Source organism: Vicugna pacos, chromosome 19 (assembly GCF_048564905.1).
Source record: "Vicugna pacos chromosome 19, VicPac4, whole genome shotgun sequence".
Taxonomy (NCBI): Eukaryota; Metazoa; Chordata; class Mammalia; order Artiodactyla; family Camelidae; genus Vicugna; species Vicugna pacos.
This window is the reverse complement of record NC_133005.1, coordinates 27,164,918-27,449,956: the sequence shown is the minus strand read 5'-3', so window position 1 is coordinate 27,449,956 and position 285,039 is coordinate 27,164,918. Positions and strand designations below refer to the sequence as shown.

General features: G+C 46.0%; 7 protein-coding genes and 2 long non-coding RNA genes across 31 annotated transcripts in view; 5 read left to right on the top strand and 4 right to left on the bottom strand.

Moving 5' to 3' along the window:
• DSN1 (DSN1 component of MIS12 kinetochore complex) overlaps positions 1-14,414 on the top strand; it is a 15,135-nt gene extending 721 nt beyond the window's left edge. For 2 of the 5 annotated variants that reach the window (XM_072944180.1, XM_015237835.3), the window contains exons 2-11: positions 936-983; positions 1,210-1,536; positions 3,560-3,633; positions 4,271-4,343; positions 6,065-6,152; positions 8,130-8,189; positions 8,584-8,658; positions 10,007-10,154; positions 11,037-11,124; positions 11,757-14,414. In XM_072944180.1, coding sequence (XP_072800281.1) covers positions 950-983; positions 1,210-1,536; positions 3,560-3,633; positions 4,271-4,343; positions 6,065-6,152; positions 8,130-8,189; positions 8,584-8,658; positions 10,007-10,154; positions 11,037-11,124; positions 11,757-11,860 — 1,071 coding nt within the window. In that variant the 5' untranslated portion in view covers positions 936-949 and the 3' untranslated portion in view covers positions 11,861-14,414. Of the gene's footprint in view, positions 1-935; positions 984-1,209; positions 1,537-1,564; positions 1,730-3,559; positions 3,634-4,270; positions 4,344-6,064; positions 6,153-8,129; positions 8,190-8,583; positions 8,659-10,006; positions 10,155-11,036; positions 11,125-11,756 lie in introns of those variants that run through there. The other 3 variants (XM_072944181.1, XM_031687848.2, XM_031687849.2) reach the window with 2 other exon arrangements.
• Positions 14,415-17,687: 3,273 nt separating this feature from the next.
• NDRG3 (NDRG family member 3) lies at positions 17,688-78,575 on the top strand. 2 transcript variants are annotated; one of them, XM_015237838.3, is made up of 16 exons: positions 17,689-17,778; positions 33,872-33,973; positions 42,606-42,641; positions 52,711-52,816; positions 53,886-54,006; positions 55,371-55,433; positions 56,497-56,557; positions 57,601-57,687; positions 59,590-59,646; positions 67,744-67,847; positions 68,116-68,181; positions 68,304-68,355; positions 71,946-71,993; positions 74,500-74,535; positions 74,625-74,676; positions 76,954-78,575. In XM_015237838.3, exons 2-16 carry the CDS (start codon positions 33,917-33,919, stop codon positions 77,133-77,135), a joined length of 1,128 nt encoding a protein of 375 aa, XP_015093324.1. In that variant the 5' UTR covers positions 17,689-17,778; positions 33,872-33,916; the 3' UTR covers positions 77,136-78,575. The 2 variants fall into 2 exon arrangements, with proteins under 2 accessions (XP_006202632.1, XP_015093324.1); XM_006202570.4 differs by lacking the exon at positions 42,606-42,641 and having other exon boundaries at positions 17,688-17,778.
• A 2,631-nt stretch (positions 78,576-81,206) lies between these two features.
• SLA2 (Src like adaptor 2) lies at positions 81,207-101,775 on the top strand. The gene is made up of 8 exons (XM_015237839.3): positions 81,207-81,560; positions 84,334-84,467; positions 88,410-88,509; positions 88,894-88,980; positions 90,574-90,677; positions 100,009-100,158; positions 100,916-101,048; positions 101,465-101,775. Exons 2-8 carry the CDS (start codon positions 84,377-84,379, stop codon positions 101,628-101,630), a joined length of 831 nt encoding a protein of 276 aa, XP_015093325.1. The 5' UTR covers positions 81,207-81,560; positions 84,334-84,376; the 3' UTR covers positions 101,631-101,775.
• An 841-nt stretch (positions 101,776-102,616) lies between these two features.
• Positions 102,617-108,883, bottom strand: RAB5IF (RAB5 interacting factor). The gene is made up of 4 exons (XM_006202574.3): positions 108,548-108,883; positions 106,934-107,037; positions 104,384-104,513; positions 102,617-103,145 (listed from the first exon to the last, which is right to left on the bottom strand). Exons 1-4 carry the CDS (start codon positions 108,659-108,661, stop codon positions 103,104-103,106), a joined length of 390 nt encoding a protein of 129 aa, XP_006202636.1. The 5' UTR covers positions 108,662-108,883; the 3' UTR covers positions 102,617-103,103.
• Positions 108,884-108,990: 107 nt separating this feature from the next.
• Positions 108,991-124,690, top strand: LOC140687424 (uncharacterized). Of its 2 annotated transcripts, none has more exons than XR_012061711.1 (3): positions 108,991-109,084; positions 110,194-110,285; positions 124,518-124,690. It is a non-coding gene; the product is annotated as an uncharacterized lncRNA (long non-coding RNA). The 2 variants fall into 2 exon arrangements; XR_012061710.1 differs by lacking the exon at positions 124,518-124,690 and adding an exon at positions 114,039-114,248.
• TGIF2 (TGFB induced factor homeobox 2) lies at positions 117,915-137,844 on the bottom strand. Of its 10 annotated transcripts, none has more exons than XM_072944177.1 (4): positions 137,766-137,844; positions 129,666-129,873; positions 120,591-120,690; positions 117,915-120,095 (listed from the first exon to the last, which is right to left on the bottom strand). In XM_072944177.1, the coding sequence occupies exons 1-4, from the start codon at positions 137,798-137,800 to the stop codon at positions 119,782-119,784; spliced, it is 657 nt and encodes a 218-aa protein (XP_072800278.1). In that variant the 5' UTR covers positions 137,801-137,844; the 3' UTR covers positions 117,915-119,781. The 10 variants fall into 10 exon arrangements, with proteins under 10 accessions (XP_072800278.1, XP_072800277.1, XP_072800271.1 ...); XM_072944176.1 differs by having other exon boundaries at positions 119,955-120,497; XM_072944170.1 differs by having other exon boundaries at positions 119,955-120,690.
• On the top strand, positions 133,644-174,595 carry LOC140687423 (uncharacterized). 2 transcript variants are annotated; one of them, XR_012061708.1, is made up of 4 exons: positions 133,644-133,954; positions 135,589-135,695; positions 172,756-174,257; positions 174,417-174,595. It is a non-coding gene; the product is annotated as an uncharacterized lncRNA (long non-coding RNA). The 2 variants fall into 2 exon arrangements; XR_012061709.1 differs by having other exon boundaries at positions 133,648-133,954; positions 173,266-174,257.
• Positions 153,642-160,522, bottom strand: MYL9 (myosin light chain 9). Of its 2 annotated transcripts, XM_006202576.4 has the most exons (4): positions 160,391-160,470; positions 157,040-157,249; positions 155,369-155,530; positions 153,642-154,471 (listed from the first exon to the last, which is right to left on the bottom strand). In XM_006202576.4, exons 2-4 carry the CDS (start codon positions 157,221-157,223, stop codon positions 154,299-154,301), a joined length of 519 nt encoding a protein of 172 aa, XP_006202638.1. In that variant the 5' UTR covers positions 157,224-157,249; positions 160,391-160,470; the 3' UTR covers positions 153,642-154,298. The 2 variants fall into 2 exon arrangements, with proteins under 2 accessions (XP_006202638.1, XP_072800249.1); XM_072944148.1 differs by lacking the exon at positions 155,369-155,530 and having other exon boundaries at positions 160,391-160,522.
• DLGAP4 (DLG associated protein 4) lies at positions 170,785-249,908 on the bottom strand. 6 transcript variants are annotated; one of them, XM_006202578.3, is made up of 11 exons: positions 248,842-249,908; positions 245,712-245,953; positions 242,916-243,030; positions 240,308-240,358; positions 237,252-237,492; positions 199,038-199,399; positions 196,400-196,488; positions 195,442-195,854; positions 174,590-174,681; positions 173,489-173,644; positions 170,785-172,639 (listed from the first exon to the last, which is right to left on the bottom strand). In XM_006202578.3, exons 1-11 carry the CDS (start codon positions 249,838-249,840, stop codon positions 172,421-172,423), a joined length of 2,979 nt encoding a protein of 992 aa, XP_006202640.2. In that variant the 5' UTR covers positions 249,841-249,908; the 3' UTR covers positions 170,785-172,420. The 6 variants fall into 6 exon arrangements, with proteins under 6 accessions (XP_006202640.2, XP_072800266.1, XP_072800267.1 ...); XM_072944165.1 differs by lacking the exon at positions 240,308-240,358 and having other exon boundaries at positions 248,842-249,907; XM_072944166.1 differs by lacking the exons at positions 245,712-245,953; positions 248,842-249,908 and adding an exon at positions 245,545-245,597.
• Positions 249,909-285,039: the final 35,131 nt, after the last annotated feature.

Genomic DNA, 285,039 nt, shown 5'->3' with positions numbered 1-285,039 from the left:
CCTTGTTCTCTTTTCCTCGTTGTCCCTCCACATAAATTCTTTCCCTTTACTAAGCACCCTCCACGTACAGATTTCTGCTGCTGGGGAGGGGTAAGCACGGAAGATGTAGAGGTGCCTCCCTCATGTCCCTGCCCTCTTCCATTCAGTCGATTGTCTGTGACAGGCCCTAGGAATACAGTCTGGCCGGGAAGACAGACATGTGAACAGACTTTACAGCCAGTGCTAGGGAGACTTAGGGGTGGAGCAGCCAACTCTGCCAAAGAGAAGTGATGTGAATGCTTCATGTTTGAGCTAAATTGGGAAGGATGAATAAGTGTTACAAGCAACGTGTGCAGATTCAAAAGTGGTTCATGGAATGGAAGTGGCAGGAGAAAGCAGGAATGGGTAGTTGGGACTAGCTCCTGGAGGTGTTGAATATACTGGAAGAACCTCTGCTGCAGTCTAAAGAATGGACTGGAGAGGAGCAATACTGCATGGAGGAGAACTGGTGGAGAGGTTGTTAGATTCTTGAGGGGAGTGGGAGAGAGTGGTGGAAATTATGACACCTGAGCTAAATTGATAACTGGAAACGGAGAAGAGCTTTAGAGACTGTTGGAGGTAGAGAATTTTTTTTTTTAATGGAGGTGCTGGGATTGAGCCCAGGACATTTTGCCTTCTATACACTCTACCACTGAGCTACACGCCACCTCCAAGCTAGAGAATATTTCTAGCAATGAATTCTGTAGAAATTCAGAGAGTGATGATCTCTGCTGATACTCTCTGGAGGAGGTGGGGGAGGTGGGATTGGGCTGGGCCTTGTTAGGTAGAATTTCGTGGGGCAGAGATAGGCAGATCAGAGAGACTGGAAAGCACAATGCCTATTCTGATGTAGTAAAGCCCCAGCAAGACTGGGACTGAAATGTGAAGAACAGATCACCTCATCTTCCTATTTTCAGGGTTCTCCACCCAGATGACTTCAGTGACTAGATTGGAGATTGTAGAAGGTGAGTATTATAGTGAAATTCAGTACCTCTTGCCTTGGGTTCCGGTTCCTGAGCTATACCTAAATACCTTCCTGGCTCCTGGTGGATTTGGAATCACTTACTCATGTATTTGCAGATATGCTTCCTCAGTGTTTCCATGATCTCGGGCATATGTTTTCTTTTTCCACTTTTTTGCATACTTAGTTGTGATGGGTTTGATTCTGTATTTTGACTTTTTTATAACAAGTGCTAGAAGAAGAACCAGTGACATCCAAGACTTATGATCATCAATTGGAATCAGATCCCATCCCTGCAGAAGCGTGTCATAAATCATCTGCCTCCCTGGAGATGACTGAAGGCGTTTCAAAGGAACGAATTCACCTGGGCACTAGCCCCCAAAAAAGGGAAAATTGTGATCTCAGCCGCCAGGAAGGACTTCAATCCAGGTCCCTTCATTTGTCCCCCCAAGAACAGTCTGCCCGTTGTCAAGACAGGAGGCAATCCTGGCGGCGAGCAAGTATGAAAGAAACGAACCGGCGGAAGTCACTGCCTCCCTTTCATCAGGGCATCACAGGTGGGGTGCTATGTGCATAAGACAGTGGAGTTCCAGCTCAGATAGGAGGCAGTGAGGTATGGCAGAAAGGTAGACTTGACTTGGCTGCTTACTTGCTATGTGGCTGAGCAGATCACTTCACCTCTCTGAGCTTCAGTTTCCTCAACTGTAAGAGGAATATTCTAAGATTATAAGTACTGATGTCAAACACCTAGTAAGTATTCAATATCATTGTTATTTGTATCTTAGTATTAGCTGTCTATTGTAATTTATACCATGAGAGGAAAATGTGATTTACAGTTTTGTGCAGCATGCACCTCTGCTAAGTGAATGTTCAACATTCACTTCTGCTAGAAATAAAGATTTCTAACTGTGGCTTTCTGCTTTATATCCTAAAGTAGAACAGAAGGTGTATGGGTTGCTATCTGATTTTAGGCTTTATAACCGAAAATATCTCAGGGGGAAGAGCACATAAAAATAGAGTAAAAACCTAGTTTTTAGACATGCTGTATTTGGATGTGATTTTGTGTGAATCTTTAATAACATCTCAGTAAGCAGTGAAGTACAAGATTTGATCTGAAGCACAAGAGCACATTTCAGGAAGAACATAATAGCTGTGTGACCTTGAGCAGGTTACTTAACCTTTGCCTTATGGTCCTCATCAGTAAACAGAAAGGAATAATACCAGTTTTCAGGGTTGTGTGAGGATTAAATGAATTGATATGTAACACACTAGTTGGAATGTCGTAAGTAAGTAGAACAAGTGTTAAGCTGTTGTGATTATGTTAGAGCTATTACCTCATTTCCAGTTGGTCTGATGTCTAGAAGGAGACCTGGATAAAAACAGCCATTTAGCATATCAGAGAATTGCTATCACAGTTATGCTCATACACCTGACTCCTTAGATGTGCCAAGAAACTTCAATTTCCTAAGATTACCCTTACCTTCATCTCTGTTCCAGAGCATGTGGACCTAAAATTCTGTGTAATAGAAAATCACTGATGTAATAAGATTTGCTATTTCCTGGTTATTTCTGGCCACTTGCCAGGTTTCTTTGGTTATAGGCAGAAGGTATCCTGTTTTTCATGACTAACAGCAAGGAGAAGTAATCAAGAGAGGATACAAAAGAACTTTAAAAACACAGCCAGCTAAATCTGGAGGGTAAAAAGACATGTATCTCTCATAATTCTCAAAGCAGATTTCCTTTGCTGATGTTTTGAAGAACTGATGTTTTGAAATGGATGTAGTGGAAAAAACAGTGTCTACATCTTTTAGCTGCTTGAGAATTCACTGGAATAATTATGTGAAATGCCCATCCAATTCAGGCTGACTCACTGTGTGATCTTGGGCAAATTACCTATTTCCTAACCTTTGCCAAATGGAATTGATAAGATAGTTGCCTGAGTTTTAATGAGGTGTGTATGGCATTTAGTAAAATGTCTTTTAGATAGCAAGTGTTCAACAGATTACTATTAATATTATTATTAGGTCATAGAGAGGCAGCATGGTATTAGTGGGAACAACGCAGGTTTTGGTGACAGACTTGGGACTGAATTCTGGCTATACCAGTAACTAGCATCAAACAAGTCATCTCCCCTCTGGGCTTCAGTTTCCCCATCTGTAAAATGGACCTCATAGTTTATAAGAAGATTCTTAAGACAGTGGATTTAAAGCATACTGCAGTGCCTGTCATAAAAATACTGAAATGTTCCCATCTCCTTTGAGTGGTGAACATAAAATATAAAAAGAATTTAAATTTTTTTAAAATCTACCTTGTTTAGCAAGACAAGATTTTAATATAATACATAAAAGGTTCTTCTAACTTTTTAAAGTTAAGATGCACAGATGAGTAAATTTCATTCTTTGGTGATCCTGAACAAATTAGATGTGATTGTATATGAATTCTCCCTTTAATTAGAGAAGGCTGCTTGGGTTTTCTTACCTTAAGTTGGACTGCATCAAGGGGGAGGAAATTTTTCAGGTTTTTTAAGCTTTGCTCACTATAAGTATCCAGCTACTTAAAGGTGGTGCTATTTTATGTTAGAGCTCTGCAGATCCATCAGTGTCAACATGGCAGAAAGCAAACGGCTGGGCTCTCTTCTGCTTTCCAGTTTCCAGGTAAGATTCTCGGGATTGGGAAATGCTTCTTCCCTCCTCTCCCCTCCCCTCCCCTTTTTTAAACCTCTTACTGTGATAGCCCCAAAGAGAGATCAATACTGTGTGATTTATCACTTAAAATTAAAAGATGTTTCTTTCTAGTTGGGATTAATTTAAAAGTCAGATTTTATTCCAGCAGCTGATTTGTCTCTGGACTAGGCTCTACCAATCCCATTGGTGCTGCTGCCACTAACTGAGCAGTTAACAGAGATTTCCCCAGTCTAGTCTCTCTTGCACATTGGCAGCAAATGATGGGAATTTAAAGTGGGTGGGGGTCAAATCTAAGTTAAGGCAGATATTTGAGGTCTGACTACATTCTGAGTTGGTATTATATTGCTGCTTGGTGATCACATCAGTTTAGATAAGTCATTTGTGTGATTACATGACTATTTTTTCCTGAATCAAAAATCAAATTGTATAGTCTGAGCAACGAAGAGTTTTTTCCCTTAACTTTTTCTGTTTAATTATATGAAAAATCTTAGGTTAAAAATTAAATCATGTTTACTTTCATATTCATTAAATATCATAAAATTACATGAACTCAGGACTGGCCTGGGAAATCTTGGTTGTTATACTGAAAATGCTTTTCTTTATTTAGTTCTCTGTTCAGAAACTTGAACCTTTCCTAAGGGGCACTGAGGGCTTCAATCTTGAAAGTTACAAAGCCAAAGGTAAGTTGCTAAGACTAGATGAGTGAGCTTTGACCTTGGACTGCATCTTCTGTTAAGGTTAGTTGATCCACTCTCAGGATCCCCATTTCCATGAACTGCTGCCTCATAAAACCAGCGCCCTCCTTTTTTGGGGAATTGCATTTTAAAAAGGTAAGAATATGTGCTTAAGAAGTTCAGAAGGTCTAAAAAGTGAAAAGTAAGCCTCCCTTCCACCCTGATCCCCAGTCTTAGTTCCTCTCCTCAGAGGCAACCATAGCCATCAGCTTCTTGTGTATCCTTGCAGAGACATTACTTCATTTCCAAACATTTATAAGTTAAAATCTAATGGGTAATCCTGTCTGCACTGTTTTTTTACCTTGTCTTTTTCTAACTTAGTAATTTATCTTGCAGATTGTTTCATGTCACACAAATAGAGCTATCTTGATATTTTAGTAGCTACATGATATTCCATTTTATAAATGGATTATCTCTATCTGCTGCCCACATTGATTTAATCATCTCTTTATTAATGGGCTTTTGGGGTTGCTTTCAGTCTTTTGCTATTCCAATGAATAGGGTAATGAATACCTTTTTACACAAGCCTTTGGGCATGTATTCAAGTAAAAATAAGATAAATTCCTAGAACTGGAATTAGCAAGATCAAATGAAATTATAGAAATTACCAGATTGCCTTCCTAGAAAGTTTATATCAATTTATTCTCTCACCAGCAAAATATGTAAGTACCTGTTTTCTCATATTCACCACACAGTTTTATCCAGCTTTAGATTTTTTACCAGTTCATAGTTGATAAAAGGTATTTTTGTAGTTCTATTCTGTTTTTCTTTTTTCCTTTGAAAAGTATAACCATTTTTTTTGTATTTTTTAAAGCCATTTGTACTTTATTTTCTGTGTGTTGTCTGTTTGTATCCTTTGCTCATTTAAAAAAATTGGAATATTGGCTCTTTCATACTGATTTTGTAGGAATTCTTTATATATTAAAGAAATTAGCTGTTTGTTTCTGACATAAGTTACAAATATTCTTTCACAGGAACCAATTTTAAACTTCCTAGAAAGTAGATATTCTCCTTACTTTATGATGACACAATCATCCAGGTCAGAAATACTCAAGTGCTACCCACTTAAAAGACCTAGAAAATACATGAACTCAGACTAACTTGCCCGTTAAAATTGTTTATTTCAGAATTGCACCGTCACCATAATTAGAGTTGATGTGCCAAAGTTATTTTGATAACTACTTAACATAACCTTTCCCCTCTGCATTCCTCACCTGAATGTAATTGTAGACCCTTCCAAGTCTAAGCAGAGACCGTTTTTACCTTATGCCCATAATTCTTTGCTTCCAGCTATTTCTCATTACACTTTTGCCATTACCTGACTGCTCTAATATGTTCTTCCATCCAGTGCCAACAGTTCATATCTTGAAAAGAATGAAATGTCAGTGCAGATAAATCTTTTTAACTGCTTTTTCACCAGTCCAATGTAAAAGAAGAATAAATAAGTATCATAAAGAGGAATTGTCTTTCATTTTATCTTTATTTACCCAAAGGAAAAAGATAAAATCTTCCTGTATATTTATAGCATTTTTTCAAATGGGTGAGAGGGCCAGAGTATAACGGGTCCCTGGAGCTAAGACCACCTTAAGAATGTTATATCTTTGTCAGCAGCTCACTGAAAATTTATATTCTCTTTATTTTACAACATGTAATTTTGTTCTCCCTAGCATCTTCTCTTTCGGAAGAATTGAAACATTTTGCAGACAGTCTGGAAGGTAATGGAGCTCTACAAAAATGTTTTGAAGATCCAGAGGGGTAAGAGCAATTCCCCTTCTGTCCAAAATTGTAATTGAATGAAGACTTTTTAATTAGACAGTTGTACATTCACTCAGCAAACATTTATCCAACATCTCCTATGTATCAGGCTCTTAAGATACAGTGATAAATAAGTCAAACAAGATCTCTCTTACGTATTATAGTAGGAGAGACAGTCAAACAAATACATAGAAAATAATGATTTCAGATACCGATAATCCCAGAAGTCGCAGTAAATGTGATAGTGACTTGAGAGGGTGGGCAACTTTAACTAGAATGTTCAGAGAAGTCCTCTAATGATTTGACCTTTGCACTGAGACCTGAACGGTGAGAAGGAGCCAGCAATGGAAGGAGAGGAAAAGCATTCTTCAGATCTTGGCAAGCCTTGCAAATTGGAGATGAACTTATGTTCTTTAGCTGTTGGCAAGCAAGAATATTAGGAGAAATTTAAAATCCCACCTCCAAACTGGTAGTTCCTGTGCAGGAGTGCACATAACCCTCCACCCCTGTCTACAACAAATAATGTCACTTGGACTTACATTATGAACTCCTTAGTTTTGACTTCACAAAGGTCTACCTTTCCATGACTCCTTAGAATTAACATTGCTATTCAGGAAATAATGTCTATTGACAGATGACTGGATAAAGAAACTGTGGTATATTTATATAATGGAATACTACTCAGCCATAAAAAATAATAAAATAATGCCATTTGCAGCAACATGGATGGACCTGGAGGTTGTCATTCTAAGTGAAGTAAGCCGGAAAAAGAAAGAAAAATACCATATGATATTACTTATATGTGGAATCTGAAAAAAAAAAAAGACAAATGAACTTATTTATAAAACAGAAATCACAGACATAGAAAACAAACTTATGGTTACCAGGAGGGGAAGGGGGTGGGAAGGCATAAATTGGAAGTTCGAGATTTGCAGATACTAACTAACATACATATAAAATAGATAAACAGCAAGTTTATACTGTATAGCACAGGGAACTATATTAAATATCTTGTAGTAACTTATGGTGAAAAAGAATATGAAAACGAATATATGTATGTTCATATATGACTGAAGCTTTTTGCTGTACACCAGAAATTGACACATTGTAAACTGACTATACGTCAATAAATATATATATATTTAAAAAAAATTTTAGCTCAACATGGCTTCTCTTTTAATGCAGTGTATTTAAGCCACAGAGTGCTACATGTCAGCCAGAAGTGACGGAGGCTGTCACAGGCCTTGGTAGAAAAACATGAAAGGTGGCACAACTGATTTGCCTTTGCCACACAGAGTACCAAATACATGTGCAAATTTATGTTATTTTCAGTGTTTCCTGCTTTTCCATTAGGGTTAAGTACCTTACTGAGCAGAGCCATTGGTTTAAGTAAAACATATCCCACTGATAGCTTCAGTTTAAGTGGGAAGACAAGATGGTTGTATGAATAAGTATTGTTGGGCCTTAACAGAAGTTAAGGTTTTGAGTAATGAGAGGGGAAGAGGCTAAAAAATGGTGTGAACAAAAGTTTGGAGATTGAAACCCCCAGATACTTGAGGCTGAGTGGCATTATGTTGGACAGAACAAAGGGTAACAGTAGGAATCAAACTTAATAGCTAGACAGAGCTGGAACACAGAGAACCTTAAGTGCTGGGTTAAGGTGTTTCGGCTTTTCTTCTGAATGCAGCAGAGGATCACAGAATTTTTAAGCGAGGAAAAAAAAAATAAAGGAGTATTTTACGAAAGGTTAATCTGGCCATAGGTGAATTGGAATTGATGAGAAAAATAAATGATAAAGAGACCACTGAGAAAGCTGTTACTTAGTGCAAAAGTGAAATACAGTCCAAGAGTAAATATTTGTCCAGAGGTAAAGCCTGAACGTGTTTTGTTGCCATTAAAATTGTGTAAGGTATCCATATTAAAAGCAAATGTTCTTGAAAGATTTGAGTTTATCTCATAATCTTATCTGTATTCCAGAAGAGCATCAGATTTGTCTCTGGAAACATCGGTGGCTGAGATGAAGGAATACATAACAAAGTAAGTGAAGATGAGTGACCTTTGTTGGAAAATCTAGATTCATCTAGGGAAAATAGCTAAACCTGGGAAAAATGAATAGTAAACATCCTGTTCAGTGTGTCAATACTAGTATATCAACACTGGAAGTTAGAAAGCTGCACCTTGGGATGTATGGGGTGTACTGATGGCCAATTTCATAGAATGAGGTCTAGAAACTAAGGATGTTAATTTGATTTTTAAGAACTCATGTTTGATTGAATTAATATCCTCTGAATTGGTCATGCTTTCCAATCCTTTTATGACCTTTATATTCACATCTTAGAACCAGCGTAGACACCTAATATACTTGTTGTTGCTCTTAGTGATTCAGAATGAAATGATGAAAAATTAACTGCATTTTTTTCTGATTCTGTAGATTTTCTTTAGAACGTCAGAGTTGGGACCAGCTGTTGCTGCGCTACCAGGAGGAGGCTGAAAAGATCATATCCAGGTTATATCTATGACTAGAAATAGAAAGCTTTTACCTAGATTTGAATTGATTTCAGTTCTGTTAGCACAAATTGAATGATGAATCCATTCTTACAGGCCAATCAACTCATCAAATCTCTGTAAAGTGTATATTAGCATTCTGACTATAAATGGAGAATAAAAGGGAAGGGAAGGTAGAGTTTCACTATTATTCAGCCAAAGAACAGAACTGCCTCTGTTCTGTGACCTTAGCTGCTGTTCCACATCCTGCGGAACACAGGCACATCTCTAATCTGGGGCTGGGCCAAGAACAATATCAAAAGTCTTCAATGAGCACATAGCTTTTGAGTTGCAGCTGTGGGAGAGAACCCTGGCCTTGGAGATCCAGACATGAAAGAAGGGATGGAAGAGGGTGGAGAGAGAGGATCTTTGGGTCTTGAAGGCATAAGAAAGTGGAAAAGTGCTAGATTTTGATTTGGTTTTAGTTTAGTGATTTTAAGCTTTATTTTCCAAACAGAATCTTAGCTAGAAATGTCACTAAAATATTAGCCAAAATCGTAACTGCAAAACTGGCCTCTTATTAGAGAGCTGCTTTGAGGAAGACAGTTTGAAAAACTTACTCAGTCTAGGCATTGATGGTTATCATTTTCTTCACCCTTTAAATGTTCTATTTATGAAGATAGATAATGTATAAAATGGCAGTTTCAGAATAAAAACTTGATGGAGCATAGCTTAATAGTTAAGAGGAATGCTTCTGGAAACAGACTGTCTCTATTCAGATTGTAACTACTCCTTAGTTCTGTGACCTTGAGCAAACCACTTAATCTGAAGTTCCTCATTTGAAAATGGGGATAATATTAGTACATACCTCATTGGCTCATTATACTTGTTAAATGGAAAGTGCTTAGTGTTTGGCAACCAGTAAGCACTCAATAAATTGTAGTAGTTGTTATAAAGAGTCATCATCAATTTTCATGAACTCTCCATTATATTCAGTTATTTTAGATAATTGAAGTGAGACAGCATCTTTTTGGTAAAAGATCATAGACATTGGCTTCAGGCTAGCAAGCTTTGGCTTTATCCCAAGTGTAGTCCTTTTTGTAAATGGACCTTACTGTTAGGTGGAGTTGAATAACTTGAAGCCTCTAGCATCTCCTGGAGTCCAGTGGTATAAAAACATTAATACTGGATAATTATTTAAGAATACCCTGTTAATAAGAGAGCCTGTACTTAACAGTGGGGTAGAAGAATGTTGATTCAGGTTAATAAAGCCTTGTAGGAGGTTTTTTCCGAGGTAATCTTTACTGTTCTCCCCAGAAAATTACTATAAAATTACATGAAAGCTCTTTTTTGTTTTGTTTTGTTTTTAGAGGGTCAACTGAAACCAAAAATACTGAAGTTGAAGTGGGACCTACAACATATCTTAGGTCTTCCCAGAGTGAAGTCCTTAATACAAAGCCTGACTACCAAAAAATATTACAGAACCAGAACAAAGTCTTTGATTGTATGGAGTTGGTGGTGAGTTGGGTCATGATTCTGTGGTTGAGTTATCCAGCTTTGCTACCTTGTCATCCTTGGAAATTAAAAGACCTGGAGAGTATGTGTAATAAGATAAGCGTATTCAGCTCTACCTAGGAAAACATGGAGAGACAATAAAAAATAAATAATGTTAAGTGCTAATAAATCAGGTGGAGGGAGAGAATGTACAGAGAGCAGTTGCCGTATAGAGGGGTTGTTAAAAGCCCACTAAGGTGCCACTTTAATAGAGACTAGAAAGAAATGAGGAAATGAGCCATGAGTACATTTTGGAGAACAGTATTTTATCAACCCGAGTATTAACAGGAAGTAGATGGCATTTGATATAGGGGAATTCAAGGAGAGTCTAGTGACAAAGGGTCCTAAGTGTAAAGGTTTGGATATAAGGAAACCAAAAATGAAGTGAAGTGAACTGGGGCTTAGAGGCAGCTGAGCCATTACTACCCCTAGGCCTTGGTGGGGGAAGAACGGTTCCTGTAGCACCTGGCGGGGAGTCGTATATAGTGGGCTCCCTTCAGAGAGTCATGACCTTCAGTTCAAGATGACCCTCCTGGGAGCTGGCCTGGGTCAAGATACTCTGACCTCATTCAGCTGCCTCCCACTTGGCTCCCTCTTGGCCAAGCCCACCCAGAAGCCACAGGACATGGGATCCTACTGGAGGTTATGCAGCTCAGCCTGCTGGTGTGTAGAGCAGGGTCATGAGTGCAGTCTGGGTGTGGAGGGGCAAACAATAGTGTCTGGCATAAGCATTCCAGGTTGAAATAACCGCAGAAGCAAAGCTTCTGAGCAGGAGTGTGCCTGGTGTGTTTGATGAGCATCTAAGAAGTTGTGGACCCTTAGATTTCACCACTGTCTTCTCTGCAGATGGATGAACTGCAAGGATCCGTGAAGCAGCTGCACACCTTTATGGACGAAAGTACCCAGTGCCTCCAGAAGGTGTCAGTACAGCTCGGTAAGCCTGTCTGAAACGGACCAGAGCTCGCAGGGTTCTGTATCTAATAGCACTTCAGATACAAACTGCCTTTCCCTGTATCAGATGATTTTTTTTTCCCTCACAATAACTGTTATGTTGTGGGTATTCAAAATTGATTGGAAATTTGTAGATGTGAATTCCGTAGAAGCACAGTAGACTGATACTCAAATCTCTACAAACTGTTATTTTGGTAAATCCAAGAGTTAAGAAATACTCATTGCCTTTTATCCTTTTTCATTCTTCAGGAATCCACTGAGTGACACTGACATTGCTTCTCCATCACTTTTCCTGACCTCCTGCAGCCCTAAATTCTTTTCTGGGAATGGGTATAGCTCAATGGTAGAGTGCGTGCTTAGCGTGCACTAGGGCCTGGGTTCAATCCCCAGTACCTGCATTAAAATGAATGAATAAATAAATAGCTATACATACCTTCATTTTATTATTCATTGGATTGTGCTGTGGTTGTAGTTGCAGCTGGTTTTCCTACCAGACTGCCATCACATTTGAACTTGGAATGCCCTTTGGTATCTGGCACAGTGTCCAATATGGTAAGTTTTCAATAAATATTATTTGAATTAAATTGAATTTTTTTTCACTCCTTTTCTCTGCAGGGAAGAGAAGCACGCAACAATTAGATCCTTCACCAGCTCGAAAACTGCTCAAGCTTCAGCTGCAAAAACAACCTACCACACATTGCTCTAAATCTTGTCAGTGACCTTATGCAGCTTTTCTGCCACAAAGTGCTACTGTAGGTGAAAGAAATGGGAAGAGTGCCCCAGTGCACGGCAGCTGCACGGCAGTCTGAGCTGTGATGTCTGCCCCATTGCCTTTGAAGATAACTGGCTGACTGTATAGCACTTCAGTTTTTCTCTAAAAGTGATGGAATTTATGCATCTGAAAGGATGTTGTATAGACACTTTTTCCAAGAATGTTCAAAATGCTTGGCACTTCTGTTTTGGAATGACCTTCAGAACTAGTGGCCCATTCTTTTGAATATCCTTTGTGGTCAGGAACCTTCCTCTTGTGAAGATGTTTTGCAGGTTTTGAAACAACCCAAGTCATTCAGGACCAAATCCATGAAACATTTTAGGGGTCATTCTGGTAGTAAAGGAATGAGACTGATCTTTTAGTGTGGCTTTGAAGGTGATTTTAGGTAGAGGAGAGGTGAGCATTGTTTGCATTGTGTTGACACATATATCACTTCACAAGATGTCCAAATTGAAGGAGATACTACTCATTTTCTATATCCTGCTATCCATAGTGTGCTTTAGCTTTTGATAGTTGACATCCTAAGTTTTGGATTAGTGGTAAGAAGGGGTTAAGAACCTCTTTTCATTATTCTCTGTATTTGTTAATAATCTGCATTATAAGATTGCACATACTTAAAAGCTTTCCCTTGTCCTTATGTTTATTTTGAGTGTATAAAAAAATTAAAAGGCAGGGAAAGCTTAGCAGAAAATAGGATTCTTTGCCAGGATGCAGAAGTGAATAGTAGTGGAGAAACACCTCAGCATTAACTACAAATAAAACACCAACTACCTTATTGTTAATGTCTCTTATTCTGTGATCCTCCTATTAGGAGAAAACCCACTTCATTTAAATACCTGGCCATAATCCTAAGTCTTAAGCCTTGGCCTAAGTACCAGTTAGTGAGAGGTGGTATCTCCTTGCTTTGACTTACGTTCCTCACTCTCTCATATTTACAAAGCCCCTGCTATATGCCACGCACGGTTCCAGGAACTGGGGAGAGATCAAAGAACAAAAACAGACATGGGACCTCCTTTCATGATGCTCACAGTCTAGTGGGGACACAGGGAACGAGACCACTTCTCTGCAGAAGTGATGTTTTACTTGATTTGGGGAGAATAAATGAATTAAATAGGGCAGTTATTTGAGGTAAAAGGAGCATCATTTTGAAAGGCCTGAGGGGAGAATGAAATATTCTGGGATACTAAAAAAAAGAAAAAAGGTAAAGCAGAAATGCTGAGTGCCAATGTAAGAACCATGTGAGACAGAATTGAAAGTCATTGGTTTTAAGAGGGAGAGATGGGAATAGAACTTTATTTTTTAAAGAGCACTCCAGTTGATGTTTGGAGACAAGATAGAAGCAAGAAGGTGTGGGTGTGAGAGACCAGTTGGGCTACTGCAACGATCGAGGTGGAGAATGACAGCCTGTGCTGGGAGTTGGCAGTGGGTGAGTTGGGGGATTTGTTCATAGGTCTGGAACATAGACATGTCATCTGTGTTAAAAGCCTAACTCTGCCACTTACTAACTGACTGAAAAAGGTTATTTAACCTCATTTGTAAGATTGGGGGGACGACAGTATCTGTATCACAGGGATGCTATAAGGGTTAGACTAGATAACAGAAGTATAGAACAGCTGTACCAATGTGATGGAGGTGGGTAAAAGTTCTAACAACTGGGTGGGTGGGTGACAGCAGTTAATGACATGGGAAAGTTAGTAGTTGAATTTGGGATGCCAAACAGAAGTCACCTAGACTGTTGGAAATACAGGTGGAAAACCTGGACTAGAGATTAAAATTTGGAAGTTACTGATATCTAGTTATTAAAGCCTTAAGAATAGATAATATTGTCCGGAGTAGAGCAAGAAGGGAAACTGGACAGCCCTGGGGAAAGCTTTTAAGAATCAGAGGAATGGTGTTAATTGTCTATTCTTCCAGAAGCAGAGTACTAAAATGCAAAGAGTATAGAGATTGGAGTGAATCTTCATCCTTATCCTCAATTTCCTTATCTATAAAATGGGGAGAGACACCTCTCTCCAAAGGTGATTGTATCTCCCCTCATTTATTTATTACATTGTATTGCATTTTTTGTTGATAAGAATTTATTTAAACTCAAGAATAAGAAGTAATGTTTTTGTGTCTGCAACAGCGATACAAGATAGAGCACAGATACATTGTAAATCAACTATACTTCAATAAAAATAAAATATTATACGCACTAAAAAAAGCACAGAGAAAGAAAAATAAGCTCTGAGCACTCTATAAGCAGAGAGACCACAACGTGATGAGATAACTTCTACTTTTTGTCATTATAGATGAAGAACTCAGGCATGGAGGGGCTTAATAATCTAACTAAGGACATAGAGATAGGAGTGGGGTGTCACCTACAACCAATGTAGCACTCAGTAAATGTCAACAAACATAAATCATATGATAGTCTGTGTTCAAATTAATACTAATTTTCCCTCTTCCCAAATTTGGTTCAGGAATTGTGCTTAATAAATACAGACAGTTGCTCTCCTTGAGATGTTTGGTAGTATTCTTTCACTTGCCCTAATTTAGTTAAGAGAATATAAGTATTTAGTCAGTAATACTTAACACTAAAACAATAGATTAAATTATTAACTCTTTCAAGGAGTTCAAGGATTATGTCCTGTACATTTTGGTGTTACTGAATTTTGGGGTAATTAAGCTTAATGTGTATAATCATTCTGAAAAAAAGTCCATTTCTCATGCTGCACTCAAGGAGATGTGGCTAGCAGCTGTAAAAGAGGTGATATAGTGGAGCAGTGGGAATTAGGAGCCCTGCTTTGGATTCTAGTTCTTAAATTACTAGTTCATTCACCAAAAATTTACTAAGCCCTTTCTTTATGCCAAGCACTCTGCTAGGTACCGTGTGACCTTGGATACATCTTTAGGCTCATGCGAAAATAAAAAAGGATGCCATTTCCTGTAAGGGTTCTTAGGGGATTCATAAAGATGTGACTCAGCAGAAAGGGAGAAGGCAGCCAGACACAACACGGAGCGCCCCTCTGAGCAGTTCTAGATAAGATTCTCCAAGGCAAACCACCCCTTTAATCAGGGGAATACGTTCCAAGGCCCCTAGTGGATGCCTGAAACTGTGGACAGTACTGAACCCTATGTATGGTAAGATTTTTTCCTGTACATATGTGCCTACAATAAAATTTAATTTATAAAATAGGCACAGTAAGAGATTAACAACAACAAAATAGAACAATTAAATACAATAAGTTAGATGAATGTGGTCTCACTCAAAATATCTCATTGTACTGTACTCACTCTTACGATAATAGGAGATGATACAATGCCTTTGTGAGTGATTGGTTTGTGGTGAGTTAGGTTGGTGTTCCAGAAACAGCACGTGGCCTGAAGTTACATCCTTCACCTGGGTGTAGGGGTCTTAGCGCTTGTAGAAGAACTCAAATATACACTGTTATGTATATCCCTTGAGGAGGAACTAGGGACTCTTGGTGCACTATTTGCTTTTTCTCAGTTTCTGCATTCCCTCACATCCCTGAATAGTAACTGCTTGAATCTGCTCTTTGGAACACAGGGAAGGTCTAGGAGGCTGAAGCCTTTTCCCTGCAAACAAGAAACGGGGAACATAGAAAGGTTTTGTACCCAGGAGAGCCCCACAGGTTTTAGGTTCTGTTGGGCATCTTCTTCCAGAGAAGCCCAGTTTCATCACAGGAAGACCTGCTTTGGATGGTATCCCTTCTCTACAATCAGTTTCTTCAACTCTACTGGAAATGTGGCAGCAGATTTTTTGTCAGCAGATGCAGCCTCTCCAGTAATTTTTATATTTTTCAGTCCAAACTATTCCTGAATCCTTGTAATCCACTCCTTACTTGCAGTATATGGCTTGGTGTCACTTGTTTCAGGGGTCTCTTGCTGAAGTCTTTGTAAAGGCTTGAAACTAAGCAGGACACAATGGGGCTCTCTCGGGTGCAAAAGCCCCTCCATGTCCTCTGTTGTTTGTAGAAACGGGCTTTAGTCTCTCCTAGGCCTCCCTTGAGTTCCAAAGAGCAGATTCAGTTACTTAGGGAAGTGAGGGAATGTAGAAACAAAGGGAAGAAAATCAAGAAGCTATAGGGAATCCCAGTTCCTCTTCAAGGGATATACTTCACAATCTGACATTTATCTTTGAGTGCTGTGCAGAGACTAAGACCCAGGTGGAGGATGATGACTACATGCTGACCAGAATTATGTTGACCTCTGACTGACGGAACCAGAAGTTTGATGATTAAGATTCCTTAATCACCACCCTGTTACCTCACCACCAACCAATTAGAAGAAAGTTATGCATCCTGCCACCCTCACCTCAAATGTTTCCTTGAAAGTCCCTTCCCTGAAAGCCATTGGGGAGTTCAGGTCTTTTGACCTCCTGTAGACCATTCCTTGCTTGGCTCTGCAAGAAAACTTTCTCTGCTCCAAACTCGTGTTCAGTTTTTTGGCCTCGCAATGCATCAGACACATGGACCTGGATTCAACAACAGGTTCAGTGCTTGGGATGCAACACATTGTCAATCAGAATATGTAGTTTGTCCATGTCTTCTACCCACAAACTTAGTGCCTTTTCATTCTTAACTAAGCACCTTCTTAACTATGCACCGTGACCCTAACTTTTGCAGTTTGAGGTGTAACAGCAAAACTAGCACAAATTTCTTCTTTCTTTTTCACAATTTCATGGATAGAAAATTCATTCTTGTAATAGAAAAAAACAAATCTGATTCCATATTAGATTTATTCCTTTGGCTTTAACCCTGTTCTCTCTTTCCTAGGTTTAGTCTTGCTGGTTCTGCACCTTTTATAAAAGAATGTTGCCTATAGCCTGAAATATACAGCACAGCCTATTCTCAAGGCTCTGACCTTAAAGGATATTAACACTTTTCCATTCGTATAAAGATAACAAGTTGCAGAATAGAAAATAGTATTTGTTTTGTTGGAGGTTTTACAGGGACACCATGATCTGACCTGCATGGACAGCTGCAAGAACAAAGGATTCCCAAGAACAAAGAATTCCTACGCCAAGAAGTTTGCAACAACCAAGCGTATCCCCTCCCCTTTTAGTATAAAAGGAACCTGAATTCTGACTTGGGGAAGATGGTTCTCCAGGACATTAGTCTGCCATCTTCCCAGTATGCTCACTTTCTGAATAAAGTCGCTATTCCTTGCCCTAACACCTTGTCTCCAGATTTATTGGCCTGTCCTGCAATGAGCAGAACAAGTCTGGACTTAGTAACATTCTTATTGTAGATCTTAGCAACCTCAGCATATAATTTTTTTTCTTTCCTCATTAAGTTGAGAACTTTAACCTTTTCACTTAAGGGAAGCCCTTTATGACCTCTTTTTGGCTTATCCAAGTCACCAGCAATACTACTCTTGGCACTTTGGGGCCGTTATTAAGCAAAATAAGGGGTTACTTGAACACAAACAGTGTAATACTCAGATAGCTGATCTGATAAGAGCTCACCAGTAAATGCTCAAGGGGCAGGTAGCAATACACTCTGGGTATGCTGGACAAAGGGATAACTCACTTCTCCATGTAGGAGAGAGCAGAACCAGAGATTTCATCACACTTCTCAGAACAGCACAGCAATTTAAAACTTCAGAATTATTTATTTTCCACTCAATACTTTCAGACTCAAGTTGGCCCTGGAGTTACTGGAACCACGGATAAGGGCAGAAACAGCTGTACATCAAAGATGGCGCCGGCTCAGCCACCATCTTCGTAGTTCCCTAGGTGGGCACACGGCGCGCATGCGCCGCCAGGCGGCCACAGCGCGCCTGCGCGGATTCAGAGCCGCCTCCTCCTTCCCACTTCAGCCGCCGCAGCTGCCGAGCTGAGGGCGGGTATCCAAGCCTCAGGTGAGTGAGCGCTTCAGTCGGGCTGGTGGGGGGGGACGTGCCTTGCTGCCTGCAGGGTCGGTTGTCGCTCTCCTTGCCTTCTCCTTCCTCGCCTCATCTCCCCGGCGTGGCTGGTCACTGGGTCTGCGCTGCCAGCCTCCGCCAGGTGCCTGGGCGCCCTCCGCTCTGCTCGCGTGGAGACCCAGGGCAGCCCGGCCTCTCAGCCGCTGCTCACCTGGGCGGCGGGGCCGGCGGCAAACCCGCAGGCGACAGCGCATAGGCGGCAGCGGCTGAGCCTCTGGGTACCCAACCCCTCGGTCTTAGGGACCCACGCAAGCGCGACCCTCTTTCCCGCTCCTGCTCTGCAGGCGGCGGAGCTTGGTGGGCCTCGGGTCCGGCGTTTGTCTACCCCATGTGCCCGGGAGCCAGGGCGCTTGAAAGATGGGCTATGAGCTCGCCCTGCACCCGTGGGGTCTTCGCGCCTCAAAGAGTACCAACTGGCTGGACCCCACGATGCGAGGGAGGGGCTCTTAGCCCCACTGCACAGATGAAGAAACTGAGGCACAGAGAGGTGAATGCCCTGCCCAAGGTCACACGCCAGACTGGAGGCTGGAATGGCTCTTGAAGTCAGGGTCTGGGGCTCTCAGGCCAGGCATTCGAAATTTGCTCTTGCACTTTAAAGAAAATTTGAAATACACTTGCATCTCTGGAGTTGCTTCTTCAGCGTCATAAAAGTGTGCTGCAAAAACAGTATTTTTTTGTTGTTGGAGTACAATTGAGGTGTTACTGCAATAATAGAGTAATGTTATTAATGAGAGCTCACGTTCATTCAACGCTTGCTGTGTGCCAGGGAGCTTGCTAACCATTTTAAGATTATCTCCATACTTTAGCTCTTCCCAGTGCGATGCATCCTCCCTTTTCATGCAGCCTTTTTTCCTGCAGAGCTGGCCTCCCTGTCACAGGTAAACTAGGAGCCTCATGGCTTAGGAGGCAGGGAAGCTCTCTCATGGTGGCTTACAGGCAGAAGAGGGGTAAGCCTTGTCTGCCTGCATCTAGATTTTGCCCCCAGAGGATATCATTAGCTTGCCTTTTCTGGCTGCCAGGACAGCAAGACTGGGATAGCTGGGCTGGTTGAATTTGGAGGTGACAGAGCAAATCTGGCAAGCACTCACCTTACCCTGGGGCTTTCTGGCTTTATCCCAATGCTGGGCTTGAACATCTCATTTAAGATAAAGTAAAAAGAGAAAGAGAGCATTGACAAAGTAGTGCCTCACTGATTTAAAGTCTCAAAGGGACAGCTGTAAAAATTTGTGAATGTTTCTTCCCAAAATTAACCAGCTCAGATTGTCTTTTTCTCCTCTCAGCAAATCCTTCTACACATTTCAAAGCTCCATTAACTTGCCACCTTTTCTGTGAAGCCTTCCTTGGTTGATTTTCAATTAGAATTATACACACACATACATACGTATATACACAGGATAGGGTAGAGGCTTCAGTCTTACCCTTAGGACTTTTAGCCCCTTGAGGTCAGGGACCATCTTTGCAGCCCCAAGTGCTTGGCTTATAGTAGGTCCTAGGTAAAGACTCAGTGAATTTCCATTGCTCCTTTTCGTTGCTCAAAGAGTGATGTTTTCCTGTTGCCCTTCTGTTCCTCTTTCTTGCCCTTCAGTTTCTCTTTGCTGTCCTCTTTAGATTCAACTTCTGGTCATCACCGGCCACTCTAGTCCACCCTGTTGTGTCTGAAAATTTGCAGAAAATGGTCCCAAATGAAGAAGCCTGTTTATCCCCAACAGTGGAGTTGGTATATGTCACTTAAGTATACAGGGCAGCTTTTATTTGCATGTTACACTAAGGTAGCCTGAGGCTTTTAGCTTCTTAGTCTATCCCTAAACACATGTAAGATTCATTTTTACATTTTTTTGCCTTACATGGCTAACTGCCCAAATGTTATCAGAGTAATCCACAATTTTTTTTTTTTACCATAAATCATTTCATAGTATTTATACCAATAAATGTTCGGAAGGGCCCTTTGAGAGACAGTAGATCTGTGCATAGGTCCTCTACATAAATGAAGCTTTTAAAAGAGTTTTTCCAAATAATTTTCTGCAAATAGATTGAGCTGTTATTATGCTAAGACATGTTGCTGGGTATGATGTGAGATTCTCATGGTTCTTGTTGAAAGCACTTTACTAGCTAACTGGGAAACACCATGTCTAACTGTAAGTCAAGCCTAAAACAAGCCATGGTAGCATTACAAGCAAAGCAACATGAGTATAATGGTATATTCAAGTATAGAGGAATAAGATATTCCAACATGGGACATTTCATAAAATCATACATTGCTCAGGGCTGAAAGGAAGTGTCAGGTCATTGAGTCCAACCGTCTTGCTTTTATAGACCTCATCCTGAGAAGCGAACTTGTCCACGGTCGCAGAACTGGTGCTGCAACTTGAATCTAGACTTTTTATCCATTAAAGATTTATCAGTATTTCTCTCAGTGAGTTCATCCTTAAAAGACCAGCAACTCTATTAAAATTTGTGCTTAGGACAGGGGTGAGGAAGGGATAACAAAAATATGATTCATGTCTTCAGGGAGCTTATGGTCTGTTGGGGAATAGTAAAGAACTCTTCTCTTTCACTGAAGACAGCATGTAACTAATTGTTAAATTGTGGTAGAGGGACTAGGTAATGTCATAAGCGTTGGAAGAGGAGCAAGAGGGATCAGTATGAGCTACTGATGAGTGGTACTGATACCACTTTGGCTAGGATCTAAGACTTTCTGGACTTTGACAGATTGGTACAGTCAGAAGTAATCAAAAGGACAAGGAATGCATTTTGAAGTAGGGTAGTAAAACCAAAGCGAGGTAACAATGCCTGACAATAAAATGTTTAAGGGACAGTAAAAAAAAAAAAAAAAAACTGGCTTGACCAGGGTGGCTTGACTGTTAGAGCAGTGGTTCTCAACCTTTAGTGTGCATCAGAATTACCAGAAGAGTTTATTAAAACTCAGATTGTGGAGAAACACCTTCAGAGTTTCTGGTTCAGTAAGGCCTGGAGCAGGGCCTGAGAATTTATTTCTAACAAGTTCCCAGATGATGCTGGTGCTTCTGATCCAGGGACAGCACTTCGAGAACTTGAGCTGGATTAGAAAGTTGAGAAGCTAGAGTCAGAAACTGTCAAAGAACCTGTTCCAAAAGAGTGTGTGTGTGATACACCAGCATAGGAGAGTTCTGGAAAGAAACATTCCAAACTGTAATAATAGTCACTTCAGGAAGTGGGATTTAGGGGATTGGAGAATTCTCTTTTTACTCTGTATCTTTTAAAATTATTTTTGCATTGTACACATACTGCTTTAGTGTTTTAAAAAGGAAAGAAAAGTAAGAGTTCTTTTCGCAGGATATGTACTAAAATATTTATGGATTAAAAAAGAGCTTGCTAAAGTAATCTAGTGTCATACAACAAACATTTTTAGAGTGTCTGCTGTATGCCAGATGCTCCTGGTTCTGGAAATACAAAGCCTTTGCTAAAGCTTACAGTCTGGTGATCAAGATGGGCAGATAGCAGCTCTGCTGAATATCATGTGAGCTTCCTAAGATCAAGGACAAGGGTCTAGCTCTGTGCGTGGCAGATAATAGGCACTTGGTACATGATGAATGAATGAGCAAATCCAGACAAGAAGTGAGGACAGTCAGAAAGAAAAGGAAAGGGCAAATGGGAGATTCTGGAAGAAAAATTGATGAGCCTGTATAGGGATGATGAAAGGAAGGAGTGTGTCAAGGACTTTCAAGTCCAAAGATTGATAACATTTTGGGATGACAGTAGAACTTGGTGTCAAGTCATCTATTCTAAAAGATCTTTTTAAACCATCCCCCTAAGTCCCACTTTTTTTTTTTTTTCCAGAGACTGCTTGAAAATAGCACACAAAAACTTAACCTAAGGGGAGGGTATACCTCAGTGGTAGAGTGCATGCTTAGCATGTATAAGGCCCTGGGTTCAATCCCCATTGCTTCCATTAAAAACAAAGAAACAAACTTAATTACCTCCTTCCTCCCCAAAAAAGAACAAAGCAAACAAAAAAACCACCTAGATATAGTATGAGTATTTACCAGGGCTTTCTTCAGTAAATGAAAAAAAAATTTTTTTAATCACAGTGTTAATTCTATTTGTAATATTGACCTACAAATAGCCTTTAATCGTTCTCTTATGTATTAGTGTGAAATTAACCGAGATGTATGGAGGATGTTTTAAACGGATATTTGAATACAAAATGGGTATCCTGTCTTTTGATCTTATCTCTTCAGTGAAAGGATGGTGTAGTTGACTCAGAATTCTTTCATGTTCCCATAGTGCCTCACAGAGTTTGACACATTATCAGTCCTAAATAAATATTTGTGGTTGATAGCTGAACGGGGTGTACTTTGGAAGAAATATGGCTTCATTGCATTCTGAGTTGAATTCTGTACTAACACTAATTAAAACACTAACATGCCATGCTGTTAAACTTGGTAGAGATCATGATGCAGAGCGGACTTTCTCCCCAGCTTTTTGTTTGGAGGTGCTGCTTTTTTATATTCCTCAGAGATATGGAAATATGAAAATTAATTTCCCAGGGAGAGGGGTTTAGCTGTGTCTATTTGATCGTAATCCCTTCACCACATAAAAATGCCCACAGACTACAGTTTGAGTTCTCAGTTGGCCAAGTATAAATTTCTGATACAGCCACTCTTCATACTTGATTTTATTACTAATTATTTTAAGGGTTTTTTTGTGTGTTTTTTTTTTTTTGGTTGTTGTTATCAGTTTTGCAGTATCTTTTTAAAGGTAACACTGCTTCAGATTTGGAGACAGTACTTTTGTTTGAGGAACTGTGAGTGTGATGGCCCCGAAACTCATAAATACAGTACATCAGGAAAAGGAAAATTTAGCTCATGAAAACATACTTCCCATTTCTAATGATAGGATGAGAAGTCATATCAGCTTTTCATTTAACTGGTAATCGTCATATGGTAGTCTTTCCAGAAATACCATTTGCTTTCAAAACAGACACAGTTGTTTATTAAAAATGACAGATATTTCCTTACAATGCTTCTACGCTTTTAAGCCTGAACTTTCAACTTATGGATAAAAACTGAATGCTTTTTGAAATTGTGAGGTTTTTTTTTTTTTTCCAGCTCTGAAACCATTTTATGTGAAACCCTAATAATTGGCAGAGAAAGGAGAAGAGAGGAGTCAGGCTGGCTATTATCTCTTTATCTCTGCAGTTGAGAGAGCTCTGGGGACCAGGCCCCTCCAGCCATTCTTCAACTTTTGAAGATGTTGATTCTTTTAAACCTTTGTGTTGGGACAAGATTTTAACCAGAGTGTTGACTAAAATGTAGCTTTGGGTAATTTAGACAGTTCACAGGGTAGTTGCTTTTCATATACCCCCAGAAAGGCGCAGGTCTTTCCTATTCATTAAAGTAATAATGGTGATCATAGTGATACCAAAACTTTGTATGTGCTTTTCAATTTTCAGAATTCTTTGATCATTAAGATCCTGGTAGACTCCAGTAGCCAAACCTGAAAAAAGTAAGAAAAATTAATGGCCAGTTGGCATCAAGTGGGAAAAGTCATTTATAGAGAGCTGCCTAAGCTGTAGCTGCAGGCTGCTCAAGGTCAGATCCTTACTCTACCACTTGCCAGCTGTGTGACCTACAGCATATTACAAAACCTCTTCAAGCCTTAGTTTCTTCATCTGTAAAACGGGAAGGATTATGGTACCTATATCTTATAGGTGTGTTGGGAAATAAAATGAAATAACGAATGGGTAAATAAAGTGCATATTATTGTATCTGGCATAGGATAAGTGATCAATATATCATGAGCATCAAGGTAGTGTGAGTATTAAGTACTGCCTCTTAGGGCTCTTGTTTGTCCCTTACCTCCATTCCAGCAATCTTAAAGAACAACTTGTTTTCTGTCTTATAGCTGGTGGAAACCTAGAACCCACCCCAAGAGCACGTACCAGAGCCTTGCCAGCAGTAGCTTTCCTAGTGTCCTGAGCTGCATCCTTTAAGAGTTGAAGGCAGAAGGTAGTGCTTCTGCTTCTAGAGTTACTTTAATATGACCCCTTTTGTTAGAGCTTCAGGTGGTTGATGGGTGCTGGGATTAGCAAGAACGCCCCTTGATGTGTGTTGCTTTGTTCTAATAGCTATCTGTACCAGCACCCTGGAATGAATAGAATGGTTATACAAGCAGACTTAGATTCCCAGCTTGGCAGTCGCTGCAGACCTCCCGTTTACCACCTGCTGCCAGAATCCAGAAGTGACTCAACGGGAAGAGGGGCTTGTCGTAAGGGATACCACTTTTCCTTTCAGAAAAGCACAAGGTGTGTGGATGGCCCTTATCCAGGGCTGAGGACTGCTAGAGATACTTACTGGTAAAATGAGAGTCTGTGAGCATGTTTCAGCGGCTGCCTTTGGTCACTCCCTCTCGCCCCCTGGCTTATGGGAGTAGCATCTCTGAGTATTTTTTGCTCATGAAGAGTGACCTAGACTTTCCTTTACGTAGTGCAAAAGCTCAGTTAGCTATATTTTTAGAAGTCGTTCCACGGAGCTGGATGGTTTGGCTTGTTTATCTGGCTTTCTGGGGAGTCTCCTGAGATGCTTTCCTTTCCTAAGGGCCCCCAGGAGGCAGCAATGAAACCAGCATCCATTACCCTAGACACTTGCTGTTATGCTTAAGTCAGTCTTTTTATGTTAGATTAATTCAGGCTTTAACCTTGGCAAAACCTGAGAGCCAAGTAAGTCATCAGATTGTGCTTCTTATAGACCGAAGTATGGAGTTTAGCCCAGTGCTCTGCAATACCTTTCAGAGCCTGGAATAGGAGTCTAGATGCCATTCCCAGCCCCAAACCCAGCCAGCTGTGTGATTTTAGGCAAATCAGTTATATCTGTAGGCCTCTTTTCTCATCTGAGACTGATGGTATGACTGTGGACCAGTGGTTCCCAGCCCTAGTTGTATTTGAGAATCACCTGTGGAGCTTTAAAAACAATACCTGATTGGGAAGGGTGTATAGCTCTAGAGGTAGAGTGCTTGCTTAGCATGCACAAGGCCCTGGGTTCAATCCCCAGTACCTCTCTTAAAAATAAGTAAATGAGCCTAATTACCTCCTTTGCTCACAAAAAAATTTAAAAACAAACAAACAAAATACAATACCTGGGCCCTATCTTAACTGGATTAAATTGGACCTTTAGGGTCGGGGCCTGGGTATTGACATTTTTCAAAGCTCCCCAGGTCTTTCTAACATGTAGCTAAGAGAACTACGGGACAAGGTGCTACATTTTAAACAACTGTGTCATTTTGCTCCTCTGAAACCCTCAGAGGTTGTCCACACAGTAAAGTCTGATTCATCTGCTCTGTGTTCCGACCAGCCTTGTGTTCTTTCCCAGCTACATTGTTCTTTTTGATGTCTCTTGGATATGTTGTGTACATTGATTTCTTTCCCAGCTTGGATGTCCTCACCTGGAATGTCCTCTCCTCCCTTCCGCTATCCAAAACACAGCCATTCAAGGCCCATCACTCTCAACTCCTTTGGGAAGCTCCTGACCATCCCAGTCCTTAGTTATTTCTCTCACCTCTGCACTGGTTCTGAGCTGCGTTTAACTCTGACTTAATGCAGTGAACACTAGATGTAAGACGTGATACTCAGGCAACATTTTGTCCTTTTGGGGAAGAGGGATACATGGTTTGACTTGTGTATTGTTGAACATCTGTGTAGTATCGTGTATTGTTGGCTGTTTCATTATGTGTGTATATATTGTAGCTATTAGTTGATGGATATCTATCCATGACATGTCTCCAGTGGGCATTTTTGGCTTAATCACCTGTTACTAACAGCAATTTTCTGCTCTTGCCAAACTGGAACATTTTCCAGCAGACCTATGTTCTCTCATCTTCTTGCTTTTATGTTCTCCCTTTCTGGAATTCTTTCTTTTAAAAATTCGTCTCTCATCCTCACCTACAGTAGTTTTATCTATTCTTCAAAGTCCAGTTCAAATATTATCTCCTCCATGAAACTTTTTCTCAGCTCCCACAGCATGCATAAACTGACCTTGACCCTAAACCACTGTAACCCTTGGAGCAGTGGTTCTTAACCGGGGGTGATTTTGTCCCCCACCACAGAATATTTGGAAATATCTGGAGACACTTCTGGTTGTCACAGCTGTTGGAGGAGGGTGCTACTGGCATCTAGTGGGTAGAGGCCAGGGATGCTGCTGAACATTCTACAGTGTGCAGGACAGCTCCCATAACAAAGAATTATCTGGCCCAAAATATCAGTGGTGCTGAGGTTGAGAAACTGCCTCACAGTTTGTCCAATTTATAGGCTCCTGTTTATCCTGCCTTGAACTGTAGTGATTTGTTTATAGACTTAATCTCCCCTACTCAAATGAATTAATGGGTGAAGGCAGACTCCAGTTCCAAATCTGGGCTTTCTTGTTATTAACTTCATATTAAGGTTTAATCCTAGAGCCTGTGGCCTGATCCTAACTGCTCAGTGTAATTTAGGACCAGAGATCCTTAGTGTGGGGTGGGTGCAGGGAGGCAGTAGGCTGAATTTCTCTCCTTTCTACCTCCAGGTCTTTTCATCTGTGATAACCTGGGAGGAAGTGCAACACAGGGCATAGATAAGCATTTGGGAACAGAAGAAAATTGGGTTTCTGTTCCAGCTGTTGCATTTATGAGTTGTGTCATTTTGGTCAGTCCATTTTACCTCCGTAAGCCTCAGTTTCCTCATCTCTGTAATAGAAATGATGCAGTGCCCCAGTGTTTTACCTCACAGTGCCATTGTGATAAGCCAATGAGATGTAAAGGTGCTTTGTAAATTGTAAAGTGCTGTAATAGTCATTCAGCCAGCGGTTTATAGATAAAAGAGAGGATGTGAATCAACTTGCTGCAAGAGCACCCCGTCTACCCTCCCAGCCAGTCCTCTGGCCATTTCCTCCAGCTTTCCAGTCATACCTGCTTCGGCACCAGCTCCAGCTGGCCCATTCCAGCTCAGTCTCCTTAGCAAGCCTCCTCTGTGTGCTGCCTTCATTCTGTGTTGGTTGTCTGTGTGCAATCCTTGCCAAAACTAAAAATGACTGACTCTGCCCCTAGAATACAAACTAGTGGCCCGGTGTCACTACATCCTGGCAGAGCATGACAACGGCCAGGCAAATTACCTTGGTCATGGGCAAGAGCTACAAAATAAGACCGCTTGTAGTTTAGAAAGCCAATGCTGCATACAGTCCCTTACTGTCTTTTTAAAGTAACAAAGCTATGTTTTGGGGGGCGGGGTAGAGGGTGGGAAGGGATAGACTGGGATTTCAAAATTGTAGAACAGATAAACAAGATTACACTGTATAGCACAGGGAAATATACACAAAATGTTATGATAAATCACAGAGAAAAAAATGTGACAATGAGTGTGTATATGTCCATGTATGACTGAAAAATTGTACTGAACACTGGAATTTGACACAACATTGTAAAATGATTATGAATCAATAAAAATGTAAAAAAAAAAAGCTATGTTTTTATGCGCTCAAAATCTCAGTGAGATTTTTCTAAGTGAACTTCATGTAGGGTGTGATAAAAGCCTGAGACCCTCAGGCCCCTGGAATCAGGCCAAGTGCACCCTCCCACTGATTTGCTGAGTGACCTTCATTGAACCTCATTAGGTTGATAACTGGGTGACCTCTTAGGATTATAGTAAGAGCCCTGTGCAGCAGAGGATAGGAGAGTGCTTATCCTGGGGAATAATGGAAAGTACCGCATTGACAGGGAGCTCTTGGGTCACAGATTGTCAGTCCTGTCAGGGGCCTAAACTGTCATCCTGCCCAGCCTCTTCTCTTGACAGATGGGGAAGCTGAGGTCCAGAGAGGGAAAATGTTTCACCCAGTGCCACTCAACTAGGTGGGGGCCCACCTGGATCTAGAGTCCACATCTGATATGCTTATGGGCTCTTTCCATGATTGAGCATCCATTTTTTGTGAGTGAACAAACAGGTTGCACTGTATCATTGGACTTCTCTAGGGTTCTCACCACCACATCAACCAGGGCCCTTGCACATTTTTCTGTTTTCTATTTCAGAGTTTTGGCACAAAAATTAAAAGTCAGTAATCTTGATGATCTTTAAAAGCCCTCTCAGTGTTGACCCTGAGTATCAAAGAACACTGGTGCCTTTCCTGATCATTTTTGTTTGCACTTCAATTCACAAGTGTAATTTTCTAAATGTTCAGCAAGTCATAGTCATGGGCTTTTTAGCACAGAGAACTGAATCTTTTTTTCGCTGGATTTTAATGCCATTGACTTGCTCTGTCAGGAGAGTGTGGCTGTTTCTTGGCCTCCTCCTCCTCCTTCCCTCTTCAGCATTTGACAGTCTCCCTGCCCTTCCATGTAAATTTCTCTTCTCCCTTGACTTCTTTGGCATTGTATTTCTGCTTTTCCCCTTGCATCTTTGATCTTTTTTTCCTCCTTTGTTTCTTACTGGATCTGCTTTCTTTTCCATCACTGAATTATCTTTCAGAAGAACCCAGGGCCTGCAGCTCCTCCTTGTCTCTGGTTTGGTGACAAGCCTACACATTTTCCTCATTGATTCTCACTCTTTGGTGCCAAAATTTTAGCTCTGATTCAAAAAAAAAATGTTTTTCACCAATTTCTCTGTTATTGTTTCTCGGTTCCCCCATTTCTGTTAATTGTGCCATTCTTCTTTTTTATCCCTAGAAACCTTGGCAAAATCTGACTCGTCTGACCTCAATCTTTTTTTTTTTTAAACCAGATTTGTGCCCCTTAGATCCCTCTTTTTCTTTATGTCTGTGATTCCAGTAGCCTAGTCAGATTCTTGTCACCTTTCAGCTTGATTTCTGCAGTATCTACTAAACTCTTCTCTCTGTCTCCAGTGTATTCCCCCTCTAGTTGGTCTGGCCTATTGAATCTTTTTAAAATCCCATCTAGTTTACTGAAATCTTTTTGGAAGAAGGCAGGATGAAGTTAGATTCATAGAGTTTGTTTCTGCTCCATCCTCATCATCTCTGTTAAGCATTGTTGCTAATAATCAGGCCTTTAAGTTCTTCACCTTCACCTTCACCTCACATGATTCCATCTCCTCAGCTGATGAGGTCACATGTTGGACTGTCATCGCTCAAAACTGATTATATCTGAGATCCTAAACAAGATCCCCAGGTGACTGTATATTAAGGTCTGAGGCTTACTGTTCTAACAACAAGCAAGAAATAGCCCTCGTTTCTGAAACTGGGTACCAAGTAATAGCTGGGATTTTGTTTCACTTTTCCCTACTCATCCCATGTTCTCCTCATCCTTAGCTAAATACTGAGATAATGAGGGTTCTTGTCCTGGTGTGATGACTCAAGCCTTCATTATAAGGCATCTCGGAGTCATTGATGGTGTAGGATTGCTCTGGGCTTCTATTACCTTTACTTCAAGGAGGTGCCTCTGTGTGTAGAGTGGAAGAAACTTGCCCAGGGCCCTACAACCAGTAGATGGGGTCAAGTATAGACATAATGATATAGTGGGAAATGCAAAGTTTTTAAGTCCTTGCCCCGTTACTTACTTAGATGTGGATATTGGAAAAGTCACTTAACTTCTCTAAGCCCGTTTCTTGCCTATAAAGTAAGAGATGAAGATATCTAGCTGGGAGGATTGTTATGAGGACTAAACATAAGTTCCTTCTATTATAATTCCGGGCACAGAGTAAGAATTATACTTGTCCCCTTTCCCTTTCTAGCCCTTTGATACCAGGCTCACTTCCTCAGTTTGAGGATGGCTGTTTTTTACTTGTCACTTTTCCCTCTATCTCATAAAACTGGGAAAGAGTTCTTATCTACTACAGTTTATAAAATCGCTACTAAATTTAAAAAATATTGAAAGCCCTTAGTACCAGGATGGGATCTGGCAACCATACCATTTGTGCAGATGAGGGCACTGCAGGCCTGAGATCCCCAGGAAGGGGCCAGTCTGTGTAGCTGAGGAATCTGGAGATGGAGTTTTCCACCATGTGATCCTAGTTTTCTTATGGGTGTTATAAAACTGCTCATTGGCAAAGGTTCAGGATAATGAGACCTGAGCAAAAATTGAGTCTCTGGAAGAATGCCTCAGGTCCCCTGAGATGTGAAAGGTGAACATCTACTGTCTTGTTGCCAATTCCTAAGTCACGACGTCTGCACTGACTACATTGGGCCCAGCTGATAGGAACAGCCTTCTCATTTAATTTGCTTGTCCTGGCACAAACACTGAATTTTTCTTCATATTTGAAAAAATGCACGAGAACACTATGTGAAAGCGCGTCACTTGGACCTGAGGGCACCTCAGGCTTCCTTGTGTCCCTGAGGCTCCTTGACAAGCCTCCCCAGGTGAAGTCACATTTGAATGATTAACATCTTGCAGTGCCCTGCTTCCAAGTGTGTGAATTAAAATAGGGAATAAAGCAAGTGAGTTGAAAAAACAATTTCAGGAAGTCACCATTTTACATGGGGGGAAAAATCAAGTGGAAATAGACTACAGTGTTAATAGTGATTGTCTTTAGATGGAAGGACTATGAGTATCTTCATTATTCTGTGATTTCCACATTTTCTTAAGTGAGCACATGTTGCTTTTTTAATAGGAAGAAGAACCTTAAAATTGCCATTTTAAGTTCTGATTCTTTTTTTGTTTTTTAATTTTTGTTAGGGAGGAGGTAATTGGGTTTATGTAAATATTTATTTATTTATTTATTTATTTATTTATTTATTTATTTATTTATTTATTTATTAATGGAGGTGCTGGGGATTGAACCCAGGACCTCGTACATGCTAGGCATATACTCTACCACTGAGCTATACCCTCCCCACAAAATTGCCGTTTTAAATTACTGATAAATAGTGAAGTCCAAATGAAAAGCAGCTACAGTTTATAGTATGATTAATAAACACACAGTGAGTAGCTCTCACTTAGGCCAGTGTTTGGAGAGTTAACTGGATCAAAGTGGGGACTATAAAAGAGAGAATTTTAGATGCTGGCTGAAATTTGTGATAAAAGAGTCAAGCCATCTCATCCCCTTTTGAAGTGTGACTTATAAAAAATAAATTTAAAAATTCAATTTCTGAGCAGTCAGTAGCTCAACCAAATGTACAGGGTGCTGGGTTCTGAGAGAAGAGCCCCGTCCTGTAGGGAGGGAGGTGTTGGGCTTATGCTCTCTAAATGGCATGAAGGTTTGGGATCCTCACAGTTAGCATGTGGGTCCATAGTTTGAGCAGTGTTCCCAACTGGCATCCTCTGTGCTCTTCAAAGTAATGGTAGAAGGGCTTTTGTTAGTTGGATTTAAGTTAGTCACTGTTGAGAGCAGGATTTATTTTGGTGTATTGGTCAGTGTGAATGAACAATGTTACTTGCCATAACAGCAAACAATGGGTGCTGCAGCCACCAAGCCCTCAGCCACTGCAGCGACCCCCTCCAGAGGCGCACTCTGAGGGGACTCAGGATGGGGAAGAACAAGACACTGGCCCTAAATTGCTACGGTGCATATCAAAGGAATGATTTTAATGAGCCCAGACTCTTGCATCTTCCCATACATAGAAAAGCACTGAATTCATTAGTTTGATGTCTGGTTTTCTTTAATTAACAGTAATCTTTTGATGTTCTGACTACCTGGTCTTTGTTGCAAAACCCCCTGTATATTCTGGCTCCTCCCTTACCTCTGAGCAGTCCCTCAGAGCCTGAGAGGCTCCCTCCCGGTCTTGAAGTCCTCAGAAAGTCTGCCAAATAAAACGTAATTGTCAGCTTTTAGGTTGCGCTTTTTTTTCAGTTGACATCCTGGAACACATCCCTCTCCATTGCTAACTAAGTCAGAAACATACAGTCCTATCACTGGAGGGAAAAACAGAAAAATATTGGCCTAACTAGGATCTACTCACTGTGTGTTTGTTAATTACACTGTAAACTGTGGCTGCTTTTTATTTGGGCTTGACTATCAGATATAGGAAACTAATATCTTATAAAGGATTCCCACCAATCGGAAGTATTTGCTCCTCCTTTGAACTCCTCTGGCCCGTCTTTTTAATTCTCATTTGTAGCTTGCTGTCTCCTCTACTCTTTAGTAAGCTTCCGGAAGGCAAGGACCTTCTCTGTGTCTTCCATAATGCTTTCTTTGCACAATGGGTACTCAATAAATGGTTGATGAATGTCCAAATTCCTAAGTTACTGAATTAGGATTTTTCCTGACTTTAATGAATTCAGGGCCAAGACAGAGGAGATGAAGCCTACTGCTTCGGAGTCTGGGTGGGAATCGCTTGCATGCAACATCCAGGATTTGCAGCCTCTCCGCATGGCTTCCTGTACTGTGGGATGGAGGCTCTGCCTGCCTACTCCAACTTCTCTCTCCTCCTAGAACTCTGTTTCCCTAAATTCTCCCTCTCTGTATTAGTTACCTACTTCTGTGTAACAAATCACTCCAAAACAAAATCATTTATTATGTCTCATGGTTTCTGCGGGTCAGGAATTTGGAGCAGGCTTGATAGGGCAGTTCCAGCTCCAAGATCTCTCATGTGTTTGCAGTTAGATGTCTCTGGGGCTGCAGGTCATCTGAAGTCTTTTTTTTAAATATTTTTTTTAATATCTTTTTTTTTTGTTAGCAGGGGGAGGTAATCAGGTTTATTTATTTGCTTTTAGAGGAGTTACTGGGGAATTGAACCCAGGATCTTGTGCATGCTAAGCACATGCTCTGCCACTTGAGCTATACCTTCCCCCTCATTTGTAGTCTTGACTGGGGCTGGAGGATCCATTTGCATGGTGGCTCGCTCACATGGCTGGTAGGTTAGTACTGACAAGGTGGTTCCTTTCCCCAGAGGGCTGTTTGAATGACCTCACAATATGGTAGCTGGCTCTCCTCCCTCCCCTCCCTGCTCCAGAGCCTATCAATCAAGACCACAGCATCTTAAAGCAGAAACTATAATGCCTTTTATGATGTAGCTCCAGAAGTCACATATTGTTGCTTCTGGTATATTCTGTTACCTACCCAGGTGATCCCTGATTTATTTGGGTGGGAGATTACCCTGCCGTGATTCTCCAAGTGAAGGCTAGTGAGCTTAGCCTTGGTTCGTCTCTCTCTTTATCCTAGCCTACAGCATTAACCTTCGATTTTTGTTCTCCCTTAACCCATCCTCCAAACTGTTGCTTTCTTTTCTTTTTCTTTTTCTGGAGGGAGGAGGTAATTAGGTTTATGTATTTATTTTTAATGGAGGTACTGGGGATTGAGCCCAGGACCTCATGCTTGCTAAGCACACCCTCTACCCCTGACCTGTACCACACCCCCCCAAACCGTTGCTTGCTGAAGTGTAGCTCTGAGCATGTTGTTCCATTACTTATACATCTTCAGTAACTAAAATGGATTCTCCATGAGGGCGAAGACTATTATATTATCTGTTGCTGCATAAAAATCTTACCATGAACTTAGTGGTTTAAAACAACACACATATGTTGTCTCAGTTTCAGGGGGTGGGAGTCCATCATGGGTTGACTGGGTCCTCCGCACGGCTGCAGTCAGGGTGCCAGTCAGGGCTAGCTTCTCATCCGAGGCTCGACATGGGAAGGATCCACGTCTAGGCCCTTGTGGTTGTTGGCAGCCCTCTCAATTCCTTGCAGGTGGTTGGATTGAGGGTCCCAGTTTCTTGCTCTTCTGGCTAGAGGCTGTCCCTTGCCACAGGGCCCTCTCACAGCATGCCAGCTTGCTTCTTGAAAGCTAGCAGGTGAAAGTGTGTCACTGCAAGACAGATGTCAAAATTTTATGTAATGCAATTACGTACAGATACTCATGTACATTTCATCACTTTTGCCATATTCTAATGGCTGAAAGCAAGCCACGTGTCCCACCCACACACCCACACTCAATTTGGCGTGAGTGTGAATGCCAAGAGGGACAGGGATTACAGAGGACACTGTAGTGTCTGTTTGCCATGAGTATCTACTTACTGTGTTTTCAGCACCCTGAGCAGTGCATGACACGTACTAAGGTCTAATATTTGAATGAATGAATGGAGTGTGACTATTATGTTTCCAACTCCTTGTTTAAGCCTTTTGCTTCACTCCTCTTCTGTTTCAGAGACACTGATTTATCCTTGAGAATCTTCTACTCTCATCTGTCCTCATGGATGAACTTCAGGATGTTCAACTCACAGAGATCAAACCACTCCTGAATGATAAGGTAAAGACCGCTGATTTCACTAAAATATATGTAAGTCTTTTCTTCTGTGATTAGTTCATTCTCCATATTATCTGAATGGTAACTAACTCAAAACATATTTAGCTTGACTTTCTATGGAGAGAATGTTTCCAAGAAATATATTTCTTAACCTTCTTCTTGATGTCTTTCCTCCCTTTTCTTTCTTCCTACTTTTGTTTCCACAGGCCAAATTCAATTAAGTTATCTTCGAAATTTTCCTATTTTACAGATAGAGATGTGAAGCAGAAAGTGTGAGAGTAGGGGTTGACTTAGAACCCGAGTGTCTTGATTTCCAATTTCTACAGGAAGAACTTCACAGCCATGGCTGGTGCTGTACATGGCAGTACTCTCCCTAAAGTTTGTCAAGTCTGTGGTGTGACCTTTCTGTCCACGTTGAGGGTTTCCTCAGGGATGCCTGGGGTGGGTAATACACCTCATTTTTACATTAGTGTCAGAGAGCTACACAACAGCCACCAGGATTCTGCAAGTAAAGAGTGCTGTGATGATAGGAGTTACCAGAAAGCTAAGCAAGGCTTATCCTCTCTCACTCCCTCTCCATTCAGTAAATGTGCCTGAAACCCCTTCTTTTCAACTCTACTCTTTTGGTTTATTGTCATTGTCCCTATTAAAATACTGTTCTAGTTTGGTGTGAATGAGCCCCTGGCATCCTTTCCTGAGGGGAGTGCTGATGGAGAGTAAGGGTAAAGATGTGTGAGGTCAGGACGTTGGTGGGTAGGGCTCCAGAAGAAGATGCTGTTGCCTGTTACCTTTTTTGCTCAAAGCAAGACCATTTACCTGCAGCTTCTGGGGCTGATGACTCACTGTGTGTTAATTTGCTATTGAATACCCTCAGCCCCATTTTCAGCCCCATTCTCATCTCTGTGACCTCATCTCCATCCTCACCCTCGCTCCCACCTTTATCTTTCACCAGGTTTCTTGCCCTCTCCCTTGGCAAGCTGCACAGTTTAAATTCCCATTTGGTTTCTCCTGCTGCTTCCCTTCATGTGTTCAGAAAACTCTCTCCTTTAAGTACTGTCTTTTGGTGTATGTGAAGGGCTCTCCCCAAAATGATGTGCCGTGAAGAGGAGGAAGGAAGTAAAATCTGCTCCTGAAAAGCTTTAAAGCCACAGAGATGAATAGTTACAAGGCATGTTGCTGTAGGCAGTTTAGCTTCAGGAAGGTAGTAACCTGTCCTAAACCTGACTGATCATCAGAGTCAGCTGGGAAATTACGTAAAAATACATAATTTCGTGGGTCCCACTCTAGAACAACTAAATTTGAATCTGAGGGGAGGGGGATAGGACACACACACCGCTCTACAATCAGCGGTCCTCAGCCTTGGCTGCTTATTGGAGTTACTTGGGGGAGATTTTAAAATGCCCAATGCTTAGGTCCTCCCTCCAGAGGTTCTAATTGAATTGATCCAGGGTAAACTTTTTGAAAAGCTTCCAAGATCTGAGGACTGGGGCACAAGTAAGAGGAGGATCCTTCCCTGACCCTGGAGGTCCACAGGATGCCTAAGGAGGCACCTACATGAAGTGTTGCAGGAGTTCATTGGATATCTCACAGAGAAGGCAACTGGAAAAGAAAAGATTCGGTGACCGTGACCATGGAAAAGCATTGCTAATGTCTGGGTCCTCATGTCTGAGGCCACAGTGATGCTTTGGCTGTGTCTGATGTGTGCCCAAGTGCTATGAACAGAATTGTGCTCCTTTCCCTAAAATTCATATGGTGAAGCCCTAACCACCTTTCCCCCATGTGACTGTATTAGAGATAAGGCCTCTAAGGTGACTAAGGTTAAATGAGGTCATAGGGTAGAGCCCTAATCTGATAGAATTGGTGGCCTTATAAGAAGAATGAGGGAGAGAGAAAGAGAGTGACACCACCACCTCCTCCCCTGGCCCTGGCCGGGAGAGGACACTTAGATGGCTGCCACCTGCAAGCCAGAAAGGGATCTCTCACCAGAGACTGAACCTTGATCTTGAACTTTGAGTCTCCAGAACAGTGAGAAGATAACTTTCTGTTGTTTAAGCCACTCAGGCAGCCTGAGCCATCTAAGACACCAAGCGCTGTCTCACTTCCTAACATCTGTTAGCTCTTCTTGATGTGCTTGTGCTGTTCCTACCCACGTCCCACGCTCCCTCTCTCTCCATCTCGTTCCCCTCCCTCCCCGGGAAGTGTTCCCAGCGCATCACTATTCATGAGCGCCCCCTGGTCCAGCCAAGCTTTACAGAAGTAGAATTGGATGGTATCATTCCCAAACAAAGAACTCTACCCCACTACCCCCACGCACTCCCCCCCAGTGTGTCAGTGCTTCTACCTTAGCTCCGTAAGTGGGCGCTTTTGCATACGTTTTGAAAGGTATAATGATGACAGTGCTTCTCACCCATTATTTCATTTGATCCTCCCAATAGTCTGGTGATACAGGACACACAAATCAATTTGTTTACCTATTGCTGATGAGGAAACCAGGCTCGGAAAAGCGAAGCAGCTTACTCAGATTGCGTACCTAAGAAGGCCAGCTGTAGGGCAGGGTTTCTCAGTCTTGGCACCGTCAGTGTTTGGGGCTGGAAAGCTACTTGTTGTGGGAGACCGTCTCAGGTACCGCAGGGTGTTTAACAGTATCCTTGGCCTCCACCTACTAGATGTCAGTAGCACCCCTGAGTTATGACAACCCAAAATGTCTCCAGACATTATCAGGTGTCTCCTGTTGAGAGAACCACTACCATTAGGGTTTAAGCCTCCAGATTTGAATAGGAGGAAATGTCTTGAAATTTTTGTTTTGGGGAAGTTTTTTTTTTTGGCCTGTTCTGCTATTACTTATTAAGCTCCTTTTGTGTGCCAGGTGCTTTACATCCCTTATCTCTTTTAATCATCAGAGTATCCCTTTGCCGTAGATGATATTATTCCTCGCTTAGCAAATAAGAATCTGACTGAAAGACTGGCTTGCCCAGTCAGTAAGTGGCAGAGCCAGGACTGATACCCACGCCTTTCCTGCTCCAAAACCTAGGGCCTTTGCGCTGTGTTCACCCTGTAGATGTTTTGGCATCCCCTCGGAGGCTTGCCCTCCCCCTTTAAGGGAAAGCCAGGAGATGCGTATTATCTCACTTCATCTTTCTGTCCGTTCTCCTCATAGATGTACTCTTAGCCAAAGACATCAGTACCCTTCCCGGCTTTGGGAAGCTAAAGGAAGTCTAGGCCCAGCCTGTTAGGCAGCAATTTGTCCTGAGATGACTATAAGGCAACATTCTCAAAATAGCTTTAAGCAAGGCTTATGTTAACTTTCCTCTTGTCATTTGTTGGTACTTTTCCCATTTAATTTTAGTATGCCTGAGATTTTGTCTATGGCTCAGAATTGCAAAGAAGTGGGTAATTTTGCCATGCTTGTTTTGGCTCCAGTGATGAAAAGAAGCACCTGCCAGCACTTCTGTTTGTTTTTTGGAGGCAGAAATTGCACAGGAATATGACATGATTTTTTTAAAATAGCATTTAACTATTTTCAGAGCATTTTCACAAATACTATCTAATTTGAATCTCCTAACCTCTTGTGAAATAAGTAAGCTAAAGGTATTTTTAAGTCCATTATACTTATGAGGCTCAGAGAGATTATGACTTATCCAGCGTTAGTGTCCAGTAAGGTGGTGAAGCCAGGAGTGGAACCCACCGCTGTTGACTGCAGCCTGATTCCGGGGGTCTAGGGCTCTTCCCACCATCTGTGGCCTCTCGTTAGCTGGTTGTTCCAGCCTTTTCAGCCAACAGACCTAGTACAAGCAGGAGAGAGCTGACTGGTTTGTGCTTCGTTATCCCTGCCCTCTTCTACCTACTGTTGGTTCAGATACTGCTGAGCCCACAAAAGCCAAAGACCAGGCGTGAGAAAACAAGCAGGTGGCCACAACTGGCTTCTGCAGAACTGAGGAAGTATCAAGAAGAAGAATAAATATTTAGTGGGGGGAACAGAAACAATGTATTTACTTTGTTTTGGTTGTTACAGTAGAAAGTGAGGTAGATCCTACAGCAGTTTAAGTTTTCTTTTTCTACTAGTGATTGGAAACATAAGCAGGGGAGGAATGGAGGATGCTAGAAGAAGCAGGGAGAACCCAGGGATAAGCCTTTTTTGTAACCTCCAGGGAAGCAGAGATAGGCAAAGGGTTTATGCCAACGTGTCTTTAAAAAAAAAAAAAGGGAAAGAAACATTTATTGACATTTTCATTAAAGAGTATTTGTGAAGTGCTCCAGTGCTTGGACTGTTCCCCATCTTTCTACTTTCTGATGGTAAGGATTATTGTCCTTTTTTAGTAGAAACGCCATATTTTATTCTCTTTGACAGTTTTTAATCAGCTTGCTTCTAAAACTTTTACTATTGTAACAGTTCCTCCTCCTCACTTTAGTTCCGAGCACATCAGTTGTATGTAACCCTTTCTCTTTGGTATTCATTTCTTGCTCAAATTGAGTATCTCTGTTTTGAGATGCTCATAACCTCTTCCAAAATGGTATTTGTTGCATTTTCTAAACGTTTGGGTAAGGACTGGGAAGAGAGTGGTGAATCAGACACAGCCCCCCACATCAAGTTCCCAGAACAGGTAGATTTGCTCCAAATATCTTCCTGTTACTAGTTAGTTCTAAGGTCTTAACGTATTGTGTCTTTCTTTCCATTATATCTGTTGCCTTCTGTCCTTTGAAACTATATGTTCCTCTTGGCTAGATCTCATTTTGGGAAACTACATTTCTCTTTTCTCTAGCAGTTACAATTAAACTTTCCTCCCTGCCTTCCCCCCTTTTTTCATACTTCTCTTCATACATTGGTGTTTTCTCAGTTGCTTTTTGCTTTTTCCCCAGGTTGAGCTGAGAGAATTACTTGTTTTTAATTTGCTTTCTTGAGCTGCTTCATTTACCTTCTGTATTTGGCACTGAGCCTCCACCAGGAAACACTCCCCTTAACTACTTCTATCTTGACTGCAACTTTCAGTAATGATTTCTCTTTTTCCTTGATTTTTTTTTTTTTGAGTAAAGGTAGATTTATTCAGAGAGATACATACTCTGTAGATAGAGTGCAGGCTGTTTCAGAAGGCAAGAGAAAGGCCATGAGGTGTGGGGGTTGGGTGCTTTGTTTAAAGTAAAAGTAGTTACACACTCCATAGACAGAGTGTGATCTGGCTCACTCAGAAGGGGGGGCAGCCCTCCTTGATTTATTCTTTTTTTTTTCTCTCTCTCTTCCTCCACATTATTCTTTTTTAATTTTTTTTCTTGAATCCCTTTCTGCTACTTAAGTCTGCTTAGCGCAAGAATCTCCCTGAACATGGAATTAATGGTATGTCCAAAATGGACAGAAGAATAAAAACACCCAGATCCTGAAATTTCTGGAAGTTTTGTTGGAGTGGAACCATGTACCACAAATATCAGAGGCAAATTCCTTCCAGAATGCACCTAGTGAGTAGTATTGAATTTTTAATGAGTTCAGAGAATTTGGCTACTGTTGACCACAGCCAAGTGGGGACCAGCTAATGCTCTCCATTCAGAAACTCTGGATGCCAAACATTGTCATAGCCTTTCTCCAGGATGATAGATCACTCATGAAGCTTGAAGCCATTCTCCAAGAAGATCTGGCATCCCTTTAAAAAAAAAAAAGACAGAAAAACAAGTGTTAGGTAGTGTTCCTCTGATTATTGGTACCTTTTCCCCGGGAATCTAGCTGTGTACATTGGATTAAGAACCCACAGTTGTTTTTCTGTGAGGTTCTCAACAAGGCAGAGATCACTTTGGTTTCTGGAGAGGATTGCCTCTTTCTGCTTTTGACATTTCTTTTTGTGCTCATCTCTGAGGCTTCAGGGCCTCACAAAATGCTTCATGACTGTGATCACATGCTTGTGAGGAAGGGAATTCATGCATACAAGGACAGCTGCTTCTCAAATTGCTCATCAGAATTTGTCTCCATAGGGAGGGTATAGCTCAAGTGGTAGAGCACATGCTTAGCATGCACAAGGTCCTGGGTTCAATCCCTAGTACCTCCATTAAAAAAAAAATTAAAAAATAAACCTAATTACCTCCCCCTACCCCCGCAAAAAATAAAAAATAAGAATGTGTGTCTCTATTCCATGACCAAGATTTTATTTTAGTTCAGACTAGAGTGATTTTCTCTTATTTTTTCTAGATGATCTCTAAAGGAACCTTTGGGGACTCTGTAAGATTGACGGTCTAATATGATCTGTTTTGACATCATTATAAATTATTACTCAAAAGATTAAGTGACTCTTTAAATCATATATTACTAAATACTAAGTTACAAATATACTTTTTGTGCCATAACAAATCCCTTTTTTCTAGTTTTCTAATAATGAAAGGTGAAGCACATGCTTATTGTAGAAAAATATAAAGACAATTGCAATTGCCATAATCTCTCTATTCAGAAATAGCTGCTATTGCTAATGTTTTTTTCATCTAGTCCTTTTTAGTGCGTATTTTAATATAGTTGAGGTCAAACTGTGAAGACCATTTTATAGCTTATTTTATTTTTATCTAATGACCATATCATGTCTTAAACTGGAATGCAGTGGAAGTTTTGTTTGTCCTTGATCCGAAGTCTTAACAAAAATCTTTTAACATTTAATTTTGTTATATTGGCTTACTCATTTTGTAAACATATATCAGGCACCTGATTTATACCAGGCCCTGTATTATATGTGGTGGAAGGTACAAATTGAATCAGGGACCAGGGACTCACTGGCTGGTCATTTATATCCTTCTACAAATGATCTACCCTAGTCTGTGAGAGGGCCCTTCCTTCTGCCTCTCACAGTCTAACTAGAAATTAAGCACAATGACTTCTCTGAAGGAGTTCTCCAGAATTTTATGGGGCTAATGGGACCGCGGGAACACTATGATCCTTTTTGCTGGTGGCAGCATTCCTTGGAAATGTGCTACCCAGTCCCAGCTGCATGGCATCTTAGTTATCTTTCCATGCTGTGACTGCATCAGGCTTTATTTTGTGAACTTGGTTTCATGCCAGGACTAACACTCCAGACTAGCTGCCCCTACCACTTTCTCGTGTTCTCAGTGTCATCTACAGTCTCTCTGTGATTGGTAATCTATTGTGACCTTACTGCCACCTTTTAAAGAAATACGGGCTGTTCATCCATAACCTTATTCCTTTAAAAGCTTTCTGTCTGGATCAGTGCTGTCCTGCAGAAGTTTCTGCAATTGGTGGAAATGCTCTGTATCTACACTGCACAATAATATAGTAGCCACTAGCCTCATGAGTTTACTGAGCATTTGAAATGTGGCTAATGTGACTGCGAGACTGAATTTTAAATTCAGGTTAAATTGGCACACGTGGCTAATGGCCGCCGTATTGGAGAGTGGACATTGTATTGGACAGTCTACATCATCCCAGCTGGCTCTGCTCGTTCCCTTCACAGGGAGGACAGTTTGTTTTTTGGGGTTTGTTTGTTTTTTTAACCACATTTGGCTGTGCTTTTAACCTCTCTGTTTTGTCCTGCCAGCAGTGTGGGTGGTAGGATACAGAACTGTTTCTACGAGGATCTCCTTCAAGTGGGGTGGGATTGCTTAGAACTCCCTTGGCATCAGGTATCTCGATCTGCTCTGGAGGGGCAGCTTTTGGGAAGGTGTTTATTATTATTGCAGCTGCACACCTTCTGGGAACTTGTAGACAGATACATTATGATAACATAGTTTCTGAAAAATGAGAGGTTTTTTTCAGGGGAGGGGCTTTTATTTTAAGAAAAATGAAATCAGAAGGTTTTTTTTTTTCTCCCAAACACATCACTCATCACCCTTTTTATAGTCTTACATCATGCTCTTGCAACTCTGGCATCTAAAATGCTACAAAAATGCCTCTGAGTCATCGCTACTGATTTTGTGTGTGTGTGTGTGTGCGCGCACAATCAAACATTACTATGATATAATCTCATTTTAGAAGCTTGGTGAATTCTCCCTAGATCTTTTGACTGTGTTCTACTTTTTAAATGATTCAGTGATTTGTCCTTTTTCTTATCAGCAGTTTCATGGGATGCAACAGATATGCCAGTGTATTAAGAACCCTGTTTTATCTTTCTTTCTTTCCCTCCTTCAGTGACGCTGTCTTTCTCCCTTGTTAAATTTCAGTCTTCCGTTTCTGATCCATCTACATCTTTCTCTTCTTAATTCTTTCTTTGCTTCCTTGTCCTGGGCACTCTGGCTCCTGCCTGCCTTTGCACCTCTCAGGGTTGGCCTCCAGCTCCTTTCCTTCCAAGTAACCCCCCTTGTGGGTTGTGAATGTGCTCTCAGGCTCTGACCTATGTCTTACTCTGCCCACAAGTTCTCCCTGCTCTCCTTAGGTAAGGAGACAAGAAGTTACAGACTTTACTGGGAAACCGGGCTCCTTTCCTTCATCTTCATAGGAAACCCACCAAAGTGTAACCTCACCTCCAAAGACTCACCTTTTACTGAGACGTGTTAGGAACCCACCCAGCTGCCTCTGAAGCCTTTGGAAGGGAACCATTTTGGTTTTAGGGCAACCAAGAGGCTGCACATGCACTGCTTTCACTGTGAACTGAATTTGCTGCACATTTGGGGAAGCCACATGGGGAAACTGACTGTGTTTTCTGCCTTCTGTTGACAGAATGGTACACGAAACTTCCAGGACTTTGACTGTCAGGTAAGGACTGTACAAGCACCGAGGAGGGCTGTGTACAGGACCTCTGCAGTGCTTCCCTCCCTGTGCTGGTGGTCTTGTAGAGGTGGAGCTCTCTTCATAGCTAATCATGACTCCTTCATGTTCTTTTGGTTATTGGATCTAGTTTATTTAAAATGATTAGCTATTGTGTTCAAAAATTGCCTGCCCAGTACCTGTTCTGTGGTTGCAGGTTATTGGGTGGAGCTCTCTTTTTGAAATTAAGATCTTTCCTCAAATGATGTTGGATACCCTGGTCACAGACATCAAATAGACGGTTGTCACCTCACTGCAGAAAAGGTGGGGGAGGGGAATTTGAAGGGGAGACTCACCAACAACAAAATCTTTTCCTAAAAGAAAAGGCCAAATTAAGCTTTATTAATGCAAACTGCAGCCATCTCTTGGTTTTATCTTTGGAAACGCAAAATTCAGCCTGACGCATCAGTATTTTCTTAAATGATAAACTGTTCTTCTTAGTCTGCTTTTGCCTGTAGCTCTATTGCCACTTTGGAAATCAGTAAAGTGAACCAGCAGCTAGCCGTCTTCCTGCTTTATCCCTTGACTGGCCCTGAAAGAAACGGGAAGGACTGAGTGCATGGAAATGGGAACCTTATAAGCCCGTGACTCTCCTACTTTTGAGGTAGAGGTCATAACAGTGGCTGTCCGCAGCAACGTGAAGTAGACTAGGCGGGAAGGGAAGGTGCAGGGAAGTGAACTTCCTTGCGTACAGGATTCAGCCAACTTGTACACCCCCAGGCAAGTGGATATTTTCAGGTATGCATTTTATGTTAAGCACAGTGAAATCTCTCCATATAGTATTAGCCTCAAAATGAAGAAGTAATATCTATCTCATAGGCAAACCAGTCATAGCATAATGACTTATTGGGTATCTACTGTAGATACTGAACATACATCATCTCCAGTCCTTGGAGCAGTATCACAAGGTGGTTTTTATTATAAATGAAGAAATTGAGAATCAGGTTCTGTAACTTTCCATTGGGTGGAATTAGGGTTAAGAAACCCCATTCGTCCTGAATCCATTGCCCGTTCTTTCTTACCTGGAAATGGCCAGAGCTGAGATGTGGCAAGGAGTTGAGTTGTATGTAAAGCTGGGGTTCCTTGGCAGGACTCACTTTGGAAGGGGAGGGCTCATAGCATTGTTACAGATTTTTGAATCTCATGCCAAACATCTCTTGGTGTGACTGTTTGGTGTACTTTACCTTTACAACAGAATCAGCCTGGTGTTGTTAGGGAATCAGTTGCTATAGACTCTTTGCTCAAAAACAAGAAAGTTATTATTTTTTGGTACGTGGTGGCAATCAAGTTTGGGTTTAGTTGTTTTTAATTTGATCTGACTTCAGTTGTGGTTTGGATCCTAGGTTGAACCAGTTGAACTTGATTGCTGTTAATATTTGATATAATTTACCTAGAAGGAGATCATTTGAGAGGTTGACAGTAACATTTAAGGTGAGGAATTCCAGAATTAGTATATATATACTCTCACCTAAAAGTGTGGAAGCATTTATTTCCATCAAATTGAGCATCCCCTCCCAAACCCAAATTGGACTATTTAAAAAAATGTGCTTATTGCAAAATAGATAAGAAAATACCAAAAAGTAAATAAATAAAAATCACCTGTTACCTCACCAGTGTTAATATTTTGGTATATATCCTTTAGGATTTTTTTCGCAGATAAATATACTTAGATATAAATGAAATTGAGTTTTAGAAATATAATTATCAATCACTTTTTAATATTAAGGCTTAAAAATAGTCTGGCAAAAATTCTTGATATTTTGGATGAAGTTTTAATATAACATATTCTAGCCTCATTAAATATAACTTTACATTCAGTTCTGATACAAATAAAATGATGGCAAGTGTTTGTCACTATTTGTCACATGTCTGTCACTGGTTTTGAATGTACATGGTCTCTGTGTTCTAAAGAAGGAAAAAAATCATAGGCTCTCCTTTTTTCCTCCTCTCAGCACTCATGAATACTCTTCTGTTGCCTTTCCCATCTATCTCTTTGTTAAAGGTTTATGTGATGTTCTGGAGACTGGGTCAGGAGTCTAGAGACAGATGATAAAAGATCCAGGAGGTAGGAACTGTGACTTGAGAAGTCTAGAGTGGCCCAGTTTGCCTGAAGGCTTCCTGGAAACCACTGTGCATTCTTAGGAGACAAAGCAGAGCAAATCTAAATCCAGCATTGTCACTTAGGAAAGGTATTCAGCCGTGTCATTGGTTTTGTTTGTTAGCATAACTATGGCACAGGGTTAACGGAAGCCAGTTAATCAGCGCTTCCTTCTGATCTGTCTTGACTCAGAAAAATCTTTAAAGAATCTTGGGTGATATCCTGGGAAGTTATTTTAGCATCACAACCAAGCTTATAAATTTAGTCTGAACTGCCTTCCCTGGCTCCCTGCCCCCTGCTCTGTTTTCTTTACTAATCAGCTACATGCTTTTTGTTTGTTTGTTTGAATAATTGAAAATATAGTTAAAATTGTACCATTTCTCTTGGTTCTTTGATTGTCCTAGTGACTTCATTGCTATATAGCTCCCCTGAGGCAAACAGCAGTTATATTTGGGTATAGAGTAATGAGGGAAGTTGTTAGAGGTTACATGCTTAGAATTGATGAGAAAGGAGAAGGCCTTCTGCCAGTTGAAACAATGAATCAGTAGGCTTATTGTCCATCAGTCTGCTTTAGTGCTGCTTAATTTTCCTCTGCTTGTGAGACTGTTTGAAAATTTGGAATTAGAGCTGAGACAAATGGTATAGCTTCTCTGTGTATATGATATATTGCTTTAAAAAAGTAATTACAACTAGGGGTTAAGAGGTACAAACTACTATGTATAAAATAAATAACCTACAAGGACATATTGTACAACACAGGAAATATAACCAATATTTCATAAAAACTTTAAATGGAGTGTAATCTATAAAATTTTTGAACCACTGTGTTGTATACCTGAAACTAGTATAACATTGTAAATCAACAATACTGTAATTAAAAAAACGTGGATTAGTAAGGTGGATTGAGGGGAATGACAGGTGTATGATAATCAAATATAGTAAAATATCAATGGCAGAATCCAGGCAGTACATATACAGGTGTTAAAATTATTTCAACTTGGCTGTATGTTTGAAAGTTTTCAAGATAAAATATTGGGCAGTTGGGGGAATCAATGTTTAACTTTACAAAAAAGTACACAAAGCTGCTTTTAATTTTCAAACAACTCTCCCCATAGACAATTCCAGTGCTTCTCTACATGCACACATACTTTTTTTTAAACATTTTTTATTGAGTTATAATCATTTTACAATGTCGTGTCAAATTCCAGTGAAGAGCACAATTTTTCAGTCATACATGAACATATATATATATATTCATTGTCACATTTTTTTTCCTGTGAGCTACCGTAAGATCTTGTATATATTTCCCTGTGCTATACAGTATAATCTTGTTTATCTGTTCTACATTTTGAAATCCCAATCTGTCCCTTCCCACCCCCCCACACGTACTTTTTATGAAGTTATAATCATGTTTGTATAAACGTCATCATTGTTATTTCTCACATATTTCTGAAACTTTATGTGTAATGTTTAATGTTTGCATATGACATAAATAAATATGCTGTATGTTGTGTATAATAAACAATTTAGGAAATTCAGAAAAGTGTAAAAATAAAGGTTACCTATAATCCTGCTACCTAGAGATAGCCATGCTTTATTATACTTCTTTCTAGTTTTTACTTTTATATTCTGTTATCATAAGAGTACACGCTTATAGTTGAGTATTTAGAAAGCACAGAGAATTTTAAATAGCTAGAGAAAAGCTCATAATCCTAGAATCCAGGGACGACCATGTAAATATGTTTAATATTGAGGTGTGTGTGTGTGTAATTTTTATAAAAATAATTTTAAAATGTGTATGGTTGGTCACACTGGATATACAATTTTGGATTATTCTCTTTTGTTATTATTTTTTAAATTTATTATTTTATTTGGGAGGAAGATAATTGGGTTTTTATTTATTTATTTATTTTTAAAGGTGGTACTGGGGATTGAACCCAGGACCTTGTGCTTGCTGGGCACATACTCTTCCACTGAGCTATCCTCTCCCCCTGGGTGTACAATTTTGTATCTCCGTTTCTGACAATACTAGAACACAATCTCATTTCTATGTCATTTTAAAACTCTCATGAGAAACTAATCTCTAATGACTGCCTGTTATTTCATCAGATGGCTATACCATGACTTAACTATTCCATTATTTTTAGAAGTTAGATTGCTTACAATATATTCAGTTCACTGAACGCTTTCGTGCATAAATTTTATGTACACATTGGATTATTTCCGTAGATGGATTCTTGTTGAGGGGGAGGTGATTAGGTTCATTGATTTATTTATTTTTTAACAGAGATACTGGGGATTGAACCCAGGACCTCTTGCATGCTAAGCATGCACCCTACCACTGAGCTATACCCTCCCCCCTTCCTTAGATGGATTCTTGGATTGAACATACTTAAGGCTCTGGACATATCTTGTCAAATTGCCTAACACTTTTACCAGAGGGGTACTCAATAAATATTAATGGAGAGTGAAAAGCTGCTCTCTGCCAGGATATATCATTCCTGTAGAAGAGGCTGATAATGGAGTGAACTCACAAGAATGGCGTTCTTGCTCCTGTGGTAATGCAGGCCTGGCTAAGGGCTGAGTAATTTCATGCTGACTGTTTAAACTGCAGTAACTGTGTAGAGGACTGATTGATAGGACATTCCTGTGAGGACTGATCTTTAGTTTCACAGTTCAAATGTATGTATGCAACTGCCTCTTCCAAAGGGGTATAAACAGCTTTAAACCCTTGCAGATCACTTGGTGAATGGGCTCTGTTATGAAATAAGAATTAGGTGAAACAAATAACTGAAAGTTCCTTCCACAGAAAAGAGGTGTCTGGAAAGAGCTGAGATTCAACAACCTACTGCCTTCTGTGTTAGAGGGCTTGACCAGTTCCACGCTCCTCCCCTTGGCTTGAAGGATGTGAACGTGGCCCCAGTCCCCCTTTCAGCCTTTCGTCCCACTGCTTCGCTTTGTGGACCCCACGCATACCCAGGAAAACTGGAATTATTGCTGACCTACCCACACTTCTGCTTTGTGCTTTTCCTTTCTGATGGCCTTTGTTCACAGGTTCTCCCCTTGAGATATGCACCTGTCCCCTTTTGGTTTGGTTTTGTTGTTTTATGGGGAGGAAGAGGGGGAGGTTGATTATTAAGTTCTGAGGGTATAGGTGACTTTATTCTCATTTGGGGATAAAAAAAGCATCTTATAGAAAATATTAAGGCCCTTTTTATCACCAACTCCAATCTCAGTTCCCCTTTCTCCTGTCACTAGAGGATTTCTTTCTCTGACAAGCTCTGTCTCACCATGGGCATGATGGCTGCCAAATGCTCAAAATTCGTATCCTTCCAGCTTCGCAGCCTCACTGCTGAGAGAAGATCTTTACCTGTAACTTGAAGGAAAAGGCCAGTGGAGGAGTCTTGTTGGCTTAGCATGGGTCTCATGGGGGGGGGGTGTCACATGCACATCCCTGGACCACTCACTGGCCAGAGAATGGAGTGTTTGAATTGGCTAAACCCAGACCCCTTCCTACCTAAACTTTCCTAGAGAGTCCATGTTCTAAAGGTGTTTTGGGATGTTGACTGGGTTAAATAATCATTCACTCTTTTTCTTCTTCATTGTTAACTAAGGCTATGTGAAAAGATATTGGAGTTGGCTTTGAAGGAGGAAAAGATAGATTTTATGTTGACATATTGCAGAGGAAGCTTTCAAATGAAGAGCATAATTAGTGAGAAGTCTGAGCGTGTGGGTAGTTGAACAGTAAAAGTAGGTGTCTGAAAGAGTGTTGATTGAACTAGACTGAAAGATATAATTGGTAAGAGAGGAGAGCTGAAGCTAGAGTCCGGAAAAGTGTATTATAGAACTTTAAAAAGGAGAATGATTTACTAATAGGCAGAAGGCTGAGTAATTGTGGAGGCAGATTCTTTCACTACGGGATTAAAAGAGGTCATGCAAATGAATTTTATACAACTACACAGAGGTGAGGTAATGGGAGTATTATATTAAATTGTCCTATATGATAAATAACAAAAACTTTACCCAAGGCTCACACAGTAGCCTGCTTATTAGAAACAGAGTAAAATTCATACTATATGTTTCCAAGGGTATGTTGCCATACAAGTTTACCGAAACTCTTTCAGACTGGCCAGAGAGGAAGAAGCACTAACAGGCTTAACAAGATCAAAATTTAACGAAGTTCAGAGGAGATACCAAGTCAGGTTGTATAACTCAGGTGATAGCACATTTAGCTGAAGAAAGGGGACTGAGAGCAAAGGTGAAAATTGATTATTGTCAATTAATGGTGATATCCTAAACTCTTAAATTCTTAAACTGACTCTTAAACTACATTTTTGATTAAGGGGGAGAGGCAGCCCAGGATGGAGAAGTGTGTTGGGGATCAATAGGATGTCAGGTTGCTTCGTAAGCCTGGAGAATAAGGGATCACATTCAGAAGTATGTAGCCTTGGAGGTGGTAGGCAATCAGAGTGCTGGGAAAGATCTATGACCAGAGCCCATTAGACACTCTGATTGTGCAGTCACACCCTCTGGAACACTGGGGCGAAGGGGGAGGTAACTGGAGAAGCAGCCAGTGAAGCAGAAGATAGTTGGCTAAAGCAGAAGGGTCCCCTGCAGTGGCCTGACCATTAAATCAGCTCCGTAGCCAGGGTCTCTGCACACTCATCTCCAAATGGAGAGTTGTTCAAGCCATTCACACACGAGTTCACATAGGATGTCTTTACAAGACCACATGGAGGTGAATGTCTGCTTTCTTTTCATCTTCTTTATTCTAAGAACATTCAGATACTTCGAAAATGAAGAGAAACTATATGAGACACTGACGACTGAGGGTGGCTCCAAATAGGGCAACAGGATTGACGGGTAGGGCCCAGGACTCTTGGCCCTTTCATACTTTGGTCGTTATTGCAGTTGAGGGCATTATGGGGAGGTAGGGGCTGAGATATCCATAAAGAGCAGAAACTTTATAAGCCAATTTTAACTGTGAATTTCACCCAGATTATGAAAGAACAAAGTAATTTGCCCTATTGCCTCGTCTACTTTTAATGTCTTCCCTTTTGCCCCATCTGTTACATCTCCCTTTTCATCCTCCTCCTGAACTTCCCTGACAGCTCACTATCCCTCTCCGCACTCCACCCCAACCAGCTGCCACCACACACACCATCCCCATCAATCACCAGGCCTTGGGAGGTCCTGCTAACCTTAGGGCCAAACTGTAAACTGGGTTTTTTCTTCAGTTCTCAGTAGTACAGCTGAGGCCAAGCCAGGGTATCTAAGCCAGACTGTGTGCTTGGATATGACAGAAGGAAGGCTCTAGCAACTAGACTGTAAAGATAACAGATCGTTGTGTATTACCTACAATTTGAGTTCTCCTGCAGTGTCACTCATCTGGCAGGAGCTGGCTTCTCTCTCTCTCCCTCTTTATTTTTTCTCTCAAAAGATAAAACATGAGAGAGAAGCCTGCTTAAGTTCCCTTTCTGAATATATCACCTCCGAGGGAATCAAGTCCTAAAGGTAGTGCATGTTCCTTCTCCAAGTTTTCATGCTTTAAATATATGTATGCAAACATGTACTATCTATATAGTGTTGCTTTTTAAAAAATCTACATACGTCGTGTATCATACACATAAACTTCTGCGTTTCTACTCAGCATTGTGTTTTCAGGATTTTCTCTATGTATTAATGCTTACAGTTCTAGTTTGTTCATTTTTATCTGTATTTCATTATATGAATAGGTCATAATTTCTTTGTTTCCCTATTTGATGACTATTTAGGCTACTTCAGTTTTTTGACATTAAAAATAAGACTGCATGTACATCTCTGTGTATCTTTTTGTGCGTGTGTGCATGTTTGAGAATTTCTTTAGATTATACCTAAAAGTAAAACTTCTGTAGGGTAGACACCTCTTAACTTCACTAAAAATTACCAAACTATAATTGTAGTTGTTCCAGTCTACATGCCCACCAACAGCATATGAGAATCTTTATTTCTCTACATCTTGGCCAACACTTGGCATTATCTGACTTTAAAGTTTTTCCCTTCTGGTATGTATGAAATCACATCTCATTGAATTTAATTTGCACTTTCCTGACTACTAATAGAATAAATGTCTTCTTCCTCAATTTTCTACCATAGTATCCTATTTATTTCTTTCACGGCACTCATCACAAGCTGTTATTATGAATTGGCTGATTTGTGTGTTTATTGTCTGCCTCCCTGTCTAGAACATAATCTCTGTTAGAGCAGGGATCACATCTCTTGTTTACTGTTTTGTCCTCAGAGCTCAGTCCAGGGTCTGGTAGTGGAGCTTCAGTAAATACATAATTGTTTAATGAATGAGCCTGGTGTTGGTGGAGGGGGTTCCTCAATAAGTCTGAGATTACTACACGGGAAATGTTCATTCTGCAACAGGAATTTGTGTCTTTATATTCCTCCCATCCAAACCCTGTATTTTATTTCATAGCTAGTTCACAGTGCCCGATTCTCTCCTTCATTTCTTAACTTCTCTTTGAGTAGGCTCGAATAGAAGGCAGCAAGCAGTTAAGAGAATAGCAGAAACATTGAGTCACTGGTGGTTTGATCTGATAGAGAGATCAACTCCAGCGTGAGGCCTATAATTTGAGATACACTGATGTTCAGTTAGCATAAAATTGTTCTGTGCTCCACAAGAACCAAGACTCTGATGAGGTTCATTGTTCAATAGGAAATTAAGTTGGAAGTCCTTTCCTTTTTTTTTTTTTAATTAAAAAAAATTTTTTAATGGAGGTACTGGGGATTGAACCAAGGACCTTGTGCATGCTAAACATGCACTCTACCACTGAGCTATGACTGGCCTTGAAGTCCTTTGCTTTTGCTGAGAATCTTATTGACAAAGTTAATCTTGTCTTTTCTAAGATCGGTACTGACTTTGTCAGCAAAAATTCACTAGACTAGGCATGATAGTTTTTTATTTTTGAGAAATACAGATGTTGAAGAAGACTAGAATAAATCTCAGTTAACTTTTCTACAGTCTCTTTCTTTTCCACCCAGCCACTCTTAGTGCAGTTCCCAGCAGCTCTGACTGCATCTTACGACAGCTTTATTCAGTTCCTGAGCTCTGCTCTGACTACATCTTAAACTTTACTTGTTGCCTTGGTGAGAATCCTTTGGGATGCAGGGAACAAACCCACCCAAATAGCTTAAAACAGAGGCAGTGCAGGGATGTTTCAGAACTTAAGAGCACACACAGCTGGAACCAGGAATTAGAGTTGTGGAAATACCTACTATAAGTTCCAAGTTTTCTTCTCTTTGCAAGAGAACCAAGCTGAGGATGGAGTCTCTTACTGCCAGTTACAAATTCTCAGGGAAGGATGCTGACCTAGCATGGACCAAATGCCCACCTGAGTCCAGGAAGCCATGGCCATAAATTATAGTTGGCAAACAGGGCAGCCAAGGACCATTCCTGTAGTGTGTAGATGACACAGCAGGGCAGCTCCCAGGAAAGGGGAGAATCTTTAGATGTCTACTGAACTTCAGTAGCTGAACACGCATTTAGAGGCTCTGAAGCATCTGCCTTTTTTACTCAGTAGCTTCTTCAGATCTTCTGCTTCCTTAACTTTCCTTTCCCCGGGTCCTACCTGGCTCATTACTCAACTTGCTGATCTCCTTGCCGTAACCATATTCTCAACAGATCCCTGACTTTTCCCACTTAAGAAAGTGAACTTTGTAGATAAGATGTGTTCTTCCCTTGTTTGTTTTCCTGTTACATGCAAAAGGAATTAGAAAGTAGGAATATTCTGTGTAATATAACGTCTCTCTGGTGGGCTTATAATTCAGTGATGTGAATAGTGGGAAAGAACGATGAATCAGGTGTTGTGACACTTCAGCAGCCTGGGAGGTCCATTCTGCCTTTGCTGAGACCTTTACATTCTCTTGTTACAGGAACATGATATAGAAACAACTCATGGTATGGTCCACGTCACTATCAGAGGCCTACCGAAGGGAAACAGACCAGTTATTCTGACATACCATGACATTGGCCTCAATCGTATGTATTTGATTTTATACCTTCCCTTTTTATTATGATTCGTAATCTTTGTCTATTTTTAAAAAGCGCACAAGAAACCCCACTATTCTAATAGAGCATAGGTTTTCTCCTCTCTGCCTTAACCTTCCCTCCTCGTGCTACATGTGTTCATGGCAGAATTAAAGTTCCTGGGAAGTGTGCAGGGAAAATCCATTTGGGGAGAGGATACTAGAATTATCTGTCACTGTGTCTCATATGTGTCATATCTGCTAAAGGACTGAAGATTGTATGATGAACTGGTTAAGGAAGTAGAACTGAAATCAGTTGCTTTTTTTTTTTTAATCTATACTTGGTTTTTTTCATAATTCAGGTTAGAAAATTATTTGAACTGAACTTTGTTGTGAGCTCTTCAGTGAATTAGTAAAAGTATTCTTGCTACAGCCTGTCATCAGTGACTTTAAGTGGATTTTTCTGGATGGCAGTGTAAGGTTGTGGCCCTAGCCCCAGGCACACAGAGTCTGTGTACATGCCTTTTTTTCCACACTCCTCTGGCTTTCAGAGGTGACCTGCATTGGAGGCTACAGTCTAGTGTTGGAGCTTTTGTGGCCTCTTTAGCATGAAAAGGAATTTAAGCCGTTACACCAACAGGGTAGAAATTGAAGCAGCAACCCTCCCCTGCACCCCAGCAGTTTTGCCGACAGACAGTCTTCCCCATGGTAAGTGTAAGCAGCCCAAGTTACTCACTGTAGCCAGGTTCCTGGGATATGGTCAGTGTCTCTGTGTTGGGTAGGGGCATAAGATACATGAAAAATGACAGTATTATGGGTGTAAGATTGTTTTGTGCAACACCAGGATTGGCTTCCACTCTAGACATTGTGTAGAATTGAGGATTAGTTGTTTTCAAGTAATTGAGACATCTGATATTTAGCTTCTAGGGCAGCTTGGATCATGCAGATTGTTCGGACACCTCACTTTAGTGGGACAGTGATTCAAAGGGAGTAAAAGAGATGATGATGTGGAATTTATTGAGTGGAGGAAAACTGGGGAGAAATGAAGAGCCTGTGACTTACGAGTATTTTTACTTTTGCAGATAAGTCCTGTTTCAATGCGTTCTTTAACTTTGAGGATATGCAGGAGATCACCCAGCATTTTGCTGTCTGTCATGTGGACGCTCCAGGCCAGCAGGAAGGTGCACCCCCTTTCCCAACTGGGTAAGACCACAAGCAAGACCTTCTGGAAGACATGCTCTCAGAGAGCGGGCAACTGAGCTCCAGTGAGCCAAGTAACGTGTGCTTCCCTCCCAGCTGATTGTAGCACAGCCTGTAGGTTATGCTCATCAACTGACCATCCACGTACTTTCTCTCCTCGCTCTGAGAGGACTGTTACGCACAGTCTGTTCAGGAAAACTGCATGGTTTCCTGTATCCAGGAATGACCCTCCGTGGATGGCCTTTATAAAAGCACAAGGCACAAGGCACAAGGGTCTGGAACATCCAGTTCTCACTGTCTCTTATCTGTCCCCTTCCTCATCTATTTAAAATCTGTCATTTTTATGTCCCTCCCTGAAGCTCCCAACTACCTAGGCCCAAACACAGATCCCTCCACGCTTCCTGGGTGCACCCTGCCCTTCCCTCCAGTCTGGTGACAGAATTTGAATGTTGGTGTAACCGTTTATTCCAATTCAGAGGTGCATTTTACTTGGACGTGGAGCTCTCAGCCTCATGCTAAGCCTGCTTTGCATGGCTTTTCCCCGGGCATTATAATTATTGAGAAGACCTTGGAGGAGTGAAAGCGCGGGCTGTGGAATGCTAATTCCTCCCCTCTCCCTTTACTCATCTGCGGAGCTGCCTTTGCCAGTGACTGCTGGGAAACAGACCCTGGCAGATGAGTAACAGCCAACACTTATATAGTACTTAAATAATATCCTGACAGTGCCTTACATACTTTCTCCCTGCTTTTCCTGGATTCCTAGCCTGAGTCAGTTCCTGGGCTTGTTTGACCAGTAGTTTGTATCATAAACCAAATTCAAAAGTAAATAATAAAGTAACCGTGTTATCCTAGGCCTAAGTAATACCAATCGGCATTTATAGTGCAGAGCCCAGGATTTGTGACCATGTGCTGAAGCCCAGTAAAGCTTTGTTTACTTGTGGATTTAGCTGCCTGACATAAGCAGCAGACCAAGAGCCACTTCCTCAGTTGACTCTTACCGCTGAAAGTTTACTAAACCTGAACCCCAACTGGAGTGATTATTAGGGGTTTGGAAATACCCTAGAGAGAGCCATGTTTCCTGTTTTTGCACATGACTTCCTCTGGTTCCAGAGATTGCTCTTTTAGGATATAGAAAAATATAGGGTTTGTTTTTGTGTTTTTGTTTTTGTTTTTGTTTTTGTTTTACTTTCTTCTTAATGTGGCAGTTGTAGAGAATCGCACAGTATGCCACAGTCATTTCCAGGTACCACATCACCTCCTTTGACAAACGGAGTGCTTTTGCCTAGAACCCTGTGCTTTTCTAGCCGTTCTAGTGATTGGGAAGTGTGAGTGCATTCTAATTCAGGAGATATCCTTCTGGATTTCAGGTACCAGTACCCCACAATGGATGAGCTGGCTGAAATGCTGCTTTCTGTTCTCACCCACTTAAAGTGAGTTCATTCTGCAATTCTCCCACGTGGTTTTTGGTTTTTTGTTTTTCACACTTTGTACTGTGTGTCTGATCTATAGGGGTATGATGGTGAGCAAAACAGTGTGGTCACTACCCTTGTGGAGTGTGAAGCTTACATTTTAGTGGGGAAATAATTAACAGGTAAGCAAACAAAATTCACAACTTAGGTGGTAGAGCAGAAGTCAGTGGGGATGTTGCGGCAGGGAATGGGGGCAGGATCCGCACCAATAAGGTGAACTGAGGCATGCCTCTCTAAGAAGGAGTTATGTAGGTTGACACCTGGAGGAGAAAAAGGAGCTACCTAGAAAGAGCCAGGGCACGGGGATTCCAGGCAGAAGGAATAAGCTGAAAAGGCCCGAGAGCAAGTGAGCAAGTGGGAGAAAGGCACAGGGTGAAATTCGAGAAGTAGACAAGGACCAGATAACATAGGTCTCACAGATCAGGTAAGAATTGTGATTTTATTCAAAAGACAAAGGGAAAAACACTGAAGGGTTTTAAGTAGGGGGGTGATATCCATTTTAGCCTTTCAGAATGGTCACTCTAGATACATAAATTGCACATCAGTAAAGCCATTTACATTTTTTAAAAGGATTACTGTAGCTGTGGAGAGAATGGTTTAGAGAGCAGTAAATGAGAAAAAGCAGGGAGACCATTACAGCAGTCTGGCAAGTAATAACGATGGCTTGGTACTGGCTGTTGCCCAGGGGGTGGAATGAAGTAGGTGGAGGCAGATGGAAATGTTTTGAAGGTGGACTCTGTAGGAACTGCTGATGGGTTGGACATGGAGGTGATAGTGAACTGTCAAGGGTGACGCCCAGGTTTTAATCATATTTCATTTAACCCTTAAAATCAACTTAGAAGTCGGTGGTCGTATCCTTGTTTTTTAGATAGGGAACTCAGGCTCAGGAAATTAGAGAAACTTGACCAGATTCTACATCCAGTAAGCATGAGAGCCAGATTTGAATCCAGTTGTATTCTTTCCATGATGCCACACTACCTCCAAATGAGTTAACCCTGTCCATGTTGGTGTGTCCCGTTCACAGTCTGAAAAGCATCATTGGGGTTGGAGTTGGAGCTGGAGCTTACATCCTCAGCAGATTTGCAGTAAGTACATGGAAGATTAGTCTCAATGCCCTTGGGGCACGGCCTAGGTCATAGCTCTTACTGCCGTGTTAAATGACAAGGAACTGTTGTGTGTCTTAGGTCAGTTTTTCTGTAAATTCTGTCAACAACAGACACAGGTTTGTGTAAAGCCTTACTCTGTACTTGCAGCACCTGAAAAATCACAAGTGAGGGCCATACAGCATCAGTAAAAAGCAATTCTTAGGGAATACTTATGGTGGAGTTTCACACAGCCATTAAAATTTTGTAAGAAGAGCATATAATGGTATGCAATTTCACATACTTTATAACCTTAACAAAAAGTTTAGAATACAGATGCACATAAGTAAGCATAGGAAAGAACTGGGAGAAAACATACCAAAATGCTAACAGGGATTGTTGTTGTGTGTGTGGTAAGATACTATGAGGTTTTATTTTCTGCTTTTTATAATTTATCTGTTAATCAGATTTTCTATATTGAGCATAATTGGCATAATCAAAGGGAAAATAGTAAGCTGAAGAGTTTTGAGTTTGCATAGAAATGTTCATATTGATTTTTATTTAAGGAACTCTCAGATGCCTTCATAAACCTATTTATGTGGTTTTAGGGAGAAAACCTAAACCCCTAGTGTGTAAGTGTATACGTACGAAATAGCCAGTCTAAGCTCAGCAGCCCCTGTGCCACGAAGTCCAAGGGCACTGCCCCAGCAGGGGAGATTCCCGCCCCGCGCCCCCCTGCCCACCATGAGCGCAGCAACTATAGAGATACCAGGTGCCCTCCTCTGCTTTGGAAATAAAAAACTGTCTCCCCCATAGATCCTTGCAGGGCAGGATCCTCTGATAGCGACTTAAGAAGCTGGTTTTCCAGACGCTGATTTAGATTTAAAGAGCTGTTTTTCTAAATGTCCTCCCTGGCACCTCTCTGACCTTTCTTACGTTCAGATCTGAGGCACTGAGGCCTAGTAAGAGCTGATGAGCCAGGTTCCAGTATTTTCAGAAGAAGCTGGGGGAGGGGCTCTCATATAGTTGTCTTTGTCTCATTTCAGCTCAATTACCCGGAGCTCGTGGAAGGTCTCGTGCTCATTAACGTTGACCCTTGCGCCAAAGGCTGGATTGACTGGGCAGCTTCCAAAGTAAGACCAGATGGTGTCCATTGGCTCATCTCTTGGTCCCTTCTCAAAATGGCTTCTTACCTGTTTTTTATTTTCACTTTTTCATTGAGGTATATACAGTTAAGGGCAAGAAGTTTTAAGTATACAGCTTAGTGAATGTTTACACATGTAATCACCACCCAGTCAATATACAGAATATTTCCAGCTCTGTACTGAATTAATACTTTCTCCCTTTCCCAGAAGTAACTGTTATTCTGAGTTCTTTCACAAAATAGATTGGTTTTATCTATTCTTAAGTGTCATATAATTGGAATAATAGAATATGTAATTTTTTTGAGTATGTATTCTTTTGCATCTCCCTTCTTTCATTCACCATTGTCTATGAATCTCATTCATGAATGGAATAATAGGCGACCAAAAAAATGTCTTGTTTATTTAAGGAAATGAGAAAATTCTCATGTTTAAAAAACAGACAATAATGTTTTGTTAAATACATACATGCATAAGGGAAAATAATTTGTTACGAGTAGTTACATCTTTGGCTGGTAGCATTATAGATGATTCTTTTCTTTTTTTCTATATTTTTCTAATTTTCTATGATAAATATGTATTTCTTTTATAAGTTATTTTATTTTTAAAAAATGTTGCCTATTCACTTTTTATTTATTAAAAAAAATTTTTTTTAGTGAAAGTACTGGGGATTGAACCCAGGACCTCATGCATGCTAAGCATGCATTCTACCACTAAGCTATACCCTCCCCCTGTATAATTATTTTAAAAGATTAAATTATTCCATCTACTAGCAGACCAGATTCTAAAAAATTTATCCGTTCCTCCCCATGTTTAACTTCTAGAGAAATGATGCAAATCTTAGCTTTGGATGAAATATATTAACAATGCTATAGCCAAATATTGTGGAAATTTTCTTACAACCTGACTTACTGAGAATTTGTTCTGATTCCTGTCTAGTTTGTGAGTACATTAAAACTTTCCTGAACATTCTCAATAATGTGAAACAGCTTAATAAAAATTCTTATAAAACTTCAGAATGACCTTATGAGTATTAAACATGAAATGAAATTGGTTATTAATTCTAATTTAATTTGTATCCTGTGGATCATTGATAACCCATGTGGAGATTCCTGGACTTCTTCCTGAATCTTTCTGGGACCTTGTGGTCCTGCTCCACCTTTATCCATGTCTGTCTCCCGTATCTCCTCTCCTCCATCTCCACCCCCAACTTGATACTTCACCTCTGATCCAAGTCAGTAGTAAGAATTGAGCATAAGTTCAACAAAGAAGCCATAAAGGGAATCAGCAACATAATTTGAGCTGGGAATTTTTTTGAAAATAGACTAACAGTCTGCAGATTCACACAGATTGATGCATTTATTAGGCTGTGATATACATAGTTTTGAAATGGGAAAAATTAGGAGAAAAATATTCAAAACGCAAGAACATTCTGTAAACATGGCCATGTCCTCCCACTCCCTGAAATGAAGATAGCAAAAACTGGAGGAAAGGAGAAAAATGTGTTTTTTTCTTGTGGATGGCTTGGAAATGGTTGTGAGTCAATCCTTATTAGCCATAAATCCAGTGTAAGGCAGAAATATAGGCAGGAGTGAGGTAGCTAATAACCATGAGTTCCGTGTCTCAACTTTCCAAAGAAGTAATAGCCAGCATTTCGTGCAGCCACCTGTTTTCAGAGCAGGCTGTGTCATTACCCTCGAAGGAAGACTTCACTTTTTTTCTCGTTTGTTTCCTGTTCTTGTGTTTCTTGGAACCACTGTCTCATGAAAATGTGTGACGCTGAGTTATGTTTTTTTTTTTTGTCAAAGGATAACATATATACTGTAAAGTGCACAGCTTAATAAATTTTTACCTATGCTTACTCCCTTGACACAACATTTTTTATCTTTTTAGCTCTCAGGCTTGACAACCAATGTTGTGGACATTATTTTGGCTCATCACTTTGGGCAGGTAAGTTCCCGTTCCAGCCAGGAGAGCTGTGTTTATTGGCTTGCCAGCAAAAAGTCTTATTCACCTCAGGGAAGACGGGCTGCCTTAGAACTCACCTGATCCCAGTGGGTAACACTTCCAGTGCCGTGTGAGATGCATGTGGCCCAGCAAAGGCCAGTCTTAGAGGAGAGGTATTTACTCAGTGCCACGTGGCTCCGGCATTTGGAGAGATGAGAGAAGGCACGCACCACCTGCCCCCCCACCCCTACCCCACCCCAACCTGTTCCCTGTAAGCTGCATGCCATCTGTTCATGTTTGACAACATCACGTGCCTCACCAAACATCTTTAGAGCTATATTGAGGTCTGGGAAAGGCTTCACAGAAATAGAAATTTCAGAGAAAAAGGAACCAAGAAATGTTAGTGCTGAAAGAACCTTTGAGATGATCTTATTCAAACCCCATGTGTTACTGGTGAGGCGACTGAAGTCTACAGAAGAAGTGACAATTGTATGAATAACTGTAGGGTGAAAGAGGGGACCCTAGTTCTCTTTTCAGAGAGAAAGATGATTCTCACAGCAATCACCCTGTGTACTTTTTTTCCTACACTACCAAACAGTTCTCGGACACCAGTTGGGTGTCCTACAGTTTAGCTCCATTATGGCACTATCTGCCTAGAGATAGGTCGGATCTCACAGGTTGGGGCTTGAGCCTGTAAGACTGCCACCGCCACCACCACTCCCCCTCCCCCCATTTCAGCCACCAGTCACCACTCCAGGTTGCCACTTGAGCTTCTGACCAACCAGCTGTCCATCAGAGGTTCAAACCACTCCCTCTTTGGATTTAATTTGCTAGAGCAGCTCACAGACCTCAAAGAAACAGTATACTTACTAGATTACTGGTTTGTTATAAAAGGACATAACCCAGGACAGCTAGATGAAAGAGATACATAGGGCAAGTCATGTGGAAAGGGGCGCCGAGCTTCCATGCCCTCTAGTGTTCCCCAGTCTCCCAGAACCTTCACACAGTCACCAACCCAGAAGCTCTCCCTAGCCCATCCTTTTGAATTTTTATGGCAGCTTCACTACCAAGGCATGATTATGTGGCAGTCGATTCAACATCCACCCCCTCTCCCCTTCCCTGGACGGGGGGTCGGGGTGGGGTGGGATTGAAAGTTCCAACCCTCTAATCACAGGGGCTGTTCCATCTAGAAGTTACTTAGGGGCTTTCCTAAAGCCCCTTCATTAACAAAACAAGATACGTTTATCACTCTCATCACTTCAGAAATGCTAGGGGTTTTAGGAGCTCTGCACCAGGAATGGGATGAAGACCAAATATATATGTCTTAACATAAATCACAATATCACAGACGACCTAGGAAGGAGTGAGGGAATAAATGAGCAGTAAGTTTAGAGAGCTCTGAGGTGTCTGGAGTTGGGGAGATGAAAACAATATAAATAGGAGTAGTGTGTGCCCAACTGTAGCCTGTGCATTGAAGGAAAATGGTAAGTGGGGAGAAAATTAGCATTTACTGAGTACTCATTATGTGTAAAGCACTTTGACAAGTACCTTAAGGCACAAACTCAGTTATTTTTCACATGGTTCTATTAGATTTACTTTAAACTGGAGAAACTGAGGGCCAAAGAGGCAACATAACTTACCACCGTTATCCAGATAGCAAGTGGTTTGAATCCAAATCCGGCAGCTCCAAAGTCCATAGTTTTTCCTTTTACTGAGATTAAGTTTTATCAAGGTTACAAATTCGCACATATTTTAGAGGAGAGAAGTTCTGCAGGGCTTTTTACAAGAATCTGCCCCCCGCCCCATTTTCCTGCTTCTTAAAGGTAACCACTTTAATTCTTTTAGCTGGTTTTTGGGGGTTTTACTTCATTAATTAAGGTATAACTTACGTATAGTAAAGGACACAAATCACAAGTGCATCTCAGTGACCTTTTATATTATATGTATATACTCTTCACGTAACAACCACCAAATCAAGATACAGAGCATTTCCATTATCCCCAAAAAATCATTCTGTGTAGCAGCCCCTTGTATTACATACCACAAATGTTCCTGTGAACATTTGGGTTATTACCAGTCTTTTGTTTTTGTTTTACTATTACTAATAAAGCTGCTATGAGCATTCTGATATATGTCTTTTTGGACATGTGTCCTAATTCTCTTCAGTTCTCTTCGCTTCCATCTTTCTAAATGTGCCTGTGTTTCCACTTGTTGATTTTTCAGTTGTGGGCGTTATCTGTTGGCATACCATTATGAGAGATGATTTCCCTTCTATACACGTACACCCCGACCCCATGACACACATTTGTGCTTTCCACCACTCCGTTCTCCCAATATAGCATAATTTGGATTAGATCAATTTCCAGCATTTACACTAGCATGTGAATGTGTTTCAGAGCTGAGCTGTGACAGCTTTCGTTTTCTGTACATTTCTTCTTTACCTAGTGACAGTGTTAAAATCTGTAAATAAAGGACCCTGGAGGGACACTACAAGGTGATAGTGACAGGAAGGCTCTTCCTTTCCAGGTGCTGCCTTTTTAAACAATTTAGCACAAGAATCAAGGCTTGGCATACAGGCCTGGTGACCCTCGTCTCAGCAGCCTTCAGGTCACACTTCCTCCATCCTGTGGGCTGTTTCCAAGGGCCATTCAGGAGACAGAAACCACACACTTTGAGCATAGAAAGTTTCATATAAAGTATTATTAACTAGTAGAAGGTGGCTTACCTCTCAAAGAGGGCAAAGAGGATTCAGGGGTCCAAAAGTAGCAGGTGGAAAAATAGCAGCTACTCCCAGCTGAGGGGGTGTGGGCACTGAAGGAGCTGAGGGCTTAGCTGAGGCCCCCTCACCAAGTCTGAGAGTCAGGCCTCTTCAAAGAAGGCCCGGTTTCCACGGAAAGTATAGCCGGCCAACAGTGAAACAGTCTGCCAGGAGGTGAGGGCCTCAACTGGTCCATAGAGCCTCTCACCACACGGGGGAGACATTTGTCTAAAATAAGGTCTGAGCAGCTGCAGAAGCTGCAGTTGGAGGGAGAGAACATGGGCTGAGGGTGCAGCTACAGCAGGTCTGTGAGGATTCCTGATACACTGAGCCACTGGCTCCTGTGCTAAATTTTTTAAAAAGACTGGAAAATGATTATTTTGCAGTCTAGCTCCAGTATTACAAGGAACGGTGGCTCTGAGGCCAAGAATAACTGGCATGGGTGCTTTCCCTTAATGGCTAGTGATCCCTGTCTGTCTGTCCATATTTAATAAGGGTGGATCACTGAAAGGCCAGTGTGCACCAGGTGAGGCTTATCGCTTGGGTAGTTAAACCGGCCCATTTTTTCCTTGGGGATTCCCTGATGGCAACAGCTTTAGGTCTTTTCTCTGGGACTGTCAGATTCCCCAGATAAACTCTGAGGTTACACACCAGACACTGACATTAGAATTCTGGGACCCAAGTGCAGAAAAAGGTAGAGGGTCTCAACACTCCAGCTTTAAACTTGCACTTAAGCCTAATGTTTTCAATATGGTGTATCTACTACCACCTGGGCCTGTGGTCTCCCAGATCAAAGACATTGTGTTTTGTCATTTCCAGATAATAGACCTTTAGTCTTCTCCTGGGGTGGGAAAAGGGAAGTCCCCCCAGAATGCAGGGAAGGGATCTGGCGTGCTGATTGCTTTTTTGCCTTGTTCCCATTGGTCCACAGGTACAGATTGTTAGAAACATCACAGTCCTTGGTTTGTCTTACACTCTAATCATTGGTTCATGCACATAGCCCACTGTTACTTACCTAATTAGCTACTTATTTTTTAAATGATTATTTTCATTTCTGTAAAGCTGATAGTGATGTCTCCGCTTTCATTCCTGTTTTTAGTAATTTTGAGTCTTGTCTCTGTTTTTCTTGGTTAGTCTAGCTGACCACTTTCTGGTTTCATTGATTTTTTTCCTATTCTTTCTCTATTTTCTATTTCATTTATTTCCATTCTAATCTTTATTATTTCCTTCCTTCTGCTTTCTCTAAGTTTCCTCTTCTTTTTCTAGTTTCTTAAGGTAGAAGGCCAACTATGAACTTGGGATCTTTTTTTAATACAGGAATTTAAAGCTATACATTTCCTTCTAAATATTGCTTTAGCTGTATCCTATAAGGTATTTTCATTCATTTCAAAGTATTTTCTAATTTCCTTGTGATTTCTTTGATCTATTATTATTTAGGAGAATATTGTTTAATTTCCCAAATTTCCTACTGTTACTGATTTCTAATTCATTCCACCGTAGTCAGAGGATATTCTTAATATTTCATTACTTTTTAAATTGACTGAGAGTTGTTTCATGTCTTAACATGGTGTGTCCCAAAGAATAGTCCATGTACACATGAGAAGAATGTGTTTTCATTCTACTGCTATTAAGTTGACTGTTCTTAGATGTCTGTTAGGTCTGGTGGTTTGTAGCATTATTCAGTTCTTCTATTTCCTTGTGACCTTCTGCCTCATTATTTTATCCAGAATTGAAAGTAGGACACTAAATTGCCAACCATCTTTTTTTTTTATTAATAGGCTTTGGTTTTTTAGAGCAGTTTTCAGATTCACAGCAGAATTGAGCAGCAAATACAGAGAGTTCGCACATAGCCCTCCCCACCCACGCATATGTACTCCCCTACCCTCAACATCCCTCGTCAGTGTGAACTGCCAAGTGTTATTGTTGAATTTTCCATTTCTCCCTTCAATTCTGTTTCCTTTTGCTTCATGTGTTTTAATTGTTGTGTCTTCCTGACATTATGTCTTTATTAAACAGGACTTTCAATCAATCCTCCTTTGTACCATCTTTACCCTCTGCTTGCAGAGAGAACTGGTGCTGACAATTCTTGAGCCTTTTCAGGCTCCTTGGTACATGGTCACGGACTCTTGGCTTCTCCCCACAGCCAGCCTAGCAGCCTTGTTGAGTCTGGTAAATGAGTGATTACAGTCTTCCTTCTGCTTTCCCACTTTGTTATTGCTGTTGTCAATTTTCCTTGTTGTCTCTGTCCTTATGTGTTTGTGGCTTATAAACAAACAAAAAAAAAAACCTTTCTGTTATTTTTGTGATTTCTCTGGAAGGAGTAAATCTGTGCTTTAAGCCAGCATCTTTAATTGGAAGTCTCAGAGACCATGATCTTCCCATTACGTAGTGCTGCGTAAAGTGGTTACTTTGCTGAAGGCACAGGATGCTTGGTTTTGACTGTAGACCTTAAAAACCAGTTCACAAAATTTACAAAATTCCATGCTGTGTGCTCTCGGAGAGACAAAGATATTTAAAATACAGCCCTTATTCTCCAGGAGCTCACTCTGTAGGGAGATGAGATGTACAGAAATACTACTATAGCACACGTAAAAAGGGACAAGTAAAGAACCACCTTTCACTGAACACCTACAGATTTTAGACAGACATGTTATATACATTAAACAATTCAGTCTAATAGTCTCTTAATGGGAATTGTATTATTCCCACTTTACAGGTGAAGAATGAATTGGTTTACACAAGGTCAGCAGCTATAACGTATCAAGGGAGATTTGAAACTAGATGGGCCCGGTTCTGAAGCTTTCTTTTCCTCTTTCTGCTGTGCCAGGGTATCTTAGGAGAGGCCCCGTGAGGGGCCTAGAGGAATTCAGAGGCAGAAGAGGTTTACTTCTAATTTAAGGGAATCAAGGAAGGCTTCAAGGTGGAGGTATCCCAGCTAGGCCTTGAAGGATAGATAAAATTCAACATTTTAGATTTGGGGGCAAGGGGATCATTCCAGGAAGGGGGACTCGTTTGCTGCTCAAAAGCAAAGAGGAAGGAATTATAAGACATATTTGGAGGTGTTAAGTAACCTGGGACGAGACAGTGTAGGATGTTTGCGGGAGGTTGATTAGCAAAAGAAGCGCCTGACATAGAAGAATGAGGTTTTTGCTTTCAGATATATTAGAAATACTACTTCAACTGGGGAAAGCTCACATGAGAATTTTAATGATTTCTGTAAAGCAGGAACATCCTCACAACATATACATAATGTGTGTTTAATTAAAAACGTGTGTGGTCATAGACAATGGGTTGTCACAGGGCTGAAGTGTTCATTTCAAAGTTAAGCAAGCAAATGCTTGTATTGCTTTTATTGCTTTGGAATGGAAGCAAGTGAGGTTTCCGAACATTAATAATCTCATCTTCATTACTAAGAAAAAACCCCACAGTGATATCCCCTTTTTTAATCTATCAAATTAGCAAAACTCAAAGAGTGGGCATCTGTACTAGCCAGGGTGTGAGAAAACAGGTGGCACAAATAAATGAGACAGCTGCATATGTCCTGACAAAGAATGATTCTACCGTACTTTTAAGTGAAAAAGCATGATGTTGAACAGTATGTCTAGCAGACTGATTTGTGTTTCAAAAAAAAAAAAAGGTGTTTGGGGGGCAATTTATACGTAACAGCTTTTCCTAAGAAGTTCCATTAGCACTTAAGCCAGTTTTACCCCTTTTATACCAATACCATTTCTTCCCTTTTTTGAAGTTGTTTTTTTTTTTTTAATAGAGCTACTGGGGGTTCAACCCAGGAGCTCATGCATACTAAACATGCACTCTACTACTGAGCTATACCCTCCCCCATTTCTTCCCTTTTTTAATCTCACACTTTGCTGCTCAAGTTCCTCTCCAGGCCTTCAAAGGGGAGCTGGATAGACCATTTCATCCCTAATTGCTGTGTGGTTCATTTGTTGTTCACTCTTCTTATTTATAATGTCTTCAGCCTTTACCAAGTTTCCTCGGAGTGCCTCCAGTGCCCTGTAGTTTCAGTTTGACTCTGATCTCTTTGGTCAGTTTCCAGCTGTATTCTTGGCTCACTTCACTTCATGAAGTAGTGAAAATGCCAACTCACGTCCCTCTTATCTGTTTCTCTACAAAACCTGCTGGTGGTGACCTTTATACACTGCCTTAAATTGATTAACTGACTCTCTGACAATCCCTGATACATTTCTTTCCTCCAGTGCAGATGTGTGTGCGCACGTGCGCACACGTGCACATATGCACGCACATGTATATGTATATGCTTATATACAAAAAACCTGGCAACCGGTTCTGGAGGCCTCCAAGAAGACCAGCAAGAGAGGGACCATTAGACAGTGGGTAGTGGGAGGAGATTCTCTTTTTGCTGTATAGACCATTTTGTTTCTCTTGAATTTTATACAGGGAATATAGCCAGTATTTTGTAATAACTTTAAATGGTTTATAATCTATAAAAATTTTGAATCACTATGTTGTACACCTTAAATTAATATAATATTATAAATCAACACTACCTCAATTGAAAAACATATTATTGATAATAAGATTAAATAAATGTTAAATTGACTTAGTAAAATATCATAAATGGAATGTAATATATAATTCTGTAATATATATTTTTAAACAATAGTATATAGATATTGTACCCATTATATTGATGAAGAAATAGGTAAGTTAATTATACAGATTTATGGCTATTAAGAGAAATGTTACTTTCTATTTATTTTATACTTTACAGTTCATATAACTTTTCTTATTTAATCTTTAAAACAGCCCTGTCTTGACACAACATTGTAAAATGACTATAACTCAATAAAAAAAAATGTTAAAAAAAAAAAACCAGCCCTGTCAGGTAGCTGGTTATTATCTTCATTTTACAGACACTCTATTTTTATGAGAATGGCAGAACATGAAAAAAACACAAATAAGGAAACTAGGATTCGGAATGGTTAGATGACCTGTCTAAATTTCAGAGCTAATACTTGAATCCAAGTTTAGTGAAGTTTCTGCTGTGGTGTAGGTAAGGATATTCAGAACGTGTTTCCAAGTTTTTGTGCTTGACCTGGAGTTGATTAGCAACCTTTTCCATCACAGATCCTTTGGTGCCCTCATCCAACACAGAATAAGGCACTGAACCAGTCTGATGCAAATAAAAAAAGATTTCAGCCATTCAGCCTACCAGTACATCAGCAGTAGGCCCCAGGCTCTGCCCCATCTCCCATCACGGACAGGGAGCTTTGGCTTTGGGCATTGAGAATGCAAACCAAAGAAGACAGCCTTGAACTGTAGCTCAAAAGTTTACCTGGATCTTCTTTTGGTTGTTCTAGGAAGAGTTGCAGGCCAACCTGGATCTGATTCAAACCTACAGACTGCATATTGCCCAAGATATCAACCAAGAAAATCTACAGCTCTTCCTGGGTTCCTATAACGGGTACAGTTGTTTCCATTCTTCCACTTAAATGATGATGAGGCATCCTACCGAGTCCCTTTTTCCTACTCTGTACCACCCAGGATGCCAGTGACATGGCTACTTGTGAACAAAGTACATGGGGTTGGGGGGGAGGGTCCCCTCCCCTCATCAGGTGTGAAGGAAAGATAGTTTTCAAATTCCTTGATACATTTTGGCTTTCATAATCAGGAAGTAACCTGAGTTACTATGATTTTACCTGAAAAGGGCATTGCTTCCTTTGTTTCTGTAGACGCAGAGACCTGGAGATTGAAAGACCCATTCTGGGACAAAGTGAAAACAAATCAAAGACACTGAAGTAAGTCTCTCAGTCTCCCCACTAAGTTGCTAAATATCTGTGCCTTTGATAGACGAAGCCACTGTTCACTGGGGTGTACATGCTGCTTGCTGAGTGTCACGTCTTATTCTGCCTTTCCCCAGGTGTTCTACTTTATTGGTGGTGGGTGACAACTCACCTGCAGTCGAGGCTGTGGTAAGTCAGTCCTGATGTTGTGAAGACGAAATGAGATGAAATGCAATAAGTTGCCTGTAACACACTGCTGACACACTAGAAACAGTTGGTAGATACTAGTTTTTGTTATTTCTGATGACACCTAGCAGGGTTTGCTCTTTGTTACCCAGTTTGGAAAACGAACTCCTCACTGATCACTCAGTTTCATCTGAAGGGATCAATATTACCCTTGACTGCTGCGCAGTTCACTTTGTGGCAAGGAGGACAACTAAACACTGTTTGCTTACTGTCCGATTTCTGGCCGCCTTGGCTTTCTGAAGCCACCAGAAATCTGGAACTGTATCAGCAGGCTGGAAGGCTGCCGAGAGCCTGTGTGCTTTCCTCTACCTCTTTCTTGATCAAGCACATAGCCACTGGTAGAAATAATACATGCTTATTGTAGAAAATACAAGAAAACTGGTAAATAGTAGGACAGGAGGAGAAATCATGATCCCATTACCCAAAGACAAGCCACTGTCTTTAACATAGATTGGATGGTATTAAATATATCCAGTTTTGGGATCCGATTACTTAAGACTGTTAATAGCATTTTTCCATATTGTGCAGTCGTTATGTCTGTATAATATAAATGTCTTATAAATATACCCTAGTTTATTTAACCTCCTTCTACTGTTGATTATTTCTGATTTTGCACCATTAATAATGTTGCTGTTGAGCATCTTTATACAATCTTTGCCTGAATCTTTGATCAGTTCCCTAGGATGGGATGGAGTTAATGTGTCAAAAATCATAAACCTTTGTAAGGTTTTAATACATTTTCCTAGATTCCTTTCCAGAAAAGACATAGTGGTGTGTTGCCACTGGCAATGTATGAGAGTGCCTATTTCACAGCATGCTGTTCAGCACTGGACTTTGAAATTTTATTAGCAGTTAATTTGATTAAAAATCGTATCCTGCTGTTTTAATTTGCATTTCTTTAATTACTAATGAGGCTGACAGTTTTTCGTAAGCCTGTTACCATTTGCTTGTCTTTCCTACAGCATATATAACTTAACTAAGTATCTGCATGAAATTACCTGGTTTTCTTTGGCCACCTTCACTTCCACCCTATTTAGAGCAAAACATTAGAGAGTAAAGCTTTTTGGAAACAGAATCTAATAACTAATCAGAGATGTAGATATAGATGGGAAGGTCAGTGGGCAAGGGGAGTGTTTGTAGGGTGAGACAGATGTGACAATAGAATGTATTCACATTTCCCTGAATTACCCTGTGAAGCATCGAATGTCTAGTGTAAAATACACGGTGTGGCTTGAGCACTAGAGGCAAATAACCCTCAGGTCAAAAAAAAATCCCCAGAAGTAGTAAGTTTATAGCAATGATCGCAATTCATCAAGAAGGAGTTTTGTAAAAGTCAGTCTCTTCTGGCTAAAAAGGTGGAGCTACCTGCTACAAACATATCTATCAAAAACATTTTTTCATAAACGTGTACTTACAACAGGAAAATAGTATTATTTTTAGAAAATACTTCTATCAGAAGTCTCTAATAATACTGAATTGTCTTTTTAAAATTGCATGGACTTTCAGCAAGATTACCAAGACTAACATTATTTTTCAAGACTATGTAAGTTGGCCAATACAGATAAGGTCTTTTTCTGATTCCACACCTTCAGTGTTCATAGAGAATTTCAGGAGCCCCTGTACCACAAACTAGATGCTCTTCTGGACTTATTCAAAACTAGCTCTCCTGCCAGAGCCTTTTATCCCATCGGTTGGTAGGGAGTAGAGGGCTATCCTTGCATGGAAGAGCAGGAAGAAACTCCACAAGTTCTGGTCACTGTTGCTAGCTATTCTTGCTTACATATTCATTCAGCATCATTTTTTGACCATCTCCTGTTTGCTTGATGCTGTGGAGAATACAAAAGTCAGTAAGATGGAGTCTGCCTTTGGGGAACTGTCGGAGAATAGACATGTCAAAAACCAACCACTGTGCTTGGCCTGCCAGATACTGAGACTTCTTATAAAGTTACAGAAATTACAAAGTGATGAACTAAGGAAAGCATGATTTATTATATTAAATCTAGACTTGGGAGTTCATTCTTCCAGAAAATATTTACTATATATCTACTGTGTTCTAAGGACTGTGCCTGGTAGTTAAGGATCCAGTTTTTACATTCCATCCTTTAGAGCACGTTCTATAGTAAGTAAATGCGTATGTTTCTTTGTCACTGCCTGCATTGTCATCAGTATAGAGCAAAAACCTTACTTAAACCCAGCAGCAATCCCTAGAGTAAAAGTTCAGCTGGATTACTGGTTCTTGCCTAGGTAATTCTGGTAATTCCCTATTGTGTCACTGCCTCTGCAGTTTGTCATACAGGCCACTGCTGGTTATTTTCCTAAAACAACTCAAATCCTGTCACCTCAGAAACCCTCCATGGCTTCTTGCCTTCCACAGTCAGCTCAAGTCTTCCCAGCCTCTCTCCGCAGCACATCCTCACACCATTCTTGTCTCTGTAGTCCCACACATGCCCCGCACATTCACTTCACCCCCAACCCGGGGTCCTTCTGCTTTCCCCTTGACCCTGGAAGCCTTCGAATGCCTACCCCTTCTTTTTCTGTCTATAGAAATACTTATTCATCCTTCTATACTCACTCAGCTCAGAAGAGAAAATTTCAAGTGATCTCATTCTGCCTTGTATTACATTCTGCCCACTAGATTCCATACTCTTTAAGGCACAATGTTTTATATATGTGTGCTTGGGCAAGCATGTGCAAGGGAGAGATCCCGTTGATTGAGTTAACCGTAAAACATTGTTGAACCTAGACATTATCTCCCCAGAACATTTTCTTTGAGTTCCCTGTCTTTGTGGATGTGAAGGTACAAGACAGCAAATGTGTAAATATACAAGGTTGTAATTCTTAATTGTGATGACTGCTGTAAAAGAAAAACCATTGAAGGATTCAGCTTAAATGGGGTAGCCAAAGATCCTGAGGCAGAATAGGGTCAAGGTGTAAGGAATGGCAAACCTACTACCTTCAGGGCACAGGAAAGGGCTGAGAAATGGGCAGGGGAGGTGCAAAGTCTCTATCATTAGGGCCAGTTGTGCTGGGAAATCATTAAGACCCCAGCAGGTAACGCGGGCCACGGTCCAGTTCACTTTTTAAAGAAGTAGATAACTTGCTTCCATGTTATGAAGACAGTAGGAGGAATCAGATTCAACATGTAGTTCTTTAAAGACTCTACTTATAACAGATTCAGAAAATGAACTTAGCCAGAATTTTTTAGATCTATTAAGTAATATCAGATATATTGGCAGGGAGGGGATGTAGGTGGGAAATAGCTCAGTGGTAGAGTGCATGCTTAGCATGCACGAGGTCCTGGGTTCAATCCCCAATACCTCCCTTAAAAAAAAAAAAGAAGCAAAGAAATATCAGATTATGAGTGCATCATATAAATGTATCTCCCACTTTGTATTTTGGTAATTTCTTTGGCTGATCCAGCCATCTTCAGACTGTGCTGTTGATCTTGGAAGATAATTCTCATGCCAAGCTAGTTCTTATTTTTCTAACAGTTTGTACAATTGTTTTATTGTTTTCTCTCCTTTTTTTTTTAGGTTGAATGCAATTCTCGCCTGAATCCTGTAAATACAACTTTGCTAAAGGTAGTGTGTCGTCTTTCCTCATTGCCAACCATTAGTGAGTAAATTATACATGGTTTAAATTACTTTATTTCTGGAATAGTCGACCTTCTTTAAAAAAAACTTTTTTTCCATATATTCTCGTTGTAGAAGATCGGAGGGGGTGGGTATTATAGCTCAGTGGTATAGCACATGCTTAGCACACTTGAAGGCCTGGATTCAATCCCCAGTACCAACATTAAAAAAAAAGAAAAGAAAATCAAAAAATAGAGAAAAGAATGGAAATATAGAAAGAATAAAATAAATAAAAAGTACCCATGATCCTACTACCCAGAGGTAACCTTTGGTAAAAAAATTAGTCTTTTTCCTATACATTTTTACATCACTAAGATTTTAGGCTGTTTATAGCCCTGTATCTGTTTTCCTCAACTTTTTGAGGTATAAACATCTTCCATGTCATTAAAAGCTTCATAAGCATTGTTTATTGTTGACATGAGAAATAAGATAATGGATGGAAATTCTTTACCTTCGAAATCCCCTTGTATTGACAAGGAAGCTTCCAGTAACATCTAATGATGAGGGTGGATGCATTTTCTTTATCTTAGGGCAGATGGAGAGCAACTCTTGTACTAGACTTCTAGGGTTAGTTATCAAGTTTCTCCCCCTTTTGAGTGTACCCCAGGCTCACATTTTTCTGAAGCCGCTAGCAAAATAATTTAATCAAACCTGACTTCATGGTTAGAATTTGGGTTAGTATAGATTTAAGTGCTGATCTTATGTTGCTTCCTGCTACTTTCTCAACCTGAAAGACCTCTGCTTTCTTCCTTTTCTCTTTGAAGTATAGTTAGAAGGGAAGTGCTGTCACCAGAAGCAGCCCATAGTTCCTGGAAATGTAGCATGAGGTTAATGCTCTGAGGTGATGAAACTCAAGAGTGTTCTGGGGTCCAGGTGATGAACTAGTCTAAAACATGAATGGTTTTTTTGAAAGTATGTGGTTTCAAAATTGCTTTTCACTGCAGATCTGAATCAGTTTTCCATAAGCACAAAACTGAACTTTACAGTACCCGTAGATGTGATTATTTCTGGGCAAAAATGCCCATCCACAACAGCATGATGGAACTGATTCTCTAACTGTTTGATAGGTATCCAGCTTGGAAATAGGCTTTCCCAATATTCTTTCTGCATATGGGAACTATTTTATGGTTCTAATCAGATTTTGACTCCTAAAATGCCTAAAAATACAGCCTGGGCCAGTTAGTTCTGTTTCACACTTAAATCAGGTTAAATATTTGTTCCTGATCTTAGGCTTAGAATTTCAGGGGACTGACTATTCCTTGTTAACCTCAAATTCCTGTGCCTTCTGTGGCATTTCCATCTGTTGAATAACAGTCCACCCTCAAAGAAAGTTTTCATGCCAACGGAAGGAGACCATGGGGTTCATGTCTCTTTTTAAAAAAAAAAAATCCCAGTCAGCCTGAATAGGCCACTGTCTGGGTATGGAATGCATAACAGCTGGAAGGAAGAGGGTGGCCTCATGGTTGGCCATCATGCCTTAGAGGCAGTGTTCTCTGCAGACTGGCAGAATCTGCATCACCTGGGAGTTTGTTAGAAATGCAAGTTCTTGAGCCCCAAACCTATTAAATCAGAATCTCTAGGGCGGGAAGTCAAGACTCTGAGTTTTAACAAGTCCTCCAGGTGATTCCAGTGCATGCTAACAAAACCCTACTCTAGAAATCTTTGCAGAAGTGAGAAAAACATACTGGAAAGATTTATGAAGTGAGATACTGCCCCACAAATCCAGCTATGAAATGAAAGTGGCTGACCAAGCAGGTTGGCTGAATTTAGCAGCATCATCTGACTGGAGACATCCCCTTAGTCGTGGAGTGAAGATAATGCAAGAGTTGAGAGAGGAACTCTAAAAGCATGGTACCTTGAGAAGTTAGGATTGCACTGCTTGAGGACTCAGAAAGTAACATTCTCCAGTTGGAGGCCGAACCATGGTTGAAGGTAGTAGTTAACTTCACTATCACCCCAGTGGAAAATTCCTGACATGGGCCTGAAAGGCAGGCCCTGCACTACAGATTAATAAATATTGAATAATCTTCTCAGACCTATATCTAAGATTATATGCTAAGATTTAAATCTTTGCATAAGAGTGCATTGAGAGGGGAGGGTATAGCTTAGTAGTAGAGTGTGGGCTTAGCATGCCCAGCATGTAGAGGTTCTGGCTTCAATCCCCAGTACCTCTGTAAGTAAGTAAATAAATCTAAATTACCTACCCTCCCAGAGAAAAAAACTTGGAAAAAAAAAAAGAACTAGGCTCTTCGAATAAAAACAAAAACAAAACACAAATAAAAAAGGAAAGAAAAAAAATTAATGAGTGCATTGAGGAGATGGACACTTGGATGCAGTTAAACATTAAGTTAAGGAACTAAAATTTGATCTTGTCCTTTTGAAAGGACTCATGGACGTTCAGAGCACTTCCTGTAAGCGTAATTCTCAGCTGACTTACGTATTTTTCCTCTTCTAGATGGCAGACTGCGGTGGACTGCCCCAAGTAGTTCAGGTAAGGAGATTTTTTTGAAAACACCCATTTGATTCTAGCTCTCTGCCTGTGCAGAAATTGACTAATGCCTTCTTATTTTGTCCCCATAGCCTGGGAAACTCACCGAGGCCTTCAAGTACTTTCTGCAGGGAATGGGCTACAGTGAGTAGGACACAACTTTCTATTCTAGCAAAGACTTACTGATTATGGGGTCATTTTGATATCTGGGGAGCCCACAATTCTCAGGGCATAACCTCTGTGCTAGCCAGCCTGAAATCAAGTAGACACCAGGATGTTTATGGAACATTCATCTGTGCATATGTATAAAGATGAGCCGATGCTTATTCAGCACTTCACCTTGGGCCAGGCACTCTATATTCTTAACCTTAAGAGGTAAGTTCTGTTATTCGTCCCATTTTATGGAAGAGGAAACTGAGGCTCACAGAAGCTAAGCACCTTTCCCAGGGTAACAGTTCAGCTGCAGAGCCGTGATTCAGTCTGACTCTAGAGTTGATATTTTTCAATCACTGAAGCTTAAGCAGTCTTAGCAGTGAGTCTGAAGTTATTATTTACATTTAAACTCGGCTGGTTAATAACTCCTGGCCTAGAGAAACAAAATGGAAGCTCCAGAAGAAAAGGGTAGTGTCCTCAGTTAAATCTGCTCCACCACGGGAGATGAACTTGCACAGTATTTGCGAGTGTATCCAAGGATGTGTCCGTATTGTGCTGCTGTCCTGGTCTCTTGTATTGTGAGACCCGTGAGCTTTCTCATTTGTCACAGAATATCCACATTTGCTCCTTTCTTGGAGTTGTGAAAAAAAGAAAACCCCTTTCAGCCAGGTACAGAGCTTTTTACCCAGTAGGGTGATTTTTCTCCTGTCTTTGATATCAGTGTGGATAATGACCATTGAGCAGCTGCTCTGGGCAGCAGCTGGGCCCCTGGGTACAGCCCTCTACCTGGCAGGCAGACCGTGTATGTCTCGTCTAGAGTGGCTGTGTCATCCCCGTCTGTGAGCCACTACCAGCCAAGCCCACACCCATGTCACTCTGGCTCGCTGGGAGGAGCAGAAATCTGTCTCCTTTCCTAGGAAACAGCTGATCTTCCAGCCCATTTCTGATCCAAGCAGGTTGGCTGATTATAGTGTGGGGGAAAACAGTTGCCTTTGACAATTTGAGAGAAGTAACATCCAAATAGTTCCTGAAGCATCAGTCAGCCTCACCTCTTTTCTGGGACCTTAAAATAAAACTTTATCCCTGGCTTAGAGTGCTCTGTCAGTGTCTGCTAGGCAGCCAAGGTTGCCACTTGGCACTCTCGGGTCACTAACCTGCCTTTTCCTGTGTCCATCCTGCTTCCAGTCCCGTATGTGCAGCTCAGTCACCTGAGCACCGAGTCAGGTACCTTCCTTTGTGCCGGCCCCACCCCGCCTCCCAGCCATGCTCTCCCAGCTGCACTGGCTGCCCGCAGCATGTCCGCGGTTTTCCTGTGCAGTGAGAGCCCGATAGAACGTGGCTCGTTGTGCCCCAACACGGTCAGCCTGCAGGTCCAGGAGGTCCCCCAGGAGGAATGTAACAGGCAGAGTCACAGAAGCAGCTGAACCTTTACAGGCAGAGCCCCTCTTGCATCACCACCTACTTACTGATCCTTGAGTTAACCCCCAGACACAGGATTCTAAGTCAGCCTATGCCCAGAGAACTGTGGGTGATGGCATCTTTGGGCCCCAGCATTGAAGTGACAGCTGGGGAAGTGGCTTGTGCCTTGGAAAGATAGGCAGGGAGGTATTCCAGGTAAGGCCCTGTCCTGGCCAAGCTGGAAGGACATTATGGTCAGAGCAGTGGCAGAACAGGAGTCTGAGTTAAACACCCACCCCTGGAACTCTTTCTTGCAGGCAGCCTGTACCTCACTCTCTGCGCAGAAGCCAGCTCCAGGCCCACCTGCCTGCCCCTCCTACCCCCGCACCTTCCTACACGTCTTCTCCCTGGGTAGCAAGGGTAGCCTGTGGACACGGATGGTAGTCTCGTTGTATCGGGCTGGCACTGTGTTTGTGATACACCTTCATACTTGTGTAATTTGTTTTTCTTTTGGTTTAGTCTTGCATGCACTGCAGGTTTTGGTTACCTATTTGGGTTCCCAAAGCCTCCTTCCTAATCACTGTACGAATGGCGTGGGCATAGCTAAGAGGCTATACCCTGGACTTAGGTTTCCCCTTTTTCTGCTGTGGACAAATCAGCTGAGATTCCAGTCAGATCCAGAGGATTAAAGCAGCCTTGTCTAGAGCCCCTCACCCAGAGCCAATAATGCAAAGTCGGGGTGGCTGTGTCTTGTCCTGGTGTTCCCTTAAATGGGTTGGGAAACCACACACAAGGCCTTTGGTGAAATGTCTAGATTAGCTGAGCTTAACCAGGGCTCCATCCTATAGTCCTCTTGGTTCTTTCTTACAGTCCCGTCTGCCAGCATGACCCGGCTCGCCCGCTCACGGACCCACTCCACCTCGAGCAGCATGGGCTCTGGAGAAAGTGCCTTCAGCCGGTCGGTCACCAGCAGTCAGTCAGACGGGACTCAGGAGTCCTCTGAGTCCCCTGATGTTCCAGACAGACACCAGACCATGGAGGTGTCCTGCTGAGCAGATGCTCCTGCCCTGGAGCATGCAAGTCCATCCTCCTTCCAACAACATGCCATAATTATATAACACTTCATCCAGCAAGCTGACATCTATCTTTAACTCCTGCATGGCCACTGACACTCTCTCTGATATCCTGGACCTGTCATCCTCTCTGCCTGCCCGCCCTCCTCTGTGTGTACCGAGAACCACTCCCATGCCATTACTGTCACATTCCAGCATCTTCAGCTGATCAGATCTCCACATCTTCTCTTGCTGGCTTTGCCCTCGACTTTCCCAACTAAGTAGCTGAGAGTCTTTGATCCTGATGTATGTGTGTGAGCACGCGTGTCTGTGTTTGTGTGTGCATAGTTCTGTGGTTTTAGACATGCTTTCTTGTAGAGCTTCTGCAAAACACATACAAAAAAGGGACTTTTTTTTTTGCATTTTCAGTAGTGTTTTTAGGGGAAATATACAGAACAGAGTTCTAGGTTGGCTAGGCCACTGCAGTCTCTTTCAGTTCGAAATCGGTCAACAAGATTTGCAGAGTGACTTCAGGAGAGAGCAGCTCTGAGGAATGCGGAAGATCATACTTACTGTTTGGACTGTGGACGAACTGTGAGCAATAGAGGAGAGCCTGTCACATAGAGAAGCAGGCAGGGTGGCCAGCCGCCTTCTCCTTCCAATTGAATTCACTTATACTGGTCTACAAATAAAGGGGAGGGATATGTTCTGTTAGAAGCCCACGAACGATGAGGTTCTGGTGCAGTGTGGAGTTTTTCCCAAGGAGTGAATGTGGCTTAACTACTGGACTCTCTTAGCACAAGAAGGTGAAAAACAGAATTTCAGTCCTCTGCTCTTCTGTGCATAACTGTTGTCTCTGCAGCGTCTGATACCACATTCCAGATGTCCTCAGAGCCTCCTGGGGCTGAGATGAAGAGTGTTTCTCCATCCCTCAATCCCCCGAAAGGGAGAGGTGTGGCCTGAAAATTAATGTAGATAATGAGGAAATGGTTGGGGAGAGAGGAACAGACGTTAACACAGTATCATGTTTGATAAGTTTAGCCTTGATTTTGGCAGACTTAATGGACAAAAAATGAAATTGAGATAGAACACATTTCTCAGAAGGATCCTTAATCCTGTGAACTCCCTTTTGTAGGAGGGAAGGGGCCAATCTGTAAGGGAAGCCTGTCCAGGTTGAATTGTGTTCAATCTGCTGCTGTGTGAGGGGGATCACAGCCACCCAGATGGTGTCGCCCGGAGGAGGGTGAAAGCAACTGCCACACAATAGAAGGCGCAGCTTTGAGGGCATCGAGACGTCAGCTCAGGGTTACACAGTTCTGATCTTAGGAAGGGGCTTTTCAGGCGTAGCATTCGCTTTCTGCTCAGATAGGGAATGCATCACTCAGCCAGAGTACAACTTTTTACAGATTGTGAAATAAAGCTGTATATGTCTCATTGTTACCCAGTGACTGGCGCGCTTCTCTCAAGCCACTTCCTGGGGCTCAGGGAGGGACGGAGTGACTGCGCGTGGGCTCCCTGCTGGGCATACTCACCTACCTGATGATTATCCCCCCAGCGACACCGTCCATTTAAAGTGAGGAAACCAAGACTCGGGATAAATAATTTGCCCGAAGCCCTACAAATAAATCAGCTGGGATCGAACCCTGAGTCCATCTGACACACCTGTATTCTGCTCAAATCAAAGCCTGTGAGAAGCCTGACTGTGTGGTTTGTGATAGAGGAGGAGAAACCCAGGTTTGGGAAGGCGTTCCTCATCTCAGTTCTGCTCTGTGTGTGCGGTTGCGGTGTCCCACCCCTCATGTAATCTGCAACCACCTGCCAGGGTTCCTCTAACAGACCGGGCTATATTTCCCCAGAAGAGTTTGTCTTTGTAGCCTCCAAGGATAATTTCAGCAGGCCACCATCTCAGGTCAGTTTTGAATGATCCCAGAGGCTGTGGCTACCAGTACATCCAGATTGCTGTGTCTGTGGGAGATGCTGTGTCGGCCTGCCCATCCTGGTAGAGGAGAGAAAATGGATGCACCCAGGTAAATACAGGTCGTCACGCTGCGTTCCTGACCAAACAGGCCAGTACAGAGCTGTGGGTGGTCTGATGGCCACAGTTGCTCAAAGAAACACCTTGCTCCAGCCTTCTTGGCTGCACATTAGCATGGATGGTTGCCTCTTTCCCCCTTAGCTTCGTGCCTGGAGTCAGGCCCCAACTGGCTACTCCTGACTGGTCCTTGCCATACTCATTCTTTTATTTCTTTTTCTCCTATTCAGTCCAAAAGGAAATTTGGGGTGCCTGCTTTGTAAGAGGCAAGGAAGTGGCTAGGTAGATGCTACACAAGATGACTGTGTAAAGCTTTTCCATATAAGTTGTTACCCAGTTCTCATGGCAACTCTGCAAAGTGGGCAGTGCCTTTTACAGACAATAGCTGAGGACAGTTTAGTGATATGGCCAAGGAAACCTAGCTAGAAAAAGTTCCCAGTTCTTGCAAAATCAATGCATTTTCCTACTTTGCTAAACATTTTACTGAGCATTTCTGCAGGCAGGCCCTTCACCTTCCTATATGTTCCTCCTCCTGACCCAGTAAGATAGACACTATTCTAGTTTGATGGATGAGAGAACAGGCCCAGAGGTAACCAATCTACAAATGGTCACAAAACTAATAAAGCAGCAGATCTAGACTTTAAACTTTCTAATTCTCGGGTGCCTCCCTGAGTGGAACGGGAGAGGATATGGTGGGATGTTTTCTTTTTTTTTTAACATTTTTTATTGATTTATAATCATTTTACAATGTTGTGTCAAATTCCAGTGTTCAGCACAATTTTTCAGGTGGGATGTTTTCTGAGACCAGAGATGGCCATTTCCTACTTCCTCATTCACGGACCCCTCCTTGAGGACAGTCTGAAGTCGGCCTGTCAAATGAAAAGATGTACGTCAGAGTGGTGTGAAGGCAGTAGCAGGAGGGTGGGCCTGTGGTCAGTTCCCTTCCAGCCACAGGCCGCATCCTTGAGCGGCCATCATCCACTCTAACATCCTGGTTAGAACTTCGTAAAGAGCTTGCGCCTCCACTCTGGCTCCCTCAGCTCTCCACACCAAGTGCTCAAGGAGTTCAACCTCAAACCAGCCCTCCCCTGGGGAAAGGGCGAACCTGAGCCCAGGTGTGCTCAAGCTGGTGAGGCCCCAGAAAAGGCTGCGTTGTCAGTGAAATCATGATTTTGTGTTAAAAGCATCTCTCTCCAGGATTGCTAAGCCCCCTAACAGGGAGATAGTGAGTGCATGTGGTTATTTAGATTCTAATAAACTGAGGTTTTATTAATTTAAACTTTAATGACTAAAGTTAAACATACCAATTAAAGGCAGTTCTGTCAGAGATTCTTTATCCCAGCTGAGTGATTCTCAAGTTTAGGGTGTGCATCAGAATCACCTGGGGGGCTTGTGAAAACAGGTTGCTGGTCCTCCATCATGGAGTTTCTGATTCAGTAGGTCTGAGATGGGGCCTGAGAATTTGCACATCTAATAAATTCCCAGAAGATGCTGGGGCTGCTGGCCTGGGGACCAGGCTTGAAGAACCACTATCCAGACCCTGCTGCACAAAGTGTGGTCCCCAGACCAGCAACATGGGCAGCGCCTGGGAGTTATCAGCAATGCAGAATCTTGAACCCCACCCAGACCCACCAAACCAGAATCTGCTGTTTCACCAGATCCCCAGAGGATTCCTATACACATGAAATGTTGGGACACATCACCCCAAGGCAGTCCTTCCCATACTTGCCAATCAAAGGAATCTCTTGGCATGTTTAAGATTCAGATTCCTGGGCTGCTCCTCTGGTTACTTGGATTCAGAAGATGTGGGAGGATCCTAGACTAACAAGCTCCTCAGGTGGTTATTATTACCTGATCACATGGCAAGCATGGGGACCCCCTTCTCATTTATTTTGGTTCTGTGTTCCTTGGATCAGACCAAGCCACAAAGCCAGGATCATGACGAGGCAGCTGCTTCTCCCCCACAAACAGGAACTTGGGGAAGGTGGCTCCTCGATGTTCTGTGGTGCCGTCAGAGGAAACGGGTGGCTGTGAGAACCACAGAGCCTGCAGATGCGAGCCGGGAGCCCCAAGGACCCTGCAACAGAGCTCAGAGAACCCTGGGCCTGCTTCCCCACCTGGCCGTGCTTGGGAAGACTGCCTAGTTGGAGGTCTCTAAGGAGCACGGGGCTTCTGTCCCATCCCAGGGGTACAGACTGCTGACCACAGGCAGGAGCAGAACTATCCAAAGCAATACTGAGAGCCTCTCCATGAAGATTCTTCCAGACTGAGAGAATTCTGGATGGCATAGGACTAAGAACTTCCAGCAGCATCCTCCCAAGGCCCTAACCTCTCCAGCTAAAGCATGCATCTTAGCCGCGCCCTCGCCCCAAGCCTCTGATGGCAGGAAACCAGTAAGTACGCTCATTTGTGTTTTTCAGTGGCCTTGGGGCTGTGAGGAAGGATGGTCCCCTAAAGACAGGGAGTGGGCTTAATGGTTGGGAAACAAGCTCAAGAAGAAGGGGAAATGGTTCCGCTGAGGCTGTGAGAAGGGTGGTTTCTGAGGGTCCTCCTCTCCCTCTTTGCCTGTCCCCTGCGGAGTAACATTGTTCCCTCCGGCTTGTCTTCATGCCCCTTCTGGTCCCATCTCAGTTACCAACTTGCTGTGTGACTTTGGGACCCTCTCTGGGCTACAGCCTTACAATGTCAGTGGATAAGATTGTATCTCTGAAGACGTGTTCAGCCCTAGAGTCTAATAGTTCCTCTCAAAAAGATGATCGACATATCTCAGTTGAAAGAGAGGGAATTCTCCCTTTAGCTCAGCCCAATTTATCACTTACCTCCACCTCTGAGAAATTATCTTCAGAAGCACAAAAGACATGGATTGTAGATCCAGCTCTGCATTAACCAGCATAGGAAAGTGAGCACGAGGTTACCCACTCTGGGCCCTGGTCATTGTACTTGAAGGGGATTCAAACCTCTCAGAGGGTCAAGTGAGAAGATCAGAACAATGTGGGCCATGTGCTGACCTCAGCTGCCTTTAACCCTTTCCTTCCACCCATGCCTGGGTCCCCTAGAAAGTGCCTAACATGTAGTTAAGTTTTTCAAATACTTACATCATTATGATTAGATTCTTTTAAAAGTTTGGGCCAATACTCCTCCTAGCCCTGCCAGCCCATGGTTTTCATTTTGCCCCCAGGAGGCTTCCCAGCCTTGACCTGACCAGGTGAAGGCAGCTGGCAGAGTGCTGGGGGGCTGCCAGCCTCAGTGCGGGGCTCTCCTCCCTCCCTCAGGCCCAGCCCCCAGTTCCACCTGCAACGGGAAGAAGTCTCTACATTAAGTGTGGTTGGTGACAGTGGTGACTTTGTCTTGCTGAAAGACGGGAAAGGAAACTGATCTTGTCAGAGAACACAGTCTGCACCAGGCTCCTCGACTTCTCCTCACAACCTTGTGGAGTCTGAATTGTCCCCAGTTCACAGATGAGACTCAGAGAAGTTACATGCTTTGCCTGAGGGCCCATAGATCGAGCTGGGTTGGTCTGAAGTAATCACTTGTGCTACCCAGGAACGATCTCTCCCAGGGATTTTCTGGACCCAGTGTCTGCACAGTTAAGCATGTAGCCTGTACCTCCTTCCCAAGGGGGAAAGGAAAGGCTGGGGAGCAGCAGGGATGTTGATAACCTGACCTGAAGGAGTCCCTAACATGGAGGAAACCAAGGAGACCTTAGGAGGTGGCAGCGCCGTCCCAGGCTGGCAAGGCTTCAGGATCCCAAAGTCTGAGCAGGAAGTGGCTGCCAGGAGCCCCCTCCTAAAGGTGGGCCTGTTTTGTATTAAAGGGCTCCTTTTCCGTGAATACTGAACAGATACCTTTATCCCCGTGTTGATGACTCAAGACTGCAGATAGCTGTTCCCCGCTCTGAGGCAGGAAGGAGCTTTACTCCTTAGACACAATGGCCAGTGAGGCCACGGGAGTCACTCCATGATCATGACAGACATCCATCCTCAGCCAGGCAAGGGGAAAGGTTCAAAGGCAAGGACGGAGCCTCCTGTGTCACCAAACTGGTGTTAATTTGCCTTGTCTCTAATGAAAAGACTGAAACCGTCTGAAAGAATGAAACCACCTCCTTGAAACATTTGAGTATGTACAGTGTTTGGAAAAATCATCCTTTCCCAGGAAACCTGGGAATTTAGAATATACTAAGGGTAAAACACCTGTCTGAAGAGCTATGATTACTTTAGTTAATGTGCATCAAGTGCCTTCTGTGGGTGAAATGCTGAGGAAATGGGCAGAGAGGTCCTTGTCCTCAACAAGCCACAGAATGACGGCTGATTAAACAAGCACTCCAATATGCAAAAAATGACAACTTGGGCAGGAGCACAGCGGAGAGCCGAGGGAGAAAAGGGAAGGCTCCCAGGAGTGGCCTCCGGTGAAGTGACATTCAGGGAGTGAAAAAGGAAAAGCAGGTCCCGACCAGGCTCTTCACATACATTATCTCTCAGACCCATATGGTGGGTACTGTTATCCCCATTTTTCAGACGAGGAAATGGAGGCAAAGAGAGGGGAAGTGGTTCAACAACCAATCCTGTAAAGCCTTGCAAGTCATCATGGTGTCATACAGTCTCCCTGGCATCTTACTTTGCTCTGTGACACCAGTAACTGTGTGCTTAATGTCACCTTCGCTTGTGAGACACCAGCTCCCGAGCCCTCTAGGATCCCCCTTGCCCACCTAGCTGTGGATCCTGGTTTGCCTGAAGTGAACTCTGTCTTGTCATTGGCCCCTGCAATCCAGGGGCAGAATGTGATCCCAGAGCCATAAGAATAGTCAGCAAGGCCTGGTGGGGGAGGGTGGGGGGGTCAGAGAATGCTTCCTGGGGAAGTGTGGGATCCAGGCGGGCCCAAAAGGAGAAAAGAACATTCTAGCCAATGGGAGGGGCTTCGAACATACAAAGGCCCAGAAACATTATGGAGGATGGTTGCAGCATAGAAGAGATGGGATGCAGAGAAAACAGGGTCTGGTTTGCAGAGAGACTTCAGAGTCTGGTGGAGGGGGCTGGAGACTGGTCCTGATGGGAGGGATCTCATTCGCTGCATCAGCAAGGAGGTCAGCAGGGCTGAGCTGGGGAGGGAGGGTGTCTGGGCACCAGGTTGGGAGCTATGGCTCTGTCCCCATTACAACATCTCTTTCAGATTTCTCTTGGCAATGTGCTTCTGAGTATTCTGCTGAAGAACGATGGGAAGTCAGCCCAGCAGGGGGAAGACCATGCTAAGCCCAGGCTCCAGCCCTTCTGTGGGAGGCCCGGGTCCTGAGCCCATGCAAGCAGGTAGGCTGTGGGCCTCGGGGCAGCCAGGCCCTTCCCAGGCACCGTGAGGCTGTGCAAATGTAGACATCGCTGCCTCTGTATACCAGGCCTTCCCTGTGAACCACACGGTCAGGCGCTCTGCTCTCGGGGAGCTTACATGTTAGTGTGAGAACACTGAACCAGATAAACTAGAAAATGTGAGAGACTGACAGGAGCTAACCAGTGGGGTGTGATGGTCCCCCTGGCATCTCCCCCGGCTTCCCTCTTCAACCAGTTTATTTGGAGACTGAGCTGCAGTTGTAAGACCAACCTACTTCCGTAGCTCTCCAAAGCTGCACTGTCTGTCGTGACAGCCACAAGCCATAAGCAGCTATTTTAATTTAAACCAAGATTAATTAAAATGTATTAAAGTTAAATAAATGTTCAGTTCCTCAGTCACTCCAGCTGTATTTTAAGTGCTCAGTAGCCATGTGCAGCTAGTGGCTACCTTCTTGGACAGCACAATTAAAGAACATTACCATCATCACAGAAAGTTCTGTTGGACAGTGATGCTCTGAAGTCTCCTCTTATCCTGAGAGGTGCTGTGAAATACTTGAAGCAAAGTTAGAGCTATGGTGGTTGGAAAAACTGAGTTCATACAATGCACAGGCTAAATCTATAACTGGAAACTTTCTAAGGTAGTCCTGACTAAAAATGCCAGTTTTTAAGGACATTTAGGCAATCAAAATATCCTGCAAATTCTAATATTTTGATGTCAAAACAGTCCACAAATCCTTTCTCAAATCACATTGTGATTTGGGGTTTTGCTAATGTATTGGTCAGGGTTCTCCAGAGAAACAGAACCAATAGGGTATGTGTGGGCGCGTGTATAGGAAATTGGCCCATGCAATTGTGGGCAATGGCAAGTCTGAAATCTGCAGGGCAGGCCAGCAGACTGGAGACCCAGAGAAGAGCTAATACTGTGAAATTCCAGAGCTGAGGCTGGAGGGGGATTCCCTCTTCCTCAAAGGACCTGTCTTTTTCTCTTAAGGGTATCAACTAATTGAATGAGGTCCACCCACTTTACGGAGGGTCATCTGTCTTATTCAAGGACTACTGATTTCAATGTTAATCTCATCTAAAAAATAGTATCACATTAACATCCAGACTGGTGTTTGACCAGATATCTGGGTACTGTGGGCTAGCCACGTTGACACATAAAATTAACCATCACAGATAACAAGATTACTCTAAACCAAGCAGCACTTTTTAGGAGGAAAGACATGGCCACACACTGAAGCAGAACTAGAAGGCTGCAGAGCCAAATATCCTGATGTCTGTGTTTGGCAGGAGCTGTCCCCAGTCTGAAAACTCCTCCGCAATAGCTGGGGCTTCTTTCCCACTCAGCCCCCACCCCGGAAATCTGCATCTCCCAATACCAGCCTCCCCCAGGCCCCACAGTCATTGACACCCTCAGCCCCTGCTAGACTCCTGCTGGAGAGGCATCTGTCTCCTTTTAGCAACTCAGTTTGCACTGAGAGCCTGGGGCCCACCTGCAGGAAGAGATCTGGAAACCACACAGACCTCTACCACGTTTCCTCTGAATCTAGCCACAGGCAGCAGCCTGAGGCGGCTCTGAGTCATGCCCAGGCTGCTGAGAGGGATGGCCCCACCCCCACCGCAGCAGGTGTCCTGGGGCCCTCCCTGCCTGTGGGAACTGAGGGGAGCTGTGTTCCCCTCTGCCAGGGTCTCCATGGAAAGGATGGGGCTCTCTCAGTAGTTCTACCGCTGGTCCCAGCAGGGATATGGATTTGGGGCAGCTCCTTTGTCCATCAGCCTTGTACCCATCCATAATCTTCCAAAGCTCTGCCTTGTGCCAGGACCAGGGGACACAGCAGTGGACAAGACAGGCACAGCCCGTCTTCAGGGACAATCAAGACCCAAAGACAGGTAGTTAATTACAACCAGTAGTCAATTAAAATTGTGTTAGATTTTGGTGATGGTGTTTAAAAGGACTGACCGAGAGTGTGTGCTGAGGGGCTTGTCACAGGAGGGACATTTCATCCAGGGGGTGAAGGATGAAGGTGACTCAGCCACCAGAGAGGACCAGTCAGAGGAGAGCATATGCAGCTCAGTGGCTCCTAGAGGTGAAAGGCCAGGGCTTCCAGGAGGCGGAGGGGCCCATCTGGCCACCTGGTTCCATCCTTGTTGGAGGACACCACGACCCTTGACTTGCTTGTACCGTGTATTTGGGCATCAGGCATTTCCTTGCTCCATGGGATGGCTAGGCCCTGGGCTCTGAGGAGCTCCAGTCTGGGTCACCACAGGGATCTCCATGTGTGTCTATGAGAACACGTAGGAACTGGTCCATTTCCAGGATCACAGTCGCATTCTGCCCATGTCCCACTAAAGCAGAGGCCCTCAGCCCACATAGTGTCCAGCTCTGTGTCTGCCCCACACATCCCCTAGGTCCTTGTCTGTCCACCTGCTCTCCCTCCCCAACCTCCTGGGGCCCCAGCACTGTCTAGAGGGACTTGGGGAGGCCTCTTAGGCCCTGAGGAGCATTTATGAGACATACAAACCTTTCTTGCTGAGCTTGTATGCTTCTCATAGCTTAATGCAGAGACCCCTACTGAGATGGGAAAGGAGGAAGGGAAAGGAGGGTGCTGGGGTGTGGGTGATGTGCTCGCAGCCCATGGAGGACAGGTTTTTCAGGACAAGTAGGCCTAGGCAGTCATCAGGAGGTCTGGTGAGGCTGGGCGAGCTGATTCTTGAGTAGGGGTTGGGGGTGAGCCTCCTGTGCTGAGGGAGCCGCTTGCCGCCTGTTGGTCAACCTCAAAATTAGGCCTCATGCCCACCATGTTTTCAGGACCAGTTCTGGTGTGATGGTGCAGCTGGGGGGCAGCCTGGAGGGTCCTTGTAAATCCTGAATGAGCAGTTCCCAGGGCTTTGGCCCTTCTGAGAGGGGCCCCCTCGCCTTTGTCTCTCCAGAGTCTCTGGAGGGGTACTTGGCGTCCTCTGTCTCAGTGACTCCCTCTCTGAACATCAGCCTCCTGGGGAGCCTGGGCCCTTTTGGAGATGTGCTGCTGTCCAGCCCAGTCCCCTCACCCTGGGCCCCTGATCAGCCATGGTGGTCACCTACCCCAACAGTGCCCCGTGGTAGGAGAGGGACATGCTGATGTGGTGTAGGAGCTGTGCCCTCCCTCCCCAGTGGAGTGCCCAGCTGAGCTTTGGTTGCTTTGCTGTGCAATGGGGCTGAATAGAGATGACGCATACAGCACCCAGTCAGGGCCTGACACACAGCAGATGCTCAGAAAGAGATGGCAGGTGTGTGACCAGGACACTTGACTGGGCCACACACTCCTGCTGGGTGTCTGCTCTGGGTCAGGCCTGGCACAGTGAGCCCTGGGGCTGCAGCTCTTCTTAGGGGGCAGCACAGACCTACACCTGCCGCTCTGGACGAAGGCCATGGGAGAGCCACTCTGCCCACGTGCACGGCACTCCAGAGTAACAAAGCCCATCCTCGTCGGTGATTTCCTGGGCCCTCCAGGAGCCCTCCTCCCATGTCCTCCTCCCAGGCCCTCGAAGCTGGTTCATCTGGTACCCATCTCATCAGTGCCTTTCAGAAGTTGAGCTCAGAGATCTGGGCTGATTCCTGCTTAGAGTGGGCAGTTTTAAGTTTGCTGAACAACAGAATTCCTTCATCAAAATCTCCTGTGGAGATCTGTATGTAAAAGGGGATTGTAGCGAGGAGTCCCACTCTTCTTGTCTCACCAACCCTTTCCCTGAGGAGACCCCAAGTGATGTCTGGGCACCCCCAGGGCTCTGCAGCATCCTGTGGAAAAGTGTCAGATTCCAGGTTGCCATCCCAGAATCCCAGCAGACATGCCCTAGGGCGCCTGTGGGAGGACTGATGGCAAAAACCCAGACTACACTGGAGCTTGCGTCTGGCCAGAGGGTAACCATCTCTGTCCTTCTGTGCAGAGAGAAGCAAGGCCACCGCTGTGGCCTTGAGCAGTTTCCCGGTAGGCCAGCAGGCAGAGCTGTCGCTGAGGCTGGGGGAGCCACTGACCATCGTCTCTGAGTAAGTCTTCCAAGGGCACTCCATGAGGTGCTCTGCTCCCTCCTCCGATACCTGAAGATGCATTAATGGGAGGAGGCCCCTTCCAGGAGAAAAGAACATGGCCTTTGGTGCCAAGCTCACACATGGCCCTAATGGTGGGATTTTAGGCAACCTGATACACTTGCAGGGAGAAGCAGTGAGTGGCAAGGCCTTGCAAGGGAGCCTTGAATTTTGCCATCCACTGCCCAGGAGGTGCCCAGACCACCTAGTGCAAGGGAACCTGGGAAATGCAAATGGGACAAGTGGGCACAGGACCCAGCCTTGAGGGTCCTTGTGAATCCTGAATGAGCAGTTCCCAGGGCTTTGGCCCTTCTGAGAGGGGCCCCCTCGCCTTTCTCTCTCCAGGGATGGAGACTGGTTTACGGTGCTGTCGGAAGTCTCAGGCAGAGAGTTCAGCATCCCCAGCATCCACGTGGCCAAAATCTCCCACGGGTGAGTTCACACCTCAGGCCCTGCCTCGGGGGAGCTTCTTGCCCTCTCCTCGCACAAGGTTGTCCTTTATGCCCAGTCCTGTGCTGAGCAAAGCTGAGGAAGGGAGAGACTCAGGCCCAGACCTGCCTTCTGGAGCAGACAACTCTCTCTCTCAAGATGACCCACGAGATGTGGGAGCCCAGAGGAGGGGGCTCAGGAAGGCCTTGTGGAGATGTGGTGCCTGGGCTTTGGAGGGTGGCCAGGAAGCTGGCTGGGGAGGAGGCTGACGGGGACTTGCCGGAAGTGGAAGCAGCCTGCAGAGTGTCCCGGGGAGCCTCCCTGGGCTGCCCTTCCAAGAGGCACCTCCCCCGGGAGGGCTGGACGCTGGGACACAGGGTCTCTTACAAAGTGTGCATCATTCTTGCCAAGAGTAAGTGACAAACTGACTCCAGAGCAAACTCTATGTTGAGGGGGAAGGCCAGTGAATAACTCGGAGCCAGGAATGCGTCACTGTGTGTGCCGTGACGGCCACTTTTCCGTTCTGAGAAAAAAGCACAGCTCCCACACTGGATGGCCTTTCTTTTCTGAGGCTCACGGTATGCCAGCTCTGATGATCCTGACAGGATCCTGAGAAGTGTGGACAACTCGTAGAATCAGCTCGCAGAGGCTGTGTGAAGCCCACCTCGCCGTGCGTTTCCCAATGGCCTGGGCCCGCGGAGCAGAGTTCTGCATCCACAGCACGGCACTGGAGTTTATGCCAAGGACACACTGACCACCTCCAAGAGTCCCCTTTCCTTGACACTGATTCATTTATATCCTCAGCTTCCATAAGTCATATGAATGACATGCTTTATTTACTATAAAACTGGGCTAAGTTTGCCACTGGCACCAAGAGAGTCACAGCTTCTCTAATTTATTTTCTTAGAATCAACTCAACCCTGATTCTGGCTTTGACTGTGGAATGTCACAAAATGACAGAGAGGCAGCCATTTCCATCAAATTGGCTTCTGGAGGCTTTGCCTGGGACCGCAGGGCATGCCTTGGGGACATTAGAAGGTTGATGGACTAGTAAGCCAAAAAATTATCTTTTTCTGAAATTTTAGAATGCCTTGAGCATTCTGGTTGCAAACTTTCTACCCATAAATAAGCCCAGGTGGGAATTAGATTTCAGTGACAATGAATAAATGTTTACCTGTATTCCTTTTGGCGACAAAGTTAAACTTTAAACTGTTGAAATAAAATATTTGCTAACATTAAAAAAAAATAGGGGCAATTCTTGGAGAGGTGACAGTTTGGAAAGGTAGTGGATAGCATATGGGTGCTGGAGGAACTGGCAGTGACAGGAGAGAGTCTGGGGTCACTTAACCTGCCCCCAGGCCCTGGCCACTTGGGAATGAGGTCTCCAATTAGAAAAGGCTGAGGCTGACCCCATGAGACTGTCCTCTGAGGCCCCTAGAGCCAAAACCGGGACAAAGGTGGGAGGCCTGACAGACCCCAATGTCAGCTTCATGGGGCTGGAACTTTGAGGCCCAGAGAGGGGAGGAGATGTTCCTGTAGAGTTGTAGCCCACCCAGCCCCAGGCTGACCCTGTCCCTCCCTCTGCTCCTCCCCCAGGTGGCTGTATGAGGGCCTGAGCCGGGAGAAAGCAGAGGAACTGCTGCTGCTGCCTGGAAACCCCGGAGGGGCCTTCCTGATCCGGGAGAGCCAGACCAGGAGAGGTGGGTAAGCTCAGCCCAGCTCTGGGCTTGTCCCTTTAATGCCAAGAGCAGGGTGACCTAGGGGCAGAGATAGAAGGCCAAACGTGAAGGGCTGAAGACCTGGCCTTGGAGTCAGGCAGTCTGGCTGGCTGACTACCATGTTGCTGCCAGGAGGGCCCATCAACAACACGGCAATAACCTCCATTTCTAAAAGTGAGTGTGGATTGCTCACAAGAGGGGTAGGGACATCTACACTGATTGCACATTCATGTGGGACTTCTCCCACGCCAGGAGCAGGGCCTTTGCAAACAAAACCTGAAGTTGAGAGAGTCTGTCTCTGATGCCCTTGCCTCCCTCTGAGCTGCCGCCCTGAGTCCCTTACAGCAGGGGCAGAGAAGGACGTTGAAGGAGTGGCAGTGCCCACATTTATGTTAGGTCCTTTAAATGCCTTCAAACAGTGCTTTGGGGATTGTACTTTCATGATCCCCATTTTACAGATGAGGAAACGATTTGCCTGGGGTTGGGGGGACGCAGATAGTAAGTTCAGAGCTGGGATTCAAAGCCAGGTGAGGTTTGTCCACTTCAGACACCCAAGAAAGGCCCACATGTGACAGTAATGGTGGAATTGCAAGCACAGTGGCAGGCTACGAAGGAGATATTCAGGAATGAGGATGGGCCTCCTGTGCTTGCCCTAAATTGAACACTGATGGATGGGTTGTCAGGGTCCTTTGCTCTCTGCTCAGTCTCCCTCCTGGAGCGCCTTCCAGTGCATCTTTCCTCTCCTTCCCTTCCTTTGGGAGTTCCCCACGTTGACCTCTTCCCAGCCTCTCCTGCTGTTTTCCAGGCAGCATCAGCATCCCAACCCTCTTATGCACCCATACACTGGCCGAGGTCGGTTGGGCTGACTCAATACAGCAGCTACAAACAGGAAACCATAGTGGTGCTGCTGGGGCCAGGGGTGCTGCAGACCGGCCCCAGTGAGCTTGAGAAGCTACAGGAAGTGCTCCATGCTTAGTGGCCCCACCCCTGCCCCTTCTGGCCTGGTTCAACCCCAAGAACATAGTGACCAGAATTTGTGGCCACTGTTCCCCTTTCCTAAGAAGACACATATACAAGAGGAACTGGCTGAGAAATAAAGGAGGGAGCAGATAACAATCCATAGGATCTTTTTTTCCCCCTCCAGTTTTATTGAGGTATAATTGATACACAGCACTATATACATTTAAGGTATAAAGAATGCACGGGATCTTTAAGGAGCCACACATTTACCAGGATTAAGGCTAGATTTGACTCTAAGCCTCCCCCCAGCAACACCAAAAGGAGATAGATCATAATGCAGCTGTTTATCAAAAAATGAAGGTATTTGCCAATTCTACAGCAAAGGCAATGGTTTCCCAATACTAATAACTATAATCTCTCCTCTGGTGCTTCCTTTTGGATAGTGTTTGTCAAGCTATAGGTCATGATCCATTTGTGGGCCAAGAAATCAGTTTATTTCAGCGGTAATAGACCAGTGAGTATCAAACCTAGGCAGGCATCAGAATCACTTTGAGGGCTTATTAAAACAAAGAGCTGGCCCAGCATTTCTGAGTTGTTAGGTCTGGGGCCTGAGAATTTGCCTTTCCAACAGGTTCACAGGTGATGCTTGCTGCTGCTAATCTGGGGACCACACTTTAAGAACAGCTGATCTAGACCATAGCTGCATGTTGGAATCATCTGGGGGAGATTTATAAATTACTGACGCCTACACCCTACCTCCCAGAATTTCTGATTTAATTGGTCAGGGGTGTGGCCTGGGCCTTGGAAGCTATAACAACCCCCCAGGTGATTCTAATGTGTAGCTCAGGTTGGGACCCATTAATTTAGTGGGTCTGGACCAGTGAGTATTTAAAGTGAAATACAACAGAAAACATTAGGGTGCATCACTGGGGTTAAGGAAAATACTGCTTCATCAAACTTTTGTTTTAGATCACTTCAAGTGCGTCCTGGGTCACAGTGTAAAATTTCATATTGTGGTTTGTGGTCAAAAAAAGCTTGACACTGAAGCGGTAGGGGCCCGAGTGACGCCACAGAATGGTGGTTCTCAGACTTGAGTGTACAGGAATTGTCAGTGGAACATCTCAACAATGCAGGCTCGTAGACCCACCTCAGACCTACCAAATCAGACTACTGGGCACAGAGTCAGAAACCTGCTTCATTCACAAGCTCTCTGGCTGGTTCTCATCTTAAGTTTGAAAATACAGTTCCAAAGTAAGGAACACAAAATTAAGTAATGAGAGATTTTTTTTTATGTTTACCTAATGCATCTTGTCATATATAACAGTAATTAACTGTTGACTGAGTGATACAAGGATCAACTTTTCTTTGGTCCAAAATCCATACCTACCTCTGGAAAGGGAATCCTGCAGGGGCTTTGAGCTTATGTGTGCACCAAGGAGGAAGGCCTGGGGCCACTGAGCTCCCAAGAACGCTACATAGAGTCTGGAGGGGAGGGGAAGGCCCCCATCTTCCACAGAATCCCTCTGGCATGCCTGGTTTTGTTCTAGGCCTGGGTGGGGAGCATGGCAGGGCCAAAGTCAGGCCGAAAACCTTGCCCTGTGATGGGGCATGAGGAGTTTGTGGAGTTCCCAGGACTGCTCTAGAGGTCAGTGCCAGGGCCAGCCCCCAATAGCATCACTCCCTTGTTTTCCTGCTGTCCTACTATGTGTCTGTTCTGTGTGGGGCACTGTAAAAGAGACTGATGAGCAAGACATGCTTCCTGCCCCTGAGGGGCTCACCTCTGTCCATTCTGTCAGCTGAAAAACAGTTATTAAGCATCTCCTCTGATTCTGGCCTGCTAAGCTGTGGTTCCTGTCCTCAGGCTGCAGACAGTGGAGAGTCCAGGGTGCAGTATCCTTGAAGCTATCAGCTTCTCAGAGGCCTCAGTAGAGGAAGTTCAGGAGGGTCCTATTAGGTCTACCTCCCATACGTGGCTTTTAATCTGATCCCTCACACTACTGTGTACCCCACCTCTCCTCCTGGCATCATCATAACACCTGGGAAAACATGGTGCCTGACCCCATAGGTTACTGCAGGCCAGGATGTGCAATTGGCTAAGCCTGCCGGAGCTTTCTGGAATCTGGGACCTTGTATCTCTCCCAGTGGGTCTCCCTTCAGGCCTTGCACACAGCCATGGTTCCCACCACTCCCTCCCACAGCCTGCCTTCTGGCCTGTTGCCCACCAGAACACTTGATGAATGAACACACCTTGTTCTTTCCACTGTTACATCCTTGCACAAGAGCCTCCCTCAGCCTGGAAAGCCCTCTCCTCCATTCCTCCACTTGGCCAACTCACACTCATTCTTTATGACCCGTTGCAATGTCATCCCCCCAGGTTATTTGTCACTGTTTTGTTTGCTTTCAACTCCCACAGCATCTTGAAAATACCTCTTCTGTAGATGCAATAAACTTACTTCTTAAAGTCAAGGTATGTGAGCATAGGAATTAAATACCTGAAATGAGGACCATAAAGGAAAATTCTGGCTGAGGGATAGCACTTCTTTCCCCAGAAGAAGATCTGATTACCCGTGTCTGGGGTTTGTGCAGTGCCAGCTTGTAGTAAGTGCTCAAATGGTATTTCCTGTATCAGTGAACGAGCTCACTTGTACGTTGAGGGGAGGGACGAGGATGAAGAGCTGGGGTAGGGTTGACTGCCCTCCAGCACCATCTGTGCTCACACTGGTAGAAGTGCAAATGGTGGCAAGGACTCCTCAAGACTGCCTGAAATCATGGCTCTGTTCAGTGTTTATCACAGAGATTCATTAATTCATTCAACAAATCGATACTGCATGGCAACTCTGTGCCAGCACCCGTTCTAAGCACTGGGGAGTCAACAGTGTAAAAAGTAAGATCCCTGCCCACACTCTAGTTGGCAACATGGACAGTGAACAAATTAAGCATCTGATGATGGCAAGTGCCACAAGGAAACAATAAAGCAGCATTAAGAGGAACAGAGTAAGCAGGTGCATCCTCAGCAGGAGGCAGATGTGCCTGGAGCAGATCCAAGGTCATCATAAGTCAGGTCTGCAGGGCCTTTCCAGGGTGAGCTCTTGTGTCAGGGAGGGTTCTGAGTAGGGCAGTGACATGACTTGATCCCTCTGCTGTGCAAAGAGAGGATTTGGCTGTGGGTAAGGCGGAAGTGGGAAGCCACATGGGAAGTTGTTGTAGGGTGAGAAGTGGTCGGATTCCGGATATATTCTGAATGTAGCCAGTAGGGTTTTCTGTGGGGCTATATGGGAGGTGGGAGAGAATGGGAAGCAGTCAGAGATGATTCTGGGGTTAGAAGCTTCGTAATGGATGAATTGTGCTGCTGTTTTCTGAGATGGAAAGATGGTAGGCAGGTAAATTAGAACCATCCCTTGTGAGGCTCACAGGTGGTTATATGAGGGGTTGGGGGGGTAGTGTTGAGGAACAGATGATGGGAGAACAGGACCTTTGGTACTAGCACTTGTGTCTGGGCAAGCCTAGAGCTGAGGCTTCTCCAGGCAGAGAGAGTGCTCTGGAGAGGAGTTGTCTGAGCAGGACGGAGTTGTAAAAGGAAGGCTGGTGGTTACTCAGGCAGAAGAGTCTTCCACATAAAAGGAATAATGTTAGCAAAGGATCAGAGGCCCGATAAAGATTATTGAGTGCTTGCTCCATGCCAGACATGTTAAATGCATTACCTGCTTCACCATCTGAATCATTGGGCTCAATCTACTGAGACTGGGACAATGATTATCCCCCTTTACAGATGAAGAAACAGATCTGAGAAGTCACATAACATGCCTTAGAGACACAGCTAGGGATATAGTATGTAAGGATGTCGTAGTATATAGTTTACGTGGGATTTGAACCCAGGGAGTCTGATTTTGAAAGGAGATGTCCTGGAACTGGAAGATAGCAGTAGATATTTGGGACTGGCTGGAGCATGCAGTGAGAAGGAACAGCAGGATACCAGTCACAGATGGCCTTGGTAGGTGACCTGTCCCTACAATAGGGTAGACAACCCCACATGGGGTTCACAGATCTCTGAGTCTAGCAGTCAGTACAACTATGAGGACACTTCCTGGTTCTACTAACTACGGGGACTGTGGCCAGGATGTGGTGGCTGAAGAACCATGCAGAAGATAGAGGGACTCGGTCAGTTTGTTCAGCTGGTTGGTTGGCCAAAAGGCCTATTTTCAGATATGTAGCCCTTTCTCAAACTCAGAGCTTTTTTTAGGGTCACAGCACAGCTCTAGAAGAGATTCTTAAAGGTACAGAGGTCAAGGGGTCTCCAGAGTTAGGCAGAAAACAAGGAAAAGGAGGCAGGGACCTTGCCCTATATATACTTCTCTAAGTATTTTGACTTTGTATCCTGTAGCCTTGCTAAATTCACTTGTTCTAGCTTTTCTTGTAGATTCCTTAGGAATCTCTACATATATGATCACATTATCTATAAATATAGTTTAACTGCTTATTTTCCAATTCATATACCTTTTTTTCCCCTTGTCTTCGTACTCTGGCTAGGACCTCTAGTTTAACAAGTGGAGTGGTAAGAACATTCTTGCTTTATTCTTAATTTTAGAAGGAAAAACTCAGTCTTTCCCATTAAGTATAATGTTACTTGTAGATTTTTCACAGATGCTCTATGTCAGGTTGAGAGGAAGGCTGTGGTTGGCTGAATAGCTCAATGATGTCCAGGTCCTAATCCCTGAAGCCTGTGATTATGAATTACCTTACATTGCAAAAGAGTTTCTATATGTGATTAAGGATTTTGAGATGGGGAGATTATGGTGGATTGTCCAGATGAGCTCAATGAAATCACAAAGGTCTTTACAAGAGAGAGGTAAGAGAGTAAGAATTTGAGAGAGACTGGAAAATATTATGCGCTGGCTTTGAAGATGCAGAAAGGGGCCGTGAGCTAAGGAATGCAGATGGCTTCTAGAAACTAGAAAGGCAAAGAAATGGATTCTCCTCTACAGCCTGCAAAAGAAATATAGACCTGCTGATACCTTGATTTTAGTTTAGTGAAACCCATTTCAGACTTACGACCTCCATAATTATAATACATTTGCGTTGTTTTAAGCCACTAAATTTGTGGTAATTTGTTACAGCAGCAATAGGAAACTATTATACCTTCTGTTTGTAGTTTTTATTATTATTTTAAAAATAATGATGAGTGTTGAATTTCGTCAAATTATTTTTCTACATTTCTTCAGGTGATTGTTTTTTTTTCCCTTTATTCTACTAATATAGTGAGTTACATTGATGTTCAATTTTTAAATCAGCCCGTATTCCTGGGATAAAGCCAATTTAGTTATAATGTATTATCTTTTTTTATATAGTGTTAGATTCAACTTGCTAATTGTGTGTTAAGGATTTTTTGTATTTATATACGAGGGATATTGGTCTATAGTTTTCTCATAATGTTTTTGTTTGGTTTTTATACCAGGTTAACGCAGGCCTCATACAATGGAGGAGGAAATGTTCACTTCTCTTTTCTTAAAGAGTTTGTGTAAAATTGTATTATTTCTTCTTTAAATGTCTGATAGAACTCACTAGTGAATCCATCTGGACCCAGAGTCATTTTTGTGGGAAGTTTAAAAGTTATTTATTTGATTTCTGCAGTAGATGTAGGGCTATTCAAATTTACTATTTCTTGTTTCAGTTTTGGTAATTTGTCTTTTAAGGGATTTGTCCATTTCACCCAAGTTGTAGAATTTATTGGCATAAAGTTGTCCACACTATGCTCTTATTATCCTTTTGATGTGTGCAGGATCCGTAGTGATGTCCCCAGTTCATTCCTTATATTATTAATTTGTTTGTTCTTTTTTCTTTCTTGATTAGTCTAATTTGAGGTTTATGAATTTTATCTATCCTTTCAAAGAATCAGTATTTGGTTTAATTGGTTTTTCTCTATTGTTTTATAGTTCATTAATTTTTGCTTTATCTTTATTTTCTTCTACTTATTTTTCCAGCTTCTTAAAGTGGAAGCTTATTTTATTTTATGCTGTTATTTTCTTCAAATGTAAGACAAAGTTTTAAGTCCTGATTTAGCTGAGCTTACAAATTTTTATTATTTAGTTAAAAATATTTTCTAATTTTGCTTGTGCTTTCTTCGTTTCCTGGGTTATTTCCAAGTATTGGGTGATTTTTTTCAGATATCTTTTTGTTATTAATTTATAATTTAATTCTGTTGTGGTCAGAAAACATACCTTTATTTCAACCCTTTAAAATTTGTTTTTATGGCCCAGTCTATAGTCTACCTTGAATATTCTATGTGTATTTATTGGGCACAATGTTTACACTAATTAAGTCAAGTTGGTTGATTGTGTTGTTCAGGTATTCTATGTCCCTATTGATTTTCTGTCCCATTAAGTACTGAGAGAGGAGTGTTGAAATCTCCAATTATAATTATGGACAACTATTTCTTAATACTGTCGCTTCACTTCTGTATTTTGAATCTCTGTAATTAGATGCATGCAAGTTCAGGATATGCTCTTATCTCTGGTGATACTCTTAGTCTTGAATTCTACTTTTCTGATATTAATATAATCACCCCAGCTTTCCTGATTAATGTTTGCATGATACATATTTTTCCATCTTTTTGCTTTTAGCCTGTGTTTTAATATCCAAAGCATGCTTACTATGTCATTGGGTCTCACTTTTTCACATCCAGTTTGAAAGTCTTTGCTTGTTTGCTTTGGGAGGAGGTAGTTAGGTTCATTTATTTAAATTAAGTACTGGGGACTGAACCGAGGACCTTGTGCATGCTAAGCTTGTCCTCTACCACTGAGCTATACCCTCCCCTGAAAATCCTTGCCTTTTAATTGGAGTGTTTAGACTGCTTCCTCAAAAGTAAAAGCTTCCTAAAACTGAGTAGTGCCTGTGGTTTGGGAAATTCACTCCTGCATTTTGTTGGCATTCCACAGGAAAAGGTTAAGTGACAGGGTCACTGCCTCTTCTCCCAGGTTCTCCTTGCAACAGTTTTCTCATCTGTAAAGTGGGGATAATTGTACCTACTTCATAGGTAATTCTCATTGTGATGAGATAATCCATACAAAAAAGCACATAGGAACACTCAGTAAATGAAAGCTACAGATAGCTTTACATCATTAGGTGATAGTAATAATCTATTATTACTATTATTTCACTAAGCACCCTATTCCCATTTGGCTTTGATGAAGTGTTGACCTAAGAAACGAATCCCACTTTACAGCTAAAGAGCGCTCATATGCATCTCATCTGCCGAAAACTGCTATTGGAGGCCTGTTTATTATTTTGTATAGTCTTTTTTTCTCTACTTTTCAACCATGTGCTTTTCCTCTTCTAGCCAGTTCTCTTTTTTAATTGAAATTTTTGTTGAAACCTATCAAACTGTACACTTTAAACATGTGCATTATATATAAATTTTACCTCAATAAAGTTGACTTAAAAACAAAACTGGGGAAATTCACAAGCATCAGTTTTATAATACAAATGGATAGGTTAAAGACTAATAATAAAATCAACACCCATAAGCCCACTTACCGGCTTAAATTGTACAACAGTCCCTTTGAAGTCCCTTGTGTGCTTCACTGTTACCCAGTTATTTTTCTTCAGTTTTGCCATACACGCATCCCTATGCAATAATACAGTCTTGGCTGCCTTTGGATCTCATTTAAATAGAATCATGCTGAATGTATGCTTCTGTGACTTGCTGTTTCTGCTTATTATTTTAAAGATTTATCTCTTCTTACGTGTTGTGGTTATTAACTTTTACTGCTGTATATAGTGCTATAGTCTAGAACCTACCAATCTTCAGTGCATACGGACTGTTAGCAGTTTTAGGCTTTTCTTAACAATGCTGCTGTGGATGTTTTTGTTTGTGTAGTTGTAAGGTATGCTGGGACAGAAGTGCTGGGTTGTGAGGCATGGGCACCTAACTCAACTAGTTAAGGCCAGTTGTTTCCACAGTGGCTTGTATTAATTTATCTTTCCATCTGCAGGGTAACGAGTTCCTCTTTCTTCATGTCCTTACTGACATCTACTGACACAATTTCACATTCTAACACTTCCGCCAACTTGAGTCTTTGTAACAGCCAACACTTAATGTTCACTTAGACTGTGACAGGCCCTGTTCTGAGCACTCTGCATGCATGATCTCATTTCATCCTCACAAGAGCCCTATCTATTATGATTGTGTTGTCATTTATGACCAAGAGACCAAGTCTCTGTCCCTCCCTGCCACTTTCCCTTCTCTCTAGGCCTAGTGACCACTCTCTGTGACCATCTCATGTCTTCCTTCTCCCATCCTGGGCTGGGCTGGGTCCCAGCAGGGCCTTAATTCCACCCTGGACTCTTTCCTCCTCAGGCTGTTACTCCCTGTCGGTCCGCCTCAGCCGCCCTGCATCCTGGGACCGCATCAGACACTACAGGATCCAGCGCCTTGACAATGGCTGGCTGTACATCTCACCGCGCCTCACTTTTCCCTCGCTCCAGGCCCTGGTGGACCACTACTCTGGTATGGTCATTCCCTGCCTCCATGAGAGTAGACCAGGATGTGGTGTCTCTGTGGGCAGTTAGTCATACCCTTGGACACTTTACCTGCTGGAGACTATCCAAATTACGAGAGACCTCCCCTTTCTTCATGCCAGTCCCTGTGCCAAGAAATGCAGCCTGGGAGCCCCAACATCACCTCATGCCAACAGAGCCACATGGATGTTCCATGTGACTGTATGCCAGTACTTCACCTACCACTGTGGTTCTGAGTTAAAGTCCCCAGTGGCTGACACAGTTCTCTCCACAGGAACTAGGCCCAGAGCTGTTGCTGTTGTGGAATTCAGTTAACACTTAGCATTCTCTGGTGCCTATCTGTAACGGGCCCTGGAGGATGTAGCCACTACAGCGATGTCAAAAGGCAGAGAGGAAAGACCACTACTCATCAGGGGTTTTCTGGACTGTCATTCCATACAGCAGATACTGACAGAACAAGTAGAGACTGGTCATGCCTTAGCTTTCTTCTTCCCAAAGCACCTTCCTAACCAGAAACTGGGACTTAGAGAGGTCTATCAAAACTTACCCAAAATAACACAGTAAATTAAGTTTCCCCAAACCTAGCCCAGAATGACCTTTAACTGCATCTTAACCTCCAGATTAACAGCTTAGGGCTCACACTCCCACCTGCCAAGTGTGGAAAGCTGTTAGGGTAAAGGTGGGGTTGTTGGGCAGGAAAGCAGGGCTGGAGTCAGCCATGTCAAGGGTCTTGGTCTCTTCCACAGAGCTGGCAGATGACATCTGCTGCCTCCTCAAGGAGCCCTGTGCCCTGCGGAGGGCTGGCCCACTCCCTGGCAAGGCCATACCCCTACCTGTGACTGTGCAGAGGACACCACTCAACTGGGAAGAGCTGGACAGGTGAGGGGCCCCTGGAATGTGAAGATGGAACAAAGGAGAGTTAGAAGTACCCACCCCTGGGGACTCGGAATGGGCTTGTCACTTTCAGGGACATCTGGGAGCCAATGAGCACTCACTGAACTCATAAAGGCTAGCCCAGGCTCAGCAGGTCTGCAGGGGGGACTAGCAGGGAGGCAAAAGTGGGCATGGATATAGAGCATGCCTGGGCACCAAGGTGGCCGGGATGGAAGGAAGGTCAGACAAGATGGAGTACAACAGAGAGCACCAGTCCTGAGTGAAGTCAAGCAGGGGTTTGATCTCATAAGGAACAGGGAACCACTGAGTTTTTTCAGCAGGTTTTGAGAACACGGAACTGTGTGGTAAGTGCAGGGAGGAGCATGAGGCTCCCTGACCCAACTCTTTTCCCCTCTCCACAGCTCCCTCCTGTTTTCTGAAGCATCTGCCACAGGAGAGGAGTCCCTCCTCAGTGAGGGGCTCCGGGAGGCCCTTAGTTCCTACCTCAGCCTGACTGATGACATCTCCTTGGACGATGCCAAGGACCGAAGCAGAGGCCGAAAGGGGAACCAAGGCTGTAGCACCTAGAACCCTAACTCAGCCCAGCCTGACTGAGCACCCCAGAGGCAAGGCTGCACACTGAGTGAGGGGAGGGCTGGACATGGACACACCCCAGGTCCACCTGTATCCTCTGTTCCTTGCTCTCTCAGCCATAAGAAATCACTTAACCTCCTCCCAGTGCCATGACCCTGCCTACAACCTCTAGTTCAAGTACAGGCCAGTTAAGAACAGGGTCAGGGCTCCAAAAAGAGACTAAACCTCTGGGGTCTGACCCAGTCAGTTCCTAAGTTTGAGATTTCCAATACCATCTTCCACCCCTTGCCTAAGTCTCATTCTACATCCCCATACCCCTACCCACAAGGTAGAAAACCACCGCTAGTATCAAGGAGGAAAAAAAAAATCATTTAAAGAAAATTTACCAGTCTCACTCAGAATGCCACCACACCTCAAAAGGTAGGACTGCAGCCTAGAAGGGAGAGGAAGCAGAGGGGATGGGTGACTTACCACAGCAGCAGGAACTGGGCTGTCCCGCTTCCACCTGACCACAGAGTAGGACCTCCTACAGTCCAGGTCCTTGATGTCCCTTCCCCATTAAGCCCCTTTTCTGGACAGTCCTAGGTCTCAGCTTTCATTTTGTGGCTTATCATTGGAACGTGACTAAGCTTTCCTGGCTACAACAGCCTTGCCACCTTGTGGCCAAATGCAAAATGACACCATTTGAGTCTAGCACTGCAGTGAGATCAGTCACATTTCTCAGTGCTGGGCAGGAGCATCAGGGCAGCACCGAAGGTGGTAAGCCTCTCTCCACAAAGATAAGGCCACAGCCTATAACAACTCCAGCCCTTGATTTCCTTGCTGCCCCTGAAGGGAAAGAGGCCTGGCTGGTGCTGGTTAAGGGAGCAGGGAGAGGAAGGAGAGGGAAGAAGGATGGGAAGCACCACCTCTAGTGCGCCTACTCGGTTCTAAAGCTAGAGGTTAGGTGGGAAAGGCTTTATCATGGACCATCAACAGGGTCTCAATTAAAGATCTGATTTATTCAAGTATCTGAAAACATTCTACAATGAAAACTGTTATTAGAAGCTGCTTATACTGTGCTATGGACCACTCACATATTGCCATACTGTTTTCAGAAGACTTGAAATGCCAATGATAGTTTAAAAACTGTACACCTGATGGAGAAGGAAGACAATTTAATGTTTCATCCGGATCCAGAGGTGCATCAAATTAAAGGACAGCTCCAATCTGCAAACAATGTTTCATGATGGTATCCAAGAAGAAATGGTTGGTGATAGACAATTCAGAAATGCTTCCCCAAAAGGCGGATGGTTCTTTAAAAAGTTTCAGGTCACAACCTTTGCAGAAAACACCTGACGCCCAACACACTGATTCTTGGTCCAGGAAACATGGGTCTTCCAAGTTCCATGTGGCTGGGTGCCCTGGCAATCATGTTTCTGTGCTGTAACTAAGAGGCCCCTTTGGAGCAGCAGGGGCTGTACATCATCAGTCATAGTGGATGGCAGTGTAAAAGATGATCCAAATGACCTAGAGAGGAAACAAGCAATGTTTGTAAGTCCCCTGACCAACAGGGTCAACACAGGCTTCATTCCACAGAACAAAAATGCTCTAAAAATGTGTGCATTGTGGGCTTCCCAGGGGCTATCCAATGCATAAGCTGCTTGGGGGCTTACATAATTTCACCGAAATCAAGCTTTCTCTAATAGAGCCCAGGACTATCTTCCTGCTCCCAAAGCGACCCTGGACAAGTCTCTTCCCCTGCCAAAGAGCAACCAGAGTGTTATAGATGTGGAAATGATACAGGTAAAGCAAACTGCACTGCTATTAAGTGTTAGGATTAGCAGCAAATGTGAAAACAAAACCACCATCACACCGTCAGCTTCGTATCAAATAAAGCACAGGTTCTTAAACTGGCTAACCTCTGCAATCTCTGGGACCTTTAAAAACAGAGAGAGAGAGAGACGCCCAGGCACTACCTCCCAGAGATTTTGATTTTATTGGTCTGGGCTAGGGTCTATTAAGAAAATAAATAAACAAAACTTTGAGATATATTCATATTCCATAAAGTTCATCCTTTTAAAGTATACAATTCAGAGGGTTTTAGTATATTCACAGAGTTGTGGAAACACTCTGGAGCACTTTCATTGCCCTCAAAACAAAACCTGTTCCCATTATCAGTTACTTCCCATTTCCCCTCCCACCCCCTGCCACTGGCAGCCACTAATCTACTTTTTATCCATGTGGATTTGCCTATTCCGGACATTTCACATAAATGGACTCATTCCATACGTGGTCTTTTGTGTCTGGATTCTTTTACCCAGCATAATGTTTCCAAGGTTCATCCATGTGGTAGCCTGTACCAGTACTTCATTCCTCTTTATGGCCAAATAATACTCTATTGTATAGTATACAACATTTTACCTAGTCATTCATCAGGTGATAGTTGTCTGCATTTTTTGGCAATTATGGATAATGCTACGAATGTATTTGTAAAAGTTTCCCAGTTTCTAATGTGCAGCCAGAGCTGAAAGTCAGATATAGAAGCTGACAATGAGCCCTGGATTTGCATACCACAGGCAGACTACACAGTGTATCTATCACACCTCATCTTTTGGGACAACATTACTGGAAAAAGAACATGCCTTCCAGCTTTAGGAGTCTTAAAAAATGATACCCAAGTCACACAGTGTAACTTAATCACGGGGCTCCCTTTGACTGACCCCTCATGAAATGACAAAACTTGCAGTAAAATTAGCTACACATACCATGAACAAGGCAAAAGATGTCATAAACCCTTCTTTGGTGAGCTCCCATGTGCCGCCATATTCTTCCTCATCTATCTGTAGGTAGTTGCTGAAGTACAGGTACAGGACTCCTGCATTGATCAGGCAGAATCTGGAGCAAGGGAGGACAAGTACCAAACACAAACTGTAAGCTTAGAAGACTCAACGCCCACCAACACAGTCCAGCCCTATCAGGGCACTTGATGTTGCACTATTAACTGTATTCTGGGGGCAAGTGAAATAATACATGAAAATGCCTAGGCCCTCAATGGAGCTGCCCACTTGGTTGAGCTAGGGACTTGAAGAATGAGCAATTCTTTTTAGTTCACCTGCAAAACTAAATTTAAAAAGTTTTAACTAGCATTCACTGAGCACTTATTAACCACATGCCAAGCTCTATGAGACAGGAGGAGCAGGAAGGGCTGAACAGAGGCCCTCTCCAATAATGCAAAACTTCAGCAGACAGAACACAACTATCACACTCAGTTCCCAGGCAAATTATAAATAATGAGACCTGAGGAAATGGTTTTACCTTAAGAGGCCCTAACTGGTGGCCATGCCAGAAACCAGGAGAAGCCAAGTTGGGGTCCAGATAGAGGGCAGTGAAGGCAGGAAGTGGGGAGGACACGATCACTAGAACTGAGCACCAGAGCAGTCCCGCCCTAAGCCCAGGCAACTGGGTCAGACAGATGGAGGGAGGGAGTTTATGTGGAAAAATCAGTGTCCTTGGGCCCTTTCCAAGAGCAGGGGAAAAGGTGCCAACCAAAAGAGGGAAGGGATTTATTTGGAGTGAGAGAAACTGGCTCTGGTAGGACAGTGTGGGAATGAACTCTAGAAAACAAGCAGTCCTGAGAAAGTGGCATGATGGGTAAGCCACTCCAAGGTGAATTCACTCCAAACACCTCATTTCTTATATTTCTTGTCTATTGAGAAATAGTCATATTTTTATCACTCTTTGTAAACCTAATCATACAACTGCAGTGAACCCTGCATGGAGTACCTATGATGTACTAAGTACTATGTTTAGCAATTTATTTGCATTATCTCATCAAAGTCACACATCAATCTCACAAGGAAGGCACTTTTATTGCCCTGTTTTGATAAGGAAAATCAGCCTCAGAAAGTGAGCCCAAAATTATGTAGCTTCAAACTGGCAGAGCTGGAATTTGAATCCAGAGCTTTCTATAAAGTGAAAACAAAAAAAGTCTCTGTGCAGCCTTACTCATCTGCCATAGTGGGAAAGATACTAGACTAGCTCAAGTCTTTGCTGTATTATTCCCAGATTGGGCGACTTCAAAGAAATCTGTTAGGAATCCTGCAGGGCAGGATAGGTGCAGGGCAGCTGAACCAGCATCATCCTCTCCTAGAAAAGTGGCCTGGGGAAGACAAGAGGACCCCCTTTGCTTTTAGATTGCCTTCCCCCTTCTCCGGCATTTTCCTTTTCTCTGAGGTTTTGTTTTTGTTTTTGTTTTTTAAATAGAAAGCTCAAATGGGGTGACCAATTCTAAAAATGTATCTATATACCACTTCCAACCTGGGAGGACCTCTATGAACCCCAGGTCCTGCCTGTGTCTCATCACCCTCAATCAGTCCTCATCAAATGTTTGCTTTGTTAAAAATCAGGCAGGGGATGAACCCACACTGGTTTTCTTGGACAAATGTTTTGCTCAGTATCATAAATCAAAAACCTCTAGGAGAGTTTCCTTTCGGGTTATCTTCTGAGAGAATAGGCAACTCAAATGAGTTTGAAATAAGTTCACCCCAAAGCAAGGGAATGATGAGATGTGATCACAATTAGAACAATCTACGTGATTTTCCATCGGTTTAACAGTTTGTATTCCCTGTGTGAAAAGAGAAAAGGCCAGAGGCCTGCCTGTCCACTTCCACCATAACTTCCCACAATTCCTATCTTAAGACAACTCCCACAAATACTTTTACTTCAATCTAGTGGGCATGCAGACTCACTTTCAGTGGCTTGTTAAAAAGCTGAGCCATGACCAGAGGCTGGTGTCAACTGTGCTGTCACTGGCCACAGGAGCACAGTAAAAGATGGAGAGACCAATTTCCTACTTTTTCACTGCCTATAAAATGCAGAGACCTAAGACAATTTCCGACAACACCAAGATTCAGAACATCCAACACAGTGCACAGGGAGTGGTCATTAAGTACAGAAGCTCTTCCACTTGCCAAACTTCCATAGACACAAAGGTCATGCCAGAGCTAGATGTCTGCTACCAACAGGCAATATGGCAACCTCTTGCATGAGGTCACTCTGGACCCATGAATGAATGAACTGGCCAAGATCTTTGGAAAGGTGACATGCCTAACCTAAGATGCTCCCAGGCCTGCTGAACTAAGGAGCGATGCACCAGACCTAGGAATGCCATCATGGGGCCAGCTTTTTGCTTGCGCATGCACACGCACACACACATATCCTCCAGAGGAGCAATGGACTTTTCCAAAAAAAAGGAAAATAAAATCTCTCTTTGAAAATAAATGATACCATGAACATGCAAGATACCTAAGACTTACCCTGCTATTCCCAAGAAACCTCGCAATGGTAACACTCCCCAAATGACACCTAGGACCACAGCAATGATCTGTCGGAACCAGTAGATTACATCTAAAAATTCATCCTGTAGAAAAGAGAGAATGCATGTATTATCTGGAGCGGGTGCCACAAGAGTGCCTCTTGTAATAGATGAAGAATAAAAAAGCTTTCTGCTAAACCCAACTTCCAGGGGAATTTTCCCCCAAAGCAGTGGTATATGGTTCTCTAATTTCCACAGCTTCTTATAATAAAATGAGATTTAAAAAAAAAGAGATATAATAGTTATCTTAAGGGATGACTTCCAGGGCCTGTGCTCTAAATAAAACTTTTAGAAAAATCTTTTTTTTTTCAGAAGCTGAAAAAATAAAATGGCTGTAGTAGTAACTGTGTTTCCTGCTACAGGAAAATTCTTATCTGACCTGGGGAGACCCGGACAGACTGACCACAAGCAGAGGGGCTGACTGTTAACCAATTCAGCACCACCTACCTACACATTGAATTTTAAGTAAGTCAAAGGAGAGAAAGGATTAGAAACAAAAAGTGCTAGAGGCAGGTGCCAATATACCTAATTTTCAAATAAGAACATGGAAGACTCAAGTTTCTGACCTGCCCTAGATTGCATAAACCAGTCCTTATACAAGGAAAGAAAGAAATGACACAGCAAATCAGAAAGGTTTCACAAGAGCTCGGGAGGACTCGGGGCAGGAGGAGGGCACCATCAGGAAGTGCCTCCCATCCCCAACCCCTTTACAGGAACTCCAGGAAAACCTATTTCATCAGTCTAAAAAAACAAGGGAAACACTGCAAATAGAACATTCTTTTCAAGCCAACTGTAATCAAGCTGCTTGTGATGGTTCCTTCCACATCATGGAGCAGGGTTGGGGAAGTGCTTACACTCAGATCTTCTGAAAGAGCGTGACCAGTAAGGGTATCTTTAAGCCCCCCAACCATTTCCTCACACACATTTGGTGGTTTCTCTCCATCCCTCCTCCCATCCGGAAGATGGTCTCAGTCTCTCCTCTCTGAATTACTAAGGTATTCAGTTTTCTCATTCTACAGTAAAGCCATGGCAGCTCACATGTAGTGAGCCTCGCTATGTGCTAAACGCTTTAACGCACCACGGCACCCTGCTTCAGAGTTGTTCTGAGCCTTGAGTGAGATGAAACACAGGGAGCGCCTGACACGTAGCAAATATTTAGTGTAAGTCTGTTACCGTACTGTTCGTGCTAACGACAGTGGCAAGTAGTTAATTCGGATAAAAGAAGTCACTTATTCAAGATGCTACTGAGAGAAAAAGTCAGAGATCGAATCGAATTCAGCTCACACGCCGTTCAGTCACTCGACCGGACGGGTGGCAACTCTTCTGCCCACTCCTTGCTGCTGGCTTCACCCTTAGGCCACTCTGTGGTGAGCCTCAAGCCGGGCCGTCAGGCCCAGGCCCGCCAAGTTCGTCCCGACACCCTCGGGCCACCTGCCCCACCATCCCGAACATTCGGCCGCACCCGGACGGGGGCAGAGGCAGGCTCGGCCTGTCCATTAGTCCCCGAGTCCCAGCCGGCTCCTCGAATGTGCGCCTTCGCCAGGTCCCACCGCACCTTGTCCTCCCAGGCCGCATCGCTCCGCAGCACTTTGCTCCAGACAGAGACTTTGAGGGCCCCGTTGGCCAGCTGCGGCTGAGGCGACTCCTCTTTCCGCCGCCCGCCGCTCATCCTCCCGTCGCGCCGCCCGGGCCGGGCCTGGGGCGCGCGGGCCGAGCTATAAGGGGTCGGGGGTTTGGGGTCGTGGCGAGCTGGGCGGCGGCGGCAGCGGCAGCGACAGGATCAGCTGATGTGTTCCGTGCTGCGCCTGCGGATGCCCTCACTTGGCCAAGCCGCCCAACTCTGCTCGCTCGGCCGAGACCGGGAGTTCGGAGGGCGGAGCAACTCAGCGCCGCACGACGTATTCACGCAGCCAATCGGCGGCCGCGCAGCCGTCGCTCCGGCGCAAACGCTCTACGCGCGGCGGAAGTGACGGCAACTGCCGCCAGCCGCGCGGTAGGGTGAGAATGAAGGGACAATCTTGGTGGGGACAGCTACACAAGCGCGAGGAGGCGCTGTGGAGACTGACGAACGGTGTCTGAGGCGAAAGCGGAGGTTGGTTAGACATGAGCGTCGCCCAATCCGCCACAGTTTGTCCCTTCGGGCAGCGGGGCAGAACGCGACTCTGTTTCCCCCGAGGCGTCCTTTCGCGCCCCATCCTTGCTCCCCGGGAGCCCCAAGTTGCCCCTCAGAATTTAGCCCCTACTCGTTTTCTCCTCTAACCCAGCAAGTCCCGTAGGACCTTGCTCAGGAAGTTAATTCTTTTCTGTAATAGCTTAGTGTCTCCTCAAGCCTAGCACCCTCTTTTGGCAAATGTGAGCCCTGAGATTCAAAGAGGGGGAATGATTTTCTAAGGCTATGTACCATGTTGGAATCAACTGAGGAGTCCTCAGGGAAGTGAAGCGGAGAGAGTACTTTATTAGGTATCAGAATATTTGAGCATTTATCTGTTTGTGTCTTCACTATGGGCTTGATTAGTGGGTCACAGAGTCTGTTTCAGGACCAGCAGCAGCTGCATCACTTGGGAACTTGATTAGAGATACAATTCTCAGACCCCACCGCAGACCCACTGAATAAGAAATTCTGGGGATGGTGCCCATAATCAGCGTGTCAGTAAGCTATGCAGGTGGTGCCATGTGCACTGTCCTGTATAACTAGGCACATCAATCCTGTGTGGATGGGTTTATAGAGGCAAAGTAACTTGTCCAGAATCGGTCAACTAGTACTTGGATCTGACTTCAATATCTGCACTCTTAACCTTAAGCTTTAAGTGTTAAAAACAAAAACAAAACAAAACAGTAATATCAGAACATCCCCTGCATATCTGTCAAAATTCACGTGTAGTTCTCCACTTTGGGTGAACAACAGAATCTCCTAGGATGCTTTTCCAGAATACCATAGCTGTTTTATCTCATTCAGTACATTGAGTGGGTATGGGTCTCAAAAGTCCACACTGCGTAGACGTTACTCTGTTTGGACCTAGTGGGACGGCCATATACCTGACATAGGTATACACTTTTAGTCCTAACTTCCACATGGATCTTGTTCTTAACAGCAATCCCTCCTCTGAACCAATTTTCCTCCCGTAATCAAAAACTATGGTAAAGCCTAACCAGCTCACTCCAGCTTAGATGTGTACCATTGATAGAAAATCTGTTTTACAGATTCCCTGGTGGCATGCAAGGATGGAGGCAGACTGATCATTCTGTCATAGAATGTTGGAAGAATACTTTGCCCATGGACAAAGACAGAAAAGGTACGTTTTTAGTCTGCTGAGTCTGGGGGAAAAGATTTGTAATGGAGAGTCTGATCTAGGACAGTCAGAGAAGACTGAAGTCTGAGGGAAGAGTAGGAGTTAAGAAGGCGAAGAGGGAGGGGAAGGGAAGAGAGCATTCCAGGAGATGAAACCAGTTGGCTAAAGAATAAAGCCACAAACTGGGGAAGGATGGGGAGAATCAGCCTGAATAATTTTTTTCCAGTTTTATTGAAGAATAATTGACCTACATCACTGTGTAAGTTTAAGCATGATGGTTTGATTTACATATACTGTGAAATGATTGCCACAGTAGGATGAGCTAACATCCATCTTCTCAGATAGATAAAATACAAACAAAAGAATATGAAAAAGGAAAAAAAATTCTTCTATGATGAGAACTCTTAGGATTTACTCTCTTAACAACTTTCCTGTATATTGTGTGGCAGTGTTAGGTATAGTACACATGTTGTATGTTACATCTCTAGTACTTATTTATTTTATAAGTGGAAGTTTGTATCTTTTGACCACCTTCTTCCATTTCCTCTCCCTTCTCCCTCTGCCTCTCACAACCACAAGTATGATCTCTTTTTCTATGAGTTTTAAATTTTTTTATTGTTTTAAAAATATTCCACATATAAGTGAGATCGTAAAGTATTTTTTTCTGTCTGACTTATTTCACTTAACATAATGCTTTCAGTATCCATCCATGATGTTGCAAATGGTAGGATTTTCCTGTTTTTTATGCCTGAATAATATTTGTGTGTGTGTGTGTTTCTGTATATATCTCACAATTTCTTAATGCATTCATTTATCAATGGACATTTAAGTTGTTTTCATGTCTTGGCTGTTGTACATAATACTAGTATGAACATGGGGGTGCAGATATCTTTTTGAGTTGGTGTTTTCATTTCCTTTGGATATATTCTCATAAGTATTCAAGGTTCATCCATGTTGTATCACGTTAGAATTTCCTTCCTTTTTAAGGCTGAATAATAACTTTGTTAAATTCTTGTTAAAGTTCCACAGTATATACATTTTGTTTATCCATTCATCTATTGAGGAACACTTGGGCTGCCTCCACCTTTTTGCTATTGTGAATAATGCTGTGATGAATATGAGTGTACCAGTATCTGTTCATGTCTCTGCTTTCAGTTCTTTTGGATATATACCTAGAGTGAAATTGCTGGATCATATGATAATACCTGTTTTAATTTTTTGAGGAATAGCCATACTGTTGTCCATTGCAGCTGCACCACTTTACGTTCTCACCAGCAGTGTACAGAATTCCAGTTTCTCCACATCCTCATCAATGCTTGTTTTCTCATTTTTTCACAGCCAACCTAATGGGTGTGAAGTGGTATCTCACCGTGTTTTTCATTTGCATTTCCCTAATGATTAGTAATGTTGAGCGTCTTTTCATGTGTTTGTTGATCATTTGTATATCTCCTTTGGAGAAATATCTATACCAGACCTTTGCCCATTTTTGAGTCTAGTCTTTTGTTTTTTTGTTGTTGAGTTTTCAGAGTTCTGTATGTATTCTGGATATTAATCCCTTATCATATATATAATTTGCAAATGTTTTCTCCCATTCTGTAGGTTGCCTTTTAACTCTGTTGATAGTATTCTTTGATACACAAAAGTTTTAAAATTTTTTGGAGGTTGGGGAGGTAATTAGGTTTGTTTGTTTGCTTATTTTTAATGGAGGTACTGGGGATTGAACCGAGGACCTCATGCGTGCTAGGCATGCGCCCTACCACTGAGCTATACCCTCCCCTAAAAGTTTTAAATTTTAATGAAAAGCAATTTGTCTAATTTTTTGTTGTTGTTGCCTGTGCCTTTTGTGTCATATTCAAGAAATCACTGCCAAATCTGGTGTCATCAAGTTTTTCCCTGTTTTCTTCCTGGTGTTTTATATTGTTGGCTCTTATGTTTAGGTCTTTCATCCATTTTGAGTTAATTTTTTTATATGGTGTTAGGTAAGGGTCCAACTTCATTCTTTTACATGTGGATATCCAGTTTTCCCAGCATCACTTGTTAAGGACTGTCCTTTCCCCATTGAATGGTTTTGGCACCCTTGTTGAAAATTTTTTGACCATGTATGTGAGGGTTTATTTCAGGACTATTTTATTCCATTCGTCTATTTGTCTCTTTATGCCAATACCACTCTGTTTTAATTTCTGTAGCTTTGAAATCAGGAAGTGTGAATCTTCCAAGTTTGTTCTTATTTTTCAAGATTGTTTTGATTATTGAGGGTCGCTGAAGATTCAATATGAATTTTAGGATGAGTTTTTCTATACCTGCAAAAAAAAAATCATTGGGATTTTTATATCGATTGCAGTGAATGTATAGATTGCTTTGGTAGTATTGACTTCTTAATAATATCATGTCTTCCAATCCATGAACATGAAATGTTTTTCCATTTATTTGTTTTTTCTTCAATTTCATTCAGTAATGTTTTGTAATTTTTGACATATGTCTTTAACTTCCTTGGTTAAGTTAATTCCTAAGTATTTTACTCTTTTTGATGGTATTATAAGTGGAATTGTTTTCTTTTCTGAGGGGGCTTGTGGGGAGGTAATTAGGTTTATTTATTTATATTAAATTTTTTTTTTTTTTTTTTAGTCGCGGTATTGGGAATTGAACCCAGGACCTCGTATATGCTAAGCATGTGCTCTACCACGGAGCTATACCCTACCCCCGGAGTTGTTTTCTTTTTTTTTTTTAACACTTTTTATTGATTTATAATCATTTTACAATGTTGTGTCAAATTCCAGTGTTCAGCACAATTTTTCAGTCATTCATGGACATATACACACTCATTGTCACATTTTTTTCCTCTGTGATTTATCATAACATTTTGTATATATTTCCCTGTGCTATACAGTGTAATCTTGTTTATCTATTCTACAATTTTGAAATCCCAGTCTATCCCTTCCCACCCTCTACCCCCCTGGTAACCACAAGTCTGTATTCTCTGTCCATGAGTCTATTTCTGTCCTGTATTTATGCTTTGTTTTTGTTTGTTTGTTTTTGTTTTTGTTTTTTAGATTCCACATATGAGCGATCTCATATGGTATTTTTCTTTCTCTTTCTGGCTTACTTCACTTAGAATGACATTCTCTAGGAGCATCCATGTTGCTGCAAATGGCATTATGTTGTCGGTTTTTATGGCTGAGTAGTATTCCATTGTATAAATATACCACATCTTCTTTATCCAGTCACCTGTTGATGGACATTTAGGCTGTTTCCATGTTTTGGCTATTGTAAATAGTGCTGCTATGAACATTGGAGTGCAGGTGTCATCCTGAAGTAGATTTCCTTCTGGATACAAGCCCAGGAGTGGGATTCCTGGGTCATATGGTACGGAGTTGTTTTCTTAATTTCCTTTTTGGATTGTAGAAACATAGCTGATTTTTGTATCCTGCAGCTTTGCTGAATTCATTTATTAGTTCAAAGGTTTTTGTGTGAAATCCTTAGGGTTTTCTACATATCCGATCATATCATCTGCAAAGAGAAATAACTGTATTTCTTCCCCCTAAAAAGAGTTAATTCTTTATATGTCTTATGTATTATATTTTGATGCTCTGACCCTAACTCTGAGATTCATTAAGTTTGTGTTTATATGGAGGAGAGGGGTGTGTCAGAAAGTTATATTTGGGAGGGGCCTTAGATCCTACATTCCAACCCAAGGTCACATAGCAAAATTAGAGGTTCAACAGACATCTGAAACATCATCTGTGTCTCTCCTCTTAGCTTTCTAGGAGCAGACAAAGCCAAGCTAGAAGCATAGGAAGCCCATGCCTGGAAGATATTTATGGGACTGAGACGTGTTCCCTTTCTGCTTGCATCCAAAGCTTTCTTTATCATAGGAAGTGGGGAATTTGGCTGAAACCCAGTGCATCCATCTGGTTAAAATAAACGTCCTGGGTGGTCTAAGATGGAAAAGAACTTGATGAAGAGTCAGATTTAGAAGTGGGAGAGAGATTTGGAAGTAGGAGAAATTTAGCCCTTGTGGGGTTGGGGCTTTTTAGCACCAGTTAAACACATGGTCTCAGCCTTGGGGCTGATTATGTCTTCCTAGTTGAATGCCTTTATACCACTGCCAGCTGCTTGTAGCAGAGTTTGAAGAGGAAGGTATGCTCTGAGGGGTGAGATTGTGGCCTCAGACCGACATAGATGGAATCACAGAAATCAGGAGCCATGAGGGGAGAACCAGGAGCTGTGGAAAGAGCACCTGTTAAGTAGAGGTCTGAGTTTGTATCCTGGTCCTCTTTTCTTTTTTGCCTACAAGGAATATTTTACTAGCACTTATTGAGTCCTTACCAGGTGCCAGCTTTGCTAAATGTTTGATACAATTTGTTTTTCTCCAAAAATTGGCTGGGCTCTTAGCCACTATACTGAACTCTCCTTTTTTAGTAGTTCCTCCTTTATCCACAGGGTATATGTTTCAAGACCCCAGTGGATGCCTGAAACCCTGGATAGTACCAAACCCTATATATACTGTGTTTGTTCCTATGTATACATACCTTTGATAAAGTTTAATTTATAAATTAGGCACAGTAAGAGAATATCTGAATTGCCAGCATCACTACTCTTACACTTTGGGACCATTATTAAGTAAAACAAGGGTTACTTGAACACAAGCACTGAAGTACAGCAACAGTTGATCTGATAACAGAGCAGGCTCCTAAGTGACTAGGGCCGGGGCAGGTGTCATATACAGTGCCGATGTGCTGAACAAAGGGATGATTCACATCCGTGGCTGGGAGGGCAGGAGATTTCATTAATGCTACTCAGGACGGCACTTATAAAACTTATGAATTGTTTATTTCTGCAATTTCCTAGTTAATATTTTCAGACGGAGGTTGACCTTGGATAACTAAAACTGCGGAAAGTGAGACTAGGGGGGCGGGGGGACTACTGTACCTTATTTAAAAGTTTCTTACCATGAATGTGGACTACTTATGTAATTAAAATGACAATCTCAGGAAGGCTACACTTGACCTTCAGGCTACCACAGACTCCTGGGGGCTGAGGGAAGTCATAGCTTTGGGGGAATACTTGTTGGTATCCTTCTTCCTTTCACCTTGTAACTTTGAAAGATGAGATGCTGTCTTCCCAACCCAGTAGTTTCCTGAGGTTAAGTCAGTGTCCTGATTATAAATGATGAGGTCCCTGGAGCAGTAGCATGAGAATCTCCTGTGGCATCAGTGAAGAGCAGATTCCCAGATCTTTGGGGGTGAGGTCTGGGAATTCGCAATTTTGTAAGCTCTCCTGATGCTTGAGAACTACTTCGCTGGATAATTAGTCCCAGCTCTGCCACTTTAAAGCTGTGTGACATTGGGCAAGTTATTTTAACTGTTCTGCTTTACTCTCAACACTGTGCTGAGAGGCCAGATAATAATAGGTGATAACAGTAACATATGGATGATCCTATCTCATCCTCCTAAGAGGTGAATAGTACTATTCCCATTTTATTGATGAGGAAACTGAAATTTGGAATGGTGAGTTGACTTGCCTCTGGTCACAACAGCTAATTAATGGAAAGAGCCAGAATTTGTACCCAAGCTTAGATCATAGAGAAGTGCTTTGGAAACCAGTTGCACTGACAGCAGTGATGATTATTATTTCCACATCTTCCCTGAGTTTCAGACCTTATTCTCTGTAGCTCCAGTGGCTAACACAGTAAAGTTACAGCCACACCAAGGCATATTTGGCCCCTTCCCTCCGGAAGCTTTCACATTAGCAGCTTCCAAACTAGTGTACTTTTAAAATCTAGAGCCCTGAGTCTTACCCTAGAGATTCTTACTCATGGGCCTGGGTTGGGGAAAGGTTTCCCAGTGGGGTCCATGAAGCTGGGAGTCCATGGAGAAATCACTACTTTCAAAAACAGTGGAAAAGAAGAGCCATCCTTGACCATCAGTCTAAAGGCAAGCCTCTCCTCCATCATTACCACTTTTTCTTTTTTTTCTTTACGGTTGAACACAGGGTCTAAGTTTACATTGATACCCAAGAACTTGAAGCATCATCATGGCCCCCTTGTGAAGAACAGGGCCATAGGCAGTTAGGTAATACATAGCCAACCCAACAGCAGGTATTCAAGACTAGGAAGCAAAAGTGCATTTAAATGCTATGTCCTAAATGAGACTGCTACAGGAAAGGTAGATGTCCTTATGCAACATTCCTAGCTTTAGAGGAGAGGGGCCCTAGCCTCATTATCTGTGTTAGCTTTTGTTATCTAGAATGCTTGCTCACTCCATGGCCCATCAATCTGAAGTTTGATTCAGAAGGCACTTTTGAGAAGTATTTTTGTAAGAATACTGAGGGAGCTGAACCATCCAAATCACTCCCCCTTTTAGGGGAATATTAGTATTCATTTTCCAGATGTAAAATGAGTATTAAACTTACTTTTGAAGAATTCTTCCAGCATGTTCCTATTCTGCCAAACCTCAGGCCAAGTGTGCAGCTTGAGGGATACTGACAGAGGGAAGTGGAAAAACCAGGACCTTGAGTGAATGGCTAAGGGAGTTGGGAAGCTTAAATCTGGGGAACTTGGGCAGGGCGGCTCCGTCTCTGAATTCCTGAAGGAGAGTGGCCTATGGGAGACATTTGATAGCCACCAACCAGGTGTACTAGGGAGAAATTGGGAAGAAGCTGGTTTGGTTCAATAGAAGAAACTTCTAGTGCTTATCCCATACTGTATTAGACAGCTGGATGCCAGTAGGTGGTGAACTGCCCATCACTAGTATAAGGGCTGGGCAGACCTTAGGGTGACCTTCAAGCGAAAGACTTCAGTTCATATCCTAGTTCCACTTAGTACTAGCTAAGTTCAGGCAAATAACAAATCCCTTTTCTTCACCTATGAGAAGGGTATCTCATTTCTTTTGTGGACATTTGTTGTATTCAAAAATTAAGAGATAATGTTTGGGCTGCAATTACAATGTATAGTCATTATGATAGAAGTACAACCCACAGCAAGCTTAAACAAAAAGGGGAATTAAATGACTATAACTCAATAAAAATTTTTAAATAAATAAATAAAAGACTAGAATAAAAAAAAAAGCTCAAACATCATAATCCCATTGAAGCTCACTATATATGAGAAGTAGACATTGTTATTGGCAATTAGTAAACTGCAGTAATGGTATGAAAACTAAAGAGCATTTTGTCACTTTAAAAAAAAAGGGGAATTTACTAGCTTATATAATAGGGAAGTCCAGAGACGGTACTGGTTTCAGACATGACTCAAGTATCCATATATCTTATCTCTGCTGCTTTCTGTGCTGACTTCATACTGTAGTCACACTCCTTCCTCAATGAGAAAGGGGGAGGACAAAGTTGCAAGCTCCCTGAGTTCCCTTACCACTTAGGAGCCCCAAAGCATGACCGTTGATTCCAGGGAAGATTGGCCCAGCTTGGGATGCATATACCCACTGCACACACTGATGAAGAGGATGTGGAATGGGGTTGAGGCCAAGGAAATAAGGGCACAGAGTACACAACACTTAAAAGCAGCTACTGGAGGAAGGGTGAGTGAGGCAGAGTAAGAACTCAGCAACTGTCCCATCTCCAAGCTGAGCCCAGAGTCACAGTGGATCAATCTTTCTCATTTAAAAAAACAAATCAAAACAAAAACCAAAAACAACTTTATTGGACAAAAGACAAAAACAAAAGTTATTTACAGTAGTTTTTTGCTCAAATAATTCAACGGGATAACTGTGCTTCTCCTCCAGGTTTATCTCACAACCAAATCAAGCAGAGGCTGCCCTACCCCCAGCCTCCTCATCTTGTACAAGGCAGGAATGCCAACCAGAATTCAGCAGCATGGCTCCCTCACCCCTCACCACCTCCACTGCTCAGTGCACTGTGGGAAGGGAAAAATTCCACCCTAGCCCAATGTATTTGCAGAGTCCCCTGCTGCCAAGTGTCTTGCAACAGTCATACCAGACTTGGGCTCACAGACACAGGTGGGGAGGAGGAGGCTGGGCAAACAGCAGCTTCAACTAATCTTGAAGCTGCCATGTTCATTATTCCCCAGCTGGGCCTCAGGAGGGTGAGGATCCCTGATCCCCCTAGGGCATGTGAGGAGAGGGCACAGGGAGCATGGGAAGCAAAAGAGTGAGCCTAGAAAACTTGCCCACCATCAGAGAGCAAAGCTCCCTCTCCTTAAATAACCAATCCCCACTCCCATAGCAATGGGTGGGCCAAGCCATTCAGAAATGGGGGAGCCTCCCTGAAGTCTTCAGGGATCATCCCAGAAAGGACAAAAAGTATGTTGCTGCCTTTCTCCCGGCCAGGCCCACCCAAATCAGCCAACACCCAGAAACTCTCCCCCGGTGCCCAACCTGGCAACCTCAGGAAACTACAGGCTGGGGTTCCTGATGGGTCGTTTGGCCCAGTAACAATGTTATTCAGAACAAAAATATTTTAGCTAATAACCTAGGATTAGTGTTTCTTAGGATATACTAGAAAGGTGGGGTATATTGCTGTCAGCAATGAAACAGCAAAAAAAAAAAAAAAAAGGAGGGAGGAGAGTAAGACTAACTGTGATCTGTTTCACTGTGAAGTTCAGGGCAGAGGCTTCTGCGACTCCAATGTAAAGAAAGGTGCAACACAAGGACTCACAGTGAATAGTATTGGTAACTGACTTCCAGCCCCAGCCTCCTCTGAAGGCAGTTCCACAGGCAGCTGAGGGCACTATTCCATGCTTCCTCAGGAATAGTTTCCTGCCACCATGGTGGGAAAAACTGCCCATCTGAGTCAGCTAAAAGGGCTTCCTGACCAGTAGATGGCTCACTTCTCTCCAAATAGGAGCTATAGGGAGCTTTTGACATTTTGGCCCCACTAATCCAAGTTCCTAAAAGGAATTCAAGACTTAGGCTGCAGGGTGAAGCTTTCAAGGATAGAGAAGGGGAAAACATTAAAGAGAAAACAAAACAAAACAAAACATCCCACTGCCTCAGTCTAGCTTACCTCCCCCACCCCCACCCCCACAATACAGTAAAGACAAAAATAAACAAACCAAAAAATACACCTCTCTGTTTATCATCCTTCTCTGCTCCGCACCTAGAAGGTTTGGTCAGATTCTTTGTTGGACCCTCTTACTGGCTGTGGCTTTATCCCCTTCTATGCATGATGCAGAGAAGCCAAAGCCCATAATAGTTTTGTTTTGTTTTTTTGTAAACCAAACCAACAATAAAACAACCATTTGGAATTTCGCAGATTTAGCTGGTCCCCCAAATGAAAATACTCCTTCCTTGTAAAACAATCACCAATTGCAGTGGTGGATTATTCCCAGTTCATCAGACTCCATCACGAAAAGTACTCTCATTCCCCACACCTGGGCTAACTACTCCCATTAATGCAAACCACAGCAAAGAGGGGAAAATAAACACAAAGTTTAGCAAAAACCTAAACATTCAGGTGGAGTTGGTTCTGTTACATCTTCTGGGTTCCTCTTTTGTTCACTTACGAACTTGGAATGTCCACACTTGGCTTAACAAAAAGAGGCCCTGTCTGGGGCAACTTGGACCCAGCATAGATCTGGTCTGAACTTGGCAGGGTTCCTGTGCCCAGCCCAGGAAAGCAGGCTGGAACAAAGGTGTCCTGGGGATTCTCTGAAGAAGCAGCAGCAGCACCATGCCTGTCTCCGATCTCTTGGTCTCATCACTGAGGAGGCCTGGAGAAATGGCAGAGTCAGCAGAGGAGAGGTCCCATCACAGTGCAGGGACACCAGTTGGCGTCTTCCTGCTGAAGACCTCTGGACAGAGGAGATGATCCGATGTTTGGCAGTGATCCAAAGAAAACCCTCTGTAAGAAAGGGAACCAAAACGGAAACCCAGGACAGCTGGCTCGAGCCTCGAGCACCCCTGTTGGCAAATGCCTACTTGGGGTTTTCAGAGACTAGGGAAATGGGAGTACACAGTAGTGGGGGCGATGGGTCCTGCTGCTTCTGGAGCTCCATCTCAGCAGCCCTCTGTAGCGCCACCTCCACCAGCAGCTGGAAGCTGCTGAAGTCCTCCTTGTCCTGCTCAGGGGGTGTGGGTGGTGGTGTGTTGAAGAGTCCACCTGTGGGGCTTCCAGCTTCAGCCCTGGTCAGCAGGGTGAGTGTGCTACCAGGGGTCACCAGAGGCTTGGAGGGCTCTAGCTCCCCTTGTGGGAAGGCGGCTGCTGGCTTCTCTCCCTGGCCTGAGTGGAGCGGCACTGAGCACACTGATAAGGAGAGCACATTGGTGGGGGTTGGTACAGACACAGCCAGCACTGAGGGGCTGCCGCCACGGGGGAGGGCCACATCTGAGGCCTTACCCCCTCGGCGGGAGATGGTGTACTGGTTAGGGTCTTTGCCATCCTTCCGAAGCATGTCTGGGAGAAGCCGCCTCCGGGCGTTGATGAACCAGTTACATATCTGGAATGAGTATAAGAGACTGTGATCAGTTTATTTGATCAAAATCAGCCACAAAGCACCTACGTTCCAGGCACTAGGAACACAGCAGCAAACAGTTTAGGCACAATCCCAGCCCCCAGAGATTCATGATGGGAAGAGAGAGTTGAAGAAGAGATCATATAAATGAAAATAAAATTGCAACTGTGATCCAGCTAAAGAAGGGAAGGTATGTTAGTGCCACTGAAGACAATAATGGGAAGACCCAGTCTAGTCTTTGTAGACTCAGGGTAGTAGTCTCTGTGGAAATAGCTTGCAAATTGAGAGCTGAAGGATAAGCAGTAGGTTAGGTAGGAGTCGAGAAGGGAGAAGAGTGTTCCATTTGGAGGGAATCTCTGAAAAGACCTGGTGGCAGGTGGCAGCAAAGTGCCTGTGAGCTCAGAGAAGGAAGACCTGTCTACATGGAGCTCGGAGTGGTAACTAGAGGTTACCTCTGATGATGGGGATTTGGTTCTTTATTCTAAGGGCGATGGGGAGCTGAAGGAGGTTTTTAGCAAAGAAGTGACCTGCTATGTGGAAAACAGTAAAAGGAGGGAGAAAGGTTAGTAGTTCAAGTTAGGTTAAGGGAGATAACAAATATTTTATCTGTTGGGAAATTGGAAAGGACAGGACCTGGTGCCCAGTTGGATATGAGTATATGAAAGAAGAGAGGGGATGGTGCCAAGGGTGATTCACTCCTAAGTTTCTGGAGTAGAGTCTTGAATATGCCAGAGAAAGCGCCACAAAGACACCAAGGGACTGTCAGAAGAAAAGTTACTGTTTTCAAGCAAAACTAGGATCAGTGGTTCCAGATGAATGTGCATTCGGCCAACATCCTCAAGTCTTATCTCCCTAACATGCTGCTGAGAAAGCTGCCATTTACCTTGACCCCATTCCTGTCTAGCTGATTGTTTAGGTCAATCCTTTTGGATCTATACATGAGGCATGACATTTCTTATTGTTCGGTGGTATGCTGCAAAGCCGAGACATAACTAGCACCCTGTCCCCTATCTGTCTGGACTCTTTTTAATAGCCCACAGCGTTACAGCTCTCCAATCCAGCCTCTTCACCAGTGGTCACTCACTCCTCTTTCTAAAATGTGAAGACTCTTATTCCTGTTCTAGAAAACTGTCATTTGTCTCCTACTGCCTACAGGATCAAGTCCAGACTCCTGGGCCCAGGTGTTAAAACCCTCCCCTATCATGGCCTATCTTCCCATGTATTCTTCTTATATTCTTCTTCATGTGAAATTGCTCACCAGCCCTTATTCAGGCCCTGTGCTTAAAAAAAAAGGAAAGGAAAGAAAATAGCTCCAAGCCTTTTGCACATTATATTCCTTCTTTCTGGAATACCCTCTTCGCTACCTGGAGAATGCCTACTCCTCTAAGTATTGACTGATCTAAGATGTTAGAGACAGGGCCAGAGCAGAGAAATGGACTCAAAACACATCTCTCTTCCGCTGCAGCTACTGAAGGGCCTGGCAGTTTCTTTTCATACTTGAATGAATCACACCAAGAAGGTAGATTACTGTTCAGAAAGAGTGTGAATAGTTTCTGCACACCTGAGAGGAGAAGGTACCTAATCATGGCATCATTCCTGATCATCTAAAAGATCAGCCACTCAAACCCTCTTTCCTCTCATTTACTCCTAACAGCCTGGAGATGTGACAAGACTGATCCTGTAACACCTCACCTGGGTATTATTTAAACAGTTATGGATTAGACTAGGAAACAGTTTCTTAGCTGCATGGCTGGTGTACATGCATAAATATAAAACATGTCCTTCCTTAAATAGGCAAATGTAACCCCTTATTTTCTCCAAGTCCTTCTCCCTCTCTTGCCCTCCACTTGAGGAGCTGCCACAGGGAAGAAGCTGCCCAGTCACTTTCTTGCTAACACAGAAGTAGCTAGAGAGAAACACTAGTGACTAGGGGAGAGGCTTTGGTGTGGCCTGGTAGGTCACACATCTAGGGATCTTTCTGGGAGCCTTTGCTGAGAGTTTACCAATACCTGCCATTTACTGAGCACTATACATCTGTGCAATTTTCTTCCAATAGTTGTATCAGTCCTATGAGTTTGATCAACTCCCACTTTCCTGATGAACATATGTAAAGCTCAGCCTGCAGAAGTCAGGCAGGATTCTACCTCCAGCCAGGGATACCCAGCCTGGGCCTTTGGGTCTAGGGGAATGGGAGTTTCTACTCTCTGAATCTTTCTCTCAGGACCCTGGAGCCCAGCTTATTTTATGCACTGAAACAGTCAGGTTAGAACTTCTCACTTTCCTGTTTTCCTTTTCAAGGCTTTGCACTCACTCAAATAATATTCACTGAGTGCTTACAATGTGCCAGGCCCAGTTCTTGGTGCTTTTGTTAATTAAAATGACATACATTCTGCCCTGTGGAGCTTACGTCTAGTTCCATCTAGCTTCTATCTAGTTGCAGAGACTGGCAATGAACAAACATAATGAATAGCCACAAATAAGGAAATGGACAGGAATAAAGCGGTAGTATATAAAGATAAGAAAGAATTCTGTAGATAAGAAGTCTGGGAAGGTTGAGACCTAACGGATAAGAAAGAACCCGCCCTACAGAAAGCTGAGGGAACAGTGTTCTAGACAGAGGGAACAGCAAATGCCTAGGTCCTGAGGCAAGAAAGGGTTTGGTTTAAGGAACAGAGAAGCAGGCTGGGCTGATTCCACTAGGTCAGAACACTATGGTAAAACCACCAAAAGGGCCTAAACAGTGGCTTGACCTAGTTTTCATACTGTAGGTCCTTCTCCTGGTCCTGTATTTTCTCTCCTCTCAGTTTATCAACAGATACTTACAGAGCACATAGCAGCTGCTGTAGTGGGGAGAAAAGACAGGAACCCTTCCCGCTCACCTCCCCTGTGCTGAGATGTTGGGAACTTCGTGGGCTGCAGCAATGCCTAACATTCTTCTAACGTTTGCTGAATGCATCAAACCCCAGCTCTCCTCAGGACTCCTGTACCAGTTTCTACCCCTGCCTTGGCTTGGGCAAGAAAGATGTAGCCTTTCTTTCTTGGACTCTATCTGTCTCTACCCAGCCAAAGGGATAGCCACCTATGACAAGTGCTGGTGCCTTGAGTTGGCATGGCTCCTTGCCTAGCAGCCTGCAGCTGTACTTATTCCACAGGTGACTCAAATATAGCACTAAGCTCTAGGTCCTGTGAGGCTGGGAGAGTTCCTGGGCAAGGCAGAGCCAGAAGCTTCTTGTGGTTTCTCTCCCTCTCCATTCCAGCCTGAAAAAGACTTCCTCTGGGGTTCTCATTTACCCCTCTTTTATCTGTATGGTTCTCTCAGTACAACCAAGCACAAACACAACAGCAGGCATCAGCAGACACTGGTTGAATTGCTCACCCCTATCCTGGCTAGAGTTGCAGGGGAGCCCCAAGGGAGAAGCAAGGCTGAACAGTTGGGTGGATGAAGGAACTAAGGACTTTTGATACCAGGTGTCATGCCAACCATCTCACTTGCATGTTTAATCTACTTGCAGGCCTGGAAAGTAGTAAACAGTATCCCCAAAGTACTACATAGGGACCTGGAACTCAGAGATGAAAGAACTTGCCCAAAGTCACAGAGCCTCTGAGTGCAGAGCTGGCATCCAAACCCAGGTCTTCTGGCTTTATGGCCCATACTGCTATTCTCATTATGCTTTGCTGTGTTTTACCAAACAGGAACAAAATGGATAGCTGAAAATCATCATAATCCTAAAAACAAACACTTGTTGAACACAAAACATACCAGGTGCTGTTCTGAACATTTCCCATCTAACAACTCATTTCATTTTCAACAGACTATGAGACAGGTTCTGTAATGATCTCCATTTTATTTGAACCGTTGAAGAAAACAGAGGCCATAATCAGAGAGGTTCAGTAACTTGCTCAAGGTCACAAGTGCAAAGGCTGGGATCTGATCCAGACAGCCTGGTTCCAGGCAACTACCACTACCAAGTAAAGATAAAAGACTGAAGAATCAGCCTGAGGCCTTTTCTTCTTGCTCAGATGCTTCCGTCTCCCCATCCTGCAGCTGCCTCCTTAGCTATCTGTGCTATAGGAGAGCGCTGCACCTCTCCACCTAACCCCATTATGCAGGGGAAACATGACTTGGGTCAAATGGAGTAGGGACCAGTGTTTTCGTTGAGAGCAGTCTTGGGGAGGGGAGCCTGGTGTTTATTAGCAGATGTGTGGGCACCTAGCCTCTAGCTGTACCTCCCATTTTGGCTTATAATTCTGAGACGAGAACAGGAGAAAAACATCTATACACACACTCCCCCACATGCTCACTCTGGTCCGCAGAAAACTTGGCAGCTTACTTACTGTTTTGTCTTCTCATCCGATAGAAATGCACAGCTGAGGGGGGCCAGGCAAAGGCAGGAGGCCTGAGTGCGCCACCAGTGCCAGCTGTGATAACAGGCTGTGCAGATTTTCTATAGTCCCTTCCAGCTGCCTGACCCATGCCTAAGTCAGGAAAAAAGCATGTGACTTGCCCCAACTCAAGGTCCTTGGGGAAGTGGTAGGAGAATGCCAAGGTGAATTCTGTGATTGATATGGCAAAACACAGGCTGGGTCCAGAAAGCCTGTCTCTACCATAAGACAGGGCCCTATCCGAAAGGCTGCTACCCTGTCAGTATTGTTTTTTTTTTTAAATCAGAGGCCAAGATGAAGGACACAGGAGGAATCACTGTGGCAAATGGGAGTGGGAAGGGCACCAGGGAGCTGATGAAGGCCACAAGGACCAGGGCAGGGCGTTTGAAGGCTACACAAGTGCTTTAATTTTAATGTCTTTTCAACCCTGAAAGACAAAAGCAAAAGAGGGGAGAGAAGTGAGGGCATTGAAATAGCTTTCCCAAACATCTTGGTCCCTCCATTTGTGTGGTGACCGCCCATATCCAGGTGCTCCTAAAGGCAGCTGGCTGTATTAGAATCACCTTGAGGGAGATTTTTTTTTTCAAAAACACTTTCTCATCTGCTTTATAGATCGGGGGTCGGGAGGAGGGGTGAAATCAGAAATGTGTGTTTTTAAACAAGCTACCCAGAGTTCTGTCACCCAAGCCTAGGAACCAATGGTAACCCACTGGTTTAACTTGTCCTTGCGGGCCAAACCCTTTATTTAAGCAAAAAAGCTTATACAGAAACTCAAAAAATATATGTAGATGGAAGGCCTTGAGGTGGGGAGACAGACATTGCCAGCAGGAGGAAACTGGAGGCAGCTAGCTTTGGAGCCAGAGTAAGGAGAGCAGCTTTGAACAGTGAAAGTTCACTGAGGACAGGGCCAGGCCACCCCTCACCTCACAGCTTCTGCACCAGCCTCTTTTCTCACCCTGTACTAGTATCAGAGGGACAACCTCCCCGTTCCTTCAAGCCGGTCAGGACTCCATTCATATGCAGCTTACTGAGAGAAGCCTAGCCTACCAGGGCAGCTCAGCTGACACCACACTGGTAATTAATTACATTGAATTCTTAGTCCTTTAAATAATGTGCCCTCCCCACCCACCCCATGCGAGAAGCTACCCAAAGGCAGGAATAGTGCCTGTTCCACTGCTGGGTTTCCAGCACACAGCACTAGGTCTGGCACAGAGCACACCCCCAATCAATATAACACTGAAGGAATGGGCATGAATCTTCCCTGCCAGGCTTACCTTCCCTCCCCAACAGGCGGCCCCTTAGAACAGTCAGAAACCACAGTGATAAAGTGGGCTTAGAGGGTATCACTGGGACCTGTGAAAATCCTTCACAAATGACTTTTGTTTTATCCTCTCAACTGCCTAGCCCCGGGCAACTACCACCAGTCCAGTTAGTTAAATGACTCATTGACTTGCTAATGAGATCACTCCTGGGCTGTTAGGAGGAGACAATCAAAAGAGATGTCCCTAGGGAGAGAGAAAACAAGCTTGGCAAAATGTTGATGCTTGTTGCAGCCAGGTGATTGGTGCCAGAGATGCATTATAATATTCTCTTACTTTTGTGGATATTTGCAAATGTTAATAAACAATGAAAATTTTAAAAATTAAATACAGGAAAAAGAGATGCCTCCAGGGACTTAAACTAACTTTTCCAGATGGAGGAGCCACTACATTTCCTTACTTCTGAGATCCTGCCTATTGATATTTCCAGCACTGTTATCTTCATTTTCTGTCACTTCAGCAATTATTTATTTACTGAACACCTACCAGATGCCAGGCACTGAACTAAATACTTGGGATACAGTGATAAATAAGACTAGCCTCTGGAGTTTAGTGTGTTCTAAAAAGCAGTCAAGTCCAATGCTAACTTAGTCCCAGTGCTGTGGGAGCATACAGCTCCTCTAGGGGTGAGGTCAGGGGTGAGAACAAAATGGTCTAGGGTATATCCATCAGTGTGGCAGGAATGTGGAGGGCCAGGGATGAGGCCAGCTATGAGTCAGGGACAGGTGATGTCAACAGGTTGGCAAAAATCATTGAAGAGTATTAGGTAGGGGAGTGACACATGATCAGATTATGATAGGTTAAACTAGGGTAGAAAAAAGTCATATTCCAGAAATATTTAAGGGGTAAATGTATACCAACTAGTGAGACCAAACAAGCTAAGAGAGAGCTATCAAGGGGATCCCCTTAGGAAGGGAAGGAGCCAGCTTAGAGAAATTATTAGTCAGGAAATCTGAGGTGCCTGTGAGACTTTCAAGCAGAGATGTACAGCTGGTGCTGTTTGGGATTCATGGTACAGTTTCCATCAAGGAGTGCCCAGAGGGTCCTCACTGCTCCTTACCTCTCAGCATGACTCTAGAGCAGGGTAGCCACCACTGGAACCCCTCCTACTGGGGGATGCCAGGATTCAGCTGGCCCTTTTTCAGAAGTCTCCAGCAGCCCAAGACTTACATTTCTGTAAGTGGGATCTGGGAATATGCCGTCCTAGGGGCTTACTAGTTCTCCACAAGAATGTTTTGGTTTTGTGTTTCCATTTTGATCGTAAGTAGGAGCACTGTGGCCTCTAGCAACCCAGACTTGCTCAGCTCCGGAGTCAATGCCTCTGTCATACTACACACCATAGTGCAGTCGGCAAAACACCACCCACCATGTTACATTAATGCAGTTAGATGGAACTGCATTGGTTTTAACATTTATTTACCCTGGAAAACTGGTTATTTTATAGTTGTATATGACAGCAAAAGCAAGAAGGTTTTTTTTTTTTTACCTAGTTTTATGTTTGTACATGCTTAAGTGATGTGATAAAAATTATTCAAGTCAACATGTTGAGGGGAGGCAGGGCCATGAAAAATATTTTCTTCAAAAGGAGTCAGTACATTACTCAGATTAGAGAAACAGTGTCCTTGACAAAAAGCAATTTCAATGGTGTGACAAGTGGTTTGACAGCACAGGTACGAGGCACACTGGAACACAAAGCAGTGGCCTCATCCCTAGGGTGGGGGAGTCACAGAATGCTTTCATGAGAAAATGCTTACATGGAATGAGCCAGGTTCAGAAAGGTCAAGAAGAAGCCAAGGGAGAAGGCCCAGAGGCCTGAGGGTTCAAGAGCCCCAGAGACAGGAAGAACTAGGCTGCAGGCGGGAAGACTAGCAGAGAGGCTATGTAGGTAATCCCAGCTCTTAGGCGCCAGTCTTCGCCTGTGCTGTCCTACATCCTGTGAGTTCAAGTCCACCTCTTCTGGGAGGCCTTTTGAGGCTCATGCCTGCTCAGACGCCCTGCCCTGGGTCTCTGCTGCCATCTGTCCCAGCTGTGATCACTTTTTGCAAACATCAGTGGCCAAGTCTTCCCCCGCTATCCCATCCAGACTAGACACTCCTTGAGGGTAGGAATGTGTCTGGATCCTCTCTGGGATCCCAACTCTACCCAGCATGGAGCGGGCATAGTGCAGCGCTTGACAGTACACTGTGAGATACCAGGAACTGCTAGGCCAGACCTATCATCTAGGAGGGACGAGGAGGAAAAGGAGAGTAGAAGCACCCACCCTGTGCCAAACACTTCACAGTGAGCCCTGAATTCTTCTTCTCAGTCCCCCTGCCCCCCCCCCCACTGGCTATGAAAATGCTACAATCACCTCCCTTTTTCAGATGAGGAAACATGAGGCTGAGAGAGGAGGCAGTGCCTTGGCCAAGGTCCAGGCTTCCTCTTGTGGAGAAGAAGGGATCTGAGTCAGGGTCTGTAATTCTAGAGCCTTTCTCATAGACAGACTCCAATTAACCACTGCCCAGCGAGTATCAAGTCAGGTGATGCGAGTTCTGAGGGCTGAATACTCACCGCGAGGCTTCATGGAAGAGGGACAGAAGCTGGAAGATGTGGGAGGTTCAGAGTAGGGTAAGGGAAGGAGGGACAGACAGCACTATGGATTGGAGTAATGGGCCAGAAAAGAGGAGATAATACCTTACACTCTGACAAAAAGTGGATAACATGATTTTTTGAGTGTTTGTGGTTTACAAAGCACTTTCACATTCAGTTCTGAATCTGTTCCTCGCAACTGTTCAGTCAGGCAATCTAACCCCACTTTACAGATGGGAAATCAAGACATGGTTCACAACTCCTATGTGGCAGAACGGGGTTTTGAACCCATACCATTTCTGCCCTCTCCATACCATGATTCTAATTTCTGCCCTCTCCATACCATGATTCCAATTAATTTTTTAACCATATTGAAGATCACTAGCTGCCCCCTGAAACCAAGTTGCCACCAAGCACCGATCTGTCTTCTCACCCTCTCACAGCCTCCAATGTTAACAGTGACACCTAGACATTAACAACAATTCCTTGCCTCTTCAGAATGCTCCAAAATCTGAAATCTAGCTCACGCAATTGTCTTCCCTTGAGGCAGAGAGGGTGGGTATTCTCATTTGACCCAAGAAGAAACCGAGGCCCAGAGAAGGGAGGTAACTGGCCTAAGGCCACATAATTGAGTCAGAGACAAGGCTGGGAGAGGACTAGAACCCAGGTCTCCTGCTACCCCCTCCTTACCTGCAGCACTGACAGGTTGGTCTGTCCAGAAAGGCTCAGCTTCTCCTGCTCTGAGGGGTAGGCGTTGTAGCGGTGCAAGTACAGCCAGTCCCGGAGGATCTTCACTGACTCCTTGGGCAGGTTCCCTCTGCGCTTCCTCTTGCCTGCCAGGGAGAGGAGGCCTTCATCCTCACCCAGATCACTGTCTGACATGGTGTCTCGGGAAGGCCTGAAACAGATGACAAAGGGGATGGGGACACTATTACCATGCACTGCCTGTGACACTTCTCCTAGTCTCCGAACGCATCATTTCTAGAGCCTGTGACACCAGAAACATTCACAGTTCAAAGTCTCAGGCTATACCAAAGCCGAGCAAGTTAGAAGGATGAGTCCAAAATGTCTCTATTTCAAGAGGCCAGTAACTACTGAAATAAATGGCAGATCAGATCGTTAATAAGCAGGACCAGACTAGAGGTCTGTTTTCCATGCTCTGTACTGAGCACTTCACATTTATTATCTCATTCAGTGCTCGAAATGTCCTTGTAAGGGAGACACTATTATCATCATTTTATAGATGAGAAAAACCAAGGCCCAGAGAGATTAAGAAAGTCACCCAAAATACTATGGCTGTCAAACAGAGTTACCATGTGACCCAGTAATTTCACTTCTAAGGTAGAGAAATGAAAACTTACGGCCACACAAAACTTTGTACAAAAATGTTAATAGTAACATTATTCATAATAGCCAAAAGGGAAACAACCCAAGTGTCCTCCAACAGATGAATGGGCTAAACAAAATGTGGTGTATCCATAACACAGTGGAGTATTATTCGACCATAAAAAGGAAGTCCGACCCATGCTACAATATAGATGAACCTTGCAAATATTATGCTAAGTGAAAGAAGCAAATCACAAAAACTCCCACACATTATATGATTCTACTTTTATGAAACGTCCAGAATGAGGTGGAGGGTGATAGAAGACTGATAGCTAAAGGGTATGGAGTTTCTTTTCCAGTGATAAAAATGTTCTAAAATTGACTGTGGGGATGGTTGCATAGTTGTGAATATACTAAAAACCACTGTTTTGTTTGTTTTAAATGGGTAAGTTCTATGGTATGTGAATTATATCTCAATAAAGCTGTTATGAAAAAAAAAATCTCACCTCCAAGATAATTGTATGGAAGTAGGATTTGGACCAAGATAGCCTGCCCCTCCCCCATACCATCTTGCCTACCAGGTCTCCCAAGACACAGTGAGGCATCTGGAAAAGGTAGCCTCCATGGTCTTACAGCAATCCATATTAACATTTACTGTGTATCTACTATGTACCCTGCAGAGATGTTGAGTCATCCCTACTGGTTGTCTCTCAGACATTCTTTGTCATCTGGCCCCTGCCTGGTCCAAGAATCAGTTCCTCAAAAATCCAGACAAATGAGCAAGGCTGGGCTCTGGTCCCTCCAATTTGGCTGTGTGACCTTGAGCAAGCATCCTCCCCTCTGGGCTTGAGCTTCCGCTTCATCTGTCAACTGAAGGAAGGTGTTTCCCTAGACCATCCAACTCAGTTGCTCATCCCCTGACAAACTTCTTGTTTGCACATGCAAAAGAGATTTACATTTTAAAACCAAAAGTTCCAGGACCTGCTAATGCCAGAATCTCAAGGCTCCTCCCTCCTCAGCCTTTTAACAGCTCCCTAGCAGTCTGGGCCAACAGACTCTGGCATCTCCCAGGTTTTGTTTCCTCGACTTGGGCCTGAGCCCAGATATCTGGGCTGGCTAGGCCAGGCTTTCGAGGGAAGGGTCTATCCTCCCAGCGAGGCTACCTGGAGGTGAGACAGTCATTGGTTAGAGGTGCCACTCCTCAGAGAGCACCAACAGCAGGCTGCTTTCTGAGGTCAGGTTTCCGAGGTTTAGCTTGCCAAGGCAGTTGGGATCTAGGCTCAAGCAGGGATGCAGCCCTGGCAACTTGTGGGAAGTTTACTCAAGGTTATCTGTACAAATTCCACCTTGGCTGCCATTCAGGTCCCGGTCTGCGGAGTTCCAGGGGTGGCCCGTGGAGATGACCTCTCAGTCTACACAGACCTCTCCACCAGTGTCCTGTACCCCAGCCATGATTTTCACCGACAAACAGAGCAGAGACACAGTTTACAAATCCCACTCCGGGAGGCTTTCCACATACACAGTCCACACTCACATCCAGACTCACCCACACCAGGCAACTCTCTTAACAGCACTCAGATAACTGGCACCAACCCATCGCTCAGTCCCTGCAACCCCCAAGATTTTCACAAATACAGCGGACACACAGTTTACAAATCCCACGTCTAGCACGAACAACTGGTAACACGCAACCAATTTCTGGATATTCGCCCACCCAATAACTCCAATCGACCCACCCACCCACGATCTCTCGTACTGGGAAAACTCCAAGACATCAATTATCAGTTCTTACCCTAACTGGCCTGCGGCAGCACCCTCTCAACACACCACTCGGAGCACCCTGCTACACACTGGACGGCGCCGACCTGCAGCCACTCCCGCACGAACTTTCTGACAACTCCCACAGCTCGGCCGGACACTCCCCCGGGCGAGCGCTCACGCTGCATTCCCAGCAGTTCACACAAAGCGCGCAGCCTCCCCCGCGGCCCAGACCGGAGTCGGAGCACATGGCTCCCCGGGCGGCGGGGAATCGGCCTGCACTCGGGGCGCTTGCACCCCTCAGCACCCCCAGCCCGCGTCAGACTGGGTGCTTCAGTTCCCCCGCGGGCCCGCAATCCCGGTGGGGCGGGGGCTCTGGAAGAAAGAAAACTCACGTGTCTGTCCCTGGGCAGGAAAAAGTTTGGTTCCCACCCCCTTTCCCCGCCGCTCGGCGCTGGCTGACTCTTCGGGGCGCGGGGCCGGCCGAGCCTGCGCGCTCGGCTTTGTGCTCCGAACTCGGCCCGGAGGGGGAGGGGAGGGGGCTGGGCTCCCACCTCCGCACCGCCCCCCCCAACTCTGCGCCCAGACTCCATGTTGGCCGCCCCCTGCCCCGGAGACTGCGCGCTTCCCCCGCGGGAGGCTCGGCTCACGCTCTGCCTGCCCGACGGTCCCAGCGCGCACAAACTTTCTTCGGGTCGCCGGCCCCACGCGCCCCGCTTCCTTGGCCCTCCTGGGAGTGACAGATGCCTCAGAGACAGACTTTCCTTTGTTCCAAAGGAAAAGGGAACTCGCGCGGGCTCCCGGCCCCCCCCCCAGCTGCCCAGCGGGACCTTTCCGCTGCCCCCACCCGCAGCTGTCACTCTCGGGGGGCCCCTCCCCGGCTCCGCCGCGGCGGGGGGTTGGGGGGGCTGCCGGCGGTTAGCAACGTGCACTTTTGAAACCAAACAAACCCGCCCCCCGCGCGCTCACCCCGGCCCGAGGCAGGGGCGGCCCTCTACCGGGGTGGGATCGTAGGGAGCTGGGTCTCCCAAAACGGCCCCAAGCGAACTTCCTCCGTGGGGGTGGGGCAGCCCCCCTCACCAGCCCCCGCCATCATCCCGCAGTCGGGACTCAAACACACTGGAGCTCACACACCCACAATCGCACGGGCTAGGACGACGCCCCCTCCCCCGCCGGGCCGAGAAAAAGAAACTTTCCAAGTTGTCCGCGCGCATCCCCCGTCCCCATCTGCCCCCCTTCTGCGCCCCACACTGACTTTTCCGAGCGGCTTTTCCGTCCACGCGGCCTTGGGCTCGGTCGCGGGCGTCCTGGCAGGGGGCGGGGGACGCCGGGGGAGCGCGCCGTGTACCTGCCGGGCCTGACACTCGGCCTGACAGCTCGCGGCTGGAAAGCACCTCGCGGCCTGACGTCAGATCCCCTCTCCTCCCCTCCGCTCTCTCCTCGCCCTCCCCCACCCGCCCTGAGGGAGAAAACAAACTTTGTGAGGAGCGCGGCGAGCTACGCCCACCCCCCGCGGGGCGGGCCAGCAGCGGCAAGGGGCTTCGCCCCGCCCACCGCCCCCGGAGGGGGCGGGGCCGGGAGGGCACCTTCTTCCTGCGCCCACCCCCACCCTCAGGAATGCCACATAGCCTCCGAAGAGGAGTGGTGGGAACCCAGATCGGGATAGTCCGCTTGGGGGCAGGAAGTGGCCCGTTCCTTCTTTTGGAGAGCGCTTCCGGAGTGCCTACTGTGTGCTCCACGCTGAGGGTGGGGGCCGTTACCCAGAGGAGAAATAATGCAAATCATGATGTTCGTTAGTCCGCTCACTCCACCAGGATCTCCCGCCAGCGGTTTGATGTTCCCCTTGCAACGAGAAGAAACTGAGGCCCAGTTAGTCCGGGGATTTACCCCAGCTGGTAAGAGAATGCGACGCCTCTTTTGCCCTCAGGGGTCCGTAGAGTTGGGTAAAAGGCTTCCTCGAACACCACCCCAAAGCACGTAGCCCCAGGGTCTATCACACAAGTGGCGACCAGAGATACAAACAGGCAATGCTTAAGGAGTGTTTATAACACAAGGACACTAAGCGAGGCACTGCGTATCACTCTGTGTGTATCACCCTCGCTTATGGGGTAGGTGCTGCTATATGTCAGTCCTTGGTTTGCCCATGAGCTGCTTTGACTTTGCTTCCTGTCACACGGTCAGCCAGTCATTCAGCTTAGGTGGGTCCCATAGCGAAGGCGAGCCTTTACCCCATTGAGACGGGCCCTTGAAGGAGGCAGACCACCCGTTTCTGGGAGCTCTCAGCGCTCCTGTCTGATTTCTTTTTCCTCTGCCCACAACATCCAACTCCAGGACGTTTTCCTTGGTCTTTCTCAACCTTGCCAACACCCTCTACCCTGCTCTTTGTCCTCTGTTCACGTACTGTTAAACACTTGTTGACCACCCTGTTAGCCTCTCCGAGAGACTTTCTGCCCCGTAGAGCCTAGCACAGAGTCAGCGCTAAAGTGAGCAAGGCCTTTTCTGAGCCTCTGGTTCTTCATCTGTTCTCAGATATCCAGGACCCTTGAGCTTGGAAGTCGGCAGCCTTGAAATGGCTTTTGGTTTTAATTGCACTTTAGCTATAGAACCCTGAGAACAGAAATCTAGTTTGCTCCCAGGCCCTAAGCCAATCAGAATGCTGATTAAATGACTGTTAAGGTGCACCTGGACTCCCCGATGGTGCTAGACTAACCTGCAAATGCTTAGAATCTAGTTGGCCACACTACTCTCCTCACAGCAGTACACATTGTTAGTGTACCTGCTCAATGCTCTCCGTTTCATGGATGGGGAAACTGAGGCCCAGAGTGGAGGCCCCAAACAATTTCTTGGGGATGTGGTCCTCTGTCCACAGCATTTTGAGAGAAAAAGGAAGGCTTGGGGAGTCTCACGTACGAAAGTAAAACCTCTGGATCCTGATCACAAGGATCTCAGAGCATGTGTGGGATGGGAGCCTATATAAGGGGGGGCCTGGAAGGGAAAATGAGTGTAGCCAGGTGAGCCTGGGGATGTGACTGTCCCTGGCACTTGGTGACAGGCATTGTGCTCAAGGGCGTGAGAGCCAGACTGCCCATTTAGGGGAAGCCACTGGGGACTTGGGCTGGAGCCCAGAGACATCCCTGCAAATCTGGCCAGTGGCAGCCCTCTAGGCCGGTGTTTCCCAAGTCCTATGCTAGATGAGGTGCACTGGGGCAAATGGAAGGGAGCAGCTCCTTCTTTTAGTCTGCAGCAGAGACACCTGGGAGCTGGATAACAAAGCAGCTTCAGGAGCCCCTCCCCAAACTTCCTGGAGGGGGAAGGGAAGAGTTGGGAGGTAGAGGGAGGCTGATAGTGTCAAGATTGTGCGTTGTAAACAAGTTCCCCAGGTAAAACCTAAATACTAGGAGAATTTGAGAATTACCGTGGAAAGTTTCTCAACTGGTGTCAGAATTTAAAATGTTTACCTCTAGGAATCTATCCTGAGAAATACCTGCAAAACAAAGATGAAATTCTTAAATAAGATTGTTCTTTGCAGCACTATTTATTTTGGTGGAAAATTTCAAATGACTACATGCACCTCACCTGGAGCTGACTGCTTACAAGTCATTCTGGGACCTCTGCACAGCGGGATCTTATAATGAGGTAAGTCTGTGAGCACCAGCCTAGAGGATGGCCAAGGTATATATATTATGACAGTTTGCAGTGTCCTAGCAAGAAGGGGCTTTGGATATACTTGGTGAGAACTTTAATGGGAAAATTTTTTCCAACTGGGAAGTTATTTTTTTGGTCATTTTTCTCTCATCCAGTTTTGCCACCCGACTCTGGCTTTTTCACATATGAAAAAACTGGGTCCCTGAGAGAAGAAGGGACTTGCCCCATAATGCACGTGGGGTCCTGAATCCTAGAACAGATCTGTGGTGGGGCTCAGAGGGAGAGGGGACGTAGATATGGCATCAGAGCCCAGGCTAACCTGGTGGCCCCCAGGAGGCCATTTTAGGCAGAGTCTCAGGAGCTCAAGGTCCCTCAAGTGGGAAGAGGGACTGGATAGGTTGCATGAGGTGATTCTGCCTCAGTACCTGACAACCTAAATTAAAGTCTGCGGATGATGGGGCTCTCTCTTGATTGCGTCTGTTTCTTGTGAACTTGGTTATTGCATAGGTTCAAATGAATGTCATGCAAATCTATTTTCATTATTGAAAAAGAAAAAAGCTAGCCACTATCCTTTTCACTTGGACTTGATCGAAATGGGGAAAGGGACCAATATTCACTGGAAGCCAACAGGAGCCAAGGCTAAATCTGGTAGCATAAAGGAGATGGGGTTCTGTGGGGTAGAGGGGAAGAGTCCAGCAAAGGCCAAGGTCAGTGAGTAATTCAGCTGGATCAGCTGGTATGGCCTTGGAGGCCAGGGTGAGGAATTTGGATTTGGCAGTATGGGTAGCAGAGAGTCCTGCAGGTTCCTGAGACAGTGGCTGAGGAGAGGTGGGAAGAGATTGGCGATAGGGTGATCAGGTGAGGCAGCTCTGGGTAACTGAGACCAAACAGATGGAAGACCTGTCTCTGAGGTCTAGGAGATTTGTGGCTCTCTTATGTGAGGTTCTGCATTTTCATCTAATGTGGATTTCAGCTTATCAACATCTTCTTAAAAGCCTTGTAGTATTTTGTTGGTCAACCACAATTTGCTTAGCTTTCTCCTAGTTGTTGAGATTCACTTATTCATCAAATTTTTGAGTGCCCAGTGCTTGACAGGTTGTGTGTTTGAAGCTGGGGAGCCCACCCACCTAGGCTGTCGTGATGGGTTTGGACTACAGTGCCCGGTGGTGGGAAGGGTATGGGATCTGGGATTTGGGGCTACTAGCCAGGTGATAGAGGCAAGTCATCCAAACCCATTGAACCTCAGTTTTCCCAGCTGTGGAAACATCTGCCTTTGGTGAGGGTCAAAGAAAATAATGACTCTGTAAAAACCCTTTGTGAATAGCATTCAGTGTTTACAGCAGAGCATATACCGTTATCACAGTGTCTTAGCTCTGCTTCTAATAGATGTGTGGCATTTGACAATCTGAATTCCCCGTTTCCTTTTCAACTGAGAAATGGGAGGGTTGGATGGGATAATCCTAAAGTTCTCTTCCTTCTTTGACATTCTACCATGTAAGGCTTTAATGTTTTTGAAAGCAACATATTGTATATATAGATTCTTGTTTGCCCACAGCTTAGGCAACACTGGGGTTTATCTTTCTAAATTTTCTTTGCTGGGTTAAGTGGTAAGGAGTGTTACTTAAAAGTTGTTTATGTCTGCATGGCTTTCTTAAATAGCTTTCTAGTTATATTTGATTATCTGATTTTCTTCCTGTGCCGTTTGCATCACAGGGATATTTCAGATGGGCCCCAAGGTATAGCATTTTAACTTGGGGATGTCGATAAGGCAGGGAGGTGGTTATGTCCTGCAGGTAGAGATGCCACAGTCTCTTTTCTTGATGCCCTCTGGCTTCTAGACAGATTAATTAGTGCGCATTGTGCTTTTAATTTGGGGATTTTTTAAAAAATCCCTTTTGAAAGGGAATATATGTACTTATATATATGACTGAAACATTAAGCTGTACACCAGAAATTGACACATTGTAATGTAAACTGACTATATACATGAAGTTCACATACACACACGCACACACACACGCACAAATCCCTTTTGATTTTTCTGATAGTCTGCTCTCCTACCTGCACTTCCAATCACAGCCATAGAAATCGGCCATCAGAGTTGGCCACTGTGGGGCTTGGGAGACTTAATGACTATACCTTTCTTCATTCTTTTTATTAGGTTCCCAGGTGATAGGGTAGATAGAGTTCCAATTCTATTTGGCATGGTTTCTAGAATAGAGTTCTGATTCTATTTGGCATGGTTTCGTCTCTTTTATATGTGGGAATTTTCTTACCTCCTGGAGTACTTTTTAAATTACAAAAGCAAATACCCTGTTAATTATGGCAAGTTAAACATTGCAAAAACATATAAAGACAAAGTGAATAACCTCCCCCAGCATTCCCGCCTTCCAGCATTAGTAGTGAGAGCAGGTATGTATTCTTCACCTTTCTCCATGTTCATGTAAATACATGCAAATATATACATGCATCCCGAGAGGTGTCTCTCGTCCCTCTTACTTACATTTTCCCCCCAGTTTTCAACAATTGCAGTTAACATTTTCTACATAAATATTTTTGCAATTCTGAGAATTTCCTGAAATGGAGTCTCTGAAGTGGAATTACTAGGATAAAGAGTAAGAATATTTGTTAGGCGTGTTACCGAAGTGCACTTCATGACAGCGTTTGTGGTGTATGAGTGCTTGTCTCACTCAGTCCTTAGCCACATCAAGTGTTCGCAGTTTTCTGTTAATCTTTGCTCATTTCATGGCTGAAGAGTAGCCATTGGTTCTTTTAATCTGCATTTTTTTATTATTAGTGAGACTGAATATCTTAAAATTTCATAATTATTGGACATTTGTCACCTGTGAATTATCTCCACATCTTTTCAGGTCATTCTGAGTTTCTTTCTGATTTGCAAGTCCTCTTAAGTAGTAACCCTTGTTCGTCATATTTGTTGCAGGTAGCTCTTTGCCCCAAGATTACTGCTTGCTTTTTTTTCTAACATTTTTCTAAGCTGGTTTGTTTGTTTGTTTGTTTTTTAACTTTTCACTTAGTCAAATGTTAATCTTTGTGACATTGTCCATTGTTTTTAGGCTCAGGAGGAATATCAGTGATCAAAAGATACTCACTTAGACTTTCTTGATTTTGTTTCTTTCTTTTTTTTTTTTTTTTTTGTGGGAAGAGGTAATTAGGTCTATTTATTTATTTATTTATTTTTAGAGAAGGTACCAGGGATTGAACCCAGGACTTCATGCACGCTAAGTATGCGCTCTACCACTTGAGCTATACCCTCCCCTGATTTTGTTTCTTAATGGCTTGATTTTTAACATTCAACCCTTTGCTACATCTTGAATTTATTTTGTTTTACAGTGTGAGGTAAGAATCCCAATACATTTTTTTTCTGAATGATATACCATTTTTTATCATCTTTCCTGTCTTCATGGCTGTGTGATGTCACTTCTTCCAAGGCATTGAGTTCTTACACTATTTTTCACGGTATATTCCAAGGAGGGAGTATTCTGAGACTACTGCTTTACTGGAGGAAAAGACAGATTTTGGACAAGGAAGGATAGCCTTGAATTTCTGTAGTGGAGACACATTCTCCTCCATGAAACTAATGATGCTTGTGTTTTAAGAATCCTTACTTGCCCCTGTCTCTTCCAAAGCCTTGGAAGAGGTCATATGTTTTCATAAAATTTACAAATTAAGAAATTGTCATTGTAATCAGTTAAGCCCCTGTCTTATTCCACTGAGTCTTCCCTCTTCACTGTTCCCCTCCTGCTAAGTGGCATTTTGTTGACTCTGGACATTTTTTTGAATCTGGCTAAAGGTTGAGTTAGAATATATTTAGGCTGAGTTTGTGTGGTTTGCAGTCACTTCTACCAGCGGTTCAAAATACTGACAACTGTCTTGGTATGGGAAAGACTGTCATGACACAAAGTTGCAGGAACAGATAGTATCACCATATAAAGGTGTCCTGTAGCATCCATACCAGAAGTACATGGGTAAAGGGGGATAAACAAGGTTTGAATTATCTGGAGTCAGAAGTTTGAATGGAAAACTCTTCCAATCATGAAGACTATAAAGATGGAAGCAGAGGACTCAGTTTGTACAACACTTATCAAAAATGGAAGTTTTCTTTTGCCAGGAATGAACTTGATAATGCAGAATACACAATTATAAACGTACATGTCAGAAGAAAGACTGAGTCATCTTTATTTTCTATTAAATCATATTATAAAACTATTATCATATAAGATCAAAGCATATGCCCCCAAAAGCAGGAAAAAAGACTTATAGAGGTGTTTCAGGCAATTAATAAAAATCCTATGTTATTTTTCTGGATTTTGTGATGTTTATGATATTTATTTTTTAAAAATTTGTAGCTTGCTAGCTTTTTTTTTCTCATTTTGAATACATATTTACATTTGTGCCAAATTTTGTATATTTAATTTTACATTTTTTTCCTCAATGAAGGCCCCCCAAATTCATGTAATGAATTTGTGGGTCAGTTCCCCCAAAACCTGGATCTGCCTTCAATGCTTAGGATGAATAGCTTGACAAAGATTAAGCCTTACCCTTTAAGAAGATCTGGTTGTAATTTATCCCCTCTGGCCCTTTGGAAATGAAATTTCTTGCCCTTTACCCTGATTTTGACACAGAAATAAAATTTTTAAAGTGGTCATTAAGTGAATAATACTTTTTGCACTTTGTTCTTCACCTTGCCTTTTTCAGTTAACAATCAATACGTCTTAGAGACCTTTCTCCATACATGAAGAGCTTCCTTGTTTTTTTTTTTTTTGGTGGAGGTACTGAGGATTGAACCCAGGACCTTATGCATGCTAAGCATGTGCTCTATCACTGAACTATACCCACCCCTGCTTTCTTGTTCTTTTTAGCAATTACCTCTTACTCCCTTATATGGATATACCATATTTATCTTTGCTGTCTCGTGGATTGTCATTTGGATTGACTCCAGTATTATTATCACAAACAATGGTGCAGTGAGTAACCTTACACATATATCATTTCAAAGAGTGCAGTCATAGGATAAATTTTCAGGATTTGCACTTCCCTGTGTATGAGAAAAGTTTAGGTTGGAAATGACTTTTCTTGGGATTTTTTTAGTTTGGGGAAAATATGCATAACATAAAATTTACCGTGTTAACCATTTTCAAGTATACAGTTTGGTGGTATTAAAGTACCTTCATACTGTTGTGCAGCCATTACCACCGTCCATCTCCAGAACTTCTTCACCTTCTCAAACTGAAACTCTGTACCCATTAAACAGTAACTCCCTATACACTTTCCCCACCCTCTGGCAACCACCATTTTACTTTTTATGTCTATAAATTTGACTACTCTAGGTACTTCATAAAAGAGGAGTCATACAGTATTTGTCCTTTTGTGTCTGGCTTATTTCACTGAGCATAGTGTCCTCAAGGTTCATCCAGGGCAAGCCTGTGTCAGAATGTCCTTCCTTTTTGAGGCTGAACAATATTCTGCTGTATGTGTGTACCATGTTTTGCTTATCCATTCATCCGTCCATGGATGCTTGGGTTGTTTCCACCTTTTGGCTGTTGTGAATAATGTTGCTGTGAACAGGGGTGTACAAAAATCTGTTTGAGTTCCTGTTTTCAATTCTTCTGGGTACATACCCAGAAGTTTCATCAGATTTTGAAGGCATTACTCTGTTGTCTCTCAGCTTTCAGTATTGCAGTTGGGAAATTCCAAGTCATTCTGAATACTGATACTTTGTTTATGACCTGCTTTTTCTTCTCTAGAAATTTCTACAATGTCCTCTCATCCTTGGTGAACTGGAATTTCTTGATGTGCCCTAATATGAGTCTGTTTTTCCCGTTGTGCTGAGAGTTCTGGGAGACAAGTGGGGGAATGAAAGCTGAGGGGTGGGGGAGTCACACCACATAGTATTATGAGCTCTATGCCTCGCTGGCAGTGTTCCCAGAGCTGAATGGAGGAAGAGAGTTGAAGGTCTGGACAGCTTCAACAGTACATGAACTTCTGTATAACCCCTCTGTTGTTGGTACCTTCCGTCTCCTGTGCCTGATATCTACCTGTCCAGGGACCTTCTTCTACCTTCTCCTAAAAATAAATTCTGATCTGCCAGGGTCTGGGTTGCAGCCGTGGTGCATGGGGAGTAGCATAGGGAAAGGATGTAGGTGTCTACTATGTTTATTTTTTAGGCTGCTTTAAACTCTCTTCTACCAATCTTCCTTCCTGTAGCAGCCCCTCTCCCAGCTCACCTTTATGCCCCCTTCTAGAGGTGTCACTAATTTCTAAGTCTTGAGGATTCTGTGATATAAATCAGGTTAAATTTTCTCCTTTTCTTATTGCCTTCTTGGTTTACAATCTGATAATATTTGTCCATTTACTTTCTACTCTCAAAATTGTTGTTGTGGTCCCCTCTTCCTTTCTCCTCTTTCTTATGGGTTTATGCATTTTTAAAGTAGAGTTTCAAGAAGAAACCAAGTTATATACCTGTGATAAATCCACCATCTCCAACCTGATTTTTTCCCCACATGACTTCCCAATGGTCCCAACACCCTAAGTTGACTAGTCTACCTTTTTCCCTCTGGTTTGAGATGCCACTTTTATCCTTCACCAAATAGAAAGCCCATTTGGCTGGGGGCCCTATTACTGAGCTTTCTTTTCTGTTTCAACATATATTTATTGAGCACATTCTGTGTGCCAGGTTCTGATCTAGGCAATGGAGGTAAAAGCAGTGTAAAGGTATAGCCTCCACCTCCTGGAGATCACGTTCTGGTGAAGGGAGTCAGGCAATGAATAGATGATATCAGATAGCAATGAATACTAGGAAGAAAATAGAGTAAGGCACAGAGAGTGTGAGGTTGAGCTACTGTAGATATGTTGGTCAGAGGAGAGCCATCTCAGGAGGTGACATTGAGTAGAATCCTTAATAAACTGGAAACTCCATCTATGTACAGTTCTTTAGAGAGGGGGTGTTGTGGGCAGAGGAGATACCAGGACTAAAACCCTGAGACAGAAATGAGCTGTGTGAGTTTGAGGAATAACAAGAACAAGTGTGGCTGGAGCCCTGCAGGCTAAGGGGAGAGTGGTTCCTGGGGCCAGATGATGCAGGCCCTGGTAGCCGTGGTAAAAAGTACGTGTTTTATTCCACACACAATGGGAAGCCTTTGGAGAGGTGAGAGCAGAAGAATGGAGACATAGCATCATTATGTTTTAAAAGCATGGCTGTTGTGGTTGTGTAGAGAACAGACTATGAGTGGAGGCAGGAGTAGCAACAGTTAGAAGGCTGTTGCCCTAACTCAGGGAGAGAGAATGGTGACTTGGACCAACTAAGGGTGGGTGGACATGGTCCCATATACTTGGAAAAAGCAACCAGAAACTGGCCTGTGGAGGATGGATGAGAGGCAGGTCAGGGGAGAATCAGGAAGGCCAGTTAAGAGGCTAGTGCAGTTCATGGAGCTGTATGCTTAAAATGTGTGCATTTTTCTATATAGAAATTATACTTCAGTTTTTAAAAATGAGAACAAAAGTCTGTCACAGTAGGCCACATGAAGTTCACAGGCCAGAGAAAGGGGGCTCCAGGCCAGTCTGAGAGCAGTGGGACAAGTCTAGGGACTTGAGTAGGATTCTGATAGAACTGACAGGGTTTGAGGAGAGATTGGGAACTGAGAGGAGGCACTGGGGCAGGAACGGGGGGCCAATAGAGGGAGAAAGTCAAGTCATATTTGAGCTTCAAGAGCACTGAAGATGAGCATTTTTTGAGTGGGGTTCAGGGGTCCTGGCTGAGTGAATACACTTACTTTATAGCTCTGGGATTCTGCTAGGTTGGGGAGCCAAGAAAAGACCTAGACCCCATCCTCAAGTGTCAAGGCTTAGTGGGGGGAGGTGACAGCCTTCTTGGATCAGTTGGGGAAGGTATGGAGGGACTTTGGGGCAGAAAATAGACATCCCTTCATGATCCCTCCTTCATACACTCTCCCTACCTGTTTGTTTCTCCTCCCAGATAGGTGGGTGGGGGGTTAGTAACCAAGCGACAAGGTCTGACCCACTGGGTATGAATTCTGGTTCTGAAGTTCCCTAGCTGTATGACCCTGGACAGGTTGAGCCTTTTTGAGCCTCAATTTCCTCACTTGTAAAATGATGATAATATCCTGTTTGCTCACATATGACTTTTGTCCCCTTTCCACCTTCCTAAAAAATGTAACTTGCAATTTTACTGCTGTCTTGTAATGTGTCTATGTTGTAGATGGACAGGGATGGTGCAAAGGGTGGCTCTTGGGTACCTAGGCTGAAGAATTCCTTTATTTAAGCTCTTGAGGGCTCCATGGGCCTGGGGCCACCAGTTCCTTGAGCATCTTAGAACAGAAGGCACCTAGCTCTAGGGGAGGCAGCTGGCATGCAGGAAAGCAGACCACGCTGGAAATTGAATTCTGAATGGGATTCTCTGGGTGATCTTGGGCGACCCCTAGTGGGGAAATGTGACAATACACAACATGCCTGCAAGGATGGGTTTTGCAGCTTTGTACCAGATTTTGCTGCTATATGTGCTTTGCTGCACGTACCGGGTAGAAATTCTGGCAGTATATTTTGCATTGTGGCTGGCTTTTTATTTGCCTGGATTCAGCCTTGGCGTTTTCATTTACACCGTTGTGTGTATGGAAGGGGGCTTCGTGTACCAGCAAATCTAGTGTATCCTGTTACTGATGTCATTTTTCTTAGCTTTTGGAGTTTTTGTCCTTTCCAGAGTTTGTAAATTCCTACTAGAACTCTCTGAACTGTACTTACATAACAAAAGTGTTTTCTCTTATAAAACCACTTTAAGATCACATTCAATGCATGTATTTTAAAATTCATTTTATGTAATAACTTAAAAAAAAAGACTAGCACTTTCTATACACCAGGCACTGTTCTGTGTACTGTATAACTGTAAATTTATTTAATCCTCATAACAGCTGTATGAGGTGGATGTTATCCCTATTTTACAGTTGAGAAACGGAGCTTCAGAGAGATTAAATAATGTGCTCAAGTTCATGCTGCTAATAAACGGCAGAACTAGGATTGCAGCCTAACTTTGTTCTCTTAATTACTCCACTGTGTTACCTCTGACCTCGCAATTATTTCCCCCAAACTTTACATGTAAAATTGAAATGCATCTATGTACCCGTGTATCTTATAAGCCAATAAATACGGTACTAATACCTGGACTTAACCCAACTTAACCTCAGGTCTGAATGCCAGTTCCTCTTCAGGGTGACCTTGGGTCCCCTAAGCCTCATCTGTAAAATGGGGTGGACATGTGAAGAATTTGTATAAGTTGTTTTAAGATTTGATTTATTTACATCCACATTTCCTTCCTCAGATTTATTTTGATGCATAAAAAAGGTATGGCATATACCTCCATCCAGCCTAGCACAGGATTTTACACTCTGTGATCCTCCTGTAAATGTCTTGGGGATGAAGGGAAGACCAGCTCTAGTGAACACCCACCTTAACCTCTTGTAGGCATTTAATTTCTAGCCAGGGGAGAATTGCTGGTGGTGGGTTTATAAGAGTTAGGTCCCACGTAGTAATTCCCAACTTCACAATGACTAATGAAGCTGGTTCTCTTGTTTTCTTTTATTTGGCAGATGTAGTGGAAGTGGGGGTCAGTGGTTTGCCCCAGGTGACTCAGTGGATGAGACTGGGGACCAGGCCAGGGTATGGGTGGCAGGGACTCTAGTCCCTGTGATGTCCTTTTCGGTTGCTGCTGCGGTCATTGCCTGTGGCTATTGCTGCCCCACCCTGAGTACTAGCTTTGAAGAAAGGGACTATTCAGCCTGGGTACCTAAGAGCCAGCTAGAGGCTCTTGAGGGCTCTGTGGCTCTGGGCTGCTGGCCCCTTGAGGTGGGATCCTAACATCTTAGAACTGGAGGGACCTTGGAGGTCCTTTAGAGGCAGCTAGCATCAGGACAGCAGACTAGGCTGAGAATCCAAATCCCTTGTCACAGATTGTCAGGGCAACCTTGTGCTTGCCACTGCCAACCTGGGATACTGGAGGTACATTTAGCTACAGTGTTCCATGATACAGGTCCAGTCTTTCCATTTTATATGTGAGGAAGCAGAGAGGGACAGAGATTTGCTCATGTAGTTTTACAGCCAGAGAAATTCTTAAATAGATCCCTTTCTCCTCTGAAATCAGACTGTCTGCCATGTAATAATTGCTCATTAAATGTGGGTCGTTATTTTATTAAGCAACATCTAGTTGACTTGAGTAGGTCATTTAACTTTTTCCTGCCTCAGTTTTCTCAGGTATTAATTGTGTTAGTAACAGCCTGTCTTTATGGATAAGTTGTACAAAATAAAATGTGGTCAGCCATGTAAAATGTAAAGTTTGGCACCTAACCCATAGTGAGTGCCCAGTAAAAATGAAGTGCCCTGTTTCAAACTTTCCAGTGGTTCCCACGGCACTAATAGTCCTATCCAAACTCCCCCATGGTCCCAGAAGGCTCTGGATTTATCACTTGGCCCCTGCAAACTTTTCTCATCTCACGCCATCCGTAGCCCTGCTTACTTCACTTCATGCCAAGTTCATATCCATTCAGTGTTTTTTTTTTTTTAAAAAAACTCTTGTGGTTTCCCCTACTTTACCTTAAATGTCACCTCCTCAGGAAGGCTGTCCCTGACCACTCAGGACTGGTCTCCCTTCTCCCTGTTAATCTGTTTCCTACATCATGCTTAACCTATTTTGTAATGATTAGTTTTATTGTTTGATGTCACTCTATCTCTCTCTCTTCCCTGCTCGATGGTGAACTGTTTGGTTCACTATGGAATCTCCCAACACCTGAAACCTCCCCTAATAGGCTCTAAATAGATGCTTGTTGGTACCTAGTACCCAGTCTCCAGTAGAATCCCCTCACCTACATCTGCATTAGTCTTTCATGGGCAAATGTGACCAAGCTCTTTTGCTTCAGATGCTTCAAAGACTCCTTTGTGCTTGGGGTGCGGGCAGGAGGAAAAATCAAACACTCTCATCTGTCATTCAAGTCCTTTCAGGATCTGGCTTTGCACTTTCTCCCTACCCTGCCCCATACTCCAGCACCGAGAATGCAGGCAGAGTCCTTTCCCCTGTTTGGTTTTCTTTATTTATCAGTTAAGTTGACCAGGGTTCCTTCTGAACTTCAGAAGGAAGTGATAAACCTCACTTGTTTCTTGTTTACCCACTAACCGCATACCTATCCTTGTGGAGATTTATCATTTATCCATCGGTCAGGACCCTGTTAATTTCAGGTACTCTTCTTTGTTTCACTCCTTTTCTTTTCCCAATCCAGGTGGCCCCCACCTCCTTATCCTCCCTGTCCCTATCATGACACTGCCATCAGCCATCCATGTGTTTCTAGTCTCCACTCCTGTGACCCTCCCCCACCCTTTGAATCCACTCTAAATGTTTTCTTTGGGTCCTTGGGTAATATCCCAACAGTCCCTTGAACAACCCTATGCTGGTTTTAAAATCCTATGCGTGTTTTAAAATTACACTTAAGTTACTCAGCGATAGCTCTTACTCTGTCGCCCCCGCCCCCAAACATATTGTTTTTAATATCTGTCTGTGTTGATGGGTGAACATTGAGTTCATTGCATCAGAGTGCCACGTGATATTCCACAGCATGTATCCGTCACATTTCACTTATTCATTCTTCTCATGACAGACACGTGGGTTCCCTCCATCGCCCTGCTGCTATCCATGCTGGCAGTGAGCACGTTGTCCTGCCCCGTCTGGGCCTGTGCACAGTTTCTCTGGGCGATGTTTCCAGCTGTGTAGTTGCTGAGCCAGAAGGGCTTTACTTGTTCACAAGTACTGGCAGGTGCTCTCCTGCTGGGGTGACCAGTCTGTCCCTGATCACCCATCGTATGAGGATTCCCCTTTCTCTCTGTCTTTGCCTGTGTTTGGTATTATCCACCTCTGTGATTGCCAATCTGATGAGTATAAAGTGGTCTCTTGTTTTTGCTCTCTGAACACCAGTGAGGTTGAAATATTGTCCTTGTTAGTTGAAATTCCCTTTTGTGAATCTCCTGTTTATATTCTTTTCTCATTTGCCTATTAGATTCTATAACTTTTTCTTACCATATTTTCCTTGTTTCATTTTATTACAGTAAAAATTTGCCCTTTCTAAAAAATGAGTTTTATCAAACATATACAATCATGTGATCACTGCCATATTCAAGATAATAGAATAATTACATCACCCCCCAGAACTGACTCATGTCCCCTTTTACAGTCTTTCTTCCCACCCTTGGCTTGTGGCAGTCCCTAAGCTGTTTTTGACCTATAGTTTTGCCATATTCAGACTGTCATACAAGTGGAATCCTAAAGTACACAGCTTTTGAATCTGCTTCTTTCTCTGAGTGTAATGCATCTGAGATTCACTCCTGTTGTGTGTGTATCAGGCAGTTGTTTCCTTCTTATTGTGGAATAGCATTCCATTGGATGAACGAACCACATTTTGTTTATCCAGTTATCTTTGGAAGGATATTTGGATTGTTTCCAAGTGTGTCAGTTTGATTTTGATGACCTTGACAGTTTTGAGGAGTTCTGGTTAGGTATTCTGTACAGTGTCTAACTTCTTGAACATTATGCTTTGTGTTTTGGAGAGCATCCTGCTGTGTTGCTCAGTGGACTTAGCTTACCTGCCAGAGCCAGTTAAACTGTTGTCTGTGAAAGGGGTCTTATGAGTTGTTTAAGGCACATCTTCTTCTGTCCCCTGGAGTGAATTTTAAGTATCAATAATCTCTGTTTCTCTTCTCAGACCATCTCTGCTTTTTTCTTTCTTCCTTTTTTCTTTGTTTGTTTTCTGACTTGGTGTTTTGGTTTTAGTTCTTGGCCAAGCTATTTCTCGTTGTGGCCAGCAACAACTGACAGTTGGTTTTATGTCTGTTTGCCGATCTCTATCAGACAGTGGGGGTCTGTTCTCTATCTAGTGGGAAATGAGGGAGAATCTTATTTGTTAGTCTTTTTTTTTTATCTTGATAGTTTTCTTATCTTTGTGAGCGCAAATCAATTAAGAAAATATTGAGAGAAATAGAAAGTGTTGAAAGGAGACAGCCCTTTGAGATACGGGCCAGTCGGTTTTTGTGTTTTTTAGTTTATTTTGGCACATGGCTGAGGTTGGTGAACTGAAGCTGAAAGTTTTAGGTGTTTCTATATGAGTCTGAAACATTCTCCTACCTCCATAGTATGTTAATTAGTAAGTTATAAATGATATCTCTTAAATTTAAGGTTTGTTTTTATTGGTTTATCAGAGCTAATGGGGTTTACATAAATATAAGGAAATAACAATTTCAAGAAAATAAAGAAATGAAAGTTAACTGTTTAAATGTGGTAACCTTTGAAGAGAAAAAAAAACCAAGCCTTACGAAAATGTTAGCTTAGGGTTTTTTTTTCTTATTGACTATTTACTATTTGCTTTAACAGCTTTATTGCTATATAAATTACGTATTATAAAATTCACCCATTTAAAGTATACAGTTCAATTAATTTTAGGAGATTTAAAGAGTTGTGCAACCGTCAACGTAATCTAATTTCACTCCCCCTTCTGCACCCTCCCTACCCCAGCCTTAGGCCACACTAATTATTCTCTGTAGATTTGCCTACTTTGGACATTTCATACAAATGGAGTCATGAACTTGTTTCACTTAGCATACTGCTTTTGAGGTGTATCCATGTTGTAGCATGAATCAGTACTTCGTTTTTTGTTGCTGAATAATATTCCAGTGCATGGATATACCGCATTTATTTATCCATTCATCTCTCGATGGACATCTGGGCTGTTTCTGTTTTTATAACTATTTGGAATAATGCTGCTATGAACATTTGCTTTCAGGTTTTTTGTGTGGATGTATGTTTTCAGTTTCTTGGGTATATACCTAGGAGTAGAATTGCTGGGCCATCTGGTAACTCTGTGTTTATCCTTTTGAGGACCCACCAGCCTGTTTTCTAAAGCAGCTGCACTATTTTACATTTCCTACAGGAATGTATGAAGGTTTTAATTTCTCCACATCCTCCCCGACACTTGTTTTTTTTTTTTTATTATGATTATGATTATTAGTACTACTACTACTGCTACTGTAGTCCATTTCTTTAATGATGTTGAGCATCTTTGTTTATTGACTGCATACGTTCTTTGGAGAAATGTCTTTTCACATATGTTGCCCATTTTTAAATTGGGTTATTTATATTATTAAGTTGTGAGAACTCTTTATATACAAATCTCTTATCAGACATATGATTTGCAGGTATTTTCTCTGTTTTACTTTCATTTTCTTGATGTGAATCACTCTATTCAAATTTTCTGTTGTTTCTTGTACTTCTTCAGAAGAAAATTCCACCCATGTTTTCAAATTTCTTGAGTTCTCTTTTTAACCTTTCAGTTACTTAATTAAAACTTAATACCTAGTTAACAATTATTTATATTAAATAATCTGTCAAAATAATTAGTGTGATTTCTGTCGCTTAATCAAATCTTGACTGATACAGATGTGTGCCTCTTTGTGTCTGTATTTTGGGTTTTTTTTTGGGGGGGGGCTTGACTTCATGTTTGTGAGATTTATCCATGTTGATGTATGTGGCTGTAATTCACTGTCATTCTTTGTCCATTCTGTTGGTGGACAGATTGGGTTGCTTCTAGTGTGGGGCTATTAATAGTAGTGCTGCTGTGAGCATGCTTGAGTCTGTCTTTTGGTGAACAAGTACCCACATTTCTGTTGGATGTGAACACACCTAGGAGTAGAATTGCTGAGTCATGGGGTAGATATATGTTCAGTTTTAGTAGATACTGCCAGTTTTCCAAAGTGATTATACCTGTACATGTCCAGCTGTAGTGTGTGAGAATTTTAGTTGCTCCCCATTCTTACCCTCTTCAGTACTTGGAATTGAGAGCTTTTTCTTTGTATCCCCTTTGGCAGGTGTCAACTCCATTTGTTGAGTCCCCTCTTTCTCCACTGATCTACACGTTCCTTTGTCAGATAACAAGTTCCACAAATGTGTGGGTCTGTTCCTGGAGTCTCTATTCCATTCCTTGAATCAATTTGTCTGTCCTTCCATGATAGTATCACACTATCATGTCTACTACAGCTTCATATTAAGCCCTGAAATCTGGAAAGCACAACTTCCTTCCCTCTTCTTTGTCACAGGTGTCTGGCAACTCATGCCTTTACTCTTCCATATACATTTTAGAATCATCTTGACAGTTTCATGAAAAACGTTCTTGGAATTTTTGAATATCATTGCACTGAATATGCATATCTGTTCTGAGGAAATTGATATCTTTGCTTTCTATGGATATGCTTTATTTTCCCACTTATTTAGGTCTTCCTTAGTGTTACTTAACCAAGCTTTATTCTTTAACTTTAGGTCTTGAACAGGTTTTTACACAACTTTTGTTCAGTTTATTCCTAGATGCTTGATATTTTCTTATACTGTTTTCAGTGAGGGTTTTTTTTCCCTTTTAAATTACATTTTAAAAATTATTTATTTATTTATTTATTTATTTATTTATTTATTTATTTATTTATGCTGTTTGCTGCTGGTACATAGGAATATCTTATACCCACACACCTGACTAAATATTATTTCTAATTATTCCTAGATTCTTTATAAACAGTCATATCTGCAAATAATGGCAGTTTTATGTCTTCCTTTCCAATTCTTAGGCTTCTCAATTTTTCCCTCATCTCTTTTTGTTGTCTGGGACTTGCAGGATAATGTTGAATTAATGTGGTGATAGTGGGCACTCTTGTCTCATTCCTGATTATAAAGGGTATGCCTGCATGTAAATTCCTGATTATAAAGGGTATGCCTGTATGTAACTTTTGTCTCTTTAGGATGCTATTTGGTCCAGGTTTTTTCTTTAGATATTCTTAATCTGGTTAAGGATATTTCTCTATATTCTAATTTACTAAGATTTTTTTTTATCATGAATAGGAGTTGTTTTTTAAAAAATTATTTAAAATTGCTTTTTTTGCATCTATTAATATAATCATATGTGTTTTTATTTTCCTCTAATCTGTTAATGTGATGAATTACATTTATGACTTTTCTAATATTAAACCATCCTTGAATACCTGGAATAAATTCAACTAGGTCATTAGTTATTATCTTTTTAAAAACACATTGTTAGATTTGGTTTGCTAATATTTTATATGAGAGTTTTGCATGTATATATATTTTTTTACTTTATTTATATTTGGTTATTTTATTTTGGCAGGGGAGGGGTAATTAGGTTTATTCATTTTAGAGGAGGTAGTGGGGATTGAACCCAGGACCTCATGCATGCTAAGCATGCACCCTACCACTTGAGCTGTATCCTCCCCCCTGCATTTATATTCATGAATGAAACTGGCTTGTTATTTTCTTTTCTGATAATGTTTTTGTCTGCTTTTGGTATCATAGTTATGCTAGAACAGTCTGTGTAAAATCAGGATGACCTGTTCCTTGAAAGTTTGGTGGATCATGCCTGTGAAGCTGTCTGGGCCCAGTATTGTCTTTGTGGGAAGATTTTTAACCACTGCTTCAATTTTGCCAATACTTAAGAAAACTCAAACTTTTTTTTTGCTTTTTTCCCCCTATTTTAAAATGTTTTATTGTATCTTATTACTTTCTGAGCTGCTTCTAAGGCTCTATTACTCTAGGAATTTGTTCATTTGTTAACATTTCAAAATTGTTGGCATATAGTTGTTAACAGTTGTTGGGTAAATTCTTGGTCTCTTTGTTAATCTTAGCTCCACCCTGGCACAGTTCTTTCTCAATTGCTGTCTCCTTCATGGGTATAGGAGGAATGCCTAGGGGCCTGGATGGTCTCCAACCTTTGTCCCAAGGTTACCCTGATGCTCCAGATAAATGGTGGGAGCAAAAAAATCACAGCCCAGGGACTTCCACCCTTCCTGGAACCACTGTTCTACTTTGGGCCGCTGTTTCTCCCTCCTTCTCTTTACACATCCCCACCTCATCCATGGGGGCCCAACCATGGCTTCAGAGGATTCTTTGTTTTTTGGTGATGTTGACAGTTCCCTTAATCTCTCTCTGGCTTCCTTGGAGTCTCTGGGTTGATGGTGAAGGGAGTCACAGCTCAGGCTCTTTCTCCTGTTGGGACCTAGAGGCCCTTTAGCTGTGACCTCAGTGGTTTCCTCTGCCGGAGGGAACCTGGCCTGATTTATGCCTCCCTTTGCACTTTCTCCTGGGGCCAGGGTCAGGGTGTGGTGTGGTCAGGACTGAGTCTGGGAAGTATTTGGACCTAGCTGGAACTTGTTTGGGCTGGCTCCATCTGAAATCAAGGACTTGTTGGGCTCAATCTGGGGGCAAGAGGAGGGATTTCATGGGGCTTTGACCAGGGCTTAGCTAGTAGGGGCAGAGACCTGTGGAAGGTTAGGGCCTCCCGGATCACTGCAGTGTCCCTTAATGCTCAGCACTCCCTTGGCTTGTATCTTGGACCTTTGCCATGTGCTGTGGCTGGCTGGCTCTGGGTGACCCTTAGGGAAGGCAGCAGGACCAAGCTGGCCCAGCATCTGCTCCCTGCTGGGGGTCAGATGGGATGTGTCCAGCCCTGGCCTGAGCTCCATGGAAGGTCCAGAGGCCAGGGTCCAGCTTTCCCTTCGCCCCAGACCCACTGGGTGACCTCAGGCGGTCCCTGTCCCTATTGACTCTCTGTGCATTCATCCAGTATTTTCACTCCTCTTATGCCCCAGGCACTGATGTCAGTGTCCCTGTCATTCACTCAGAGGCTCAGCGCCCCCAACTGGCATTTGCTATGGTGATTCCTGAGGGTCTTCCCCACTCTGTCCTCTCTCTCTCAGGAGAGCTTTTCCCCTCAGCATGTTGGTCTGCTGCCCACTGTTGATCTGGTTTCAGCTGAGCCTTCCCTGGCCCAGGGGGTAGGATGGGGGCAGCCACTGTGTATGGGAGGAGAGAGTGAGACAGTGTTTGGGGCCTACAGGCTCCTTTATTTCACCCCAACCACAGACACACAGACCTGAAGCAGTGCTCAGCCTTCTATTAGAGATTCTGCCTCTTGGGGACAAATGTCCACTCTACATGCATCTTCTGGAGCATGCTGTGAGGGGTGGTGTCCTGGTGGCTGGGCAGGGTGCAGGGGAGGGGTCTGGCATCCTGTCCTCTGAGAAGGGACCTTAGTGAGGTTGGTGTGTTTGTGACAGTGGCTGGGGAAGGGCTTTCATGCCCTGCATGGGGGTGCACATGACATGGCTTCCCAGACCAGGATGCAGGGCCCTTCCTGTGGGGAGCAGCCTGGGAGTGGGCAGGCAACACCTGAGGCCTGGGCTTTCTTGAGGGGCTGTCTGTTGGTGCCTCCAGGTCCAGCCCTCTGGCCTAGCTCCCAAGAAGATGGTGTTTCCTTGGAGGTTCATGGTGGGAACACCTGCCTTGCACTGGCGATGTGCCCCTTGCCTGGCACTGTGTGCTCTCGGCCTGTTTCCTCCCCTGTGAGCTGGGCTCCTAACCCCTAAGAGGGAGGAGCCCCTGAGAGGGTCCTGTGGGCTCATGGGCATAGAGCCGGTGCAGACAGTGTACGGGGCAGCACGTGACTGGGACAGGGGCCTGGCATGGGGGACTGGGGTGGCCTAGTCGTCTTTGTCCTTGGCACCATGTTTGAGAATGCGGGTGAACTCCACGTAGTTGAAGTTGCCTTTCTTATCAATGGGTGCTTCGCGGTACATCTCGTCCACCTCCTCGTCTGTGAAGCGGTCACCCATGGTGGTCAGCAGCTCCCGAAGGTGGTCCTCGTGGATGAAACCTGGGGGCAGGGCCAGGGCCATGAGACAGGCACTTGGGATGGGACACACCTAACACCCCCTACCCCTAGGCCCCCCACCAGTCCTTGTAGGGGAGGGGCCAGGAAAAACCACAGCCCTGGTCTTTGTTCAGTTTGAGTTCGCTGGGGGCTCCAGAGGGAAGAGTTCTACAGTGGGACTGTCTGCGGCGTGTTCCTGAGGGGGACCTGGGGCTGTCGGGGGCAGAGGTGCCGACTGTGTCTTGCTTTAAGAGTGTGAGCCCCGGAGTTCTACTGCCTGAGTTTGAGTGCTTATCCCCCTTCTTTCTAGCTATGTGACCTTGGGCAAGTTACTTAACCTCTCTTTGATCTGGAAAATGGGGATGAAAATATGCCAACCTGGTAGGGGACTGTTAAGGAAGTCAGGAAAATGAACTGAATATGCTCAGGTCTGTGGTGCACCTGTTGCCCTTGAGAAACTACTGAAATGACTACTGCTGGCGTCACTCTGGCCCGTTCCTGGGAAAAACGAGCTGTGGGATAGAAAGCCCTTTGGAAGATCTGAAGATGGGGGTTGACTTCTGTACCTTGTTGGCCAGAAGGGCCTGAAATGGTTTGGTTTCTGGAAAGGTCAAAAGCAGAGGCCAAGTGTGTTGGGCCAACAGGTGAACTAAGTGGAAAGGCTTGGTGGATGTGGGCTGTTTTAGTTTAGCATTTGGGAGAGAAACCAGGAAAGCAGCATGGCTTTTATAGTTCTAGTGACAGAAACCAGCAGACAGATGATTTCTGTCCTGGCCTTTGACGGCAAGGGGCCCTGAAGTCCCAGCATGCCCAGTCCCACTTGCATATGCCGCTGGAGGCGGGCCTGGGGGAGGTGCTCAGCCCCAGCTCTGTCCAGGCCTCCATCCAGAGGCTGCTGACCTGAGGCCTCCTCGTCGAAGCAGGCAAAGGCGTTGCGGATCACGTCCTCGGGGTCCGTGCCATTCAGCTTCTCCCCGAACATGGTGAGGAACATGGTGAAGTTGATGGGCCCCGGGGCCTCACTCATCATGCCCTCCAGGTACTCGTCCGTGGGGTTCTTCCCTGTGGTTGGGGGGGCGTTCGTGCCTGCTGTCACCTCCCATCCCCTCCCTGTCCCCTTCCTTCACGCCCCCACAGTAAGTTTTCTAAACTGTAAAGCATCTTTCTGGGACGGCCGGCTTTCTGATGGCTTCCTCCCCAACCCTGCTCTCCTGGCTGCCTTGACCAGTTTCCTCCTCTGGTCTGGGTATCCACCATCCATAATGCTCTCTGAAGTGTGAGAGCCCACACCTGCTGACTGCTCTCTGTGTCTGGTGCTCCATGTGCCTTATCGCATTAACTTCACCACCTGTGAGGTCAGTGCTCTTATCCTCCTGTGAGATCTGAGGCACAGAGATGGGGTGACTAGTCCTAGGTCACATAGCAAGTCAGCAGTGGAGCCAGCATCTGAACCTAGGCAGCCAGATCCCAGGCACGGTTTCAAAAGTAGTTAAACTGGTGAGCTTTGGTGTCACACAGGCTAGGGTTTGAATCCCAGCTCTATGCTTATTTCCTCTGCCTTTTAGAATTGTGAAGATGAAGAAGGCAATGGCTATAAAATGCACATAATAATGATTGGCACAGCCTCATGGACGTGAATCAACTGTGGGGTTCAAATCCTAGCTTTACCACTCAATAGCTGTGTGACCTTGGGCAGATTACTTAACCTCTCTGAGCCTCCGTTTCCTCATTTATAAAGTGGGAAGGATAATCACATCTACCTAATAGGATTGCTTTAGATTTGAGATAGTATCTGCAGAGCTGCTTCCTGTTATTTTATCTATTATTTGCTGCTCTTGTTTTCAACCTGAGGATAATGTTCTTAACCAGAAGGCTATGACTGATCTGTGGACCACTGAAATGAGCTACTAATGGAGTGTGGATTTTTCAGGGTAGCCCTCCTCCCCCAGCCACTGTCTGGCCCAGATGCTCTCACCGGATGAAGGGGTGCCAGGAGCTGGGGCTGAGGGTGGTTGTCTGTGGCCAGCACATGGGGAGGGATGTGGAAGTAGAGCCACAAGTGGGTGCTGGTGTCTGGAGGATTGGCCTCTGGGCCTCAGTGTCCCCATCTGAGCAATGATAAAATGTACTAGATTTCTGAGTCTGTTCAGCTCTAAGGTGCTGATTCTGGGGAAGTCACTGGAGTTAGTCTCTCAGGGCCTGACACAGGTAACCTCTGAAGGAATGGGGAGGTGTTCTGGCCTCCCTCTCTAGGCCTCAGTTTCCCCATCTGTACAATAGGAAGTCTGTGCAGTTCAAAATTTCTTTTAGTCACTGATCCCTTTCTTTAAATGAAATGGTACCAGGCAGCACAATCTACAGTCTGCCTGAGATAGTTCTGTCGTGGAGTGGGCTTATCTGGGTCCAAGTCCAGTGCCCAACTGCTCTGTGCCACAGTTTCCCTATCTACTAAATGTTGAAAGTGATGGCAGCTATTCTCCAGGTGGGCACCTCATGTCAGTGCACAGGAAGTGTTCCTTAGGGATGAGCAGCCCTTGCTGGGCCCACTTACAGCCCCCTGCCCCTGCTCACCCATTGATGCCAGCATGTCATGCAAGTCCTCCTTGTCAATAAAGCCATCTCGGTTCTGGTCGATCATGTTGAAGGCCTCCTTAAACTCCTGGATCTGGGACTGGTCAAACATCGCAAAGACGTTGGATGTGGCCCGCTGTGGTCGCTTCTTGGTGGTCTTGGCCTTGGCCCGTTTACTGGACATCTTGGCTGCACGTGTGTGGGGCTTTCCTGCAGGCAGTGGGTGTTGGGGAAGAGACTGTGACCACAGGCCAGAGATTCTCTGGCCTACCCCAGCTCAGCTGTTACTGCCTAGGCCTGGCATTCATGCTCCCACAGGTTTGGGACTCCCGCCACACAGCTCATCACAGAAGCAGACAGCGTGGGCACTGTGTGATCTTAAGCAACTTCCTCAACCTCTCTGAGGTTCCACATCTGGGAATGGGACAGGAGTGCCCAGCTGGAGGGATTAATTGACTTATTGCCCGAGAAGCCCCTGGAATGGTGCCAAGCACAGAGTAAGCTATTTTTGCTGTGGCTGTTTGGGTGAGACACTTAGGATTGGGTTCAGTGCCAACCATTTTGGTGCTTTATCTCCTTTAATCCTTAATAGCATTTATACACTGTCCATCTCCCTCCAGGCGACAAGGTGGGTTGACTTGTGGGAGGCCCCAAGGCTCCCTGCCCCCACCAGCAGGAAGGAGCTGGGTCAGCGGGCCCCACATTCCTGACATTCCTCATCCTCTCTTCTCCTCCTCATCCCTCTGCCCTCCCTGCTCTGGAGGTTCTGGAAGGCCAGTGTGCTGGGCAGTTTCCTTTCCCCGAACCTGCCACACTTGACCAGCCCCTCAGGGTGGGTGAGAGGTCTGATTTGGGCCCTACTCATTATTCTCACTCCTCAGTGAGGACTCTCCCAGAACCCCAGCTTCCTGTCACCCTTGTTTAGACCTGGCCTCCGAGCCTCCAGCCAGCCTCTCCCATTGCAGACAGACCCAGACCTGCACCTGTCACTTCACCTTGAAGCCCTTGAAGGTTCCTGCCACTCCCTCCCACCTGCAGCAAGTCTGGGCCCCTCAGCCTGGCATTCAGGGCCCCGTGGGAACCCTCCTGCCCTTCTCTCTGACTGGCCATGGCATCCCTCCTGCCGCCTGTGATCCTGCCAAGGTGGGCCACTGGCTGCTCCCCAGACACCCCCAGACTTTCCTTCTTGGTCCTTCTCCTTGGAACGCCCTTCTTTCTCCAGCCCAGTCTTCAGACATCCTTTGGGGAGCAATCCCGCCGCCCCCCAGCTTTCACAATAAGCACTTAAAGATATCTCTCCTTCACAGTCAATCAGGGCAGGTGTAAATCCCGATTTGCACATAAAACCATGGTAGGCTAATAGATGCTTGTTTAATGAATGACTGTGAGGGCAACTGTGGCCATTCTACTGGCCCCACTGTACAGATGGGGAAACTGAGGCCCAGCAAGGGGCTCTTTCCCTGAACCCATGTCATGGCTTGTGAGGACTGTGAGCCTGAAGACCTAGGGCTGTGTACCCCTGCGCTGGGTGTGGTTGTGGGCCTGGCTGAGGCTCCAGGACCGCTGCCCCTCCTTTTCCTCTTCCCTGAGTCCCTTGGTGGAGGATCTCCAGGAAGACTTCCCTACTTGTTTTTCACCCCAAATTATATGGTTATGAGTGTTCCTTGCTCTGTCTCCAGGCCGTTATCCCATGACCCTATTCAAGTCATTTTTGGTCTTTTGTCTTTAAGATCTTAAACCCTGAAATGGGATACTGGCCAGCCTCAGCCTTTCCCCAGGGCCACAGCTGCCTGTAGTCCTGAGATGCTGGCTGCTGTATCCCCCGGAACTGACACACCTGGCCCTCGATGTTTCTCACGTGGTTCAGAGAAGGTAGACAAAAGCCTCTCTCACCCATGACCTGGGTGGCACTGGGATGGTGCCATTGGTATGGAGTGCCATCCTCTCCTGTGGTTCATGCTTCGAAGGGCCCAATCCTTCCCTAAACTGGGTGTTCTCTGGGAACTTTGACTCATGGCACCCACAGAAGGCAGCTGAGAAAGAGTCTACTGTGCCCAGCAGAGGCTGTGATGGTCATCATCACTGTCACTACCACCGTCTGTAAAGTTGTAGGGCAGACATGGCAGGAGAGAGAAAGCCAGGACCAGGGGCAGGAGTGGCCAAGAGCTCGCCCCCTGTTCTGATCCTGGCTTAACCCCTTGGTCTCCATGACCACCCCCACCCTCTTCTGTACAGGGGCCATGACAGAGCTTAGAGCACTGAACTTTAGTTTGTCCATCCCACCAATCTTAGGAAGCAGGGTGCACAGAGTGAGGTGCCCCCTAGCTGTGCCATTAAAAAAACTGAGGCCCAAGAAATGGCACCCATGAGAGGGAAAGAGTCCACTTGGAAGCCAGGACCCCTGGCTGGGCTTGGGTCAGGGGGTGGCAAATGGTCCTTCATGGTGGGCCTCTGGCAGCTGAGGGGCTGAGGATGCTCTGTGACCAGAGGCAGTTTCTAGTCTTGGTTGAGGGACTGGGGTCAGAGACAGGCTAGGCTCTTAGCCCTGGGGCTGTCGCGTCCCCCTCCTAGGGGTCCTAGACACCAGGGGTCAGATACAGTTGGTACGTGGCCTGGCTACAACTGGGTGCCACCTCCCCGCTCTGGTGCCTGAAATCCTTCTGTATCAGCAAAGGCAAGGCTTGTATTCCCCCCTACCTCGTGGTCCTTATGGCCAGCAGTGCTAGATGCCTCGCTGATAAACTCACCTCATCTGAGGCAGAGTTAATTGAATCTTTCCTGAGAGTTTCAGGAGCAGCTGGAGGGCTAGGAAGGAGCTGGGGACCAGTTCCTGCAGCCCAGGTCCTTGTGCGGACCCCTGGAGTCGGGGGTAAGCCCACAGGGCAGACATTCCTCACCGGACAGGCCCGGATGGTCAGTCTTGGTGTGTATGGGCAGAGGTTACCCCAGTCTCCATCCCTCTTTCCTGCCCCAGGGAGATGGATGAGGGGACACTGATGCTCTGGAGGGGACTTGAGGAGCCCGATAGGGCTCAGTTTCCTGTCTGTGACACACATGGGTCCACTAGGGCAGGGAACACCAGTGACCACAGCCCCCTCCCGACCTCCCAAGCACCGCGAGCTCTGGGCTTGGCATCTCTAACTTCACAGTAAAGGGGCAGGACCTGACACTCTTCCCTCGCCACAAGCCCACTCGTTCTCAGAGCCCAGAACAGTCTCCCTGCTGTCCAGCCCCACCTCGCAGCCCTGCCCCACGAGCCCAGAGACCCTCCGACAACCCCCTGCGTCCCCAAGTTCCAGCCGTGGCCATCCCACCGCCTACTTTAAACCACCCGGGCGGCCGGGCTCCCACCTGGTGCGGAGAAGGCGCTGGCTCGGTGCGCTGAGCGGAGCGGGTGCGGAGCCGGGGCTGTCGCGTCGGTCGGTGGGGTCTGGGCTGGGCGCGGTGGGGGCGCGGGGCGGGGCGTAGCGCCCGGCCTTACAAGGCAGAAGAATGTGCGCGGCGGGGCGGGGGCGGGGCCGCGGCAGCCCGGCCTTATTTGGCTTCCACCCACGCACGGGGAGGTGGGGGTGCTCCTGGGTGAACCCCCGGGCTGTGAGGGGCTTCCCCATCGTGGGCCCGGGAGATGATGGGGGTGAAGGAAGGGGATTTATCTGGGTTGGCCCTTCCTCTCCAGCGAGGCGGGCAGAACATCCAGGGGTCTCCAGACCTCAGACCCTACCCCCACCTTCCCCCCCACGCCCCAAGGCCAGTTGTCCGGCCCATTCCCGTGGGAAGGCTTCCTTACACCAGACCAAGTATGGCTTTTTTCCAGTCCCAGAGAAGAGGCGTGTCAGAGAGGACCCATTATCCTCAGGCAGAGGCACCAGTCAGGCCCTGCGGGTGTGGGACTATCGATCGTGGGGGTTGGATAGGACCATGCTGGGGACAGCCCACCTCAGCCAAATCACTCTCCTTTTCAGCTGCCCTGTTTCCTCACCTGTAAAATGGGAGGGTGCTGGTGAGGATTCAGCTAAAGAGTCACCAGAAAGAGCCACATGGCCCCTGGGGAGCCAGCGAGAGGAGCAGGGGCTGGGGGTCCCCGGGTTCATTCTTGCTGGAGAGCACACCCCCTCCCCTCTTCTTGTTGACCTGAGTCGGAGGATGGAGTCTGGGAGGACAGACTCATCCCCTCTGCAATCGGGCATCAGGCCCTGTCCATCTTGACCCGCAAAGGATTCCTTACCCATCAGCCCCTACCTGGGCTCCCTCACTGCTCTCTCCTGGCTCCCTTTGATCCAACACAGACATTCTCAAGGAACTTTTCAACGCCCAGTTACTTACTCTATAAATATTACCTGGCACCTGCTACCTGCCAGGCACTGTGCTGGGTGCTGGGGAAATAGCTGTGAACTAAAGTTATCTGACTCAGGAAGCATTTGTTCTTGTGGAGGGAAATACTATGAGCTACATGGCTTGGAGGGTAGAAATAAGTGCCTTGAAGGAGAATAAAACAGGATGAGGAGAGAGAGTAACAGGAGGTGGGAGTTGCTTCCCAGGAGGTGACATGTGGGCAGACCTGAAGGAGGTGAGGGACTGAATGCTGCCCAGTGGACATCTGAGGCAGAAACCCAGCAGGGGGAGCTTGCCCAGCTCACTGGCAGGGAGCAGCAGGAGGTGAGTGTGACTGAGGGGAGGCGGGTGGGAGATGAGCCCTGAGAAGCAGTAGGGACCTAGCCCTGGGCTCCCTGTAGGCCACTGTTAGACATCAGAGAGTTCTGAGCAGAAAGGTGGCAGGTCTGATTTGTTTTAACTGAATCGCTCTGGGGTGGGGGACGGGGGTGGGAGACCAGTGAGGAGCTGTTCAGCAGGATGATGTGTCCAAACTAGTGTGATGAAGTGGGAGAAGGGGAGGGGTTCTAGACAGATACTGAAGTTGCACCCAGTAGGATTTTTGCATGGACTGGAATGTGTGTGAGAGTCAAGGAAGACTCCAAGGGTTGTGGTGTGAGCAGCTGGAGAGAAAGCTGCTATTTTCTAAGATGAGTTGATTATGGAAGGAGCAGTTTTGGTGAGACGTCAGAAGTTCTGTTTTGGACATACTAGCTTTTAAAACTTTCATTTTGAAATAGTTTCAAGCTTAAAATAAAAGTTATAAGAACTGTATAAAGAGCTACTTCATCAAGATTCTCCAGTTGTTAACATTTGGCTTTATTATATTCTCTTGTGTGTGTGTGTGTCCCTCAATCATTTGAGAGTGACTTGCACACATCAAGCCCTTTTACCTTGGAATACTTCAGTATCTCCTAAAAAGAAGATTCTATTACATATCCATAATACAATGACTAAAATCAGGAAAAGTTTTTATTTAAGTATAGTTGATGTACAGTATTATATGTTACAGGTGTGCTTATCTAATATAATCCATATTCACATTTTGCCAATTATCCCGATAATGTCCTTTACAAATTTTTTTTCCTTATCCAGGAGCCGGTCCAGGGTTATCATATTTCTTTGATTTCCCTCTGTGTGTGTGTGTGTGTGTGTGTGTGTGTGTGTGTGTGTGTGTGTGTAGTAAAATAACAAAGTTTACGAATTAACCATTTTTAAGTATACAGTTATGTGGCATTAAGTACAATCACATTGTTGCACAACTGTCACCACCATCCATCTCCAGAACTACTTCATCTTCCCCAACTTAAATTCTGTAGCCATTAAACTCCCCATTCTCTTCCCTCAACTGCTGAGCAACCATCATTCTACTTTTTGTCTCTATGAATTTGACGACTCTAGGTACCTTGTGTAAGTGGAATCATACAGTATTTGTCCTTTTGTGACTGGCTGATTTCACTTAGCATAATTTCTTCAAGATTCATCCATCTTATAGCATATGTCAGAATTTTCTTCTTTTTTTAAAGGCTGAATAATATTCCATCGTATGGAGAGACCACATTTTGCTTATCCATTTATCTGTCCACGGACATTTGGGTTATTTCCATGTTTTGGCTATTTGTGAATACTGCTGCTGTTAATACGGGTGTGGTACAGTATCTTTTCAGGCCCTTGCTTTTGATTCTTTGGGGGTATATACCCAGGAATAAAGTTGCTGAATTATACGGTAATTCTGTTTTAATTTTTTTTTTGAGGAACCGCCATACTGTTTTTCATAGAAGCTGTACCATTTTACATTCCCACCAACAGTGCACAAGGGTTCTAATTTCTTACATCCTCACTAATGTCTTATGATTTTCTATTCTTTTTTAATAGTCATCTTATTGGGTATGAAGTGATATCTCATTGTGGTTTTGATTTGTTCCATAATAATGTTAAGCATCTTTTCATATGCTTATTGACAAATTGTGTATGTTCTTTGGAGAAATATCTATTCAAATTCTTTACCATTTAAAAATCAGGCTGTTTTTTGTTTTTGAGTTGTCAGAGTTCTTTAACTATTCTAGATATTAACCCCTTATCAGATATGTGATTTGCAAAAATTTTCTCCCATTCCGTGGACTTCTCTGTTTAAATATTTTTAATTTATATAATTTATATACCATAAAATCCACCCTTTTCAAGTATATAATTAGGTAGCTTTATAACATTTACAAAGTTATACAACCATCGCCACTGTAATTTCAGAACATTTCATCACCCTCAAAGAAACTCCATATTCATCAGCAGTCATTCCCCATCTCCCCTGCCCCCTCATGCCTTGGCAAATGCCAGTTTACCTTCGGTCTCTGGATTTGTTTACTTTGGAAATTTAATGTAGATGGAATCATAATATGTGGCCTTTGGTGACTGGCTTCTTTCAGTTAGCCTAATGTTTTCCAGGTTCACGCATGTTATACCATGTATCAGTACTTAACTCTTTTTATTGCTGAATAGTATTCTGTTGATATCCCACATTTTATTTACGTATTCATCAGTTGATTGATATTTGGGTTGTTTACAGTTTTTAGCTATTATGAATACTGCTGCTATGAACACTGGGGTGTAAGTTTTTGTGTGGATGTATATTTTCACATTTTTGATGGATATCTAAGAGTAGAATTGTTGGGTCATTTGGTATCTTAAATGTTTAAATTTTTGAGGGACTTCTAAACTCTATTCCTCAGTACTGCATCATTTTGCATTGCCACCAAAAATGTGTGAGGGTTCCAGTTTCTCCACAGCCTCACCAACACTAGCCTTCTAATCATCCTACTTGGTGTGAAGTGGTATCTCATTGTGGCTTTGATTAGCGTTTCTAATGACTAGTTATGTTGAACATCTTTTCATGTGCTTATTGGACATTTGTATATCTTCTTGTTTTTTTTTGTTTGTTTGTTTGTTTTTGGAGTGGAGGAAATTAGGTTTTTTTTTTTTTTTTTTAATGAAGGCACTGGGGATTGAACCCAGGACCTCAGGCATGCTAAGCACACGCTCTACCACTGAGCTATGCCTCTGCCCCCATGGACATTTGTGTATCTTCTTTGGAGAAATAATTATTCAGAGATTTACCCCATTTTAAAATTTCTTTCTTTTTTTGTTGTTGGGTTGCAAAGGTGCTTTATATATTCTAGCTACTACACTCTTACCAGATACATGATTTTCAAATATTCTCTCCCATTCTGTGAATTATCTTTTAGTTTTGCTTGTTGCAAGAAGTATAAGTGTTTTGAACTTTGATGAAGTTTTTTTTTTCCTTTGGTTTCTCGTGCTTTTTGTTGTCATATCCAAGAAACCATTGCCTATTCCAAGGTCGTGAAGATTTACACCTATGTTTTATTCTAAGAATTTTATAGTTTTAGCTCTGAAATTTAGGTCTCAAATCACTATAAGTTAATATTGTATCTGGTGTGAGGTAAGGGTCCAACTTCCTTCCTTTACATGTCATCCCAGCACCATTTGCTAAGACTGTTCTTTCCACACTGAATTTTCTTGACATCCTTGTTGAAAACCAGTTGTCCATAAATGTGTGGGTTATTTCTAGACTCTCAATTCTACTTCATTGACATATACGTCTACCCTTAAGTCAGTGTCACACAATCTTGATTGCTTTAGTTTTGTAATCAGTAAGTGTGTCTTCCAGCTTTGTTCTTCTTTTTTCTAGGTGGTTTGATTGTTTACTCTCTTGCATTTTCATATGAATTGAGATCAGCTTGTCAATTTCTGCAGAAAAGGCAGCTGGGATTTTGATAGAGATTGTGTTGAATCTGAAGATTAATTTTGGGGAGTATTGCCATTTTAACATTAAGTTTTCTGATCCATGAACATGAAATGCCTTTCCTTTTACTTAGATCTTTTAAAATTTAATTATGTTTTGTAATTTTCAGTGTACAAGTCTTCTACTTCTTTTGTTAAATGTATTCCTAAATATTTTATTCTTTTTGATTCTACTGTAAATGGAATTATTTTCCTAAATTCGTTTTCAGAGTGTTTATTGGTAGTTCAACTGTCTTTACTCACAACACTTCTGACGCAAAATATATAGGTTTTTCCCTCACACCAACTAATTCTCCAACTCTCTGGACACCAACTGGCCTACAATTCAGTTTAATTCCAACCCTAACTGCCTGGAGTTAGCGTCAGACTCCACAGGTTTCGGGGCTCAGTCCCACAAGACTGCCCTCACATCAGACACCAGGTGCACGTATCGGGTCACCAGGTTACCCACACTTTTGTCCTACTTGACTGTAGATTAGGGGTTGCTACACATCCCTCCCTCCCCACCAGGGTAAATAATTTCCTAGAACTTCTCCCAGACCTCAGGAAAACAGTTTAGTTACTATTATCACATTACTATAAATTATACAGCTCAGGAAAAGCCAAGTGGAAGAGATGCACAGGGCCAGGTCGGGGTACTGGGAGGCGAGAGCTTCCATGCCCTCTCCAGGGGTGCCATCTTCCCAGCACCTTGGAGTGTTCGCCAGCCTAGAAGTGCTCCAAACTCTGTTGTTTAGGGTTTTTTTAAATGGAGGTTTCATTACAGAAGCATCATTAAATCTTTGGCCATTGATGATTGACTTAATCTCCTGCCCCTCTTCCCTCCCTGGAGGCTGGGGAGTGAGGCTGAAAGTTCCAACCCTCTAAACATACCTTGGTCTTTCTGGCAACCAGCCCTTATCCTGAAGCTATCAAGGGACCCCAGTTGCTAGTCCTCATTAGCGTACAAAATACACTCATCACACCAGAGATTCTAAGGATTTTAGGAGCTATGTGCCAGGAATCAAAGACAAAGACCAAATATTTATTTTTTATTAGATAACAGTAGAAATACAATTGATTTTTGTATTTTGATCTTGTTTCCAGGAACATTGCTGAACTCGTTTTTTAACTCTTAATAGTTTTTTTTTTGTGGATACTTTAGGATTTTCTATATGAAAGATCATGTTATCTGCAGATAGAGATAATTTAACTTCTTTCTTTCCAATTTGGATGCCATCCATTCATTTATTCAGTCTAAATTCATTCTTGCCTAAATGCCCTGGCTGGAATCTCCAGTACAATGTTGAATAGAAATGGCAAGAACGGACCTCTTTGTCTTGTTTCTGATCTTGGAGGGAAAGCTTTCAATCTTTCACCATTAAATATGTTGTTAACGATGGATTTTTTATTTTGGATATCCGTTATCAGCTCTTTTATCCTAATTTGTTGAGTGTTTTATCATGAAAAGGTGTTTGGTTTTATCAGAGGTTTTTTCTGCATCTATTTACATGTTTTTAATCTGGAACTTTTCCTTAGCTTTTTTATGTCTTTCATGCACTGACATTTTTGGAGAGTCTAGGCTAGTTACTTGGTGTTCCCTCAAGATTAGCTTCAGCTTACGGATTTTTGACAGGAGTATCATGGAAGTGATGCTGTGCCCTTCTCAGTGCATCTTATCAGGAGATGTATGATTTAAATTTTTTCCATCACTGGTAATAATAACTTTGGCCATCTAGTGTCTGGCAAATTCATTCATCAGAAAATTACTATTTTTCCCTTTTGTAATTAATATGTTCATTAATATGTAATTTGTGGGGTGCTCTTTTGAGACTAAATATTCTGTTCATCAAACTTCTACCCATGACTTTCAACATGCACTGATGATTCAGTTGTTCCTATGGTGGTTGTCAAATGGTGATTTTTCTAACCCTTCTCACATCCTTTTACTTTTACTAGATGGTGGACATGTTAACTTGGAGATTACCTGTTAGACATCTAAGTGGAGATGGTGACTGGAAAGTGTAAAGTTCAAGGAAAGGTACAGGTTGTAGATTGAGATGTAGGAGTTGTTAAGGTATAGAAGGTTAAAGCCATTAGCAGTTGAAGGTCTTCAAGGGCCCATGTCCCCTGTTGGTCACCTGGGCTTCACCAGGCCTGGGGTCTAATGACATGTTTTGGAGATAAACCCTGATGTTGACTGGGTCATCAGGGTACCATGGCTCCACGGAGGCTGGGACTGGGGGGCTCCTGTCTTATGGGAAGCTGGGTTCTGTGGAAAGAAATGCCCTTGCTCTGTTCAAAGCTGATAAAAGCTCTCTACTTAATCTGTCATTGAAGGCCTGGCTAGCACCAGCCTGCTCCCTGAGCAGCAATGGTCTCCACTTCTGCCTGTGTTTGCCGTGCTCTTCCCTGCCACAGATTGGAGAACTCCTGCTCATCCTTCAAAGCCCAGCTCAAATATTACCTTCTCTGTGAAGTCACATCCTGCCTTCCCTCCAACAAGGTCATTCATTTAGGGAATAGTTCTTGAGTCTCTCCTCTGTGCCAGGCACTGAGACTGGTGAAAAAATTTTATTTCTGCCCCTAGGGAGCCCATTGTCTCCTGGTGGAGACAGATATTCACGTGTAATCTCACAGATCTAAGTATCATTGCATCAGTGGCAGCAACAAAGACAAGTGGAGTGACTCTCATGCTCTGAGGGTAGGGCAGGGGGTTTGCACCAGCTTGGCCTGGCTGAGGTGCTTTGGGAGGGCTTTCCTGCAGAAATGCCAGCTGGCCTGAGAGCTGAGGAAGGAGTAGACGCATTGGTGGGGGAGCCATGGCTCCCTCGCAAGGCCTGAGGTGAGGCTGGAAGGCAGGGAGCAGAGGATGGGCTCCTGTGGGAAGTGCACCTAGAAACATGGTCAGGGGCCTCGAAGGCCAAGGTGAAGAGGCTGGATTTTCTCCTGCTGGTACTGGGAAGGCTATGAAGAGCCCTGAGCAGAGGGGACTTTTGAGGAGTCACTCTGACTGCCATAAGGAAGGGCTGTGTGGACCACATTGATTTTTCAGATCAGCCAGGAGATACAACTTCATTTTAAATTTCTCTTATAAACCCCGCTTCAGTGCTGGTGGTAGAACTTAATCGCAGGCGGTCTGGGGGGTCCTCTGCAGCACTTGCTCATGCTGACGTCCACATGGTCTTAGTCTCTGGCTCTCAGACCACTGGTGGCAGTGGCTTTGCTGTCCTGGCCATAAGGCCCGAGTCTAGTGCTGCTCCTGGCTGTGGCCAAGCCTTCTTTCTCTGTTCTCAGCTATGGGGTGGGGACTCTGCAAGGCTTGGGGACCCACAAACCCTGGGGGCAGCAGGGGTTCTGAAGGGGAACCTGGGCCTCTCTGCTCTTTGACCTGCCTCCCCTGGGTGGCTTCCAGGGACCCAGGGATGGCGTCCAGTCTTTTCTCCACTCTCTTCCTCTTCCCCAGCACCCTGCAGTATTCAGGAGGGTGTGTCCTGTCCTGTCTCTGGCCCTCTCTGTTCCCTCAAGGATTGTGCTTTGGAAACATAGAAACCAAGGACTCACTCCCAGCTTCTCTGGGAAGCTGCTGTTGGCCTTTCCCTGAAGTGACAAACGCCTCCCTGACAGAACAGAGTACAGGAGATGCGGCATCATCTAAGTCATGAGAAGATACAAATCCAAATTATGTAACATTCTCTAAGATTCTTGGACACTTAAAAAAATGCCAGTGTTAAGAAAAAACAAAAAAAGTAGGGAAACTGTTTTTGATTCAACGAGACTAAAGAGACATGATAACTGAAAGCAGTGAGTGATGGTTCAGGATGGATATAAAGGAAAAGTCTTGGAGGACACTGCTGGGCCCTCTGAGTACGGCTGTGCTCTAGTGGGTGCTGATGTCTGGGCAGTACCCTCCCGAGTAAGGAAGGTGCTTGAGGGCCGCTCGTTTGTTAAATAGGAGGGTAACAGTGGTATCGTGGTCATGCAGGAATGCCCTTATTCTTAGGCATTGCATGAAGTGTTCAGGGTGAAGCAGCATGGTGTATGCAACTTACTTTTAAACGGCTTGGGAGGAATGTCTGTGTCCTTTGCTGAGAGGGACAATGCAAATATGGCAAGGTCTTGACAACTGGTGATTCTGGGTAAAGGACATTAAACTCTTCTTTTAGCTCGGGGAGGGGGTCCTCTCTGCTGTTGCACCAGTAGGGCTGGGAGCGGGGGCCCAGATTCTGCACCTCAGACGTATCCCTCTTCCTCGTGTTCTGACACATGGGGTATAGGAGCCCTCCAAGACCCTGAGCTAACTCTCACGGCCCCGCCCCTACTGCAGCAGGGGTGCTCAGGCTCTGGAGGGGCTAGGATCCACCCAGTCCCCCGAGGCATGTCAGGGGTAGAACTGGGCTTGCTAGCTGGACAGCGGCCTTCAAGTCCAGCCTGGCCACCCCTCCTATGTTCACTGACACCTCTGAGTACCTGGCTCAGTGCCCAGGCAACCTGAAACCTGTCCACTTACCTTTGAGTCACTCAGCCCTGTCTTAGGGCAGAGGTAGGTCCAGGAAGGCACCAACCCCAGGGGTTGATCAGAGCCACCCATGGTCACTGGACACTCAGCCACCACTACCAGGATCCAGAGATGAGGGCATGCTGCTCCTAGCACAGGGGGTCTGGCCCATAGGGTTTGGAGGGGCAGATGAGTGGCCTCATTGGGGAGGGCAGAGCAGCCTGAACGAAGTTCCTGGGAAGGAGGTTCCCCTGGGCCTGCCGTCACCAGCATCTCAGCTGGGTTGGGCCAAGGGAGACCAGGTGTCTACAGCTCAGCCGGGCTCAGGAACTTTCTAAAAGGCATGTTCTTACCACCAGACACTGGCACCTACTGTTCCTTCTGTCTAGAACATACTTCCCCAGGTTCTCCCCTGCCTGCCTTTCCCATCCCTCAAAGCTGGTTAAACACCCACTGGCCTCCCCAGCTTGACCAGATGCTCCTGCGCAGGCCAGTTGGGCAGTGCTGTCAGGTTCCCACGTCCTCACTGTGCTGCGTCTCCTTTTCCACCACCTGCTCTAGTAGACAGGAACTCACCTATGACATGTTCCGTGTCTCCCCAACTGGGGTGTGAGCTCTGTGAGTGACCTGTGGGCACTGGGCCTGGCACGGTAGGTGCTCAGGAAGTGCATCCAGTGCATATAACCATCGGGGAGGGGCAGCTGCTGGGGGCAGCGAGTGCCCTATCCTGGGAGAGGTGCAGGCAGAGTCGGGGTCTATGGAGAGGGCGCGTCGTCAGCGAAGGCAGCCCATCCTGGCTCCCATATAGCAACTGTTGGTTAAACATTTCTCACTCCAAGGAAGCCAGGCAAGCAGATGTTGCACACATCTTCCAGATGAGGGAACGGAGAGCTTAGCTTTCTTGCCCAGGGTCACAGGGCTGGTGTGTGATAGAGCTGGAATTAGAGTTTCCATTCGAGTCAGCCTGTCTCCAAAGGGCTGCCATGTGGGAGGGGGTCTGGCTAGGTCTCCTGGGGCATCCATTCCACCCGCCTCATCCCAGCCTGGCCCGTCTCGCTGCAATAACACCATGAGCCCTTGGTACACGTTACCTCATTTATTCTCACAACATGCCTGTGAGGTAGGGAGGGGCGGGGACTGTCCCCATTTTACAGAGGAGGAAGTTGAGGCACACAGAGGTCAAGTGACTTGCCCAAGGTCACAGACGGCGGCCAAGCTGGAATGGGCCCTAGAGCAGGCCCTCAGGTCACCTGGGGCCCCTGTGGCAGGTGCTGGATGCGAGGACGTCTCCAATGCCGTAGTCGCGGACACAGGAGAGAGCAGCCCTCATGCACTGAGCTCACTGCGGGCCAGGCCTCACCCTCTTCCTGCCCCCCACCTCACCCTGCAGGCCTGGGCCATTGCAGCTCAGGGCTCATGACACCCTGGGAGTGGGGGTTGGGGGCAGGGGAGAGAGAAGGATGACTGGGGTAAAAAAAAAAATAGAACAGAAAAGTCAGAGACTGGAGAGATGGGCCCATGACCGGATGGGGGGTAGGTGGGAGGCCAGAAAAAAAGGGGGGCTGCTTACACACAAGGTATATATTTTTACACACACTGGTACACACACCTAGATATAGTACATGTAAAAATATATGCTATTCACACACCCGCCTCCTGCCAGGTGCCCCGAGAGCCAGCGGTGGCGCTGGTGGGCATGGGTGAGCAGATGGGCGTTTGTTAAATATACACTCTAAGGTCTATGTGCATATGTACACATACATACAGACACAGCCGCCCGCCCCTCGTGTACTGTACACAGGCTCGGCCAGGGACAGGCAACCCCTGGAAAATGGGGTCCCGCTCTTGAGTGGCCCCAGCTAGTCACTCTGAGTCATACATTTTGCTGAAGGAAGAGGGGTCTGGAGAGAAGAAAAAGGCGGGAGTCTGGAGTGTGGTAACTATGGTTTTTATCTTATTCCCCTCCTCCCCTGCAAAGACTTCAACCCTCCTCGTCTTCTCACAGACGAGTCACCCGCCTGACGCTGCCCAGGGCTGGCGGAGCACAGTGGGAGGGCTGCTTCTGCTGAGAGGAACCTACATCTGCGTGCGCGCGTGTGTGACTGTGTGTGAGCACTTGGTGGGGGAGGAGGAGGGGATGCGTGTCCATCTCTCTGTCCTCTGGGCTCAACCACGAAAAGGGCTGAGAGCCAGAAAGATGATAATCAGGATGGTGACCCCTGTGTGAGCTTTGAAGGGAAAAGAGAAAAACGTAAGAATGAAAACTCCAGGGTCAGAGCTGGGGCAGCAGGAAAAGAAGGAAGGACATGGCAGGTGCCCAAGGCTGCCCTTGGGCTGTCATCATCTTGTAAACAAGCTAGTTTAAGTTCTCATTAGATGATAGAACAAGTAAAAAGACCGTAGTCTGGAGGCTGGGCCGGGGAGCTGCCCAACGAAGTCCATCTATCTAGTCCACCGCGGCCAGCAAGAAGAAAAAAAAGTTCTATAGTTTTGTGTTTTTGATTTTTTTGTGTGAAGTCTTCATAACCTAAAGCTGGAAGGGACCCAAAAAAGCCAAATCGTGAGCCCTTTTATGCGTCAATTGGAAAGTTGGCTCAGGGTCTCTAGACAGAATAACCATACTAAAGGTTGAGAAAATTTTGTTCCATTCGCATTTAGTTTGTGTTTTGTTTTGTTTTGTTTTGAAATGACTGAAAATTTCTTCCTGCTTTCCGGTCTCAGAGCCGGGTCTGGGCCTCAGGGACATAAATCTCGATGCTGTCTGCGCTCTCCGTGGCCGAGTTCTGCCTCACGGAAGCTGCCCGCTTGGCTGCCAGGAGTCTCTTGCGGGCCTCCTGACGCTGCTTGTCCCCAGCGTCAGAGGCCTTGTCGCGGCTCACTGCCGGCTTGGATTTAGCTGGCTTCTTTGGGACCGGAGGGGGTGGTTTCTTCTCTTCCTTTAGTGAGACAGTGAGGAGGAAGAAAAATAAAATAAAGGTGCCACCTTCTGTGTGGCACAACCACCCACCGTATGCTGGCAGCTGGAGTCTCCACCCCAGCTTCCCCGCAACAGGCACAAGCAACACATATCTGGAACCAGGAAGCCACAAGCAGCGATGACGGCGGGAAGAGCACACGGCACAGGAGCAAAAAGCAAGCTTGGAATCCTAGAATATTCTAGTAGGGAAGTACAGACAGATCACCTATTCCCACCCCTGCCTTGAACCATTCAGAGTCTGAAACTCACACAGGAACCCCATAGCCAGACATGGGATTTAAATTCAGGACTTTTGACTCCCAGGTCACATTTCACATGCTTTTCTAGGGGATCAGAACTCAACAAGGGTCACAGTCCAGTACTCAATAACCAAAGGGGTCACTGGGCACCACTGTTTCACAGCTGGAAGCCTCAGGGAAGAGGCTGGCCCAGGAGGGAGAGCTGGATCCAGACCCCTGCCCCCCTGGCAGTGTGGGCCTAGGAGGAGGGACATTTTTCTGCCTCTGAAGTTCCAACAGCCATGTCTACCCTAGTGCTCCAGGCTGTGGGCATGTCTCTCAGGAACCCCATTTTCTGAACATGCAGGGCAGGGAGGCATGCTTCGGTTGGGCAGCCTCAACTACACAGCAGAGCGAACGGCATGCTGGACGAGCGCCGAGCATGGACCCCGCGCACTGATGGACGTGAGCCCCCAGCTCAAAGACGACACACGGAGAAGGGAGCCAAGCAGCACTGACCGATGTGGGCAGCGTTATTGCCGACCAGGAATTTGTCCCTGGACTTCCCCTCCGCACTGCTCCATGCTCACCTTCCTCTTCTCGGGGGTCTCCACCAGCTGCCAGCTGTTGGCCTTGAGGTGGTAGAGTTCATCAAACTTCATGCTGATGTCCTCAATGGACAGCTGAAGCAGGTCCCAGAACCCTGCCAGGTCCTGGGCTGTTGGACGTGGGTTGGCGTCGGGGTTCTGTGGGACAGAGGGGGATCAGTGGGGCAAGCAGGGCAGAGGCCTGTCCTGTACCCCATCCCAAGTGTGGTCTCCTAGCCCTGCCCACCCTGGTCGAGGGGCTCTTGAGGCCTAGTCCTGCTCTCCTGTTCCCAAGGTCAGGTCAGTATCTGAGTGAATGAAGCCAGTTCCTGGTCACTGATGGCCCTGACGGTGGAGCTCTCTGGGAGAAAGACGCAGTCCCATCATGAGAGTGGGTCCACGGGGACTGAGGCCTTCACCACCACTGCAGGGCTACAGTGAGGAAGGCTCTCATGTCCTTAACGTATGCCAGGCAGGCAACTGTTCTCATTTTACAGGGAGGAGGCAGAAGTTCCTGGCCATGGTCGCACAAGGAGGCAGGGAGAAGCCAGGATCACTCCCAGGTGCCTATGATTACAGAATCCATGTGGTTTCCCTCCCATCATCCTGTTCTCTGACAGCACGTTCCTCATCATGACTACCCCAGCCAACCCCCACACCCCCAAAAGGTCCTGGTGATGAACACTCGCCACTGCCTTCCACCCTGAGGAGTACACCGCCCCTGGTCAGATGGACAGAGGCTCCCACAGGAAGAGAGCTGCCTGCCTAACAGGTGGGGGTAAAGGAGAGGGGAACCCACCAAGCCTAATACTGGTGGCATTTCTTTAGTCCTTACCTTACATACAGAGTATGTTGTATAGAAACAAATCATTGCTGACTGATTTTTAACTTTCATGTGGCTGCTTTTACAGAGGTCGCTTTTCTATTTCAGAAGGTATTAGAGATCTGAAAGGACCATTCCTGGCCCTTTTCTCGTGCTGGGCACTGACATGTGCCATTGTCATCTTTCCAACGAGGAAGCAGCACCTTCTCCATGTTAGGGAGGAGGTCACAGAGGCCTAGAGGCTAACAGCCCCGCTGTGGAAGGAGGAGAACCACACTCACCAAGTTTTGCTCACAGAGGCCTCGGAACTGCTGGAATTTCTGCGACATCAGTAGCTGGGCACTGCCCACAGCACTGAGGACTTTTCCTAAGACTGAGAAAGAGAAGCAGAAAAACACTGAGCAGCGCACAAGGTTTGCTGGGGTGGAAGGTAGGATCAGGGTCATGGCTTTCACCTCCCCACCTGAGGATGCCAGCTGCTACCTGGTGATGGCACTCGGTCTTCATTTTATTTACACATGAATGCACTCTCATTGTGAAAAATGCAAACCACACACATAAAGTGAACCTCATCCCCTAGTTGCTAAGGACATTGTATGGCAATAAATTACTCTCGTAGATAGACTCAAGAAGAAATAGAAAATCTGATTAGAACAATAACTTTTAAAAAACTGAAGCAGAAGTTAAAACATCTTTCCTAGTAAAAAGAACCAGGCCTATGTGTTTTGCAGGTGAGATTTTTACAGAACCTTTAAGGAACAGATCATCCCTGTCTTACATACTTAAATTCTTTCAGAAAGTGATTACACAACTAATTTCAGGAGTCCCGAGAGAAGACAGGACATGCCAAGAACAGTCCACTTTCATCATGAACATAAATTTAAATGTCTTAAATGAAAGCTAATAGACTCCAACAGGAGAGTGAAGTGTTCAGCCGAGGAATATAAGGTTGAAATCTTTAGTGTGAGTTCCAGTTTTAAAGTGGAGGCAGACAGATGATACTATTCCCCCCGCCCACCCTGCTTCTAATCACTGAAACGCAAAACAGTGAACAAGAAATCGAAATGCAACTGTCTCTTGGCAGAAGTCTAGAGCACAGTGCCTGAGGGAGGCTGCCATGTGCAGTGATAGCCACACAAGGATTATTCTTGGGGTTGAAGGGCTCAGATAAAGGTGGCAGTTTTGAGTTTTCAAAAGAAGCATACCTTGAAAGAAACCAATAATCTTACTTGAAATAAAAAGAGGGTGTGGCCCTCAGCAGAGCTTCCCTGAACCTGGTTTAGCACCATGGTGGGTGGGGATGGGGGGATGAAGACATACTTTGCGTGGTGAGCAGCCCTGTAGTTGTCCAAGAAGACAAGACCGAAGGACGAACGCGCCCTGTGACCATCGCTGTGCCTGAGGAGTTCCTGCCAGCCTGGGTCACAGTCCTGGCTCCGCTCCCACAATGGCCTACTTACAATAGCTCATCAAGGGAGAATTTCACCCCCTAAGAAACTAGGTATTAAAAAGGAACCAACACAGGAGCTAAACGAGTATTACAGGAGCAGCAAATGGCAGGTGAACATTTACCAGAAAGTTGCTGCCAGAGAATAGATGAAAAGTGTGACATTTAGCCACAAATATTTAAACAGAAGTTCAAAGCAGAGATAGAGGTGCCCTGAAAAGAGGTGCAAGACAAGGGAAGGAGATAAAACATGAGCTCTGGAACTTGTGCAAGAAAAGAAATCAGGCTGTCACAGAAACAAGGGCCACGCTGGAAGCAGCACAAAGAGTAAAACCCTGCTGAAAACCGGTAAGGACAAGCAGAATAGGAGTGAAAAAGCTGCTGGTGCAAAATACTTCAGCTGCTTGATTAACAAGACACCTTAAATGAATAGCTAAACTGCTGGGAATAAAATGACCACCCCCTCCCCGCCCAGTAGGGAGTTGGGTATGTGTGCCTGGCTTGGTCTAAAGTAGAATGGAAACAAAGGGCAAAGTCTCTCCTGAGAATTCCTAACCGTAAGACTGCACTTAGGTACCTTATTTTTTTAAGAAATGAAAGAAGCAATTAGATGTATTAAAAAGAGACTATTTAAAAGAAAATGAGAGACATGGGAGGGAGAGGGAGACAATATAAATCAGAGTTCTAAAAGGACAGAGAGAATGGAAGAAATTTATTCAAAGAAATGACTTAGAATATGAATAGAAGACCCCACCCCAAACTCATTTTAGGAAGCTAGATCGCCCTGATACTAAGCCAGGACAAGGATGAGAAAGGAGAATTATCAGCCAATCTCCCATGAACAAAGGCAAAATTATTAAATCAGGTATAAACAAAAGTCCAACGATGTACGAAAATATATCACAGTCTAGCTGGGTTTATTCTGGTAATACAAGACTGATTCAACACTAGAAAACTCTAATGACTTCTGAGTCTGGCTTTGAAAAATCAGTTACTATCAGACAAACTGAACCCTTCCATCCAGAAAAGTTAAAAAAACTAAATAAAATACCCAAAACAACAACAACAAAATCTCTTTTAAGGCATTAAAAAACGACCAAGGCAATCAGTTTGAGAGGCTAAGATTTCAGTGAGAAGGGAAACTATACTCAGGCGTTACCCCAAGGCTGCGTGGCTGAGCAGCCAGGCAGAAAGCCCTGGTTAAGAGGCTGAGAAGCTGAGCAGAGCCTGCAGCAGTTTTATGGGGACAGGGAGACCAAAACTGGAATCCAGAGCTACCAAGGCAGACAGGATTTGGGGGAGAGCGCATCAAGCCGAGCAGAGCTTCCAGCAATCTTAAGATGCAGGAGAGACAAAACTGGAGCTCAGTGTCTGCCAAGGAGGAAAGACTTGGTAAATACCACAGCCTGTCACAAAACCCAGCTCTGAATTAGTTCAATCCCATATTGGATTAAGCTGGTCTGGCCCTACTCTTAATTGTTCGCAAGAAGCAAAAGTAAATCCTTTCTTAAAGAATAGAAAATTGTCCTGGGCCTTAAGTTATCTCTGTAGGTCTCATATAGTTTCTGGCATTGAATAAAAATTACCAAGCACACCAGGAGACAGGCCCAAATGACTGCGCATCAAAAGAGAAAAACCTGAAAAGAGTAAAAGACCTACAGGAGATACAGGTATGAGAGTTATTGGACAAGAGCTTTAAAGTGACTGTGAACATGTCCAAGAAAATATATGACATGACGAGGAATTTCAGCAAAGAACCAGAATCTTATCAAAAAGAATCAAATGGAAATTCTAGAATGAAAAAAATACAGTAACTGAAATTAAGACTGCAGTAGGTAAGTTTAATAGATTAGTTACAGCTGAGCTATAAAATAATCCAGTAGAAAATAACCAGATGGAGGTCTAGAGGAGGAAGAAAAGAAAGGAAAATACAGAAGAGAATGCAGAAACATGACATGGCAGTCTAAAACATGTGGAATTGGAATCCTCAAGGAGAGAAAAAATTAAATGGAGAAGAAATTTGAGGAAATAATGGCCAAAATTTTTCTGAAACTGATGAAAGTTGTTAAAGCCAAAGAGTCAAGAAACCCTGTGAGCATCAAGCTGGGAAAATACAAAGAAAACCATACCTAGGCATCACAGTAAAACGGATAAAACTCAAACACAGGGGAAAATCTTAAAAGCAGGCAGAAGGGAGAAAATAAATTATTCTTAAAGGAGCAGCAGGAAGACTGACATTTGACTTTTCGATACAAAGGCTGGCACCAGAACATGATCAAAGACATTTAAAAAGTGTTGAAAGATCAATACCAACCTAGAATTCTATAGTTGGCAAAAATACTAATCAAAAAAAGAGGGAAAAATACATTTTGAGACAAATGCTGCATTAAAATAAGTACTTAAGCAAGTTCTTCACAAGGAAAGTGATCCTAACTAGAAGCACAGAAACAGAGTGAAGAGTAACAGAAAGAGCACACATGTGAGGGTGAATGCGGACTGTATGAAACAGTGTCTTGTGGCAGTTAGAGCACAGACACAGAGCTGAAATACTTCCCAGCAACAGCACACGTGTCAGGAGGGGAATAAAAGTGACCTAAGGCCCTTGTGTCATCTGTGAAGTGGTAAAGGTACTAATTTAACCTTCACAAAGTTAAGGATGCAGGTTGTAATCTTTAGAGTAATTGCTAAAAGAATAATAAGCTAATGTGAGAAAAGTAGAAATAAATACTTGATTAATACAAAAAGAAGGCAAGGAAGGAGAAAAATCTGTTAATAGAATTTACCACATTACAGATTAAAAAAGAGAAACCATATGATTATCTAAATATAGTAAAAAATTCCATTAAATTCAAGTTTTCTTAACCAGAATAAAAGAATCAACAGGCCTGTAATAAACTCATCATACTCAATGGTACAATGTTAAAAGCAATTCCTTATTTACAAATAAAATAAGAATATAGCAAGACTTCCAGATATAAGATCAGTATAAAGGTCACGTGCATTTCATAAACAATAAACAGAAAATACAGTAACAAAAAATACCACTCACATCCTTCCAAAATTAAAATACTAATCAAACAAATGTTTTAAAAATATATAAAACTTTTATGTGGAGAATATAAAATTTAAATGAAAGACACTAAAGAAGAGCTAGATAAATGGAGAGACATAATCATGTTCTTGGATAGAAAAGACTCAATAACAGGTCAATTTCCCACCAAACTGGTCTACAGCTTTAATATAATTCTTTTTTATTTTTAACTGTTTTTTATTGAGTTATAGTCATTTTACCATATTGTGTCAAATTTCAATATAATTCTAATCAAAACTTGAACATGGAACTTGAAAAGCTGAGTATGAAATTTATGTGGGAAAGCAAACAAACAGTATTAGCCAAGACATACTTAAAGAAGAATAAGGTTGGGGGAACTTGTCTTTCCAATTATCAAGATTCATTGTATAGTTATAACAATGAAGAAAACTGGATTTGAGATAGACTAAAGAACAGACTAGAAAGCTCAGAAATGTATCGACTCAAATATGAAACCTGATGTTTGTCAGGGCTGTACTGCATATCAACAGGATAAGGACGAACGTTTTAATACGTTATTATCCAATAAGAAAAAACTAACAGAGCCTTACCCCACTTCATGTGGACAAATTAATTTGAAGGCATCAAGGACTTAAATGTGTAACACAACTTGAAAACTGTTACAAGTAAACAACTTGAAAACTGTTACAAGTAAAGTGTCTTTCTGACATTGGGAGAAGGATGGATTTCTTAAAATACATAAACCATAAACCAACCAAACCAAAAAAACATAAACCATAAAGGAAGAGACTGATGAGTTTACATTAAAATTTAAAATATCCATTCATTCAAAAGATACTATAAAGAAAATGAAAAGACAAGCTGCAAACTGGGAGAAGGTAGTTACACTACATATAATGACAAAGGTTCCAGAATCTAGATATGTAAAGATCACCTTGAGGCAGTAAGAAGACAGACAACTTAATAGGAAAATGAGCAAAAAACATGAACAGGCATTTCACAGAGGACATAAACATAAATGGCTAATAAGTGAAAAGATGCTCAATGTCACTCATAACCAATGAAATGTTATAACTACTATTTCTTATCTGTAGATCGGAGGAGGGGAAAAACCTCTTACATACTAAGTGTAAGCAAAGATGTAGAGCAATGAGTACTTTCACACAGTACTGAGGGAATAAACTGATATAATCACTTGGGAGAATAATTTGGCATTTCTTGTAAATCTGAACACATACATACCCTATGACCCAAGCATTTTCCAGTATATACCTTAGAGAACATGTGTAAGATCAGGAATCAAGACAAATTGCAGCGTTCAAAAGTCTCCAAGGAGTTCCCTTCTGGGAGTAAAAGCCAAGCCTTTAGTAATACCTCTGAGGCCCATCTCCCTGCTGCTCGCTGGCTGCCTTCCCCAGGCCCGGGACGTGTCAGGCACTTGCCCACCACTGGAGTTCTCTGATCTCCGGTTTGCTAGCACCTCTTCTCTCTCCCTTCCTTTCAGTTTCTGCTCAAGGTCACCTTACCAGGGAGGCCTTCCCTGTCCACACTATGCAGGACAGCAACACTGCCCCCAGCCATGCAGCACTCGTCATCCTGCTCTTGCTGTGCTTTGTGTTCTCTGTTGGATGTCTAACCGTCTTGCATATTGTATGTTTAGTTAGTTATTTTCTGTCTCTCCCCACAAGAATGTAAGCTCCACAAGGGCAGGGACTTTGTATTGCTCTGCTGCATCCCCAGAAGCTAAAACTGTGCCTAGCATATGGTGGGTACCTACTCAGCACATATTCACTGAACGAATGAAGGTCAGGATGGAGCGGGGGATGCTGCTCTCTTCCTGCTATCCCACAATGTCCTGACATGCTCGCAGTTAGATAAGATACACATGAGACACAGTAAGATTAATAACAGAGACACAAAATTGCCATTAGAGCCAACAATATGATCATTTATGCTGCAAATCCAAGAGAACTAAGAGTTACACAAAGTTGCTGGACACAAGATCAACATAGAAGTCTCAACATAGTTATGCTAAGAGTTATGCAAATACAAAACAGATTCATTTTACTATCAAAACAAAAACTAGAAAGTACCAAGGAATAAACCTAATAAAAATGCATGACCTTCATAGATATATTAATCAAACTTGAAGGATATAAAAGGGAGATCTGAATAAATGAAGAGATAAAATTTATTCATAGCTAAAAAGACAGTATTTTTCAGGTATCAGTTTTTCCCAAAGTAATCTATAAACCCCAATTCCAGTCAACATCCCAGCAAAATTTTTCTGAGGAACTTGATGTACTAATTCTAAATTAGTATTAGAAGAGTGAAGATACAAGTAGACTTTTTCTTTCTGAACAGAAACAATAAGGAAAGGGATTCACCCTATCAGATATCAAGGCATGTTAAAAAGCTATGGCAATTAAAAAGCTGTATTAACACAGAAAGAGACAGAAGAGCAGCAGAACAGAATAGCACCCAGAAACACATCCCTGCATGTGTAGAAATCTGGTAGAGGTTATGACTGACTGATAACCATTAATCAGGAAGGCAGAGGCTTCAATTATTAGTGTTGTGACCACTGGCTCACCGTATGAAAAATGAGATCCTAGAATGCACAAATATAAACTGCACATGGATTAAACACCTACATATGAAAAGACAAAAACCCCAAACTTTTAAAACCATGAAAAAAATCATCAGAACACAGAAGGTATTCTTAAACAAAAGTGCATTCAATACAGCGAAAAGATGTAATAATTATAAACATTTACACACCTAATGGCAGACCATCAAAATATATGAAGCAAGATCTGACAGAATTAAAGGGAGAAATAGACAGTTCCACAATAATACCTGGAGATTTCAACACCTCACTCACAATAATAGAACAACCAGACAGAAGTAAGGAAAACAGGATTTAAACAACACAATAAACCAACTACATCTAACAGACAATACAGAACATTTCACACAACAATAGAATACACATTCTTCTCAAGTATACAAGGGACCATGTGTTAGGCCATAAATTAAGTCTCAATAGATTTTTTTAAAAGATAGATTATTATACAAAGTATCTTCTCTGACCAGAACAGGATGAAATTAGAAATAAGTAACAAAAGGAAAACTGGAAAATTCACAAAATTGTGGAAATTAATACACTTTTAAACAACCAATAGATCAAAGAAGAAACACAAGGGAAGTAGAAAATAGTCTGAGACAAATGAAAACAGAGACACAATATACCAAAACTAATGGGACACAGAAAAAATGATGCTAAGGGGAAATTTACAGCTATAAACACTTACATTAAAAAACTTAGAAAGATCTCAAATCAACAACCTAACTTTGCAACCTAGAGAACTAGAAAAAGAGCAGAGATAAATAAAATAGAGAAACAACAGAGGAGAAAGTCAAAACCAAAAGTTGGTTCTTTGAAAAGATCAACAAAACTGACAAAACTTTAGCTTGATGGATTAAGAAAAAAATAAGACTCAAACACTAAAATCAGAAATGAAAGTGGGGACAATGTTACCAATTCTACAGAAATAAAAAGGATGATAAGAGAGTACTAGAACAATTGTACACTAACAAATTTGACTACCTAGATGAAAAGGAAAAATTCATAGAAACACAATACCTACCAAGACTAAATCATGAAAATAGAAAGTCTGGAAGACCTACAAATAGTAAGGAGAATGAATCAGAAATCAAAAATTTCCCAACAAAGGAAAGCTCTGAATCTGGTGGCTTCACTGCTGAATTCTACTGAACATTTAAAGATGACTAACACCACTCTTTCTCAAACTTTTCTAAAAAACTGAACAAAAGGAAACACTTCTTAACTTATTCTATGACACCAGCATTACCCTGATACCAAAGCCAAAGACACTACAAGAAAGCTACAGACTATTATCCCTTATGTACATTGATGCAGAAATTCTCAACAAAATACCAGCAAACAGAATTCAGCAGCATATTAAAAAGATTATACGTATGACCAAGTGGGATTTATATCTGGAATGCAAAGATGGTTCAACATAAATAGAAAACCCTGATAGAACAAATGAATTCAGCAAAGTTAGCAGGATACAAAATCAACACACAAAAATCAGTTGCATTTGTATATACTAACAAACAACCTAAAAAGGAAATTACAAAACAGTTCCATTTACAGTAGCATCAAAAAGAATAAAATATTTAGGAATTAACTAACCAAGGAGGTGATCAAGGTTTGCACAATGAAAACTACAAAACACTGCTGAAAGAAATTAAACGAGATATGACAACAGAAACAGACCATGTTCACGAACTGGAAGACTTAATATTCAAAGCAATCTTCAGATTCAATACAATTTCTATCAAAATTCCAATCATGTTTTTTGCAGAAATAGAAAAATCCATCTTAAAATTCATATGAAATCAGAGGACCTTGAACACACAAAACAATTTTAAAAAAGAATAAAATTGGAGACTCAAACCTCCTGATTTCAAAAGTTACTACAAAGCCACAGTAATCAAAACAGTATGGTATTAGCCTAAAGACAGACATACAGGTCAATGGAATAGAATAGACAGCCCTGAAATAAACCATTGTGTACATGATTAAGTGGTTTTTGACAAGAGTATCAAGCCCATTCAATGGGGAAAGAACAATCTTTTCAACAAATGATGCAGGGAAAACTGGATATCCACATGTAAAAAAATGAAGTTAGATCCTATGTATATACAAAAATTAACTCAAAATGGATCATGAACCTAAATTTAAAACCTAAACAATAAAATTCTTAGGATAAAACAAGACAAGAGTTTTAGGACACTGGATTTGGCAATGATTTATTGGCTTTAACACCAAAGCACAGGTAACCAAAGAAAAAAATAGGAAAATTAAAAACTTTTGTACATTAAAAGTCATTATGCATAGAGAGGAAAGGTAACCCACAGAATGGGAGAAAATATTTGAAAATCATGTATCTGGATGAGGGATTAATATTCAGAATATATGGAGAACTCCTAAAACTTAAACAACAAAAAAACAACTAACCTGATTCAAAAATGGGCAAAGGGGAGCAAGGCCAATACGGCAAAGTAGAAGGACCTTGAGCTCACCTCCTCTCACGAGCCAAAATCACAACTAACTGCTAAATAACCATTGATAAAAAAAGAATGGAACCTATCAAAAAAAAAAAATCTTCTACATCTGAAAAAGGAATCACATCAAGATGGTAGGAGGGGCAGACTCGTAATATAATCACATCCCATATCCCCTGGGGAGCGGCCCCCAAACTGGAGAATAATTATACTGCAGAGGTTCTCTCACAGGAGTGACAGTTCTGAGCCCCATGTCGGGCTCTCCAGCCCAGGGTTCCAGCATCAGGAAGGAGCCCCCAGAGCATTTGGCTTTGAAGGCCAGTGAGGCTTAATTGCAGGAGCTCCACAGGACTGAGGTGCACACTCCAGCGTGCACGCTTAAAGGGTGCACACAAAATCTCACGTGCAATGGGACCAAGGGCAAAAGGAGTAACTTCATGGGAGCCTGGGCCAGACCTACCTGCTGGTCTTAGAGGGTCTCCTGGGGAGGCAGAGGGGCAGCTGTGGCTCACTATGGGAAATAAACACTGGTGACAAACGTGGGGGAGTATTCAACTGCATGAACCCTTCTGGAGGCTGACACCTTGCTCAGGTCATTAGCACCAAGACCTGTGGCTCCAGTGGTCGGACACCTCCAGCCAAACAGTAACCACGTGGGAACACAGCCCCACCCATCATCAGACAGGCTGCAAAAAGACTTTCTGAGCCCATAGCTGCCTCAAGACACACCCCTAGACATGGCCCTGCCCACCAGAGGCCCAGGACCCGCCTATACCCACCAGTGGGCAGACATCAGAAGGCAGAAAACTACAGTCTTGCAGCCTGGGGAACCAAGCCTGCAAACACAGGTTAGACCCTGCCCTGGGGCCAGCTGATCCCTGGACCTCGGGTGACAAGAGGAGAGTGTACTACTGAGACATACAGGACATCCCCTACTGAGGGCCATTTCTCCAAGGTGAAGATAACTAACCCACAACACAATAAAAATACAAATAGAAATTTAGACAAATTAGGTGGCAGAGGAATATGTTGCAGACAAAGGAACAAGATAAAATCCTATGTAGAAGAACAATTAAGTGAAGTGGAGATAGGCAGTCAACCCAAAAAAAGAGCTCAGAGTAATGATAGTAAGATGACCCAAGAACTCAGGAGAAGGATGGATGCACAGAGCAAGAAGTCAGAAGTTCTTAACAAGGAGTTAGAAAATATAAAGAACAATAAGTGTTGAAGAATACAATAACTGCAATGAAAAATACACTAGAATGAATCAACAGCAGAATAAATGAGGCAGAAGAATAGATAAATGAGCTGGAAGACAGACAGTGGAAGTCACTTCCACAGACCAGAACAAAGAAAAAGAATGAAAAGAAACGAGGACAGTTTAAGAGGCCTCTGACACTTGTGCGGAGCCAGCTGGTGCTTCTCTGGGAATGTGGAGAGCACTAACCGGCTCCACAACATCCATTTATGATAAAAACTTCCAGAAAGTGGGCACAGAGGGAATACACATCAACATAATAAAGGCCATATATGACAAACCCACAGCTAATGTCATACTCAACAGTAAAAGGCTGAAAGCATTTCTTCTAAGTTCAGGAATAAGACAAGGATGCCCACTCTTGCCACTTTTATTCAATATGGTCTTGGAAGTCCTTGCCACAAAAATCAGAGAAGAAAAAGAAATCCAAACAGGAAAAGTAGTAGTAAAACTGTCATTGTTTGGAGATGACAAGATATTATATATAGAAAATCCTAAAGATGCTACTACCAGAAAAGTACTATATCTCATCAATGAATTCAGTGAAGTTGCAGGATACAACATTAAAACACAGAAATCTGTTGTATTTCTATTCACTAACAATGAAATATCAGAAAGAAAGTGAGGAAACAATCCCATTTATCATCACATCAAAAAGAACAAAATACCTAGGAATAAATGTACCTAAGGAGGCAAAAGACCTATACTCCAAAAACTGTTAAGATGCTGATGAAAGAAATTGAAGACGACACAAAAAGTTGGAAAGACATACTGTGTTCTTGGACTGGAAGAATCAACATTGTTAAGATGGACAAGCAACACAAGGCAGTCTGCAGATTCAGTGCAATCCATATCAAATTACCAATGGCACTTTTCACAGAACTAGAACAAAAATTTTTAAATTTGTATAGAAACAGAAAAGACCATGAATAGCCAAAAAAACTTGAGAATGAACAATTATCCCATTTTTATGAGTCAAAAATCATAAAGAAAAAGTATAATGGTGGTTTCCAAGGGCTGAGGAGAGGGAAGAATAGGGAGTTCTAGTGTAATGGGTAATGAATGCCAGTTTTACAAGATGAAAAGTGTTATGGGGATGGATGGTGATGATGGCTGCATAACAATGTGACTGTATTTAGTACCACTGAACTATACACTTAAAAATGGTTAAGACAGTAAGTATTAATTGTATTTTACCACAACAAAAATCAAAGATGCAAAAGATTAATAGATACAAACTTAAAATTAAAAATAAGAGTGATAAAAACACCACTAAGAGAGAAGCAACAGTATGGAAGACACTGTTGGTCACATATATATAAGGTAAAACATATATGTATGACATAGTATAAGTATCCACATATATAAAGAACACAAATCAATTTTAAAAACACTGATAATACAATAGAAAAGTAAACTGAATATGTGCGTAACTCACAGATAAGAAAAAGTTCAAAGAGCCAATAAACAAAAACATGCATAGTTTTATTAATAACTAAGTAAATACAAAATAAATCAACTGGATATAATTTTCCACTTACTAATCAATTTAAAGTTTGACAGGATCAAGTGTCAGTGAGCATATTAGAGAAATGGAAATTTCCAGACACTGCTGGTGTAAGGATAAATTGGTACAACGTTTTTAGAGAGCAGTCAGGCAGAACTGATTAAAATATAAAATATGTGTTTCCATCCAGCAATTCTGTCCAAGGTAAGTATCCCATAGAGATTCTCTTACACGTGATGCCCAGAAAGATGGGTGCCAAGGTACTAAAAAAACCCTGAAAACACCTAAATGCCTACCATCAGGAAAGTGGACAAAGAAAATGCAGTACTGTATGCATATAACTGAACACTTTACAGAATTTAACAAAAATGAATTAGATCTTTTTGTATCAGACTAGACAGAACCTCAAAACAGTGTCCAATAATGAAAGCACTCTTTAATTGCTGCACGTTAGTATATCACACTGGTTCTGTGTTGTGGCAGGCTATACTTTCCAAAGATGACCCCAGCAATATCTCCCTGTCTTTCATGTTCTTCTAGAGCCTTGACGCTCCCCTATTAAGAGGTGGGGTGTTGTGGGGAGGGTATAGCTCAATCGGTAGAGTGCCTGCTTAGCATGCATGAGGTCCTAGGTTCAGTCCCCAGTACCTCCTCTAAAAATAAACAAATAAACCTAATTACCACCCCACCAAGAGGTGGGGTGTTAATTCTCTCCTCCTTGAATCTGGGTGGGCTTGTGATTAGGTCCTTGCCAACGGCTTCATGTTTCTAATCTCACGTACTACACAGCCCTATGGGGGTTGGATTGGGGTTGGACTGGTCCACCCAATTCACAGGTGAGAAAGTGGAAGCCCGGAGAAATGATGTGACTTGCCCAAGGTCTCCCACAGTTTCCTTCTTCGCTACAGCTGGGGAAATGGGATAGCAGGCCCCCTCCCTCAGGTTGCTAGCCCTGTGATTACCCCTGTTCACCTCTGATCTCCCAGCACTGAGGCTAAAGGCTTGGCCCCTTCAGCTCCCTCCCTGGCCTGTATTTATCCAGAAGTTAGGGCGATGGCAATGGCAGCTGCAGCAGGCTCAGATGCTGCCATCCCCCCCCACCACTCAGGACGAGCACCCCACATACACCCCAACTATAGGCTGAGGGGTGGGGAGGGTCACTATCCCCACTGAACAGACGGGGAGAAGTAGGTTCAGATGTGCCCAAGGTCACACAGGTGTTGAGCAGTAAAGCACTTCACCCCCATATGTTTTTTCTTCTTCAAGACCGGATTTTAATAGCTCTGACCTCAAGATGATGGGAGTAAACAAGATGATGAATGCCAGGTGCTGACTCATGGTAAGCCGTCTAGTGTTCAAGGCTCCCTGATTCTCCACTCACTCTGGAATGGTTCTGATCAACCCCCAGGCCACAGGAGTTTCCACAGACTATGTTTGAGCCTTCACTTCATCCGCACTTCCTTCAATAGCAAGGACATTGGCACAACTTCTACAATCTTGCTTCTCCAAAAGCCCCTCCTTATCCAACCAAGCAAGCCTGCCTCTGCCTTCTACTTTCGAGTTAATGACCTCTCCATCCACCTGTGGCTCAAATCAAGAAAGTTGGAGCTATCTGCCTGACGCCAACCCTGTGTCCCTTTAGCTGATCCGTTCAGAATATTCAGAAACATTTCTTTTGTTTATCCATTCCTTCCTCCTCCACCCCGCCACCCCAGTCTCCCTATGTCCAGTTCTTTTTCAACACTGCAGTGAAGGTGATCCTTGTAAAAAGAAAATCTGACCATCTCACTGTGGCTTCAGATCCCCCAACCACTCTTCCCTGCCTGGAGGGTAATGACCCAATACCCTGATCTGATGTTTGAGGCCCTTCACAGTCAGATTCCTGCCCTTTTGACCCACCATCCCCCTCCCCTTCCCACTCCTTTCTTTTCCATTGTGGTTCCCAGAGCTTGCCATGCCCTTCCTGCTTCTGGGCCTTTGCACATGCTGCTCCCTTCATCTGGAAGGCCTGTCCTGTCCCCCTGCTTGTAGACATCCTTCAAGGTTCTGCATGATATGCAGGTATCATTGTCTCCTTGAAGCACCTCCTTGGTGAATCTCTTCCACAGATCTAAGAAGAGTGACCTTAAAACTTGTGGCCATAAGTCAGACAGGGCCTTGATGGATATACACAATTTGAAAAGAAAGCATGGTTGTGTCAACGAAGAGCTGTGTCCTAAGAGATAGGATGTGTCATTTGCAATAGACAAAAGATGGAAGCAACCTAAGCATCCACTGACAGATGAATGGATAAGCAAAATGTGGTCTCTCCATACAACAGAATATCATTCAGCCTTAAAAAAGGAAGGACATGCTGACACATGCTATAATGTGAATGAATCTCGAGGACTTTATGCTAAGTGAAATAAGCCAGTCACAAAAGGACAAAAACTGATTGTTTGAAAACATGATTCCACTTATGTGAAGTACCTAGAGTAGTCGAATTCATAGAGACAGAAAGCAGAATGGTGGTTGCCAGGGGTTGAGGGAAGGGGAATGGGGAGTTATGTTTAATAGCCACAGAGTGTCAGTTGGGGGAGATGAAAAAGTTCTGGAGATGGATGGTGGTATAACACAAAATTCATTCAAGACAGGCTGCCACCTACATGGTTCTACTGATTTCCCTGAGCAGTCAGAATATTTATCTTGGATCTAAGGGACAGAGCAATGCGGTAACATCTGTCTTTAAGTTATAGTCACTGATATAGGGCTGTGAAAAGGGCTCCTTCCAGAGGTCAGGTTCAACAGCAGTGGTTGGAGTCAGCAGGGGCTGGTTATTAAGAAATGTCATCATGCAGAAAGCAGATCCTCACCCCCAACACAGTAATGCATGACAATCTCCTTAGCAGATGAGCGTCTTTTCAATCAAGAATTAGAATTGAGTATAGAACAGAAAAGTTTAACCTGCTGTACCAACATTTTGGCATTTAGGTATCCATGCACCCCACCCTAGGCTTGTCCTCATCTGCATCATCCAGTACGACAGCCCCTGGCCACATGTGGAGAGCGAGCAGCTGAAATGTGGTTTCTCTGGATTAAGGTGAACAATAAAGTAAAACATGCACTGGATTTTAAATACTTAGTATGAAAAGGAATGTAACATCTCAGTAATTTTCTACATTGAATACATGCGGAAACATTACTATTTTGGACATATGGAGAAAGATAACTTATTAAAATTAATTTCATCTATTTTTTCTTTTTAAATGCAGCTCCTAAAGCACATGGCTCACATTATATTTTCACTAAACACCCACTAAACAGACCGAGGCTACTAGTGCAGACAGTGTGGACTTAATGACAGTCTGCAAGCTCCCTTCCGTTGCCCTGCAACTGGGATGCCAGCAACCAGACACATGCCCCCCTAGAGAAACTAGAGGGTTCTTTTCTGAAGAAGATTCTGGAATGTTCTAGAAAAAAGATCGACATTTCAAGATCTTTAAAAAAGGCCAGTTTATCAATCACCTAGACCAGGATGCCCTTAAACTTAGATGGGCAACAAACCATCTTAGTTTAATGCCAGCAGCACCTATCACACTGTCACCAATAGATACAATTACAGTTGTCACAGTTATCTTGAAATAATGTTTGCTGTCATCATTACTTTAAAATTATAGTCATCAAACTGTTAGATCGTATTATTTAATGCTCTAACAAAGAAGTACATATTTTACCATATCACAAATTTATTTACTATTTTAGCAACTACATTAATGTAGTTGGTTTCCTTTGTTATCTTGATATAATTTTTACTGTGTATTATTTAAAACTAATATTCTCAGAAGATACCTATAAGCCTACCTTTCAACAGGCCCTGTTCACACAGAACTGCCAGTTAGCCTCTCAGTGCCTCAATCGTTTTCTGTCCTAATTTTAATTTTTATTAAATTAATATATATTTGTAATTTTAAAAATAAGTAGAAGCAAAGCAATAAAGGAAAAATAAACCAGACTTTATCAAAATTAAAAACTTTTGTGCATCAAAGGTCACTATCAAGAAAGTAAAAAGACAACCTACAGAATGGGAGAAGATATTTACAAATACCTGACGAGGGCCTATTTAAAATATATAAAGGATTCAAACTCGGCAACAAAAACACAAACAACTCAATTAAATAGATTGAATAGATATTTCTCCAAAGAAGATATACAAATGACCAATAAGAACATGCAAGGATGCTCAACATTAGTAACTAGGGAAATGCAAATAAAAATGACAATAAGCTACCACTTACACCTACTAGGATGGCTGTAATTTTTAAAATGATGGAAAATATCAAGTATTAGCAAAGATGTAGAGAAACTGGAACCTTTATGCATTGCTGGTGGGAATGTAAATAGTGCAGCTGCTGTGGAAAAGAGTTTGGTCATCCCTTAAAAAGCTAGACACAAAGTTACCATATGACCCAGCAATTCAACCCCTAGGTATATACCCAAAAGAACTGTAAACAGGACTGAAACAGATTCTTGTATCCAGTGTTCACTGTAGCATTATTCACAGTAGCTGAAAGGTGGAAATAATCCAAGTGTCCGTCAACAGATGAATGGACAAAAAAATGTGGTATCTACGTACAATGGAATACTATTCAGCCAAAGAAAGGAATGAAGTTCTGATATTCTACAACATGGATGAATCTTGAAAACATGCCAAACACAAAAGGACAAACACTGTATCATCCCACTCACACGAAATATCTAGAAAAGGCAAATTCATGGGGACAGACAGTAGATAAAAGGTTACCAGGGACTGGATGGAGAGGGGAAGGAGGAATTATAACTTAATGGGTACAGAATCTCTATTTGGGTGATGAAAAAGTTTTGGAAATAGATACTGGTGATGCACAACAATGTGAATGTAAGTAATGCCATTGCATTATATACCTAAAAGTGGTTAAAACGGCAAATTTTATGTTATATATCCTTTACCACAATAAAAATATTTTAAAAATTAGCCATAGAATTACCATATGATCCAGTAATTCCACTCCTATGTATACTCAGAAGACCTGAACATAGGTATTCAAACAAGATCTTATACATGTTCATAGTATCATTATTCATAATAGCTTTTATCTTGCTATTATGAGTTTTATCCTGTTATTGAGGCGTTTTTATCCTGATGCTTAAATAATAATTTCTTCATCTTTGATGTTATTACGATATATTACAACACACCAGTATACTACCATGACTTTTGCTATTTTTACTGTTTTATCTAGTTTGCTTTTGCTAAAACTTAATTCTCTAAAATTAAGTTTTATTTTAAATCAAATCATAAAATTAAAACACAGTAAGTGGAACCACTAGGCTTATAACAAAACCAGCAATCTTCTGCTGCATCTCTTCCTACTCCTGAGTTAGTGCTTCACTTTTAATAGGAATAAACAATCAAAGATCACTGGATGTTTTTGGAAAGATGCCAATCCAAAAAGTCAAATAGAAGATGAACCTAAAGGAAACAGAGACAACATAGAGACACATGAAAAGTAAGTATGTACATAAGTAAAAATAAGAATGTACACAAGTCTCAGAAAGGTAGGACACTCAGTCCATAAAAACAAGGACAAGATATGCAAAAGGAACAGAGTAAGAATGAGCTCTGATTCAGATGGCCACAGTAAATATGATGGACAGAATCTGGCAAACCTCCCAATCTCAACAGATTTATCCAAAAAAGATACACAAACAGCACATGCAAAGATGCTAGACTTTATTAGCCACCATGAAAATGCAAATCAAAACCACAATGAGATACTACTACACCCACTACAATGGTTATAGTGAAAAAGGGAGATAATTACAAGAGCTGGTGCGGGTATGGAGAAATTACAACCCTCATGTACTGCTGGTGGGCATGTTAAGTGGTACAGACACTAAGGAAAACAGTCTGGCAGGTTCTTCAAAAAGTTAGACACAGAATTACCATGTGACCCAGCAATTCCACTCCTTGTTATATACCAAAAGGGATGAACATAGAGCCACACAAAAACTTGTACACAAATGTGCACAGCAGCATTATTCACACTAGCGAAAAACTGGAAACAACTCAAATGTCCATCAACAGATGAAAGTATAAATAAAACGTAGTATATCCATAAAATGGGATACTATTCAGTGATAAGGAATGAAGTACTCATATTTGCTACAATGTGGATGAACCTTAAAAACATGCAGCAAAAGAAGGCAGACACAAAAGAACTATATATTGTATGCTCCATTTACATCAATGTCCAGAATAGGCAAATCCACAGAGACAGAATTAGTGGTTGCTAAGAGCTGGTGGGGAGGAGGGAATGAGGAGTGACTGCTTACAGCCATGGGTTCTTTCTGGATTGGTAGAAATGTTCTGGATTTAGAGTACAGTTATGGCTGCACAACATGATGAGTGTAGTAACTGAACTGCACACCTAGAAAGGGTAAATTTTATGGCATGTGAACTATATCTCAATAAAGTTGTTATAGTGTGTGTGTGGGGGGAAAGACAACACAAGAAAAAGAAAGCCTTCCAGAAAGACAACAAAAAGATAAAAGGAAGAAAAGATCAGAGACTGAGGATCACTGCAGCAGATCTGGTATCTGACAGGAACCTCAGGGAGAGAAAACAGAACAAACAGAAATAAGGAAATCATTTTTAAAGATTAATGCAAGACTATTTCTCAGAAACAAAAGACCCAAATCTCCACACAGAAGTGGCCTATTAACTACTGGCACAAAGACTCATTCCACAGGCACATCGTTGAGAAGTTTCTTAAGAGAGACAAAGTGAAGATCCTAACAGCTTCCAGGGATAAAACAACACAAAGAACTGAGAGGTGGAACGGCATCAAAATTTCAGCACAAGTAATGGAAGCTGAACACAATACAGTCTCTAAGATTCTGAGGGAAAATTACTTCTAAATTTAATATTTATATATAAGCTATATATACATTTATATATAAAAATAATCTGTATTTATTATTACCAACTTTACACCCAGCCAAACTGTGTGGGGTCTGAATAAAGATACGCAGTTTCCAAAAATTTATCTCCAGTTGAAGGTGTGTTCCAGTGAAGTGAGGGACTTTAAAACCAAGACAGCAGAAGACCATGTGGTCCATAAAGCAGAGTGTCCACCACAGGAAAGTAGCCAAGAGCAGTCCCAGGTGACAAAAAGGGAAGTCTCTGGACAGCAGCTAGGCAGTGGGCCCTCTGATCTGGCAACTTGGCCAGATCAGAGAAGAGGACAGAGGCACCAGGAAAAATATGAGATCATGAGATTCTCTGATATGTTCGCACACTTGCCTGATTGGCAGATCTGATGTAGCATGTGAAAAAAATTACAAATAAGAGCTTAGAAAATAAAGGTAAAAAAAGATAAGGCAACCGTTCATTCTATGAAAAACAAAATGTGTAAGAAAATGAATACGACTAGGCTCTCCAGTGAACAATATTTACATGCTCACAGTAAACAGAAATATAGGTTGTTATTTAACCCCAAACAGATGTAATATATGGAGGGTGGGGCACAGGAAGTGGAGGCGAACGGAGCTAAATCCTAAACTATTATAGCAGGAAAGCAATACATGATGATTAATTTAAGAAAAAAAGTAAAAGGTAATCACATTAAAAAAAAAAAAGAAACATGAAGGTAAACAGCAGGTAAGAGCTGAAAGCGGGGAAGGCTGAGGTAGAGCAGAGGGCTAGATGGTTCCTGTCAGAAGCTATTCCGTGCTCTCTCCAACCTTTGCCTCTGCTGTGATTTTGTGAATACTATTATTGTAAGCAGTTAGGAGGTGTACACCTCACATGCATGTTTGCTGCATGCCAGTGGGTGTGACATCAAAGCTGGGAACTGGTCTAGAGGGCAGTGAAAACGGTGGCTCTGAATCATCAAGGGGCGCTTTCCTCAGGCTCCACCCCACCAGATGTTGGTGGGATGCTGGCTCCATCCTATCTGGACCTGTCCTTCCTGCAAGTTCTGTGGACGAGGAGCAAGCTGGGGGCTAGAGCCCTGGCTGAACCAGGACAGTGCAGGGTGTGGCTCCTGGGGCCAGGGCCGGGAGCTTCCCAGAGGCCCGCCTCCAAACCACCCTCTCCTGCATCAACCATCTGTGAATCTAGGCTCCCTACATATTTCTAGCTCTTTCTTGAATTAATTTCTTGGAGGAATTTTTGGAAATAGGCCTGGTATAGACAGAAACCTAAGTGAACCTTCTGTTCACTCATTCTTAGTTCCTCACACCCTGCTGAGGCCCACAGTTAGACCCATGGTGCTTGGCATACAGTAGGTGCTCAATAAGGAGCCACTGAAGGCATGATTATGGTGCTTACTTTCTGCCTCCGGCACTCTGTTGGGCTCTGTATGTGCACCGCCATGTTCAATCCTCACAACATGCTTATGCAGTTTGAGGATAGGATTATCTACACATTACAGGTAAGGAAATTGAGGCTTAGAGTAACTTGACGAAGGGCACTTCACCAGTAATGGATGAGCCAGGATTCAAACCTGAGGGTGGCTGACCCTGTGGCCTGTACAACAATTATGCTGCCATATCCTTTTTAGAAAAAGGTTTGGTTAGGTGTGTGGAAGGATGGAAGAAATGAAAGCAAGAGGTGGGTTCATGACTGACCCAAGAAGAGAACCTAAGAGACCAACCTCACCTTGGAGGCTTGAGGCCGGCCCGCCAGAAGCTGGAGAACTCGCGCGGCAACCCCCACTGCCCTGCCCAGGGGGCCGTCCTCGCAGCACCTACCTTCCTCAGAGAGGTTGTTCTCTTTGGTCTCCTTGTCCATCTGGCAGCACCAGCCTTCCAGCCGCTCTGTTTCCGCTTGAAGTAGCTTCAAGAACCAGTAGCCGTCTCGGCGGCAGGCCCCTGGCTGTGCTGGCTCTGCCGGGGAGCTGGAGGAGGTCTCCAGCCAGGGGTCGGGTGGGGGCAGCGAGGATGCCTCCAAGGCAGGGTCACTGTTGTCTCCATAGGAGAGGTTGCGCTTGATCTGGGCAATCTTGGGGGCCTGCCGGGGGCCGGCATCGATGCTGATGGAGTTGGGGTGTGGGGTACAGTCCGGGAGACTCCTCTCAGATGACTTACAGCTCGAGTCGTTGGCATCCTGGGTATCTGAGTCGGTGTCCCGTCGGGAGGACATGCTGTGAGAGGGGGCGCTGCTTCTGTGGGTCGGGGGGTGGAGTGGGGTGGGGTAGGGACAGGAAGGGGTAAGTCACCAAGAGGGCCAGAGACCAGAGGCCACCCCGACCCGGACACAAGGGAGACAGAGAAACGGATGCATCGTCTGCTCACCATGCGCCTGAAGCGGGTCCCACAGCCCCCGTCTCATTCTCTGCTCAGCCCCTGCCCCAGCCCACCCACGCCCACACGCACACACGCACACATGGACAAGGTCATAAGGTTGCCTGTTTACTGCAGTGGGGCCAGGAAGACCACCAACATCAGGGTGCCGGGCCACGTCTCAGCCCAGCCTTGGCCCCCTGTGAGCTGATTTCATCTCACAGAGCAAGAGCTCATCTGCCCGCCCGCCCGCCTGCCCAGCCTCCCATGCCTGGGCCACCGCCCGCACCCCAAACCCAGCTTGGTTATTAGAAATCCAGCAAGGAGAAGTGGGTTAGGGAGAGCAGGAGGAGAAGGCGAAGGAGAGGTGAGAGCAGAGGGAGGGAGAGGAGAGGGGAGAGGCGGCCACCACCTCTGTGCGACTTACCGCCAGTCGTCCTCTACCTGAACCCCGATGGACTGGAATTTGGTAGCGGGACTGGGCTCCTCTTTTGGCACTGGCTGAATGCAGTCAACCTTATTGAAGGACAACGACAGCAACGGCACGGAGACAAAGACAAAAATAAAAAACAAACACCACACTTGCTGCTGAAATTCACATTAGTGGGACGACGCAAACGGACGTGTGGACAGACGGACACGAGGCATGCGGACACTGCACGTGGGCCCGAGGCCGGACCAGGATAAGCCGGGCACTGCTCATTCGCGCGGAGGCGGGCGGGCAGGTGGGCGGGAGGTGGGAGGGGTGGAGATGACTGGCTTTCCCTACTCTGAGGAGGGTGCCATCACATCGATCGCTTTGGGTCCGTTGTCCTCCGAGAGGTGGGAACCGTTCCTTCTAGTCCTCTCCTTTACACGCATCAGAGAGAGAAAAAAGGACAACGAAAGAGAAAGAAAACACACACACACAAAGCCACAGCCGTTATCTGGTGTAGTCGAAGTGGGGCTATCTTGAGGCAAAGGTCACTCCCCCAACCCTGCAGCTGAAGGGCAGGCCGGGGTGCCTGCACTAGGGGCAAGCCTCAGACAGCAGTTCTGGATTTGAAAGCTGCCACAAAGGAAACAGCTGGCCAAGTCCCTGGGCGCTGTGGGGTGCCATCCCTGGGCCTTGTCACACTTGGCTGAAGCTACTTTCAGCACTGGGTGGGCCTGAGGAGCGGTAGAAAAGACCAGGGCCAGGGCCAAGTGCAAAGCTAGCACTCTTTCTCTGTATTTCAGTGATGCCCTGGGCCGACCTTTCTTTTCTGGGACAGAGGTATGTGGCCATGGAGCAGCCAGGCCAGCCCCTCCACCATCCTTCACAAATGAGGGAGAACCCACACTTGACCCAGGGCTCGAGGCACAAAGGGGTGGGACGAGGGTTGGTGGAACATCCTTGGGAACTGAAGACTCTCCAGTCTCTTGGCTTCACAGGGGCCAGGAGGCTTTCTGGGACAGAGAGCTGAGCGCCAGGCTCCTCCTTGCCATGGGGATGTAGCCGCATTTCCCCTTTAGTAAGAGCCAGCTCAGGGGATGTGGCATTGCTGGATCTCTAGAAAGCTGCTTGGAGAGTGTGGAGTAGGGGTGGAGTGAACTCGGGGAGGGGAAGCCCCATGGGCCCAAGAACTAGAGTCCTCATTCCGGTGTGAACTTCTGAGTAACAGGAATCAGGGTGAGCCTAACTCTCTCTCAGGTCTTCTGGAAAGATAAGAGCATCTGGTTTGGCCAAAGAGAGGGTGGGGCTGTCCAAAGACCCCAAGACTAAGCTGCTTTCTGTATTCCTCAGAATGCCTCCTGAGCACTGTACAGGGCAGGGGCTGGACCCCTTATGAAAGAGCCCAGAAAACAGGAGAGATCCCTGGCCAACTTTTTTCTTGTGTATATGGGGAAACTGAAGCCCGGAGCAGCCTTTTGGGTGACATTTAGGCAAGTGAGAGAAAATGGCCTGTGAGCCTTCTCTGGTCCATTCAGTCCCCTTTTAAGTTCCACCTTCCTTCTGCAATTCTGGTGCTTTGTCATCTACTTAGCCACGTCCAACTGCTCAGGGGTGGTTGTGGAAATGGAGATCCATCCAACCTAAGCCGCAATGCACACCACCCTGATGTCCTTGATTGCCCCCTGGGTTTGGGGGGCTCTGCCTCCCGCAGGCTCTAAGTCCACTGCAGCTGCCCTCCTCCCCTGCCCTGAGCGTGCTCCACTTTAGTCTGGAGGTCCAGCCAGGGCAGGGAGAGTCCTCTCCTGAATTTAGAGCAAGTCTTAAAAGCTGCAAGGCAGGGCCCAAGTTTTCCCAGCCCAGCTAATAGCAGACAGATTATTGATGTCAGGTGCATGCAGGAGGGGCAATGAAGCAGTGGAAGGGAAGCTGGCGCACCCTGCCCTGCTGTGTGCCACCGCCGTGGGTGCACTGTGAGCCTGGCTTCCCGAAGGGTCTGCTGGCTTTGGCCCCTTGGTCCCGGGAAACTATCCGCCTGGATCCTTTCTCATGGAGGGAAGCATTAGGACCGATGTCCCACTTCTCAGTTTGACTTGGGCCTGGCACCTCGAGCCACCTACCTGTCCCCAGGGCCCGAGAGGGCTCTGGGCAAAGTTCCCCTCGAGCAATCCCCGAGGCTCAAGAGCCCTGGGTCCTGGGCCCCTGGCCCTCGGTGTCTACGCTCCACGCTGCTCCCACCGCCAGGCGGGGCTGTGGCCTCCGCACCCGAGCTGACCTTGGATCAGAGAACTGTTAGGCCAGTCCCGCCTCCCACACGTCGGCTGGCAGGGCAAAGGGTGGAGTGAACAGACAGACAGTGGACAGGCAAACAGTGGACAGGAGATGGCTGGCTGAGTGTAACTACATTCACTGGGACAACCCATTGTTGGAGCAGGGACACGTCCCATAGCTGCAGACCCCGAAGCACATTCGGGTGAACGTGAGGAAGGTGTGCCTATGGATGGAATTTGGCTCGGCCATTTGGGGCCAACCCCCCAACACAGACAGACAAACCACCTTTGCCCAGGAGACCTAGTGGGCCTCCGCCAGATGTAATTACACGCAGGCAGGTGCACGGCGCGGGCCGAGGACAGAGTGTGAAAGGGGCCCCTACTTGTATTCCTATAGATGACAGTTTCCTTTTGGGGACGGCCTCAGGGTGGGATTCAGAGCTGGTCAGCGTCCCTTGTTCGCTCTTCAGAGCTGCATGTTTTGGGGGTGGCTCGGGGGCCTCGGGGGCTGGGGTGACTCCGCCCCGTGTCACGCTGGGCGGTCGGGTACTGCTGTCCAGGCTGTCCGATGAGTTGCTCAGGCCAGACTGGCTCGTCACTTCGCTCTTGTGGTCCTGGCTGTCCAGGTAGGTGTCCTGGGCAGACTCAGTACTGCTCTGGACTGTGACGGAGATGAACGGCTTCGACGTGGTGCGTGGAGGGACCGGTGGCGGGGTCTTCTTATACGCCACAAGGCATGATGAACCTGCAGGTGGGTGAGAGGAGGGCAGGGGAGAAGGTGAGGCCCCCAGGCCCCTTTCAGCCCTCTCGAGTCTAGCTCTGGCCTCAGTGAGGATTTCTGGAGCAGGAGAGTGGGGATCAGACACAGCAATGACCAAGACAGACAGACCCGGGCCCTGCCCACCCTCATGCTGAGCCAAGGCAAGTCTAGTAGGGGCTGCCAGCGTGGGCCAAACACACCCTCCTCCTCTGGGTCCCACACAAAGGTACTATCCAGCTGGGGCATGGGCTGGATGGTGACAGCAGAGTGGTGGTCAGGACAGCCAAGGAACAGTTAACCTCACTCGTCCTCAAGCTCCCTGAGAGACTTACTCCTCTTCTCTGGTCTTTTTCTCCTACTCTACCTTCCCTCCACCCCGTTCCCTCTGGCTGGATGGCCCCCTCTGTTTGGTCAAAGACCAACACATCCTCTGGGGCCCAGCTACCCTGCTCCCATCTTGCCATTCCCACCCCTCCCCCCTCGTTGTTATGTGAAAACCAACACACCAGTCTGCCTCCGTCAAGACTCCCTGTTCTATACCAAGATTCAGGGAACCAGGATCTGCCATGGGTGAGAGCTGGGGTCTCAGAGTCCCATTCCGAGCCTGGCCCAGGGCTGGCCCCCAGCAGGGGCATGGAACACCAAAGGCCCCAGCTAGCTTTGTAAATGCTGAACTTTTGGTCTGAAACAGAAGGTTCTTTTCAAATAACAGTAGCTACTTGCTGTGAGAGACTGGTTCCTATCCCACAGCTTCTCTCAGCATCTTAACTCCAACTGCCCTTTCCCCGGTGAGGACTGAAAGGGGCCTCTACTGGGTGGGGCCCAGGCTAGAAGTGGGAGCCAGAGGAGTGACTTGAAGCCCTCCCTTCAAAGGGGCTGCCAATCACAGTGATGGTGATGGCCCAATGGAAACCCCAGAATAAGGCTCAGTGCCACAGGGGCCATGGACAAGACCCAGCAGAATCCATTCATCTGCCATTACGAGATGTCACTAAACAAACCTATCAGAACAGCTAAAATAAAAAACGGTGACACCACCAAATGTTGCCGAGGATGTGCACAAATGGAATCACTCATACATTGCTGGGGGAAATGTAAAATGATACAACCACTCTGGAAAACAGTTTGGCAGTTTCTTTTAAAACTAAACACACAATTACCATACAACTCGGCAACTGCACCCCTGGGCATATCTCCCATAAAAATGATAACATGTTCACAAAAAACTTATACATGAATGTTCATAGCAGCTTTATGTGCAATATGCCAAAACTGGAAACAACTTAGATGTCCTCAATGGATGAATGGCTGAGGTCCACTTAGACCATGGAACACTACTCAGCAACAATAACAAAAAATGAACCACTGATTCAAGCAATAACTTGGGTGAATCTCAAGTAAATTATGCCAAGTGCAAAAGCAATCTCGAAAAGTTATATGCAACATGATTCTATTTATGAAACATTCCTGAAATGACCTCATTATAGAGATGGGAACAGATTAGTGGTTGGTGGGGAGACTAGCGGGAGGGGGTGATGGGGAGGCTGGAGGGACTTGGTTATAAAAGGGCGACAGGTAGGATCATGACGGGTGTGAGTTGATGGAAGTTCCGTAGCTTGACTGTGGTGGTGGCCCTTTGAACCTGTACGTGATGAAACTGCATCGGACTAAATACACACACAGGTGACATGAGTGAAACCAGTGAAATCTGAGTAACACTAGTGGGTTGAATCTATGTCAATATCCTAGTTATGATGTTATACTACAGTTTTGCAAGATTTTACCATTGAGGGAAACTGAGGGTGGAGGGTACACAGAATCCCTCTGTATCATTTCTTACAACTATATGTAAATTACAATTACCTAAAAATAAAAAACCCATCTACCTGTTCATCTGATAAACATCTATTAAGCTGGGTCCCAGGAAAGCGAGGAGCCCTCACCAGCAGAGAAACAGCTGTGACGCAAATGCTTCAACAGCAGCAAAAGCCACAATGGAAAAGCCCAGGACCCGGGAGCCACATTTTGTGCTCAGCAGTCTATGTGACTAAGTGCTCTGGGAGCTCAGAGCCAACAGCATTCAATTCCTACTCTGCTTAAAACTTTCCAGTCCAGCTCGGGGATCCCCCCCCGGACAGACACACCCACAATCTGACTCCCTAGTCTGAGAAGGGTGAGGCACAGGCAGGAGAACAAAGGCAGCAGGGCAGGCAGGAGGCGGGGCTTCAGTCCACGGGAGAATGACCCTCTAGGCCCCACCCCATGGGAAAGGGACAGGCCTGCTTGGGAAGACGACCTCCTGTGTTCAGCTGGCCGAGAAGCGCAGGCTGACAGCCAGAGCTGGGCCATCTATTGACTATGCTTAGCAGCTTTATGATTTTGTACTTTACTCCTCACAGTGACTCTGTGAGGTGGGGATACAACTGTGACTGCTTTATAGATGGGGCACATGAGGCGCAGAAAGGTTGGATAACTCTCCTAGAGTTGCCAACAGTAAGTGGCAACCACATGGTTCAGCTGCACAGCCCACCTCACTCTGCTCCCCAGGCCCTGGGCCCCTCCCTTCTGGACTGGAGCTTCAGGTGTCTGGGGCCTTCACTGACCACTGTGACCCCCAGCATCCTGCTGACCCTGGAGCCAGTCTGCAGGTGCATGCCCAAGCTGAGCCCTGACTGTTGGGGGAGGAAGGGCCTAGACTAAAGGCAGAGGCCTGGTTTCCAGAGCCCAACAATGACTCATGCAAGTCCCTGCCGCCTGCTGAACTATTCATTGCCCTTAGCTGTTCAGTGGGGGAGGAATTCTAACCAGGTGACAGCACAGCATATTCACACAGCCCTTGACTAACTCAAAGCGTTTTCCCATTTATGCTCTCATCTCATCTCCCCTCATTGTGACAGAAAGAAAGATTCCTGCTCTGAATCCCTTCTCCTCACTGCTTGAAATTCTATTTGAGAGTCATTCCTTTAGTGGTGAGGATCCAGAAGCCAGAGGGCAGCAGAGAACCAGACAAGCCTGAGTTCAGATCTCAGCTTTGTCATGCAGCAGCTGCGCAGCCACAGGGAGTGATAACATAGGCTGCAACACAAAGGTGAAGGTTCACACAGCCCAGGGTTGGCAGGGCTCTGACCCGTCTCTAGTACAGGAGAGGCCTGGGCAGCGAGGGGGAGTGGTGAGCCAAAATTTTATCACTCCCCAGCCGCTGATGGGGAGGCTGGACTTGTTCTCTGACCAGCTCAGGGGCAGTTTCCCCCAAGAGCTGGACACGCAGAGCAGCCTGTTGAAGCCAGTGGCCACCAGAGCCCAGCAGAGACAGGACTCACTGGGGATTTTAGGATTCATTTGTTTGGTTGGCCTAAATATCCTAAAGAAGTAGGGCTTCTGTGGAGTTTTCTGCCCCAGATCAGAAGAGTGAGGCCCCAGTCTGCTCAACATGTTTAGGTGGGGAATATCCCCCTAAAGGGGGTGACAGTGAGCTTGAAGACCTAGAACTGAGCCCTAAGCCTGGCTGAGTCTGTGGGCCCCCAGTCAAGGTCCTTGTTCCCACCTGTGGTGGGGCTGACGCTGGCCTGGAGGAGTCAAGTCTGTGCGGGGACCCACCCTGCCCCGCCCGGGAGATAATGGGACTGCCCAGAGCCAGGGGTCTGGACAGAGGACTCACCCTCCAGCTTCTCTCTCAGGGTTGCTTAGGCTGGAGTCCTGCTGACGCACACTCAGAGGCTCTGAGCCCTGGCTGAGGCAACCCCTCATTGGAGAGAAAGTGAACTAGAGAGAAGCCAGGCCAGATGGCCAGATATGATAAGAGGAAAAGTGAACTTATCCTGGATTCTCTATGTCTCTGAGGGCACAGGTCACAGCCAGACAAGTGGTGTGACTAACAGAGAAGACTGAGTGGCTGGTATCCTTCAGCTCTGAGCACTGTCCCCCCAGAGCAGGGGATGGGGCCCAACTACACGGGTCAGCTCTCCTTTCAAACATGTGAAATGCCAAGAAATACAGGCCAACACCTTCCCCTGCGCCTTCGGACATCACAATCTAGCCACTTAGTGTTCCTTACACCAACCACACTTCCTCCCACCTCGGGGCCTTTATACAGGCTAGTCTCTCTACCTAAAAAGGTTCTCTCAGCTCCTTACATGTTTCAAATATTACTTCCTCCGGGAGGCGTCCCCTGACTGCCCCCTCCCCTCCATCACCCAGTACCTCCATCAGAACACCTGTCACATTTGTCAGCAGCTCATCTAGGCATTTACTTGCTGACGGTTACAGCCCTGGGGTGGTTGGGGAACTCTGTCTGTCTTGGCACGGCAGGTCACATCCCAGGCCCAGGGTAACATCTCAAGCATAGAAAGCTCTCAATAAACTTTTGTTGAATTAAGAAAATGAACCTCATCATTGCTACAAAAACCCCTCAGTTGCCAAAAATCAAGATTTAACCACAGTGAAGGCTCCCAACACTTTAGTACCCGAGGTTCTAGCCCCCTCCCAAATGCAAAGCCCTCTCTGCTTGGTCCCACCCATCCATCCCTACAGCTTCATCTCCCACCCTTCCACACCCTTAGCATGATCTTTCCAGCTCCAGAGAACAACGCACCCTTTCCCAAACACACCACACTCTTCATGCGCCAAAGCCATTGCACGTGCACTGTTTCTGCCAGAACCCCTTTTCTCATCCTCCATGCTTCTCATTCTCTGGTCAGTCCCTCCCTCTCCAGCTTTTTCTGGCCCAGGCAGAGTCTGACCCTCTCCTTTCTCTGTGGGCAGCTGGAGCACTTGGGGCTGTGGCCACATCTCCAACTGAGAGTGTATTCCCCGAGCGTCAGCAGCCAGTGTCCGGCCCAGAGGGTGCACAACCATCATTTGCCAATTAAACTTTAGAGGGAGGCAAGTACCTCTGAGACTCAAGATGTTGGACCTAGTCAGGGCATGACTGCGGCCCTCCCTGCCCTTGGGAGACATTCTGTGTGCCACAATTCACATCAATACAACATGTGGGTCCAAATCTTTGTCCAGATACTCTAGAAAACTTTCAGATTTGCCCAGGAAACTTAGGGCTGAATGGCACTCCAATGTGACTATCTCCTCCAGCTGGTCCTTGTGCATATTTTCAAAGATCCTGAGTGAGGCATCGGCTGAGCCCCAGCAGCGTGTGCACGCTGAGCTGCCGCCCTCGGGCCACATGCTTCCCTGCCCTGGTCTTGGCCATGTCCGTCCCTCACGCCAAGGCTCAGACAGGATACAGTTGTGTTATGCCATCGGCCCCCGGCCCCAGACATCCAGCCCAGCCTCCCTGCTCCACAGTGCACAAATCCTTGCTTCTTCTAACTAGAAGCTCCCTTTGTCTCATTTCTGCCTTCTGCCCAAGATTTTATCCAGCAAATTCTATTTACCAGATCAGAGTGAATTTGCTTCCACAGTTTTTTTGATGTCAGGGTATATAAGTTGGCCAATCAGAGCTTAGATGCTGAGAGGAGTGGCTGTGGCTCCAACTCCCCAGAGATCTGGAGGACACAGAGTAACCTGTCAAACCACGCAGCTAAATCGGGCAGCTTACTTGTGCGCTATGGTAAAAACAGAACTCAAGGCTCCCGCCCACCCAGCCTCAAATTCCTTCCTCCTTCCCTGCTTCTTCCCCCAAGGCAGAGGAAGCTGGGAGAGAATTCCAAGCAACTAGGTCAGGATTGAGAACAGACTGCCCTCTCAGAGCCACTTTCCTGTTGATGGCCCATGTGCCCCCCACCCCGGGTCAGCCTGGAAGTCACCTCCCTTACTGTGACTTAAGAGTTAGCAGCATCAAACTTTAATTTCAAACTCCAGCAAGAGGGACTGGTAGCACCTCTCACCCCAACAGCCTCCTGGGGATCCTCCCCACTGCCTACAACCAGGGGCTTCCTAAATGCCTCTCCCATCCCTCCCTTCTCCCCCATCTAGAGCCAGTCTCCCCTAGACTCCCCACACTGCTGCTCCCTAGCCCCCAACCTCCTGTCTTGCCTTTCCTGTCCCTTTTCCACTCTGGTCAGTGGGCCACCTGAGGAATCCAACCATACCACTGCCTTGTTTAAATGGTGCCACCACCTACTCAGAGGCATTGGAATAAACACTTCAGTGGGGGAACTCAGGACTTCTAGAAACTGCACCTGCCTCAGAGCTGAAAGTCCACAGGAGCCAAGAGGATACAAAGGTGATACCCTGGGGAAGACAAAACCACAAAGCTCAGGGAGTCCTGACTCTGCCCTTGGAGCCCTGTCCAGAAGCCAGGATGCACTCCTGTTGGTAAGGATTCCAACGCTAACCTTACTGAGCAAGCACTCGGTGTACAGTCGGTCCTTATTATTATTCACGATTCTGTATCTGCAAACTCGCCTACTTGCTGAGATTTATCTGTAACCTCCAAATCAATACTCTTGGGGCTCTCGCTTGCAGACATGCACAGAGCTTGAAAATCTGAGTTGTCCAATGCACAGGTTCCCAGCTGAACAAGGTAACATTGCCTTTTTCGTTTCAGCTTGTACTGTAAATGAGTATCCTTTTCCTGGTCTGTTTAGTGTTGTGTTTTCACATTTTTCTCGTTTTTTTTGGTTATTGTTGGTGGTAGTGATTTCTGTCTGAAATGGCCCCCAATCATAGAGCTGAAGTGCTATCCTGCGTTCCTAAGTGCAAGAAGGTTGTGGTGTGCCTTATGGAGAAAACACACGTGCCAGACAACCTTTGTTCAGGTGTGAGTTATGGTGCTGTTGGCCAAGTTCCATGTTGATAAGTCAACAATATATTAAATAAGGTGTCTTTAACAAAAACCTTGGTGGTTTCTGTTGGTGGTTGGTGGAGATGCAGGGACTCTGTATGTCCCACAGGAGCAATGGTTCAGTATTTGCTAACTCAGAGTTTGAGAGACATTATGAACCCAACAATTGTGAATAACAAAAATGGACTGTACTGTGGCCAAATGAATCCTCAGAACAGGTATGTGAGGTAGGTCTGCCAGTATCCTGTTTTCCAGATGAGGCTCACAATCCTTTGAGCAAAGGAGTAGAGAAGGACAGCCCAAGGCATGGGAAGACAGATGCCAGTAGGGCCCAGCCTGGCAAAGTGGAATTTAGATAATTTAGCTGGTGAAGAAAAGACAAGGGGGCCCGAGAGAGGGCTGCCTCTTCTCAGATAGGGTCCTTGGTTTCCTGGGGCTGCTTGGACAGTGGTGACAGTGGTAACAGTGTTATCTTCTTCCTGCCCGCAGCAGAGCTCACGAAGTCCCTTCAAACCGGCCTGCAGTCAGAAGGTTTTACCACAGGCAGACCTGATGGCAGTAGGAGGGCATATCACTATCTCAATAGCCCAGCACACTAGGCAGCTCTGCATGAGGTGCCAAGGCCATCTCAAGCTGAGTGTGTCCAGAATGAATCTGAACCTCTCCTCCCCCACGTCAGCCTTGCTCTCCTAGAGAGGGGACCCCATGCACTCAGTCACACTCCAGAGGCCTGGGGATCCTCACCCCCCTCTTCTTATGCCTCCCCCATCTGCAAGGCCTTGTCCCTCCTGCACACAAAAGCACATGTCACAGAGCTGGGCTTCTCTCCATCCCACAGGCCTGGTCTAGGCTGCACTTTCTACCCCCTGGCCTCCCTGCTTTGTTAGTGGCCCAACTCACCCATGATCACTATCCAGACAGGAGCCTGAGGAGTTTTTTAAAAGTACAAATTGGATTACTGCCTCCCTTTTCTAAAGCTTTTCAAAGGTTCCCTACTCCATGAAGTTGCCTACCTTGGCCTACAACAGGAACTGGCCCACTCCCTTCTCCAGCCTCAGTGCCTGTACTTTTCCCTCGCTCATTCCACTCCAGCCACACCATCCTCTTTGCTATTTCTCAAATGCTCCAAGCATGCGCCCACCTCAGGGCCTTTGAGCCTGCTGTTCTCTTTCTGGGATGATCCCCACCACATTTCTGCACACCTACTTCTTCCCATCCTGCTCTCATCTCAGCTTCCCATTCAGGCCTTGGCTCAGGGGTCACGTTCTCAATGAGGGTCCCCCCGACTGCCCTGCCTAAAGTTGTTATTCCTTCTTTGAGGGCCTTGTTTGTTTCATCAAGCACTGATCAACTTACTGCTTCACTTGTCTTTTGTCTCTCTCCCCTGGCAAATAGAGATTCTGAGTATCTAATATAGATTTCCGAGAGTAGGGACCCCAAATACCTTATAAAACCACAATGCTTTCTCTGTACCAGGCTCAATATATGGCTGGGCTCAGTAACTATTTGTTGAATGAATGAACAAATCCCTACTTAACAGTTGGGCAGACTGAGGCTCAGGGAAGCAGAATGATTTACCCCTGACTCTTGAGTTAGAATCTAACGTCCAGTGTGAGCACTATGATCTCCCTGCAGGTCAGCCCCCAATACACACACACACACACACACACACACTACAGGAACACAATCTGGTGAGAGGTAAGGCTTCGAGCAACTCTGCTTGAAGTTTGGCAATGAGGCCATAGGGACGAGAGCTCAACAAATCCTAAGCACTGGGCATCAGGAACAGTTTGAAAAATAACCATTTCTGAAAGGTGACAGAGAAAGCAAGCAAGCAGTGCTTCCAGCAACATCTTCCAGGCACGGAGTATCATATGTACAGATTTAAAAGAATCATGACCGAGTGAGCCCTGGGCCAGGTACTACTTTACTCCAGACACAGGCCTGGGAGGGGAGATAATTATCACTGATGTTTTATAGATGAGAGAACAGGCTTTTAGTTTTTAAGAGTGGCAGTGTAGAAAAGCCTGCTCTGGGAGGCCATGGTGGGCTTTGTACCTTGCACAGGGTCTAGTTCTTCCTGGGCCTCAGTTTCCCCAGCTAAGTGGGTTGACCCTGAATGGGCGTCCCAAGTTTAAACATCTACAAGAGACCAGGCATCTAACTCCTCTGGCCCACAGCTGTCATGTGGAGACCTGGGTGACAGAAGCCAGAAATCTGGACTGAAAAATAAATAAAACCTCTAAATTTAAAAATGAAGTTAGTTAATTCAAAGTTTTAAAAACACTGCATAGGTACGTGTCTGCCTGCCAGTGTGGCCTGGGGCACACAGGCCTCTGACTGCTCAACAGCTGCCCTCAGACCTCCAAGCTCCCTGAGCTCCAGACCTTCTCCCCCTGCTCCCTAGGAAGCCTGTCCACAAGAGCCGCCCCCTCGGAAACCTTGAAATCAAGGCAGCAGGAGGCCCTTCTGGTGGTGTCTCAGGTCTGCCCGGAGAAAGAAGAGAAGCCCCTTCTGGTCGTCAGGCCAGGTGTGGTTGCAGGCTCTTGGCACCAGGGCGAGGTGTTGGGGGGGGGGGCCCATCCAGAGCACAGATGGCTGCCTCCCTTCATGGGCCTGGACCAGCTGCTTGAGAGGGACCTGCTTGGTTGCTGGGGCAACACCCTTTACCCCCTTCCAGAGACAGCTGCCCCTTAGAAGCCCTGCTCACACCCCAGTTGGGGACAAAGATATGAGGAGATTCTGTCCTGGTATGCTCAGGCCAGAGGGGCTGGAGGATGGGTTAGGCAATGCCCTCCAGATGGACCCACAGTTCAGGTCAGCCGATTCTCTGAGGACAGGAAGCTGCGGGGTAGGGGACTTCACAAGCTCCAGGGCATCTCCCCTGATCGAGGGCCAGCTATGAGTCAGCCTAGCATGAAGAGCTTTAACTGTATCAGCTCATCAACTCTTTCCCAGGCCTAGCAGTCCCACTTCAAAGAGGGAAAAAGTGAGGCTCAGGGAGCAGTGAACAGCCCAAGGTCACACAGCCAGGATCTGAGCTCAGGCTTTCTGATTCCAGAGCCAGCCTTGTAGCTACTGCTTCACCACACTGCCCAGGGCTGGAGTTAGGTGCCACCTAGCAGGGCCTGGCTGAAATCCTGGCCAGGCCAGTTCCCCAGTCAGGACCCTATTCCTGGGTCCTCAAGCAGGGTTTGGCAATTTCCTCTGAATGGGTTAGATGGTGGCAGCCTCTGGCTCTGCTGGCCATGAGGGCAGAGGCCTGGGGCTCCAGACCAGAGCCCCACCACTTGAAGAAAAAGGCGCTCTGCCTGCCTGTGACCACTGCCACCCACAGCTGCCCTTCCCCTCCAGACATGTGGTCCCAGACACTGTGACCCTCTCACCAGAAACACCAGAACCTCTGAAATGGGTGTCTGACAGCTTCAGAGCAGAGCCCAGAGAGGTGAGGCCACCCGTCCTAGGTCACACAGCTGGGACTGGAACGAGGATGTGGGGAGCCTCCAAATTCTAGGGTCCAAATAGATAGCTATTCCAGTGATTTTCAAGCCAGCTTCTGGGGGCCTGGGGAAAACTTTCTGATTCCCTCCCCAGGCCAGGTCCCTCAGAGCAGCTCTGTTTTCCTTTTTTTCCCTCCATGTGGAATTCTCACATGATATTTTGACACCCACTAGACCAATTCAACTCCGTCATAGTACAAATGAGGAAACTGAGGATCAGAAAGGCAAATGTACTCCCCGAGGAGCAGGTGGCAGAGCAGGGACCTTGCCCAGGGCTCTGAATGTGGGTGTGTTCCCTGTCCCCCTGCAACATCCCTGCCTCTCAGCCTGGAGACCACCAGCTCCAGGCATTCAGGGAGGTACCCATCTGTGGCTGAGCCCCATCTCAAGTCCCTGACCAGGGGACCCCAAATAGCATGCTGTTTCTCAAGAAATATTTCCACCATTACTGCAACTATATCCAGTAAGCAACCTGTCAGGCAACATTCACCCTCATGTCCATTCTGTGTTGGAATCTGCCGCAAACGTCCTTTTATGTATCCCCAGAGACCTGCCGGCAGAGTTAGCCCTGCCAGCAGCTGTGCTGAGGCCCCTGCCCTACCCCCGAGGACACCTTATTACCACCACCCCTGGGAGTCCAAGCTTTAAAGAGATGCCAGCTTCCAAGCAGCAGTTACTGAATCATGATTTTCTTGTTGTATATGAAAGCTATAAACACTAGAAGGGGGTGCTGACAAGTAGGAGAAAGTAGCCAGAGTTACAGGGCTGTATGGCTCCAGTCCAACACAAAAACTTGATGGGTACAGCCCCGCTTGGCCTTGTGGGGGAATGGGGTGGGGTGGAGAATCTAATATTTGGCTTTTCAAATACTATTTGGCTTTTCAAATACTGGCTCCAGCATGTGGACCTCACTGCTGTCTTTCCAAAGCCCTAGGATCCCAGGAGCCCAGCCTGGGAAGTACTACTTAGAAGAAAGAGCCTCAAAAAGCCACCTTCACTTCTGGAGAGCTGACGTCAAACCCTGGTGATGGGTCACAAAAGCCCGGGTTTTTACAAGCTGTCACAGGCCCCTGTGTCCAGTATGCAAAGCCAGACGCTGCCAGGCCCTGTGCACCTCGACTGCTGGCCTCTTTCATCGTTCTGAATGACCAAGCGGATCCCAGAATAGAAAGATGGTGCTAACAGGCTCATTCACTGTGCCTGGAGTGACAGGTGGCATATCGGGTGACAGAGCCAGGAGCCAAGAACCCTGGGCGGCCAAGAGATGGGACAAAATGAACGGTGCAGAAGTGAATGGGGAAAACCGTGAGTTCAGCTCAGGTCAGCCCAGGCCAGGCCACCTGCCTCGATGCCAGGCCTGCGGAAAGGGACACAGGAAGGGAGAGGGCCCAGTCCTCAGAGCTTATATTAAGATCCTGAGTTCAGGATCCCAAGTTGCACAATTACACAAGAAAGCAGACATGTAGAAAAATGCCTAAGTGACTCCAGCTGACTGTAGACACGGTCTAGGCTACACTAACAGAGGAAGGCGCAGGATCAGGGAGGGGGCAGCCCCACTGGACTCTGGACAATGCTGTTGGTACTGTTGGCGATTATGGACAAGGGACAGCGCCAAACTGAAGCCTGATGAGAAGGGGGCAATCTGCACAGGGAGAAGTCTCAAATCCACCCACCCCTATTCCATTACAATAAGTGCTGATTTATAAAAGGGAAGCTGCACACTGGGCCCTGGGTGGGCACTAGGGACCCAGGAGAAGTCCTTGTCAAGAAACTCACAATAAAAACTACTGACTGGGCGGAGCCACGTGCAGTACTGCAGGAGAAAGCCTGGAACTGACTGAAAGTGTTGTGACTGATAGTGAGGGCCGTCACACATTTGCCACAGATGGGGTGTGACATGTGCACCATGAGCCGTGTCTAGTTCAACACGAAGGACGGCTTGGAGAGAATGGAAGAGGCAACTCAGAAGGGCACGGCTACTATCTTCAGAAACCTAGAAGACTGACACATAGACACTTGGTCCAGGTTGTCACAGTACAACCAGAGGGGCGACAAGGGGGTGTTCAGGGGGAGCAGATTTTGCCTCATTATAAGGAGGCACTTCCTAAGGGGCAAAGCTGCTGGGAAGGCGGCCAGCTCAGCTGGACATAGGCACAACGGATGCAGGGAGGGACTCAAGCTCCCACAGGTGCTCCTTTTAAAAAGACTCCTTCCAGGCATGAGATGTTCTTTCTTTGTCTGCCTACTTCACACCCAGTTCTGGACGTGACTTTAGACTTCATTTTGGTGTGTGACATTCATAGTTCAAAATTTTTTTGCCTCCAGAGAATCGTCATGAACAAGTAAGAGAGAGAGGAATGTTCAGACAGCCTAGCTACAGGGGAAATGATATGAGGACTAACTCCAGGGCCTCAGACAGCGCGGTCAGGGCTTAAAACTCCTTCCTCTGGGAAGTCTGGCAGGACAGAGTCCCTACCTGAGATGATAAACCTGTCTTCAGAATATGAGACCAGCTGACACTTGCTAACCCTGCTGTCCACCCACCCTCCTAATACCTACTGCTGGGTTACAGACATGGCCTTGTAGGTCAGGAGGCCCTGCGTCTGAGCACTGTTCCCGCACTCACTGTATGATAAAGGCTCCGAGGTTCTCACTCTCACTCATCTGTAAAATGGGAACAATTCTGGCTTGCCCTGTCCACTGCCCTAGGGCTGCTGTGAGAGTTTCTTGGGAAGACAGGTGGGAAAGGGCTTGGTAGGTGAGGAGCTGTCATTACAATTGACTGAAGGGCCCTTGTGAGCAAGGGGCCTGCAGAGCAGACATCCAGTCCCAGGCCCTCTGAGAACTCTGTGGGCCAGAAGCTGGGGGTTCCCGGCCTGGGGCAGAAGTGAGGACCCATGTTCCTCCAGGGACATGTCCCTCCAGGTGGGCAGCTGGGGTCCTCAGACAGGGCACTGAGGACCCCAGCTGCCCGCCCACTCCATGCCACGCTTGCATCACCATTCTAGTATTTTAGGGTAGTGTCCTCTGGTGTCTCTGCCTTGCCAAGCACCCCTCTTAACTTCTCTCTGCCACCCTCTTCACACCAACACCTCCTGTTCTCAGAGTCCAGGCCTTTGCACCTGCTGCTCCCTGCCTGCAACACCCCTTCTTCTCCCTGATTTTGCCTCCTCCTTCAGGTTTCCATTCCAGTGGTACTCCCTCCACGGCATCCTGACTGTCCAGGACTGTCCCCCTGCACCCACCTGGCGCCTCTCACTGGGTCAGCCCCCCAGGTTTAGATGTGCTAGAGGCCTTGGTCATCACACTGCTTTACGGGTCTGTTTACTTTTCTTCTCTCCTTAGACCCTGAACCCTCTGAAGACAGGGACCACATGGTTCCCATACCTGGGGCACCCAGAAGGGGTGCCAGGCGAATGCCTGTTGACACTTATAAGGTAGGACCCTATCCCTGATTTCACCCCAAAAGTGGTACATGCCTGCAGGAAGACCCTGAGGACACAGCAGCAGGGGAGAGTCTCTGAGGGGTGACTTGGCAAGCAGAAGACAGAGGCGCTGGGACAAGCTGTGACTACAGGTTTCCCCACTCATGCCCCCATGTCCCTCCCTACTCGACTTTTCTCTCCCAACCACCTCTAAAAGCTCATGTTGACATTTGGGAAGATCTCTTTGAAAGAACACCTATACAAGGGAAGGTCGCCAACCCCCCAACCTGTCCACAGAACCCTGCCCCAACAATGGCAGTGTGAGACACACTGTAAGGACTGACTGAACATTAGTGGCTAACCATCACAGTTAATGGTGTTTATCATCTGCTCAGGAATTGGTGGCTATGGCAGTGGCCCAGCCACTGTCTGAGGTCCTCACCCCTGCATCTTATATTTGATCTCCACAAGGAGATGTTTTCACCATCTCCCCTTGTGCTGCTGAAGCAGAGGCTCAGAGAGGTTGAGGGATTTGCTCAGTGTCACACAGCAAGTCATGTTCTATCTGCTAAGCGAGAGCAAACCCTCCAGGTTTCAATCTCCAGAATACAATCTTCACAGCACCCAGTCTCACAACAAAAATACAAGTTCGCTGACAAGGAGACTGACACAGACATTCCCACAAAGCTTAGAAGTCACTGTAGAAAGACAAGTTTGATCTCCCTTCTGCTGGCAGAATCTGAGTACATTTTTACACTTCTAGAGTACACTTTTACAAAGACCCCAAGCCCAAGCCAGCATCCCGAAAAACACTTTAAGAAAGCAGACTTCACCTTGACAACTTCTAACCTCTGGGAGCTGCTCTGCTCGGATGTTTTTGTAAGCATACTAATCACCTCCCCAGGTTTTGGGCTGTCCTGCCAGGCCCTTTTCTGCTCTCACAAAGAGACCTGTGACATCACTTGCCCCTCAAGTGGTCCCTTCCCCTCCCAGGACACCCATCTGTAAAAGCTGGGCACTGCACCAGGTTGGGGATGGCACAGGTTCCACTGGGTGTGCTACTTCTGGTTGACTGGCAGTACCTGCCTGTGTTCAGAAGGATCCTGAAGTTGTGGCCAGGCTCCACACAGCCATCACGGGCACTGGAACCAAGGCTGCCTCTGTAGGAAAAGCCCTCCCAGGAGATGAGCAGCCTTTCAAAAACTCTGCTGGAACACAGCCACATAGAGCTTGGAGTTGCAGTGTGCATTAACTTGGAGAGTTAACTACAACAGTTCATTATTCAGAGATACCACCCACTTCCCCTTTCAAATGTATCTCCTTAAAATGTGCTAGTGAATGAGGAACCTGGAACAGTCAAATTCACATAGACAGAAAGTAGAAGGATGGTTTCTAGGGCTGGGGGCAGGAGGGAATGGGAGTTGTTTAATGGGTATAGAGTTTCATTTTTGCAAGATGAAAAGAATTCTGGAGATGGAGGATGGTGATAGCTATAGAACAATGTGAATGTACTTAATACCACTGAACTGTGCAGTTAATATAGTTTAAGTGGTATATTTTTGTTTTATGTATTTTAACATAATTTTTAAAAATGGGCTAGTGAAGAGTCCACTGAGGAATTCTCTATAAACAAGCCCTAGCTATCATATTGCTTTGATCTTTTTCACCCCAAATCCATGAGTCACAAAATAAAATATTTAAAGCTACTTTAAGCATGAATTTTTTTAAAATTTCTGATTTGAGTTAAATGTATTTGTGAGCAGGGGCTGATTAATAATTTGCCTACAATCTCTTTCCTGATATTCAGGAAACAGAAATAAAACAAATAGAAAAAAATTCAAATAGAAAATTAAAAAGACTGGAGGTCTACAAGGGCAGTGATGGATGTGTAAGTATCACAGATCCTTGGAAAGAAGCTGGATGGGAGACTGTGTGGAAATTTAGAAAAATTAAAAACTTAAAAAAAACCCTCTAAATACACTGTATAACATTACAGAAAATAGTTAAAAAGTCATTTTAATCTCATTGCCTTAACGCAATTACTATTATACCATTCTACACCAAAACTTTTAAACCGACCTATTCTGGAACGGCAACCTGGCTAAAAAAGGAATAAAAACTTCTACTTTGGCCTTAGTAACTAACAAAGCAGCTGGTAGAACAGTAAGAGCAGTGAATCAGGACTCCAAATCTTGATTAAGCTGTGTGACTCTGGACAAATCATTTCACCTCTCTGTTCCATCATTTCTAAAAACAGCAGTAACTCCAACTGGCCTCCCTCAGCAACAGAGGCAACAGGCAGGGCTTTGTGAACTGTGAAGCAGCAGCAACAAACAGGGTGTGCTAAAGACGCCTTTTCTAGAGGACTAATGATCAGTATGAGAACCAATTTAATAAAGGTAAGTACTTGGAAGTTTTGATGTTAATTGTAAAACAAAATCACTTGTACTACTTTCATTATCATACCTCTGGCTCCTACTGGGTGAGCAGACCCCTCCAGACATAACCCATACCTCTCCCAGTTCCCTCAACACTCCACACCCTCTCCACCTCAGGGTCTTGCCCCCTGCCGTTCCCCATCTGCCTCCTTCCCATCCTCCACCTCACCTTCCCAGAGATGCCTCTCCCATCCTCTCTGAATAGGTGCCTCTCAGCAACTATTTGTTTCCCTCAGGGCTCTTATCTCACTTAGACAGTACCTTGTGTATCCTGCTTGGATGGGGTCTCCAAGCTGGACAGAAGCTCCATGAGGAAACAGACCAAGTTTGTCTTGTTCCCTCTCCTCCCCTGGCTCAGCACCTGGCATGAATGGCTGATTGTTTGGAAAGAAGTGGAGGTGGGTGAGGAGGAGCTGGCTGGGATGGACCCAAGACCTCGTCCCGTGGACTGTTCCCACGCGCTGCTGCACATGCCCCATTTGAGGAAACTGCTGGGGCAGCAGTAGCACTGGGAGCCCTGCTTTGATAGGTGCCCGCTCCTCCTACCCCCGCAGGCAGACACCTCCTGACTGCTACCACGCCCCGTGCAGGGCAACAGCCACGTCATGAAGCGTGGGAAGCTTGGGAAGGCAAGGAAGTTCCAGGAGAGGCTGGAACTAGTAAATGTATTCACAGCACACTCAATAGCGGACTCCTCATCATGGCCCCCGGTAGGAAAGTGCCCCAGTGGGGTGATGATCCTGCAGAGATAAACCCTGGCTCTGTATGCCTGGTGGACTCTGACAGCTCTGGGGAGGCTTTTCTAGCCTGATCTCAGCTCCCCAGACCCCTGGACGGCTCACCTCTGTCTCCCCTCCCCCACCCTAGGTAGCCTCTCCTCAAAATCTCTATCCACTTGGAGCCTACCCAGTTCCTGAGGTCCTGAAGGTCACCTCCTCTCTAAAGCCTGCCTTAATTCACTCCATATTCCCCATCAGAGCCCCACACTCAAAGAGCCATCAAATGACTGACTCCTCCAAACACCCCACTTAGTCCACTGACATCTTTCCAGGCATGGGACATGGACAGTCTTTAAATATTTCCAGTCTTCTCTCTCCCCTTGGATATCAGTAAGAGCAGGAGCTAACATTTCTTAAGTGCTTCCTCTATAGCAGGCATTGTGCTGAGTGCTTTACACACATTCTCCTGTCCTCATGCTGTAACTTGTGTCAGGTAATATTATCACCTCTATTCTACAGGTAAAGAAACTGAGGCCCGAGAGATTAAGCAACTTGCCAAAGCCTCACAGCTCCAGGTGGCAGCCCAGGATCTGAACTCCGGCAGTGTCACTCCAGAGCTATGCTCTGAACTACGAGGCTGCAAGGCCTTTGGTATGTGGGCTTCCACACACAGCTGGGCTTTATGAATGCTTGTTTCTGCATTGTGTGGGAGCAGCATGACCAGGTGTGGGCCATCGATGCAGTCACTCAACAACAACCTGCAGATCACTGTGTGCTCAGCGTGTGCCCTCAGGGAGTGGACTTGAACCAACATGGCTCTGTGCCTGGGGACTTGAGGATTGTGCAGAGAAGAGGAGAGGTAGACAAAAATCCTATTTGTTGAAGCAATGAAACTGTTACCATATCTACTTTGGCAAGGCTGAGGATTTCCTCAGAAAAAGCACAAAGAAACAGGAACTTGAGACCCCAGTCAGTTAGACAACAGCTAATCTTTGAAATACACAAGTCAACCAACCAGCGTGTTATGATACATTCTTGGCAGCTTCTGAGGGACCAAATTGATCTGACTAAATAGCAGAGCTTGAAGGAACTGGCTCCTGCCAAGAAACAAATAGGGAATCCGAGGTCCAGAGCTGGGAAGGGTCTTGTCGGCAGCCACCTATCAACTCAGCAAGAAGCATGGCTCCTGCTCCCCCATACCCTGTCCTTTCCAAGTCCCTGGATCTGGGAAAGGAACCAGGACAAAAGGCTTTTAGGTCATCTGGGTCCTTAAGAAGAAACTACCAGGGGTTGAGGTAAGTGCCCACAGTGGCTGAAAGATTAAGTTTTCTTGTTGGAGACAGGGCCCTAGCTCTTACCTTCAGGGAGGCTGGAAATGTTCTGTGAAAGCTGAATTGGGGAGGCCAGGATTGATTTCCCAGGCCAACACAGGTCCAGCTTCAGCTCAGCCCTGTCCCGGAAGGACGGGAGTTTAAAAGGCTGCAGCTCCCCACCTGGGGCCACACCCAAGTGAGGCTTACTTTACTAGGGAACCTGTTGAACTGGCCGTCTCCCAGACAGTGGCTGGCTGGGCCAGAAGGCCACCGCCCGTCTACAGCCTGGCGCCTCTCCCCGCGGGGCCCCGCCCGGCCCCCACCCCAGCCAGGCCTCCAGAACAAGGGTGGGAACCGGTGTGGAAGAGGTCTGCTTCCCTCCTAGTGAGGTAAGCTCGGCCTGGGTCCCCCAGGGCCAGGCCCAGCCAGGGCTGGGTCTGAAGCGGCCGCTTCCGGCTTTACCTTTTTCTTTCACTTTGGTTTTTAACCCCAAAGTGAAACTAAAGACTGGAACGATGTGAGAAAGATGGTGAGAGTTAAGGCCTGGGAGGGCTGAATATCTGGCTTCTAATCCTGGTGAGGCTGTTGACTCACTGGGAAACTCAGGGGAGGAGGCCCTCAACCACAGGCCTTGGTTTCCCCAATGATAAAACAGAAGGGAGGAGCTAGGCGAGTGATTTAAAGTGTCATTTTAAACTAGAAAAAATGATAGAACTTCTCCTTCCTCATCCCTTCCACCAACGAGGACTGAAAAGAAGCTGCAGAAATGACTGGTAGGGGATCCTAAGGGGCGTTACTGTTGGCTTCTGGGAGGAGGCAAAATTCTGGCTGCTGTGTGGAGACCCTGCTCGTCTCCCTGACTACCTCTTCCCAACCTGTCAACTGAATTCCTTTATCCGAGCAGGCCTTGGGACAGAGCAAATTCAGGAAGACCCTAGGCACGAGCCTGACCCTGTCTTGGCATACATGAGGTGACACTCACCAACAGCTGCCCCAAAACTCGTAGGCTACCCAGGACTGGTCCAAACTTCACTCTGCTGACCCCAGGGTGCCTAGAACAGTGTCTAGCTGAGACCACTGTAATCTGCTTTATGGTGTTTCCCCACTAGCTGATTTACCAAAGCTTCCTACTAGGCCTGGTAACATGAGAAAGGCAGGGATGAGTCTCCCCACCCCTCAGATGAGAAAAACCGAGGCTCAGAAAAGTACAGGGACATAGTGGCAAAGCCAGCACTGGATTCAGGAGCTCAGTAAACATTTCCTGGATGAATGAGCTCACCAGCCCAGCTGCTGCCAAGCAGGTGCAGCATGCACAGAGAAGCGCAGGAAGGTGGACACAGTAGGGGGAGGGTGTGAGGAAGACTGACATCTCTCCCTGGAGATCAAGTCACAAACAGGTCCTAAGGTACCTGTTAACAGAACCCCTTCCCCTCAGCCCTGGCTCCACTTCTGACGTCCCTCCAGCCCACTTCTTCCCTTCATTCCTCACTTTCTCCCATCTGCACCTTTCTCTGGAGACATCTCATTGGCTGAGGATTTCTGTATGACACTGGCCAACCCCCTTTCCCTCTCTGGGCTGGATTAGAATAGTCAGGTTCGTAACCAAGGAAATGAACTTGAATCCAGAGACAGGGACAGGGTGCTTTAAAAAATACATAGATTTTCAGAATGCAGAAGAAGGCAATTTGAAAATACCTGACAGAACTTTAGGTGCGTAAATTCTACTTGCAGGAATGGCTCCTAAAGCGACACATGTACACGGACAGGTGGGGAAGGGTGCTCGCTGCAGCACTGCTCCTAGTAGTAAGACTGGGAACAACCTAACATTTTTGAGTAGAAGACTGTCGGGTGGTATCTCTGTCAATGGAGTGCCATGCGGCCATGGAAAAGGAGGCCATTGATCATGTGTGCCCACGGGAATAAGCTACAACAGAGACAGCCTTGTGTGAAGACAAGGTACAGAACAGCAGGCAGTAGGTAGAGAACATACCACTATTTGTGTAATAAAAAGGATGTACTACCATAGCTGCCCGCACATGCAGAGTATTTCTGGAAGGAAACATCAAGACTGTTCACAGTGATTATCCAGGAGCCTAGGTGGGAAAGACACTAATTTTTTCACCACTTTTTTTCCTACAAAGTTTGAAATGTTTAACCACATACATGTATTGCTTTCTCAATAAAAGTACAATTTTTGCACATAAAAAAATAACTCCAGCAAAATGTACTTAAAGAAGCTTCCCTCTAGGTCTTAGGCATCAGACTTCCTGGAAGCAGGGCACAGACACCTTGATTTTGAAGTCTCCTCAAGGGCTGCTGGGTTAGGCTTGTGGAACAGGCGGTCAGCCTCAGAGTAGGTGGAGGCAGCCTGGACACCACCGCGCTCCATGCAGGGGAGAAAGCATCAGGGAAGACTCAGGAAAAATCTGGCCTAAAGGCACAGGAAAGATTTGAAGAGGGCTTTGAATGTTGAACAGGTACAGCTGTGAGGGGAGAGTTTCTACAGGAAGGAAGGCGGGTAAGACAGGGGAAGGGGAAGAAATGTCTCTCTCAGCATGGGATCCTGGCAAGTTCCTTCCTCTCTGCGCTTGGTTTCCACTCATGAGATGTGAGGAGGCAGAGCCAGAGTCTTTTCCAGACTGATATCCTAAGATCTGCCTTTATTTCATCTCATTTAATATTAAAGGAGGCAGGGAGGATCCCCAGCTTAGCACATGGCCACAGGGCTCTACACCTGTGCAGACTGTAATCAAATACTTGGAAGCTGCAGAAAATTCAGGCCAGGATCTTAGGTACAGCAGTCTTTGGGCGACTTCCTCCCCTCTGGGGAGGAGCAGATGGTCTTCTGATGAGATGCCCTTCCTCACTTTCTTGTTAATAATTAAGTCATTCTTGAAGACCTCTTTTGTCACTTCTGAAGTTCAGTTTGCAGAGACTTCTGCCTTGGCTTGCTTCTACTATGATGCTCCAGGCTGAAGGCTCACAGGCTACAACAGTCTAGATCTAAGCCACAGGCAAAGACTACAGGGGCTGCAGTGGAAAGAGCCCAGGAGCGCTAGGGTGGATCCTGGCTAGACCTGATGATTCTGTGGACTTGGACAGGTAAGAAGCTATAGACTGCTCTGCTTGCCACTGTATCCCCAGGGCCAGCTCACCACCTGGCACACAGCAGGCACTTAGTAAATATTCGCTGAATAAATGAACAGCTCAGCCAGTGAATCCCAGAGTGATCGTGGTCAAATCACTTTCTGGAAAACGAGGGTGACAAGCTCCCAAGGTTGTATAAGGGTCTCCCGAGATAAGGTGGATGAAAATGCTTTGCAAATATAGGCTACTCAAACATTAAGGACCCAGAATCAATGTGCTGAAAACAAAGTAAAAGGCTGAATATACATGGGAGTGATCAAATTTACAAGAAAGTACCTGGTGAATGGTAAGGTGTTAGTAGAATGAATTACTTCAATTGAGAGAGACAGCACAGGTTGCTCTAGTTCACTGTTCCAATGTCTAAATGGTATTTCTCAGGCTGTGTCTGTTCCAAAACCCCAAATCCTTCATCAAAACCTCTGTCCTGATTTTGGTATGAAAAACATCAGTGCAGTTACAACTGTACCCTGCACATAGCAGGGCTCAGAGTGTATTTGCCAAAGAGACTGGCATATGGATTGTGAGGGGTTTTACTGGAGAAAAGAGGGGAGTGGTGTGAGCAGAGCATGGAGGCTGTGCCTGCCATGTGGTTGCTCTGCCTCATGATCCCAGGCCAAGGCCCTGCTCAAGGGGGCACAGAGAGGAGAATGACTGGTCATCAGTTTCCTAGCTGCACACTGTGACCAACCACAGCTGCTTCCCCAGGGTAGCCACTTAGTAAGTACCAGTCCCCTTCCCCTTCTCTCTGCCCAATGGGTATCCCTGGCTGCAGCCTGGGATACGGGAACTGGGCTCCATCACCTGGCTCTCCTGTGCCGAGAGCACCTTGGACAAGTTCCTTCCTGCCTTTGTGGGTGACTGATTCCTCTGACTGGGCCAGGAAACATCCTATCTGGTGGGGGCTGGCTGAGAATCCCAATGGGCCCAGTCATGGACGTGCCCACTGCTGGACTAGACACACACCAGACCCAGTTCCAGAGGCTGCTCGCAGCCTGGCGAGTAAAACTGCTGATGTGAAGGCCCTTCAATTCACTGACTCTCCCATCTTGAAGAAATTCTGAGTTGGCATCCAGTCCCAACCTTCCAGGTCTTCAGAAAGCAGCGGTTTGTGGGCTTTAGGGCATGTATTTCATGTCCCCAGTTCAAGGGGCAAGGAGGCTCAGATTCCTGGGACCCTAACAGTAGAAGACTCCTTCCCAAGAAGCAAAGCTAAATTGTGGGAAGAGCCAGCATTCACAGTCAGCCTTGGGCCTGAGTCACATGTTCTTTATCTGTAAAGTGGGGATGGTAAGTCCTCCTGCCTTGGGCTTGTTGTAAGGATTTCATGACCGCGCCCATGGAGGCCCTGGCACAGAGCCAGGCATAGAGCAGGTGTACAAGCAATGTGCTGACTGTTATTTCCTGCTTAAAGCAGCAATACCCAACATCTTTCCTGCTGGCCCACCAGGCCCCTGGCTGGGCTTTCCTCAGGGAGCACAACATCCTCACTACCCCAACCGGCCCTTCCCACTCCCACAGGCTCCACCTGAACCTCGCCCTCTCCTTTCTTCTGGATGCTTGCAAAGCTTCCTCCCTGTCGTCATTTTCATTCATTCCAATTCACCCAGCCTGACCCATCTTGGAAAAAATCCCCTCAGTTGTGCTACCCCTGCTCTAAAACCTTCTGTGGCTCCCCTATGCCTCTGCTTTCCAGCTCATGTTCAACGCTGCCTATAACCTCCGGGTTTCTCCCAGGTTTCTCATCCAGAGCCCTGATGCATCAGCAAACCTAGTCTACTCACTGTTTCCACAAATATGTGCTTACCTTGTCCAGCCCTCCACCTCTGCTTTAGCAGAACCCATTCCCAAGAATGTCAGCCTTAAGGTTGGTCTCTGCGAATCCAGCCCTCCTCACAAGGGCTCTTGTTTCCTCTGGCTCACGCTCACTTCTTCCTTCTCAGACAATGCTTTTCTTCAGTAGATGCTTAATTACAGACTGTCACACAGTCTCTCATAATTGTAGGCCTTGTTTCCCTTGTCAGACCGTAAGTTCCTGGGGCAGAGGCCCTGTCTGGTCCTTCCCATTCTTTCGGAGCCTGGCCCAGGGCTGAGAGGGCAGGTCCGTGGTCAGAAAGTGTTTTCCAAGCCCAATTCAGCTCCAGGCTGAGACGAGTCTAGCTCCAAACACTAGGGACCACTTCTCTTGTCCTTGTCCTAGTCACTGGCCAAACTATCCTCCGTGACGCAGCTCTCCCCAGGGCGATACAGGCCAGGGATAGAGAAACGAGGGAGACCTGCGTAGGGAGGCAGGGCTATGGTTCTCACCTGGCCCTGACACGGTCTTGTTCTGGGATCCTAGGCACGTCCCTGCCCCTTCCCCTCCCTGGGCCTGCTTCTTGCAGTGAAACAAGAAACAGTAACATTCAAGCTCTACAACATGGATTTCATTTGTCTTTAAGGTAGCCTTGTTTCCAGGAGTTCCAGGTGGGTGAGGAACCAGCTGATTCCAACACAGGTGGAGGGAGGGGAGGCAGCCACAGCCAGGGCAGGGAAATTTGGGAATCTGAGAAGCACTCACATCCTGTACACCTCGTTAATCTCATTAAGTTCCTGTTGTCAACTGGACTGCATTCCTGCCCAGGTGTTCCATTCCACAGCCCTTACCCTGGCCAGGTCCAACAGTGTCTGCTGCCACGGCTGAGCAGGGGAAGGGTAACCTGCTTCTGGAAACAACCAATCCTGCCTGAAACAATGACCATGACAGGCGGCCAGTCTCCTCACCTGTAAAACAGGGATAATACTGGGACCCATATCAGGATTGTTGCAATAATGCAGTGCGATAATGCCATACACCACTTAGCACGGTCCCGGCCACCTGTGGATGGCAGTGCAGCAGACAAATTCCCACTTCCTGAGGGGCCTTTACGACACAAGTTCTCATCCTCAGAGCAACCTGTGAGGAAGGTATTTCCATCCCAATCTGACAAGGCAGAAAACTAACGTGCAGAAAGTCGATCAATCCCAGGTCACACAGCAGGGACAAGCCAAACTGTAATACCAACCCAGGAAACTCTCAGTTCAGCTTTCCCTGGAGTGCAGCCCACAAGCTCTCAGCGTCAGACTCCTCCAGAGGGCCGTTTTAAAAAGCTGATTCCTGCCCCTAGACCTGACAAATGAGAATCCCTGGGGAGAGAGAAACCCTGGTGAGGAACCTGAACTTTTTAAAGATGAGGAACCCTAAATTTTACATTTGAGGAAACTGAGGCAAAGAGAGGTAAAGTGACCTCCGAGGTCACACTTCCAGCAAGTACAGACCTGGGACTGAATCCAGTCTGACGCCAGAGGAAGCAATCAGAGACTTCCTAGAGGAGGTAGCATTTGACAATGTGGGCCTCAAAGGGAGAGGGGGACCACCTCGGGGGAGGGTACAGCACAAACAAAGGCTTGGAGCAGGAGAGGCCAGGCAACAAGTGCTCAATGTGGCTTGTGCTTCCAGATCCCTGAGCATGAAGAAATATGTCTGGAGCCACCTCTGCAGCCTTCCCCTGAAAGCCCAGAGAGGGACACTCCTGAGCCCATCGGAGCTTCTGAGAGGAAAGCCTGTTGTGTGTGGGGTCGACAACCAGCAGGTCTATGGCAGTGGCCCTCTGGGTGTGTCTGGCAGCTGCTCAGGATGAGAAAGCCAGGGAAGGTGGTGACTCAGTCCCTACCCAACTTCAAGATAGTTCCATTTAAATTTGAGATGAGCTCAGAGGCCAGGGAAACGTCAAGCAAACCATCCTTGCAGAACAGATGCCAGATACAGAGAAGGCGGCCTGAGGCGTAGGCTACCAGGCAGCAGCAATCAATTTGGAGCAATGCTGCAGGTTGTGCGGGAAGAAAAGTCAAAAGGCCTGGGTACAAGCCTACTCCGGGCCCCCTATTCTTCATTTACCTATGAAACAGGGAGAACTCCACAGGCTTCTGACTTCCCCCTAGGACTGTTGTGAGGAACAATGGTAAGGAAAGAGCCTGGCAGATTACACAACATCTCCCACAGCAAGTGAGAGATTAGGGGATTACTGCTATGATTTACTAGAACAGCCAGAAGGTGCTTTCTTTGCTACCTGAACCCCAACCACAGCAGGTGAAGGGAAAGGCTAGACCTCGGTCTTGTTCCCACAAAGAGAAAAGGGACCCAGATATTGGGAAGTGAAAGTTTACATTCATTAAGTACCTACTGTGTACTAGGTGTTTTTCTCTACAGAATCTCAATCCTCATTAGAATCCTGCAGTGTAAATATGATTATCTTGAGTCCAGATGAGGAATATGCTCAAAGAAAATAACGTGCTCAAGATTACAAAGGAGTGACTAACTGATGGAGACCAATTAAAACCAGGTGTTTGTGGCCCCAAAACCCACACTAACTCTATTCCCTGGAACAGTTTGTTTAAGATGCTGAACATGTCTGGTATAGAGGCCCAGCTCAAGCACTGGCTCCTTCTGGAAGCCTTTCGGATCCCTTTACCTAGACAAGATCTCTCTGATGAAACCCCAGAGCACACCATCAGGATACATCTGGCAGCACTCAAAACATTCTTCTTCTTATTTTATGATCAAGCACACTTTTAGCAGGATGAGATTAGGTACAAATACATTTCGAGTTCATTACTCAAATACTTTCGAGTTTCATTAAAATCCTCAAATGTCAGGGCTGGAAGCACCTAAAAGACCATGACATCCAACTTCCTCATTTTTTAGGAGAAATACAGACAGAAGAAGACACTTATCTGAAGTCACAGCATCTTAGCACCAGAGCCAAGAACAGAAACTTGGCATTCTGCCTCACAGAATTTCTTTAGGGATTCCATGATTTCTCATTCAGGCTTAGGACAAGGATTATTATTCTCACTTTACAGATAAGGAAGCTGAAATCCAGGGGAAAGTAGTTTCTCTGAGAGTGGGTGAGATGTGGGGACACAACTCTGATCCCCTCACTTTCAGCCCAGGGACCAAGCCCATTCTCCTCTCCACTGCAAGTAGTCTGTAGAGCTGTCAAGCTCAGGGCCCATGGTAAAAGGTCAACGGATGTTAGAAATTGTCATTATATACCAGTGGGAAGGTGACACCAGAATGATATTGACATCCTCAGAGGCAGTGCTCTGGAAGAGGACACAGGAGTCCTGGCTTGACCCTCTGTGGGTCCCTGGCCTCTCTGGGCCTCATCTAAAGACAAGGGGGCTACACATCTCTCTGGGACATCCCAGCATCCTTGACAGCAGACCCTAGCTGCCTGTCAAGCACCTCTCAGCTGGGGCCTTTGTTCCTCCACTCTGTGGGAAGCCAGAAAAGCAGCTGGGGCTCATAACCACAAACTGACTTTATTTCCAAGCGCCACTGGCCAAGCAGGGCCCACCCTTAAACAACAATGGTATGGAACATGGAAAATCCAACTGTCTCCCAGCACAGACATGCAGCTGGGCACACCCACCTACCTTCACAAACTCACAAAGACCAACCAGGAATCGGGGTATAAATAAGGGATAGCTGGCTCCCTGGCCTATTGGAAGGGTAGGTGTATTTCTGAATAATCAGATGGCAATGGAGTACGTGGTAAAGAACTCTAGACTGAGGAGTCCCGGGCCTGGATCCTTGTTCCAACTCTACCATGAACTAGCTTGTGTGCCCCACGCAAGCTGCTTTCCCTCTGTGGGGCTCAGTTTAAAGACAGGCTGACAGTTTCCAAAGTGTCTTTACAGATGTTTCATCTGATTTTCACGACAACCCTGTGAAGTTGGCTATTATTACCTTTTTACAGATGAAGGAATGGAGGGTTGGAGAGCTCAAGGGTCTCACTCAAGGTGACACAACTTTAGGTTAGTAGAACCAAGGCCCCAGAGATCTCAGACCACCAAACCCAATCCTCAGGAGTGGTCAGGTTAAGAACAACTCCTCTTTCCTCTCACTGTGATTGACAGTCTCAGCAAGACCAAGGCAGCAACAGACCCTGGTTCACCTGCCCACTCTGGTGGCCTGCAAAGCTCTGGCTGCAAACCCCACAGCCCAGCTGCCTAGGAGGCCGCACCCCCCTGCAAAATTTCATTACTCAAGTTGGCAAGAACGCAGCCCCCACCCCCAGCCGGGTCTAAATAAACGCCCAAGTGATATCACATCCTGCTAGCTCCAAAATAGCCCAGGCCTGCCCACAAGCGATCACAAAGTGCCAGGCCATGCAGGGCCAAGCGGGCAGGGATACCCAGTCCGTGGCACCATCCACACACTCAAGCAACTAAAGCAGAAGCCTCAGAGCAGGAAGGCCCCCCACTCCCACCTCTGCCAGACAGCCTGGCCCCTCCCTCCTTGCCCCCTTTTGTGGGGAGGCCCCAGAGCCTCCTGCCCCAGCGCCAGCCCTCGCCCCAGCGCCAACCCCGGGAGCCTCGGCCGCGGCCAGCCTGCGGGTGGACTCCGGCCCGACCCACACACCCCACCACTCACATTGCTTCAAGAGCTCCAGACACAAAGCCATGAGGGCCGGATGGGGGTCTGAGACCCAGAGACCGGCAAAGACAGAAGAGGGGAGAGGGAGAGACACAGGAGCAGAGAGAAGGGGAGGCAGGGGGTCGGGGCAGAGAAAGCAAGGGGGGCCAAGAGTCCTGGGCAAAGGAGCAGCCTCAAAAGTGGGTCTTCAGCGCAAGAGACACTGGGTGGTGACACCAGCAAGACAGATGTGGACACAGAGGCAGGGAAAGCAAAGCAGGGGACTCCGATCCGGAGGAACGGGGCGGGGGTGCAGAGGCCCGAGAGAGAACAAGGAGAGACAGCGACAGGGGACAAACCAAGGGAAGGCAGGGAGGGGCTCTGAAGTCAGGGAGCTGGGGAGCTTTGGGAGGATCCCAAGGAGACAGACCCCAAGGAATCCCGGAGGTCCCAGCGTATACGGGGGACACCAAAAGAGGGAAAACCCTGAAGGAATGAGGGCTAAGAGGAGGCAAGACGTCGGGATTTGGGGGGGGAGGGTCAGATGGAAGGGAGGACTCCCCCCAGAGGATGTGCAGGAAGCTCAGAGGAGAGCCCTGGGGAGTGTGGAAGGTGTTCTGGGGAAAAGGCCCGCAAAGATAAGGGAACGCTCAGAGAGGGAGTCTCTGAGGAATGAGACGAGCGCTTTGAGGGGACCCGAGATCCAGGAGAGGGAGGGGCTGGGAGGCAGCGCGAGAGCAGAGACAAAGAGACAGCGAGCCAGGGAGAGACAAAGCGGGCGGAGCGGGGAGACGGGCCCGAGGGCTGGCGGCCGGACAGAAGGACGGAAGCGCGAGCGGGCGGGGGGGACGGACGGACGGACAGACGGGGAAGAGGGCGGGGGCAGGGCCGGGCGGGGGCGGCGCCCGTCTCCTCGCGGGGCCGCGGCTGCTCCGGGCGGCGCTGGGCGGGCCCCGGGCGTCCGGGCTGAGGAGGCGGCGGCGACGACGTGGACCGGACAGACCGACGAAGTGACGGACGGGCTGGCGGCAGCTGCGGCCAGCGGCGGGCACTCACCCTCCTCCCTCACGCGGCCCGGCCCGAGGCTCCGTTTTGTACGCCCGAGGGGCGGGGCCTCTGGGTTAAAGCCCCACGCTGGCCCCGCCCCGCCCCGCCTCCAGCGTCAGACGCGCGCGCGCGTCGCTTGGGACTCCCGGGGCGGGCGGGGGCGCGCGCAGCCCGCTCGGCACGTGGCCCGTCGCGCGCGCGCGCGCGCGCGCGGCTGGGCCGGTGCGCAAGAGCGCGGGGAGCTCAGTCCGCCCACGCCCAGGCCGTCCGACACTGAGAGGGAGCGCGCGCCCACGTCGGCACGCGCATGCCTGAGCTCGGGGGACTCCGCCCCTCGAGCCGCCCCGCCAAACCGGTTCCAGCTGGAACGAGACGCATGCTCCGTACGGGAGAAGGACCGGGAGAGTTCGGTACCAGTGTGCCGGGGCGAAACCTGTGTTGCCCGGGGAAACAGGCTCAGAGCAAGCAGCCTAAAGTGGTCTTCTCACCCCTGTATGGTCAAATTAGCCCCCAAGCACTATCGGCTTTACGTCCTGTTTTTATTTGCCGCCTCTGCTCCCATGCTCGCTTTGCCGTGCTCATCTGGGATCCTCCAGGTTGAGTTCGAATCCTCGCCCCCCACCCCCGCCCCAGCTCACCCTTTGGAGAGCTGTGTGACCTTGGACAAGATGCTCATTCAACCTCTCAAGCCTTCGTTTCCTCCAGTAAAACAAAACCATCACATCCACGATGCCTTGGAGGGCTAAGTGTAGTAGGAGCTGCCTAAATTCAGAAGGCACTTCCTCACGCCTCATGGCCCTCCCAGTTTCCCCCTTCTCCCCTGCGAATCCGTCTCCTTACAGTCCTGGTCCTTGGGGCCTCATCCCTCTAGGCTGCACCTGCGGTAGGTCTGTCTGCCATTTGCAGATCCAGCTTCTGCTCCCTGACCTGCCTTGCTGGGTGACCTAGGCAAGTCCCTTCCCTTCGCATCTCGTTTCCAAATGTAAAATGGAGACAAGAATCTTACTAAAGAAGATGATACAGTCTTTCCAATACCACTTTCAGGATTTTTGCATAAAGGTAAAATGATAGCAAAAGCAACTGAGGGGCTATTGAGCCTTTTTGATGCCAGGCACTGTACTAAGCACTTCAAAAATACTAGGTTACTTTGCCCTTCTCACAGTCACTATGCTACACCTATACTGTTCCCTTAGGGTTTATCTTTAGATTGACTTAGGAAAACTCAGGATGCCCCAAAGCATCAGCCTGACTCTGTCTTGCTCTGTCCCAACCACATCTACCCTTGCTCCTCCAACACACTAGGCACCCTCCTGCCTCAGGGCCTTTGTACTACTCTTCCCCCTGCCTGGAGTAGCTCCCAAGCATTACTCCTTCCCTCACTTCCTTCAAGTGTTTGCTCAAACGTCTTTCTCAATGAATTCTACTCTAGTACCCTGTTTATGCTGCAACACCCCTCCCCTCCCCCTGCTCACACTCCCAGTACCCCTTGCCTTACACTACTTCCAATAAACCATATACTTATTTGTGTTATTTATGCTTATTGTTTTGCCTGCCTTTCCCTCCCTACCCCCTAAAAAGAATGTACTCTCTATGAAGGCTGGGGGTTCCATTTTGTTCACTGATGTGTCCCTGGTGCCTAGAGCACAGCCTGGTCCATTGTGGGTGAGCAGTAAACATCTATTCAATGAAATGGCTGCCTGATTGCAAGTCTCCTGTCCTTAACCACCGCCATAGGGCCCCCAAGGCTCAATTTAAGCACCTTAGCTTCTCCTCCTTTGGCCTGACCTCTCTCCACCTGAGGGTGTAAGGAATGCTTCTGTCTTGTTCAAGAGTCTAAATCCTGGAGTTCCTGGCCTGCCCACCAGCCCTTAAGCCCAATTGCTATGTCCCCTAGAAAGCTCCATGGGTCTGCCTAAAAACAGGACTTAGGAGAGTGACTCAATTAACCAGGAACTTCCCAGTCCAAGGCTTGGTGCACTCAGGGAAGAAGCCTGCTTTCTGCCCAGTGCCCTCTGAGGAGAGGTCCTATTTCAGGAGGAGGGAATTCTAGTTCCTCATCACTCACTCTATGAAGGCCTCCTGGGCCCTCCCATTACTTTCAGACTCTATGGCCGCTGCCCAGGCCCCACTGTGCTTTGCCTGGACCACTGCACAACCTCCAATCCATCCTGTCGATTTTGCCAGACAATACTACTGCACCTCTTTACCAGGACCTTGGATGGCTCTCCTATACACAGGATAATGGGGAACTCAAGTTAGGCAGACCCAGCTTCTTGACCGACTAACTGGGTGATCTTGACTTGACACTCATCTCTAGGCTGCAGTTCCTTTGTAAAATATCTATAAACGTGTGTGTGTGTGTGTGTGTGTGTGTGTGTGTGTGTGTGTGTGATGTTAACTGGGCTAAATCAGGAATGTCAGATAAGGGCAACTCTCCTGGCCATAGCAGACATCACTAATCGACGGTGGCACACTTCTCTGCTTAACTCAATCTCAGTCCTGAACTCCAGGGTTTAGATGGTACATGAATTGAAGTTATTTGCATCTCTGGACATGATGGTCTTTGAGGTTCCTCTTAGCTCTGACACTGAGGATTGGAGTATCCAATCTGACAGGAGCTTGTCATGTAATTACCAGAGATTGTGGAGGGTTAGGCCTGGTAGAGGGCTTGGAAGACAAGGCTGAAGGTTGGCTGCTTACTGGAATTCTGTCAGCCTCCCTTCCTGTGTCTGTGTGGGAGAGAGTGAATCAGAGAAGAAACTTGGAGAGTTCTGGGGGAGGAGGGAAGGGACAAAGAAGGGAGGACAGAGCATTCTGTGACTTGGATAGGAAGTGTATGGGAGCCCCCAAACCCAAGCCTCACAACATAGATGGAGAATTTGAGGCACAACAAGGGGCCAGGACCCACCCAGAGTGACATAGCGGAGCAGAAACTAGAACTCATGGCCCCTGAGCAAGGAGCAAGGGTGTTTCCAGGCCAGGAACCTATCCTAGCTCAGCCTAGAGCCTCAGGCACTGCCAGGGAGTGACCCCAAGTGTGTGTACCTCTGTGTGTGCACACACTTGTACTCATGTGCAGGTGTCGAGAATGTAATTGATAGGAACCAGGTGCCACCTAGCAGCCCTCCATCACCACTGCCCCCGGGTGATGTCACAGCCTCCCTTGTGATTCAGAGGGAGTGGGAGACACACAGAAAGGGAGGCTGGGGAGAGAGAAGGGCAGAAATTGAGAAGAAAGAAAGGGGGTGGGGGGACAGGGCTGAGGGAGACAAACAAAAGGCTAAGATGGTGGAAAATGGAGAAGCTGGAAGAAAGGGATGGAGGAAGGGAGGGAGGAGAGGAAAATGAGCACTAATGGGAGGTGGGCAGAGTCAGAAGAGAAGAGTGGGAGGGAGTGCATTCTCAGTTCTTTTCTTTCTCAGAAGCAGAGAGAAAGGAGGCAGGATGGGGCAGACTGAGGGGTAATGGCACCCCGTGGGCCCTTCCAGGTAGGTCCTTTGGCTGGGGAGGGGCATGTGTGTGCAGCCAAGCTGCTGCTTCCCCCGCCATCCCAGCTGGAGCTGGCCCGCCTGCCAGTCACCTGCCAGAGCTATTTCTGGAATGTGGAATCTGGGTCAGAAAGGGGGAGGGAGAAAGCGGGTGGCTGCAGAGGCAGCACTGGCAGGTGGGAAGCTGGCCAGCTCCGAGCGGGTGGATAGGCAGGTCCATGCCTTGCCCCCGCCCACTCCAGAGGGGCCCGCCCCTTTCAGGCTCTCACTGTCTCAATAATTGCCCCCCATAATAACCCACCTGCCTGCACATGGCCGGAGAGCATATGTGCCTGTGTGAGAGTGACAAAGAGCTTTCATGCCTTTCAGCAACTTGGGGGCTCAGAACAGCCCTAGGTGGGGGACAGGGCCCAGACAGCTCACTTCCTGGAGACGTATGCTGAGGAGAGGGGGCAGCCTTCTGAGCAGTGGTGACCCATGTGGGGAGACAGTGGCCGAAGGAGGGTGTGCCTGTGGCTGTTGGTGTGTCTCTGATTACGGGCAGTATTGCCACGTGTGGTGATGCAAGTCTGACACTGATTAAGGATGCCACGTATTACGAGGTGCTGTTCACAACACAGACATCACTGAATTCTATACATCTTATGACACATTTGTGGCAGATGGCAATAAAGAATCTTATTCTAACAAAAACTGTGCATCATAACTTTTCAACAGATGACAGTTAAGTGGCTTTCCTAATTCAGCACTAAGATACCGTAGGGACCAGTTGCAGCTCTGGGCACAGGTCTGAAAATCTAATGGCTTTGTTTTTCCTTGCAAGGCAGGTGAGTTTACCTGCTGAGCATGAGGGGATCAGAGGCTGGAGGAGAGAGAAGCAAGTATGTACTGGTCACTACGGAGATGTGGAGGGAGGGCTGGGTGGGGACATGTCAGGGGTGAACTTTTTTGGTGGCTCCAACCTGTTAGGGGCACCATTTCCTCACAGGTGTGGAGGTGGCATGAGCCTTAAAGGAGACATATTTGTATGTGAGAACGTGTGCAACTGTATGCAGAGGTTAGGTGTACGTGTGTGCATGTGAGGAGATCAGGGTAATGTATTTCTATATGTTTTCACACACATAGGTCTAAGGCTACAGAACTTTATATATGTCTATAAGTAGGTGCATATGTGCACGCATGTCTGGTTAGGTGTCAGATGTTGCAACCAATACTTTCTTGAGTGTCTTGGTTTGGGCTTAAGCCCCCAGACTGAGAATAATTGGAGCCCCACATCCCTACATTTAAAGCCATGATGCTGGATAATTCGTATGGGATACACTGAAGGGGCTGTAGTTGAATTTTTTGGCTTGAATTCTCAACCCTTCCCTGTATTCATGCCCTTTGCTATGTAACTGCAGTTTCTCCCACAAGTGGTGGAATGTACTTCCCTGGCCCTTGGCTTTGGACTCATGTCACTTGCTTTGACCAAGCAGATATCTGCAGATGTGGCACAGGGACTTGAACTGTGCTTGTGCAGTGGGCTTTGCCCTCTTATACTTCTGCCACCACTGCCAGAGGCACCTGCCCTGGCTAGGGCACTGATTCCAGGAGTACACTTTGGCCCCATAAGGAGGACACAGGACATGCAGAGTAGAACCAGATGACCTGAAAACTCACGAATGAGAACAAATGCGTGTTACTGTGTGCCACTGAAATGAGATATGCCTGCTTGTTACACAGCCTTATTGTAAGAATAGTTGATAGAGACAGAAATGGGTGCCAAGGGTGGGGTGTATTAGCAGCAAAACCAAAAACATCATTGGCTCTGGGACCAAATGTTGAGCAGTTAGCAAACTGTTATAGGAGGCTTGAAAAAAGGTGACCCATACTAAGCAGAGACAAAAAACACTGGGTAAAACAGTTGATCCACAGTAACTCAAAGAGAACAAATGGATTTGGGCAAGAGAGTTTCCAGGCGAAATGCTGAAAGCAAGAGCTGGCTCTTTTGGGCTGCATTTGATAAGGACTTACAAGAAAGAGAGAAATTCATAAAAGAAATTAGGGGGTGTAGCAGGGAGTGTATAGAGGGAATACAGAGAGCTCAGAACTTGCTAAGTTGGAAGATCAATCAGTCAACTCCAGCCTCTCCAGCCAGTAAATCAGTCTCAAATTAATATACAGCCTGGAGACAAAGATCAAATCAAGGTCATGGCCAGTTAAGGTACAGCATGTAAGCCAGATCAAATCAAGGGTGTGGTTATAACATTTTATTAATACTCTAAAATAATAAGGTACCATTTAGTAGATGCTCTCAGCTGCTCAAAAGGGCTTCCAGAAAGCTTAAGGGCATAGCCCCACAGAAGCCTGATGTACCCAAAGTGATCATGATTGAGTTGAGAGAGACTCAAAAACAATTGTGGGTGTGGTTTTTGGCACATGGAGTTAAGTGGAATCAAATACATAGAAAACCTATAAAGTATCTGAGAGAGGTATGCAGCCAAAACTATGATGCGCTTAGGCTAAAAGGACTGAGACCATTCGGGATGTAAAAAGACATCTGGGTCCCTAACTCTCTTTAGGCAGGAGGCAGGCAAAGAAAGCTGTTTAGCTGCCCAAAGGCATAGTCTCCAATGCTTTCCATAGATATGGCTAAAAAAGCTAATGGAGAAGGAAGGGCCTTCAGAGAGAACTATGGCTTAGGGAATCAACCCCAGGGAGCAGACCTTGGGCCTAATCAAGGGACATTCCCTGTCCCCAAGTATTTGCCCAGAGTTTGCCCAGAAGGACTTCAGAATTGCCATGGGTCAGAAGTCTCTGAATCCCTTTTCCCTCTTTCTGAACAGAAGTGTGAAACCGCAGTCATCCTGCCCCTGTTTTCACCAATGTAGGCTGGGTGTGCAGGGGAGCTGGGGGTGGGAGACTTTTTAAAAAAGATTTTAGGTTGCTTGTTCAAGAGGAGCCACATCCAGATCTGATACAGATCAAGAGATCTTTCCCCCCCTTTTTAAAAAAAGTTTTGTACTTGTTATTTTTTAATTGAAGTGTAGTTGATTTACAATATTATATTAGTCTCAAGTGTACCCTAAACTCTTGATGTTATGATTGGATGAGGCTTTTTGGGGTCTTGGGGTGTATTTTCTGTGAGAGGGACATGAATAAATGTGGCCAAGAGAGTGGACCACAGTAGATTGAATTATTGACCCCGATTCTTTACCCCTTCCTCTTTCCATACCCTTTACCATATAAATACAATTTCTTACACAAAGGTGGGAGGGTACTTCACCATCCCTTGTCTTTGAGCTCAGTCATATGACTTGCTCTAACCAATAGGATTTCAGCAGATATTATGGAAACAGGGGCCTTGAAATGCACCTGTGTAGTCAGGCTTGCTCTCCTATGCTTCTGCAATCACCATGAGAACATGCCCTGCCAAAGCCACTGATACCAGGACCCCCACTTTGGTCCCAGGAGGAGGATGAGAAACACGTGGAGCAGAGCTGTTCCAGCTGACCCACAAACTTGGGAACGAGAAATAAATGTTAATAGTTGTATTACACTGATTTTGTGGTTGTTTGTTGTACAGCACTATTGTAGCAACAGCTGACCAATACAGGGACCCAAACAGTTCTGGGACATGTAGTCCATCACCCATTCTCAGCCCATTCATGAGTGATTGGGGTCAGGGGGAATTGGCGAGGGAGGGTTTATTTGGATAAAATTGCTTAGGTGCTATCTATTCCCCCAGGCCCGCCTCATATTTAGAGAACTTCCCTTGGGCCTGATGATATGGGGAATCTGATCCTTTACCAAGGCTCCTACGGGATCGTAGTGGAGTGCCTGGGGGAGCCTGGCAGGGATGCCCTAGATTTGGAGGCCACAGAATCTGAGCCTCAATATCTGCTTGGAAATTTCTAAAATGGAGAGGCTGGCAGGGTTAGCTGTGACAGCAGGTCTAGAAGGAAGGCTGCAGTAGACCAGCCTTGCAGAGTTCTGCAAGGCACAGCCCTCCTTTTCACATGGGTAAAGTGGGAGCTGAAGGAGATAGTAGGGCTGGAGCTGCTATTAGAGGATTCTGCCCAAGGTGCCTGCCTTGCTAGGTCAGGTCCCCTGGCAAAAAGAGGCTGAATGGGGAGGAGGGGGATCACTGGATGGAGAAGCAGCAGCAATCGCCTAGAGGGGGATTGCCCATGCCAGGAAAGAAGGCACCGTGAGGGCCCTGCGGGATAGTAGAAACCCTAAAAGCACCACCACCTGGGAGAAGAGCTGGCAGGTGGCATCTGTCATACAGGAAGCCCTGATGCCAGGCACCACCTGCACTTGCAACCTTCTGCTCCCAGCTGGAGGAACCAGAAATGGCCACTGGTGAACAAGGAACAGAGAAGATGCTGACCACCACGCCGGCTCCCCAATGTGGGCTCCCCAGCCCAGCCAGGCCCCTAATGCAGGTGCATGAGATCCGAGGTGGATGAAACTGAAATTTTGAAATGAGACCAGACTAGACTCTTAATATCTGAAAATGGGACTGTTCCTTAACGCCTAAAAGTGACTGGAAAAACTCAGGGATCTGCCCAGATATCACCCAGGTTTGGAGAGGCAATGGTGAAACAAAGTGGTTTCTTGCTCTGCTTCCTACAAAGACCAGTTCATTCAGTTAATAAGCTGGTTTCCTGTGTATAGAATATCCATGGGATTCAGGCTCATTTGTTTACATCAAACACCAATGAAGCACTTGAAACATGTGTCTCTTCCTACGGCAATCCAACCCCAAATGCTTCTGATTGTCAGGGGGCTTGGAGTCAAGTCTGAGAACGGGTAATAACAGCTACACCTGTCAGCTCCCACAATGTGCAAGACCCTGTCTGAACGCTCCTCAGGCACAGCCTTATTTCATCTGCCCAAGAGCTCCCTGGGGTCTGGCTTATGCCTCAATTTACATATGAGGAAACTGAGATTCAGGGAGCCAAACTAGCTAGCCAGACTGAGATCAAAGCTCTAAGTCAGAAATTGTGCTATGATTTTCCTTGGTCTTGATGTTCCTGTCTTGCTCTGGGACAAGGGGCCCCCTTTCCTCTGATCATGCCTGGGTTACTGTCAGAGGGCTTAGAACAAGTACCAGGAAGGATAGTTTGTCCCTGATTGTGAAGTACAGAAACCTGCAAACCCATCCCTTTGAGAAGGCTCAATACAGATCTCATCCCCTTCCCTGAAGGTTCCCTCCCACCCTCCCCACAGGTTTGCCCACCTGAACTAGCCCAAATAGGTAAGTAGGATTTCAGTGAGCCCTGCCCACCAGCAGGTGGCTGCTCTGAGCCAGGGTCTGGAGAGTCAGGGGCAACCAAATACCCCACAAGCTCCAGCCCTCTGACCCCCTCACCTCACCCCAGTGGTGACATCTGTCTCTATGACAACCCCTCCCACAACTGAGCTCCAGCTCACCAGTTGGTGGGAAGTTCAACCCAAGGCTTCCTGCTTTTGCTAACCATCCCTCCAATCCCGCTAGCCCACCATGGATGCCTTCCCAGCATTTTCCACCTCTGATCCACCAGGTACCAGGTCCCCTTGCAAAACAAATTTGCAAGCCCCGCCCCCATCTTGGTACTCACTCGGAAGCGTGCGACTATTGCTGAGGCTGCCGGTGCTGGGCGGTGGGGAAAGGGACTGCAGGGAGACACTGTCTTCCTCCTGCGAGCAGCCTGCCTGGATGGCGCGCAGGTAGCTGTGGCTGCGGGAGCGGAAGTAGCTGGGCAGCGGCAAATCTAGAGCCTCCGCCGCAGTTGACTCCGCCTCACTGCAGGCCGACTCGCAGGCCGCCTCATACTGGTCGCTCAGATCTGCCTCCCGTACCTGTCCGGGCAAAAGCAGGCATCAGGGGCCAGCTTTGCCCATTCTGGAGGGACGGGGTGCTTGGTGGTCAGCCCAACTGCAAGGCTGGAGAGCAAGTGGGGCCTCAGCTCAGCCCACCCTCTGGCTCCCATCTCACTCAGGGTACAGGATGGGCAGTTGGAGCCCTTCAGAAATATACAACCCCTCTCATCTCTCTGGGCGTCAACTTTCCCATCTCTACAATGGAGAAACTATTAAACATACTTTCTAGGATATTAACTAGGTTATATTTTGTATGAGATTTTGAGGTTACATCTGAATTCAACCAGAAAGAAGGCTACACTCAATAATGTCTGCCTTGAATGCTGGATGGGGAGATGCTAGATATTTACCATCTAATGGTCCAATTCCTTTGTTTTTACAAAGAAAATGAGGGCCAGTGAGGGGAAGATAGTTGCCAGGTGTACTCAGTGAGGAAGTGGCAGAAGCAATACTCCAAATGGATATTTAAGGAAGATAAATCTAGCCCTGGTGTACAGAATGGATGTTGGATAGTGGGGTCTGGAATGGAGGCAGAAGCCAGAGATGAAGCTGATGCAATAGTCTGGTCAGAGAAGATAAGACTGGAATGAGGGTAGTGGCAGTGAGGATTGATTAGTAATGTCTGCTATAGGCAGTGTGGAGAATGGCAGCATGTGTGTTATTTGCCATCTCACATTTAGTTCAGCCTCATCTGGATGGTTTCTAAGTGTCCCTCTAGAGATAACTGATCAAGATCCTACAAATCTGTAGCCAGTGGTGTGAGTATAGAGGGGTCTCACCATACATACACTTTCCAAGGGTTCTGAAAAGATCTGTCTGACCCATGTCTCAGGCCATGTTGGTAACCGGGGATCACAGGGTATAAGCTGAGGAGTCAGCTGGCCAAAGACCGACACTGGGTGGAAATCCTGGGAGATGCCTGGACTAGAGGGAGAGGCCAAAAATTGACTGAGTACCATGTAGAGGAAAAGATGAAGCTGGACCTAGGGCCAGCTCTGCCCTGGACCTGGCTATGTGACCTCAGGCCAGCACTATCCTCTGGGTCAGTGTTTCCTCACCTAAATGAAATGGAATGCCTGTGTACTCATCTGACACTGCCATCAGGTAAATGACTAGATGGATTATTACCCAATTTGGAGTTTATGTTTGGAAAGGTCTAAATTTGTGCTGTCCAATGTGGCAGCGACTAACCATGTGCAGCTATTTAGGTTTAAATTGATTAAAAATTTTAAAAATTCAGTTCCTTAGTCACACGAGCCATGCTTCACTTGCTCCTGCTACCGTATTGGATAGCGGGGATTATAGAACATTTCCATCATCACAGAAAGTTCTATCAGGCAGCATTGATAAACGGAAATGTAGGTAATGTAGCACACTCAGAATTCACCTGGAGGGGTTATTAAAGGGATAGGTGTTTATCATCCAAAGCTGCAGCCTGAGGTATATTGAGAGGCCCTTGTGGTTGCCAAGGGTGACAAGGTCTTGCCTTTGGTCTGCATGATCATGGCCCCACTCTAGCGCTAGACTGCCAGAGCTTCATCCCTGGGTCCATCGTTTTCTCACAATATGAATGTGGGCAAGTCACTAAACTGCTCTGTGCCTCAGTTTCCCCATCTATAAAATGGGGCCTAATTAGAGACCATATTTCATAGGATTGTGGTCAAGAGTAAATGAGATCATTCATATTACATGTTTCAAATAGTGTCCGGGAAAGTAAGCACCTGATAACCTGTACCTGTTATTACAGGCAGCTCTTTAACATGTGTGCAGGAATTTGTCAATGTTGGTTAAGATGCTCCCAAGCTCTCCGGGAGAGGGCCAGCTGGTCAGTTCTGTTGGTATGTGTATCATTGAGCACACACTGTGTGCAGGGAACTACCCTGGGGGTTTTATATGAACACATCACATCCTTATCATAAGGCTGCTGAAGGAAGGAAGAGGTCACCTGGCCCACTAAGGGCTCCCCAAAGACCCTCTGCAACAATATGCTCAAGAGGAACTAGACATGGAGGCAAGAGGCACGCAAGGCATCCATGGCTGGAATCGGCAGACGTGGGGCCAGTCCTAGCTCTGCCCTAAAGGCTGTGTGGCCTTGGACAAGTCCCTTGCCCACTCCTGGCTACAATGAGGACCTGAGCTCGGGGCACCTTACCTGCCTCTCTTTCTGGCCTTGGGGCTGGGGCCTGGGAGGGAAGAGAGAGCCACTGCTGGCGGCAGGATGGCTGTGCGTGGGAGGGGGTACCCTTAGGACAGCCAGACAGTTCCAGGACTGGCACTGTCTTCACCAACTTTTGCACACTTGAAAAGTCTCTGTATTCACTCCAGAACCCTGACATCCTTAAAGTCTTGTCATAGCCCAAGAAAGGAGAAAAGTCAGGGGATCTGGGGGCTGGGATGTGGAGGCCAATGACCCCGGCCCCTGATCTGTCCAAACGAAACAGTCTGCCCAGGCCTTCCGCAGGCTGTGGGGGAGGAGAGGAGGGAGGGATCTAGAAACTCTCAGGTCTGCTTTCCATCAGCCTTCGGTTATTTCCTGACCCATCTGCAGAACCTGGCCCATTCTTTCCCATTTTTGACAAGAGGAAACAGCACAGAGAAGTGAACCGATAGAGCCAGGGAGTGGGAGGTCAGGGTGCCAGTATGAATCCTGACTCTATCCTCGCTGGAGGTGGCTTTCCTGGTGCTGGCTCTGCTTCCTCCTATGCAGGCCAGCGGCTGGGACCCCTGAGGTGCCAGGCCTGAGTCCCAGCCCTACTCTAGGATTGGAAGACGAGAGAATGGCAAACATACTGACCTGCTGCTCGTGGCCAAACAACTGGGGGATCAGGGAGGCCTGTCCAAAAATCTGCAGGAAAGAGACGGGGAGGGTTACGGGGAGACCAAGGCTGGGGGCTGGGGTGGGGTATTTAGGCTTGGCTGGTAGAGAACTTGGGGCTGGTTGGTGTAACCTCCTCCTCAGGCTGGCTGAGGCCCAGCTGCTGGGAGGTCTTGGCTTCCTCCAGGGATGGGAGGCTCAGTCCTTCTGGGGCTAGGTGTTGCTGAGGATTGTAATCTGCTGTTTGTAAGTCTTTCTCCTGGGCTGGTCCCTGGGACCATGGATATTCTGTCTGCTGCCTCTCACCTGGGCAGGCAGCCACCCCCTGCCCCAGGATCTACAGATTAGGGATAGAGCCCACAGGCTTCTCTTCCCTGGTCAGGGCCTGCACAGTCCAGTGCCTGGTGGGAGAGGGGCTTCTTCTGGTAGGAGCTGAGGCCTCAGAGATATAGCCAGAACTGGACATCTCTGACTTTGGGGCCATATGTGTGGCTCAGGTCACTCAAACTTCTGAAGGTGAGAGTTTGGGGGTTCAGAGAAGCCTGGGCCAGGAGACAGCTGGGGCTGGGGAGGTGTAGTAGGAGAGACCTGCTGGGGTCCCCAGCCTGATTCCATATACCTTTTTGTGTAGCCAAAGGACAAAAGTGTTCCAGGTGCCAGGGCCAGGCAGGGGATGGAGATGGTGCATGTGAGAGAGACAGACAGACCCAGAGAGAAACATGGAGATAAGACACACTGGAGAGAATCAGAGAAAAATGTGAATGAGAGGAGAGAAAAACAGACAGGAAGACTGAGGGATGAGAGAACAGGCAGGATGGGAGACACGGCGAGGGAAGTCGTCCATTCAGTCAACATCTACATGCCCTGTGCCATGTGCTGGGGATGTTGGGGGACAAGACAGCAGGATCCCTGCCTGCAGGGGGCTCCCAGTCTTAAGAGTAGACACACATCAAGTACATAAGCAAACAAATATAATTCCAGAGAGTGATAATTGCTGTCAAGAAAATTAAGCAGGGTAAGGGAACAGGGCCCTGGGGAGCCCCTGAGATGAGCCATAGGGCAGGCCCCTCCAAGCTGACATTTGAGCCAAGACTGGAAACACAGAGAAGAGCCAGCTGTGCAAAGATTTGAGAGACGAATGCTCTCGGGAGAGGGAGGAGCAAACGCTGGGAGCCTGGGGCAGGAATAAGGTGTGTGGAGAGCAAAAGGAGGCCAGTGTGACTGGAGTAAGTCAGAGATCACATCTGAGAGGGAGGCGGGGCCTCACAGGGCTGACTTTCACCAGGTGAGGCAGGAGCCATGGAGGGTTAGGCGCAGGGGTGTGACAGGACCTGACTTATGTCTTTTACAAGCTCCCTCTGGCCTGAGAATAGCCTGGAGGTGGCAGGCCTGGAGGCCAGTACAACTGTTCAGGTGAGACCGTGGGGCCTGGATGGCAGGGGCGGAGGGTCCCCTGGCTGGGGGGGCTCTACCTCTCCCCATGTCTGAGGTCAGTCTCCTTGTGTGAGAATGACAGTGCTGAGGGCAGGGGGCTGGGGAGGGCATGGCCAGGCCAGGAATAGTGGTGAGGTGAGGAGCTGGGATCCAAAAGCCTTCCAGTTCTAAGCAGTCTCTTAACCAGGGCCATGGGGCTGCACACAGGGGGACCTGGGGCCTGTGCCCACCCAGAGAGGAGGCTGGGACTGTACCTGGCTGCCTCCACTGCCTCACTGTGCTACTACTGGCGAGTGTCTGCCTTCTCTGGGCCTCATCTCCCCATTCACACCATGGGGGAGCCCTCAAGCCTTGGCTGGTCCTCCCTTTGCACACGGTAGCACCTGAGGATCCCTGCCCAGCTTTGCCTCCTCCTAGCGGTGTGGCCTCCCCTAGCTGAGCCTCAGTTTCCTCACCTGTGAAATGGTGGTAAGGATGATAAGGCCCCACTGGGGGTGGCTGTGAGGGTTCAAGGACCTGATGGCTGAGAGAAAAGTACAGCACAGTGTGCTTACTGCTTGCTATTAATGGCAGTAAGCTGGCTGGGCCATGGAAGTCCAACTTCCCACTGAATAGGTGAGACATGGAGGTCCAGAGTAGATAAGCAACTTGCCTGAGGTCACACAGCAAAATGACAACAATCACCATCAAGGTAGCTACCCTTTGCTGAGCACATTATGTTTATTATCTCATTGACTCCTCACAACTCTTTGAAATAGGAATGATCACCCTCCTGTGGTAAATCAGGAAACTGAGGCTCAGGGAGGCGGTGATTTTTCCTGTGTTCACATTGTTAGTGACAAGATTGGGACTCAAACCCAGGCCTCCAGCTCCCTCTCCTCAGGGCTCCTGGGCCTACAGCAGTGGTGTGGCCCCTCCCTCAGGGCCTGTAGCTTAGGCCATCAATGTTAGGCCCTGTGACTGCTCTCCAGTCACAGGACAGTCAGTAGGTTAGAGACACACACAAGGCAGCTTCAGAAACAAAGAGCGAACAGAAGCACTGGTAGACATTTGGGGACCATTCAACAGAGGCTGGGCCTGGATGTCTGTCTTCCTGGGTGGGAGTCAGGGCTCTCCCAAGCCCACTGAACAACTGGCTGCCCACCATCCTCACCTGGCTGATGCAGCTGGAGTCGTTGAGGCTGTCGCTGACCGGGTTGTAGTCCTCCTCCCAGCTTGGACACTTGGAGGGCAGCAGCATGTCCACTGAATCTAGGCGGTCCAGACTCCTGGTGGGGGGAGGAGCAGACCGGGCTCAGCCCAACCACTGTTGAGCCTGGGAAACTGAGGCCCTGAGGTGGAAAAGCTGGTGAAGGTCATCCAGTGGTAGAGGGAAAAATGGAAGCCACTGCCAGCCCAGGTCATGTGGGGAGTGGTGAACAAGGAGAGAGTTCCCAGCTTTTGGAGGCTTTGTGAGTCTGGAGAGTGCAGGCAGCCCTCACCTGCCATGTCCACTGCAGCCACGAGGTGGCAGCACAAGCTTGCATTTGATTGTTTCAAACTCAAGGTGGTCCATACCAGATCAATTTTATAGCTCCCTCCTCTGCAGGCCTAGGGCAATTCCAAGGGGTGGACAGAGGAGGTAGATAAAGGCCCACAGCCTTGACTCCGGCCAAAGCTGCCCAAAGGTCATAAGTTTTGATACAATGTCCAGGTGGTCTCCACCAGGCCCCTGAAGATTCACCACTTCTCCCCATGGCCCTGGCTCTTCAATCTTTCTCACATCTACCCCACCCTGGGCCTCCCCCGCCACTGCTCAGGAAATTAGGTCCAAGCAGTCAACAACTCAGGGCCTCGACACAGACGAACTGAACTTGGATTAGAATCTAGCTTCCTCACTGGGTCACCCCAGGCAAGGAGTCACCCCTTAAGTCTCAGTTTCCTCACCTATAAAGTGGGGATGACACTGTGCCTGCCTGGTGGGGCTGTGAGGAGTGATGCAGATTAAAGGGCACTGGGGCAGGCATAGAGCCCAGGGTGCAGCAAGTACAACAGATGGCGCCCGTTACTATTCCAACAGGCAGACCTCATTTTATCGTGCTTCACTTTACTGTGTTCTGCAGATACATTTTTTTAAAACACAAATTGAAGGTTTGTGGTAACCCTGTGTTATCAGATGATGACTAGTATTTTTTAGCAATAAAGCATTTTAACACTAAAGTATTTACTTTCTTAAGACCTAATGCTATTGCACACTTAATTGAACTACAGTGGAAACATACATTTTATATGCACTGGGAGACAAAAGTTCACATGACTCACTTTATTGCAATATCCACTTTATTGCAGTGGTCCCAGGTACGTCTGTACTAGTATTATCAATTCCCTCTCATTCAAGGCCTGTGCCCTGGTCCTGCCCACCTCTCCCACCTCCATGCCCACTGGTCATTCATAGAATTGTCGGATCTCAGGACTAGAAGAGTCTTTTAGAGATCATCCAGCTCGGCTCCCCTTCACTTAAAGATGGGGAAACTGAGGCTCAGAGAGGGTGAGACCTAGGAATGGCCAGCAGTGCTCTGAATTCCCCCCTGGAGGCCATACCCTGCCTTCTGTCCCAGTCACTGAGACTGCCAGCTTCTCCAAGTGCATTGCCCTTCTCTGTTTCAGTGCTAATGTCACCTGCCCTGCTCTCTTCCCTCTGCTGCCGTTCTCCCAGGCTACCTCCTCCAGAAGGCCTTGGCTCCTGCCTCCAGGAGTTGAAGAACTAGAACTAAGCTTGTTTCCTTTAACTCTTTCAGGTCTTTTGTTTGTTTCTGACTTGCTTTTGATTTTCTTCCTCAGTGGATTCTGAACACCCTATACCAAGATTCATCTGTTTCATACTCATTCTTTTCAGTTCAAATCCCCAGGGTGACTTCTGCTTATGAAAGGCTCACTTCTCTCTCTTAACAGGTTAATTGTTGCTTTCTGTATGCACATATTTCATTTGTTCACATTTTCACTAACTCTTTCAAGTTTTAAAGCAACAATGGTGCTCTATTGGTGAAATTCCAGGCAAGGTGATGGGCCAGGTGAAGGCTCGCTATCTCCCTTTGACTTCTAGATTCCCCCTCATCCCCAGTCTTGGAGTGCAACTCAGGGATCAATTACAGGGGCACTGACAGAGGGGGCCCTGGCCTTCCCTAAACAGTGCTGGCACAAGGGGTAGGCTCACTAAGGGCAGGATTCTCTTAACCTGAAGAAGAGGGTCCCCTGGGGGCAGTTCCCCTGTGGGACTGGAAATCAGCTGGGGATGTGGCTCCTATGGGCAGGGTGTACCCGGGCCAGTCACTCTAGAGAGTCTCCCCTTATGGTCTACCAAAGGGCTAATGGACTTAACTGTGGGGGACTTATGGGGTGGTTCAGCAAACGGCGGGGCTCTCTGGAGTCAACTCATCAAACTGCAAGGGCCAACCTAAGGACGAAGATCTCAGGAAGGGGGCTAACCTGAAGGCAGGTTCACCTCGTGGGCCTGGATCATTGTGGGCGCGGGTTCACCTGGGTCTGAGGCTAGAAGGCAGGATTCATCTGTGGGACTGGGCTCTCGGCCCCCAGAAGAGGAGGAAGGCGAGGTCCCTAGGGGCGGGGCATACCTGTGAAGGGTTCACCTAGAGGCCAAGGGCTGCCTATGCGCAGGATTGTGTGTGTGGAAAGAGGCTTTCCCAGGGGAGAGCTCACACGCGGGCAGGGTCCCAGTGGGGCAGAGCGAGCCTGGGGGAGTGGCTCATTTTAAGGGAGCAGTCCATTTAGGGAGCAGAACTCACAAGTGGCCTGGGCTTCTGGTCCGGGGCTCCCAGGAGGCAGGACTCACTTTCGAGCAGAGACCTCCTGGGGCGGGACTTGGATTTCCGAGAGGCTCTTCTAGGGGCGGGGCTTCCGGGGCAGGGCCGGCCTGTGGGCGGGACTCAAGGGGGCGGGACTGTGCGCTTACCTGCGGGGGTTGCTTTGCTCTCCCAGCGACTGCTGCGTGGCTCTCAGGTAGCTCTGGCGCCGCGCCGCTGTCTTCGGGGAGGGCTTGGGGCTGCCACCGGACTCGTCGCTGTCCTCGTCGCCCATGGCCTTGATGTAGCTGCCGCTGCGCATGCGCCGGCACGGGATGGGACCTTCCGCCGCGGCGTCCGCTTCGCGCGGGGACAGCAACGCGGTGCTCCACTCGCCGCCGCCGCCGGGCACCTGGTGATGTGTGGACAGACCTCAGCGTGGGTGGCGAGGGGTCAGCGCACACCCCCAGCGCGCAGCTGGCCGCCCAGTCCCCGGCTCATCACCAGGGGAATGAGCTGAGGACTAGGCATCCCCATTTCCAGAATCTTGAAGTTCCCTCGCTCCCCACCTCGGAGAATTCGGCTTTGACCTCGGTGCTGAGTAGTGCCATTGAAGGCACCCAGCAGCAGGCCAGAGCCCGAGCTGGGAAGGATACCTGGGTTCCAGAGCTGGCTCTGCCACAGTTTCACTATGTGTCCTTAAGCAAGTCCTTGCCCTTCTCCGACCTCAGATTTCCCCATGGATCTCAGGCTGGGTGTGCCCCAGCAAAACTGCCCAGGTGGTCTGATCACAACCGTACTTCCACTGCAGCTACCCTTCTGAGCATCCACTGTGTTCCCATCACTTCCCCTGCTCTCTCAGTGGATGGCTTATGATCCCACTGCACAGGTGAGAACAGCAGGCCTGAGAGAGGCCCCCAGACCCAGCACCAAGACCCTGGCCCTAGGATGGCAAGGGAGGAGGAGTCAGGGGACCCTACCACATCCGTGTAGGGGGGAGGTCTTTGGGGCCAATCAACATTCCTCCTTCTGTAGGTGGGTACAGAGAGTAGAGGCGCTTTCCAAACTCAGGCAGCCAAGTGGTGAGCAGTAAAAAGGGCTCAATTTTCCCATCTGAACCCCAGGGGTCCCATCTAAGGAAAGGGGCTGTGATAAGGGTAAATGAGGTCACAGCTGTGAGGGCAGCCCTGGTTTCCATTGGTTACAGTGGCAGAAACCAACTGAGGGGACCTCCCCTGCCCTTCTGAGGCCAGGCTCTGCCAGCTGCTGCAAGCAGCACACACAGGCTACACCCTCGTTCCCCTGATACCCAGTGACATGTACACACAATTGATTTTCACCTCATGATAAAAGAGTACACACATCTCAGCACGCATATGTACTTAAACCCGAGCAGAGTGAACACGTGGTTCCATGTACACACACCTCAGAGAACAAGCGTATCTTTCCCACACACACCCCTCTCCCCAAGGACACACACCAGAAGCCACTTCATCATACGTGTGCCCTTCAATGGATGAGCAACGTGAACACAGAGCATACACACCTTCTCTGGTACACACTAGCCACCACTGCACCGTGGACACAGCTCAACATGTCATCGCCTCTCCATATCCCCATCTCAACCTATACAGAGTGCACACTCTCACTGGGTCTATATGTCACCATGGACGCTCAGGCACACACATTTCTCAGCACAGCCTTTCTTTACCATGCCCACAAATGCACACTCCCCAAACCACCACACCTGCACAGAGACCACGATCTTCTCAGTACTCTCATTGCCACTGGCTGATTTCTGGCTGAGGGAGGGTCCCTGTCTGGGATTCCCAGGGCAAGGGCCCCCGCCTGCAGCCTTCTCATTAACAACTTCCTCCCCAGCTGACTGCCCAGCCAGTCGCCAGGGCCTGCACATTCCACCCCAAGCCATTTGCTAGTCCATCCTTCCTACCTGCTCCGTCCCATGGGAAGGTGGCTTTGTATATCCCTGCTCAACACCTGTTGCCTCCCCAGTCCCCGCCCACCTACCTCCTGTCAAGAAAGCAGGCAGCACAACCCCAGGGCCTGCAGGGCCACCATTTCATGATGTTTCTAAAGTGTTTTCACATGATCAAACCATATCATTTGAAAAGGAGCTAGGTCACATGCCTCCCTCTCTGATGTTTCTAAACTAAGAGAGTAGAGTGAGAGCTGCAAAGGCCTTCAATATATAAAATACTGCCTAGATTTCATTTTCTTCCTGTTGAAAAAAAAATAACCTTTCTCCTCATAGTCTCACTGTCTTTGGAATTTTATATAGAATGACAAGAACTCAGGGCTCTGTCAGACTTTGATGTTCATCCAGTTCAAAATGCATCTAATGTGTTCCCAAAGGCTGGCCAGGTCTGTGCTGGCACACGTCCCCAGGAGGAGGTGCTCAATACCTACTGAAGCAGCCCAGTCCATCTGCACATGAACTGAAATCTACTTCCTGTAACATTCTTCACCCACAGCTTGGGCTCCGCCCCTCCAGGAGTCACCCGTCCTGCCCTTGAGAGACCCAGGGGTTATGTAGCAGCAGAGATGTCTCTGAGCCTACTGCCACTTCCCAGGAATGTGGCTTTGGTGCCTCAATAAACATTAATGTTTGAAAAAAAAAAACTAGTCCCCCAAATTGGGTTGAGGCATCTGGGCTCCTGCAGCCCCCTGTGCTCAGCTCCATCACATTCTGCTCACACTGCCTGGATTGTCTGTTCATGTGTCTTTTTCTCCCAGCATCCTGATAATTGGGGCTATGGCTTATTTATCTCTCACTCTGTTCATTTAAGTGTCCATCTGTTCATCTACCCCCTCTCCTCTCATGTTTCTTGAGCACTTCCTCTATGCCAGACCCTGTCTTGGGTCCTGGGGACACAGAGATGCATATGATTCCTGTCCTCAAGAAGCCCCCAGTCTGGTGGCTATCAGGCAGGAGCCTGGCAATCAGAATGCCATGTATTGGTCCTAGTAGGAGAGAGATGGCACAGCTTCCCAGATTTTTCTTTCAAAGGGCAAGGACATGTTTTAGTCCCTATTCGGGGACTGCTCTCAGAAGGGTCTCAGGGCTGGTCTCAGAAGGGTCCCAATCAATATCTGCTGAGTGCATGACCAGTGGAAGGAATCCTTTCATTAGCAAGATACCACCAGCTACCTATTTTACAGCTGAGCAAACAGAGGCCTGAGTGAAACAACTTTCCAAGTCCATCTGTGGTACAGCTGGGTCTCAAAACTGTCACCTTACCCACAACCCCTCACTCTACCCTGACTCTGACCGGGACCCACCTGCAGATAATGGTAGGCTAAACCTTGGTGGCAGGATTTGGATTTCAGCAGACTCTTATCCAAGGTGGCTGAGGTCTTCTGGCAGACCTCGTGGGCGTGGCTGAGGGTCAGAGTGGACCAGGAGCCCCGCTTGACATAGTTGGTGTCGGTGCCCACCCCAAGGCTGGGGCAGGTGGCCGGGGGTGCGGGCGGTGGTGGCGGGGCAGTCAACTCAGTGGTGGTGTTCTTGGCGGCTTTCAGCATGTGCCCACTGATGGTGTTGTAGGCGTGCATGAAGTAGCGTGGCTGGGTGCGTTCCGCCTGGCGGCCTAGCGTCATCAGTCCAGAGGCTGGACCACTGCTGCGGAAGGTGCCACCCTCACCATCCAAGTTGTCATCGGAGCTCCACCAGCCTGAGATGTTGGAGCGGCTACGCCGTTTGGGCTCCCCAGCCTTGGCCCGTTCCTTGCTCTTGGCCCTCCGGCCCTTGCCGTCCTCCATGCCGCCTTTCTTGCCGCCATTGCCACCAATCTTGCCTGCTGTGCCCTCCAGTGAGGGCGCCTTGGTGAAGAAGAGCCGCTGGACTGAGTGGACCAGGTGGCGGATGCGGCCAGGACTCTCACCACGGGCCTTGGCCTCCCCCCGGGGAAACTGGAGTGTGCTGAAGCCGTCGCGGTGGATGGGCAGCTGCTTTTCAAACTGGTCCAGTAGGTTGGCAGGCAGCCTATTGATCTTGGTGGCTTGGGCATGGCTGGGGAAGGGGCTCTCCTCTGGCACCTCGAAGTGGGAGTTGTAGTGGATGCGGGGGAAGGTGCTGCTCGGTGGTGGCAGCTGGTTGTTGAGTGGGAAGAGACCATCCCCTGGCAGAGCATTCTGCCCAGGGAAGCGAGCCTCGCGGGCAAAGGCCTCCGTGGGCGATAGCAGGTAGGGGTTGCGGTCAGGCCCTGTGAACAGGGGCTCGTGTGGTGGGTCCAGGCTGTCGGAGAGGTGGCGGGGGCGACTGTCACCTAGGCCTTTCATGATCCCGGCCCTTGGGGCAGGGGCCGTTGCCCTAGCGGGGTGCCCGGGTCGCCTCTCCCGGGCAGCAGCTAACCTGGGGAGAAAAGACAGAGAGGGGTCAGCTGGATGCAAAGGGGTAGGATGCCAGGAAGGTCAGCCAAACCCCCTCAGATCTCAAGGTTGGGAAGACTCCCAAAGACTCCTGGTTTGCGCTTAACATTGTGGGGCCAAGGTCATGAGTACAAATGGAGGCCCACATATCATATGGATAAAAAAAAGCTACATCTCAGGTACTCAAACTGTTAAACAAAATAGGTTCTACTCTCCTACCTTGACAGATATATTTGTACAGTAACCTGCAAAGCCGAGTTCAAACTTAGACTTCTTGGTCTCCTCGGAATTCCATGGCGGCACATGGTAGCCACTGTCTCCCATCCCTGACTCTGTTCCTTGCCACAAGGGGCCCCACACATGTGTGCACCCCAAGCTCACTCCACATGTCCCCAAAACAGCCACCTCTTGGGCCTAGGGCTGTCCTCCTGGCAGTGTTGGCCTCCCATAGGAAGATGTGTGCTGGCCCTAGAAGCAGGCCTGGGGTCTTTGGGGCAGGGAATTCCAGACCGGGGTCTGCCCAGTATCCAGAGTGTGGTTGAAAGAGGGTATGTAGGCTCTAGGTGGGCATGTTCACTTGGCCCCTGAGCATTCCTTGTCTCATGGGGAAGAACATGGTTGAAAGAGAGCCAGAGAGGCCTTCCAAAGAGTGGAGCCCAGGGCCAGGGCCCCTCTTACTCGCATCTGAGGGCAGTACTGTCCAACTCTATTTTAGGAGAAGGTCCTTACATCAAATGTAAACCGTCTGTAAAAACCCACTCCATCCTCAACAAATGCCTACAGAGTGTGACCCCTGGGCTAAAAGCTGGGCCCTGCAGACATCAGAGAGGCCAACAAGCCCATCAGACCATTATTTCCAACTGGGATGAATCAGTGACACCCGGCCCAGAACAGAGTTCTCAGCAAGTTGATAGCAGGAGCACGTCCTCAGGCCAGGGTGACAGGGCAAAGCCTCAGGAGAGGATGGCAGGGAGTTGGAACCACAGTGCCTTAGTTTCTCTACTGTAAAATGAGGCAATTGGACTAGTTGGGTCTTCCAGCCAGGACTATCCTGGAAATACCAGCCTCAAACTTAGGCAAGTCCCTTTCCTTTCTGGGCCTTAGTCTTCCCATCTGTACCACAGAGCAGAGAGGAGGGCAGGGAGGTTTCTTAGCCCTGGACCCCACCAGTCCTGCTTCGAGGAGTCCCCAGGCTTGGTCTGGCCTGTGTGCCTGGTGTACTAAGGATCTACAAGGAGTTGGTGTGGCTAGAACAGAACAGGTGAGGCCATGGACACTGGGGACAGGAAGTGTCTCAGAGGGGCTGGGCCAGCGCAGACAGGCTCTGGCAGAAGCCAAGTGTGGTAGGCAGGATGACAGCCCCAAAGACGCCCAGTCCTAATCCCCTGAACCTGTGATTATGACACTTTACATGTTAAAAGGGATTTTGCAGATATGGTTAAGGATCTTGAGATGGGAAGATTATTCTGGATTATCTTGGGAGGCACAACCTAATCACATGGGTCCTTGTGAGAGGGAGGCACGAGGGTCAGTCAGAGGGGGAGATGTGATGACAGAAGCAGAGGGCAGAGTGACTCAGGGTCACAAGCTGAGGAATGCAGGCAGCGTTTAGAAGCTGGAAGAGGGAAGGGGTCAGATTGCCCACTAGAGCCTCCAGAAGGAACGTAGCTCTGCGACCCGTTTCAGACTTCTGACCTCTTGAACTATATGGTGATAAATCTGTGTTGCTTTACACCACTAAGTCTGTGGTAATGTGTTACAGCAGAAATAGGAAACTAACACATCAAGCATGAGTTCGGGGGTCCAAGACACCCTCCCATCCCTCAGGGGCCAGACCCCACTAAACACTGCATGAAAAACAGTGGCCTAGGTGAAATCCCCATCTTATAGATGGGGAAACGGAGGCCCTCAGAGGAGAAGAACTTTCCTAAGATGACAAAGTGGGTCCCCTAGTGAGGCAGGGCTGAGACCCACAGCTCTTCTTATTCCTCTGCACAGCTGCCTTGCAACGGTCACCCTGAACTTGCTGGCAGCAAGACCCTGAAGGAGCTGAGAATTACTTCTTTGAGCCTAGCCGTTTTCATGACCAGCAGTGCCCCCAAGCCTTCCTGAGCCCCGAGTCTTTGGTAGAATCCACTGGCTTAAATTCTCCCCCTTCTCTGCCTCTAGGAGCCTGATGGACCCCACTTGTGGAGTCCAGAGCACTTTCTTGATGGTCTTTGTGGCTGAATGGCCTCCTCAGAAGCATCTCTGCTTCCACCAGGAGACTTGTCAGAGCATTTATCTCCAGCCTGGAAAGGAAGTCGGCTGACTCACATCTTCATCTTCATTATACCACATCTTCACAACAGCCACAGCGGGTGGGGGACCATTATCTCCATTTTACATATGAGGAAACTGAGGCTGTGGTAGGCAGTTCTAGCCAAGGAGAAATAGGTAACTCAGACTTTAGCCACACCATCAGTGTCCCAGACAGTCAAGTATCCCCCTCCAGTCTAGTCAGCAGCAGCTCCATCTGGGCAAACATCTTCTTGAAGACAATTTCAGGCAAATGCAAAACTGCCTCCTTATCCTTCCTGCTCCCAGTCTTTTCTTGGCCTCCTTGCATCCCCTTAGGCTGTAGTGATCCCTGGGCTCAGGGGCCAGACTCCTTGGCTCTCCACTGGAGAACTATATGTGAAGTAATATGTCTTTGATGCCCATTCAAGGCCAATGATATCGAAAACTAGAAGAGTTTGTGAACACAGTCCGCTGGCTCACTGGCTCAACAGAATACTGATTCCCTACAAATGCCAGAGGTAGAGAGGGCTGGTCACCAGGAATGGAGGCCAGCTGCCCCAGAAGTGCACACTACACTCTACACTCAGTCTTCCCAGCCCAGGGCATCGTCTCCAGCCCTTCCAGGGAGAAGCTCGCTTCAATTTCACATCACAGGTATTCCTGACCCCAAGAATCCAGGGTTGCCCCAGGAGGAGAGAGGGGGGACTTGGACCCAAGGCCTGGCCAATTATAGCCCTACATCTCAAAGTACTGATTGGCTTAAAGATGGAAACAGGATCCTTGCTAGCCAATTAGAGTTGGCCCTGGGATTATGGCTAAACTCTTGGGAAAGAGGCACCCTTCTTTCTGTTAGGGCTGCTGTCTTGGGTGGAGTGTCAGCCTGGAGTCCTCCATCAAGATCTTGCCTGACGTCTCAGATACGAGAATCAAGAGACTTTTTGCTTAAGTCTGGGTTGGGTTTCTGTATCTTTCAACAAGAGCCTGATATTGACCTCATGTGCAACTGGTCACTACAGCAGTGGCTGTGGGTACCCAACCCATATCTCTTATGGCCTTATCACTGTGGGGCCCAAAAGGCTGACTTTCAACTGTCAGCATCTGCATCCCTGCCGGAGTTGTGGGGGAGGGCTTTCTCTAGCAGCTGGAGCCTGCTCTGCTCACATGTGGCTGGCAGGAACTGCCAGAGAATTAACAACTCCATCACACCATGCCTTCAGGCTGCGGCCTCGGCACCCCTTCAGGACTGAGGCATTCACTACTCGAGCTGCCAAGGGCACTGGCTGCTGACAGGTCACAGCCAGGTACCTTTTAGGACATGCTTTCAGCCAAAGGGAGATGCCTCATCCAAGGTTACACTCCTTCCCCAGGGGCAGCCTGTGTCCAGCAGCTGATCGATGTGCTGCACCAAGGTCTGGCCCCCTTGCTCAATTCACAACAAATGGGCCATCCCAGCTCCTGAGCTCCCCATGGGACTAGCTGAGGCCTTTGTTGTAACTGCATCTCTCTATTCAGCTCCTCCCTCTGCCAAATCCTGTGCCCCTCACCTGTCACAGGTGTTGCCAAGAGACTTCCCATGCAAGCCTCAGAGTCTGCTTACTGGGGAACTTGGCCCTAAGACAGGGCGTAACTGGGTTCTTCTTCTTTTTCTCTTTACCACAGGACATTTGGTGATTTAATCACTTCTCCTAAGCCTCAGTTTCCTCTTGTGTAACATGGGTAGGAGGATCTTTACTTTTCAAGATTACGATAAGGATTAATTGTAATGTCATATAGAAAGCCTCTAGGTGCTTGATAAATAACAGTCATGCTCTCTGCCTCACCTCATTGTGCTTTTTGGGGACAAGCCAAGGCTTTCAGTGTAGGCTGCTACCTAGCTTAGTAGAAAGTGCAGGCAGCTGCACCCAGATTCAAATCCTGGCTCTCCTCTTTACTTGCTGTGACCTTGGGCTGGTCCGTCTCTCTGGTCCCTCTCAGCTTCCACCTCTAGGTGGTAGAGAGTTTTAGCACGGGTGGTCTGGGCATCGGGTCACACTAATTCCCTCTAAGTTCTCTTGGTCTGGATTCCTGGAACACTGGGTGTCAACCCCTCAGTCACCCAACACCCAGGGGTGGTTGGAGCCTCACCTTGGGGAAATCTTAAAATAGGCAGGCCTCGGCCTTGCAGGGGAAGCAGCTGGCTGCCTTGCGCTGCCTTTGTCTCTGAGCTATACTTAGGCCCATCCGGGTGCCCATAATTACCTCTCATTAATATAAGCCTCATTGCCTTCATGGAAACGTGGAGGAACCAGCAGAGCTGCTGCCTCCCTGGGAGCCCTCCCTGCTCCATGGTGCCTGTGTGTCTGCAGCCGCTACCCCCATCTGCTCGGAGTGGGGCCTCCCTGCTCTACCCCAGCTCATCCTGGAGCCAGAGTCAGCCAGTTAGCATGGGAGACCTAATTAGGGACCAGACCAAGAGCAGAACCCAGAATGGTCCTTCCTGAAGCAACACTCACCTAAGTTATTTCTCTAATCCAGAACTTTCTCTGGATCCTCTTCCCTTCTCATTCCAAACTCCTCAGTATGGCTGTCAAGACCCTTGCTGATCTAACCCCAAACCTTTTTTCAGATATTAGCAATCCCATTTCCCTTCTTCATGGTCCCTCCCTTTAACCAGCCCAAGTCCCTTACTATTTTCTACCTGTATCTTCTGAATTTGGTGCTACCTGAAAGGCTGGTTTTGTCTAAGCTCTCATTAACAGGGATAGAAAGTCTAAATGAGTGGAGGGGATAGTCTGCTCAATGCTGAGCCCTGTTACTAAGAGGGAGACAGACAGCTCCAGTGAGACTTGGAAGAATGAGTTGAGAGAGGAAAGGCTGGAAATAATGTAAGTGGAATGGCTGAGCATTCTGGGGATATTCACAGAAGTCCACAGAGGATGCAGCCACTGTCTTAGGCCTCTGAAGGGATGACGTGTGGAACGGGAAGGATGGGCTCTATGGGGCCTCCAGGGATAGGGGTGGAGGTAGAGAGAGGCAGGCTGTGTTACCCTGTGACTTCATCTCTGGGTACCCCTCCCAACCTGCTCTGACATCTCTTGCCACACCTGCTCTATCTCTTGCTGGCTTCCCCCACTCTGAATTCTAAATGCTAGAGGACCTGGGTGCTCTCTGCTTTCCTCCACACTCCCTTTCCTGCTGATCTCATCCAGACTAGTGGCTTTAAACACCACCTATATCTGACAACTCCTAAATTTACATCTTCCGCCCAATCTCTCTCTCAAACACCAGACTCATACCTGTAACTGCCTCCTTGACATCTCACCCTGGATGTCTGACAGGTCCAAAATCAAATGCCTGATCTCCCACCCACCCTGACCTATTCCTCCCACAGTCTGCCCTAGTTCAGCTCATGACAACTCCATCCTTCTGCTTGCTCAGGTCAGAAATCTTAGAATCATCCTTGACACATCTTTCTTTCTCTCACCCCGCCTCATCTTATTCAACAGCAAATCCTTCAAAAACAAATCCACCTTCAAGATATCCCAGGACCCTACCACTTCTCCCATCTCCACAGTCCTGCCCCGGGCCAGGCCCCCATTGTCTCTCACCTAGACGAGTTAAATTCCCACGGCCCTTAGACTCAAAGCCAATCTTCTTACTCTTCGTACTTCTTACTTTCCCGACCTCATTTCCTGCCCCTACTCCCTTGGGCTTCCATTCTGTTCCTTCAACACAAATCGTTAACTCCCATCTTGGGGCTTTTGCCCTTAATGGTGTATCTGCCTGAAATGCTCGGCACCCCCTGACAACGTGACTACACCTTCATTCAGATCTCAGTCCCCAGGCTACCTCTGCAGAGAGGCTCGCCCTGCCTACTGTCCGAAGCAGCCCTTACCTGCCAAGCTTTTCTTATGTATCACACAGATTTATGTCCGATGGAGCCTGAAACAGCAGAGACAGCGTCTGTCTTTGTCGCTGCTGCTTCACTAGCACCCAGCACAGGGCCTGGACTCAGTAGAGACTCATAAAGCTTTTGCGAAATGAAAGAGTGGCAGAAGGTCTTGAAGGATGCCCAGAAATGATGCAGAAAGTGAGGCAGGGGAGAAGGGGTATAGCTCAGTGGTAGAGCTCATGTTTAGCATGCACGAGGTCCTGGGTTCAATCCCTAGTATCTCCATTAAAAACAAACAAACAAACAAACCTAATTGCCTTCGCCTTCAAGAAAAAAAATTTTTAAAAAAGAAAGTGAGGCAGCTACATGATGGTAAGTTTTTAGCTCAAGCTAATCATAGTGATCCTTTATTGAGCACTTACTGTATACCAGGTGCTTCCTATTTGTGAGCTCATTTAATCCTCACTGCAGCTCTTCCTGGTGGGGCTGATGAGCCCTCTGTGGTAGCCAGCCTCCAACATGCACCCCCATGATCCCCACCTCCTGGTATTCATGTTCTTGGGTATAACACACCCCAACACAAACAGGGGCCTGTATAACCAATAGGATATCGTGGAAATAACCAGTGTGACCTCTGAGGTAGGTCAGAGCAGATGTTGCAGCAACTACCTTGCTCTCTTGGTCACCAACCCTGGGGGAAGTCAGCTGCCATGTTGTAAGGACACTCAAGCAGCCCTGGAGAGATGTCCACGTGGGGAGAAACTGAGGAAGCCTGCCGACGGCCAGCACTCATTTACCAGCCTTATGAATGAGCCACCTCGGAAGCAGGTCCTCCAGCCCCAGGTAGGACTTCGATGGCTGCAGTCCCGGCTGACAACTTGACTGCACCCTCATGAGAGACTTTGGGTCAGAACGGCCCACTGAGGCTATTACTGGGTTCCTGAATCTCAGAAAGTGTGTGAGATGATATATGGTTGTTGTTTTAAGCCACTGCCAAGTTTTAGAGAACAGCCGTGTTAGAGAAGAGCTCAGATGGCTAAAGTCACGTGCTCTAGGCCCCACAACTGATAGGGATCGGAGCCTGGTGTGAATCAGCCTGACTCCTGAGCCCATGCTCCATGGCCTTGCCCACCAGGCTGAGGTTCCAGGATCCTTTTCATCTATGACAGCTCCATTATCCTGATGGATTCAAGGTCCAAATTATTTCCAGCCTAAGTCTGTGTCTATAGCAACTGTTTGAAAAGCATGACATTTAATCAACTGGTTGTTTGTCAACAAGATGGCAGGCAACAGCTCCTGGATCAGGCCGCTCGGGACATGTGGCCAACACCGTCCCCACCTTGGGTCCCCTCTGCTGAAAGCCTAATTCCTGTGCTGCCCATCCTGTCGGTGAACTCTGAACACAGGGCCTGGGATGTGGGTGCTGCAGCTCCTCTGAAGTAAGGGGTACAGGTTTGGGGCTGAGAGGCTCTGTGGGGACAGGGCTGCTTACCTTGTCTCTCTGAGAACACACCCCATTTGAACTTGCCTGTCCTCAGCAGGGGCTTTGGAGGTCACAGGCACATTCCCCACTCAGCTCTCATCTTTGTGTGGTAGACACAGAAAAGGTAGAAGGAAACAGAACTAGACCCTCAAAACAAAGAGACTACATGGGCAGAATCACAGAGTCGTCCTTTAAAAAACCCAAATAGAATAAGATAGCTTCACTCAGTTCCTTAAACCCCTTCAAGGTCTCCCCTTGCCCTCAGGCAAAACTCGATCCTCCTCATCCTGACTCAGCCACACTGGCCTCCACATTTGTCATGTCTCCAGCACCCCCGGCTCTTTCCTGCCACAGGGTCTTTACCCATGCCGTTCCCTCTGCTCGAACATCCTTATAGTTATTCACATATGCAACTACTTCTGCTGATTCGAATTTTTGCTCAAACATCACCTTGTCAAAGGCCTCCCCTGATCCCTGTCTCTAAGACGGTTCCTCCATCCCATCCTCCTCCCTCTCTCTCTGGACTCTTCTTGATTTCCTTCAAAGCACTTATCAGGGCTTCTAGTTATCCTGCTTGGTTCCTTGTGTACTTGAATAATATCTGTCTCCCCATTCTCTGTGAGCTCTGAGAATGGTTGGGGGGACCATGCCTGTTTCATTTGCAACTGTATCCCCAGTGCTAAGAACAGAGTCATCATATAGTATGTGTACAATAAGCAGTTGCTAAATGAATAAGGTAGTGGGACAGAGCCTCAGAAGGAGAGCAGCCGGAGAGAGCTGGAGCTGCCCAGTGGGAGAGAAGGGGGTTGACTGTTGGGCTGACCCATTCCCCTTTCTTGCTTCTTCTCCATGTCTGGGTCCCAGATGGCTGGTCTGGTGTTTCTGCTGCCCAGAACCTTCCTGAAAAATGCTCGGTCCCTAGCTTCTTTCCCTATTTAATATCCTTGAAGCTCAGAAGAGACACCTCCTTGCAGGCAAGGGTGAGGCCTTCATTGGGTTCCCCAGTAATGGGAGCCACCACCCTAAGGAATCACAGACAGTCCTGAGTGTTCCTCTGTATCAGAAGCAGAATCCCACAGGGCTGGCTCAAAAATATTTATACATGAAGAGGATGACATACATCCTGATTTACTTGGATTCTTGCTGTTGTCCTGAATCCCTGATGGTTGGTCTCTGTTTCATTCTCATAAGTGTCATGGTTTAAATGATGAATCATATTCAAGGAAAAACATGGGGCTGCAGGCAAAGGAAGGGATGTCTGTGGCTGAGATGGAGTAAATGAAGTCTAATCTGAGCTTCTGCCCCAAGTCCCAAAGCCAGGACCCCTTCAATCCTAGGGGAATCAGGGTTACCCCACCCTCATCTAGGAAAATCCTGAGTTGGGGAGATAAGAGGGTGATGATCATGACTGCCCCCTCCCCTCCACTTCCAGGCCTCACAGAGAAGCTATCACCTGATACTGCAGGCTTCATTTCCCTGCTCCAGTCACTACCTGCAGTGGCCCTAGGGAGGACTGAGTATAGCCCCCTGCCGGCAGGCAGTGCAATATGGAGGCTGATAATGTGGGCTCTGGAAGCAGCCTTCTCAAGTTTGAATCCCAGTGCTTGAACTGGTTACTGACGCTCCCTAAGTCCAGTGTCCCCAAAGGGTTAATACAGTCAGATGGCTTGACACAGCACCTGGCATGGTGAGTGTCCTACAAGTATTTACTGCTGCTATCCTTATCAGCAAGACCCACCCACAGGTAGACAGGGCTGGATACCATCCCTATTTAGCTACTCAGAAGCTAGGAGAGGGAATGGGGTTTGGCCTGGATCACAAAGCATGTTGGTGGCAGCTGTGACCTGAACACAGGCCTCTGGACTCCTAGGCCTCTGAGGCACTCTGGAAATCACAAACCAACAAGAGCTGGGTCTGTTCTGGGCTGTGGGCACTTTCTGAGTGGCCCTCACCCTTCCTCATGTTTCCAGAGCCCAACTGTCTAGGCCAGCTCTAAACATTTAATTAAACTTAAATAGAATTAAATAAAAATGAAAATTCAATTTTTCAGTCTCACTAGCTACATTTCCACTGCCCAATGGCCACATTTGGCTACTGGCTACTATATTCGCACTGCAGATAGAGACCATTTCCATCAGCACAGGAAGCTGGGACAGCGCTGCCTAGAACTTGGTCACTGAAGGTGGTTGTTGCCCATGATGCTTACACGGGGCTGGAGCAGGGTAGGGATGGGATCTCGCCCTCTCAGCCTCATCCCCATAGAAGCCTTTCTAAAGCCTACTAATTGTGGAATGTTCAGTACTTAATCTGTCATATCTTGTCCAACCTCCTCAAGATACACTTTGCTGACTGGGCTCAGACAGGGGCTGGGACTTGCCTAAGGTCACATGGCAGGTGGAGGCTGAGAGGGGCTCGGGTCTCCTGCCTGTGTTTGCTGTGCCCCAGCACCCCACTGCTCAGGCTGGACACTCAGCAGTCAGCCCACACTTGGTGGAGATGCTGGTCAATAGAAAAAAAAATTTTTTTTTTTTTGGCCGATGAAAAAAAGCCAAAAATCACTCTGGGATGGATGGAGGGGATAGCTGGCCACAGCTACAGAGTGGCACCCATCAGCACCACGGACAGCTCCCGGGTCACACTGGGACGACAATTTGGCTAACAAGGGCAAAGGCGGGGCTCATCTTCTCCCCTTCCCATTCCAGCAGGATCTGGAGGGACTTCAATAACCCCCTTGGCTGCCACGTCAAAGCAGTATTTTTTGTTGTGCTCATGGGGCTGGGACCCTCAGTTCTGGCTGATTCACTATGGCCTCGGGAAAGTCACCTTCCCTGCCCCCCATTTTCTAACTTGGAAAATGAAGATGATATACCCTTTGTGAAGTGCCAAATGGGACTAACTGAATAGAAGTGTCTGTCCACCAGGAGGTGCTGTGGGAGGAGGAGAACAGGTGCTGAATCCCACTGACTTGGGTTTGAACCTGTCTCCACCTCATCCCAGCAGTATGATTTCATGCAGGTCAGCTGGCCTCTTTAAGCCTTAATTTCTTCATCTGGGAAGTATGGATAAGATACTTCACTTGCTATGCAATGGAATATTATCCAGCCATAAAAGGAATGAAGTGCTGATATGTGCTCCAGCACGGATGAACCTTGAAAACATTACACTAGGTGAAAGGAGCCAGACACAAAAGCCCACATATTATATGGCTCCATTTATACAAAATAGCCAGAATAGGTAAATTAATAGAGACAGAGAGTAGATTAGTGGTTGCCAGGGGCTGGGAGGAGAGAGGAGTGAGGAGTGACTGTTACATGGGTACAAGATTTTTCTTAGAGGTGATGAATTTTAGAAACAGCTAGTGGTGATGACTGTACAATGTGGTGGCTGTACTTAATGCCACTAAATTGCACACTTTTAAATGGTTAAAATGGTAAATTTTATGTGTATTCTACCACAACTTAAACAATTAAGATACTTCAGACTGGATAAAGAAGATGTGGTATATTTATACCATGGAATATTATTCAGCCATAAAACCCGACAACATCTGTAGCAACATGGATGTTCCTGGAGAATGTCATTCTAAGTGAAGTAAGCCAGAAAGAGAAAGAAAAATAGCATATGAGATCACTCATATATGCAACCTAAAAAAATAAAAAAAAATAAATACAAAACAGAAACATAGAATACAAACTTGTGGTTGCCAAGGGGGTAGGGGGTGGGAAAGAGCAGACTGGGATTTCAAAATGTAGAATAGATAAACAAGATTATACTGTATAGCACAGGGAAATATATACAAGATCTTGTGGTAGCTCACAGCGAAAAAAAATATGACAATGAATATATGTATGTTCATGTATAACTGCAAAAATTGTGTTCTACACTGGAATTTGACACAACATTGTAAAATGACTATTACTCAATAAAAAAATGTTAAAAAGAAAAAAAATTAAGATACTTCACTTGAAGGGTGTTTGTGAGCTTTAGCAAGAGCACGCTTGCAGAGTACCCAGTAAAGTTTCTGGTAGGTGCTTGTTACGAGGACCTCATCCTAAAGCCTTTCAAGACCATTCTGAAGCTTATTTATCAAGTGCTTTCTATGTACACTAAAGCATTTTATATGAATTGTCTCACTGAATCTTCAAATAAGCCCTATGAAGTACATCATTCGCCACCAGTGGGATGGCTAGTCTCACTTTACAGAGGGCACAGAAAGAAGTGACTTGTCCAAAGTCACACAGGTGAGATGTGATGGAGCTGGGATTTGCGCCCAGGCAGTTTGGATCCAGAGCCTGGGCTACCAATCACCTCCCTAAGCTACCTCTCAGCTTTCAGGTAACAGTGTCCTGTCTGCCACCAGCTCACCGAGCCCCAAGCTTGGAACAGGGGGCACAACCTGCTCACTGCCTGCTCACCATGACACCCCTGGGAGAAGACTATTAGGGGAAGGTCATTCAGGGGACACACTGCCCTGCTCTGCAGCCTCACAGGTCTGACTGTGAGGCAGGTAGGCCCCAGAGGCCACCTGTCTCAGCCTGTTTCATTTTGGACCCCGCTGAGGGACCATCCTGCAAGGTCATGTTGGCAAACAGCAGAACAAAATGGTCAGAATGCAGCAACTGCCAGCACATTTAATTTAATTCCTCCAACATTTATGGAGCCTGCTCTGTGACTCAGACAGTTCCAGTCCTTCAAGAGCATGTGGCCAAGTGCAGGAGGCAGAAATGCACATGGCAATTAGAGAGCACATAAAAATAAATTCCAGGAAGTCGTCAAAGCCAGAGTGTACAGCCCAGTGAAAGGGGGGATTAATACTCACTGGGGCACTGGAAGGCTCTCTGGAAGAGGTGGAATTTCAGCCAGATCTCTGAGGACAAGATAGATTTCAACAGACAAAAGTGTAGACAATGTTCTCCTGGCAGTCTACCCAGGCAATAAACACAAAAGCAAAAATAAACAAATGGGACTTAATTAAATGTACAAGCTTTTGCACAGCAAAGGAAACTATAAACAAAACAAAAAGACAACCTACGGAATGGGAGAAAATATCTGCAAATGATATGATTGACAAGGGCTTAATTTCTAGAATATACAAAGAGCTCACACAACTTGATAACAAAAAACCAAACAATCTGAAAATGGGTAAGACCTAAACAATCATTTCTCCAATGAAGACATACAAATGGCCATTAGGCATATGAAAAAATGTTCAATGTCACCTACTATTAGAGAAATGCAAATCAAAACTACAATGAGGTATCACCTCACACCAGTCAGACTTTTTAATGGCCATCATTAAAAAGTCCACAAATGATAAATGCTGGAGAGGGTGTGGAGAAAAGGGAATCCTCCTACACTGTTGGTGGGAATGTAGTTTGGTGCAGCCACTATGGAAAACACTATGGAGATGCCTCAAAAAACCAACAATAGACTTATCATATGATCCAGCAATCCCAATCCTGGGCATATATCTGGAGGGAACTCTAATTTGAAAAGGTACCTGCACCCCAATGTTCATAGCAACACTATTTAAAATAGCCAAGACATGGAAACAACCTAAATGTCCACTGACAGATGACTTGATAAAGAAGTTGTGGTATATTTATACAATGGAATACTACTCAGCCATAAAAAGAATAAAATATTGCAACTTACAGCAACATGGGTGGACATGGATATGGTCATACTAAGTGAAGTAAGCCAGAAAGAGAAAGAAAAATACCATATGATATCACTTATATGTGGAATCTAAAAAATGACACAAATGAACTTATTCAAAAAACAGAGACAGACTCACAGACATAGAAAACGAGCTTATGGTTACCTGGGGGAAAAGGTGTGTGAAGGGATAAACTGAGAGTTCAAGATTTGCAGATACCATATATAAAACAAGTTTATACTGTATAGCACAGGGAACTATATTCAATATCTTATAGTAATCTATAACAAAAAAGAATATGAAAAGAAATATATGTATGTACATGTATGACTGAAACCTTATGCTGTACACCAGAAACTGACATAACACTGTAAAGTGTCTATACTTCAATTTGAAAAAATAGAGAGGAAAATGTGGGGGAAAAAAGAAACTGCAGGAAAGAGCATTTCATAGAAGGGAAAGTTGTAGCAAATCATGGTCAGAGGTGAGAGATGCAGGCAGCTGTAGGAAACACCAAGTTGTCCATGTGTTGGAGGTGGGTTTTGAGGGGGAGGGGGAGGCAGATGCCTGGGGTCAGATCATGGAGGGCCGTGGTGAACCCCAGAGACTCCAGATTTAGATTGTAGGCCATCTGCCATCCAAATAGAGCAGTGCCCAAAAGGTCACTGCTACCAGCAATTCCACTTCCAGGAATTATCCAGCAGCCCTGCCTTATGCATGGGAAATGGGGGTGCACAGGTTTATTCTTGAAAAGTTGTTTATACTAGCAAAAGCCCGAAAACAATCCAAATGCCCGTTAGGAGACTGGATAAGCAAATTATGATCCAGCACACGATGGAATACTACATAGCTGTGAAAAAGAATGTGGCAGCTCTAGGCACTGCATGGAAAGCTTTCCAAAATACATTGTTAAGTGAAAACAGCAAGGGGCTGTCTTAGTTTGGATTCTCACAGAAGCAGACCCTTAGCCAAGGATCTCAGTCTATTTGGGAGGTGATTCCAGGAAGCACAGTGAGGGAGTGGGAAGCGAGGAAAGGCAATAAAGGATGCATTCCTGAGCTGCGGGCAACTGAGTTCAGGCCCACAGGGGAACTGTGTGTGGCAGGGAGAATACACGTCTCAGAGTCTCCCCCTGACCCCGAGGGCGGAGGGAGCAGGGGTGTTTATTCTCCACCTCCTTCTCCACAAGCTGAGGGCTGCCTGGGGACACTCACTCCCAGCATTTCCACCCTCCCTGTGGAAGCTAAAAGAAATCCCTCAGCTGGAGAGTTGCAGGTATTTCTAGGAGGAAAGCAGTCGACGTGAACCAGACGGTGAGGTTAGAGAGTAGGGGCAGGGCCCCCACAGTGTCTGCTATAGAAGGATATCAATCATCTGCAAAGGGGGCAAAAAAATATTATTCATCTCTGCTTATCTGTGGAAGGGTACCCAAAACTCTAGGAACAGCGTGGATGGAAGAAAGGTACAAGGGGGACCTTTCTACTATGTTTCTTTAGAATTAAAAAAAATAAGCCTTTTATTTTGGAAATAATTTTAGATTATTCCAGGTTGCAGAGAGAGTACAGAGAGTTCCTGTATAACTTCCACCCAGTTTTCCCTAATGTTAACGTTTTACATAACAATAGTACATTTGTCAAAACTAAGAAATTAACGTAGGTACATTACTAGTAATGAAATTCTAGACTTTATCTGGAGTCCCCCAATTCCATTAAAGTCCTTTCTCTGTTTCAGAATCTAATCCAGGATATCACACTGCATTTAGTCTTTAGAATTTTGATCCATGCAAATGTATTATCTATTCCAAAAAATTTATTAAAAAATGATAAACTGCAGGCTCTCAGCAGTCATCTGAAGACTTCTGAGCAGGCATGACCCAACCCAGGGTAACTGGACAGAGCCTCAGCCCTGGATGCCTGTGGGAAGGTGAGCCTGGGCTGTGCAAGCAGCACACAGGTGCTGAGTTTCTTGGCACAGGAGTTTTCTGGTCCCTTTTCCCCAAAAGACAATGGAAGGATGAAACCTGTAGCAGGTTTCCCTTTCTTCCCTCCTCCACTCCCCAGTGAAACTTTCTTGAGATCACCCTTTCAAAAGACCTTCCTGCAATCTTTGTCTCTCTGGATCTGTAGGAAAACACCAACCGAGATAAAACCAAGCCTCTTGGCCTGATTCCTAGGCTGTCCATATCCGAATCCCTGCCTCCCACCTAGAAGCCCCCCACACACAAAGGGCCCTTTGGGGCTCCCCGAACATGGTAGTTTCAGATGCCCATGATTTTGCACCTGCTGTTTCCTCAGCCTCTCCCTGGTTGCCCAGGAAACTTCTGCTCATCCCAGTGGTCCAGCCTGAGTGCCATCTTCTCTGGGAGTATTTCTCTGACCCTTAAGGGGGCACATGGTACTTTAGTAAGCCCTCCAGCAAATCTGGACTCCTCTCACCTACACCCTGTGAGGGTACCCTTTGAGGGCAAAGATGCTCCTGAGTCTGATATACCTCACTGAGCCTGGTATATAGAAGGTGCTTAATAAAATCCTGGTAAATGAATGAATGGATGACTGAAACAATGCAGGAAGAAGTGCACAACCATTTAGGACCACATGTTAAGCCTTGCATGTGCTGGAATGAGCTGTCAGGATCCCCACTGGACTGGGGGCTCTCCACAAGCTGAGATGGCAGAATACTCATGTTTGTATCTCACTCATTCAACAAACATTTGTAAACACCTCCTATGAGCTAGGCCAGTGCTCATCAGCAGAGCTGTCTTGTGGGGAGCCCCACATCACACACCAAGTACCATCTATGCCCGCCAATTCCCTCAGCTCCCCTCACTCCACTCCACCACCTCACACACTGTCTCTCTGGAAAAGCTTTCAGAAAAAGCTCACTGGAAGAGGAGATGGATGATAAAGGATCTGATCTATGAGTGAGTTTTTGGGGAGCGTCAGTTGCAGCCTACCTGCCCCTATGACTCCCGCTTTGCCACATAAGATGTGTCCTGGTGCCTAGAGATGGCACCCTCTGGGGGAACATCCTGCAGCCTACTTGGTGCCCCTCAGGGACTCTGGGGTAACCAGGAGTCACAAGGAGGAGTAAATGAGTTAATATAATGATAAGGACAACATAACACCAATTATTTCATTCACTGGGCACATACGATCCACCAGACAATTGACATACATTAGCCCATGTAACAGTCCTGCAGGGGAGTTGAGATCATGACTCATTTCAGAGGAGGAAACTAAGCCCAGAGAAAGTGAAGTAACTGGTAAGTGGTGGAGCTGAGATCTGAACCCCAAACAACTGCCCAGGTTGAGAGATACCCTATGTCAAGGGGAGTTCGTTTCTGCCAGCCTGCTCTCATCAGTAGAGCTCCAGCAGGGAACCTGGACCCAAAACGCACTGACTCAGTGCTCTTCCCACTGGGGTGATGTGCGTCTTCCTGGCCCTGCTCATTTGCAGTTGTGACTGGTCTCACAGTTCCTCTGTTGAACAGAGATGCAGCGTGACCCCGACATCTACTCGGCCCTGCTGCTGTCTCCAGCTTCCTCTCACATCCCTCTCCCCACTGCTCACTCAGCTCCAGCCACACTGGTTTTCCTGATCCCCAAACTCACCAAGGAGTTTCCCACCCCAGCCTTTGCACTTGTTGAGCCCTCTGTTGGGAATACTTTTCCAAGTTCAGATCTTGGCCTCGAGGAGACCTGCCCTGATCCTTCGGGCTATAGTAGGTGCTCCCTGTTTTTCTCCAATATAGCAGCCTGTGTTCATTGCAAAACTAATCTCTGTCAAAAGCGGTCTTTGTTTACATGTTGATTTTTGCCCCTTCCTCCCAGAGCATCAGCTCTGCAAGGGTGGGGACTGGCCTGTCTTGTTCACGGCTATGTCCCCTACACCAACCATGATGCTGGCCACAGCAGCTACTCAGTGACTACTTGTCTAATGATGAACACGAGCTTCCAGCGTGCCCAGAACCTTGCTTAGCACCATGTGGGGAGGAGACAAGCAGGACAGGAGCTGTTGCCAACCTATTTTGCAAGTGAGGCCATACAATTCCCAGGAAGGAAAAATGACCTGCCCAAGGTCACCTGAGGGCCAAAGCAGCAGCACATGGCACAGACTTAGGGCTCTGCTCTGTCTCTCTGCTCAGAAGCCCCTCCTTGGCCAGGTCTGTCTGAACCCATCAGGGAGGAGGTTAGATGCTACTTGATATTCTGCCTGGGACTGCTTGGAATGGAATAAAATATTTATCTGTGGCTGGAGGTTTGCAGAGGACATTTGAGATGGATTGCGTTTTCATGTGTCTATGAAATCTAATTGGATTCATTGTAGGATATTTGGTTTCTTGGAACAGACACATCATTTTCCCAGGGAACAGAAGCCTCTGCCACCCAGGATTGGGCGGGAGCTGGTTTGGCCTCAGGCTGCCCGATTGGCTGGGCCCAGTTTGGGTCTCTGGTTGCTGTGGGGGCGGGTAGTAGGAGGACATCTGTTTCACCTCTCTGTGGGGTGGCCTGATTTCCTCTGAAGTTCCCAGCCGGAGATGACCAGCTCTTCCAGCGAAGGGAGGAATTCCTCAAGAAAAAACTAAAGGTACATGTCCCCTCCGCACCCCAGCCTGGTGCCCTGTGACACACACCTGCCTGGCCCCCAAATCATCTCTCAACTCTGCACTGTCTTCTTCATCCCCTTTGCCACCACCAATCCCTCCTCTCACTTCCATTTTTCTGCCTCAGGCACTTCACTGACCTCTTGCCTCCATGTTCCCCCCACTCTAAAGTGAGACAAATCTTCCTTAAAGCATAAGCTTCAAGTTCTGTGTCCCACATATGAACAAAGGCTAGCCTCTTCCCTCCCTGGACCTCAGTTTCCCCACGAAACAAAGGGGTTGGGCTCCACCCTACCCCAAACCATCAGACCCCAGTTCCCATTCTTCTAGCAAATATTTGGTTATATCCCTCGTTACTATCCTAAAGTGAAATTCATAGATAATATTACCTATCTACACATATAACCTTAAAAAAATACAATGAATGCCCTAACTGAAATATAATGGAGAAGGGAAAGAAGAATAATTTATAATAGAGTACATTATAAAGCATAAATGCTGGGCCACAACTCCACTAAAAGGCATAATGAAGGAATCGGATGCTGGCGCCTCCACATACATAATCAGTGACAACTCTGAATGCAGACAGAGAGATGTGCTGTTAAATCAGTTACTCACATACCACAAGGACCACAGGTGAGAAAGGGTGTGATTTTTCTAAAATGGGGACCAACTCTTGGTAAAGTTCTGAACAAACAGCAAAGCGTATCATTTCTTTTGTATACGTGGTAATTCCTTCCTGGAAAATTCAGGGTATGTTCTAACTGTGCAGAAAATACTTCATGCATGTATATGAACTATAGTGAGGGGACAGAGTCAGGGAATTAGAAACAGATTTTTTTTTTTTTTTGCCTGCTAGAATGGCTGGTAGGGCATTTGAAAGTCACGTGGGATGCAGGTGACACAATTCTTTATTGTGAGGGGCTGGCCAGAGCATTTCCAGTTCTCTGCTCTCTAAATGCTAGCAGTGCCTGCCCAATTACTGTGATAACAAAAAGTAGTCCCTGGGGGGCAGTGCTGTAGCCTTGAGAGCCTCGGGGCTAGAGCCTGAATGACATATATAGATCTTGCCACCACTGCTATTTTCTGCACCCATGGCAGACATGGCTAATCGAAGGCTCACTTCCTCACTGAATCCTCAGTTTGGCACTCTATATAACCTACTGGAATTGGCTCATGAGCAGAAACTTGGCTCAGCATAGAAACACATTCAACTCTTATAAATATTTACTGAATTTGACAGAATTGAGTGAAGTATCTGCAAAGTTCTTTACAGCTCCAGGGTCAGGATTCCCTGTCCCTTCTCAGCTCAAAGCCCACCACGGCTTTCCACCACTAACAGAAGACAGCCCTGCTCCCTTGGCCTGATATTCCAAGCTCTCCCTGAGTCGGTCTGTCACTGACACATGTGTGCAGAGCGCTTCAGAGACTGTAAAACAAGCATATTCTTATCTGATCCTTACACAGCACTGTGAGGCAGGCAGGGCAGGAGGGCAGGCCCCTTTTATAGATAAGGAAACCAAGGCTATTTGAGCAGAAGTGACTTGCTCAAGGTCACAGAGTTGTGAAGTAGTCAGCAATGGAACCTGGTCCTCATGAGTGTAAAACTCTCATCTTGTCCAGCCAGTGCTTTTCAGCTCTATCTGGTCTCTGGTAACCCACGCCCAGTGACCGCAGGCCACAGGTCATTCCCCAACAGCCCCATCATCCTAGGAAACAGCAGTGTGGTGGCTAACTACCTCAAAAGGAGGTCAAACGTCCTCATCTCTATCCCTCACGGGGTCCTGGGGTGTGTGTGTGTGAGAGAGAGTGTATAAGCGCGTGTGTGTGTATGTGCTGGGGGAGGGTTAGGGCTGGGAGACCCCTGGTCCTACACTTTCTGGTCATTCTCTTAGACGTGAAAGAGGTCCCGAGCCGGCTGAGTGACCATACTCACTGCACTCCTGGGTACTGAGGGGCAGGTGCTGGCCCAAGGTCACCTGGCAGAGGAGGTCAATCTGGGACTGGAGCTCGGGGCTCCAGTTTCTGAGGCCCAGCCTTCCTCCTTGGCATGGAGATGCCTACTTCCTTAGCTGGGCAGGCCTGGTCTCCTCCATCAGCCTGGCTGGCCTCAGGGAGCCCTGGAAACTCATGAAGCCTCATGCCTTCCTCTAGAAAGTGGAAATAATATCTGTGCTTCCCTCATGGGACCAACTGTGAGGTGCGTGGAAGTGCCCAGCACACAGCAGACTAATATCCACTCAGAGTGGAGAACCATGGCAACAGTGAGCTACAGTCCCGAGGCTGGGCTCTGGTCTAAGGGCTATAGGTTCATTCAGAGGATCCTTTGACAGATATTTGCTGAGCACCTACTACGCGCCAGGCAATCAAGGCTCTGGGGCACAGCAGCACGGAGCAAGTTCCTGTCCTCACGGAGCCTACATTCTGTGGGGAGGGACAAACAACAGAGAAATGCACACAATGTAATGCCAGGTAATGCTACCTTCTTGGAAGCAAATTAGAGCAGGTGAAGAAAAATGGGTATGATGGGTGGTCAGGACAAGCTTCCTAGAAAAGCAGTGTTTGGGCAGCAGTGAAGGGGTGAGACCTGTGGGTACTTGGGGAAAGAATATTCCAGTAGAGGAAAGGCAGGTGCCTAGTGGGCATGCAGTTGGTGTTGTAAATGTGTGAGCAAATGAGACCCTGAGTATGTGGGAGCGTGTCAGAGCGTGAGTGTATAAGGGAGTGAGTGTCAGAGTGTGTGTGTGTGTGGAGTGTGTGTCAGCGTGTGTGTGACTGTGTGTTGGGTGAGGGGCTCACTGCAAGGTGGCCAGCGAGGCTGGAGAAGAAGGAACGAGGCGGAGTGTACAGAGGAGGGCAGATCACATGGGGTCGCAGGGGCCACAGCAAAGACTGGATGCCCCAGATGAGCCGTCATTATCCTCCAGCTGCACACCAGGGTACAGGAACCAGGTTCCAACCCAGGCAGTGGCACGCCAGCACCCACTCTTTCCACGTGGCCTTGACAAGCATGGCTGGAGCCTGGAGCTGGTCCTGAATGAGAGGTGTGTCTGGGGAGAGGCCCCCGATCCCCGAGCTTTCAGAAGTCAGAGCCCTGGGGATGTGGGAGGTGAGGCAGGTCGAATCTGGGTCATGGAGAAGCCAGGAGGGGAGCTGGCAGGGGTGGCCGAGGCAAGCCATCCAGGGTCGGGGCAGTGGGGGCGGCCTCTCCATGGAGACAGCGTTTGGAAGCACCGCTGGAACGACTCACGGAGGCCCGTGTGCACACGTGTGTACCCAGGGCCACGTGCACACTCACGCATCCCAGAGCCCACACAATCCCAGCTCATCTCAGGAGCCACTTAATAATTGATGTCACACCCCAGAGGAAGTGGGGACTGTGGAGTCTGCCTCAGGAGTAGGATTGGGGACAGAGATCCAGGAGGCTCTTCAGGGCAGGGCTCCTCTGTGCCCTCTGCAGCCTCAGAGCCCCAGGGCAGAGGTCCAGGGCAGCTCCCCCAGTCAGAGTTACATTGGCCCTATTCTGCATTAGGCATGGTGGAAACCATGAGAAACGTGGTCCCTGCCCTTAGGACAACCAGTCTCAGGGAGAGAGATCATGAACCACCACACAGATGGATGAAAGTGACAGCAGTGACCAGAGCTCAGGAGGAGAGCATCTCCAGAGCTGGGCCAAGGAGAGCATTCAAGGAGAGAAAGTGAGACAAAGCTCTCTGGAGAAAGTGAGTTTTGATCTCAGGTCTGAGGGATGAGTAGGAATTGACAGGATAAGGGTGAGTGTGTGTGTGTGTGTGTGTGTGTGTGTGTGTGTGAGAGAGAGAGAGAGATGTGTGTTGTGTGTGTGATCTGTGTTGTGTGTTTCAGGCAGGGGACAGTGTGTGCAAAGTTCCTGAGGCTGGAAAAAGATTCTCAGGTTTAGCGAAACAGTGTGGCATGGGGGAAGAGGTGTGCCTCAGGAGTAAGCCTTCCCGTATGTGCAGCACAGCCCAGGGCTGAGTCCCTGAGCCCCCTTGCAGCTGCCTCAGGCCTGGCAGAGAGACAGGCTAGGGATGGAATGCACTCATTCACAGTGTAACTCTGAGCAAGTCATGTCTCTCTCTGAGCCTTGGTTCCTCTCTGAATAATGAAGACTGCAACCAGTGCCTAATTTCAATACAGCATGTTTAAAGTGCCACAAAGGGTGCAGGCACATGGTAGCTACTGGATAAATGGAGCCTCCTTCCTGCTCTTTCTCTCTCCTGTGCTGGCTTCCACCTTGGTCTCTCATTTTGCTCACCAGCTCCTTTAAAGGGACTGGGGTCCCGTCTGAGGCTGGGGCTGGGGCAAGCTCTAGCCCGAGCAGTGCTCACAGCAGCCAGCCCACCCAGATTTGCCTCACCAGTCACACCAAGCTGGGCTCTCTCGCCAGTGCTCTCTGGGGACTCCACCTCTGGAGACCTCGGTGTGTGTGTGGGGGTGGGGAGAGAACAAGTCTAGAAGTCCAGGCCAGCCCTGCCCTTCTCCGCTCAGCCAAAGGGACTGGAGTTCCAGGTCACCGCGGTGCCTTCCAAATGCACAGCCTTTCAGAGCTCAGCAGCCCTTTCTCTGGGGACAGGGATCAGCGTTACCATTCAACAGATGAGGCAGCTCAGTGAAGGGGTCCAGCCCAGGCCAGGGATCAGGGGTCTAACTCAGGTCCCTGACCCCAGGGCCCAGGGGGCACCTCTAGACCTCTTCAGGCTCTTGGCCAGGCCAGGGTTTCCCATTCACCCCCCTCCCCGGTACACCTGGTCTCCCTGGGATTTTAACCACCCGTTCTGCCCTGATGACTCCCAGGTCCCCAGTTCCACCCAACCCATGCCCCTGAGTTCTTGACCAAAACCAAACTCTTCACAGAGGCCACACAACTCCTTTCAGTCCATCCCTGCTCATCCCCAGCCCTCTGCACTCTCTGTTCCCTCCACCAGGAGTGCTCTGTCCCCATCCTCACACAGTTGCTTCCTCCCCTCCTTCAGGCCCAAATGTCATATCCTCAGAGAGGCCTCCTTGCCTCCTTCCCCAACTCCCATGCCACCCAGTTTATTCTCCTCAGAGCATTTGTTCATTTATTTTGTTTATTGTCTGTTTCCTCCACTATAGAGAAACCCCAGGAGAGCTGGGTCTGGGTCCTGTCCATTGTAATATCCTGATACAGTGCCTGGAACATAGGCGGTGCTTAATAAGTGTAAGCTGAGTGGATGAACGCATAAATGAATGAGTGAATGAATGAATGAATGAATGAAAGACCAGTAACACTGAGGATCCCTCACTTCCTGAACCCCTCCTCCTACATGTCAACCAGGCATCTGAGATTCTACCCATTTGAACTGAATTCTGGATCTCCTCTGGCAGAACTGCTCCTTCCATGTCCCCATCCTATCGGCAGCCCCCAGTACCTGAGCTGGATGCTGAGGTGCCCCTGCTTCCCCTCTCTTGCTCCAACAGCCCCTCTCCCCTCTAGCCCACTGGCCAGATCTGGTGGTTCCATCTCTGAGTCAATTCTCAAATCTGCCTGTTTCTTTCCATCCCTACTGCCTCAGCCCTGTACCTGGCCACCATCACTGGTCAGGAGGGCACAGCAGTCCAACCCCTTCAATCCACATCCCCTGACAATGCCTCCTAACCCCTCACTGCCTCCATGGCAACCACAGGCTGCAGCCCAAAGTCCGTGGCCCAATAACAAGGGTCTTTAGTGACATGACTCAGGTTTCTCCAACCTCAGCTGCCACCACACACCCAGGCTTCTGTCACCACGACAGCCTGAGGGCATCAAGCCTCCAGATCTCTATTCAGCAGTGCCCACTGCCAGGACAGCCTTCCCCTTTGTCTGCCTGGCTGATCACATTCTGGCTTTGCCCTGCCTTCTCGGAGCTGCTCTCCTGACTGAGCGTGGGCTGATATTCCCTCCCCTGGGCAAGTGTCTCTTCCAGCCTGGGCCACGCTGCCTTCTGCCTGCATCCTTCAACCCAACAATTTATCACTTTCCAATCACATGTCTGACCCTGTCCTTGGAGCCTCACATCCTCCTATCATCTGCATGGCAACCCATTTTACAGATGAGGACACAGGTTAAGTGATCTGCCCAAGGTCACACAGCAAGTAACAAGGATGAGGATACAGGTCTATCTGGTTCTAAAAGTGGATTGTGAAGGAGTCACATCAGGTTTTCTTCCCACGGCTCTTCAGAGCCCAGCACACAGGGCTGGGCTCAACAAACAATGCTCCGAGCACAAGCATCTGGATAAGAGGGCAAAAATTACCAGGAGAAAGATTTTGGCACAGTCTAAGAGAAATCCCAACAGTGCCAGGAGCTGCCCCAGAGACAATGAACTTGAATGCAAGCAGGAATGCTGGCAGCATTTGAGGAGGGGGTTCTGCCCTGGGAAAAGATGGCCCAGAAGAACTCTGAGGTCTCTGATCTAGTGGTGAATGTGGTGTTGTGACAGGGGCAGTTGAGGGGCATGTCCCCAAGCCACGCCCTATCACCCAGGCCCCGAGGCCTCCCATGTGAAGTCAGGAGGCCTTGCCACTCATCAGAAGGACAGCCTTAAGCTGCCTCCCTCCCAGGGTGATCTGTATTTTAACTAAGATTTCTAGACAGCCCAAATGGTGCACATGTAAGGCCCTGTAACATTCTATGGGAAAGGGATAGGAGGGCCTGCCCATTTGCTCAACTGGCACTGGTTGTGGTGGGAACAGTTCTAACACCAAGCAGATCCTCTCTGCCAGGCCTGTGCTGAGCACTTTGCCCCTCATTGAATCTCACTCCCAAGCCCATGGACTCAGGGGTCACTGTTTCATTTGCAAGACAAAGAGACAGGCACTTAGAGATGGGTAGTGACTCACAGGCAGGTGCACCCAGACTGAAGAGGAGTTGCTGACTGCCTGCAGTGCCTGGCCCCTTCCACTCAGCCAGGGTTGGCGGCAGCTGGCAACAATGTTCTAAGCCTGGTAGGGCACAAGAGAGGGGGTAGCTCCAAAATGCAGGAGCTGTGGCTTCAGGTTGACTGGGATGAGAGCCCTCCACGGCGGTTGTGGTTTGAAGTTTTTGGGGCTTTAGAGGATGAATAGAGTGGCTCTGGCCTTGGTCCCTGGGGCTGGCTTTATCATGAAGGACAGAGATTTTATAAATATCTCAGCCCTCACCATAGATCACATGGCATGGGGAATTAGCTACGAGGCAAATTAGGAGGAGGGGGAGGAAGGGTTTCAGCTGCGCTGGCAGCCCGTTTGCGGATGCAGAGTTCATGGTCAGAGTGGGCGGGACTGAACAGCTTGTCCATTACCCATGCCTACCGGTGCCCAGGCTACTGAGACCAAGGCCAGGGTGTGGGGGGCAGGTGTTTGAGACAGGACCTTCACGACACAATCCAAGTCAGGAACCACTGGCCTTTATTGGGGTGGGAGTCTTCAGTTGAGTTTCCAGCAGTTATGGGGGTAAGGGTTGGCACCAACTATTCATATCCCCAACTGCCAACCATCTGGGCCAAGGTCAGAACTCAATCTGGGGCCAGGATCAAGGCTCAGTCTGGAGAAGGGATCAGAGTTCAGTCTTGGAGCAAGGTCAGGGCTCAGCCTGGGGTTAGGGCCAAGATTTAGACTGCAATCAAAGTTGGGGCTCAGTGTGTATCCAGGACTCTCCAGATGGGTATTTCACCCCTCATACCTGAGTCTTACTTAGGGACAAGCCAGTTCTTTTGCAATGTCACAGAGGCCCAGGATCTAGGACTTTGCTCTGTCTTAAGGAGCATGACCATGAGAAATACAGCCAGACTAGAGGGGAGGGCTGTGGAGGCATGCACCCCCACTCCCACTGGGGCTGCTATTCTGGGGCTCTGTAAGTCACAACATGGGAGTTAAATATAAGGGGACACCACATGACAGGCAGTAGGTGGTTAATGACCCTGCAGGAGGCAAGTCAGAACCCAGAGAAGGAGCCATGGTGGGTCGGGGAGAACTAGCCTTGCGCAGGGAGGGAGGAGGCTTGGGTTTGAGGTCTGCTATGTCCTTGGCTCTGTGTGACTTCAGGTTCATCCCTGCCTTCTCTGGGTCTTGGTTTTCCCTTCATGGGGAATAGTAGAGCTCAGGTCTCTAAGTTCCCTTTATCTGTGTGATGCCATGAACGGATGCTCTTTCCCCAGGCAGGACCTGGAGGGGATCTCATGAGCTCCACCTTCATCTCCAGTGGTCAAAGTCTTACCTGGCCTTTGAGGCCCCAGGGTAAATACCACTTCCTCCATGAAAACTTCCCCTTCTGAAACTCACTGCCCCTTGGTCCAGTTTGTACACTTCTGAGCCGCCATTTCAGCCTGGAGCCCACTCTGCCATGCAGTAGGGTAGGTGTGGTCCTGGGTGTCTCCCCCACCAAATTGGGAGGCTAAGAGCTCAGGCTACACCACCCACCCCTTGGTATCCCGGCTTTCAGAGTCCCACAGCCATGGCCCTCAACCTCAGATCTTTTGGAGACCAGAGCTATAGCAGCCCCTACCATCAGTATACTTACTGTATGATGCCATTTTAGACTTGGTCACTCTGCACACACCTGAGCAATTAATTGCCTTCTTTCCCTTTCAAGGGCACTATGAGTCATGCTACTTCTTGTATTTCTCTTTTTCTGTGTCTATTAAGGAGCTCAGAGGCAAATTTATAGTTACCTTTAGCAAAGTATAACCTGGAATGATCTCAGTTCTGTCTCTATTTACTCTTCTTCTGATCTGTTATTTATTTATTTATTTATTTATTTATTTATTTATTTATTTATTTATTTATTTTACTTACACAAGAGTATTTTTTAAAAAGCAGAGAAGAAGAAAAGGAACAAAGGAATGAATTGGGAAATCACAGGTTAGATTCATAGTTGCAAATGATAAACACCAGAGTTCATATAGAGAGGGTGCTTAGCTGTGACAGGCCTTAGCTAAGCCCATGACTTGGCATGCATTATCTCCTGTAATCCCCACCACTTGCATAAAGGAGAGGTGGGCATTCTTATTATGTCTGCGTTGTAAATGGGAAAGCAGAGGCATGGAGAAGGGAAGTAACTTGCCCCAGGACACATGGTGAGAAAGAGCCAGAGCTGGGACTAGAACCTTCTGACTCCCAAACCAGTCTGCTTAACCAATTAGTTTTCTTATCTCATCAGCCACACAACACTGGGATCTCTAGGCTGAAGGAAGGCATCCTCAGGTGTGACCACAGCCGTGAACTCAGGCCCAGTTCAAGGCCTGACTCAATAAATATTTGCTTTCAAACTTCTCAAAGAAACTTTAAAAATAAACCCTTGGGTAGAGGACAAATATTAAAAATGGATAAGCCCAAAGATGCCATCAGCAGCTCCCCAGCCCTGAGGCCACCCAGAGGCCTCCACCTACCTGCACAAGGAGACCTCTGTGAGGTTACAGTGAATGAGAGAAGAAGGCAAGAAAGAACCAGTGTCTAACAGTAGGAGACTGGGGATATAACTTCCACCAAGCCACACTGTGGAATATTATGCAGCCATGAAAAAGAATGAAGTCCATTTCTATGTACTGACCTGAGAAGAAATCTCCAAGCCATAGAATTCATGAGAAAAAAAAAGTTTAATATGGATCAACTAGAGTATGGTTTCATTCATGAGAAAATCACACAAAATAAAACAACATCTATGCAACTGCTGAGAAAAAGACCTAGAAAAGTCTGATGACTCCCACATTTACACCTCTAGCCTGGATCCCTCCTCTGAACTCTGGATTCATGTGTCCAATTGTCTACTCAACATCTCCTCTTGGACGTCTAACAGGCATCTCTGTTGACATGTCCAAACTTGAGTTCCTGATCCTGCAAACCTGCTCTCGTCACAGTCTCCCCATCCCAGTTGATGGTAGCTCCACCCTCCTAACTGACCTGACCCAAACCTTGGATTTAGCCTTGATTCCTCTTTGTCACCCTCACAACCAGTCCAGCAGCAAATCCTGCCATCTCAGCTTCTCAGACAGAGGAGGTAACAATGGTCTTTTCCCTGGCCAGAGTCCACCAAGGTACTCCTTTCAGTTCTGGGCACCTCTCCTGATGGGTGGGCATGGGACAATGACCACTACGAGAGTCATGGAGGAGTAATAATCACAGGAACAATGTTAACAGCTATCACTTCTTCAGCAATCCCACCAAGCCCAGGACTTGTCATGCTCTGAATCACTGACATCTCTCTTGACCCTGTGAGGTGGAGGACCTATTATCTCCATTTAACAAATGAGGCACAGAGAAGTTAACCAACTTTCCCAGAATCACACAGCTAACAGGTAAGAGAGCAGGAATTCTAACCCAGTGTGTCCAACTCAAACTCCAGAGGAGCCTGACAGGGTATCTGTCATGTTATGGATTCCATTCCTGGCAGCAAAGTAGCGTGGAAAGAGATCGTGAAAAAGAAGAATCAAGAAGCAGGGGAGGGACTTGTCCTATCAGATATCATACCACAGTAGACAGCTATTTGCGGTGGTTCTCAACAGTGGATGGGACTACCCTCCTAGGGGATATTTGGAAATGATTGGGGCATTTTTGGTTGTAACAATGACTGCGGGGCAAGGGGGAAGTTCTACTGGCACTGAGTACCAAGAATTGGATCAAAGATCCTAAAGAGCCTATAATGAGTAGAACAGTCCAGCCCAAAAAAGATTTGTCCTACCCCAAATGCTAATAAAACTCAGTTGAAAAAACAATGAGAAATAGTAATTAGTGTAGAATTAAAATAGACAAAGGGATAGACAAGGAGATCAATGAGAAAGAACAGAGCTCCCAGAAATAGATCCATAAATACATGGGCACTTAAACATAAAACAGAGGTGGTATGTCAAGTTAGCAGGAAAAGGATGGAGTTTTCCACTAATGTTGCTGGGACAACAGGCTATCCATATAAAAATGAAATTAGATTCCCTACTTCCTACCACATGCAAAGATAAAATTCCAGATGGATTAAAGACCTAAACTGAAACTTTTAAAAGAAAAACAAAACTTCAAAATTATTAGAAGGAAATATAGCATATCTATATGACCTTGAGTGGAGAAGTTGTAAATCAAAGCAAATAAAGGGGAAAATGATGCTTTACTACACCAAAAATGTAAATGTCTGGATGAAAAAGACACAAAGTTAAAGGAAAAGCAACACACTGGGAGAAAATAATTGCAACAAACATAACAAGGACTAATATCCACATGATAAACCTCTTTAACAAATTAACAGAAAGAAGATAAGTGACCCATAAAAAACTGGGCAAAGTATATGAACAGGTATTTTGCAGGAGAGGAAATTCAGATGACCATTAAACATATAATGAAGCTAAGTCTCTCTGATAGTTGGGTAATGCTAATGAAGATGAGATGTTTTCTCTGGCAGATTGGCAAAATTTAAGAGTGATAAATCAACTGATGGGGAGGTGCTGAGGAAATGGGAACTCAGATATATCACTAACAGGAGTGCAAAGTGTCACAACCACCTTGGAGGGCAACTTGGCATTGTTTGTTAAAACAGAAAATCCTGCTTCCAGAGAAACATTAACACACGTCCACAAGGAAGTTCATGGCAACACTGCTTAAGGTGAAGAACTGAAAACATCAAAACATCCACCAGCAGGAGGACAGACAAAATGTGGTATCAATGTACAATGGAATATTGCTCAGCAGAAGAAATGACTGAATTGTAAATACACTTGTACTTGGATATATGTCAAAACATGGTAAGTGAAAAAAGCAAAATGCAAAGGTAATTCACTTATTACGATATAATTTATGAAAGAAAACCATTCAAATAACATCCATGAGCTTGGGTTTGTGAAAGCTCCCTTTACCTGGAAAGACTTCCAGCATTTCCTTCCTTTCTTCCTTCCTCCCTCCCTGCTTTCCTTCCCTTGACATGCTTGCTCTGTGCTGACAGTGCTGGAGATGAGGCCAAGATCCTAGGTTGTATACTTGCCATGAAAAGCATCCTACTACAACTCCAGAGCCAGAATGACCCCAGACTAGGCCCTCATCTCAGACCCCATGTCACATTATCTCTTGGGGTCTGTGACATAGACATGATCCTGCAACCTGCTGGCTTTCCAGGCTGTTGAGAGCTTCACAGGAGAGTGTAGATGAGGTGGGCTTGTGTCTCATCAAGGGTACCAGCTGACACCAATGTCAGCCTGGAGAATGGCTGGTGGCACTAAGTTTCTTGCCTTCCTTTCCCCACTGTTATCCTCTGTCATCTCTGCATCTTCCCCTTCTTTTCTTCTTCATCTTGCTTTAGTACCAGGCCTTGGAGGCAAGACAGGGTGTAGGGGGAGGGTGCAGCCAAATCTCTGGGTGCAGGAGCTAATCCCTCCTAGGCTGGGCTGGGGGATTACATCCCTAAGGCCATAGGTGGCCATAAGACGAGGTGGCTGTCTCTTCCCAAATGCCAAACATGTGTCAAGGGAAGCAGCCATGATCGCATCCAGGGCCTCAGATGGCCACAACAAGGCCCTGGAGAGAGGGTGGAGAAAGACGGACTAATTGGGCATGACAGCAGCCCTGTAAGGCATATTAAGCTTGGAGCTGTTAGGGTGGCTGGTGGAAGAACAGACAGAGCTGGCCCGGCCATTGACCCCCCACAGGGACACTTGGCTCTGGGGCTCCAGTCTGCCTGCCTAAAGGAATGTCTATCAGTTGGGGCTGCCAGGTGCTGCCCCAGCCTGGCTGCCAGTCTTGCTGGGTAGTGGCACTGGTGGTTCAGGGTGGCAGTTTTAGGCCCTTCTCTGTAAGTATCTTCTGATACTTGCTGTGCCACCTTAGGGGGCTTCCCTCCCTTCTCTGGATCTTATTTCTACTAACAATTAACCTGTCAGCCCTTTCTCACCCATTGACTCTTCCGATCCTCAAAACCAGCCTGCAGGGCAGTGATTACAGGAAATAGGGCCAGAGAGGGTAAGCGACTTATCTGAAGCCACACAGCTCACAGATGGCAGATCCAGGACTTGAATTCTAGGCCTCTTTGACATCTAGTCCCTGTTTGTGACACAATGCCAATTTCTCACCTTCCTGGAGCCTAGGCCAGTGGACTCTGTATGTCCCCAGAAGGTCACATCCCTAATCTTAGCCGGACCAGATGACACCCAGTATCTTTTCTAGCCTTGATGTTCAAGTTTGTGGTTTCTAGTCTTCAAGGCTTTTCTAAGCTCCATCACTTTCTAGCTAAGGAAACTAGGGAAGTCTCTCTTCTCTGCTTATATATCTGTAAAATAGAACCAGTCACTCCTCCCCAGTGTGCTTGTTGGTGGGATGGGTAGAGTAATCAGGTTTGTCAAGTGCCCAGCACAGGGTCTGGCACATAGTAGGTTGTCAGTAAATGGGCATCCCCTTCTTTTCTACACAATCCCTGAGCCTCACACTGGCCCCCTTCAGATCTGGCTCAAATCTCATATCTTTCAGGAAACCCCAGGAGATTCTAAGAGCATATATTTAACAATTCCTTCATGCTTTCCTCTGTGTGTAAGACTAATGTCATCCCATCCATGCAGCAGTTTACAAAGCCTAGCCCCACACATTAGTGTTTGTGTAGTGCTACCAACAATCTTCCTATTATGACTGAGGAAACGGAGGCTAGAGAGAGGTAGACTCCTTAGGTCATTTATATATTCTAAGCTTCAGTTAGCTCACATCTAAAATGTGGATACATATTAGTACCTTTCCTGTAGTTTGATTTTTAGAAATAAGCAACATAGTATATTAAAAGTTCTTAAAAGAATGCTTGGTAAACAATAACATGGATCCAAATCTTACTTCAGATATTGCTTGGGTTTTCTCAAGGCCAAGGCCAAAGCCTCTGTCTCACCTCCCAACTGGGTTCCCAGAAAACCAGTCCTAGAAATGATTCATGAGAACTCTCTGAAGACAGAACCATGGACAGCACCCCCAAATGCTGGGACAGGGACAAGTGCTCTCTTCAGCACCATGGACAACACCCCTGCCAGCCGCACCAGGGACAAGGCAATCACATCATGTGTACCCCAAACAGCCCAATGCCAATGTCAGTGTCAAAATCCCCTCCTCCCATGTTGGGGCGGCACTGAAAGCATCTATTTTCCATTTTCCCGCTAGTTACCTGATTGGCTATTTTGTAAGGCCCAGAAAGGGCTACTTCTATTTCTATTTCCATTTGCAGTCATTTATGCCAGTGGCCTGTTCTCCTGTTTCTCATCCAGTGATTAGGGTACCTCAGGAAGGCTTTCTGGGCATATATAATGGGGAAAACCCATCTCCCTAGGCCAGGAGAGCCTCCCAAGCTTTCTTCTTTTTTCATTCTTGGCCTCATTTCAGACACAAGTAGTGATGGCCACCGGGCAGAGTGTCACAGCCAAGAGTGGCAGCAAGGGCCAGGCCCGTTGCCACTTCATCTCAAGGGCTGGGCTCACTGCCCTGTTCTCAAGACACTGAATAAAGAGGAAAGGCGTTTCTGAGTGGGATGGATCCCACTCCATCACTCAACCCTGAGGCCATCTTTTATTGGTTCCTTGCCCATTTGTTGAGGGCTAGATTCCTGCCCTGCCCAGCTCCATCTCTGACTTCACAGGACACCTGCATGGTCTCAGAGCAAGCATCTTGAGTTGCTGCAGACCCTCCCTCAAGGATCCACAGGACTTCAGTTCAGCAGGGACCCCAGAAAAGCCAGCAACCCAGTCCTTCTGAGACAGCAGAAGGGGAAGATGAGGCCACAAAAGAATCCCAGTGTCCTTCTCTGATAAACAAGAAGAAGACCACATCCTCAGGGTTGTGATAAATGAAATGGTAAGTCCAACACTGAGCCTGGCATATAATAGGGGCTCAGTAAATGTCTGTTTCCCCTTCCTCAAAAGGAAAATATAATCAAGGCAATGATGATCACTACCAATACTGAGTGCCTACTACATGCCAGGTGCTGGGTCAAGGTCTTCAGGGGTAGGGAAGGCAAAGACTATTATGACTATTTTGTTGATAAGGAAACCAAGGCTCAAAGGGGTCAAGAAATCTGTGAAAGGTCACACAGTCCAGCAAATGACATAATCAGATCTTCATCCTCAAATTCCAGGCTCTTTCCCCATCTCCAGGAAGTCTCTAACTGCAATCATCCTTACTTCTCACCTGGGGGACCAAGCACAGCTTATTCACTACTTTCCCCACTTCTGTGGGGAAGGGGGTGTTGTGTCACCCACTTTCTCTATCCAACCCAAAGAGCCTTGTACACAGTAGGCCCCTAATGACTATTTCTTAAATTATTTCATTCACTCAATAACTCTTTATTGAGTGCTTAATGTGTGCCAGGCATTGTTCTAGGTGGTGGGACCACAGCAGTAAGAAAAAACAGACATAAATAAATGGACATTCCAATCCTCCTATGACATTGATAGGAGTGGAATGAATCTGCCTATTCCCTTGCCTGTTTTCCCTACTCACTCTGAGTGCCAAAAAGGCAGGGACTGTGGCCGTCCTCTCTCCAGGACTGTATACAGTGCCCAGAATACAATATATGCTTGCTGAATCAATGAATAAGTGAATGAATGCAGTAGAGCAGAGCAGAGCAGTATAATAAAGACAGCCACCACTTATTGAGAGGTTGCTCTATTCCAGGTGCTAAATATTTTATGCACATTAATAATCTCATAGAATCTTCCCAACAGCCCCTGAGAAGTGGGCACTTTAAAGTGGATCCTGCTAGCTAGCCTGCTAGCCATTCTTTCCTTTTGCCTAATTAGCAGAAGTGCCCACTTAGAAATATTCACTTCACCAGCTCCTCCTGCATCAAGGGTGGCCATGTGATCACATCTGATAAATGAGATGTAGGCAAAAGTCTACTGAATGGGGCTTCTAGGAAATCTATTGTTTTTCTGATAAGGACAGATTCAGAAAGCATTTAGTCTTTACTTCCTTGGTTCTGCCTGGAATTCAGACACAACATCTGGAGGTGGAGCAGCCATTGTGTAGCCATGAGAACAAAAGGCACATGCTAAAGATAGCAGCAGCCTGGGCCCTTGATCCCTTGCTTGAAGTGCTTCACTGGCCCTGGCCTGCCTCTGGGACCCTTGTTACATGAGAATAATCTTCTGGGTGTTTGTATCACTGTTATTTTCCTTTTTTCTTCTGTTAAATGCAGCCAAATGCAATTCCAATTGATTCAGTACTGTTATAACAAATAAGGCTCAGAGTAAAGTCAAATGACTTTCCTAAAGTCACACAGCAGGGAAACAGATCTGGAATTGGCCTCTAGGTCTAGTGCAGGTAAATGCATCAGCCTGGGCCCACTCCCTCACCTGAGTGCTGTCAGTCCCAGGCCTGCTGCCCTACACTCAGCACTCGGCTCTCCTCTAAGACTCTTCCTGACCATTCTGGTGTTTGGATTTAAGTTCCCTGATGTCAACTCTTTTATCTGACTTCACCTCAGCTAAACACAGGTCCAGATCCTCCCTTCAAAGCTTACCTGTCTCAAGTCCCAGGATTCTGCTGAGATACCGACCCCAGTGAAGTGCTCTCTCTCTCTCCTCTCTGCTCATCCACGTCTACCTGGTCCAGAATTTCCCTGCTGACTGCCTCCAACAGTGCACATATGAGGCTGTCAACCAATCTTTGTAGAAGGGTCTCCTGGTTTCCATCTCTTCCTCACCAGGGTCCTGCACCCACCACCGGAAGGACCTTCCTCAAGAGTACTTTTGATTGGACCTGGCATTCAAGGCCTCCAGGCTCTGGCTCCTGCCTAACATTTGCTCTTGCTGTTCCCTCTTCCCCTGTCCTTTTACCCTGACCAGGGTCAGCTCCAGCTTTAGTTCACAGAGAGGACCTCTCTGACCATCCTGTCTCAAGTAGGTACCCACCATGACAAGCCCTTGCCCTCTCTTCTCTCAGCCCCTCAGTCAATTTGACCATATTCTAGAATCTTACTAATTCACTGTTTGCCATTTGCACCCCCCACCTCCAACCAGAACCAGAGCTTCTTGAGGGCAGGAAGCAGGCCCATCTTCCCCACCAGTTTCCCAGTGCCTGGCTTGAGGCCCGGTACTCAGGCTCAATCAGGAGGTGCTGAATGAAGCTCAGACTTGCTTCCCACACCTTCCCACCACCCACTTTCTACTCCAGCCGAATAGCTACTCAGGTTTCCTGAGCCCTCCTATGCCCAGAACCTCCCCCCAACTCTGTCTCCAGTCAGGCCTTCCTCTCCCTTCCGTCCATCAAAATCA

Excerpts from the sequence above, each read along its gene's own strand:
- NDRG3 (XM_015237838.3), top strand. The coding sequence starts at position 33,917 with ATGGATGAACTTCAGGATGTTCAACTCACAGAGATCAAACCACTCCTG. Across the intron at positions 42,642-52,710 it reads TCCAGGACTTTGACTGTCAG|GAACATGATATAGAAACAAC; the intron begins GTAAGGACTGTA and ends CTCTTGTTACAG. Across the intron at positions 59,647-67,743 it reads TGGCTCATCACTTTGGGCAG|GAAGAGTTGCAGGCCAACCT; the intron begins GTAAGTTCCCGT and ends TGGTTGTTCTAG.
- RAB5IF (XM_006202574.3), bottom strand. The coding sequence starts at position 108,661 with ATGAGCGGCGGGCGGCGGAAAGAGGAGTCGCCTCAGCCGCAGCTGGCC. Across the intron at positions 107,038-108,547 it reads ATGCGGCCTGGGAGGACAAG|GATGAATTTTTAGATGTAAT; the intron begins GTGCGGTGGGAC and ends TCTTTTCTACAG. Across the intron at positions 103,146-104,383 it reads CATCTTTTGCCTTGTTCATG|GTCATTTGGATCATCTTTTA; the intron begins GTATGTGTAGCT and ends TTTCCTCTCTAG.
- DLGAP4 (XM_006202578.3), bottom strand. The coding sequence starts at position 249,840 with ATGAAAGGCCTAGGTGACAGTCGCCCCCGCCACCTCTCCGACAGCCTG. Across the intron at positions 237,493-240,307 it reads TGTTTGGCCACGAGCAGCAG|GTACGGGAGGCAGATCTGAG; the intron begins GTCAGTATGTTT and ends TTGCCCGGACAG. Across the intron at positions 173,645-174,589 it reads GCCTCTGTGAGCAAAACTTG|AACCCCGACGCCAACCCACG; the intron begins GTGAGTGTGGTT and ends TCTGTCCCACAG.
- SLA2 (XM_015237839.3), top strand. The coding sequence starts at position 84,377 with ATGGGAAGTCAGCCCAGCAGGGGGAAGACCATGCTAAGCCCAGGCTCC. Across the intron at positions 88,981-90,573 it reads GTGGCCAAAATCTCCCACGG|GTGGCTGTATGAGGGCCTGA; the intron begins GTGAGTTCACAC and ends CTCCTCCCCCAG. Across the intron at positions 100,159-100,915 it reads CCTGGTGGACCACTACTCTG|AGCTGGCAGATGACATCTGC; the intron begins GTATGGTCATTC and ends TCTCTTCCACAG.
- TGIF2 (XM_072944170.1), bottom strand. The coding sequence starts at position 137,800 with ATGGCCGATTTCTATGGCTGTGATTGGAAGTGCAG. Across the intron at positions 129,874-137,765 it reads GGCTGTGATTGGAAGTGCAG|GCCTTCCCGAGACACCATGT; the intron begins GTAGGAGAGCAG and ends CATCTGTTTCAG. Across the intron at positions 120,691-129,665 it reads CCAACCTGTCAGTGCTGCAG|ATATGTAACTGGTTCATCAA; the intron begins GTAAGGAGGGGG and ends TACTCATTCCAG.
- MYL9 (XM_006202576.4), bottom strand. The coding sequence starts at position 157,223 with ATGTCCAGTAAACGGGCCAAGGCCAAGACCACCAAGAAGCGACCACAG. Across the intron at positions 155,531-157,039 it reads TGACATGCTGGCATCAATGG|GGAAGAACCCCACGGACGAG; the intron begins GTGAGCAGGGGC and ends CCCCAACCACAG. Across the intron at positions 154,472-155,368 it reads CTTCGACGAGGAGGCCTCAG|GTTTCATCCACGAGGACCAC; the intron begins GTCAGCAGCCTC and ends CCCTGCCCCCAG.